We start from the raw sequence: 258,546 nt of genomic DNA, 5'->3' as shown, positions 1-258,546 counted from the left end.
CTGTGACGAACACAGTGAACTACGTTTTATAGACTTGACGCTTTGCCAAAGTTGTAAAAAATGGTGCTGTTTTGGAGTGCAAGGTCGAATTGAGTTTGTGCACACGCGCATTTCACAGAGGATGCGTTCCCTAACGGAAATATGCTAATATATGTTACAACACGCCAATAGGATCTCGCTCGCTCGTGCTTGGCTTTGCCCAACTCCTTTCTTGTTCTGCCCACTATGCTTCATTTTCTCCCACTGTAAACTACACAGATGAACTATCTTGGGTTAGTTTTAAATATATTTTCTACCACTCAACACATGCTGTAACCAATGTTCCCTCAAATTGTTTGGGGCACTGAGCAAATATTAGGTCTTGTGAGCAGGGATGGAAAAAGTACCCAATTTTCATACTTGAGTAAAAGTATAGATACCTTAATAGAAAGTTACTCAAGTAAAAGTCACCCAGTAAAATACTACTTGAGTAAAAGTCTAAAAGTATTTTGTTCTAAATATACTTAAGTATCAAAAGTAAATGTAATTGCTAAAATATACTTAAGTATCAAAAGTAAAAGTAAAAGTATGAATCATAAAAAAATATTAATATTAAGCAAAGCAGGCGGCACCATTTTATTTATTTATTTTTTATGAATGGATAGCCAGGGGCACACTCCAACATTCAGACATAATTTACAAACGAAGCATGTGTGTTTAGTGAGTCCACCAGATCAGAGGCAGTAGGGATGACCAGGGATGTTCTGTTGATAAGTGCGTGAATTGGACCAATTTCCTGTCCTGCTAAGCATTCAAAATGTAACGAGTACTTTTGGGTGTCAGGGAAAATATATTGAGTAAAAAGTACATAATTTTCTTTAGGAATGTAGTGAAGTAAAAGTAAAAGTTGTCCAAAATATTAATAGTAAAGTACAGATATCCCCAAAAACTACTTAAGTAGTACTTTAAAGTATTTTTACTTAAGTACTTTACACCACTGCTTGTGAGCAGAAACGTGAACATTGGGAGAATTTTGTGTAACTTCCGGCACGTGTTTACAGTGAACACTGAGGCTGTACCCTTACAGTTTTAGACAGTAGCCAATAGGCTATTGTGGCTATTTGAGCATAATGTAGGCCTACCAACAAAACCAATGGAGCAAATCCCATAACATTTTCACATGGAAATAGCTCTTGATTTCTATGATATAGTCTACAGTAGCCTATATGTGGTGTTCAATGCAGGCCTACATTGCATGAGACTTTTAAAAACGTTTTTACATTATGAAGGGCTTGACATTAATTCTTTATTTTTTACATGTTCTGTAACAACATGGGCCAAGTAGGTGATTGCATTGTATTGTGTTTGATGATGCAAGAAACCACTTTAGAAAATAACATTTATTATTATTACCATACAGAGAATTAGACAATGTAGGCTTGTCTATGTGTAGGCTGTGTTTATTGGCTTATTTGCATATTCAAGCCTGTCGAAAAATACAACACTGCCCCTTTAATTAAGATATAAGCTTTTTACCTGACTGGCTTTTCAAACATAGCTTGAAATGTAGCCTACACGTTTTGTGCTCTTGTAGGAAGCAGTAACTCCCCATTACTATAATGATCTATAACTGGGCTAATAACTCGCTAACTAGTAAAGGATATCAACAAATATGCACACGCGCGGCTTTGCGCTCTGATCTGAACTGATCTGAAAAGCGCATTCACTCGTGGGTGGTTGAAAGACAGCCCCCCGCCAATAGACTTCTACTCCGTTGCGCTCTGGCTCTGCCTACAACAAAATCACATACTCAATCTTGCAAAGTTAGATTAGTTTTGGTTTGTTGCATTGAAAAGGGGCTGATATAATGTTGATTCGATCACAGAAAACATTTTGATCTACGTAATGTAAACTAATGTGGCGAACGCAGTGAAGTTCAATCTCTTGCGTCTCTGCGCAATTTAGAGAGAACATTGGCTATAATTCTTCTGCAGTCAAATCTCCTTTTACCGTAAACGTTCTAATAAATGACCTTATATTTGGATTTTTCTCTGAAATCAGTCAAACACCCACTTGTAAAATAATTGTTGAAAATACAAATGAGACAATCAGTTTTCTATGCAGAAGAAGTTTATTCACAAAAACAATTTAAAAACAGAAAATGCATTGGTTTATGGAATTGATACAAATAATGTCAAAACATCTCTAGAGGATGCTCATAAGAGGTTATTACATTTGCTTGCTCATCCTTAACAATACCATGTTTATGCATGAGATGTGAAACCTGGGATTTCCATACTTGAGTGTAAATTGACAACTCTTTGCAGATTGTTTAAAACCGAGAGACAGAGAGAGAACGAGAGAGAGAGGAATATGCGGAGGATCAGTTTTTAGAAGCCCTGAATCTTAGTGGGATGGTTCTAGGCCCAGGCTGATTTATTCAGGCAGTATAATTAATAGTCAGATTAACAGTCAAAATTCAGACTTTAATACAAACACTGAAATTAACTGACTTTCACATGCATTCCAGACTAGTACACTAGTAAAGATCTGGAGCTATGAGATGGATTCTGTGTTCAGTTCTGACTGTATGGGGGCACAGAACAGAGTGACTGATCATCAAACCCTGGTATCATAAAGAGATTCTGGGATGGATACCTCAGTGATACAGGCAGCTTCTATCATGATGTTTTCCCTCTCCATCCCTGACATCTTGCATTCTGGGATGGATACCTCAATGATAGGGGCAGCTTCTATCATGATGTGTTCGCTCTCCATCCCTGACATCTGGCTCCAGGCCTGGTAGGCAGACTGGGCTGCCTGCACTGCCTGGTTCACCTCCACAGACCCACAGGGCTCCAGCTCACACAGGACCCGACCTGCCAGCACAAAACAGCAGCACCGGTCACATACACACACATACTGGACACACACACATACTGGACAAACTATCTGACATGCTATGAGAAACATGACACAAGTTATATCAACGTAGTACACAAGGAAATGGTGTATTGCTCCACTCTGATGTAGGTTATATAACCATCAACTAGGCCTATACCCATTCAGTTTAGTGTGACTATAACAAGGAAAGTTTATGACAGGATACATGTGTGAATGTGACAAACAAGTGGTTTTCAGACAGTTTAATACAATGACAGTGACTTCAGATCAAAGTCCAACAGTGGAGATTAATCAATAAAAGAAAGCACTTGGGATTAACATCAATTAATATAGGCCTAAGATCAATTTCAGTTTTTCATAAACCCTTATAAAAGAGAACAGAGCTTTAAGATTTATCTTTAGAAACTAGGGAGCTACAAGTTGTAGGTTCGTAAACAGGCTCACTGGTTGACACATCTTTGATTTTCACCCGATGATGCGCAATTTAGAGCCGCAGAGAGTAGGGCCCGGTTTCGCTGCATCGTTCCTATAATGGCCTAAGGTGTCACATGCGTTTCCCAAAACACCACGTAGAGGGAATGTTCACGAAGTCTGTCGTTAGTGCATGTGTTGATACTGATAGAATCGAAAGAAAGGCTGTGCTGCTTTCAGATCAGCTTTATCCATTCAAATCTTTCCTTAACCTCTTAAGGATCGGACCCTTTTTTTTTCAATTTTCGCCTAAAATGACATACCCAAATGTAACTGCCTGTAGCTCAGGACCTGAAGCAAGGATATGCATATTCTTGATACCATTTGAAAGGACACACTTTGAAGTTTGTGGAAATTTGAAATTAATGTAGGATAATATAACACATTAGATCTGGTAAAAGATAATACAAACAAAAAAACGTGTTTTCTATTTATTTATTTGTTCCATCATCTTTGAAATGCAAGAGAAAGGCCGGAGAAGATGGCTGCCGTTTTACAGCCCTCTAACCAATTGTACTATTATGTGTGTTTTTCCGCGTTATTTGTAATTTATTTTGTACATAATGTTTCTGCCATCATCTCTTATAACCAAAAAGAGCTTCTGGATATCAGGACAGCGATTACTCACCTCGTATTGGACGAAGATTTTTTCTTCAACGAGGCGGCCGAAGGATATCCTACAGACACCCGACAAGGCCCAAATCCCCGTCATTCGCATGAGAAAGAGACGGAGATATCATGGACTTAGGTCGGGGTGCCTTGTAAGGATCCGACGGCGAGCGAGTAAACTGCCTCTCCCATCAATCCTATTAGCCAATCTTCAATCATTTGAGAATAAATTGGATGACCTAAGATTACGGTTATCCTACCAACGGGACATTAAAAACTGTAATATCTTATGTTTCACCGAGTCGTGGCTGAACGACGACATGGACAACATACAGCTAGCGGGCTATACGCTACATTGGCAGGATAGAACGGCTGACTCCGGTAAGACAAGGGGTGGCAGTCTGTGTATATTTGTAAACAACAGCTGGTGCACAAAATCAAATACAAAGGAAGTCTCGAGATTTTGCTCGCCTGAGGTAGAGTATCTTATGATCAGCTGTAAACCACACTATTTACCAAGAGAGTTTTCATCTATATTTTTCGTAGCTGTCTATTTACCACCACAAACCAATGCTGGCATTAAGATTGCACTGAATGAGCTGTATAAGGCCATAAGTGAACAGGAAAACGCTCATCCAGAGGCAGCGCTCCTAGTGGCCGGCGACTTTAATGCAGGGAAACTTAAATCCGTTTTACCTAATTTCTACCAGCATGTTAAATGTGCAACCAGAGGAAAAAAACTCTAGACCACCTTTACTCCACACACAGAGACGCATACAAAAGCTCTCCCTCGCCCTCCATTTGGCAAATCTGACCATAACTCTATCCTCCTGATTCCTGCTTATAAGCTAAAACTAAAGCAGGAAGCACCAATGACTCGGTTAATAAAAAAGTGGTCAGATGACGCAGATGCTAAGCTACAGGACTGTTTTGCTAGCACAGACTGGAACATGTTCCGGGATTCTTCAGATAGCATTGAGGAGTACACCACATCAGTCACTGGCTTCATCAATAAGTGCATTGATGATGTCGTCCACACAGTGACCGTACGTACATACCCCAACCAGAAGCCAAGGATTACAGGAAACATCCGCACTGAGCTAAAGGGTAGAGCTGCCGCTTTCAAGGAGCGGGACTCTAACCCGGAAGCTTATAAGAAATCCCGCTATGCCCGCCGACAAACCATCAAACAAGCAAAGAGTCAATACAGGACTAAGATTGAATCGTACTACACCGGCTCTGACGCTCGTCGGATGTGGCAGGGCTTGAAAACTATTACAGACTACAAAGGGAAGCACACCTGCGAGCTGCCCAGTGACACAAGACTTCCAGACGAGCTAAACCACTTCTATGCTCGCTTCGAGGCAAGCAACACTGAAGCATGCATGAGAGCACCAGCTGTTTCGGATGACTATGTGATCACGCTCTCCGTAGCCGATGTGAGTAAGACTTTTAAGCAGGTCAACATTCACAAGGCCGCAGGGCCAGACGGATTACCAGGACGTGTACTCTGAGCATGTGCTGACCAACTGGCAAGTGTCTTCACTGACATTTTCAACATGTCCCTGACTGAGTCTGTAATACCAACATGTTTCAAGCAGACCACCATAGTCCCCGTGCCCAAGGACACTAAGATAACCTGCCTAAATGACTACCGACCCGTAGCACTGACGTCTATAGCCATGAAGTGCTTTGAAAGGCTGGTCATGGCTCACATCAACACCATTATCCCAGAAACCCTAGACCCACTCCAATTTGCATACCGCCCCAACAGATCCACAGATGATGCAATCTCTATTGCACTCCACACTGCCCTTTCCCACCTGGACAAGAGGAACACCTACGTGAGAATGGTATTCATTGACTACAGCTCAGCATTCAACACCATAGTGCCCTCAAAGCTCATCACTAAGCTAAGGATCCTGGGACTAAACACCTCCCTCTGCAACTGGATCCTGGACTTCCTGACGGGCCGCCCCCAGGTGGTAAGGGTAGGTAACAACACATCTGCCACACTGATCCTCAACACGGGGGCCCCTCAGGGGTGCGTGCTCAGTCCCCTCCTGTACTCCCTGTTCACCCATGACTGCATGGCCAGGCACGACTCCAACACCATCATTAAGTTTGCAGACGACACAACAGTGGTAGGCCTGATCACTGACAACGATGAGACAGCCTATAGGGAGGAGGTCAGAGACCTGGCCGTGTGGTGCCAGGATAACAACCTCTCCCTCAACGTGACCAAGACAAAGGAGATGATTGTGGACTACAGGAAAAAAAAGAGGACTGAGCACGCCCCCATTCTCATCGACGGGGCTGTAGTGGAACAGGTTGAGAGCTTCAAGTTCCTTGGTGTCCACATCACCAACGAACTATCATGGTCCAAAACACACCAAGACAGTCGTGAAGAGGGCACGACAAAGCCTATTCCCCCTCAGGAGACTGAAAAAATTTGGCATGGGTCCTCAGATCCTCAAAGAATTATACAGCTGCACCATCGAGAGCATCCTGACTGGTTGCATCACCGCCTGGTATGGCAACTGTTCTGCCTCCGACCGCAAGGCACTACAGAGGGTAGTGCGTACGGCCCAGTACATCACTGGGGCCAAGCTTCCTGCCATCCAGGACCTCTATACCAGGCGGTGTCAGAGGATGGCCCTCAAAATTGTCAAAGACTCCAGCCACCCTAGTCATAGACTGTTCTCTCTGCTACCGCACGGCAAGCGGTACCGGAGTGCCAAGTCTAGGTCCAAAAGACTTCTCAACAGCTTCTACCCCCAAGCCATAAGACTCCTGAACAGCTAATCATGGCTACTCAGACTATTTGCACTGGCCCACCACCCCCACCCCCAACCCCAGCTTTTTACGCTGCTGCTACTCTGTTAATTATTTATGCATAGTCACTTTAACTCTACCCACATGTACATATTACTTCAACTACCTCAACTAGCCGGTGCCCCCGCACATTGACTCTGCACCGGTAACCCCCCTGTATATATAGCCTCCCTACTGTTATTTTTATTTTACTTTTGCTCTTTTTTTCTCAACACTTTTTTGTTGTTGTTTTATTTTACTTTTTTATAAAAAATAAATGCACTGTTGGTTAAGGGCTGTAAGTAAGCATTTCACTGTAATGTCTGCACCTGTTATATTCGGCGCATGTGGCCAATAACATTTGATTTGATTTGATTTGGAATATAATATTGCAGTTTAGGCACAATTTGGATTCTGGCCACTAGATGGCAGCAGTGTGTGTGCAAAGTTTCAGATTGATCCAGTGAAGCGTTGCAATATTGGACTATTTTGTATAAAGCCTGCCCAAATGTGCCGAATTGGTCAATTGATACATTTTCAAGTACATAACTATAGAGAATATACAAAAATGATATGGTAATACAAAATGTAAGTTTACACACTCCCAGGAATGTCATACATGATGGATCATGTAAGCATTTCACTGTAATGTCTGCACCTGTTGTATTCGGCGCATGTGACCAATAAAATTTGATTTGATTTGATTTGATCATTAGCTTATACACTAACTTTCACACATCTAGATGGCCGGGCGGGGTGGGTGTGGAGCCAGAGACAGCAGGGGTTCAAACTGTAGAACCCAGTTCCTACATTTGAATATAAAAATGGATTTTCTCAAACAAAACTATGCTACATTTTATCTCTGGGACCCTTAGGATGACAAATCAGAGCAAGATTACTGAATGTAAGTACATTATTTACCTTCAGAGGTGAATGTATCAAACCAGTTGCCGTGATACGTTTTTTGTTGTTGTGAAGTCTCCTCAAAAAATAGCATGGTATTTTTCCACTGTAATAGCTACTGTAAATTGGACAGTGGAGTTAAATTAACAAGAATTTAAGCTTTCAAATCAAATCAAATTTTATTTGCCACATGCACCGAATACAACCTTACAGTGAAATGCTTACTTACAAACCCTTACCCAACAATGCAGTTAAGAAAGAAAAGAAAAAAAGTGTTAAGTAAAATATAGATAAGTAAAAAATAAAAACAAGACATGTCTATGTCCTGGAAGGTTTGCTGTTACTTACAACAGTCATGCTAAACACATTAGCACACGTGAGCTCAACCGTCCCGTATACGGGACACCGATACCGTAGAGGTTAAAGGGAAACTTTACAGCTAGACACTGTTTGGGGTTTTTTCCAGTCTCCCTACATAATTATGAGTAATGAGAGGGTATTTCAGACATAATTATTCACTATAGCTGTACAGTGGGGAAAAAAAGTATTTAGTCAGCCACCAATTGTGCAAGTTCTCCCACTTAAAAAGATGAGAGGCCTGTAATTTTCATCATATGTACACGTCAACTATGACAGACAAAATGAGAAAAGAAAATCCAGAAAATCACATTGTAGGATTTTTAATGAATTTATTTGCAAATTATGGTGGAAAATAAGTATTTGGTCAATAACAAAAGTTTCTCAATACTTTGTTATATACCCTTTGTTGGCAATGACACAGGTCAAACGTTTTCTGTAAGTCTTCACAAGGTTTTCACACACTGTTGCTGGTATTTTGGCCCATTCCTCCATGCAGATCTCCTCTAGAGCAGTGATGTTTTGGGGCTGTCGCTGGGCAACACGGACTTTCAACTCCCTCCAAAGATTTTCTATGGGGTTGAGATCTGGAGACTGGCTTGGCCACTCCAGGACCTTGAAATGCTTCTTACGAAGCCACTCCTTCATTGCCCGGGCGGTGTGTTTGGGATCATTGTCATGCTGAAAGACCCAGCCACGTTTCATCTTCAATGCCCTTGCTGATGGAAGGAGGTTTTCCCTCAAAATCTCACGATACATGGCCCCATTCATTCTTTCCTTTACACGGATCAGTCGTCCTGGTCACTTTGCAGAAAAACAGCCCCAAAGCATGATGTTTCCATCCCCCATGCTTCACAGTAGGTATGGTGTTCTTTGGATGCAACTCAGCATTCTTTGTCCTCCAAACACGACGAGTTGAGTTTTTACCAAAAAGTTATATTTTGGTTTCATCTGACCATATGACATTCTCCCAATCCTCTTCTGGATCATCCAAATGCACTCTAGCAAACTTCAGACGGGCCTGGACATGTTCTGGCTTAAGCAGGGGGACACGTCTGGCACTGCAGGATTTGAGTCCCTGGCGGCGAAGTGTGTTACTGATGGTAGGCTTTGTTACTTTGGTCCCAGCTCTCTGCAGGTCATTCACTAGGTCCCCCCGTGTGGTTCTGGGATTTTTGCTCACCGTTCTTGTGATCATTTTGAAACCACGGGGTGAGATCTTGCGTGGAGCCCCAGATCGAGGGAGATTATCAGTGGTCTTGTATGTCTTCCATTTCCTAATAATTGCTCCCACAGTTGATTTCTTCAAACAAAGCTGCTTACCTATTGCAGATTCAGTCTTCCCAGCCTGGTGCAGGTCTACAATTTTGTTTCTGGTGTCCTTTGACAGCTCTTTGGTCTTGGCCATAGTGGAGTTTGGAGTGTGACTGTTTGAGGTTGTGGACATGTGTCTTTTATACTGATAACAAGTTCAAAACAGGTGCCATTAATACAGGTAACGAGTGGAGGACAGAGGAGCCTCTTAAAGAAGAAGTTACAGGTCTGTGAGAGCCAGAAATCTTGCTTGTTTGTAGGTGACCAAATACTTATTTTCCACCATAATTTGCAAATAAATTCATTAAAAATCCTACAATGTGATTTTCTGGATTTTTTCCCCTCATTTTGTCTGTCATAGTTGACGTGTACCTATGATGGAAATTACAGGCCTCTCTCATCTTTTTAAGTGGGAGAACTTGCACAATTGGTGGCTGACTAAATACTTTTTTTCCCCACTGTATTTTTGTTACGATTTCAGATTTGAATAGCAGAGAAGCAGAGGGAGATGTCATACCTTCTAACTTTTTGGGAAAGTGGTCAAAGTTACATTGTTTACAGTGAATATAATAAAATGTTGGGAGTGATTATGTCACAATGGGCCCTTTAGAATGCTGAGGAAATCCTATGAAAGTGGATGGAGGACAGAAAGAAGGACAAAAAGCTTAATAGTTTAAAAACTATTTTTTTATTTTCGCGCCGGGAGAGTTCAACCATTGACGGCATTGGTTGATTGAGGAGAGTTGAGATGGCTAGAACAATAATTGCGAGACCAGCAAGCAGCGGCGGCGGCAGCCTAGACCAGGACTCAGGAGGGTAAATGACAAACGAGTAAGTTGTTTTGCTGTCGGTAGCTAGTTAGCAATAAAAGCTCTCTTTTAACCGAGGCAGTGTTGTTCAGTACATTACAATTTGGTGATCGATTCGGCCATAATGGGCTTGCTAGCCTAGTTTAGCTAGCTGTGTTGTTTGCTATTCATGGGTTGCACCAACGTCACTCGGTCACGTCACACTATTGTTATGAGCATTCTCAACCAGGGTGGCCGCCATATTGATGTCTGGAATCGAGTCTAGCTAGGTAGTCGCAATGACGAAATACACAGCTCACCTCAACTCTGAGGAAAAAATTAAATACTTAGATAAACTAGTTGTACTTGGGGGAGGTGACCCTCCAAATATGACATTTCCCGATGTTTACATTTACCTCATCCACAACCCTTCACCCTACACTGGAGCAAACTTGAAGGCATATAAAAGCACCGATGCCTTTAGGTATTTCAGTGCTGGTTGGGTGAATGAGTCACGGATATGGCATACAGTGCCTTGCAAAAGTATTCAGCCCCCTTGGCGTTTTTTCTATTTTGTTGCATTACAACCTGTAATTTAAATGGATTTTTATTTGGATTTCATGTAATGGACAAAATAGTCCAAATTGGTGAAGTGAAAAAAATGACTTGTTTAAAAAAATGCAAATAAATAAAAGGAAGAGTGGTGCGTGCATATGTATTCACCCCCTTTGAAGACCCTAAATAAGATCTGGTGCAACCAATTACCTTCAGAAGTCACATAATTAGTTAAAGTCCACCTGTGTGAAATCTAAGTTTCACATGATCTGTCACATGATCTCAGTATATATACACCTGTTCTGAAAGGCCCCAGAGTCTGCAACACCACTAAGCAAGGGGCACCGCCAAGCAAGCGGCACCATGAAGACCAAGGAGCTCTCCAAACAGGTCAGCGACAAAGTTGTGGAGAAGTACAGAACAGGGTTGGGTTATAAAAAAATATTACATCCCACGGAGCACCATTAAATCCATTATAAAAAAATGGAAAGAATATGGCACCACAACAAACCTGCCAAGAGAGGGCCACCCACCAAAATTCACGGACCAGGCAAGGAGGGCATTAATCAGAGAGGCAACAAAGACACCAAAGATAACCCTGAAGGAGCTGTAAAGCTCCACAGCGGAGATTGGAGTATCTGTCCATAGGACCACTTTAAGCCTTACAAATCAAATCACATTTTATTTGTCACATACACGTGTTTAGCAGATGTTATAGTGGGTGTAGCGAAATGCTTGTGCTTCTAGCTCCGACAGTGCAGTAATATCGCAAAGTTTCCTAAGAGCTAGTCGCGAGGCCGCCATCTTCATCGGCGCCAGGATCAGTCCACAGAGCTGGGCTTTACGGAAGAGTGGCCAGAAAAAAGCCATTGCTTAAAGAAAAAATTAAGCAAACACGTTTGGTGTTCGCCAAAAGTCATGTGGGAGATTCCCCAAACATATGGAAGAAGGTACTCTGGTCAGATGAGACTAAAATTGAGCTTTTTGGCCATCAAGGAAAACTCTATGTCTGGCGCAAACCCAACACCTCTCATCACCCCGAGAACACCATCCCCACAGTGAAGCATGGTGGTGGCAGCATCACGCTGTGGGGATGTTTTTCATCGGCAGGGACTGGGAACCTGGTCAGAATTGAAGGAATGATGGATGGCACTATATACAGGGAAATTATTGAGGGAAACCTGTTTCAGTCTTCCAGAGATTTGAGACTGGGACGGAGGTTCACCTTCCAGCAGGACAATGACCCTAAGCATACTGCTAAAGCAACACTTGAGTGGTTTAAGGGGAAACATTTAAATGTCTTGGAATGGCCTAGTCAAAGCCCAGACCTCAATCCAATTGAGAATCTGTGGTATGACTTAAAGATTGCTGTACACCAGCAGAACCCATCCAACCTGAAGGAGCTGGAGCAGTTTTGCCTTGAAGAATGAGCAAAAATCCCAGAGGCTAGATGTGCCAAGCTTATAGAGACATACCCCAAGAAACGTACAGCTGTAATTGCTGCAAAAGGTGGCTCTACAAAGTATTGACTTAGGGGGGTGAATAGTTATGCACGCTCAAGTTCTGTTTTTTTGTCTTATTTCTTGTTTGTTTCACAAGAAAAAATATTTTGCATCTTCAAAGTGGTAGGCATGTTGTGTAAATGAAATGATACAAACCCCCCAAAATCCATTTTAATTCCAGGTTGTAAGGCAACAAAATAGGAAAAATGCCAAGGGGGGGTGAATACTTTCGCAAGCCACTGTATGCAGGACAGGAAGATGTTCCTCATCACAGGCAAGGTAAGTTAAAGAAACTAGCTATCTATATGTTATAGGAGAGACAAACTAAATTATGAATAAATATGTTTAGCAAGAGCTAACTAGCTAGCTCGCTAATATAAATTGTTTAGCTAGCTAGCTTGCTACCTTGCCTGTGATCAGGGAAATCTTTCTGTCCTGCAAATGTTCACAGTATCTATTTGTGTATAAGGTAGACCTATACAGCTAGTCCCCTGTAGCTCAGTTGGTAGAGCATGGCGCTTGCAACGCCTGGGTTGTGGGTTCGTTTCCCATGGGGGGCCAGTATGAAAATGTATGCATTCACTAACTATAAGTCGCTTTGGATAAGAGCGTCTGCTAAATGACTAAAATGTAAATGTAGGGTAGAGCATCGTAAGTGTCGCATCACCCAAATACAGACCTTTTTTCAACAGAGTCGAAGTGATGTTTGCTAAGTGAAGGTTTTATTGTTACAGGTAAATAATTCAAAAGCTTGAACATGACCCCAACACATCCTTGGCTTACTGTACAAGAGGATGGAACTGTGCTGATGGCACACTGTACATGCAAGGCTGGCCTTGGTGAGGCATGTTCCCATGCTGCTGCCTTCATGTATGCAGTGTTGGCAGCTGTCGATCTGAAAAGTGGGCAGGCATGCACTGACAGGCCATGTGAGTGGGACCAGCCAAGTTTGGAGGCCGTTAAGAAGGTGCAGTGTACTGAACTCAGCAAGATCTCCTTCGGAAGAAATAAAGCCTGCTCTTCTCTTCCATCCACCTCCACCCTCAAACCATCAGATGAGGAACTCCAGTCCCTTTTTCACCAGCTGCATGAAAGTGAGGCGTATGAAAAAAAGACTATGGTAGAAGGTATTATTAGTGAACAAGGAACTGACTATTGATCAAAACTCATGTGAATAGTATCTGATAAAATGACAACAAACTGATTAATAGTCAACACCGACGTGAATAGAATCTGCTGGGATGGCAACAAACTCATTAATGGTGAATAGTTAGAAATGATTACACACAAAAAATACTTAAGTCCAACAATATTTCTGGGACAGCTAGAGAGCACAAAAGGGGACTTCACCTCCAAGGTTCATTCAGAGGGGACAATGGAAGGGCACGTTGCAAAGAGAGCAACACACCAGAACAATCTTATCCAGAGGAGTGATGTCTCCTGGGGCTGCCTGACAAAGGGTAATTGGGATTGTTCCTTGGAGGATTGTGTACTTGTTCCTCACCAGCTAACTAGCTACTTGCTATTAGCCACCGTTAGTGGTCTTCACCATTGTCCGTGGCCGTGGCCTGCACTACCTACAAGCCAGCTCTAGCCTGGACAATTATCGGCCAGTCTGCACAGTCTGCACATCACGCTATCGAGCCAGAGCATATCGGATTTTCTGCCGGAATCACTGAATCACTGGACCTTAACACCGGATCATCGCAACTAGCTAGCTGCAACCGAATGGCTGTTGTCGTTGTTGGCTAATCACCACTGTCCTGAAGCTAACCCCAGTTAGCCTTGAGCTAGCCTCGAGCCAGGCCCATCTCCCGGCTATCTACCTCTCTGTCAACCGGACAGGACCTCCTAGTGTTGACACGGAGCCCCGCCGATCCATCACGTCTGGTCTGCCGACGTAATCGTCTGATATGGTTTCAACAGGCTTCCCGTTGCGACGACCACGAAGATCCATCTGCTATCCCCGGCCCGCTAGCACACGCAATCAACAGCCGTGCCTCCAGCTCGCCTGTAGAGTAGCAGCCACTGAACTGCTCCCGGACTTACTTATTGCTGTTCACTGGACCTTATGATCACTCAGCTACACAGCTGATGCCTGCTGGACTGTTCCTTTATACGGTACCCCATCCTGTTTATCTGTTTAGCCTCAGCTCAAACTTTTGTCGCCATTACCAGCTGTTGTCTTAGCTCTCTCGAATAACACCTGTGACTGCTATATGCCTCTCTCCCATGTCAATATGCCTTGCCTATTGCTGTTTCGGTTAGTTCTAACTGTACTTTTTCAATGTAGAGCCCCCAGTCCTGCTCAACCTGTCTCAGATAGCTCCTTTGTCCCACCCCCCACACACGCGGAGACCGGCTCAATCGGTGACTCCAGTGATGCTATCTCTTTCATCTTGACCCAACGCTTAGGTTTACCTCCACTGTACTCATATCCTTCCATATCCTTGTCTGTACATAATGCCCTGAATCTATTCTACAACGCCCGGAAATCTGCCCCTTTTTTTTCTCTGTACCCAACGCACTAGAAGACCAGTTCTTAAAGCCTTTAGCTGTATCCTTATTCTACTCCTCATCTGTTCCTCTGGTGATGTAGAGGTTAACCCAGGCCCTGTAGCCCCCAGTATCACTCCTGCTCCCCAGGCGCTATCATTTGTTGACTTCTGTAACCGCAAAAGCCTTGGTTTCTTGCATGTTAACATCAGAAGCTTCCTCCCTAAGTTTGAGTTATTCACTGCGTTAGCACACTCCGCCAACCCTGATGTTCTAGCAGTGTCTGAATCCTGGCTTATGAAGGCCACCAAAGATTTTGAAATGTCCATTCCCAACTACAACATTTTCCGTCTAGATAGAACTGCCAAAGGGGGCGGAGTTGCAATCTACTGTAGAGATAGCCTGCAGAGCTCTATCATACTATCCAGGTCTGTGCCCAAACAGTTTGAGCTTCTACTTCTAAAAATCCACCTTTCCAGAAATAAGTCTCTCACTGTTGCCGCTTGCTACAGACCCCTCTCAGCCCCCAGTTGTGCCCTGGACACCATATGTGAATTGCTTGCCCCCCATCTATCCTCAGAGTTCGTACTACTTTCTGACCTAAACTGGGATATGCTTAACACCCCGGCCGTCCTACAATCTAAACTAGATGCCCTCAATCTCACACAAATTATCAAGGAACCTACCAGGTACAACCCTAAATCCTTTAACATGGGCACCCTCATAGATATCATCCTGACTAATTTACCCTCTAAATACACCTATGCTGTCTGCAACCAGGATCTCAGCAATCACTGCCTCATTGTCTGCGTCCGTAATGGGTCCGCGGTCAAACGACCACCCCTCATCACTGTCAAATGCTCCCTAAAACACAGCAAGCAGGCCTTTCTAATTGACCTGGAACGGGTATCCTGGATGGATATTGACCTCATTCCGTCAGTAGAGGATGCCTGGTTGTTCTTTAAAAAGTGCTTTCCTCTCCATCTTAAATAAGCATGCCCCATTCAAAAAATGCAGAACTAAGAACAGATATAGCCCCTGGTTCACCCCAGACTTGACTGCCCTTGACCAGCACAAAAACCTCCTGTGGCGTACTGCATTAGCATCGAACAGCCCCCGCGATATGCAACTTTTCAGGGAAGTCAGGAACCAATATCCACAATCATTTAGAAAAGCAAAGGCTAACTTTTTCAAACAGAAATGTGCATCCTGTAGCACTAACTCCAAAAAGTTTTGGGACACTATAAAGTCCATGGAGAATAAGAGCACTTCCTCCGAGCTGCCCACTGCACTGGGCTAGGAAACACGGTCACTACCGATAAATCTACCATAATCGAAAATTTCAACAAGCATTTTGCTATGGCTGGCCATGCTTTCCACCTGGCTACCCCTACCCCGGCCACCAGCTCTGCACCCTCCACTGCAACCGTCTTCATTGACCTGGCCAAGGCTTTTGACTCTGTCAAATACCGCATTCTTATTGGCAGACTAAATAGCCTTGGTTTCTCAAATGACTGCCTCGCCTGGTTCACCAACTACTTCTCAGATAGAGTTCAATGTGTCAAATCGGAGGGCCTGTTGTCTGGACCTCTGGCAGTCTCTATGGGGGGCCATAGGGTTCAATTCTCGGGCTGACTCTATTCTCTGTGTATATCAATGATGTCGCTCTTGCTGCTGGTGACTCTCAGATCCACCTCTACGCAGATGACACCATTTTGTATACATCTGGCCCTTCATTGGACACTGTGTTAACAAACCTCCAAACGAGCTTCAATGCCATACAACACTCCTTCCGTGGCCTCCAACTGCTCTTAAACGCTAGTAAAACTAAATGCATGCTCTTCAATCGAACGCTGCTTACACACGCCTGCCCGATTAGAATCACTACTCTCGGCGGGTCTGACTTAGAATATGTGGACAACTACAAATACCTAGGTGTCTGGTTAGACCGTAAACTCTCCTTCCAGACTCACATTAAGCATCTCCAATCCAAAGTTAAATCTAGAATCGGCTGCCTATTTCGCAACAAAGCCTCCACTCATGCTGCTAAACATGCCCTCGTAAAACGGACTATCCTACTGATCCTTGACTTCGGCGATGTCATTTACGAAATAGCTTCCAACACTCTACTCAGCAAATTGGATGTAGTCTATCACAGTGCCATCCGCTTTGTCACCAAAGCCCCATATACTACCCACCATTGTGACCTGTACGCTCTCGTTGGCTGGCCCTCACTACATATTCGTCGCCAAACCCACTGGCTCCAGGTCATCTATAAATCACTTCTAGGCAAATCCCTGCCTTATCTTAGCTCATTGGTCACCATAGCAACACCCACCCGTAGGATGCGTTCCAGCAGGTATATCTCACTGGTCATCCCCAAAGCCAACACCTCCTTTGGTCGCCATTCCTTCCAGTTCTCTGCTGCAAATGACTGGAACGAACTGCAAAAATCTCTGAAGCTGGAGACACTTATCTCCCTCACTATCTTTAAGCATCAGTTGTCAGAGCAGCTTACCGATCACTGCACCTGTACACAGCCCATCTGTAATTAGCCCACCCAACTACCTCATCCCCATTTTGTTATTTACATTGTTATTTATTTTGCTCATTTGCACCCCAGTCTCTCTATTTGCACATCATCTTCTGCACATATCACTCCAGTGTTAATACTAAATTATAATTGTAATTATTTTGCACTATGGCCTATTAATTGCCTTACCTCCATAACTTACTACATTTGCACATACTGTATATAGATTTTCTAGTGTTATTGACTGTACATTTTGTTTATTCCATATGTAACTCTGTGTTGTTGTTTTTACCGCACTGCTTTGCTTTATCTTGGCCAGGTAGCAGTTGTAAATGAGAACTTGTTCTCAACTGGCTTACCTGGTTAAATAAAGGTTAAATAAATAAATAAAAAGCACAACATCTTCTGGAGACAGTTTGTCAATGAACCCAGAGTTCTCAGTTATTTGTTTGTCACTGGTCCTGCCACCCCAACCTCTGGAAACAAAAGAAATGACTCCCTGTAGGGTGATAGAGATTAGGTACTTCACTGTGTTGTGATGTTTGTAGTTGGAGTAGGTTTGTGCACGTGCTCAGAGCTGTTTGGGTTTTTCAATGAAGATCTCAAAACAATCAATTATGGATGTACAGTTACTGTAATTTGGATGGAAACACATTGGCAGACTTAACCTAATTTGTTCTTGTATTGGCCAGAAAATCAAGGGAGTCAACCTCTCTGACACAACATTCAATGTTTTGTTAAAAATGCGGCAAGCTGTTGACCCAGAAATATGAAAGAAATGACCCAAAAAGTGCAGTGGCATGTTGAACTTCATTCTCAACAGGGTGATCAACTGCTGAAAAGGTGTCAGGGAGGTAGATTTGAGGGACACAGAGATGAATGTCAAGAGTACCATCAACCTTGCATAGGATGGCAGGCCTGTCAGCTCCTGGACCCTTTCGTCATCTTTCTTGAAACTTGCTTGATTAAAACACAGCCAATCTACCTTTTTTTGCAGGACCTTTTCTCTCTCTCTTAGCCGATCGATCTCAGTCAGCAAAGATGTACATTCGACAGCAGAGATGTACTAAACTTCATTTTCTCTCAGGTCATCACCAGGCATTTTAGCGTTTTCTTGCAGATTCACCAATCGCAAGTGCCCTCCTCTTCCTCCAAGCCTTTCCCTGTAGCTGCATCCATGGGCATTGTTGTGACACCCGCCTCCTTCTGAGCCTTTACCCTTTTTCTCCTCATCTCCTGTCTGGTTAGACATTTCTTTAGGTTGTAGTGACTGGTGTCTTTCTGACTGGATGTAAGGTGGGCGAAGACAGATGGCACGTAGTCTGAGCTCAGTGGATTATCACTTTTCTCTGTGAAAAGATTCAGGAGTTGGTATCAACTGATAAGAGCGTCTGCTAAATGACTAAAATGTAAATGTAACTAAACTAATCTGCTCCATGTTATTCTCATAGTAATTAGTTTAGAGTAACTTTAATAGTTGCAAGACTGATGTAGCAAACAACTAGCTAGTAATAGTGATATAACAAAATCACCAACTCCAAATTCCACTCTTGCAATAGATAGATTAGCAGGTTATGTAATTAAAATGCAAATATCTAGTAGATAAACACCTATGGGTGGCCCTTATTTTGAATGTAGCCAGTGTGATGCTTTTGTCATCTTTCCCTCAACCTTCCTTCATTCCCTCAGAGCCGCTTGCCATGTAAAGATGGCTAGCTAACATTAGTTAAGTAATCAGAAAGCTAACTGATGACAGTATCAATGCTGAAGAAGTTGAATTTACTGAAGTTGATGATTTACAACATAGAGCATAGCTCGGTAGCAAACTGTGACAAGACTTACAAGACACGAAATGCGCCCTGCACAACCGACAGTGCTTCGTGGGCGTGAATTCATTCATCAGCTAGCCAGCTTTGCGACGGCTCATGTACGCTAGGGGTGGTACCGCACGGTGAAACACCGCTTCCCATTAATTTTCAATGGAAGGAAAGCAGTGAGAAGCGGAGTGGGCGGGGAACCATTGGGAGGCACGAACGTGGTGTGCGAGGCAGTGAAAAAGTTCTGCATTTCCCAATGTTATGTAAATCACCAGCTCTGAAAGCATGGCGATGACCAATCATATCGAATGGTTCCCATAACAAATTTGACACTATGTGATCCAACACTGGAGACTTTCTTCAGCAAAGATGGCTTTACAAAAATACTAGGATGGAAACAAATGTAAGTAAGTATAACGTCATAACGAATAATGCAAAAAAAAAAAGTACAGTTGAGAGGAATATGTTAGTTAATGTAGGAACAAACGATTATGCATATTTTTTGTCATAAAGTTAATTTACGAAAATCGCTATTTAGCACACTAGCTGACTAGCTAACATTAGCCAGCTAGCTAGCTGTATGGGCGTTTTGACATTAGTATGAAATTGGAATTTGTGTTTAATGTTTTAGGGACTCCTGACAAAACCAGCAAACCAGGCTGTCGTCTTGTGAAACAATGGATGTAAAGAATCTAGCTAGCTAAAGGATTTACTGCAAATTGAATGTACAATTTTGTAAGCTTGCCTTGCTGATATTTGCCATGCAATGCAGCTGAAGTAACGTACCTAGCTAGCTAACTATTTTCTTGCTTATTGTGTAGTGGAGGATAAAAATACCTGTATGCCTATGGATGTGTAGCTAGCTATGTAGCCGATCTGTGTATGGACCCTAAAACGTTTGGTATAAATATTAGTTGAGAACAGTGGTTTTAATTGCTTCCACCAGTTAATCATGAATCCCCAAGAAATTGCAGAAAATGACTGTTACACGTCAATATTATAATGTAAATATTAGCTAGCTATGAAGCTCAGCAATCATAGCCGGTTGTATCAACTTCAAAACAGTCTGAATGGCATCGATGAAGCCTATGGATTTAGTAGAATATAATATAACTTTGTGCCAAGGATGCAAGTCGTATATACATGTAGTTATTACCAAGCATGAGTTCCTCATATTGTAGCCTGTACATTGAATATATTCACTGATCATGTACTCTACCTTGGCAAATAAAGGTGCGGTTCAGGTATGAATGTCTGTGAGACATTCTTTTTCAGTCATATCCAATACCATGAGTATCAAACGCCAGTCTTTGAATAATGCTGTGTATACACTTCAACAGTGTTTACCAATCCTGGTCCTGGGACATCAATGGTTACACATTGTAACTCTGCAATAGACTAGAACACATGATTTAACTAGTTAAGGCTGATTTGTAATTCATATATACAGAACCAGAATTTTAAAAAAACAGTACACTACACTTCCTATGCATCATGTAAATACTCTAAAACAGGTTAATCTCAATATCTAATTTCCTTTCTCTGCACTGATCTGAGGACACAGGATAGGTGTAGTATTTCATCAAATGAAGACTTAATTTCAACCAGTAGAGAATGTGAACCAATTCCAGGAGAGAATGTGAAACGCTTTGAAAGAAGTTCATTATCCAAATCAAATGTTATTTGTCACGTGCGCCGAATACAACAGGTGAAATACACTGCTCAAAAAAATAAAGGGAACACTAAAATAACACATCCTAGATCTGAATGAATGAAATAATCTTATTAAATACTTTTTTCTTTACATAGTTGAATGTGCTGACAACAAAATCACACAAAAATGATCAATGGAAATCAAATTTAGCAACCCATGGAGGTCTGGATTTGGAGTCACCCTCAAAATTAAAGTGGAAAACCACACTACAGGCTGATCCAACTTTGATGTAATGTCCTTAAAACAAGTCAAAATGAGGCTCAGTAGTGTGTGTGGCCTCCATGTGCCTGTATGACCTCCCTACAACACCTGGGCATGCTCCTGATGAGGTGGCGGATGGTCTCCTGAGGGATCTCCTCCCAGACCTGGACTAAAGCATCCGCCAACTCCTGGACAGTCTGTGGTGGACAAAGTCTCTCGTACACTTTCTTCACCACCCACTGCTTCGACCTCTTGCAGAAGATTTGTTTGTACTGCAAGTCTCCTGGAAAGACATGAAGACTGATCATGAGGATGTGTAAAACATGAAGACAGATCATGAGGATGTGTAAAACATGAAGACAGATCATGAGGATGTGTAACCATACAAGAAGCCATGTTCATCTGTAAACAAAAAAGACTACAGTAGACTGGTATGAGTTTTGTTAGTCAGAGTCAATAATGGGGCACTGAGATGGGCTGTTAGCAAAGATGTGAAAAGTTTGAGGGGGGCTTGACTTGTAGACAGTCTAGTTGTGTATGAGCACCTACATTGTGATGTTGAGTAGACAAGCACTGCCAACAATAGAGTGAATAGGCTAGAAGATATACTAACAGCCTCTCTCCCCCATGCCAAACAACTGACTGCAAGGTGGGAAAAGTTTGAGGAGCACTTGTCTTGTAGACAGTTTAGTGTATTGGTGATTTTGTTTTCTCAAGAGGGTATTGTGCTTTTATAAACACCTTTGGCTGTCCTGCCTTGTTTCAAAGTCAGATGATGTTGAGCTTGAGCAGCGGTTCTACAGGCTCAGTACTACTAAAGCTGGTGTCATCGTCATCAGCAGCAGGATTAGTCTGTAGGACACACAGTAGTCAGTGATTAACCAACATTGTCCTACTTTGCCCCCATCAATACACACTCAAACATACTATACCCCCCCCCCCGTCAATAGATCATGCATAATACCCTTCACACACACACAATACCCGCCCCCAACAGACACCAGTCAGTCACCCACACCATCCCCTCCTGACTAATACCTCATTTTTCTCCAATTTAGACTTCAAGCCTGTCGTTTCTGCAGATCCTCTCAAGCTCTGTCAGGTTGGATGGGGAGCATAGCTGCACAGCTATTTTCCGGTCTCTCCAGAGATGTTCAATTGGTTTCAAATCCGGGCTCTGGCTGGGCCACTCAAGGACATTCAGAGACTTGTCCCGAAGCCACTCCTGCGTTGTCTTGGCTGTGTGCTTAGGGTTGTTGTCCTGTTGAAAGGTGAATCTTCACCCCAGTCTGCGGTCCTGCCGCTGAAAAACATCCCCACAGCATGCTGACACCCCCATGCTTTACCGTAGGGATGGTGCCAGGTTTCCTCCAGACGTGATGCTTGGCATTCAGGCCAAAGAGTTCAATCTTGGTTTCATCAGACCAGAGAATCTGGTTTCTCATGGTCTGAGAGTCCTTTAGGTGCCTTTTGTAAAACTCCAAGCGTGCTGTCATGTGCCTTTTACTGAGGAGTGGCTTCTGTCTGGCCACTCTAACATAAAGGCCTGATTGGTGGAGTGCTGCACAGATGGTTGTCCTTCTGGAAGGTTCTCCACAGAGGAACTCTGGAGCTCTGTCAGAGTGGCCATCAGGTTCTTGGTCACCTCCCTGACCAAGGCACTTCTCCCCCAATTGCTCAGTTTGGCCGGGCGACCAGCTCTAGGAAGAGTCTTGGTGGTTCCAAACTTCTTCCATTTAAGAATGATGGAGGCCACTGTGTTCTTGGGGACCTTCAATGCTGCAGACATTTTTTGTTACCATTCCCCAGATCTGTGCCTCGACACAATCCTGTCTCGGAGCTCTACGGACAATTCCTTCGACCTCATGTCTTGGTTTTTGCTCTGACATGCCCTGTCAACTGTGGGACCTTATATAGACAGGCGTGTGCCTTTCCAAATCATGTCCAATCAATTGAATTTACCACAGGTGGAAACATCAAGGATGATCAATGGAAACAGGATGCACCTGAGATCAATTTCGAGTCTCATAACCAAGGGTCTGAATACTTATGTAAATAAAATCAAGGGGTCTGAATACTTTCCGAATGCACTGTATGGATGTACGTTAATAACATTAATGGAAATGTATAGTGAAATAGAGCAGTGGTGAAATTTCCCTTTGACATCAGAATGATTAAACATGGTCTCAGGGCAATTTGTATTATTCAGTATGTAATCCGTAACATGCCATTTAGTATGATATGTTACATTATGAATGGAATAGCGGTTGTACAATGTCATACGAATTAGAGGATGTATAGTATCATACGTCTTACCTGGTCGTACAATAGCATACGAATTGAAGGATGTATAGTATTGCACGTCTTTATCTGAGACCAGATTGCTTGTTGCGCTGTAACAACAAAGAAGAATTATGGGGAGAATCTACTTTGGCAGTTTGGGGAACTATAAAGACAAAGGTTAGGTGAACTTACGTAGCAGGTTAGGTGAAATGGGTTAAGTTTAGAATAAAACTAACATGCAACCTTTGGATTGATAGACTGTCGCGGATTACAACCACCCATCCTCCCCGACCAACAGAGAAGGGTGTGTTTACGGCCAGCAATTCGGGGCGTTCCTGCCGTAGCTATCATACATTTTGGAGGTGCTCAGAAATACGTAAAGCAGGGTTCTTCAATTCCGGTCCTGGAGGGCCGAAACACTTCTGTTTTTTATTTCTACCTGGTAGTTAATTGCACTCACCTGGTGTCCCAGGTCTGAATTAGCCCCTGATTAGAAGGAGAGGATGAAAAACAGAGGTGTTTCGGCCCTCCAGGACCGGAATTGAAGAACCCTGACGTAAAGTATATTGGTATGACTGATTCCAGGCTGAATTATTTCACAATACTAATGATGGGTCAACTCCTAAAGATATGTTATAACCCACGGCTGCAAATATTGAGGTGGCTTAGCCTACCCAATAACAATGCACTAAATCACATTTGGCACATCATTGCGCACATGTTGTTATTACACAATGTAATATATTGAGGCAGAAATTAGACAGCCTACAATTAGCTAAATATAACTCAATTGAGTGAACATGATTTCAACATAATAATATATAATGATATGCCATTTAGCAGACACTTTTATCCAAAGTGATTTACAGTCATGCGTGCATACGAGTGGAGGCTGGTGGGAGAAGCTATAGTACAGGCTCATAGTAATGGCTGGAATGGCATTATTGGAACGGAGTTAAACATGTCGTTTCCATACTGTATGCTTGATGTGTTTGATACCGTTCCATTAATTCCATTCCAGTCATTACAATGAGCCGTCCTCCCATCAGCCTCCAATGGCGCATACATTTTTAGTATGGGTGGTCCCATGAATCTAACCAAAGCCTACAATCCTACTGTATTTATCTTTTAATGCAGTCATCGGTTTTCTTTTGAAGCAACTTTATATTTCGCTTGTTTGTAACTATTGCAAAGACATTGGCAACTTTGTATGTGTAGTCAACTTCGTTCTGAAGTTATCTGCGATCACAGAGACAAACATCTTGATTCTATGTTTAGCATCTTGATTCTACGTGTGTTTAAAGTGACACAGAATGGCAAAAAAAGCATCTAACAACGCACTTAGCTGTTCTACCAGTGGTCTGAGGCAGTCGGAAAATAATGAGCGTTTAAGTGCAACTTTAGTAACGATGGTTTTGGGAAACAGCTCAGAGGTTTAATGATGCTCTTACGAAGGTTCTAACGATGAACTTAGCCTTTATATGCTTCTGGGAAACCGGGCTTAGAGCAGCAGGTCGCAGATGCCAGGCCAAAACAAGCTTTTGAAGCATCCTTCTGACAGTCACACTTGGGAGTGGACACCTACAGTAGCTACAACGGGAAGAAACAATTAGGCTATTATTAATGTCAAAACCCATCCGGGTACAAAATCCTCAAGCAATAATGTTAATCAAGCAATTTAAGTTACATAGGCAGCCTAGCTTACAGTCGAACTGTGTGGCAACAAAACAGCGGTTGATTGACAGTTGTCAAAAAGCACAGTTTCACATTTCATTGCATTGCACTTAAACTGCAAAGTAATTGAAGAAATGTTAAAGATGTTTTACAATGCAATCAAATGTCAACTTTATTTTTAACCCCAAAATGCACTAACTCGAACTGCTGCTATGATCATAAAAATGAACCGTAACTACAGGAGAATATGCACAAGAAAATTCAAGCTATCATGCAGCTGTTGCTCTCTTGGTGAGGCAAAGAAAATACTTAATTCATAATGTAGAAACCAGTGACATGTTGGAAACCTAAACCTGCTAATCTCAGTACAGTTGAACGGCTCAACAATCGATATGAACAGTTCATTAACTGAGGAAAACACTGAACAACATGCAATCTTACATTCTGACATCGGCAAATTTACATTGATGTTTTTGATGTAGTTTGAGATTACTGAGAACCGTGAAACTTTTACCACACTGCACACAACTAAATGGCTTTTGTCCACTGTGAAATCGCTCATGTCTTTGGCAGTTGTCCTGCCTTGTAAACATCTTGCCACAGAGTCTGCAACTGAAAGGTCTCTCACCCGTGTGAACACTCTGATGTGACTTGAGTCTTTTTTTCTGAGTAAAACTTTTCCCACACTCAAGACATCTGTATGGTTTGACTCCACCATGAGAGTGCTGGTGTGCTTCAAGTTGACAATGGCGGTGGAAACTCTTTCCACACAATGAGCAGATAAACAGTTTTTGGTTTGATACAGCTCTCCAAACATTTACCATCCTCTTTGTTTTCAATCTGTTCTTATTAAGAATATGCTCTTGGTTGTGTGAGTGTGACTCAGATGTGCTCTCAGTTGCTCTTATGAGCCCTTGTGAAGAAGGTCCTGGTTGCTGCAGTCTGGGATGTAAAATCAAGCCCTCCCTCACAACAGGATGCAGAGTATCTCTGTACTGCCCCTGCACAGCTTGTATGGACTCAGACATGGCATCGCCATGATACACAGGATGCCTCTCAGGCTCCACTTTCACTGGAACAGTGCTGACTATGTCATCCAACGGTTTCCCTACAGTGGACAAAGAGTTGCAGGAAGGAGGGGATGGGATGGGATTGTGATATTGATCTGCCTGAGAGGAGAACATCTGTAAGCATCTCTCTGTAGTGTAAGACCCATCTGGGTGACCAGAATTATTCACATGTAGTCCTTGTGTAACAGAGGACCACAGCTGACTATCTCTCTCATCCATTATAAAGTCCACACTGTCTGTGATTCCTGGGTCTTGTATGGTTCCCTGGGCTACATGTTCTTCCACCTGCTCTGCTTTCACCAGAAACTCCATTCCACCCCTCGCCTCTTCAAGGTGTCCAGACCTCTGCAGCTCATTGAAGCTCTCTACTGGGTCCTCTACAGGCATGGCTTGGGCTTGTTGGTTCTTGTCATCACCTGGAAGTAGAGTAGACGGTTTATGTAATTGCTAGAAATGATAAAAAGTCTAAATATAGCTGCGAGCAGCAATGAACGGAGTTCACAGGATGACAGAAAGTACACAAGACCAGTTGGATAACAAACCAAGTATTACAGCTGTGAGAGTGTATTGAAGTGTACCAACTGAGATTAAATAAATAAAGTCCCAGAATTCAAAGATTACTGCAATATACCAATACACTAATGCTGAAAATATTTCACAAAACTTAACATAAACCAGTCAAATTGACCTCAGAATTGGTATATAAACTCAATACATTAAGTAATGACTTTAAGAATGATTACCTGCTGCATTCAAAGATAACCAACTTACAGCACTAGACTAAAGTTCACTTGCGTCATTGTGGTATTGAGAGATAAACATGGTAATACTTTCACTGATTGCACTTAGTCGCTGACTGCGCAAACGGCAGGACTGCGCAAACGGCAGGACTTAAGGTTTTACATTTTTCAGAATAAAATATCCACTTTTCACTACGTTCAGACCACATAATAGCACACCAATGTGATCATACTGATATACTAATCACAATATTTCACATTGTTTGTCTGCATTATTTAAATCTAAAATTAATTTGCATGAGACAAAATCCACTTGATCAATAGTTATTGCTTTAGTATCCTATGGTGCCATTGACATCTATAGTGCCACCAACTGGTCTGGTGCAGCCATCTAAGGTTGCAGTGACTTCATATTCACACAGCTTCTAAAGGACATATACATAAGGTTTACATACAAAATGTCTTGGCCCCATGCCCATCGGTTCAGTTCTTATAGCCCTGATGTGATATGGTGCCTGGTAGTGGTGTAGTGTTGTCAACTTTAAATGCAGCAACTAATCATTCTCAAATTCATTAGCGGTTAATTCAATGACTCTAAAAACAAAATCTGGAGTTCATCTGACATATGATTCATGAGAAGATTATTGCAGATGATTTTGAGCGTTAGCGTTACATATTTACATTTGAGTCATTTAGCAGATGCTCTTATCCAGAGCGACTTACAGTTAGTGAATGCATAAGTTTTATTTTTTTTCATACTGGCCCCCAGTGGGAAACGAACCCACATCCCTGCCGGCCAAACCCTCCCCTACCTTGGACGACGCTGGACCGATTGTGCGCCGCCCATGGGTCTCCCGGTTGCGGCCGGCTGCGACAGAGCCTGGACTCGAACCAGGATCTCTAGTGGCACAGCTAGCACTGCGATGCAGTGCCTTAGACCACTGCGCCACTCGGGAGTCATATGCAAAGAATGAGTTAATAGTTTCCTTGTTTTTTGAGATATCAATACCAAATTCAGTGTGGTTCATCTTAGGGACGTCCATGATAGGGATGAAAAGTTTCAAGTTTATAGGCCACTGTGGAGTGGATTTACAGTGGTTTTATTAATGGACATGTAAAATCGGATTATTGATTTGTCAATAACTCAGCCATCTTTTGACCAATCCCTTAGCTTTTCTCAAACTAAGACAATGTTAAGACATGTACCATGGGCCTATGTTCTACATTTGGTGTCATGGTTCACGAGAAAAATATTTGAATACTTTTTTGCATTTATTTATTTAATCAGGGGAGCCCAACTGAGACCAGGGTCTCATTTTCAAATGGTGCCCTGAGGACATAAAATAAAATATAAAACTACAAGACACAAGATAGAATAACAAAAACATTACATTAGAACATCAAACATCACAGGCATCACCAACACATTATTAAAGTCAATCAAAACTATTGCACACCTCGGTGAACTCATTTATCATCAGGGTTTTAAACTGCCCCAGTGGCACCAGGGAATCCAAATGTAATGAATTTTGCAAGTGATTCCAAAAATGTGGAGCATTAAAACTAAAAGCGGATTTACCTAGTTTGGTGGAGACCCGAGGAATCTCAAGAGTTAACCAACCCTGTGAACAGGTTTGGTATCTCATGTTTTTATACTTTAACAATGAAGTTAAGTCAGAAGCTTGTATAGTAGAGCTTTCTAAACAAAAAGGGAGTAATCCATCCTGCCCTGCCTTTCGAAAGTTTTTGAAAGCCAAGTTAACAAACAGACACCGACCATTTCGAATCCCACCGTACCTTCTCCGCTATGCAATCCAGTTTCCGAGCTGGTCATGGGTGCACCTCAGCCACGCTCAAGGTCCTAAACGATATTATAACCGCGATCGATAATAGACAGTACTGTGCAGCCGTCTTCATCGACCTGGCCAAGGCTTTCGACTCTGTCAACCACCGCATTCTTATTGGCAGACTAAATAGCCTTGGTTTCTCAAATGACTGCCTCGCCTGGTTCACCAACTACTTCTCAGATAGAGTTCAATGTGTCAAATCAGAGGGCCTGTTGTCTGGACCTCTGGCAGTCTCTATGGGCGTGCCACAGGGTTCAATTCTTGGGCCGACTCTTTTCTCTGTGTATATCAATGATGTCGCTCTTGCTGCTGGTGACTCTCAGATCCACCTCTACGCAGACGACACCATTTTGTATACATCTGGCCCTTCATTGGACACTGTTAACAAACCTTCAAACGAGCTTCAATGCCATACAACACTCCTTCAGTAGCCTCCAACTGCTCTTAAACACTAGTAAAACTAAATGCATGCTCTTCAATCGAACGCTGCTGGCACCCGCCCGCCCGACTAGAATCACTACTCTCGACGGGTCTGACTTAGAATATGTGGACAACTACAAATACCTAGGTGTCTGGTTAGACTGTAAACTCTCCTTCCAGACTCACATTAAGCATCTCCAATCCAAAGTTAAATCTAGAATTGGCTTCCTATTTCGCAACAAAGCCTCCTTCACTCATGCTGCCAAACATGCCCTCGTAAAACTGACTATCCTACCGATCCTTGACTTTGGCGATGTAATTTACAAAATAGCCTCCAACACTCTACTCAGCAAATTGGATGTAGTCTATCACAGTGCCATCCGTTTTGTCTCCAAAGCCCCATACACTACCCACCACTGTGACCTGTACGCTCTTGTTGGCTGGTCCTCATTACATGTTCGTCGTCAAACCCACTGGCTCCAGGCCATCTATAAAATCACTGCTAGGCAAATCCCCGCCTTATCTTAGCTCATTGGTCACCATAGCAACACCCACCCGTAGTATGCGCTCCAGCAGGTATATCTCACTGGTCATCCCCAAAGCCAACACCTCCTTTGGCCGCCATTCCTTCCAGTTCTCTGCTGCCAATGACTGGAACGAATTGCAAAAATCTCTGAAGCTGGAGACACTCATCTCCCTCACTAACTTTAAGCATCAGTTGTCAGAGCACCTTACCGATCACTGCACCTGTACACAGCCCATCTGAAATTAGCCCACCCAACTACCTCATCCCTATATTGTTATTTATTTTGCTCATTTGCACCCCAGTATCTCTATTTGCACATCTATCATTCCAGTGTTAATACTAATTGTAATTATTTTGCACTATAGCCTATTTATTGCCGTACCTCCATAACTTGCTACATTTGCACACACTGTATATATATATTTTCTGTTGTATTTTTTTGACTTTATGTTTTGTTTTACCCCATATGTAACTCTGTTGTTGTTTTTAAATCGCACTGCTTTGCTTTATCTTGGCCAGGTCGTAGTTGTAAATGAGAACTTGTCCTTAACTGGCTTACCTGGTTTAATAAAGGTGAAATAAAAAAATGAAGTGATCTACGGGACTTTAATGAGTCCCAGCCAACCCGTTGTTTACATATTAGCATATTAGCGTATGTGCTAATATGCATCTACTGGTATAGTGTGGCCGTCTTTAAATGCAGCAACATAATTTTTATTTGATTTTTATTTTGATGTTATTGTGTTGAGTCCAAAGACCACATTTGGAGTGAATCTGACTTTTAGTCCATGAGAAGTCAATTTTTTATGATTACATTAAGCATTAGTGTTGCATAGTCAAAAAAGCGAATTGTTAATAGTTTACTTATTTAAGTATGTTTACTTACTTAACATACAGTATCAAAGCCCAACTTAACATGGTTCATCATGGTAAAGTCTTTGTGGAGTGGATTTACAAAGAACACGTAAAATCGAATTTCCTGTTTTATCAATACCTCAGCCATCTCTTAACCAACCCTTAGCTTTTCTTAAACTAAGTTAAGAGATGTAGCATGGGCCTACATACCGAATTTGGTGTTATTTGAGAAATTAATAATAATAATAATAATAATAATAAATGGAGGAAAATCTATCCTGACGGACCTTCAGGGTCCTTGAGGCAAATTTGTTCAGCACAAGGAAGGAAAAAGTTCAGTGTCTCCCTCCCTGTGGTCCTCTGTAGCTCAGCTGGTAGAGCACGGCGCTTGTAACGCCAAGGTAGTGGGTTCGATCCCCGGGACCACCCATACACAAAAATGTATGCACGCATGACTGTAAGTCGCTTTGGATAAAAGCGTCTGCTAAATGGCATATTATTATTATTATTATTAAAAACACACCATCTATGACCGGAAGTGATTTTTCGTACAGGTTAGGATAGCATTTTAGCTAACCCTAACCCAATTATCCTAACCTGCTACGTTAATGCTCCTAACCAGCTACGAAAAAGTCACTTCTGGTCGTAGCTGCATGAAGGTGGTGTGTTAAGGGAATCTCATAGGTCTAACGGGGCGACGGATGTGGGTTTAAGTGCTTATAACAGGGCCCCCTATATGCCAATCCCCCTACACGCCAATCTGTGCCATTTCTTTAGACCAAGCTACTCATGGATTTTAGTTTCTGTGTGCCAAATTAGAAAAAAAAGTTAATTTATGCTTGAGTTATTTGATAATAGTCCCCTGTAGCTCAGTTGGTATAGCATGGCGCTTGCAACGCCAGGGTTGTGGGTTCGTTTCCCACGGGGGGCCAGTATGAAAATGTATGCACTCACTAACTGTAAATCGCTCTGGATAAGAGCGTCTGCTAAATGACTAAAAATTTAAATAAAAAAAGTCAAGAAAAAATGAATAGAGAATAACAATGTTTCACAGCTGTGAACCCATAATAAGCAATCAAACAAAACCTTGAACAGTGCAACATAACCTGACATGATAGCACTAAGTCAGCTCGCCTCACCTTTTTGTAGAGTCCCACTTCCAACATGAATTCCCTCAGCATGTTGCCTGTAATTTGCCATTCGTGCTGCTACTTCCCTTTGAGCTTTCCTCAATTCTCTTTCCATCAGCTGTACACTATTTTGAAGGCCTTCTATCTCATTTTCTTTCCGACACATTTCAAGCCGTAGCACGACAGTGCCCTCGTCTACAAGTTTGGTTATTTCTGCAACAGCTGCCTTTGCTAGCACATCCATGATTGCAGCTATTTGTGTACTGAAAGAAACAGTGTTAGACATTGTTCTTCAAATAAAATGACCGTTGTTACACAAAAACGAATATGCAATGCCAGTGCCTCTGTGAAATATTTATAGCAGAATTATTTCAACAACTGTACAGCTGGCAATCAGCACGGATTGTGAAAAAATATGTTCTCTTTCGGAACGATGGATAACGGAAATGACGACAGAAAGGGTAACCGTAAACGTTCTAATAAATGCCCATATATGGAGCTATTTCTGTGAAATCAGTCTGAAAACAAAAATAAGACAATTAGTTCTCTGCAGAAGAAGTTTATTCACAAAAACGAATAAAAAACAGAAAATGCATCGGTTTATGGAGTTGATACAAATAATGACAAAACATCGCTAGGCAATGCTCATAAGAAGTTATTACATTTGCTTGCTCATCCTTAACAATACCATGGTTATGCATGCGATGGGATACCTGAGATTTCCATACTTGAGTATAAATTGACAACTCTTTGCAGATTGATTAAAACTAATTTGAGAGAGAGCTAGAGCGCGTGCGAGAGAGCGAGAGAGAGCGGAGTATGGGAGGATCAGTTTTCTGAGTAGCCCTGAATCTTAGTGGGGCGGTTATAGGCCCAGGCTGATTTTTTCAGGCAGTATAATTAATAGTCAGATTAATAGTCAGAGACTTCAATCCAAAGACTGAAATGAACTGATTTTAATGCATTCCAGACTAGTACACTCAAGTTAACCTACAGTATGTGCATACAGTATGAAGATGGAAGAATGGCCCCGGAAGGAATGGTGGCCGTTTTACAGGCTCCTGACCAATTGTGCTATTTTGTGTATTTTTCTGCGTTGATCTTAACTTATTTTGAACATAATGTTTCCTTCATCATTTTCTATGACCGAAAAGAGCTTCTGGACATCAGAACAGCTATCACTAACCTCAATATGGATGATAACTTCTACTTAAATGAGTTGGAGGCGAAAGACATATTGTTTATCCCGGACCAGGCCCTAATCCCCAACACTTGAAGCAGGCGAAGACAATGCTATAGAGGCCGGCGCGCGGGCACCCTGATGAGACTATGGCGGCGAATGAATAAATCGCCTCTACCCTCTGTTCTATTGGCGAATGTGCAATCGCTGGAGAATAAACTGGACGAGCTTCAAGACTTTCTTATCAACGGGACATTAAGAACTGTAATATACTATACTTGTCTGAGTCATGGCTGAACAAGGACATGGGTAATATACACAAAAGTATGTGGATTCGTCTATTTCAGCCACACCCGTTGCTGACAGGTGTATAAAACCGAGCACACAGCCATGCAATCTCTATAGACAAACATTGGCAGTAGAATAGCCTTACTGAAGAGCTCTGTGACTTTCAATGTGGCACCATCATAGGATGCCACCTTTTCAACAAGTCAGTTCGTACAATTTCTGCCCTGCTAGAGCTGCCCCAGTCAACTGTAAGTGCTGTTATTGTGAAGTGGAAACGTCTAGGAGCAACAATGGCTCAGCCGGGAAGTCATAGGCCACACAAGAACAGGACCGCTGAAGTGCGTAGCGCATAAAATTCGTCTGTCCTCGGTTGCAACACTCACTACCGAGTGAAGGGAAATCTTAACGCTACAGCATACAATGACATTCTAGATAATTCTGTGCTTCCAACTTTGTGGCAACAGTTTGGGGAAGGCCCTTTTCTGTTTCAGCATGACAATGCCCCCGTGCACAAAGAGAGGTCCATACAGAAATGGTTTGTCGAGATCGGTGTGGAAGAACTTGACTGGCCTGCACAAAGCCCTGACCTCAACCCCATCGAACCCCTTTGGAATGAATTGGAACGCCGACTGCGAGCCAGGCCTACTCGGCCAACATCAGTGCCCGACCTCACTAATGCTCTTGTGGCTGAATGGAAGCAAGTCCCCGCATCAATGTTCCAACATCTAGTTATTATTATTATTATCTAGTGTCCGCATACTTTTGGTCATTTGGTGTACGTTCAGCCTCTTGCGAATTGAAGGAAAATTATGAAAACACAGAGAGACAAAATATAAATGACTTTTTTACTTGGTCAATTTTGGGGGGGAAGCCTGGCTTCTCTTGGCATCCATGAATACACACCACTGCTTATGTTACAAAAGGCTCTGCACATAGTCAGCCTAGCCCTTGATCATGACTCTCAGTTCCATTCCATTACACATAAGAGTCATTGGATGAAGGCTAGGAGCAACAATGGCTCAGCCGGGAAGTCATTGGATGAAGACTGGAACGAACTGCAAAAATCTCTGAAGCTGGAGACTCTTATCTCCCTCACTAACTTTAAGCATCAGTTGTCAGAGCAGCTTACCGTTCACTGCACCTGTACACAGCCCATCTGTAATTAGCCCACCCAACTACCTCATCCCCATATTGTTATTTATTTTGCTCATTTGCACCCCAGTATCTCTATTTGCACATCATCTTCTTCACATCTATCACTCCAGTGATAATACTAAATTGTAATTATTTTGCACTATGGCCTATTTATTGCCTTACCTCCATAACTTACTACATTTGCACACACAGTATATATATTTTCTATTGTGTTATTGACTGTATGTTTTGTTTTACCCCATATGTAACTCTGTGTTGTTGTTGTTTTTATCGCACTGCTTTGCTTTATCTTGGCCAGGTCGCAGTTGTAAATGAGAACTTGTTCTCAAATGGCTTACCTGGTTAAATAAAGGTGAAATAAATAAAATAAAATAAAAAAGGCGTCTTCTGCAGGGGGGAGTTATGTTAAGAGCCGCAACGCTCAGTCTGAACATTAACACGCATCGCTTGCAGCAATGTTTTGGATGCATAAGGACCTTATCTTTCATATTGGCTAGAAATAATAAATACAAAAATGGATACACAACTTTATAGGGTTCCCACACGGCCATATTTCCATGTTACAGCACTTGTTTATGAAAAACAGACAGAAGACAGAGTGGACTACCTGTGCTAATTAGCTATCTGCGTCTCCGAATACCTGTGTGTGTCGACTGCAATGGCGTTAAAACCAGTTAAAACAGTGTACAGTAAATTAGTACAGTGGGGAAAATAAGTATTTAGTCAGCCACCAATTGTGCAAGTTCTCCCACTTAAAAAGATGAGAGAGGCCTGTAATTTTCATCATAGGTACACGTCAACTATGACAGACAAAATGAGAAAAAAAAATCCAGAAAATCACATTGTAGGATTTGTATTGAATTTATTTGCAAATTATGGTGGAAAATAAGTATTTGGTCAATAACAAAAGTTTCTCAATACGTTGTTACATACCCTTTGTTGGCAATGACACAGGTCAAACGTTTTCTGTAAGTCTTCACAAGGTTTTCACACACTGTTGCTGGTATTTTGGCCCATTCCTCCATGCAGATCTCCTCTAGAGCAGTGATGTTTTGAGGCTGTCGCTGGGCAACACGGACTTTCAACTCCCTCCAAAGATTTTCTATGGGGTTGAGATCTGGAGACTGGCTAGGCCACTCCAGGACCTTGAAATGCTTCTTACGAAGCCACTCCTTCGTTGCCCGGGCGGTGTGTTTGGGATCATTGTCATGCTGAAAGACCCAGCCACGTTTCATCTTCAATGCCCTTGCTGATGGAAGGAGGTTTTCACTCAAAATCTCACGATACATGGCCCCATTCATTCTTTCCTTTACACGGACCAGTCGTCCTGGTCACTTTGCAGAAAAACAGCCCCAAAGCATGATGTTTCCACCCCCATGCTTCACAGTAGGTATGGTGTTCTTTGGATGCAACTCAGCATTCTTTGTCCTCCAAACACGACGAGTTGAGTTTTTACCAAAAAGTTATATTTTGGTTTCATCTGACCATATGACATTCTCCCAATCCTCTTCTGGATCATCCAAATGCACTCTAGCAAACTTCAGACGGGCCTGGACATGTACTGGCTTAAGAAGGGGGACACGTCTGGCACTGCAGGATTTGAGTCCCTGGCGGCGTAGTGTGTTACTGATGGTAGGCTATGTTACTTTGGTCCCAGCTCTCTGCAGGTCATTCACTAGGTCCCCCCGTGTGGTTCTGGGATTTTTGCTCACCGTTCTTGTGATCATTTTGACCCCACGGGGTGAGATCTTGCGTGGAGCCCCAGATCGAGGGAGATTATCAGTGGTCTTGTATGTCTTCCATTTCCTAATAATTGCTCCCACAGTTGATTTCTTCAAATCAAGCTGCTTACCTATTGCAGATTCAGTCTTCCCAGCCTGGTGCTGGTCTACAATTTTGTTTCTGGTGTCCTTTGACAGCTCTTTGGTCTTGGCCATAGTGGAGTTTGGAGTGTGACTGTTTGAGGTTGTGGACAGGTGTCTTTTATACTGATAACAAGTTCAAACAGGTGCCATTAATACAGGTAACGAGTGGAGGACAGAGGAGCCTCTTAAAGAAGAAGTTACAGGTCTGTGAGAGCCAGAAATCTTGCTTGTTTGTAGGTGACCAAATACTTATTTTCCACCATAGTTTGCAAATAAATTCATAAAAAATCCTACAATATGATTTTCTTGATTTTTTCTCTCTCAATTTGTTTGTCATAGTTGACGTGTACCTATGATGAAATTTAAAGGCCTCTCTCATCTTTTTAAGTGGGAGAACTTGCACAATTGGTGGCTGACTAAATACTTTTTTTCCCCACTGTATTTTGCATTTGTGAAATTATTTTGATGTGATATGAAAGTAAAGGGATTTATGTTTCTACACTGAACAAAAATATAAACGCAACATGCAACAATTTCTATGATTTTACTGAGTTAAAGTTCATATAAGGAAATCAATGAATTGAAATAAATTCATCAGGCCCTAATCTATAGATATCACTTGACTGGGAATACAGATATGCATCTGATGGTCACAGATACCTTTTTTAGAAAAATAGGGGCGTGGATCTGAAAACCAGTCAGTATCTGGTGAGACCACCATTTGCCTCATGCAGCGTGACACATCTCCTTCGCATAGAGTTGATCAGGCTGTTGATTGTGGCCTGTAGAATCCTCTTCAATGGCTGTGCGAAGTTGCTGGGTATTGGCGGGAACTGGAATATGCTGTCGTACACGTCGACCCAGAGCATTCCAAACATGCTCAATGGGTGACATGTCTTGTGTGTATGCAGGCCATGGAGAAACTGGGACATATTCAGCTTCCAGGAATTGTGTACAGATCCTTGCAACATGGGGCAGTGCATTTTCATGCTGAAACATGAGGTGATGGCGGCGGATGAATGCACGACAATGGGCCTCAGGATCTCGTCACGGTATCTCTGTGCATTCAATTGCCATTGATAAAATGCAATTGTGTTCGTTGTCCATAGCTTATGCCTGCCCATACCATAACCCAATCGCCACCATGGGGCACTCTGTTCACAACATTGACATTAGCAAACCGCTCGCCCAAACAACGCCATATGTCTGCCATCTGCCCGGTACAGTTGAAACCGGGATTTATCCGGGTAGAGCACACATCTCCAGCATGCTCAGTGGCCATCGAAGGTGAGCATTTGTCCGCTGAAGTCGGTTACTACGCCGAACTGCAGTCAGCTCAAGACCCTGGTGAGGACGAGGAGCATGCAGATGAGCTTCTCTGAGACGGTTTCTGACAGTTTGTGCAGAAATGTTTTGGTTGTGCAAACCCACAGTTTTATCAGCTGGTGAAGAAGCCGGATGTGGAGGTCCTGGGCTGGAGTGGTTACATGTGGTCTGTGTTTGTGAGGCCGGTTGGACGTACTGCCAAATTCTCTAAAACGACATTATGGTAGAGAAATTAACATTACATTCTCTGGCAACAGCTCTGGTGGACATTCCTGCAGTCAACATGCCAATTGCACACTCCCTCAAAACTTGAGACATCTGTTGCATTGTGTTATGTGACAAAACTGCACATTTTAGAGTGTCCGTTTATTGTCCCCAGCACAAGGTGCACCTGTGTAATGATCATGCTGTTTAATCAGCTTCTTGATATGCCACACCTGTCAGGTGGATGGATTATCTTGGCAAATGAGAAATGCTCACTAACAGGGATGTAAACAAATGTGTGCAAATTTTTTTTGAGAAATAAGCTTTTTGTGCATATGGAACATTTGTGGGATATTTTATATCAGCTCATGAAACATGGGACCAACACTTTACATGTTGTGTTTACATTTTTGTTCAGTATAGAACCGTACCGTAATTGAGAATCGATTCACGTTTAGATGGAGCATTTGGCTGTTTTCGCTTCCAGAGCCAATTCGCCCTTTAAACAGAACATGTAAGGTCCTTGGAATAAGGAGTAACGTTAGGCTCCTTTAGTCCAATATTGGACTATAGTCAATTTAGCTGGCAGTCGAACTGTGTGGCAAAAATTCAACTAGCCGTAAACAAATAAAGCAGTTCACTGACAGTGACTGACAAAAAGTACAGTTTCACATTTCGTTGCATTGCACTTACACTGCAAAGTCTTTGTAGAAATGTTAAAGATGTTTTACGATGCAATCATCAAATGTAAACTTTATTTTTAATCGCAAAATGCACGAACTCGAACTACTGCTACGATCATGCTACAAAAGTGACATGATAGAACATGCTACGGAAATGAACCGTAACTACAGGAGATCATGCGCAAAGCAATTCATAATGTAGAAATACTTGATTCAATACTTGATTCATAATGTAGAAACCAATGACATATTGGAAACCTAAACCTGCTAATCTCAGTACAGTTGAACGGCTCAACAATCAACATGAACAGTTCATTAACTGTACAATGCTGAAGAAAACACTGAAAAGCATAATCTTACATTTGCAAATGTACATTGATTTAAAAAAATATATTTTGAGGTTACTGAGAATTGTGAAACTTTTACCACACAACTAAATTGCATTTATTCCACTGTGAAATCACTCATGTCTTTGGCAGTGGTCCTGCCTTGCAAACATCTTGCCACAGAGTCTGCAACTGAAAGGTCGCTCACCCGTGTGAACACTGATGTGACTTGAGTCTTTTTTTTTGAGTAAAACCTTTCCCACACTCAAGACATCTGTATGGTTTGACTCCAACATGAATGTGCTGGTGAACTTCAAGTTGACACTGGCGGTGGAAGCTCCAGTGTGGAAAACACAATGAGCAGATTAGCACTTTTTGGTTTGCTACAGCTCTCCAAACATTTACCATCCTCTTTGTTTTCAATCTGTTCTTATTAAGAATATGCTCTTGGTTGTGTGAGTGTGACTCAGATGTGCTCTCAGTTGCTCTTATAAGCCCTTGTGAAGAAGGTCCTGGTTGCTGCAGTCTGGGATGTAAAATCAAGCCCTCCCTCACAATAGGATGCAGAGTATCTCTGTACTTCCCCTGCTCAGCTTGTATGGACTCAGACATGGCATCGTCATGATACACAGGATGCCTCTCGGGCTCCACTTTCACTGGGACAGTGCTGCATATGTCATCCAACGGTTTCCCTACAGTGGACAAAGAGTTGCAGGAAGCAGGATGGGATGGGAGCGGGATATTGATCTGCCTGAGAGGAGAACATCTGTAAGCATCTCTCTGTGGTGTAAGACCCATCTGGGTGACCAGAATTATTCCCACTTAGTCCTTGTGTAACAGAGGACCACAGCTGACTATCTCTTTCGTCCATTCTAAAGTCCACACTGTCTGTGATTCCTGGGTCTTGTATGGTTCCCTGGGCTACATGTTCTTCCACCTGCTCTGCTTTCACCAGAAACTCCAGTCCACCCCCCACCTCTTCAAGGTGTCCAGACCTCTGCAGCTCATTGAAGCTCTCTACTGGGTCCTCTACAGGCATGTATTGGGCTTTCTGGTCCTCTTCATCACCTGGAAGTAGAGTAGACGGTTTATGTAATTGTTAGAAACGATAAAGTCAAATAAGCAATAAAACAAAACCTTGAACAGTGCCAAATACAACCTGACTTGATAGCACTAAGAGTCAGCTCTCACCTTTTTGTGGAGTCCCACTCCCAACCTGAAATCCATCAGCATGTTGCCTGTCATTTGTCACGTGCTGCTGCTTCCCTTTGAGCTTTCCTCAGTTCTCTTTCCATCAGCCGTAAACTTTTACGAAGGCCTTCTATCTCATTTTCTTTCCGACACATTTCAAGTCGTAGCACAATAGTGCCCTCGTCTACAAGTTTGGTTATTTCTGCAACAGCTGCCTTTGCTATCACAGCCATGATTGCAGCTATTTGTGTACTAAAATAAATAGTGTTAGAAATAAAATCCTCCTTGTTACACAGAAACGAATATGCAGTGCTAGTGCCTCTGTGAAATGTTTATAACAGAATCGTTTCTACTATTGTACAGCCAAGCAGCATTGTTTGTGAGAAACAAATACAAAATACAAAAATTATTATATATATATATATACACTGCTCAAAAAAATTAAGGGAACACTAAAATAACACATCCTAGATCTGAATGAATGAAATAATCTTATTAAATACTTTTTTCTTTACATAGTTGAATGTGCTGACAACAAAATCACACAAAAATGATCAATGGAAATCAAATTTATCAACCCGTAGAGGTCTGGATTTGGAGTCACCCTCAAAATTAAAGTGGAAAACCACACTACAGGCTGATCCAACTTTGATGTAATGTCCTTAAAACAAGTCAAAATGAGGCTCAGTATTGTGTGTGGCCTCCATGTGCCTGTATGACCTCCCTACAACGCCTGGGCATGCTCCTGATGAGGTGGCGGATGGTCTCCTGAGGGATCTCCTCCCAGACCTGGACTAAAGCATCCGCCAACTCCTGGACAGTCTGTGGTGCAACGTGGCGTTGGTGGATGGAGCGAGACATGATGTCCCAGATGTGCTCAATTGGATTCAGGTCTGGGGAACGGGCGGGCCAGTCCATAGCATCAATGCCTTCCTCTTGCAGGAACTGCTGACACACTCCAGCCACATGAGGTCTAGCATTGTCTTGCATTAGGAGGAACCCAGGGCCAACCGCACCAGCATATGGTGCTGGAGGATGTTGCAGGCAGCAGAACGTTCTCCACGGCGTCTCCAGACTCTGTCACGTCTGTCACATGTGCTCAGTGTGAACCTGCTTTCATCTGTGAAGAGCACAGGGCGCCAGTGGCGAATTTGCCAATCTTGGTGTTCTCTGGCAAATGCCAAACGTCCTGCACGGTGTTGGGCTGTAAGCACAACCCCCACCTGTGGACGTCGGGCCCTCATACCACCCTCATGGAGTCTGTTTCTGACCGTTTGAGCAGACACATGCACATTTGTGGCCTGCTGGAGGTCATTTTGCAGGGCTCTGGCAGTGCTCCTCCTGCTCCTCCTTGCACAAAGGCGGAGGTAGCAGTCCTGCTGCTGGGTTGTTGCCCTCCTACGGCCTCCTCCATGTCTCCTGATGTACTGGCCTGTCTCCTGGTAGCGCCTCCATGCTCTGGACACTACGCTGACAGACACAGCAAACCTTCTTGCCACAGCTCGCATTGATGTGCCATCCTGGATGAGCTGCACTACCTGAGCCACTTGTGTGGGTTGTAGACTCCGTCTCATGCTACCACTAGAGTGAAAGCACCGCCAGCATTCAAAAGTGACCAAAACATCAGCCAGGAAGCATAGGAACTGAGAAGTGGTCTGTGGTCACCACCTGCAAAACCAGTCCTTTATTGGGGGTGTCTTGCTAATTGCCTATAATTTCCACCTGTTGTCTATTCCATTTGCACAACAGCATGTGAAATGTATTGTCAATCAGTGTTGCTTTCTAAGTGGACAGTTTGATTTCACAGAAGTGTGATTGACTTGGAGTTACATTGTGTTGTTTAAGTGTTCCCTTTATTTTTTTGAGCAGTGTATATATATATACCGTACCAGTCAAAAGTTTGGACACACCTACTAATTTCAGGGTTTTTCTTTATTTTTACCATTTTCTACATTGTAGAATAATAGTGAAGACATCAAAACTATGAAATAACACATATGGAATCATGTAGTAACCAAAAAAGTGTTAAACAAATCAAAATATATTTTAAATTTGAGATTCTTCAAATAGTCACCCTTTGCCTTGATGACAGCTTTGCACACGCTTGGCATTCTCTCAACCAGCTTCATGAGGTAGTTACCTGGAATGCATTTCAATTAACAGGTGTGCCTTCTTAAAAGTTAATTTGTGGAATTTCTCTCCTTAATGCGTTTGAGCCAATCAGTTGTGCTGTGACAAGGTAGTGGGGGGGGGGGGGGGGGGGGGGGTCGGACCGCAGCGAAGGAAAAGCAGCCAACAAATGCTCAGCATATGTGGGAACTCCTTCAAGACTGTTGGAAAAGCATTCCAGGTGAAGCTGGTTGAGGGAATGCCAAGAGTGTGCAAAGCTGTCATCAAGGCAAAGGGTGGCTAATATATTTTGATTTGTTTAACACTTTTTTGTTTACTATATGATTCCATATGTGTTATTTCATAGTTTTGATGTCTTCACTATTATTCTACAATGTAAAAAATAGTAAAAATAAAGAAAACCCTTGAATGAGTAGGTGTGTCCAAACTTTTGACTGGTAGTGTATATATATATTTTCCGCAAAAATGGCAACAGAAAGGGTTACCGTAAATCTGTAATAAATGTCCTTATATGATGATATTTCTGTGAAATCAGACACCAACTTGTACAATTATTTGTGAAAACACAAATAAGACAATTATCTTTCTCTGCAGAATAAGTTTATTCACAAAAACTAATTAAAAACAGAAAATGCTTTGGTTTATGGAATTGATACAAATAATGACATCTCTAGACAATGCTACTCAGAAGTTATTACATTTGCTTGCTCACAATACCCATGGTTATGCATGAGATGTGATACCTGAGATTTCCATACCTGGGTGTAAATGTACAACTCTTTGTAGATCGAATAAAACCAAGTAAAAATTGTAAGTTAGTTAATAGGTTGAAAATAGCAACAAAAAGTAGGACATTTACAGACGGAGAGAGAGAGAAGTCTGTGGAGGATCAGTTTTCTGAGTAGCCCTGAATCTTAGTGGGACGGGGTTCTAGGCCCAGGCTGAATTATACAGGCAGTATGGAAAATATAACTATATATAAATGATCTGTTTGTATACTAACTGTCCAGATAGAGTCAATGACTATAACATTTACTGGCTTTTATGTCCACCTCTTTCTCTTTATTGTACTTCATATCCTCTCTCTTTCTTTTTCTCCCTTTCACTGCCCTCTTTCTCTCTCCCTCTCTTGATTCCCATGGCAACAGCTTCATCAAAACACATACTGATTGGACTGTTCTTCGTCATGTCTCTCACTCCCCCCTCATCCACATCTCTCCTCCTCTCCATCTCCCCTCCCCACTGTGCCTCCCTTTTGCCTCTGCCCTCATCTTCCCCATCCTCATTCCACCCTCGTTCTGTCTCGCTGACTTTGTCATGCTCTGGCTTTCCTTCCATCTTTCTCTCCTTGTCCTTATCTTGCTGTCCCATAGTCCTGTGTACCTTTCCCTTTCCACTGTCTCCGTCTGTCTCTCTCCTCTCCCTCTGGTGCTGCTGTTGTCTGAGGTTCAGTGCAGTTATTCGGCAGTGATGTGGCTTGGGTGGTACCACTGGCACTGATCTTGCTTGATACACTTTAGGAGTTGTTTGTTGTTTGGACGCGACCAGCACTCTCCCCACCCCTTTTTTAGACCCCACTTTACTATCTATCGCTTCCTTCTCTCCCTCATATTTTTTTGGGCTGTTTATCTGGACCTCTTTCAGTTCTTCCTCTCTTTCCTCTACTATCGTTGGTGTCTGTAGTTTCTCTTTTGTCTCACCTTTCTTCTTCTTCTCTTCCTTATCCGTCTCCTGTTGGACCACACGTATACTATCTCCTTCTTCCTCCCTGATTACCTCTCCCACTTCCATCTCTTTATCTCCCTCCTCATATCCCTCTCCAACAACATCCTTTATTAGATCCATATCTCTTTCTCTTCTCTCTAAAACATGCTGTGCCTCTAGGTCCTGTTTCCGCTTCTCATTATCAATCGACATCTTTTCCACCCTCTCTTCAGCTGCCTCTTTCTCTCCCATGGTATCCACTCCTTCATGCGCTCTCTTCTTCGCCTCTTCTTTTGCACTCATCTCTTCATTTGCCTTACTCTCTCCTTCCTTATCTATCTCTTTCATGATCTCTTTCTGTTGTACTCCAATCATCTCTCCATCTTCTTTGGTTTCTATCACTTCCTCCATAAATGTCCTTCCCTCAGTCTCTCCTTCCCTATCCTTCCTCTCTCCACTTTCCATCATGTCATCCCTCGCTACTATGCTCATCATCTCTTCAGAAATGACCTCTTCCTGCTTTGTGTCCTCTTCTCCTACTTCCCTTTCATCACCTGCTATTCTTTCCTCCTCTTCTTCAATCATTCCTCCTTGTTCCTTCTCCTCCACTTCCACCCTCACCCCCACATCCTTTTCCTCTGTTTTTTCCATCTCCTTTAATACCTCTCTCTCCTCTCCTTTGCCCATATCTCCCTCGCTCTCAGGTGTTGTTTCTTCTCCCTCTTGTTTGTCCCATTCTCCCCCATTTCTATCTTCTCTTTCCTCCATCTCTTCCTCTACCTTCTCCTCTCCATCTTCCTTCTCTTCCTCTCTCTCCCTCTTAGCACCTTTTTCAGTATGCTCCTTTACATCCCCAGCGGAATCTCTAGAAACTTCCTCTGATTGCTCATTGACTATGTTCTCTGGCTCTTTAGCACAGGAAACAATATGACAGGCTGTGAGTAAATGCTCTTTTGGATTTTCTGCCTCAGCTTCGCTCACTGTATCACCATTATAACCCTCTGAAATCACACCTTCTTCAGCACAGTGACTCTTCAGGACCTCTTCCTCGTCTTTGAGCTTCAGGTGAACTCTAGTGTCCTTTCCCTCTGCAGTGGTCTGCAGTGAGGCCTCCTCGCAGTCAGTTGATGCAGATGCTGAAGCGAGGCTCCTCTCAATGTCATCTGGAGTTTCCTCTTCCTCCATGATGCTGGTTTCAACCAAGTGACAACTTTCTTCTATGTCAGTGCTGCAAAGTGAAGGCAATCTATGATGACAAGTAACATTTATCAAGTACATTTATCCTGATCTGCTGTTCTTCACTTTGATTCACTTTATAAATAACCCACCTCTGCTTACCTTTTTGTGCATGTATTCGTCAGGGTGTCTGCCTGGTCTTTCTCCTGGCTGTCTCGATCCTGTTCCATATCCTCCTCCTCAACCAGTTTCATTGCTTCCAGTCTATTCTCTTCTTCAGCCTTGCTATGCCTCAAAACCTCCACTGATGGGTCACAGCAGTCAGGGGAATCAATGTCCAAGTGCTCAGGGGTCATTCTGGCCTCAGAACTTGGAATTGGTCCATCATCAGAGGCACTGTCCAGTTGTTGTGAGGGCATAGGAGGTAGGGACAAACTGTTCTCCAAGTCAGTCTGAGGTCCACTCCATGTCAGTCTGTTGAACACCAAACTAGATGGTAGACTTTTACAAAACATGTCATCATCATCCTCCTCCTCATCTTCTTTGTCGTAATCATCATCTTCTTCATCCTCTTCTTCTTCAGAGGACGAAGACAGAGCAGGCAGGAAGGGCCGGGACATGTAAGGCAGACTCATTGACTTGTTGGCCCGCCCATACTGATCGATGCTTAGAGGTCTGTGTATGGGCTTTTGTGTTTGCCGGCCTGTTTGTATTTGTGTCTGTGTGTCTACAGGTGGTTGTGTGACAGGGTCTGGTCTGTCATGTGAGAGTCCAGGGGATCTCTGCTCCACCTCGTCCTCATACTCATCATCCCCATGATGAGGCTCCACTGAGAACTCTTGGAACATCTGGGAGGAGAGAGGATGGAGAAGAGAGGTTAGGATCATGACTAAATTATTAAACACACTCACACACAAATGGACACGCACGTGTGCGCACACACACACACCTGGCTGGAGACACTGCTGTCCATGAGGTCCAGGAATCCAAAAGTATCCTGAAAGTCCAGTGGACAGTCCTGGTCTTGTGCATTGTCCTCCTCCATCAGAGGGAATGGCACATCGATAGCAACTGCATCATTTCTGACACCTGACATATCTGGGGCATCCAGGGCAGTCTGCACAGAGCCTTTCATATCTGAGGAGTAAAGGCAGATGTTACAGATTGACACAAATGTCCTATCCAAGCGATTTCACTCCAACCGGTATCTATAAACCTACTACCATGACTATTGTACTTCCCTTATTACACAAATTATGCTTATTTAAACACATTCATGATTAGACATACCCATGTATTCTCCCTCTTCCTCATCGTTGTCATGGTTCTCTGCATCCTCCTCTCCACCCTCACCCTCACTCTCTACAATCCTCTCCTCTGATGGCTTAGATACACAGTCCCCATTCACTTCCTCTTCTCCTCTTCCTCCTTTTCCTTCAACTTGATCTTCCTCTGCCTCACCTCTCCTCTCCCCCGTTACCTCTTCATCTCTTCTCTTGCCTAGGTCAGTCTTGTCCTCCCCCATAACTTCTACTTGGATGTACCTTTCCCCTTCACCTCCCTCCTGTCTCTCACCCTCCCTTCCCTTCTGTCTCTCACCCTCCCTTCCCTCTCCTTTATCTCCACTCTCCTGTCCTCCTCTATGGTTGCCCCTTTCCGCTCCACCCCCCTGCAGCACCCCAAAGGCCAGGCCTGATGTGATGTGAAGGGGCACTGTGACCGAGAAAGGTCCGGAGATGTGGATCCCTGCCCGCCGGTCGGCTTTGCTGGAGAGTCCTGGGGATCTGGATGGGGGTTGCAGCGCCTCAGTGCTGTTGCCCCCACCACAGTGACTGTCTAGTCGACTGTATATGCCCTGTGTTCCCCCGCCCCCGCTCACTACACTCACACTAGCCCCCTGACCCCTCCGGTAGGTAACAGCATACCCGCTGCCCACACCACCACCACTACTGGATGCCGCTCCCTCCGCACCCCCCTGGGTAGAGGGAGATGGCTGAGCCAGGGGGGACATCACAGTGGAAGGGGCTCGTTGTCTGGAACCTGAGAGGTATTGTAAACATTCACATTAGTCTACACAAAACTGTCATAATTGAACACAGAAAATAAAGGATTCCTTAGCCTCATTCATTTAATTACTATACAAACATATTCACCAACATCTATACAATAAGATAAAGACTGGGTAAACAAGGAAGGAGATGCACCTTCATGCGGATAGGGCACAGAGCTCAGGGAATCCATGCTCTTCGCTGGCCTCAAGATAGTTTTCTCTTTATCTACAGATGGAAGGATGATTGTTAAACTCAAATGAATCATTATTACCATTGCAAAGCCATGCCTTGAATGAAAAGATAATAACATCAGTGTGGCACTAATTCTTATGGGAGTGGGTGCATACCTTTGGCTGAGTTCTTGTTCCTCCGTCTCGGGTCATGGAGTCTGCCTCCTAAATTGAAGATGGACTTCCACTTCCTGCCCTTGAGAGATCCCTTCCTCCTGAAGTAGAGAATGTTACTTATGTTACTCTGGCCTGGATTTTTCTGCACCACTTGACCTGGCCATGTAGGAAAAACTATACATCCTAATACTAACCTATCTATTACCATTACGACCACTAAACGTCTTCCAACCTCAAACACTGTACTGCTACTTATCATCATTCATCATCATCTTGATGATAAATTGGCATAAACTGGCCATGTTTTGGTTCTTTGGTTAATTTGCTTACTTGTCTGTCCCGTCTATGATGGCGTGGTAGGAGCGCATGGCAGGGGGACCGTCCCCTGGGCTGATGTTGCCTACGTGGAATGGAATGGCCCGGAAGAAAGGTTCCTCTGGATTGTGTATAGAGGGAGATGGGAGCGACTTCCGACGCTCCGCAATGCCTTTAATAAGGAGGTGAAGAAGAAAGGGAGGAGATATGAGAGCTTGTGAGTATATATTCTCTATGGCAGAGAGAGAGAGAGAGAGAGAGAGATATATATATATATATATATATACCTGAATCAGGAAACAGCTGGGGCACGTGGGTGAGGATGAATTCCACCACGATAGACTGGACCCTCACCTCCATAAAGGCTGCTGTACCGTTAAACCCTGAAGCCTCAATGTCCTTTGACCTGCAAACAACCTCAGAGGATTAAACAACGTTGAACAATGCAAACACACTGTTTTAACTATATCTTCACGTCTTTCTCTCTCATGTACACTACCAGTCAATAGTTTGGACACACATTCAAGGGTTTTTCTTTATTTTTACATTGTAGAATAATAGTGAAGACCTCAAAACTATGAAATAACACATGGAATCATGTAGTAAACAAAAAAGTGTTAAACAAATCTAAATATATTTTATATTTGAGATTCTTCAAATAGTCACCCTTTGCCTTGATGACAGCTTTGCACACTCTTGGCATTCTCTCAACCAGCTTCATGAGGTAGTCACCTGGAATTAACAGGTGTGCCTTCTTAAGTGTGCCTTCTTAAGTTAATTTGTGGAATTTATTTCCTTCTTAATGCGTTTGAGCCAATCAGTTGTGTTGTGACAAGGTAGGGGGGGGGGGGGATAGCTCTATTTGGTAAAAGACCAAGTCCATATTATGGGCAAGAACAGCTCAAATAAGCAAAGAGAAACGACAGTCCATCATTACTTTAAGACATGAAGGTCAGTCAATGCGGAACATTTCAAGAACTTTGAACGTTTCTTTAAGTGCAGTCGCAAAAACCATCAAGCGCTATGATGAAACTGGCTCTCATGAGGACCGCCACAGGAATGGAAGACCCAGAGTTACCTCTGCTGCAGAGGATAAGTTAATTAGAGTTACCAGCCTCAGAAATTGCAGCCCAAATAAATGCTTCACAGAGTTCAAGTCACAGACACATCTCAACATCAACTGTTCAGAGGGGACTGTGTGAATCAGGCCTTCATGGTCGAATTGCTGCAAAGAAACCACTACTAAAGGACACCAATAAGAAGAAGAGACCTGCTTGGGCCAAGAAACACGAGCAATGGACATTCGACTGGTGGAAATGTGTCCTTTGGTCTGGAGTCCAAATTGGAGATTTTTGGTTCCAACCGCCGTGTCTTTGTGAGACGTGGTGTGGGTGAACGGATGATCTCAGCATGTGTAGTTCCCACTGTAAAGCATGGAGGAAGAGGTGTTATGGTGTGGGGGTGCTTTTCTGGTGACACGGTCTGTGATTTATTTAGAATTCAAGGCACACTTAACCAGCATGGCTCCACAGCATTCTGCAGTGATACGCCATCCCATCTGGTTTAGGCTTGGTGGGACTATCATTTATTTTTCAACAGGACAATGACCCAACACACCTCCAGGCTGTGTAAGGGCTATTTTACCAAGAAGGAGGAGTGATGGAATACTGCATCAGATGACCTAGCCTCCACAATCCCCCGACCTCAACCCAATTGAGATGGTTTGGGATGAGTCGGACGGCAGAGTGAAGGAAAAGCAGCCAACAAGTGCTCAGCATATGTGGGAACTCCTTCAAGACTGTTGGAAAAGCATTCCAGGTGTAGCTGGTTGAGAGAATGCCAAGAGTGTGCAAAGCTGTCATAAAGGCAAAGGGTGGCTATTTGAAGAATCTCAAATATAAAATATATTTTGATTTGTTTAACACTTTTTTGGTTACTACATGATTCCATATGTGTCATTTCATAGGTTTGATGTCTTCACTATTATTCTACAATGTAGAAAATTGTAAAAATAAAGACAAACCCTTGAATGAGTAGGTGTGTCCAAACTTTTGACTGGTACTCTATTTACACACACACCTGAGAAGGTTTGGTGCCCAAACAATGGCGAGGTTCCGGGAATGCATATTGGTGTGTGAGGAATGAGAAGCCATCTTGACAAGGTGACGCATCAGGAACTCTAGAGTTCTGAGAAACCAGGGGGAGAGAGAAGGGGCAGAAAGAGATGGAAGTGGAATAGTTAGTTAGTTTAAAAACAGTTCGTTTAAAAACATTTGAAACTGTTGGAGAAAAACTACACATGGCCAGAAAAGCAGTGCACAGCCTGAGATATACTAGTAAGTTCAAGAGATATGGTATGAAGCAACACAGAATTTACCTCTAGTTATTAACAGACGGTTGCAGGCCATGTGATATATGAAAACATACAGGAATCATTTATACTTTCTCTATCTATAGTGAGAGAGATGGTTAAATAGTAGAGCTTTACTTGTAATGGGGAGCGGGTAACTCTTTCAGCACATCCTTAATCTTAACCAGCCTCTCCTCCTCCAACTGTATCGCCACAGCTTCCTGATGGGTGAAGAGGTGTGTGAGGTTGATACAAAAAGGCATATGCCATCTTTATGCTGGGTCCCATTCAGTTGGTATGACATGGGAGTAAATGTTTTCTACCTGAACTTAATAAAACAAGACTTATCCATTTAAAAACGCTTTCTCCTTTTTGTTCTTACTGAATGCAACCCTGGTGTCTATACTCGTATCTGAATTACTTTCAAGACAGGTACTCACAGCATATTTGTCATAGAGCTGGTATGTGAGGAGGGGATTGGGTAACTCTCTGAAGTAGGCCTTGCAGACAGAGCTGACACAGTGAATGTCCTGCAGGTACACATCCTTATTGAGATCTGGGGTCCCCTCACTGTCAAACTCACCCCTGTTTGGAGACAAACACATAACATTTCACTGCTGTACACAGGCAAACACACGCACACAAAATCACACACCACACTTACCTTAGTTTCTGTGTGTTGGATGACACCCCAGATAGCCTATAGATCCCATCTACCACCCCATGCTCCTCAATGAATTCACTGCAACTTCGCAGCACCTGGGGAACTGAGAGGGATACAAGACGACAATATTTATGCTAATATTTAACGTATTCTAGTCAACTGACTGAGGAAACTTGGGACTTACTCTCCTGACAGGAAGTGGACAAGTGGTCCAACAGGTCACAGCCAAACACCTTCTCATTGTTCCCTCCTTTTCTCCGGAGTCTCCGCATCTCTTCTTTTCTCCTGCCGCAACCTCTCGCACATCCAGCCCTGTGGTCAACTCTCTGTGCGTGTATGCGTGTCTGATATATGAATTTTCTGTATGACTTGGTCAAGGGTAACGTGACCATGAGGTGCTCATATACATTTACACTGTGTTGTTTTCTTCATTGCATTTCATTAATTTTATTGTTCCACTCTGTGATGTGCAGTGCTATACTGTGCTATAACGAGCTGTGTTTTAAGGCATTGTGATAGGTCATGCTGTCTTTGTGGCACTCTGCAAAGTATGAAACCAGCAAAATCATCTTCTCAATTAGCGTACACCAACACAACACTTAATTTGATCACTTGTGAGCATCGCTCAAAATCTACAGCACGCATCACTCTTCACTTCCCCTTAATGTCTTCTTCACAAAATAAACAGGCCACACCCTTCACCCCAAAACTCCCAGACTCCCTCTCCGTGCTGTGATTTGGGGACACTTTAAATTCAATAACGCCTAGTCTTCCTATGCTGATGTACACACTGACACCCCTAATCATGGCTCTGGCTGTTCTCCGTGACCGATAAAGGCCTTCTCCTCCCTGCCTCTCGCAGCCATTGTGGCCCTCTCACTGCAGCGGAAGTCAATTGAATTGTACGTCGTTGTGACTGCAGGCCCGTCGTAGAACATGAAGCCTCTGAGCCTGACCCTACCTCTCCATCCCCCTGACCCCTACCATTCCACCCCTAACACACTGTCACTGCTACTCCTCTCAAGTTTCAGAGTGACTTTGAGGTAAAACAAGAATAAGAAAGCGTAAGAAAAAGAGTTGACTGTTCCTACCTTCACTCTGCACCGGCACAACCAAGCTGCAGCAAGCGATGACGTAAGAAACCACTAAACTTCCCCTGTTGACTTCCTGAGTCTCTCTCTCTCTCTCGCGTTCTCTTTCTGTATATCTCCCCCATTACCTCCGCCTCTGTTGATTGGCAAATCAATGAACCAGTACATCCTTCAAACTACCAATCATATCAATCTATTTCTCTTAACTAATGATCTTTGATTCAGATGACCAGTTTTATACGGTACCAGCGGTCAGTTTAGACAACGCAAAATGTAAAGTATAAACATGTATAGTCTATAACACTGAAACAAATATATTTTATTGCCTAGTTTTGAGAAGATATACAGTAACTTAATATTTTAAGGCAGCAGAGTAACTTCTAAATCTAACTTGGAAAATCAAGTTGAATTGAGTTCTTAACCTGACCTGATATGACTGTCCCTTGTGGCAAGAAGTGACATCCCAGATAGTCAAACACTAACTAGACAATACATACTAAATGGATCCTATATATTATTGATCTAAAAGCACAGATTGACTCTTTCATTAAATCAATTTTATTGACTATAACATGTTTTTTATGATTTTGTGGTATAAATACACAATGTTACCAGCTGTAAATAAATAGGTTATTAAAATAAAAGTGAGGATCCGTTAACAATCAAACATGAAAACCATTTCACAAATCAATTGGGAGGAAAAGCTTGTCAAAATGTCTCAAAAAACATTCTGTACCACATTGCCACATAAAAAGTGTTTCAGAAAAAACTATGTAATTATGAACTATTTGTTCCATCTGGTCTGAGACTACACTAAACGTGTGTGTGGATCCCCAGGGTATGTGGGTACCACGTACTGAGACACTGGACTCTCTCCTATGTGAGTTCTCTGATGTGACTTCATACCGGAGCGCTGGGTGAAGCATTTCCCACACTGTGTGCACTCATATGGCTTCTCCCCGCTGTGGACCACAGCATGTCGGATCAAGTTGCACTGCTTGGTGAAACTCCTGCCACACTGTTCGCAGGTGTACGGTTTCTCTCCAGTGTGACTCCGGAGGTGTTCTTTGAGCTGCCAGAAACGTGGGAAGCTCTTCTCACAGAAGGTGCAGCTGAAACGCCTCTCGGTGGTGCCGCCCGACCTCCACTGAGTCCTCATTCTCTTCACCATGTTAAAACTACTGCGACTCAGGCTGTATCCAGAGAAGGTGGAGGCCATGTTTGACCCTGTCATGCACTCACTCAATCTCACTGTTGATTCTGAAGCCCCGTATTGATGCTGCCTTGGCTGTAGAGCTGAACTATTTCCTTCATTATTTGAGTTCAGCCTCTCACTGCTCTCTCCCTCTGGCATCTGTTGTCTAGTCTCATCAGCCAATGTCCTGACATGTCTTTTCATGTGTGCTGTTGCACTGAACATGTTAGCATGTGGTTTCACTATAGAAGAGTGAAGCGATGGCCCTACATCATCTGTCATAGTAGGAACGGATGGCAACCCACTATGAGATGGGAAAATTGAGATATTCTGAGAGTACTCTTCTGTGGCATGAAAGGAGAAATCTGGGTGGCCATCAGGGTCAGTGTCTCTGCCTGGATCCACGGAGGTCCACAGCTGCCCATCAGTCTCATCCATAACAAACTGGTCAGGTCCTGCCAGGGCTGTGGTCTGATCCAGCGCCTCCTCTTTCTCATCCTTTACCATCACTAGGTCTAGTGAGTCCTTGTCCTCGGCTGACCGGTGCTGCTCTGTGCTGAACACCTCTGAGATCTCTGTAGACATGAGCCGGGGTGTGCCTGGTTCCTCTGGAATATCAGAATTGAGGTAACGTTTCACTGAGTCTTCAGGAGATATGTTGGGTTGTGTGATGAAGTCTTCATTACAGTGCCGTTGCTCAAAAGATAGTGGTTGCTCAGGCTTGGAACCAGACTCTAAAGATTTGGGGATAAACATAAAATAAACATTACAAAAGACCCTTAACAGTTGGAAAACATGACTGCTTTTGAACTGACTGTGTGTCTGTGCGCTCCATATGCCAGAACATAAAACACCCAACACCAATGTAGCAATTTGGGACGTGCATACCACCACACCCACACAGTCTTCCATAGACAGACAGAGCAGTACCCCTTATGGTTGAACCCACCCTCTCCAGTGACCCTGAGCTCTTCCTGAGGGTCAGCCTTCCACACGTCCTCTGCTGTCTCCTCATCTTTGATCAGTATGGGTTCAGTCTCCTCTCTCTGCTCCACATCTGTAGGCTGTAACAGGGGACTGAGGTTATTACTCTGGACACAAACCATATCTAACCATTTTCATACTCATGAATCACACAAAAGCGATAAATTATGCTGATATTCCAATAACAGAAATGATCCAACTGGTCTGGTTTCTGTAATCGTAAAAGGTGATGTATCACACCTGGCACTGAGAGTCATCTCTGCCTCTCCACTGTGAGCTACTCCTTTCCTTGTTCAAAACAATCTTGACTGGATATGACAATCTCTCTGTTGACATGGGGTAAAAAACTGGAAAATAATTGTATTCAGTCAAATATTAGGGTTATTCACACATTTGGGATTTTCTTCAGTTGTTCATGCACTCAAATTACTACCTTTTCTCCTGTCTAGTCCTTGTGTCTTCTTCAGCTCGCTCTCCATCATTCGACACTTCCTTTTCAGTACATCAATATCTCGTTGGCTTTGGGTCATTTCCAAACGTATAATGGCACAGCTATCATCTACACGTTTGTTTATTTCTGCTACAGCTGCTTTAGCTAATACCTCCATAATGGATACCAACTGCGACTGAAAACTGCAGCTGGCCATCTTGTCAAACCCAAATGACAGATTTGTACTCTCTGTTTGAAGTCAATAGTCTACAATTTACAAACTAACGTGCAAAAGCAATCCGTAATGTTGATAAATGGCAACAATGTGTGAAGTAGGAGATGCGTGCGCAATTTCAATCGCACTTCCGTTCAATTCGTGACGTCAATATTTATTACCGTAAATATGAGACTGCAACAGCCCTTCAAAATTGGTAGAATTACCACTGGCAAGGCAAATATACTGAACAATAATATAAACGCAACATGCAACAATTTCAACGACTTTACTGAGTTACAGCTCATATAAGGAAATCAGTCAATTGAAATCAATTCATTAGGCCCTAATCTATAGATTTCACATGACTGGGCAGGGGCGCAGCCATGGGTGGGCCTGGGAGGGCATAGGCCCACCCACTTGAGAGCCAGGCCCACCCACTGGGGAGCCATGACCTGCCAATCAGAATGAGTTTTTCTCCACAAAAGGGCTTTATTACAGGCACAAATACTCCTCAGTCTCATCAGCTGTCCGGGTGACTGGTCTCAGACGATCACGCAGGTGAAGAAGCCGGATGTGGAATTTCTGGGCTGGCGTCGCTACACTCGGTCTGCGGTTGTGAGGCTGGTCGAACGTACTGCCAAATTCTTTAAAACTACGTTGGAGGCGGCTTACGGTAGAGAAATTAACATTAAATTCTCTGGCAACAACTCTGGTGGACATTCCTGCAGTCAGCATGCCAATTGCATGCTCCCTCAAAACATGAGACATCTGTGGCATTGTGTTATGTGACAAAACTGCACATTTTAGAGTGGCCTTTTGTCCCGAGCACAAGGTGCACCTGTGTAATGATCATGCAGTTTAATCAGCTTCTTGATATGCCACACCTGTCAGGTGGATGGATTATCTTGGCAAAGGAGAAATGGTCACTAACAGGGATGTAAACAAATTTGTGCACAAAATGAGAAAATAAGCTTTTTGTGCGTTTGGAACATTTCTGGGATCTTTTATTTCAGCTCATGAAACATGGGACTAACACTTTACATGTTGTGTTCATATTTTTGTTCAGTATATATACCAGGTCTATTCTAGTCTGCCTGTAGGGTAGCCCATTCATAGAGCTAACTAACTACCTTTAGCGCCTATTGACAATAGTATCCTCTTCCTGGGGGACTTTTGTTAAGCCCCCCGACACTCGTTCTGAACGTTAACACACCGCTTGCAGTGCGGTTTTGGAAACATAAGGAACGTATCTACCATATCAGAGATTTTTTTTCTCAAAAAAAAAAAGGTTAAATTACAACACACCTATAGTGTTAGGGTTAGTGTTTCTACACGGCCATATCTCCATGTTACAGCGCTTGACAGACTGAAGACAGACTGAAAACAGAGGTGACCACTTGTGCTAATTAGCCACCTATCGCGCTCCGAACACCTTGGTGTAAACGTAACTGGGGAGGAAGTGTAGCGGAAGTGTAGTTCGTCGGCTGGAGGCACACATAGTATATGGATCTGTATAATCTGCTACAGTATGTGTATGTTTTTTATTTGAAAGATTAATTCTGCTGATATTAAAGATAAGGTCCATATGTTTTGAAAACCATTTAGCATGTGATGATTATTGACGTTTCTAAACATTATAACACAGCGTCGGGATTGTAGTTCACAAGGAGCCAGTCGCGGGCGAAGCCAACCGCTGAAAACCCTACGGAGAGCTACATGTAGAGTAGCCATATCTATTGATTAAAGAAAGAAGATGTTTTACGATCTAAAAGAATTTAGATCGTAAAACGTCATGTTTTTTTCAATAGCTTTGGCTACATGTAGGGGAAAAGGCTCAGATGGTTATTAATGCATTACAATGCTATAGATGCATAATGCATGACACACTGTGGTAAAACGTCAAATACTAAAACACTTTCTTCAACCATTCATAAAAACTAATGGTTTATATATGATCAACCTAATGAAACCATTCTGAAAATGTAGATTGCTATTTATTAAAGGAAAAGGGATATAACTTGTCTGACACACAGCTGGGAACAAGGACGATAAGCTAGTTTCATGTTAACTTCAAATAAACTTCATTTCATTATACATTTCCAATAACTATTGTATACTACATGTGACTCCTGAGTGGCGCAGTGGTCTAAGGCACTGCATCGCAGTGCTAACTGTGCCACTAGATCCTGGTTCGAATCCAGGCTCTGTCGCAGCCGGCCGCGACCGGGAGACTCATGGGCAGCGCACAATTGGCCCAGCGTCGTCCAGGGTAGGGGAGGGAATGGCCGGCAGGGATGTAGCTCAGTTGATAGAGCATGGCGTTTGCAACGCCAGGGTTGTGGGTTCGATTTCCACGGGGGGACAGTATAAAAAAATATGTATTCACTAACTGTAAGTCGCTCTGGATAAGAGCGTCTGCTAAATGACTAAAATGTAAATGTAAATGTGTTATAGCTGATTTACATTGAGGTTCTTCTCAAGGTTTTTAAGGCACATACACTCCCCTACGTATTTATTTGGACAGTGAAGTTACATTTTTTAATTTGGCTCTATACTCCAGTATTTTGGATTTGAGATCAAATGTTTTATATGAGGCGACAGTACTGAATGTCACTCTTTACTTTGAGGGTATTTTTATACATACCTGTTTTACTGTTTAGAAATGAATGCACTTCATGTATATACTCCCCCCATTTGAAGGTGTCATAAGTATTTGGGCAAATTCACTTAGTGTATTAAATGTAGTCAAAAGTGTAGTATTTGGTCCCATATTCCTACATCAAGCTCGTGACTCTACAAACTTGCTGGATGCATTTGTAGTTTGTTTTAGTTGTGTAACGTATAATGTTGTGCCCAATAGAAATGAATGGTAAATACTGTATTGTGTCATTTTGGGAGTCACTTTTATTGTAAATAAGAATAGAATATGAACACTTCTACATTAATGTGGATGCTACCATGATTACAGATAATCATGAATGAATTAGTGAATAATGATGAGTGAGAAAGTGACAGATGCACAAAGATCATGCCCCCAAAACATGCTAACCTCTCACCATTACCAATAACATGGGAGGTTAGCATTTTGGGGGGGCATGATATTTATCTTTCTGTAACTTTCTCACTCATCATTATTCAAGATGAATTAATGATTATCCGTAGTCATGGTATTGTTCACAATGTAGAAGGGTTCAGAAACAAATTATATTCTTATTTACAATAAGTGACTCCAAAATGACACAACATAATCCAGAACACAACCAAAACTAACTGCAAATGCATCCAACAAGTTTGTAGAGTCACAAGCTTGATGTAGTCATTGCGTGCTAAGAATATGGGGCCAAATACTAAATGTTTGACATTTCTATACACTATAAGTGAAATTGTCTAAATACTTATGACACCTTCAAATGCGGGAACTAGATACATACAGTGCTTTCATTTCTAAACGGTAAAACAGATGTATTAAAACACTCAAATAAAAGATGACATTCTGCACTGTCGCCTCATATAAAACATTTGATCTCAAATCCAAAATCCTAGAGTATAGAGCCAAATTAAAAGTTTTAGCTTCACTGTCCAAATAAATACACAGGGGAGTGTAGAAGAAGATAGCGAGTAGTGTTGATTGAGCTACTTTTCACATTGAAAGTGTTGCCGAAAAAGAATGCAATTATGTTCCTATTTGTTCCATCTGGTCTGAGATAACATTAAACTTGTGTGTGGATCCCCAGGGTATGCGGGTGCCACATATTGAGACACTGGACTCTCTCCTATGTGAGTTCTCTGATGTGACTTCATGCTGGAGCGCTGGGTGAAGCATTTCCCACACTGTGTGCACTGATAGGGCTTCTCCCCGCTGTGGACCACAGCATGTCTGATCAGGTTGCACTGCTTGGTGAAACTCCTGCCACACTGTTCGCAGGTGTACGGTTTCTCTCCGGTGTGACTCCGGAGGTGTTCTTTGAGCTGCCAGAAACGTGGGAAGCTCTTCCCACAGAAGGTGCAGCTGAAACGCCTCTCGGTGGGGCCGCCCGACCTCCACTGAGTCCTCATTCTCTTCACCATGTTAAAACTACTGCGACTCAGGCTGTATCCAGAGAAGGTGGAGGTGGTGGCCATGTTTGACCCTGTCATGCACTCACTCATTCTCACTGTTGATTCTGAAGCCCCGTATTGATGCTGCCTTGGCTGTAGAGCTGAACTATTTCCTTCATTATTTGAGTTCAGCCTCTCGCTGCTCTCTCCCTCTGGCATCTGTTGTCTAGTCTCATCAGCCAATGTCCTGACATGTCTTGTCATGTGTTTTGCTACACTGAACATGTTAGCATGTGGTTTCCATATAGAAGAGTGAAGCGATGGCCCTACATCATTTGTCATAGTAGGAACGGATGGCAGTCCACTATGAGATGGGAAAATTGAGATATTCTGAGAGTACTCTTCTGTTGCATGAAAGGAGAAATCTGGGTGGCCATCAGGGTCAGCGTCTCTGCCTGGATCCACAGAGGTCCACAGCTGCCCATCAGTCTCATCCATAACAAACTGGTCAGGTCCTGCCAGGGCCGTGGTCTGATCTAGCTCCTCCTCTTTCTCATCCTTCACCATCACTAGGTCTAGTGAGTCTTTGTCCTCGGCTGGCCGGTGTTGCTCTGTGCTGAACACCTCTGTAGATGCGAGCTGGGGTGTGCCTGGTTCCTCTGAACGATCAGAATTGGGGTAATGTTCCACTGAGTCTTCAGGAGATATGTTGGGTTGTGTGATAAAGTCCTCATCACAGTGCCGTTGCTCAAAAGATAGTGGTTTCCCAGGCTTGGAACCAGACTCTAAAGATTTGGGGATAAACATAAAATAAACATTACAAAAGACCCTTAACAGTTGGAAAACATGACTGCTTTAGAACTGACTGTGTGTGTCCGTGTGCTCCATATGCCAGAACATAAAACACCCAACACCAATGTAGCAATTTGGAACGTGCATACCACCACACCCCACCCCCCACAGTCTTCCATAGACAGACAGAGCAGTACCCCTTATGGTCGCACCCACCCTCTCCAGTGACCCTGAGCTCTTCCTGAGGGTCAGTCTTCCACACGTCCTCTGCTGTCTCCTCATCTTTGATCAGTATGGGTTCAGTCTCCACTCTCTGCTCCACATCTGTAGGCTGTAACAGGAGACTGAGGTTATTACTCTGGACACAAACCATATCTAACTCTTTTCATACTCATGAATCACACAAAAGCGGTAAATTCTCCTGATATTTCAATAACAGAATTGATCCAAGAGGTCAGGTCTCTGTAATTGTAAAAGGTGATGTATCACACCTGGGGTTGAGAGTCCCCTTCAACAGCCATCTCTCTGTCTCTCCACTGTGAGGTACTCCTCTGCTTGTTCGAAACAATCTTGACTGGATATGAAGTTCTCTCTGATGCCATGGGGTAAAAACCTGGAAAATAATTGTTTTTAGTCAAATATTAGGGCTATTCACACATTTGGGTTTTGCATATGCAATCAATTTTTCATGAATAATAACACATCAACTACCCTTTCGTCTGCGCGTCTTCTTCAGCTCGCTCTCCATCATTTGACACTTCCTTTTCAGTACATCAATATCTCGCTGGCTTTGGGTCATTTCCAAACGTATAACTGCACAGCTATCATCTACACGGTTGTTTATTTCTGCTACAGCTGCTTTAGCTAATACCTCCATTATGGATACAAACTGCTCCTGAAAATTGCAGCTGGCCATCTTGTCCAGCCCAGTATTTATTCGGTGTGATTAAGTAAATGTTACAATTTTCTAGCTAGCCAATGTGCAATAAATAATCCGTTTATTTCAAGTTCTCACACTATGGCAAACGTTGATATTGGCCCAATTTGGCATTTGTAAGAGATCGATTTAGGCAAACGATGTTGATAAATGCCAACCATGTTTCAAGTCGGAGATGCGTGCGCAATCGCGCTTCCGTTCTTCTTCTTCATCATCATCATCATCATTATCTTCGGCGTTTAACCGCGGTTGGCATCCAATAAATTGCATTACCGCCCCCAACTGGACTACAATATACATCTATATTACTTTGTGATACAAAATGTGAAAAGGGGAAAAGGAAAAAAACTAAACTAAACAAAACCAATGATATATTCTTTTTAAACACCCATCCAACTAATCCTACACTCAATAAAAACCCACTACCCTATTCCACTATTTTGACCCTATCTGCTCCTGCACCATGCCAGCGGCCTGGGAGGATGGGACACCACCACTCAACACACCCTGTAAGTCTTCCAAAGTCAAATCTCATAAACCCAAGCACTTCTCTGCAGCTGCCACCACAACATCTATTTTCTGTGATTTACGTTCCATTTATGCTGTACAGTTGATAGCCATTGCTATGAACGCTAAGAAGCCAACCTTACTGAAGGATATATCACTCATTGGCCTATCCTTCTGTGCTGGCATTAGTGGTGTAAAGTAATTCAGTAAAAATACTTTAAAGTACTACTTAAGTCGTTTGTTTGTGTATCTGCACTTTACTATTTATATTTTTGGCTACTTTTACTTTTACTTCACTACATTCCTACAGAAAATAATGTACTTTTTACTCCATACATATTCCCTGACACCCAAAAGTACTCATTACATTTTGACAGGAAAATGGTCCAATTCACACACTTATCAAGAGAACATCCCTGGTCATCCCTACTGCCTCTGATCTGGCGGACTCACTAAACACAAATGCTTCGTTTGTAAATTATGTCTGAGTGTTGGAGAGTGCCCTGGCTATTCGTCAATAAAACAAAATAAAACAATTGTGCCTTCTGGTTTGCTTAATATAAGGAAGTTGAAATGATTTTTTGATATTTAAGTATATTTTAGCAATTCCATGTACTTTTGATACTTTGATATTTAAAACCAAATACTTTTAGACTTTTACTCAAGTAGTATTTTACTGGGTGACTTTCACTTTTACTTGAGTCATTTTCTATTAAGATATCTTTACTTTTACTCAAGTATGACAACTGAGTACATAGATCTACTATTCTCAGGGATCCTCTCAGGATCCCTCTCCCTTGACCCATCCTCCTCTACTTACTTCACCGTCTCCGCATACGACACCTAATGCACTACTCTGACTCTAGCAACCTCAACCTGCCTCTCTCGCACCGCACACTTCCGATCCCCAGTACCATGGGCACCCCTACAAGTTGACACACACAACTATATCCACCGAAACTACACAATCCTCTATCCAATGCCCTCCTGTACACTTCCCACATCTTAGAATCTCCCTCTTACAAACTGCTGCGACATGACCATAAACGTTGCACCTGAAAAAGCGCAGTGGATTTTGCACAAAAGCTCTAACAGGATAACTGATATATCCTATATCCTTTGTCGGGTAAAGACTGACTCAAAACTCCAAAGGACTGACAGTGACTCCTCTGTTTCACCATACGCACCACCGGGTCTGCGTCGCACCGAATGGCAGGCATCACAAACACCAGGAATCTTCAACTTCAATTGCTCCACCTTCACATTTAAAGTTACCCCAGAAATCACTCCTTTCAATAAGAGCAAAGCAAGAAATAGAGCAAAGCAAGAAACAGATCTTGACCCAAGTTGTGTGACATGGAGCGCCCGCAACACAAACAAATATCACAAGTCCACTACAGGTTACCTTCACTGATTCAACTGCACCCAACTCCTTTCCCACCCACCCTGAAACCACAAATGGATCCGCCAAAAGGGAAGGATCCACTTTCTCAAATGTCTCTTCTACTGGACCAGATTCTTCTTTATCATGTCCATCGATGCCAGGCTCGGGTTCCGAGCTTTTCACCACACCTTCCACCTCACTTAACTAACCCTCATTCACTTCCATTTTACCTCCTGAACTCTGTCAGGCGCACGGCTCACTCCGTTCATCTTCTTCTTCTGTGGATTTTATATGGAGGTTGGCAACCAACTTTAAGGCGCATTACCACCACCAAATGACTGGAGGGTGGAACAGAGACAGGGAAGGTCTAAATCAGGGCTCCCCAATCCTGTTCCTGGAGAGCTACCGTCCTGTAGGTTTTCACTCCAACCCTAATCTAGCGCACCTAATTCTAATAATTAGCTGGTTGATAAACTGAATCAGGTCAGTTACAACTGGGGTTGGAGCGAAAATCTACAGGAAAAAAACTCTTCAACACCATTACTCCTTAGATCTAATTACAATCTCTCCCTTTCCCTCCCATATTGCTGCCACTGAAATTGAATGCGTTCCGCTGTCTACATCTCCTCCTGACATTTACATTTACATTTTAGTCATTTAGCAGACGCTCTTATCCAGAGCGACTTACAGGAGCAATTAGGGTTAAGTGCCTTGCTCAAGGGCACATTAACGTCATTTAGCAGACGCTCTTAGCCAGAGCGACTCACAAATTGGTGCGTTCACCCTATAGCCAGTGGGATAACCACTTTACAATTTGGGGGGGGGGGGGGGTTAGAAGGAACACTTTATCAGGGAGGGAAAGGCAGTGACAGTGATCACACCTCCCAGTCTGAAGTTTTCCTTACGGTTTAAATCAATCAATCAATCACATTTTATTTATAAAGCCGTTTTTACATCAGCAGATGTTACAAAGTGCTATACAGAAACTGTTGAGCCTTGTGTGTCCCATTCTCAGCCTTGTGATTACACTTTCCTCCCTTCTCGCTCGACCTGATGACCTCCCTGCCCCCACCTTCTCCTTGATCTTATTCAGATCTTCCCTTTCCCTCCCTGTTCCACAACTCTTGCCATTTGTTTTTAACCACTGTTCCTATCAACCACTTGGCTTCTGCTTTACTGATTGACAATTACATTTCAACATTATGATGTTTGAGTGCCTGCTTGGCGAGAACATCCACCTCCTCATTCCCCTCTACTCCCACATATGCTTGTTCCCAGTGGAACATCCAACTACCCCCATCTATCTCACACTATACAAGCACTGTAAAATCTCATACAATACTCCTTCCTCTACTCCAGCTCTTACCCTCTAAAGCAACCCTAGGCCTATTATTGGCTGAGGAAGCAACCAAGGTGGGATAGCAGGAAGAACCACTGAGGGGCTCTCTCTCACCATGCCATTACATACCGATCCACCCCAAACTTTTATTCAGATTTCGTTCATGTTCCCAGCACTCTAGGAGCACCTTTTTTTGTAGGATGTGTAACCTTAAGTCCTTGTAGATTTACCCAATATGTCATGGCTAGCTGTTGTCTTAACTTTAACGGCATGTCTCCTCACTCTACCTACAGAGCTGCCACCAGGGAGGTCCTGATTGTTCCACAACATATTCTTAGGCATGAGCCTGGATTACATCTACCTTTTCCAAAGATGTTTGAGCTGCTGATCCATATGCTACACTTCCATTGTCCAGTGATGACCTTGACAGCGCTATACACTGAGTGTACAAAACATTAGGAACACCTTCCTAATATTGAGTTGCACCCCCTTTTGCCCTCAGAACAGCTTCAATTCGTCGGGGCATGTACTCTATAAGGTGTTGAAAGCGTTCCACAGGGATGCTGGCCCATGTTGACTCCAATGCTTCCCACAGTTGTGTCAAGTTGGCTAGATGTCCTTTGGGTGGTGGACCATTCTTGATACACAAGGGAAACTGTTGAGCGTAAAAAACCCAGCAGCGTTGCAGTTCTTGACACACTCAAACCAGTGCGCCTGGCACCTACTACCATACCCTGTACAAAGGCACTTAAATATTTTGTCTTGCCCATTCAGCCTCTGAATGGCCCACATACACAATCCATGTCTCAATTGTCTCAAGGCTTAAAAATCCTTCTTTAACCGGTCTCCTCCCCTTCAGCTACACTGATTAAAGTGGATTTAACAAGTGCCATCAATAAGGGTTTATAGTTTTCACCTGGCTTCACCTGGTCAGTCTGCCATGGAAAGAGCTTGGTTTTCCTAATGTTTTGTAGAGTCAGTGTATAGGGCATTTTCAATGCCATTCTATCTGCCACCCACTCTATTCCTGACAGGCAACAAATCACATTCAATATTTTCTTTGACAACGACTCTTTTAATATGCTCCGCCCATGTTATTCGAGTGTCAAACCAGACCCCCAGGAACCTAAACTCCCACCCTCTCAAGATTCCTTTTCGTACAGCTTCAGGCAGTAAAAAAAGTATGTTTTCTCAACTGAGAACTTGAAGCCCATCTGAGGGATTGTTCAAATTCGCTTCTTGAACACTCCCAGCTGTATGTATGGGGAATATTTCTCCCTCTCTTCCCCAGCATCCGCAAACAATGACCTCCTAATATCTGGTCTCACCTGGGAGAATCGTCAATCATAATGGAGAACAACAAAGGACTAATGACACTTCCCTGGGGCGGTACCATTATCTACGTCATAACTTTCTGACATAGAAATCCCCACCCTCACTTGTATTGATCGCCCAAAAAGAAAATCCTTTATCCAGTTAAAAACCCTTCCTCCAAACCCATGATATCCAGTTTGATGAGTAGTACTTCCTTCCACATTATAGGCCTTCTCTACATCAAAGAAAACAGCTCCCACCATCTCTTTATTTGCCTGTGCCTTCTGTATGACTGACTCTAGGCACAGTACAGGATCCATCGTTCCCCTGCCTTTCCTGAACCCACTTTGATCTGGTGACATTAGGCCTCTGCTCTCCAGAAAGTATGTCAGCCTTTCCGTTATCATCCTTTCCATTGGGGCGGCAGGTAGCTTAGTGGTTAAGAGCGTGGTGCCAGTAACCGAAAGGTCGCTAGTTCTAATCCCTGAGCCGACTAGGTTAAAAATCTGTCGATGTGCCCTTGAGCAAGGCACTTAACCCTAATTGCTCCTGTAAGATCGCTCTGGATAAGAGCGTCTGCTAAATGACAAAAATAAATAAATAATAATAATAAATAAAAACAAAATAAAAAGTTTACATGCATGAAATGCCAACGTTATCGGCCTATAGTTTAGACTAGTAGGGTCTTTCTTTCCCTGGTTTATCGGCACCACTACAGCCTGCTTTGAACTGTTAGGCAGTTTCCCTTCCTGCCTCACCTTATTGTAAAGGCCCAATACTTTCCCCATTGCAGTGTCACTGAGATGAGCCATCATGATGTAAAACATCTCATCCTTCCCAGGAGATGTTACCCCAGCTTTAGCTATCACTATCTTCATCTCAGCCAACGTAAAAGGAGCATTCAATGCATTCTCCACCACTTCTCTCTGATCCAGGACCCCTGGATGTTCTCCGCTGCCCCTCTTCTGTCAGATTATTTGAGCTGTGTACCTTCACAAATGCCTGAGCTAACATTTCGGCCTTCTCCATATCTCTCACTGCAACAGTCTCCCCACTTTTCAGCACAGGGAGATCCCAATCTCGTCTGACCCCACTCATCCTCTTAATGCCACTTCTGTTCAACTGGTGAGGTAAGTATTTATTACCGTAAATATGAGACTGCAACAGCCCTTCAAATTTGGTAGAGTTTAGCACTGGCAAGGCAAATACCAGGGTGTTTTCTAGGCCAACCGGCCACAAGATGGCGGCATTATTCCTTTTATGTTGTTTGTCATCTTGCAAACGGTTGTGACAAGATGTACGACAGGAAGTGACTTTCGTAGCAGGTTAGGGGAGCATTTTAGCTAACCCTAACCCTTTTCCTAACCTTAACCTAAGTCTCTTAACCTGGCACGTTAATTATCCTAACCTGCTGTGTAAGTTCTCCTAACCTGCTACGGAAAAGTAACTTCCGGTCGTAGCTGTACTCCCTCTAGTCAGAACCCCGCCATATCTATTGACTAAAAAGAGAAGACCTTAAAACTTTGGATAGTAAAACGTCATCTGTTTTAAGTAAATATATATGGCTACATGCAGGGGAGAGTGTAGTGCAGTGGCTCATATGGTTATAAATGCATAAAAGGCTATATGCATTGATAATGCACAACACACTGTGGTAAAATACAAAAACAATTTCTTCAACCATTTTTTAAAAGTAATGGTTCCTTATGAGTCTAATGATGCATTCATGAATGATTGAACACAGGTGTCAGGAAATATTGTTAAACATATTATCAAATATTGTCATCTCCACAGCCTAATGAAACCATTCTGGAAATGTGGTATGGTGTTTATTAAAAGATAGAAAGGGGATATAACTTATTTGACACACAGCTGGGGAACAAAGCCGCTAAACTAGTTTCATGTAAACTTCAAATAAACTTAATTTCATTATATATTTCAAGTAACTTTTGCATACTACATGCATTATAGCTGATTTACATTTAGAGGTTAGTCTCTTAGGTTTTTAAAGGCATGTACATATATAAGTAGAGGTATTAGATATAAAGAGTATGCATATCAGATAGTGTGTAGAAGAAGATAGCAAGTAGTGTTGATTGAGCTGCCTGAGAGAATATGCATAACAGTACAGTAGTACTGATATACAGGTAACTGCCAAAATAAAGGAAAAAACTATATAAAGTGTCTTAATAGGGCGTTGAGCCACCACGAGCTAGAACAGCTTCAATGCACCTTGGCATAGATTCTGCAGTCTGGAACTCTATTGGAAGGATGTGACACCATTCGTCCAAGAGAAATTCCATCATTTGTTGTTTTGTTGATGGTGGTGGAAAACACTGCCTCAGGCGCTGCTCCAGAATCTCCCATAATTGGGTTGAGATCTGGTGACTGACCATGGCATATGGTTTACATAGTTTTCATGCTCATCAAACCATTCAGTGGCCACTCGTGCCCTGTGGATGGGGTCATTGTCATCCTATGGGGGCATAGCCATGGTAGCCAAAATAATGTCCTGCCCAGCATTTGTATACATGACCCTAAGCATGATAAATAATAATAATATGCCACTTAGCAGACGCTTTTATCCAAAGCGACTTACAGTCATGCGTGCATACATTTTTGTGTATGGGTGGTCCCGGGGATCGAACCCACTACCCTGGCGTTACAAGCGCCGTGCTCTACCAGCTGAGCTACAGAGGACTGTTTATTGCTTAATTAACACAGGAACCACACCTGTGTGGAAGCAACTGCTTTCAATATACTGTGTCCCTCATTTACTCAAGTGTTTCCATTATTTTGGCAGTTACCTGTAGCTTTGTGAGAGTAAGTGAATTATGATTGCATGTGCGTCTGTATACAATAGGTTTCCATTGACCCAGGTTTATTAGACAAAAGCAATGTTGCAACAAAAAAAAATTGCGACATGTGTAATGGAAACGGCAGATATAAGAGACATTTTCTAAAGATCTACAACATTTTAAATCGGTTCGACGGGGCGCATTTTTCTTTAGTCAAACATAATCTTTATGGTCGAAACTGTGTTTTCCAAAAAAATGATTGCCAAATCATTTTGAAGGTATGCAGGGAACGTGATGTCACCACAAAACTATAATACTCCATTCCACTCACCGCCTACCTGATACATGAAACAGTGGGAGGGCAAGGGAGAGGTCTTACAGGTTTCCTGCTGCTCCAGGAGTTTGTGTTTGGTGACTGCTTGAACCACGTTTCCCTTGGAATCTCCACACACTACCAACTCTGGAGACAGGACACAGAATAACAGTGCAGTTAATAAATTATTCATATAACAACTTGTTTACATATGATTCACAATATGTATCACAATGTGTATGATTATGCTGATGGACACCCTGACACCCCTAACCACAGCTCTGGCTGTTCTCTGTGACCGATAAAGGCCTTCTCCTCCCTGCCTCTCGCAGCCATTGTGGCCCTCTCACTGCAGCGGAAGTCAATTGAATTGTACGTCGTTGTGACTGCAGGCCCGTCGTAGAACATGACGCCTGAGCCTGACTCCACCTCTTCATCCCCCTGACCCCTACCATCCCACCTCTAACACACGGTCACTGTTACTCCTCTCAAGTTTTGGAGTGACTAAGGTAAAAACAAAAAATAAGATAGAGTTAAGACTGTTCCTACCTTCACTCTGAACACCAAGCAGCAGCAAGCGGTAATGCAAGAAACACCTAAACTTCCCCTGTTGACTTCCTACTCTCTCTTTCTCTCTTGCGTTTCTCTTTCTGTATATCTCCCTCATCATCTCCGCCTCCGTTGATTGACAAATCAATGAACCAGTAAATCATAGAAACGACCAATCATAATCTATTTCTCTTATCTATTTAGCCATCTACAGTATCTAATGATCCTTGACCAGATTTACAGTCCCAGTGGTGTCAGCTTAGACAATGTACACAGTAAAAGTGTAGTTTCCAGATGTAAAATGTAAAGTTGTATGAACATGTATAGCCTATTACACAAACAATATTTGATTGTCTAGTTTTGAGATGACATACAGTAACTTAACATTTTATAGCAGCAGAGTAACTTCAAAATCGAACTCTGAAAATCAAGTTGAATTGAGTTATCAACCTGACCTGATATGACTGTCCCTTGTGGCAAGAAGTGACATCACAGATAGTCAAACACTAACTAGACAACACATACTAAATGGATCCTATATATTATTGATCTAAAAGCGCAGATTGACTCTTTCATGAACTCAATTTTATTGAATATAACATGTTTGATGATTTTGTGGTACAAATACACAATGTTACCAGTTGTAAATAAGTTCTTATAATAATAATAATAATAATAATAATAATAATGTGCCATTTAGCAGACGCTTTTATCCAAAGCGACTTACAGTCATGCGTGCATACATTTTTGTGTATGGGTGGTCCCGGGGATCGAACCCACTACCTTGGCGTTACAAGCGCCGTGCTCTACCAGTTGAGCTACAGAGGACCACCAATGAAAACGAGTAGCAGTCAACAGTCAAACATGAAAACCATTTCACAAATCAATTGGATGAAAAAGCTGGTCAAAATGTCTTAAAATACCTTCTGTACCACATTTTCACATAGAAAGTGTTATAGAAAAAAACTATGTAATTATGAACTATTTGTTCCATCTGTTCTGAGACAACATTACACTTGTGTGTGGATCCCCAGGGTATGTAGGTACCACATATTGAGTCACTGGACTCTCTCCTATGTGAGTTCTCTGATGTGACTTCATTTTGGAGCGCTGGGTGAAGCATTTCCCACACTGTGTGCACTCATAGGGCTTCTCCCCGGTGTGGACCAGAGCATGTCTGATCAGGTTGCACTGCTGGGTGAAACTCCTGCCACACTGTTCGCAGGTGTACGGTTTCTCTCCGGTGTGACTCCGGAGGTGTACTTTGAGCTCGCTGAAACGCTGGAAGCTCTTCCCACAGAAGGTGCAGCTGAAACGCCTCTCGGTGGTGCCGCCCGACCTCCACTGAGTCCTCATTCTCTTCACCATGTTAAAACTACTGCGACTCAGGCTGTATCCAGAGAAGGTGGAGGTGGTGGCCATGTTTGACCCTGTCATGCATTCACTCATTCTCACTGTTGATTCTGAAGCCCTGTATTGATGCTGCATTGGCTGTAGAGCTAAACTATTTCCTTCATTATTTAAGTTCAGCCTCTCGCTGCTCTCTCCATCTGACATCTGTTGTCTAGTCTCATCAGCCAATGTCCTGACATGTCTTTTCATGTGTGATCCTGCACTGAACATGTTAGCATGTGGTTTCCATATAGAAGAGTGAAGCGATGGCCCTACATCATCTGTCATAGTAGGAACGGATGGCAGCCCACTATGAGATGGGAAAATTGAGATATTCTGAGAGTACTCTTCTGTGGAATGAAAGGAGAAATCTGGGTGGCCATCAGGGTCAGCGTCTCTGCCTGGATCCACAGAGGTCCACAGCTGCCCATCAGTCTCATCCATAACAAACTGGTCAGGTCCTGCCAGGGCCGTGGTCTGATCCAGCTCCTCCTCTTTCTCATCCTTCACCATCACTAGCTCTAGTGAGTCCTTGTCTGGCTGGTGCTGCTCTGTGCTGAACACCTCTGTAGACGCGAGCCGGGGTGTGCCTGGTTCCTCTGGATGATCAGAATTGGGGTAATGTTCCACTGAGTCTTCGAGAGATATGTTGGGTTGTGTGATGAAGTCTTCATTACAGTGCCGTTGCTCAAAAGATGGTGGTTTCCCAGGCTTGGAACCAGACTCTAAAGATTTGGGGATAAACATAAAATAAACATTACAAAAGACCCTTAACAGTTGGAAAACATGACTGCTTTAGAACTGACTGTGTGTGTACGTGTGCTCCATATGCCAGAACATAAAACACCCAACACCAATGTAGCAATTTGGAACGTGCATACCACCACACCCACACAGTCTTCCATAGACAGACAGAGCAGTACCCCTTATGGTTTCACCCACCCTCTCCAGTGACCCTGAGCTCTTCCTGATGGTCAGTCTTCCACACGTCTTCTGCTGTCTCCTCATCTTTGATCAGTATGGGTTCAGTCTCCACTCTCTGCTCCACATCTGTAGGCTGTAACAGGGGACTGAGGTTATTACTCTGGACACACCATGTCTAATGCTTTTCATACTCATGAATCACACAAAAGCGGTAAATACTCTCGATAATAAATGAACAGAATTGATCCAAGAGGTCAGGTCTCTGTTGTTGTAAAAGGTGATGTATCACACCTGGGGTTGAGAGTCCTCTTCAACAGTCATCTCTCCTTCTCTCCACTGTGAGCTACTCCTCTGCTTGTTCAAAACAATCTTGACTGGATATGAAGATCTCTCTGATGCCATCGGGTAAAAAACTGGAAAATAATTGTATTCAGTCAAATATTAGGGCTAATCACACCTCCAGGACACCTACAGCACACAATATCACAGGAAGGCCAAAAAGACCATCAAGGACATCAACCACCCGAGACACTGCCTGTTCACCCCGCTATCATCTAGAAGGCGAGGTCAGTACAGGTGCATCAAAGCTGGGGCCGAGAGACTGAAAAACAGCTTCTATCTCAAGGCCATCAGACTGTTAAATAGCCATCACTAGCACATTAGAGGCTGCTACTGCCTATAGAAATCACTGGGCACTTTAAGAAATGGAACACTAGTCACTTTAATAATATTTACATATATTGCATTACTCATCTCATATGTATATCCTGTATTATATAATATTCTACTGTACCTTAGTCCATGCCGCTCTGTCATTGCTCATCCATATGTGTATACACTACCGGTCAAATGTTTTAGAACATCTACTCATTCAAGGGTTTTTCTTTATTTTTACTATTTTCTACATTGTAAAATAATAGTGAAAACATCAAAACTATGAAATAACACATATGGAATCATGTAGTCACCAAAAAAGTGTTAAACAAATCCAAATATATTTTATATTTGAGATTCTTCAAATAGCCACCCTTTGCCTTGATGACCGCTTTGCACACTCTTGGCAATCTCTCAACAAGCTTCATGAGGTAGTCACCTGGAATGCATTTCAATGAACAGGTGTGCCTTCATAGAAGTGAGTTTGTGGAATTTATTTCCTTCTTAATGCGTTTGAGCCAAACAGTTGTGTTGTGACAAGGTAAGGGGGGTATACAGAAGATAGCCCGATTTGGTAAAAGACCAAGTCCATATTATGGCAAGAACAGCTCAAATAAGCAAAGAGAAACGACAGTCCATCATTACTTTAAGACATGAAGGTCTGTCAATACGGAACATTTCAAGAACTTTTAACGTTTCTTCAAGTGCAGTCGCAAAAACCATCAAGCGCTATGATGAAACTGGCTCTCATGAGGACCGCCACAGGAATGGAAGACCCAGAGTTACCTCTGCTGCAGAGGATAAGTTCATTAGAGTTACCAGCCTCAGAAATTGCAGCCCAAATAAATGCTTCACAGAGTTCAAGTTACAGACACATCTCAACATCAACTGTTCAGAGGAGACTGTGTGAAACAGGCCTTCATGGTCGAATTGCTGCAAAGAAACCACTACTAAAGGACACCAATAAGAAGAAGAGACTTGCTTGGGCCAAGAAACACGAGCAATGGACATCAGACCGGTGGAAATGTGTCCTTTGGTCTGGAGTCCAAATTGGAGATTTTTGATTCCAACCGCCGTGTCTTTGTGAGACGTGGTGTGGGTGAACGGATGATCTCCACACCACGTGTGGTGTTATGGTGTGGGGATGCTTTGCTGGTGATTTATTTAGAATTCAAGGCACACTTAACCAGCATGGCTACCACAGCATTCTGCAGCGATACGCCATCCCATCTGGTTTGGGCTTAGTGGGACTATCTTTTGTTTTTCAACAGGACAATGACCCAACACAACTCCAGGCTGTGTAAGGGCTATTTTACCAAGAAGGAGAATGTTGGAGTGCTGCATCAGATGACCTGGCCTCCACAATTCCACGACCTCAACCCAATTGAGATGGTTTGGGATGAGTCGGACAGCAGAGTGAAGGAAAAGCAGCCAACAAGTGCTCAGCATATGTTGGAACTCCTTCATGACTGTAGGAAAAGCATTCCAGGTGAAGCTGGTTGAGAGAATGCCAAGAGTTTGCAAAGCTGTCATCAAGGCAAAGGGTGGCTATTTGAAGAATCTCAAATATAAAATATATTTTGATTTGTTTAACACTTTTTTGTTTACTACATGATTCCATATGTGTTATTTCATAGTTTTGGCGTCTTCACTATTATTCTACAATGTATAAAGAAAAGAAAAAAAAGAAAGAAAAACTTGAATGAGTAGGTGTTCTAAAACTTTTGACCGGTAGTGTATATTCTTAATTCCATTCCTTACTTAGATTTGTGTGTATTGGGTATATGTTGTGAAATTGTTAGATATTACTTGTTGGATATTACCGCACTGTCGGAGCTAGAACCACAAGCATTTCACTACACCTGCAATAACATCTGCTAACCACGTGTATGTGACAAATAGAATTTGATTTTATGGGTTTTTTCAGTTGTTCCATGGTACAATCAAATAGCTCTCAAGAACCCAAGGGGGCATACCCAGTTTACAGCCAGTCCCCCTTTTGGGTTCTCAGCTGATGGTACGAACTACAGCTGGCTCCATGTGAACTACAATTCCGATGCGCTGTTTAATCCCAACGCTCTGTCTAAACGCAAATACGCCTCATTTGCCATACGGTTTTGGAAAACTTTGGAACTTAACTTTCATATAAGCGAGAAAGAATCTTTCAAATACAAAAGATACACTTACTGTGCGCAGTTTAGCAAAGTTGCACCCGGTTGTTTTCACACACAACCTCAGCTACAACACATCCTCTCACTCTAGCCCAGACATTAGTTGCTTTGCAGCTTCCGGTTTCATTTCCAAAATAAAAGTCTAGAGCTTGTTTTAGAACTGCATTCAATAACGATGTTACACCAGTAGATGGTGTAGTATAGGCTTGGGCCTTCAGCAAATGACTTAGTGAGAATGATCAAGACTGTCACACCCTGGCTATGGGACTCTAGTTGTTGAGCCAGGGTGTGTTTGTTCTATGTGGTGTGTTTCTATGTTGGGGGTTCTAGTTCGTCTATTTCTATGTTTTGCCTGAGTGACTCCCAATCAGAGGCAACGAGTGTCAGCTGTTGGCTGGTTGTCTCTGATTGGGAGCCATATTTAAACTGTCTGTTTTCCCTTTGTGTTTGTGGGTTTTTGTTCCGTGTCGGTATTTGTTACCGTTGGACGTTACGAGTCGTTTATTGTTTTGTTCGTGCTTTATTAAATAAAGTCTAAACATGTTCGTTCAACACGCTGCGCATTGGTCTACTTCTCTCCCTGACGATCGTGACAGAAAAACCCACCACAACTGGACCAAGCAGCGAGTCGAGGAGCCATCGCCAGGGAGATCCCTAGCAGATCTCCGTGGCAGCCTTGACTGGGTCAAGCCGAGGGAAGAGCAGAGAGAGTGGACTTGGGAACAATGGAGGAAGAGCCTCGACTGGGTCAAGCCCATTGAGGAGCTGAATAGCGGGAGTTGGAGACAGAAGAGCGAGAGTTGGGCGAGAACGATAGAGGCCTGGCCCACGGGGAGGAGAGACCCCCAGAATTTTTTTAGGGGGGGGCTCACGACGTCGGGCCAGCAGGAGACCGCGGCAGAGCGGCCCAGTGGATTGGCAGAGGAGGCCGCCAGGTTAAGGGGGCCACTGGTCGAAGAGGGGGTGGAAGATGTAGAGGCACGGCGAGAGGTACTGGCGTGTGTTGCCAGTCCGGTCCGGCCTGTTCCTGATCCCCACGTAGGGCCAGTGGTGTGTGTTCCCAGTACGGTCCGGCCTGTTCCTGCCACTCGCACCAAGTCTACGGTGCGCATCGCCAGCTCGGCCCGGCCCATTCCTGCTCCCCGCACCAAGTCTGTGGTGCGTTTCGTCAGCCCTGTCCGGCCCGTTCCTGCTCTCCGCACCAAGTCTGTGGTGCGCGTCGCCAGCCCAGTCCGGCCCATTCCTGCTCCCCGCACCAAGTCTGTGGTGCGTTTCGTCAGCCCTGTCCGGCCCGGTCCTGCTCTCCGCACCAAGTCTGTGGTGCGCGTCGCCAGCCCAGTCCGGCCCATTCCTGCTCCCCGCACCAAGTCAGTGGTGCATTTCGTCAGCCCTGTCCGGCCCGTTCCTGCTCCCCGCACCAAGTCAGTGGTGCGCGTCGTCAGCCCGGCACGGCCCATTCCTGCTCCCCGCACCAAGTCAGTGGTGCGCTTCGTCAGCCCGGTTCGGCCCGCTCCTGCTCCCCGCACCAAGTCAGTGGTGCGTTTCGTCAGCCCGGCTCGGCCCGCTCCTGCTCCCCACACCAAGCCAGTGGTGTGCGTCGTCAGTCCGGCACGGCCCGTGCCTGTTCCACCGGTGGCGGGTCCGGCACCGGTCAGGTGCTGCGTCACGCCGGAGCTAGAGCAATCCGCTCCACCAGTGTTCAGTTCAGCTCTGGTCAGCAGGGCCAGACCGGACCAGGGGTACTTTGGGGGGTTAGAGAAGGAGTGGGGGTCAAGCCCGGAGCCAGAACCGCCGCCGAGGAGGTATGCCCACCCAGCCCTCCCCTGTTTTGCTCTTTTTGAGGCGCGGTCGCAGTCCGCGCCTTTAGGGGGGGGTACTGTCACACCCTGGCTATGGGACTCTAGTTGTTGAGCCAGGGTGTGTTTGTTCTATGTGGTGTGTTTCTATGTTGGGGGTTCTAGTTCGTCTATTTCTATGTTTTGCCTGAGTGACTCCCAATCAGAGGCAACGAGTGTCAGCTGTTGGCTGGTTGTCTCTGATTGGGAGCCATATTTAAACTGTCTGTTTTCCCTTTGTGTTTGTGGGTTTTTGTTCCGTGTCGGTATTTGTTACCGTTGGACGTTACGAGTCGTTTATTGTTTTGTTCGTGCTTTATTAAATAAAGTCTAAACATGTTCGTTCAACACGCTGCGCATTGGTCTACTTCTCTCCCTGACGATCGTGACAAAGACACAGAAGAGCCTTGTCTAGAATAACTGCCTGAGCTACAAAATAGAAAGTAAATATGATTTAGGCTAGGCCTATTCCGCTATCTAAATATACCATGCTGTTGTGGGTTATTTAATGACCATATAATTGCATATTTAATTTTTTATAGCCACGTGGGGCTACTGTGGTGATCATGTAACTTAATGAATCACACTTTTTCCAGTATTTGGGAGCATGGACTGTAGGCCTTATATTAGGCATTTTGACTGTTGTATTGGTGAATTCCACTCTGTATGTAGGCTTGTTATAGCCATTTGCGTTGCACAACCCCATCACGCAGAGGCTATATCCATATCAATAAATAAGACAAAACAAAATATTGATTAAGTCTTGGCTATAACCTGTCCTGAGCTAAATAGCCAAGGGGTCCCAAATGGTCAAGACTGTTTATAGCCTATTCTTATTGCCAGATGTGTTTTCCCTATCTGCCACTGCACGTGCTTCTTCAACTATTTTGTTAAATGTATTTAGAGGCCTGTGAGCTAGGGTCTCTTCTAAGGGGAGCCCTATAATAAAAACAGTTATAAAACAGAGTTCAAAAATTATTCCGCAAGACACCAGTACACACAAACGATAACATACGCACTATGCACACACGTACATAGATTTTGTGTTGTAGATATGTGGTAGTAGAGTAGTGGCCTGAGGGCACACTTAATGTGTTGGGAAATATGTTGTGAATGTACTGTAAATAAATAAATAATTGTATAACTGCCTTAATTTTGCTGGACCCCAGGAAGAGTGGCTACTGCCTTGGCAGCAGCTAATGGGGATCCATAATAAATACAAATACAGTAACCAAAATGATAGCCTAAATTGCAATGCCTACAAGTTGAAGGCCTATTTTTATTTGGATAGGCCTAAATTAAACATTGAATTATTAAAGTGATAGGCTAAAGAACTTTAGAGAATTAATATAATTTTGTATACACACATTGATTTCAATAAACAAATGGATAAGACTGTTCTGTTCTCTTTGATTTAGTTCCTATTGCAACTCAGACAAATGACTGGATGGATGACATACTGACTGAATTGAACTGAATGAATTAAATGTTCAAATATGTTGGAATGACGAGTTGCACGCATCATACATGCTCTGCACTTTATTTGGCTAGTAGGCAAATAGGTCTACATTAGGGTATAATGGCTATGGCTGCATGCCTCCAGAAGGGCATCTTCTGAAGCTGAGGGGTGCTTTTCCGAAGGTGCATGGTGCTGTGGTGCTGCATGGAGATCACAAGCTCTTCAACTGGGCAGCAGTGTTGCGATGGAGGGAATCGCCTATACAGAGACTGCCTAAGACCACTGCAACAGAGTTATTGTAATGTGGGAGAATATGTTTATGCCAGACTTAGCCTACGTTTAACCTCTCCCTTGTTCATTTCAAAGTCCTTATGTTCATGACCCGATTCATATAAATCATGTAAAATTATTTTAAATTAAACCCTCCTACAGAATATGATTTGGCAAGATTTTGAGTGATGAAATAAATATCAAAATATTCTATAAAAATATATTTTGAGTGGTAAAGACTCCAGTGGTCATATTAATTCATAGATCCACCAAACATCTATTCTTCTTCTTCTTCTTCTTCTTCTTCTTCTTCTTCTTCTTCTTCTTCTTCTTCTTCTTCTTCTTCCTCCATGTTTCATCGTTCCTGGTATATACTACTGGTTATGATTGCAGACAGAACCCAGAGAATGGGATGGTGCAATATTGAATTAGTCATATTTTGATACGGTGCATGCATGGGGATGTTCACGTCACCCAGAGGTATGCCCATGCAGTAGAGATACACCTAGTGGACTGAAACTTCACTGTTGTAGTACTAGCTTTATTATGCCTATCTAAACTTGTGCTGGCAAACAAATCCATTACATTAGCTACCTAAATGTGACGCAAACTCAACTGAGGAGTAATAGAGAATGGAGACTTTTAACTTGAAAAAGTGCAGGATACCCATTCCGGTTTCACTGACTTGTTCGCATAGCACTCCTCACAAGCAGTTTGGTGTACGTTTTTTTTGTTGGTGAGATGAAACTGCCAAAACGCTGAAAGGTATTATTGTACATCAGAATTGCAACACAAGATTTGTTCAAACCTAAAATATTAGTCGGTAATCTTATCATGGTGTTCGTATGTTCACAGATGAAATTTCACGTTTACGTTTCACGCATGGCTTTTCTTAGGATCATAACAATTTACATATGGATTTTCTTACGATCCTAACGATATGTATGTTCAACCTTTTGGCAGGTATCTCGCTCCATAAATGCCCCTCACGCGGCAGACAGCTTCGTGAATAGACTATAATGTTGAACATTTCCATCTATTGCAAGGATGGTCAACTTTGATGGGGTGGGGGATATAAAAAAAAATCTGAACTCATCATGAGGGGCTGCAGTGGCTGGCGGGTTTGCGTACCCACATCCATACCCACACATACAGTCAGCATTTTGCCATAGGGTGGAGAGAAAAGTTTTTAATATGAGTGAGAGTGACTAACAAAATCAATGGGGGTCCCATCGGTAATTCAACCATGATTTACGAAAAAAGATTGCAGTCAGAGTGCAGTATAATTGCGTCCAAAAGAACACAATTTTTTACTGCAGTACTTTTGCATTGTAACTGCAGTTAGTGCAGTATAATTCTGCAATTACTACATACAAAATACCACAGTTACTGCACCTTTACTGCAGTTTCAAAGCTGCAATCTTTTTTTGTAAGGGGCTGGCTAGACTAATTTACCAATCAAAAAAATGTTAGATGACATGGGCTAATTGAGTGACTGACATTACAAGAGAAAACTGCTGATGCACAACTACATTTCACCTTGTGTATTCAACTATTCTAACTCTCAACAGTAAATTGAGACCCAGACAGTTGCCAATCCCTGGTCTATCGAATGGCCTAGCAATCAAATAACCATGAATAAGACGTCAACTACCTTTTCTCCTGACTCGTTGTGTTTTCTTCAGCTCGCTCTCCATCATTTGACACTTCCTTTTCAGTACATCAATATCTCGCTGGCTTTGGGTAATTTCCAAACGTATAACTGCACAGCTATCATCTACACGTTGGTTTATTTCTGCTACAGCTGCTTTAGCTAAAACCTCCATTATGGAGACCAACTGCGCCTGAAAATTGCAGCTGGCCATCTTGTCCAGCCCAGTATTCTCTGTGATTAAGTAAATAGTCTACAAATCTCGAGCCAATGTGCAATAAACAATTCGTTTATTTCAAGTTCTCACACTATGGTAAATGTTATTTGCACAATTTGGCATTTGTTAAGAGATCGATTAAGGCAATAGATGTTGATAAATTCCAACAACGTTTCAAAAGGGAGATACGTGCGCAATCGCACTTCCGTTCAACTTGTGACGTAAGTATTTTTTACCGTAAATATGAGACTGCAAAAGCCCTTCAAAATGGGCAGTTTAGCACTGGCAAGTCAAATACCAGAGTGGATAGGGCAGCCATATCTATTGACTAAAAAAAGGAGACGTTAAAGGATTCAGATAGTAAAACGTCTTCTGTTTTTAGTAAATAGATGTGGCTACATGTAAGTGAGAGTGCAGTCCAGTGGCTCATATGGTTAGAACTGCATAAAAGGCTATATGCATTTATAATGCACAACACACTGTGGTAAAATACAAAAACACTTTATTCAACCATTCTTAAAAAGTAATGGTTCCTTATGAGTCTAATGATGCCTTTATAAAGGATTGAACACTGGTGTCAGGAAATTGTTAAACATTTCAAATATTGCCATCTCCATTGTCATCCACACAACCTAATGAAACCATTCTGAAAATGTGGTATGGTGTTTATTAAACGGATATAACTTGTTTGACACAGCTGGGAATCAAGGACAATAATCTAGTTTCATGTAAACTTAATTTCATTATATATTTCAAGTAAATAATAATAATAATATGCCATTTAGCAGACGCTTTGACTTACAGTCATGCGTGCATACATTTTTTTGTGTATGGGTGGTCCCGGGGATCGAACCCACTACCTTGGCGTTATAAGCGCCGTGCTCTACCAGCTGAGCTACAGAGGACCACAAGTAACTACTGCATACATTATAGCTGATTTACATTGAGGTTCTTCACTTAGGGTTTTTAAGGCACATACATACAGTGGGGAAAAAAAGTATTTAGTCAACCACCAATTGTGCAAGTTCTCCCACTTAAAAAGATGAGAGAGGCCTGTAATTTTCATCATAGGTACACATCAACTATGTCAGACAAAATGAGAAAAAAAAATCCAGAAAATCACATTGTAGGATTTGTAATGAATTTATTTGCAAATTATGGTGGAAAATAAGTATTTGGTCAATAACAAAAGTTTCTCAATACTTTGTTATATACCCTTTGTTGACAATGACACAGGTCAAACGTTTTCTGTAAGTCTTCACAAGGTTTTCACACACTGTTGCTGGTATTTTGGCCCATTCCTCCATGCAGATCTCCTCTAGAGCAGTGATGTTTTGGGGCTGTCGCTGGGCAACACAGACTTTCAACTCTCTCCAAAGATTTTCTATGGGGTTGAGATCTGGAGACTGGCTAGGCCACTCCAGGACCTTGAAATGCTTCTTACGAAGCCACTCCTTCGTTGCCCGGGCGGTGTGTTTGGGATCATTGTCATGCTGAAAGACCCAGCCACGTTTCATCTTCAATGCCCTTGCTGATGGAAGGAGGTTTTCACTCAAAATCTCACGACACATGGCCCCATTCATTCTTTCCTTTACACGGATCAGTCGTCCTGGTCCCTTTGCAGAAAAACAGCCCCAAAGCATGATGTTTCCACCCCCATGCTTCACAGTAGGTATGGTGTTCTTTGGATGCAACTCAGCATTCTTTGTCCTCCAAACACGACGAGTTGAGTTTTTACCAAAAAGTTATATTTTGGTTTCATCTGACCATATGACATTCTCCCAATCCTCTTCTGGATCATCCAAATGCACTCTAGCAAACTTCAGATGGGCCTGGACAAGCAGGGGGACACATCTGGCAGTGCAGGATTTGAGTCCCTGGCGGCGTAGTGTGTTACTGATGGTAGGCTTTGTTACTTTGGTCCCAGCTCTCTGCAGGTCATTCACTAGGTCCCCCCGTGTGGTTCTGGGATTTTTGCTCACCGTTCTTGTGATCATTTTGACCCCACGGGGTGAGATCTTGCGTGGAGCCCCAGATCGAGGGAGATTATCAGTGGTCTTGTATGTCTTCCATTTCCTAATAATTGCTCCCACAGTTGATTTCTTCAAACCAAGCTGCTTACCTATTGCAGATTCAGTCTTCCCAGCCTGGTGCAGGTCTACAATTTTGTTTATGGTGTCCTTTGACAGCTCTTTGGTCTTGGCCATAGTGGAGTTTGGAGTGTGACTGTTTGAGGTTGTGGACAGGTGTCTTTTATACTGATAACAAGTTCAAACAGGTGCCATTAATACAGGTAACGAGTGGAGGACAGAGGAGCCTCTTAAAGAAGAAGTTACAGGTCTGTGAGAGCCAGAAATCTTGCTTGTTTGTAGGTGACCAAATACTTATTTTCCACCATAATTTGCAAATAAATTCATAAAAAATCCTACAATGTGATTTTCTGGATTTTCTTTTCTGAATTTGTCTGTCATAGTTGACGTGTACCTATGATGAAAATTACAGGCCTCTCTCATCTTTTTAAGTGGGAGAACTTGCACAATTGGTGGCTGACTAAAGACTTTTTTTCCCCACTGTATATAAGTAGAGGTATTAGATATAAAGAGTATGCATATTAGATTGTGTGTAGAAGAAGATAGCAAGTAGTGTTGATTGAGCTGCCTGAGAGAATATGCATAACAGTACAGTAGTACTGATATATCTGTGTGTGAGAGTAAGTTAATTATGATTGCATGTGTGTGTATGGAGCAGAGTGTGTATACAATGGACTGTGTGTGTACACTGGGTGATTATTCTCTCCAGGAGAGGAAGTAGAGCTGGCAGAGTGCATCGACACACTCCAGTTCACTGGAGCAGTGTGGGTTCACCTCCAAGACCAGAACAGGACCCGAACACACAAACACACCCACCTGTACAGAGAGATAGTGTAAGCAAACACACACAAACAGTATATTACTGTGACTACTCATCCATTCTTTATGAAATTATTTGAGTGTGTGGAAATTGAAGAGTCAAAATGACATGCACCTGTTTCTTGGTGTTTCTGTCCCATATTTTGACAGTTCTGTCATGGGACGCCGAGATCATCGTGCTGTTGGTGAGTCTCAGTACACTGATCCTGTCACTGTGTGCCTAAGGAAAATCCATACAAATAGTTATCATTGAAAAAAGACAGGTTTCATCAGAGGAAAAGGGAGAGATCTTACAGGTTTCCTGCTGCTCCTGGAGTTTGTGTTTGGTGGCTGCTTGAACCACGTTTCCCTTGGAATCTCCACAAACCAACAACTCTGGAGACAGGACACAGAATAACAGTGCAGTTAATAAATTATTAATATAACAACTTGTTTACATATGATTCACAATATGTATCACAATGTGTATGATTATGCTGATGGACACCCTGACACCCCTAACCACAGCTCTGGCTGTTCTCTGTGACCGATAAAGGCCTTCTCCTCCCTGCCTCTCGCAGCCATTGTGGCCCTCTCACTGCAGCGGAAGTCAATTGAATTGTACGTCGTTGTGACTGCAGGCCCGTCGTAGAACATGAAGCCTCTGAGCCTGACCCCACCTCTCCATCCCCCTGACCCCTACCATTCCACCCCTAACACACTGTCACTGCTACTCCTCTCAAGTTTCAGAGTGACTTTGAGGTAAAACAAGAATAAGAAAGCGTAAGAAAAAGAGTTGACTGTTCCTACCTTCACTCTGCACCGGCACAACCAAGCTGCAGCAAGCGATGACGTAAGAAACCACTAAACTTCCCCTGTTGACTTCCTGAGTCTCTCTCTTGCGATCTTCCCCATTATATCCACCTCTGTTGTTTGGCAAATCAATGATTATCTATTTAGCAATCTACAGTATCTAATGATCTTTGACATAGTTGACCAGTTTTATACAGTACCAGTGGTGTCAGCTTAGACAATGTACATATTAAAAGTGTAGTTTCCAGATGTAAAATGTAAAGTTGTATGAACATGTATAGCCTATTACACTGAAACAAATATTTTTTTGCCTAGTTTTGAGATGACATAGAGTAACTTAATATTTTAAGGCAGCAGAGTAACTTCTAAATATAACTTGGAAAATCAAGTTGAATTGAGTTCTTAACCTGACCTGATATGAGACTGTCCCTTGTGGCAAGAAGTGACATCACAGATAGTCAAACACTAACTAGACAATACATACTAAATTGATCCTATATATTATTGATCTAAAAGCACAGATTGACTCTTTCATTAAATCAATTTTATTGAATATAACATGTTTTTTACGATTTTGTGTTAAAAATACACAATGTTACCAGCTGTAAATAAATAGGTTATTAAAATAAAAGTGAGGATCTGTTAACTGTCAAATATGAAAACCATTTCACAAATCAATTAGGAGAAAAGTCTTGTCAAAATGTCCCAAAATATCTTCTTCACTATATTTTCACATAGAAATTGCAATTATGAACTATTTGTTCTATCTGTTCTGAGACTACATTCAACTTTTGTGTGGATCCCCAGGGTATGTGGGTGCTACGTATTGAGACACTGGACTCTCTCCTATGTGAGTTCTCTGATGTGACGTCATGTTGGAGCGCTGGGTGAAGCATTTCCCACACTGTGTGCACTCGTAGGGCTTCTCGCCGCTGTGAACCACAGCATGTCTGATCAGGTTGCACGTCTTGGTAAAACTCCTGCCACACTGTTCGCAGGTGTACGGTTTCTCTCCGGTGTGACTCCGGAGGTGTACTTTGAGCTCGCTGAAACGCTGGAAGCTCTTCCCACAGAAGGTGCAACTGAAACGCCTCTCGGTGGTGTCGCCACCCGACCTCCACTGAGTCCTCATTCTCTTCACCATGTTAAAACTATTGCGGCTCAGGCTGTATCCCGAGAAGGTGGAGGTGGTGGCCATGTTTGACCCTGTCATGCACTCACTCAATCTCACTGTTGATTCCGAAGCCCCGTATTGATGCTGCCTTGGATGTAGAGCTAAACTATTTCCTTCATTATTTGAGTTCAGCCTCTCGCTGCTCTCTCCCTCTGGCATCTGTTGTCTAGTCTCATCAGCCAATGTCCTGACATGTCTTGTCATGTGTTTTGCTACACTGAACATGTTAGCATGTGGTTTCCATAAAGAAGAGTGAAGCGATGGCCCTACATCATCTGTCATTTTAGGAACGGATGGCAGCCCACTATGAGATGGGAAAATTGAGATATTCTGAGAGTACTCTTCTGTTGCATGAAAGGAGAAATCTGGGTGGCCATCAGGGTCAGTGTCTCTGCCTGGATCCACAGAGGTCCACAGCTGCCCATCAGTCTCATCCATAACAAACTGGTCAGGTCCTGCCAGGGCCGTGGTCTGATCTAGCTCCTCCTCTTTCTCATTCTTCACCATCACTAGGTCTAGTGAGTCCTCGGCTGGCCGGTGCTGCTCTGTGCTGAACACCTCTGTAGACGCGAGCCGGGGTGTGCCTGGTTCCTCTGGATGATCCGAATTGGGGTAAAATTCCACTGACTCTTCGGGAGATATGTTGGGTTGTGTGATGAAGTCCTCATCACAGTGCCGTTGTTCAAAATATGGTGGTTTCCCAGGCTTGGAACCAGACTCTAAAAGATACGGACAAACATGAAAAAAACATTACAAAAGACCCTTAACAGTTGCAAAACATGAGTGCTTTAAAACTGACTGTGTGTCTGTGCGCTCCATATGCCAGAACATGAAACACCCAACACCAATGAAGCAATTTGAAACGCGCATACCACCACACCCATAATCAACACATCTTCTATACACAGACAGAGCAAATAGACAGAGGAGCTCGGGGTGAGGATCTCCTTCCAGAGCGAAATCAGGGATTGTAACATACTCTGCTTCTGGTAGAATTTTCTTCAGTCATCGTCACTGCCGTGTATACCCCCTTCAGAAGTCACATAATTAGTTAAATAAAGTCCACCTGTGTGCAATCTAAGTGTCACATGATCTGTCACATGATCTCAGTATATATACACCTGTTCTGAAAGGCCCCAGAGTCTGCAACACCACTAAGCAAGGGGCACCACCAAGCAAGCGGCACCATGAAGACCAAGGAGCTCTCCAAACAGGTCAGGGACAAAGTTGTGGAGAAGTACACATCAGGGTTGGGTTATAAAACAATATCAGAAACTTTGAACATCCCACGGAGCACCATTAAATCCATTATTAAAACATGGAAAGAATATGGCACCACAACAAACCTGCCAAGAGAGGGCCGACCACCAAAACTCACGGACCAGGCAAGGAGGGCATTAATCAGAGAGGCAACAAAGAGACCAAAGATAACCCTGAAGGAGCAGCAAAGCTCCACAGCGGAGATAGGAGTATCTGTCCATAGGACCACTTTAAGCCGTACAATCCACAGAGCTGGGCTTTACGGAAGAGTGGCCAGAAAAAAGCCATTGCTTAAAGAAAAAAATAAGCAAACACGTTTGGTGTTCGCCAAAAGTCATGTGGGAGATTCCCCAAACATATGGAAGAAGGTACTCTGGTCAGATGAGACTAAAATTGAGCTTTTTGGCCATCAAGGAAAACTCTATGTCTGGCGCAAACCCAACACCTCTCATCACCCCGAGAACACCATCCCCACAGTGAAGCATGGTGGTGGCAGCATCACGCTGTGGGGATGTTTTTCATCGGCAGGGACTGGGAAACTGGTCAGAATTGAAGGAATGATGGATGGCGCTAAATACAGGGAAATTATTGAGGGAAACCTGTTTCAGTCTTCCAGAGATTTGAGACTGGGACGGAGGTTCACTTCCAGCAGGACAATGACCCTAAGCATACTGCTAAAGCAACACTTGAGTGGTTTAAGGGGAAACATTTAAATGTCTTGGAATGGCCTAGTCAAAGCCCAGACATCAATCCAATTGAGAATCTGTGGTATGACTTACAGATTGCTGTCCACCAGCGGAACCCATCCAACTTGAAGGAGCTGGAGCAGTTTTGCCTTGAAGAATGGGCAAAAATCCCAGTGGCTAGATGTGCCAAGTTTATAGAGACATACCCCAAGAGACTTGCAGCTGTAATTGCTGCAAAAGGTGGCTCTACAAAGTATTGACTTTGGTGGGAGTGAATAGTTATGCACGCTCAAGTTTTCTGTTTTTCTTTTCTTATTTCTTGTTTGTTTCACAAGAAAATATATTTTGCATCTTCAAAGTGGTAGGCATGCTGTGTAAATCAAATTATTTTAAAAAATGCCAAGGGGGGTGAATACTTTCGCAAGCCACTGTAGTATCGACATATACACTGACTCGGTGACGGGGTTCATCAAGAAGTGCATAGAGGATGTTGTTCCCACTGTGACGATTAGAACTTATCCAAACCAAAAACCGTGGATAGATAGATGGCAGCATTCGCGCAAAACTGAAAGCGTGAACCACCCATTTAACCATGGCAAGGAGACCGGGAACACGGACGTGTATAAACAGGAGGGGTGATCTGTAAGGCAATTAAAGAGGCAAAACGACAGAACAGGGACAAAGTGGAGTCACAATTCAACGGCTCAGACCCGAGACGTATGTGGCAGGGACTCCAGACAATCACAGATTATAAAGGGAAAGCCAGCCATGTTGCGGAAACCGACGCCTCGATTTAAACACCTTCTTCGCCCACTTCGAGGAAAACAACATTGAGCCGCCGACGCGGGCCCCCGATGCTTACGAGGACTGTGTGCTTTCATTCTCCGTGGCCAACGTGAGTAAGTCATTAAAGCGTGTTAACCCTTGCAAGGCTGCCGGCCCAGACGGCATCCCAAGCCGTGTCCTCAGAGCATGTGCCAACCAGCTGGCTGGAGTGTTTATGGACATATTCCATCTCTCCATATCCCATTCGGTTGTCCACACTTGCTTCATGATGGCCACCATTGTTCCTGTACCCCCAAAAAGCAAAGGTACAGTGCTTTCAGAAAGTATTCACACCCCTTGACTTATTCCACATTTTGTTGTGTTACACCCTGAATTTTTGTGTCACTGGCCTACACACAATACATCATAATGTCAAAGTGGAATTATGTTTTTGAACATTTTTACAAATTAATTAAAAATGAAAAGCTGAACTGTCTGGAGTCTATACGTATTCAACCCCTTTGTTATGGCAAGGCTAAATAAGTTCAGGAGTAAAGATTTGCTTAACAAGTCACATAAGTTGCATGGACTCACTATGTTCGATAACAGTGTTTAACATTACTTTTGAATGACTACCTCATCTCTGTACCCCACACGTACAAATATCTGTAAGGTCCCTCAGTCAAGCAGTGACTTTCAAACACAGATTCAACCACAAAGACCAGGGAGGTTTTACAATGCCTCGCAAAGAAGGGCAACTATTGGTAGATGGGTATACATAAAAAAAGCAGACATTGAATATCCCTTTGAGCAAGGTGAGGTTATTAATTACACTTTGGATGGTGTATCAATACACCCAGCCACTACAGAGATACAGGCATCCTTCCTAACTCAGTTGCCAGAGAGGTAGGAAACCGCTCAGGGATTTTACCATGAGGCTAATGGTGACTTTAAAACATTTGCAGAGTTTAATGGCTGTGATAGGAGAAAACTGAGGATGGATCAACAACATTGTAGTTACTCCACAATACTAACCTAATTAACTCCCGAGTGGCGCAGTGGTCTAAGGCACTGCATCGCAGTACTAGCTGTGCCACTAGAGATCCTGGTTCGAATCCAGGCTCTGTCGTAGCCGGCCGCGACCGGGAGACCCATGGGGCGGTGCACAATTCGTCCAGGGTAGGGGAGGGAATGGCCGGCAGGGATGTAGCTCAGTTGGTAGAGCATGGCGTTTGCAATGCCAGGGTTGTGGGTTCGTTTCCCACGGGGGGCCAGTATTAAAATGTATGCACTCACTAACTGTAAGTCGCTCTGGATAAGAGCGTCTGCTAAATGACTAAAATGTAAATGTAATTGACAGAGTGAAAAGAAGGAAGCCTGTACAGAATAAAAATATTCCAAAACATGCATCCTGTTTGCAACAAGGCACTAAAGTAATACTGCAAAAAATGTGGCAAAGCAATACACTTTTTGTCCTGAATTCAAAGTGTTATGTTTGGGTCAAATCCAATACAACACATTACTGAGTACCACTCTCCATATTTTTAAGCATAGTGGTGGCTGCATCATGTTATGGGTATGCTTGTAATCGTTAAGGACTGGGGAGTTTTTCAGGATAAAAAAGAAACAGAATGGAGCTAATCACAGGCAAAATCCTAGAGGAAAACCTGGTTCAGTCTGCTTTCCAACAGACACTGGGAGATTAATTCACCTTTCAGCAGGACAATAACCTAAAACAACTAAGACGACATTGAATGTTCCTGAGTGGCCTAGTTATAGTTTGACTTAAATCAGCTTGAAAATCGCTATCTAGCAATGATCAATAACCAACTTGACAGAACTTGAAGAATGTTTTAAAGAATCATGTGCAAATATTGTCCAATCCAGATGTGCAAAGCTCTTAGTCTTACCCAGAAAGACTCATAGCTTTAATCCCACTGCCAAAGGTGATTCTAACATGTATTGAATACTTACGTAAATAAGATATTTCTGTATTTCATTTTGAATAACTTCTAAAAACATGTTTTCACTTTGTCATTATGGAATATTGTGTGTTGATTTGTGAAAAAAACCTATTTAATCAATTTTGAATTCAGGCAAAATGTGGAATAAGTCAAGGGGCATGAACACTTTCAGAAGGCACTGTAACTTAACTAAATTACTATCAAATCAAATTGTATTTGTCACATGCGCCGAATACAACAGGTGTAGACCCTGTGAAATGCTTACTTACAAGCCCTTAACCAACAATGCAATTGTTAGAAAGAATACCAAACAAATTGCAAAAAAACATTAAATAAAAAAATAACAAGAAATAAAAGTAACAAATAATTAAAGAGCAGCAGTAAAATAACAATAGCAAGGCTATATACAGGGGGTACCGGTACCGAGTCAATGTGCGGGGGCACGGGTTAGTCGAGGTAATTGAGGTAACATGTACATGTAGGTAGAGTTATTAAAGTGACTGTGCATAGATAATAAACAGAGAGCAGCAGTGTAAAAGAAAGAGGGGGGAGGGGGGGCAATGCAAATAGTCTGGGTAGCCATTTGATTAGATGTTCAGGAGTCTTATGGCTTGGGGGTAGAAGCTGTTAAGAAGCCTTTTGGACCTAGACTTGGCGCTCCGGTACCACTTGCAGTGTGGTAGCAGAGAGAACAGTCTATGACTAGGGTGGCTGGAGTCTTGGACAATTTTTAGGGCCTTCCTCTGACACCGCCTGGTATAGAGATCCTGGATGGCAGGAAGCTTGGCCCCAGTGATGTACTGGGCTGTACGCACTACCCTCTGTAGTGCCTTGCGGTCGGAGGCCGAGCAGTTGCCATACAAGGCAATGATGCAACCAGTCAGGATGCTCTCGATGGTGCAGCTGTAGAACCTTTTGAGGATCTGAGGACCCATGCCAAATCTATTCAGTCTCCTTAGGGGGAATAGGTTTTGTCATGCCCTGTTCACGACTGTCTTGGTGTGCTTGGACCATGTTAGTTTGTTGGTGATGTGGACACCAAGGAACTTGAAGCTCTCAACCTGCTCCACTACAGCCCCGTCGATGAGAATAATATAATAATAATAATAATAATAATAATATGCCATTTAGCAGACGCTTTTATCCAAAGCGACTTACAGTCATGTGTGCATACATTTTAACGTATGGGTGGTCCCGGGGATCGAACCCACTACCCTGGCGTTACAAGCGCCATGCTCTACCAATTGAGCTACAGAGGACCACATAAAGGTTTGTCAGAAGTGGGATGGAGGCGTGCTCGGTCCTCTTCTTTTTCCTGTAGTCCACAATCATCTCCTTTGTATTGATCACGTTGAGGGAGAGGTTGTTGTCCTGGCACCACACGGCCAGGTCTCTGACCTCCTCCCTATAGGCTGTCTCAACGTTGTCGGTGATCAGGCCTACCACTGTTGTCGTTGGCAAACTTAATGATGGTGTTGGAGTCATGCCTGGCCATGCAGTCATGAGTGAACAGGGAGTTCAGGAGGGGACTGAGCACACACCCCTGAGGGGCCCCCATGTTGAGGATCAGCGTGGCGGATGTGTTGTTACCTACCCTTACCACCTGGGGGCGGCCAGTCAGGAAGTCCAGGATCCAGATGCAGAGGGAGGTGTTTAGTCCCAGGGTCCTTAGCTTAGTGATGAGCTTTGAGGGCACTATGGTGTTGAACGCTGAGCTGTAGTCAATGAATAGCATTCTCACATAGGTGTTCCTTTTGTCCAGGTGTGAAAGGGCAGTGTGGAGCGCAATAGAGATTGCATCATCTGTGGATCTGTTGGGGCGGTATGCAAATTGGAGTGGGTCTGGGATAATGGTGTTGATGTGAGCCATGACCAGCCTTTCAAAGCACTTCATGGCTACAGATGTGAGTGCTACGGGTCGGTAGTCATTTAGGCAGGTTACCTTAGTGTTCTTGGGCACAGGGACTATGGTGGTCTGCTTGAAACATGCTGGTATTACAGACTCAGACAGGGAGAGGTTGAAAATGTCAGTGAAGACACTTGCCAGTTGGTCAGCGCATGCTCGGAGTAAACGTCCTGGTAATCCGTCTGGCCCTGCGGCCTTGTGAATGTTGACCTGTTTAAAGGTCTTACTCACATCGGCTACGGAGAGTTTGATCACACAGTCGTCCGGAACAGCTGATGCTCTCATGCATGTTTCAGTGTTACTTGCCTCGAAGCGAGCATACAGTTGAAGTTGGAAGTTTCCACACCCTTAGGTTGGAGTCATTAAAACTCGTTTTTCAACCACTCCACAAATTTCTTGTTAACAAACTATAGTTTTGGCAAGTCGGTTAGGACATCTACTTTGTGCATGACACAAGTAATTTTTCCAACAATTGTTTACAGACAGATTATTTCACTTATAATTCACTGTATCACAATTCCAGTGGGTCAGAAGTTTACATACACTAAGTTGACTGTGCCTTTAAACAGCTTGGAAAATTACAGAAAATGATGTCATGGTTTTAGAAGCTTCTGATAGGAGGTGTACCTGTGGATTGCAGGTGTACCTGTGGATGTATTTCAAGGCCTACCTTCAAACTCAGTGCCTCTTTGCTTGACATCATAAGAAAATCAAAAGAAATTAGCCAAGACCTCAGAAAAAAAATTGTAGACCTCCACAAGTCTGGTTCATCCTTGGAAGCAATTTCCAAACGCCTGAAGGTACCACGTTCATCTGTACAAACAATAGTATGCAAGTATAAACACCATGGGACCACACAGCCGTCATACAGCTCAGGAAGGAGATGCGTTCTGTCTCCTAGAGATTAATGTACTTTGGTGCGAAAAGTGCAAATCAATCCCAGAACAACAGCAAAGGACCTTGTGAAGATGCTGGAGGAAACAGGTACAAAAGTATCTATATCCACAGCAAAACGAGTCCTATATCAACATAACCTGAAAGGCCGCTCAGCAAGGAAGAAGCCACTGCTCCAAAACCGCCATAAAAAAGCCAGACTACGGTTTGCAACTGCACATGGGGACAAAGATTGTACTTTTTGGAGAAATGTCCTCTGGTCTGATGAAACAAAAATAGAACTGTTTGGCCATAATGACCATCGTTATGTTTGGAGGAAAAGGTGGTGGCTTGCAAGCCGAAGAACACCATCCCAACCGTGAAGCACCGGGGTGGCAGCATCATGCTGTGGGGGTGCTTTGCTGCAGGAGGGACTGGTGCACTTCACAAAATAGATGGCATCATGAGGAAGGAAAATTATGTGGATATATTGAAGCAACATCTCAAGACATCAGTCAGGAAGTTAAAGCTTGGTCGCAAATGGGTCTTCCAAATGGACAATGACCCCAAGCATACTTCCAAAGTTGTGGCAAAATGGCTTAAGGACAACAAAGTCAAGGTATTGGAGTGGCCATCACAAAGCCCTGACCTCAATCCTATAGAAAATGTGTGGGCAGAACTGAAAAAGCGTGTGCGAGCAAGGAGGCCTACAAACCTTACACCATCTCTGTCAGGAGGAATGGGCCAAAATTCACCCAACTTATTGTGGGAAGCTTGTGGAAGGCTACCCGAAACGTTTGACCCAAGTTAAACAATTTTAAAGGCAATGCTACCAAACACTAATTGAATGTATGTAAACTTCTGACCCACTGGGAATGTGATGAAAGAATTAAAAGCTGAAATAAATAATTCTCTCTGCTATTATTCTGACATTTTGTGAATTTTTACTAGGATTAAATGTCAGGCATTGTGAAAAACTGAGTTTAAATGTATTTGGCTAAGGTGTATGTAAACTTCCGACTTCAACTGTACATATAAAGTATATACATAATTAATCATTTAAAACTACTATTGAACACACCTTTTATATTAATATACTGTCCATACTGTCTTTACGCACCATTATATGTATATACAGTTGACGTCGGAAGTTTACATACACCTTAGCCAAATTCATTTAAACTCAGTTTTTCACAATTCCTGACATTTAATCCTAGTAAAGATTCCCTGTCTTAGGTCATTTAGGATCACCACTTTATTTTAAGAATGTGAAATGTCAGAATAATAGTAGAGAGAATGATTTATTTCATCTTTTATTTATTTCATCACATTCCCAGTGGGTCAGAAGTTTACATACACTCAATTAATATTTGGTAGCATTGCCTTTAAATTGTTTAACTTGCGTCTAATGTTCTGTGAAGGGAGAAGTACACAGCGTTGTACGAGACCTTCAGTTTCTTGGTAATTTCTTGCATGGAATAGCCTTAATTTCTCAGAACAAGAATAGACTGACGAGTTTCAGAAGAAAGTTATTTGTTTCTGGCCATTTTGAGCCTGTAATCGAACCCACAATTGCAGATGCTCCAGATACTCAACTAGTCTCAAGAAGGCCAGTTTTATTGCTTCTTTAATCAGCACAACAGTTTTCAGCTGTGCTAACATAATTGCAAAAGGGTTTTCTAATGATCAATTAGCCTTTTAAAATGATAAACTTGGATTAGCAAACACAACGTGCCATTGGAACACAGGACTGATGGTTGCTGATAATGGGCCTCTGTACGCCTATGTACACAGTAAATTTTGAAGTGTTAAAGTAACACTTAAAGAGTTAAATTTAACACTATTTCTGAGTGTATATGGTCCCACCCTGAAATAGTGTTAATTTGACTCTTTTCATAGTGTTAACATTTTAGAGTTAAATTAACTCTAAATAGAGTAAAAATTTAACACTCGCTTACACTGAATAGTGTTATTTTAATTTTACACTAAAGGTTAAATAACACTGGAGAGTGTAAATATTACCCTTGGAAGAGTTAATCATTTACTCTTCTAAAATAACAAATCAACTCTGATTGAGTTTGATTCCAGTCCAGTTTAACACTGCATGGAGTTGACACTCAAGGTTAAAATAACTCTGATAAGTGTTGATGTTACACACTATTGTGTTGATAATTGACTATCTTGCAGTGAAAAACAAGCTCAAATAGAGTCAAATTCTAACACCGTATAGTGTCACGGAAATAAATCTCAGCAGTATTCATTTTACACTTTTTTAGTGTCAAATTACACCAAATACTCCATTAAGTGAGTAAAAATCACAACTTACCACAAAATAATGCATTTCAAATTTTTATTAACAGCTCAACTATGTCAGGCTAAAATATATTAAGAATACAAATCCCTTTTTAAAACATTGACCTTAGGTTTCCATAAAATGGCAATAGGGAACAACATACAAGGAGGAATCTGTCGTTCCATACTTCATTTGAACATCAAAAGGTTTAAAGTAACACAGTTCAGTAATGTTGATCACCTTTTGAACCCTGTCTGGATGCATCCTGACCTTAAAGGCATAGTAATGGTAATCAAAACACACTGTTTCCATCAGTTTTCCACAGAGCAATACACAGTCATCTTTCACAGCAATAATTTTGATTTTACAAAATACAGGCATCTCAAATGCTACCTCAGTACAGATAATGAAGTCACGGCGGTACTCTGTACCATGATGTTTGATCCACTTGGCAGAAAACACACTGGTAGACAATACAGACCCAAATTTTAAAGCAATCTCGGGACCTTCTTTGAGCTCACTAAGTGTTACCATCTTCCCCGAACCTAAAGTTAATCTTTCCTTGCTAAAGGACTCTCGATACATTGCCATACAACTTTGGTGCTTTTTGGCTAATGTTTTTGTTACATTTTTAAAGCTTTTTAATTGCTTCTTAAAAAAATTATGTTTAGCTTCATAACGCATGCACCACATGTGCAGAACTGGGCCGATGTTTTTTATATTACGAGGGTAATGAATCATGAAGTGATGCTTTGGTAAGAGATTGATTGCAGGAAACAACTGCTTGAAGAGCTGATGATGATCAATGATTAAATGTTTGAGGTAAATGGTCATGCCTTCTGTAAGGACTGGGGAAAATACAATGTTAACAATGTGTAGAAGCAAAAGTAGAAGATGCCAGTGCTGGTCATCTGACTGTATTAAATCACCAAATAGCAAAGGCATATTACGTAATAAGCACCAAGACTGTATAGCATTCAACCCCAAATCATTACTTCCATCAAACAACTTTACTCTAGGTGGACGGTTTCGCTGCTGATTGTATCCATAGTCAAAAGCATGTATTCTACCAGCCAGTTGTTCAGCATTTAGGAAGTTTTCCTTAATGTACTGCAGGACAAGTTTGACTTCAAACTGAGCAACTCCTTCTAAAATATCGTGCATTATATCTACAGAAAAATTGTTGGCTGTATTAAAATACTGTAGTGAATTCAGCAGACAAATGCGTTTGACACCATAGATATGAGGTAGTGTAGGATCTGTTTGTAAAGTTTGACAGTGCAGTTTGTGCATCTCGATAGTTCGTAGTACAACTTTTGGATCATCTTCACAGAACACAGTTTGAAAACAATCTTTCTCAAGGAGACAGAAACGACAACAATACCTTGCCCCAAATGACTCCACAAAGCCAAATAAACCATGCAACCCAAGATTATCACCAGTGACCTGAACTATGGTACCGTGAATCACATCTTTCAATCTGGGAACTTTAAGTCCCTCTGTCTCGAGTACTTTAAGATCACTGACAAGTGGCTCAAGTATCAAATTAAAACCATAACGCTTGATGTCCTGCGCATGGAAAAGAGCACCCAAATGAATATTTATCAATGATGAATTAAAGATTGGGGGAAAATTCCTTAATGTAAAGTATATAGCACCTAATTTGTGTATACCCTTTTTAGACCCCAAGGGGTTTGCTGTTTCAAAGTCGTCATAAAATAGCTGGATCTGTATGGCATCTTTTTCTATAGAGAATAAGGGACTTTTTTTAAAATAGGCGGCATCTCTCAAGTCTGCATACACACCTTCCTTGGGCATGTGCCTGGGCTTGAACATGTCTGCAAGTTCTGGGTTTTGAAAAATGGCCTTTAGTGTTTCTAAAATAGGAATATATGCAAACTTGTCAGTTACAACGACCTGATCGTATGTCCCAGTTGTTTTGTTTCTTCTGCTGTCAAATCTTGTGCCAAGCACCTTTTCAACAGGTTCTACGATTCCCCATTTCTCTTTGAAGTGTTTATTTCGTTTAGCTTCTGAATTTAAGGGTGTGAAAGGGTTTTCCAACTTTTGCAAAGATTGTTCTATTCTGTTCTTATTTTCAGTTTCCTGTGGAGATAAGCACTGCAAAGCTGCATCTGTAGCTTGACTTTGAATCTCAAAAAACACTTCTTCCATGGAGGAAACAAAACTATTTACAGTAGATTGACTTAATCCAGCTGCTTTTAGTTGTGCAACAGCAGAGGCACACATATCTAGAGTGCTCCTGTTGGACTTTTTCAACAGAGTAGATGTGGCTACCTCGTGTTCATTAACTGTCCGTGACGTTGTAGCTGTCTCCTCTACATTAGTGGTCACTGCCTCTCCAATGCTGCTTAAATAAACATCAGGGTCAACCTGTTGGTCAATATACTCAGTGTGTTTTGTGTTTAAATGTTTCCTAAAACCAGAAAACGTACCAAACGCACAGCCACATCCAGTCTGAGCACATTTAAGCCGGAGATTTTTTCCAGACAAGTAACCGTGAACTAATCGTAAATGCCTAACAAGCATATTTGAACTCGATAACTCAGCCTGACAAACAAAACACTTCATGTTCGAGGAGAAACTTCAAGCACTAATGAAGTAACCTCGCCCTGATTTCAGCAACACGAGGGCTCTCTTTGACCTTGCCAGCATCGATGCTGTACACTGTAGTTTGGATGAAAGTGTACATGTTGTGGAGCATGGTGTTGTAGGATGTGCCAAACACAAAATGTGCCTTAAATAGTTCGTCAAAAGCAACAAGAGAAGAGGTTGACCTGCAAGGTATGGCATTCTTGTCGATAATGATGAAGAACTGGTGGATTGCATTCTTCTTAACTCCAACAGCTAGGAGATAGGGCTGAGCGCTAGTAGTGATGGCATCGAGATGCTCTTGAATGTTTGTTCCGGTCTGCGAAGACAAATGAGGGAAAACTGTAGTTAATGGCCAAGTAGTTGTAGAATATGCAGAAAGAGCCAATACACTACTCTTATTGAATATGAATATTGAATGAATACTTGTAGCCTAATATTAGGTGTTCATACCACAAATTAGAAAAAATACAAACCTTCTTGAATACCACAAGATGTTTCTCTGCTTGGGATGCGGAAACCTTTCCTGGTCTCTTCCGACCCTGAGCGGAGGGTGGAATCAGGTGTATAAGCAGTAAAACCGATGACAGATCACTGTCCCAACCTGTAACAACACAAGTTCAATGTTAACACACTTCAGTTACGTTGTTTTCTTTACAAAAGACCCCCCAGACAGACAGCAGTTCTACATCACAAGAAGTTCTCTAACTAAAACATCCACAGGGCTGAGTCAAATCTCAAAAGTTTTGTTCAATATACTGCTACAGAACGTACTCGTAAATCTTTCACAGATCCAGCTTCTTAGTATTATGTTGATATTTAAATGTTTACACATAATGTTGATATTGCAATACAACACAAAAGGTAGGCTTACAAGCATCTTACCAAAGTCAACATCCAATTCAGTGCCATCCTCAGGAGGATCAGCTGCCAGCAAGAGTTCTTCAAGCTCACTTGTGGATGGAAGCTTTCTGCATTGTTTGATGATCTTTTTCTTGAACGTGACCGGCCACCTTTCCAGAAGCTTGCTTGAGGTATCCTCTCCGAACATTAGAACAAAATCCTGTTCAACCTGGAGTGGGGTGGTGTTGGTGACAATTTCAGTTATTTGACAGCCAATCAAATTGTATTGCGTGCTAGTTTAGCTAGCTAGTATCACTACAATGTCTTACAAAACAATTCACTTGTCATAGTATTTTCAAAATAACATAATTACCAAGCTTTTGACGTCTTTAAAACGTGGAAACTCAGACAGTATGTTGCTTGACTGCTGGGGGTCGAGGATCATTTTGCGGCGATACACAAACGTCAGTTCCATTTTCTTCTTGATTGTGTCTGCATCAGCAGAATGTTTCATCAGTGAGATTGCTTTGTTGCACTCATCATCAGTCAGGGCAGTCTCTGGAACAAACTGGGATTCTCGTCTGACAGTGGGTCCTCCAGACATGTCTTCACCAGTTGATCCTTTGGCTGATTCTACACAACACGGGAAAATTTCAATCATGTCAAAAGTTTTAGTAGCCTGGCTAACTTTAATAAAGGCACACCGCTTAAGCAGTGTCCAAGGTTAATGTCTACCCGCCGTTAACATAATAAATCCATGCCACCCGCACATAGTTAGCCAGTCAAGCTAACGTAGCTAACTGTAGCTAGTTTAGCCAACTCCCCTTAGTCTTTGCTATGTTCCTGTAATATCTGAACGTTAACAAGAAGTACACAATCCCCCCTCCACGTTGTATTAACATAACTTACAATAAATCGGGCTGACATTGTCTAGTTTGAACGTTATGTTCGTCAGTTAATGTTAATTAACGTTAGCTTAATACTGCTGGCACATGGACTGGACAGAAGTCAGTCACAACATGTTAACGTTAGCCTTTTTAAAATTCGACATTTTAAGACCTAAAACCAACTAGAGTGCACTGTTAGCAACGATATAAAGTAATTCTTAAATGCTGCTTCTGTTAAAATGACAAATAATGTGTGTATAGTCGCTTAGGATAAACTTACCGCAGTCATTCCACATGAAGAAAATGGCGCCGTGAAAATGTGTGGTCCGTTTGAGACGAGTCGTAGGTGGGCGGAGCTTTCCAGAGTACGTCTGACACTGCGTCTTTTAACACCGTACTTTAACACCAACACTGGGCGGTATCTTACTCCAACTGTTGTAGTAATAACTCTGTAAGAGTCAATGTACTTTGACACTGCATATTTAACACTATGGAATTTACTGTGTAGATATTCCATTAAAAATCAGCCATTTCCAGCTACAATAGACATTTACAACATTAACAATGTCTACACTGTATTTCTGATCAATTTGATGTTATTTTGATGGACAAAAAAATTGCTTTTCTTTCGAAAACAAGGACATTTCTAAGTGACCCCAAACTTTTGAACAGTAGTGTATATATACACTGCTCAAAAAAATAAAGGGAACACTTAAACAACACAATGTAACTCCAAGTCAATCACACTTCTGTGAAATCAAACTGTCCACTTAGGAAGCAACACTGATTGACAATACATTTCACATGCTGTTGTGCAAATGGAATAGACAACAGGTGGAAATTATAGGCAATTAGCAAGACACCCCCAATAAAGAAGTGGTTCTGCAGGTGGTGACCACAGACCACTTCTCAGTTCCTATGCTTCCTAGCTGATGTTTTGGTCACTTTTGAATGCTGGTCATCACTATCCTCTTGCAATAGGACCAGCTGGATGGCAAAAACAGTGCTAATAGTACCTCAAAAGTAATATTAATCAAAAAATAACAATTGACCATCCCAAAAGATTTGAAAATGAAAGTTTTTAGTTAGGAAAAGAAGGGTTCAATTCTGGCTTTACTGGCAGAGGGATACAGTGAGCGTCAGGTTGCTTCCATCCTTAAAATTTCAAAGACAGCGGTTCATAAGAACAAGGTCAAGCAGCAGACATTTGGGACAACAAAGCTACAGACCGGCAGAGGGCGAAAACGACTCTCTACTGACCGGGATGACCACCAACTCATTCGAATGTCACTCAACAACCGTAGGATGACATCAGGTGACCTACAAAAATAATGGCAAACGGCAGCTGGGGTGAAGTGCACGGCGAGGACGGTTCGAAACAGGCTCCTAGGGGCAGGGCTGAAGTCGTGCAAAGCTAGAAAAAAGCCCTTAATCAATGAGAAGCAAAGAAGAGCCAGGCGAGGTTTGCAAAAGACCATAAGGATTGGACCGTAGAGGACTGGAGTAAGGTCATCTTCTCTGATGAGTCTAATTTTCAGCTTTGCCCAACACCTGGTCGTCTAATGGTTAGACGGAGACCTGGAGAGGCCTACAAGCCACAATGTCTCGCACCCACTGTGAGATTTGGTGGAGGATCGGTGATGATCTGGGGGTGCTTCAGCAAGGCTGGAATTGGGCAGATTTGTCTTTGTGAAGGACGCATGAATCAAGCCACGTACAAGGTTGTCCTGGAAGAAAACTTGCTTCCTTTTGCTCTGACATTGTTCCCCAACTCTGAGGATTGGTTTTTCCAGCAGGACAATGCGCCATGCCACACAGCCAGGTCAATCAAGGTGTGGATGGAGGACCACCAGATCAAGACCCTGTCATGGCCAGCCCAATCTCCAGACCTGAACCCCATTGAAAACTTCTGGAATGTGATCAAGAGGAAGATGGATGGTCACAAGCCATCAAACAAAGCAGAGCTGCTTGAATTTTTGCGCCAGGAATGGCATAAAGTCACCCAACATCAATGTGAAAGACTGGTGGAGAGCATGCCAAGACGCATGAAAGCTGTGATTGAAAATCAGGGTTATTCCACCAAATATTGATTTCTAAGTTAAAACATTAGTATTGTGTTGTTTAAAAATGAACATGAACTTATTTTCTTTGCATTATTCGAGGTCTGACAACACTGCTTCTTTTTTGTTATTTTGACCAGTTGTCATTTTCTGCAAATAAATGCTCTAAATTACAATATTTTTATTTGGAATTTGGGAGAAATGTTGTCAGTAGTTTATAGAATAAAACTAAAATGTTATTTTTACCCAAATACATACCTATAAAGAGTAAAACTAGAGAAACTGATAATTTAGCAGTGGTCTCTTAATTTTTTCAGCAGCTGTATATACAGTGGGGAGAACAAGTATTTGATACACTGCCAATTTTGCAGGTTTTCCTACTTACAAAGCATGTAGAGGTCTGTAATTTTTATCATAGGTACACTTCAACTGTGAGAGACGGAATCTAAAACAAAAATCCAGAAAATCACATTGTATGATTTTTAAGTAATCATTTGCATTTTATTGCATGACATAATTATTTGATACATCAGAAAAGCAGAACTTAATATTTGGTACAGAAACCTTTGTTTGCAATTACAGAGATCATACGTTTCCTGTAGGTCTTGACCAGGTTTGCACACACTGCAGCAGGGATTTTGGCCCACTCCTCCATACAGACCTTCTCAAGATCCTTCAGGTTTCGGGGCTGTCGTTGGGCAATACGGACTTTCAGCTCCCTCCAAAGATTTTCTATTGGGTTCAGGTCTGGAGACTGGCTAGGCCACTCCAGGACCTTGAGATGCTTCTTTCGGAGCCACTCCTTAGTTCCCTGGCTGTGTGTTTCGTGTCGTTGTCATGCTGGAAGACCCAGCCAAGACCCATCTTCAATGCTCTTACTGAGGGAAGGAGGTTGTTGGCCAAGATCTCGCGATACATGGCCCCATCCATCCTCCCTTCAATACGGTGTAGTCGTCCTGTCCCCTTTGCAGAAAAGCATCCCCAAAGAATGATGTTTCCACCTCCATGCTTCAAGGTTGGGATGGTGTTCTTGGGGTTGTACTCATCCTTCTTCTTCCTCCAAACACGGCGAGTGGAGTTTAGACCAAAAAGCTATATTTTTGTCTCATCAGACCACATGACCTTCTCCCATTCCTCCTCTGGATCATCCAGATGGTCATTGGCAAACTTCAGACGGGCCTGGACATACGCTGGCTTGAGCAGGGGGACCTTGCGTGCGCTGCAGGATTTTAATCCATGACGGCGTAGTGTGTTACTAATGGTTTTCTTTGAGACTGTGGTCCCAGCTCTCTTCAGGTCATTGACCAGGTCCTGCTGTGTAGTTCTGGGCTGATCCCTCACCTTCCTCATGATCATTGATGCCCCACGAGGTGAGATCTTGCATGGAGCCCCAGACCGAGGGTGATTGACCGTCATCTTGAACTTCTTCCATTTTCTAATAATTGCGCCAACAGTTGTTGCTTTCTCACCAAGCTGCTTGCTTATTGTCCTGTAGCCCATCCCAGCCTTGTGCAGGTCTACAATTTTATCCCTGATGTCCTTACACAGCTCTCTGGTCTTGGCCATTGTGGAGAGGTTGGAGTCTGTTTGATTGAGTGTGTGGACAAGTGTCTTTTATACAGGTAACAAGTTCAAACAGGTGCAGTTAATACAGGTAATGAGTGGAGAACAGGAGGACTTCTTAAAGAAAAACTAACAGGTCTGTGAGAGCTGGAATTCTTACTGGTTGGTAGGTGATCAAATACTTATGTCATGAAATAAAATGCAAATTAATTACTTAAAAATCAAACAATGTAATTTTCTGGATTTTCTAGATTTTTTAGATTCCGTCTCTCACAGTTGAAGTGTACCTATGATAAAAATTACAGACCTCTACATGCTTTGTAAGTAGGAAAACCTGCAAAATCGGCAGTGTATCAAATACTTGTTCTCCCCACTGTATATATATATATATATATATACACACATACATACATACATACACACACACACACTACAGGTCAAAAGTTTTAGAACACCTACTCATTCAAGGATTTTTCTTTAATTTAAAAAATGTATTTTCTACATTGTAGAATAATAGTGAAGACATCAAAACTATGAAATAACACATCTGGAATCATGTAGTAACCAAAAAAAGTGTTAAACAAATCAAAATATATTTTATATTTGAGATTCGTCAAATAGCCACACTTTGCCTTAATTCGTCAAATAGCCACCCTTTGCCTTCTTGGCATTCTCTCAACCAGCTTCACCTGGAATGTTTTTCCAACAGTCTTGAAGGAGTTCCCACATATGCTGAGCACTTGTTGGCTGTTTTTCCTTCACTCTGCGGTCCGACTCATCCCAAACCATCTCAATTCGGTTGAGGTCGTGGAATTGTGGAGGCCAGGTCATCTGATGCAGCACTCCATCACTCTCCTTTTTATAAAAAATAGGCCTTACACAGCCTGGAGGTGTGTTGGGTCATTGTCCTATTGAAAAACAAATTATAGTCCCACTAAGCCCAAACCAGATGGGATGGCGTATCGCTGCAGAATGCTGTGGTAGCCATGCTGGTTAAGTGTGGATTCTAAATCAATCACAGACAGTGTCAACAGCAAAGCATCCCCACACCATAACAACTCTTCCTCCATGCTTTACGGTGGGAAATACACATGATGAGAACATCCGTTCACCCACACCGTGTCTCACAAAGACACGTTGGTTGGAACCAAAAATCTCAAATTTGACTCCAGACCAAAGGACACATTTCCACCGGTCTAATGTCCATTGGTCGTGTTTCTTGGCCCAAGCAAGTCTCTTCTTCTTATTGGTGTCCTTTAGTAGTGGTTTCTTTGCAGAAATTTGACCATGAAGGCCTGATTCACACAGTCTCCTCTGAACAGTTGATGTTGAGATGTGTCTGTTGAACTGTGTGAAGCATTTATTTGGGCTGCACTTTCTGAGGCTGGCAACTCTAATGAACTTATCCTCTGCAGCAGAGGTAACTCTGGGTCTTCCATTCCTGTGGCGGTCCTCATGAGAGCCAGTTTCATCATAGCGCTTGATGGTTTCTGCGACTGCACTTGAAGAAACTTTCAAAGTTCTTGAAATGTTCCGCATTGACTGACCTTCATGTCTTAAAGTAATGATGGACTGTCATTTCTCTTTGTTTATTTGAGCTCTTCTTTTCATAATATGGACTTGGTCTTTTACCAAATAGGTCTATCTTCTGTATATCTTCTACCTTGACACAACACAACTGATTGGCTCAAACGCATTAAGAAGGAAAGAAATTCCACAAACTCACTTTTAAGTCCCCTGTAGCTCAGTTGGTAGAGCATGGCGCTTGCAACGCCAGGGTTGTGGGTTTGTTTCCCACGGGGGGCCAGTATGAAAAAAATGCATGCACTCACTAACTGTAAGTCACTCTGGATAAGAGCGTCTGCTAAATGACTAAAATGTCAAATGTAAGAAGGCACACCTGTTAATCGAAATGCATTCCAGGTGACTACCTCATGAAGCTGGTTGAGAGAATGCCAAGAGTGTGCAAAGCTGTCATCAAGGCAAAGTGTGGCTATTTGAAGAATCTCAAATATAAAATATATTTTGATTTGTTTAACACTTTTTTTGGTTACTACATGATTCCATGTGTTATTTCATAGTTTTGAGGTCTTCACTATTATTCCTCAATGTAGAAAATAGTAAAAATAAAGAAAAACCCTTGAATGAGTAGGTGTTCTAAAACTTTAGTGTATATATATATATAGAAATGGTAGTGTATGTAAATGTAATGTAAATGTGTATATATATTTATGTACATTATATGTATAGGTATTTATATTCTGGTCTCTGACATTGCTCTTTCTGATATTTCTTAATTTCTTTCTTTATAATATATATATATACAGTGGGGGAAAAAAGTATTTAGTCAGCCACCAATTGTGCAAGTTCTCCCACTTAAAAAGATGAGAGGCCTGTAATTTTCATCATAGGTACACGTCAACTATGACAGACAAAATGAGAAAAAAAATCCAGAAAATCACATTGTACGATTGTTTATGAATTTATTTGCAAATTATGGTGGAAAATAAGTATTTGGTCAATAACAAAAGTTTCTCAATACTTTGTTATATACCCTTTGTTGGCAATGACACAGGTCAAATGTTTTCTGTAAGTCTTCACAAGGTTTTCACGCACTGTTGCTGGTATTTTGGCCCATTCCTCCATGCAGATCTCCTCTAGAGCAGTGATGTTTTGGGGCTGTCGCTGGGCAACACGGACTTTCAACTCCCTCCAAAGATTTTCTATGGGGTTGAGATCTGGAGACTGGCTAGGCCACTCCAGGACCTTGAAATGCTTCTTACGAAGCCACTCCTTCGTTGCCCGGGCGGTGTGTTTGGGATCATTGTCATGCTGAAAGACCCAGCCACGTTTCATCTTCAATGCCCTTGCTGATGGAAGGAGGTTTTCACTCAAAATCTCACGATACATGGCCCCATTCATTCTTTCCTTTACACGGATCAGTCGTCCTGGTCCCTTTGCAGAAAAACAGCCCCAAAGCATGATGTTTCCACCCCCATGCTTCACAGTAGGTATGGTGTTATTTGGATGCAACTCAGCATTCTTTGTCCTCCAAACACGACGAGTTGAGTTTTTACCAAAAAGTTATATTTTGGTTTCATCTGACCATATGACATTCTCCCAATCCTCTTCTGGATCATCCAAATGCACTCTAGCAAACTTCAGACGGGCCTGGACATGTACTGGCTTAAGCAGGGGGACACGTCTGGCACTGCAGGATTTGAGTCCCTGGCGGCGTAGTGTGTTACTGATGGTAGGCTTTGTTACTTTGGTCCCAGCTCTCTGCAGGTCATTCACTAGGTCCCCCTGTGTGGTTCTGGGATTTTTGCTCACCGTTCTTGTGATCATTTTGACCCCACGGAGTGAGATCTTGCGTGGAGCCCCAGATCGAGGGAGATTATCAGTGGTCTTGTATGTCTTCCATTTCCTAATAATTGCTCCCACAGTTGATTTCTTCAAACCAAGCTGCTTACCTATTGCAGATTCAGTCTTCCCAGCCTGGTGCAGGTCTACAATTTTGTTTCTGGTGTCCTTTGACAGCTCTTTGGTCTTGGCCATAGTGGAGTTTGGAGTGTGACTGTTTGAGGTTGTGGACAGGTGTCTTTTATACTGATAACAAGTTCAAACAGGTGCCATTAATACAGGTAACGAGTGGAGGACAGAGGAGCCTCTTAAAGAAGAAGTTACAGGTCTGTGAGAGCCAGAAATCTTGCTTGTTTGTAGGTGACCAAATACTTATTTTCCACCATAATTTGCAAATAAATTCATTAAAAATCCTACAATGTGATTTCTGGAAAGAAATTTCTCAATATGTCTGTCATAGTTGACGTGTACCTATGATGAAAATTACAGGCCTCTCTCATCTTTTTAAGTGGGAGAACTTGCACAATTGGTGGCTGACTAAATACTTTTTTTCCCCACTGTATATATATATATATATATTTAAAAAATATATATCAGGATTATGTGTGTATTGTTTATTATTTATTTGTATTGCTAGGTATTACTGCAATGTTGGCACTAGAAAATTAAGCATTTCGCTGCACTTGCAATAACAACTTCAAATCTGTGTACGCGACCAATACGTTTTGATTTGAAAGAGCAGTACCCCTTATGGTCGCACCCACCCTCTCCAGTGACCCTGAGCTCTTCCTGAGGGTCAGTCTTCCATACAGCCTCTGCTGTTTCCTCATCTTTGATCAGTACAGGTTCAGTCTCCACTCTCTGTTCCACATCTGTAGGCTGTAACAGGGGACTGAAGTTATTATTCTGGACACAGACCAGAACCATCGTTTTTTTTATTTCACCTCTATTTCACCAGGAAAAGCCCATTGAGACAGAGTCTCTTTTGTAAGCGAGACCTGGCCAAGATGGTAGCAGCAATCAATACAACATTTAAAACATACAATAAGCACAACAATACAATATCAGCCTACAGGAAACATTTACACTCCTCCTGAACAGAGTTTTGTACCATAGTTCTAAACTCATTGAGGGGCACTAGCTTAGTACATCTAGTTTAAGCATACTTTGTAGAAAATGCCATGCTTCTGGTGCACAATAGGAGAAGGCTGTCTTTCTTAACTCAGGCTACAGAGGTAACATCTGGTAGGAGAGCAGGCTAGGTAAATAGGGAGTTTACCCAGAACAGAAGGGCTTAGTATATGAACAAATATCTAATGCTTTTCAAACTCATGAATCACACTAAAGCAGTAAATTCTCCTGATTTTCCAATAACAGAATTTATCCAATTAGTCAGGTCTCTGTAATTGTAAAAGGTGATGATGTATCACACCTGGCGTTCAGAGTCCTCTTCAACAGCCATCTCTCTGTATCTCCACTGTGAAGTACTCCTCTGCTTGTTGAAAACAATCTTGACTGGATATGAAGATCTCTCTGATGCCATGGGGTAAAAAACGGGAAAATTATTGTATTCAATCAAATATAATTGGAGCTATTCACACATTTGCGTTTTGCATATGCAATCAATTTATCATGAATAACACATCAACTACCTTTTTTCCTGACTCGTCCTTGTGTCTTCTTCAGCTCGCTCTCCATCATTTGACACTTTCTTTTCAGTACATCAATATCTCGCTGGTTTTGGGTCATTTCCAAACGTATAACTGCACAGCTATCATCTACACGATTGTTTATTTCTGCTACAGCTGCTTTAGCTAATACCTCCAGAATGGATACCAACTGCGCCTGAAAATTACTGCCCACCATCTTGTCCAGCCCAAATGATAGATTTGTATTCTCTGTTTGAAGTAAAATGTCTGCAATTTCCAAGCTAATGTGCAAAAAACAATCCGTAGATGTTGCTAAATGACAACAATGTAGTGAAGTGCGAGATGCATGCGCAATTGCAATCGCACTTCCGTTCAACTCGTGATATAAGTATTTATTACGGTAAATATGAGCAGTTCAAAATTCTTAAAATTAGCACCGGCAAGGTAAATACTGTACCAGAGTATATTCCAGTCTGAATATACAGTGTAGGGTAGCCATATCTATTGACAAAAAAATAAGACGTTTTACTATCTGAATAAATAATTCAGATTGTAAAACGTCTTGTGTTTTTAGCCAATAGGTATGGCTACATGAAGGGGAGAGTGCAGTGCAATGCAGTGGCTCACATGGTTATTAAGCATAAAAGGCCGTAGATGCATAATGCACGACGCACTGTGATAAAACGTAAAATACAAAAACACTTTCTTCAACCATTCATAAACACTCATGGTTTATATATGATCAAATATTTTCATCTCCATTCTCATCAACACAACCTAATGAAACCCGTCTGAAAATGTGGTATGGTATTTATTTAAGGATAGAAAAAGGTATAACTGATGGGACAATCTGTACCAAAATGAATGTATGGCGGGAATCAACGCAATTGCACATTAGATGACGCATTCTCAGTAGGATGAGCCTTGTATTTCTTGCTTATGGCATTTATTTTACTAAACAGTATGTTCTAAATATTATGTAATACAATTAGTACACAGTATGCAGTTTAAGTAATTGTTACAGAAAAACTATGCAATTATGAACTATTTGTTCCATCTGTTCTGAGACAACATTAAACTTGTGTGTGGATCCCCAGGGTATGTAGGTACCACATATTGAGACACTGGACTCTCTCCTATGTGAGTTCTCTGATGTGACTTCATTTTGGAGCGCTGGGTGAAGCATTTCCCACACTGTGTGCACTCATAGGGCTTCTCCCCGGTGTGGACCAGAGCATGTCTGATCAGGTTGCACTGCTTGGTAAAACTCCTGCCACACTGTTCGCAGGTGTACGGTTTCTCTCCGGTGTGACTCCGGAGGTGTACTTTGAGCTGGCATAAACGCTGGAAGCTCTTCCCACAGAAGGTGCAGCTGAAACGCCTCTCGGTGGTGCCGCCCGACCTCCACTGAGTCCTCATTCTCTTCACCATGTTAAAACTACTGCGACTCAGGCTGTATCCAGAGAAGGTGGAGGTGGTGGCCATGTTTGACCCTGTCATGCACTCACTCAATCTCACTGTTGCTTCTGAAGCCATGTATTGATGCTGCCTTGGCTGTAGGGCTAAGCTATTTCTGTCATTACTTGAGTTCAGCCTCTCGCTGCTCTGTCCTTCTGGCATCTGTTGTATAGTCTCATCAGCCAATGTCCTGATATGTCTTTTCATGTGTGATGCTGCACTGAACATGTTAGCATGTGGTTTCCATATAGAAGAGTGAAGCGATGGCCCTACATCATCTGTCATAGTAGGAACAGATGGCAGCCCACTATGAGATGGGAAAATTGAGATATTCTGAGAGTACTCTTCTGTGGCATGAAAGGAGAAATCTGGGTGGCCATCAGGGTCAGCGTCTCTGCCTGGATCCACAGAGGTCCACAGCTGTCCATCAGTCTCATCCATAACAAACTGGTCAGGTCCTGCCAGGGCCATGGTCTGATCCAGCTCCTCCTCTTTCACCATCACTAGGTCTAGTGAGTCCTCGTCCTTGGCTGGCTGGTGTTGCTCTGTGCTGAACACCTCTGTAGATGCGAGCCAGGGTGTACCTGGTTCCTCTGGACGATCAGAATTAGGGTAATGTTCCACTGAGACTTCGGGAGATAAGTTGGGTTGTGTGATAAAGTCCTCATCACAGTGTTTTTGCTCAAAGGATGGTGGTTTCCCAGGCTTGGAACCAGACTCTAATGATTTAGGGATAAACATCAATTAAACATTACAAAAGACCCTTAACAGTTGCAGAACATGACTGCTTTAGAACTGACTGTGTGTCCGTGCGCTACATATGCCAGAACATAAAACACCCAACACCAATGTAGCAATTTGGAACGTGCATACCACCACACCCACACAGTCTTCCATAGACAGACAGAGCAGTACCCCTTATGGTCACACCCACCCTCTCCAGGGATCTTGAGCTCTTCCTGAGGGTCAGCCTTCCACACGTCCTCTGCTGTCTCCTCATCTTTGATCAGTATGGGTTCAGTCTCCACTCTCTGCTCCACATCTGTAGGCTGTAACAGGGGACTGAGGTTATTACTCTGGACACAAACCATATCTAACCATTGTCATACTCATGAATCACACAAAAGCAGTAAATTCTCCTGATATTCCAATAACAGAATTGATCCAAGAGGTCAGGTCTCTGTAATTGTAAAAGGTGATGTATCACACCTGGGGTTGAGAGTCCCCTTCAACAGCCATCTCTCTGTCTCTCCACTGTGAGGTACTCCTCTGCTTGTTCGAAACAATCTTGACTGGATATGAAGTTCTCTCTGATGCCATGGGGTAAAAACCTGGAAAATAATTGTTTTTAGTCAAATATTAGGGCTATTCACACATTTGGGTTTTGCATATGCAATCAATTTTTCATGAATAATAACACATCAACTACCCTTTCGTCTGCGCGTCTTCTTCAGCTCGCTCTCCATCATTTGACACTTCCTTTTCAGTACATCAATATCTCGCTGGCTTTGGGTAATTTCCAAACGTATAACTGCACAGCTATCATCTACACGTTTGTTTATTTCTGCTACAGCTGCTTTAGCTAATACCTCCATAATGGATACAAACTGCGCCTGAAAATTGCAGCTGGCCATCTTGTCCAGCCCAAATTACAGATTTGTATTCTCCGTGTTAAGTAAGTAGTATACTATTTAAGTAAGCTAATGTGCAATAAACAATCCGTAGATGTTGCTAAATGACAACAATGTAGTGAAGTAGGAGATGAGTGCGCAATTTCAATAGCACTTCCGTTAAACTCTTGACGTAAGTATTTATTACCGTAAATATGAGACTGCAACAGCCCTTCAAATTGGTAGAATTAGCACTGGCAATGCAAATACCGTGGTCGATTCTAGTCTGCATATACAGTTTAGGGTAGCCATATCTATTGACAAAAAAATAACACGTTTTACTATCTGAATAAAGAATTCATATTGTAAAACGTCTTGTGTTTTTTTTGCCAATAGGTATGGCTACATGTGGGTGAGAGAGTGCACTGCAATGCAGTGGCTCACATGGTTAAACGTGGTAAAACGTAAAATACAAAAACACTTTCTTCAACCATGAATAAAAACTCATGATTTATATATGATCAAATATTTTCATTAATATTATCATATACACTCTCATCGACACAATCTTATGAAACCATTCTGAAAATGTGGTATGGTATTTATTAAAGGATAGAAAAAGGTATATAACTTGTTTAACACACAGCTGGGGAACAAAGACGATAAACTAGTTTCATGTAAACTTTAAATAAACTTAATTTCATGATATATTTAAAGTAACTTTTGCATACTACATGCATTATAGCTGATTTGCATTCAGAGGTTCTTCTCAGGGTTTTTAAGGCACAGTGCCTTCAGAAAGTATTCATACCCCTTTACTTATTCCACATTTTGTTGTGTTACAGCCAAATTCAAAATGGATTCAATAGATATTTTTCTCACCCATCTACACACAATACCCCATAATGACAAAGTGAAAACATGTTTTTAGAAATTTTTGAAAATGTATTGAAAGTGAAATACCGAAATATATTATTTACGTAAGTATTCACACCCGAGTCAAAACATGTTAGAATCACCTTTGGCAGCGATTACAGCTGTGAGTCGTTCTGGGTAAGTCTTTAAGAGCTTTGCACACCTGGATTGTACAATATTTGCCCATGATTCTTTTCAACATTCAAGCTCTGTCAAATTGGTTGTTGTTCTTTGCTAGACAACCATTTTCAAGTCTTGCCATAGATTTTCAAGCAGATTTAAGTCAAAACTGTAACCTGGCCATTCAGGAACATTCACTTGTCTTCTTGGTAAGCAACTCCAGTGTAGATGTGGCCTTGTGTTTTATGTTATTGTCCTGCTGAAAGGTGAATTCATCTCCCAGTGTCTGATTGAAAGCAGACTGAACCAGGTTTCCCGCTATGATTTTGCCTGTGCTTAGCTTCATTCCGTTTATTTTTTATCCTGAAAAACTCCCCAATCCTTAATGATTACAAGCGTACCCATTACATGATGCACCCACCACTTTGCTTGAAAATATTGAGAGTGGTACTCAGTAATGCGTTGTATTGGATTGGCCCCAAACATAACCCTTTGAATTCAGGACAAAAAAGTGTATTGCTTTGCCACATTTTTTACAGTATTACTTTAGTGCCTTGTTGCAAACAGGATTCATGTTTTGGAATATTTTTATTCTGTACAGGCTTCCTTCTTTTCACTGTCAATTAGGTTAGTATTGTGGAGTAAGTACAATGCTGTTGATCCATCCTCAGTTTGATCCTATCACAGCCATTCAACTCTGTAACTATTTTAGTCACCATTGGCCTCGTGGTGAAATCCCTGAGCCGTTTCCTTCCTCTCCGGCAACTGAGTTAGGAAGGACGCCTGTATCTTTGTAGTGGTTGGGTTTATTGATACACCATCCAAAGTGTAATTAATAACTTCACCACTCTCAAAGGGTTAATCACATTTTTACTCATGAATTTATTTAGGTTTGCCATAACAAAGGGGTTGAATACTTATTGACTCAAGACATTTAAGCTTTTCATTTCTTTATTAATTTGTAAACATAAAAAAAAAACATAATTCCATTATGATATTATGGGGTATTGTGTGTAGGCCAGTGACAAAAAATCTCAATTTAATCCATTTTAAATGTAGGCTGTAACACAACAAAATGTGGAAAAAGTCAGGTGGTGTGAATACTTTCTGAAGTTACTGTACACACTCCCCTATATATTTATTTGGACAGTGAACCTAAAACGACAGTATGTCACCCTTTTATTTGAGGATATTTTCATACATACAGTTGAAGTCAGAAGTTTACATACACCTTAGCCAAATACATTTAAACTCACTTTTTCTAAATTCCTGACATTTAATCGTAGTACAAATTCCCTGTTTTAGGTCAGTTAGGATCACCACTTTATTTTAAGAATGTGAAATGTCAGAATAATAGTAGAGAGAATGATTTATTTCAGCTTTTATTTCTTTCATCACATTCCCAGTGGGTCAGAAGTTTACATACACTCAATTAGTATTTGGTAGCATTGCCTTTAAATTGTTTAACTTGGGTCAAACGTTTCGGGTAGCCTTCCACAAGCTTCCCACAATAAGTTGGGTGAATTTTTGCCCATTCCACATGGCAGAGCTGGTGTACCTGAGTCAGGTTTGTAGGCCTCCTTGCTCGCACACGCTTTTTCAGTTCTGCCCACACATTTTCTATAGGATTGAGGTCAGGGCTTTGTGATGGCCACTCAAATATCTTGACTTTGTTGTCCTTAAGCCATTTTGCCACAACTTTGGAAGTATGCTTGGGGTCATTGTCCATTTGGAAGACCCATTTGCGACCAAGCTTTAACTTCCTGACTGATGTCTTGCCATCTATTTTGTGAAGTGCACCAGTCCCTCCTGCAGCAAAGCACCCCCACAGCATGATGCTGCCACCCCCATGCTTCACGGTTGGGATGGTGTTCTTCGGCTTGCAAGCAACCCCCTTTTTCCTCCAAACATAACGAAGGTCATTATGGCCAAACAGTTCTATTTTTGTTTCATCAGACCAGAAAGGTACGATCTTTGTCCCAATGTGCAGTTGCAAACCGTAGTCTGGCTTTTTTATGGCGGTTTTGGAGCAGTGGCTTCTTCCTTGCTGAGCGGCCTTTCAGGTTATGTCAATATAGGACTCGTTTTACTTTTGTACCTGTTTCCTCCAGCATCTTCACAAGGTCCTTTGCGGTTGTTCTGGGATTGATTTGCACTTTTCGCACCAAAGTACATTCATCTCTAGGAGACAGAACGCGTCTCCTTCCTGAGCGGTATGACGGCTGCGTGGTCCCATGGTGTTAATACTTGCGTACTATTGTTTGTACAGATGAACGTGGTACATTCAGGCGTTTGGAAATTGCTCCCAAGGATGAACCAGACTTGTGGCGGTCTACACTTGGCTGATTTCTTTTGGTTTTCCCATGATGTCAAGCAAAGAGGCACTGAGTTTGAAGGTAGGCCTTGAAATACATCCACAGGTACATTTCCAATTGACTAAAATGATGTCAATTAGCCTATCAGAAGCTTCTAAAGCCATGACATCATTTTCTGGAATTTTCCAAGCTGTTTAAAGGCACAGTCAATTTAGTGTATGTAAACATCTGACCCACTGGAATTGTGATACAGTTAATTATATGTTAAATAATCTGTCTGTAAACAATTGTTGGAAAAAGTACTTGTGTCATGCACAAAGTACAGTGGGGAAAAAAAGTATTTAGTCAGCCACCAATTGTGCAAGTTCTCCCACTTAAAAAGATGAGAGAGGCCTGTAATTTTCATCATAGGTACACGTCAACTATGACAGACAAATTGAGAAAACTTTTCTCCAGAAAATCACATTGTAGGATTTTTTATGAATTTATTTGCAAATTATGGTGGAAAATAAGTATTTGGTCACCTACAAACAAGCAAGATTTCTGGCTCTCACAGACCTGTAACTTCTTCTTTAAGAGGCTCCTCTGTCCTCCACTCGTTACCTGTATTAATGGCACCTGTTTGAACTTGTTATCAGTATAAAAGACACCTGTCCACAACCTCAAACAGTCACACTCCAAACTCCACTATGGCCAAGACCAAAGAGCTGTCAAAGGACACCAGAAACAAAATTGTAGACCTGCACCAGGCTGGGAAGACTGAATCTGCAATAGGTAAGCAGCTTGGTTTGAAGAAATCAACTGTGGGAGCAATTATTAGGAAATGGAAGACATACAAGACCACTGATAATCTCCCTCGATCTGGGGCTCCACGCAAGATCTCACCCCGTGGGGTCAAAATGATCACAAGAACGGTGAGCAAAAATCCCAGAACCACACGGGGGGACCTAGTGAATGACCTGCAGAGAGCTGGGACCAAAGTAACAAAGCCTACCATCAGTAACCCACTACGCCGCCAGGGACTCAAATCCTGCAGTGCCAGACATGTCCCCCTGCTTAAGCCAGTACATGTCCAGGCCCGTCTGAAGTTTGCTAGAGTGCATTTGGATGATCCAGAAGAGGATTGGGAGAATGTCATATGGTCAGATGAAACCAAAATATAACTTTTTGGTAAAAACTCAACTCGTCGTGTTTGGAGGACAAAGAATGCTGAGTTGCATCCAAAGAACACCATACCTACTGTGAAGCATGGGGGTGGAAACATCATGCTTTGGGACTGTTTTTCTGCAAAGGGACCAGGACGACTGATCCGTGTAAAGGAAAGAATGAATGGGGTCATGTATCGTGAGATTTTGAGTGAAAACCTCCTTCCATCATCAAGGGCATTGAAGATGAAACGTGGCTGGGTCTTTCAGCATGACAATGATCCCAAACACACCGCCCGGGCAACGAAGGAGTGGCTTCGTAAGAAGCATTTCAAGGTCCTGGAGTGGCCTAGCCAGTCTCCAGATCTCAACCCCATAGAACATCTTTGGAGGGAGTTGAAAGTCCGTGTTGCCCAGCGACAGCCCCAAAACATCACTGCTCTAGAGGAGATCTGCATGGAGGAATGGGCCAAAATACCAGCAACAGTGTGTGAAAACCTTGTGAAGACTTAAAGAAAACGTTTGACCTGTGTCATTTCCAACAAAGGGTATATAACAAAGTATTGAGAAACTTTTGTTATTGACCAAATATTCATTAAAAATCCTACAATGTGATTTTCTGGAGAAAAAAAATCTCATTTTGTCTGTCATAGTTGACGTGTACCTATGATGAAAATTACAGGCCTATCTCATCTTTTTAAGTGGGAGAACTTGCACAATTGGTGGCTGACTAAATACTTTTTTTCCCCACTGTAGATGTCCTAACCGACTTGCCAAAACTTTGGTTTGTTAACAAGATATTTGTGGAGTGGTTGAAAAACAAGTTTTAATGACTCCAACCTAAGTGTATGTAAACCTCCGACTTCAACTGTATGTGTTTTTCCGTTTAGAAATTAATGCACTTTATGCATTTAGTCCCCCCATTTGAAGGTGTCTTAAGTATTTGGACAAATTCACTTATAGTGTATTACATTTATTGAAAAGTTAAGTATTTGGTGCCATATTCCTAGCATGCAATGACTATATCAAGCTTGTGACTCTACAATCTTGTTGGATGCATTTGCAGTTTGTTTTGGTTGTGTTTCGGATTATGTTCGGAGAATAAGAGCACCTCCTCCCAGCTACCCACTGCACTGAGGCTAGGAAACACTGTCACCACCGATACATCTACGACAATCGAGAGCTACCCTTACCCCGCCCACCGTACCTTCTCCGATATGCAATCTGGTTTCCGAGCTGGTCATGGGTGCACCTCAGCCACGCTCAAGGTCCTAAACGATATAATAACCGCGATCGATAAAAGACAGTACTGGGCAGCAGTCTTCATCGACCTGGCCAAGGCTTTTGACTCTGTCAATCACCGCATTCTTATTGGCAGACTAAATAGCCTTGGCTTCTCAAATGACTGCCTCGCCTGGTTCACCAACTACTTCTCAGATAGAGTTCAATGTGTCAAATCGGAGGGCCTGTTGTCTGGACCTCTGGCAGTCTCTATGGGGGTGCCACAGGGTTCAATTCTCGGGCCGACTCTATTCTCTGTGTATATCAATGATGTCGCTCTTGCTGCTGGTGACTCTCAGATCCACCTCTACGCAGACGACACCATTTTGTATACATCTGGCCCTTCATTGGACACTGTGTTAACAAACCTCCAAACGAGCTTCAATGCCATACAACACTCCTTCCGTGGCCTCCAACTGCTCTTAAACGCTAGTAAAACTAAATGCATGCTCTTCAATCGAACGCTGCTTGCACCCACCCACCCGACTAGAATCACTACTCTCGGCGGGTCTGACTTAGAATATGTGGACAATTACAAATACATAGGTGTCTGGTTAGACCGTAAACTCTCCTTCCAGACTCACATTAAGCATCTCTAATCCAAAGTTAAATCTAGAATCGGCTTCCTGTTTCGCAACAAAGCCTCCTTCACTCATGCTGCTAAACATGCCCTCGTAAAACTGACTATCCTACCGATCCTTGACTTCGGCGATGTCATTTACAAAATAGCTTCCAACACTCTACTCAGCAAATTGGATGTAGTCTATCACAGTGCCATCCGTTTTGTCACCAAAGCCCCATATACTACCCACCATTGTGACCTGTACGCCCTTGTTGGCTGGCCCTCACTACATATTCATCGCCAAACCCACTGGCTCCAGGTCATCTATAAATCACTTCTAGGCAAATCCCTGCCTTATCTTAGCTCATTGGTCACCATAGCAACACCCACCCGTAGTATGCGTTCCAGCAGGTATATCTCACTGGTCATCCCCAAAGCCAACACCTCCTTTGGCCGCCATTCCTTCCAGTTCTCTGCTGCAAATGACTGGAACGAACTGCAAAACCTCTGAAGCTGGAGACACTTATCTCCCTCACTATCTTTAAGCATCAGTTGTCAGAGCAGCTTACTGATCACTGCACCTGTACACAGCCCATCTGTAATTAGCCCACCCAACTACCTCATCCCCATATTGTTATTTACATTGTTATTTATTTTGCTCATTTGCACCCCAGTATCTCTATTTGCACATCATCTTCTGCACATCTATCACTCCAGTGTTAATACTAAATTGTAATTATTTTGCACTATGGCCTATTTATTGCCTTACCTCCATAACTTAATATATTTGCACACACTGTATATAGATTTTCTATTGTGTTATTGACTGTACGTTTTGTTTTTGTTTATTCCATATGTAACTCTGTGTTGTTGTTTTTATCGCACTGCTTTGCTTTATCTTGGCCAGGTTGCAGTTGTAAATGAGAACTTGTTCTCAACTGGCTTACCTGGTTAAATAAAGTGAAATAAATAAAAATAAAATAAATGTTGTGCCCAATAGAAATGAATGGTAAATAAGAATATAATATGTTTCTGAACAATTCTACATTCATGTGGATGCTACCATGATTACGGATGATCATGAATCAATCGTGAATAATGGTGAGTGAGAAAGTTAGAGGCATAGATATCATATCCCGAAAAATTTTTAGTATGTTTTGGGGGCATGATCTTTGTGCATCTGTAACTTTCTCACTCATCATAATTCACGATTCATTCATGATTATCCGTAATTATGGTAGCATCCACATTAATGTAAAAGTGTTCAGAAACATATTCTATTCTTATTTACAGTTAATGTGACTCCAAATTTAGACAATACATGATTTATAATTAATTTATATTCAACAGAATCCGAAACACAACCAAAACAAACCGTAAACGCATATAACAAGTTTGTAGAGTCACATGCTTGATGTAGTCATTGCGTGCTAGAAATATGGGACAAAATGTAATACACTATAAATTAACTTGCGTCCTTCAAATTGGGGGGACGGGGACGACACAACATACATTAAGTGCATTAATTTCTAAACGGTAAAACAGATATGTATGAAAAATATCCTCAAATAAAAGGTGACATTCTGTACTGTCGCCTCATAAAAAACATTTGATCTCAAATCCAGAATGCTGGAGTATAAAACCAAATTAAATATTTTAGCTTCACTGTCCAAATAAATACGTAGGGGAGTGTATTATTGATCTAAAACCACAGAACAAATTTGATTGAATATAACATGTTTTTTATGATTTTTTGGTACAAATACACAATGTTACCAGTTGTAAATCGGTTGTTAAAATAAAAGTGAGGAGCAGACAAGCTTGTGAAAATGTCCCAAAATACCTTCTGTACCACATTTTCACATAAAAAGTGTTACAGAAAAAACAATGCAATTATGAACTATTTGTTCCATCTGGTCTGAGACAACATTAAACTTGTGTGTGGATCCCCAGGGTATGTAGGTACCACATATTGAGACACTGGACTCTCTCCTATGTGAGTTCTCTGATGTGACATCATTTTGGAGCGTTGGGTGAAGCATTTCCCACACTGTGTGCACTCGTACGGTTTCTCCCCACTGTGGACCAGAGCATGTCTGATCAGGTTGCACTGCTTGGTGAAACTCCTGCCACACTGTTCGCAGGTGTACGGTTTCTCTCCGGTGTGACTCCGGATGTGTTCTTTGAGCTGCCAGAAACGTTGGAAGCGCTTCCCACAGAAGGTGCAGCTGAAACGCCTCTCGGTGGTGCCACCCGACCTCCACTGAGTCCTCATTCTTTTCACCATGTTAAAACTACTGTGACTCAGGCTGTATCCAGAGAAGGTGGAGGTGGTGGCCATGTTTGACTCTGTCGTGCACTCACTCAATCTCACTGTTGCTTCTGAAGAAGCCCTGTATTGATGCTGCCTTGGCTGTATAGCTAAAATATTTCCATCATTATTTGAGTTTAGCCTCTCACTGCTCTCTCCCTCTGGCATCTGTTGTCTAGTCTCATCAGCCAATGTCCTGACATGTCTTTTCAAGTGTGCTGCTGCACTGAACATGTTAGCATGTGGTTTCACTATAGAATAGTGAAGTGATGGCCCTACATCATGAGATGGGAAAATTGAGATATTCTGAGAGTACTCTTCTGTTGCATGAAAGGAGAAGTCTGGGTGGCCATCAGGGTCAGTGTCTCTGCCTGGATCCACAGAGGTCCACAGCTGCCCATCAGTCTCATCCATAACAAACTGGTCAGGTCCTGCCAGGGCCGTGGTCTGATCTAGCTCCTCCTCTTTCTCATCCTTCACCTTCACTAGGTCTAGTGAGTCTTTGTCCTCGGCTGGCCGGTGCTGCTCTGTGCTGAACACCTCTGTAGACGTGAGCCGGGGTGTACCTGGTTCCTCTGGACGATCAGAATTGGGGTAATGTTCCACTGAGTCTTCGGGAGATTTGTTGGGTTGTGTGATAAAGTCCTCATCACAGTGCCCGTGGTCAAAGGATGGTGGTTTCCCAGGCTTGGAACCAGACTCTAAAGATTTGGGGATAAACATAAAATAAACATTACAAAATACCTTTAAAATGGACACTTTGGGATTTTGTCAATTATGTCCTTTAACTACTTCCCCAGAGTCAGATGAACTTGTTGATACAATTTGTATGTATCTGTGTCCAGTATGAAGGAAGTTAGAGGTAGTTTCGCGAGACAATGCTAACTAGCGTTAGTGCAATGACTGGAAGTCTATGGTTATCTACTACTGTTGCTTGCTAGAAGATACCCATAGACTTCCAGTCATTGCGCTAATGCTAGTTAGCATTGGCTCGCAAAACTACTTCTAACTTCCTTCATACTGGACAGAGACAAAAAAATGGTATCAACGAGTTCAACTGAATCTGGGGAAGTAGAAAAAAGGCCTCATTGACAAAATCCCAAAGTATCCCTTTAACAGTTGCATACCATGTCTGCTTTAGGATTGACTGTGTCTGTACGTTGGCTCCATAGGCTAACATAAAACACCCAACACCAATGTAGCCATTTGGAACGTGCATACCACCACACCCACACAGTCTTCCATAGACAGAGCAGTACCCCTTCCATTCCTTACTAGTTTTGTGTGTATTGGGTATATGTTGTGAAATTGTTAGATATTACTTGTTAGAGATATTACTGCACTGTCGGAGCTAGAAGCACAAGCATTTCACTACACCCGCTATAACATCTGCTAAACACGTGTATGTGAAAATAAAATTATTTGATTTGTTTTGATTTGCACCCACCCTCTCCAGTGACCCTGAGCTCTTCCTGAGGGTCAGCCTTCCACACGTCCTCTGCTGTCTCCTCATCTTTGATCAGTATGGGTTCAGTCTTTACTCCCTGCTCCACATCGGTAGGCTGTAACAGGGGTCTGAGGTTATTACTCTGGAAACACAGCATATCTAACCGTTTTCATACTCATGAATCACACAAAAGCGGTAAATTCTCCTGTTACAATAACAGAAATGATTCAATAGGTCAGTTCTCTGTAATTGTAAAAGGTGATGCATCACACCTGGGGTTGGAAGTCCTCTTCAACAGCACTCTCTCTGTCTCTCCGCTGTGAGCTACTCCTCTGCTTGTTCAAAACAATATTGACTGGATATGAAGATCTCTCTGATGCCATGGGGTAAATTTTTTTTAAATAATTGTATTCAGTCAAATATTAGAGCTATATTTCACACATTTGGGTTTTGAATATGCAATGCATTCAATTGACTATGAATAACACATCAACTACCCTTTCTCCTGACTCGTCCATGTGTCTTCTTCAGCTCGCTCTCCATCATTTGACACTTCCTTTTCAGTACATCAATATCTCGCTGGCTATGGGTAATTTCCAAACGTATAACTGCACAGCTATCATCTACACGTTGGTTTATTTCTGCTACAGCTGCTTTAGCTAATACCTCCATAATAGATAACAACTGCGCCTGAAAATTGCTGCTGGCCATCTTGTCCAGCCCAAATTACAGATTTGTACTCTCAATTTCCAAGCTAATGTGCACTAAACAATCCGTAGATGTTCATAAATGGCAACAATGTCTGAATTGGAGATGCGTGCACAATTGCAATCGCATTTCCGTTCAACTCGTGACGTAAGTATTTATTACCGTAAATATGAGACTACAACATGCCTTCATATTGCTGGAATTATCACTGGCAAGACAAATACACTACCAGGGTCTATTCTAGTCTGCATGTAGGGTAGACATATCTATTGAATAATAAAATCATTTTTACTATCTGAATAATGAATTCAGACCATAAAACGTATTCTGTTTTAGTCAATTGTTATTGCTACATGTAGGGGAGAGTGCAGTGCAATGCAGTGGCTCACATGCATGGTTTTTAATGCATAAAAGGCTATATATGCATAATGCATGTTGCACTGTGGTAAAACGTAAAATGCAAAAACACGTTCTTCAACCATTCATAAAAACTCATGGTTTATATATGATCAGATATTGTCATCGACACAACCTAATGAAACCATTTAGAACATGTGGTATGGTATTTATTAAATGATAGAAAAAGGTTTATAACTTGTTAGACACACAGCTGGGGAACAAAGATGATAAACTAGTTTAATGTAAACTTCATTTAATAATACTGTATATTTCAAGTAACTATTGCATTATTCATGCATTATAGCGGAGGTTATTCTCTTAGGGATTATAAGGCACATGCATATACTCCCCTATTTATTATTTTGGACAATGAAGCTAAAACTTTTAATTTGGCTCTATACTCCAGCATTTTGGATTTGAGATCAAATACTTTATATCAGGGGACAGTACAGAATGTCACCTTTTATTTGAGGATATTTAATGCATATCTGTTTATGCACGTCATATATCTAGTCACCCCATTTAGAATAATAATTTGGGGGGTGATTATATTTGTCTCACAAGTGTGTAATGAAAATGTATTTCTTGCATATCCCACCTGCCCGAGACACCCGCAGGGAGTGGGGTCACAGGCAGGGTCTCCATTGTACAGCGCCCCTGGAGCAATTTGGATTAAATGCCTTGCTCAAAGGCACAAGGGCGAAAGATGTTTCACCTTGTCGGCTCCTTTATTCGAACCAGCAACCTGCGGTTACTGGCCTAATGCTCTAATCTCGAGGCTGCCTGCTGCCCCCATTTGAAGGTGTCATAAGTATTTTGGACAAATTCACTTAGTTTATTTAATTTAGTCAAAAGTTTAGTATTTGGTCACATATTCCTACCAAGCAATGACAACATCAAGCTTGTGACTATACAAACTTGTTGGTTTCATTTGCAGTTTGTTTTGGTTGTTTCGGATGATGTTGTGGCCAATATAAATTAATGGTAAATAATATATTGTGTCGGAGTCACTTATTGTAAATTAGAACATTATTAAGAATAAGAATATAATCTACATTAATGTGGATGCTACCATGATTACGGATAATCCTGAATGAATCGTGGATAATGATGAGTGAGAAAGTTACAGATGCACAAAGATCATGCCCCCAAAACATGCTAACCTCTCACCACTACCAATAACATGGGAGGTTAGCATCTTTTGGGTGGCATGATATTTATGCCTCTAACTTTCTCACTCATCATTATCTATGATTAATCCATGATTATCCGTAATAGTGGTAGCATTCACATTAATGTAAAAGGGTTCAGAAACATATTCTATTCTTATTTACAATAAAAGTGACTCCAAAATGACACAATACATTATTTACCATTACTTTCTACTGGGCACAACATAATCCGAAACACAACCAAAACAAACTGCAAATGCATCCAACAAGTTTGTAGTCACAAGCTTGATGTAGCGATTGTGTGCTAAGAATATGGGACCAAATACTAAACGATTGACAAAATGTAATACATCATATGGGAATTTGTCCAAATACTTATGCCACCTTATAATGTGGGGGACTAGATACATACAGTGCTTTCATTTCTAAACGGTAAAACATATGTATGAAAATACCCTCAAATAAAAGATGACATTCAGTACATTCAGTCGCCTCATATATAACATTGTATCTCAAATCCAAAATCCTAGAGTATAGAGCCAAATTAAAAGTTTTAGCTTCACTGTCCAAATAAATACGTAGGGGAGTATATCAGTAGAGGTATTAGATACAAAAAGTAAGCACATCAGATAGTGTAGAAGATAGCAAGTAATGTTGATTCAGCTACATTTTCACATTGAAAGTGTTTTCAAAACGTAATGCAATTATGAACTATTTGTTCTATCTGTTCTGAGACTACATTAAACTTGTGTGTGGATCCCCAGGGTATGCGGGTACCACATATTGAGACACTGGACTCTCTCCTATGTGAGTTCTCTGATGTGACGTCATGTTGGAGCGCTGGGTGAAGCATTTCCCACACTGTGTGCACTCATAGGGCTTCTCCCCGCTGTGGACCACAGCATGTCTGATCAGGTTGCACTGCTTGGTGAAACTCCTGCCACACTGTTCGCAGGTGTACGGTTTCTCGCCGGTGTGACTCCGGAGGTGTTCTTTGAGCTGCCAGAAACGTGGGAAGCTCTTCCCACAGAAAGTGCAGCTGAAACGCCTCTCGGTGGTGCCGCCCGACCTCCACTGAGTCCTCATTCTCTTCACCATGTTAAAACTACTGCGACTCAGGCTGTATCCAGAGAAGGTGGAGGTGGTGGCCATGTTTGACCCTGTCATGCATTCACTCAATCTCACTGTTGATTCTGAAGCCCCGTATTGATGCTGCCTTGGCTGTAGAGCTGAACTATTTCCTTCATTATTTGAGTTCAGCCTCTCACTGCTCTCTCCCTCTGGCATCTGTTGTCTAGTCTCATCAGCCAATGTCCTGACATGTCTTGTCATGTGTTTTTCTGCACTGAACATGTTAGCATGTGGTTTCCATATAGAAGAGTGAAGCGATGGCCCTACATCATCTGTCATAGTAGGAACGGATGGCAGCCCACTATGAGATGGGAAAATTGAGATATTCTGAGAGTACTCTTCTGTGGCATGAAAGGAGAAATCTGGGTGACCATCAGGGTCAGTGTCTCTGCCTGGATCCACAGAGGTCGACAGCTGCCCATCAGTCTCATCCATGACAAACTGGTCAGGTCCTGCCAGGGCCGTGGTCTGATCCAGCTCCTCCTCTTTCTCATTCTTCACCTTCACTAGGTCTAGTGAGTCTTTGTCCTCGTCCTGCCGGTGCTGCTCTGTGCTGAACACTTCTGTAGACACAAGCCAGGGTGTTCCTGGTTCCTCTGGACGATTAGAAATGGGGTAATGTTCCACTGAGTCTTCGGGAGATATGTTGGGTTGTGTGATGAACTCCTCATCACAGTGCTGTTGCTCAAAGGATGGTGGTTTCCCAGGCTTGGAACCAGACTCTAAAGATTTGGGGATAAACATAAAATAAACATTACAAAAGACCCTTAACAGTTGGAAAACATGACTGCTTTAGAACTGACTGTGTGTGTAAGTGTGCTCCATATGCCAGAACATAAAACACCCAACACTAATGTAGCAATTTGGGATGTGCATACCACCACACCCACACAGTCTTCCATAGACAGACAGAGCAGTACCCCTTATGGTTGAACCCACCCTCTCCAGTGACCCTGAGCTCTTCCTGAGGGTCAGTCTTCCACACGTCCTCTGCTGTCTCCTCATCTTTGATCAGTATGGGTTCAGTCTCCACTCTCTGCTCCACATCTGTAGGCTGTAACAGGGGACTGAGGTTATTACTCTGGACACACCATATATTTATTTGTATTACCTTTATTTAACCAGGAAAAGCCCATTGAGACACAGTCTTTGAACAATTTACACTGAACATTTCACAAAAACTGGAAGAACTGTGCAGATGTAAAGTTTGGTAACAGAATTACGGTAAAATTTTCCCTAGTTTGCCACATTTTTAAAATATCTGCTCCGAATTAAGATTCAAAGATGTCTGCAGAAGGAATGGGGTGTCAGCTATGACACCTTGAGTAAAAAAAAAAAAGTGGTTATTGAACTACAGTAGATTAAGTGGATTTACATCCGGTAATGGAATTACATCATGGGTCCCTGATCTGTACTATACAGAAATGAATAATTATGGATATGAATATCATTCTCTTCATGGTGATGTATCCTGAATAGGTACACAAAGGTAGAAATATGCAATATCCTTGTTTTGCAATGGTGTAAAAAGTACCCAATTATCGTACTTGAGTAAAAGTAAAGATACCTTAATAGAAAATGACTCAAGTAAATGTGAAAGCCACCAAGTAAAATCCTACTTGAGTAAACATGTAAAAGTATTTGGTTTTAAATTTACTTAAGTATCAAAAGTAAAAGTATAATTAATTTCAAATTCCTTATCTTACGCAAACCAGACGGCACTATTTTCTTGTTTTTTTAATTTATGGATAGCTAGGGGCATGCTCCAACACTGAATTAGACCATTCCTGTCCTGCTAAGCATTCAAAATGTAACGAGTACTTTTGGGTGTCAGGGAAAATGTATGGAGTAAAAAGTACATAATTTTCTTTAGGAATGTAGTGAAGTAAAAGTTGTCAAAAATATAAATAGTAAAGTAAAGTACAGATACCCAAAAAAAACTACTTAAGTAGTACTTTCAAGTATTTTTACTTAAGTACTTTACACCACTGTTGTTTTGTATATTTGGGTATTATTCTACACACTGGCTATTATTGTAATGAGCTCCGCCCCCAAACACCACCACATTTGGTTGGTCCAGACCTGACCAAATCTGAAACAATCGTAGACATCTATGTTTCACAAGTTTGGGCATCACAGTACAGTTCCAAAACCGTACCTCAAGCGATGCATAGTAATGTAGCGTCCCCTGTACAGAAGACGCCTTCGTCCAATGATTGTTATGTGTAATGGAATGGAACTGCGAGTCATGATCAAGGGCTACACCTGGGGTTGAGAGTCCTCTTCAACAGCATTCTCTCCGTCTCTCCACTGTGAGCTACTTCTCTGCTTATTCACAACGATCTTGACTGGATATGAAGATCTCTCTGATGCCATGGAATAAAATAAAAAAAGAGGAAAATATTCAGTCAAATATTAGGGCTATTCAGACATTTGGGTTTTGCATATACAATCAATTTACCATGAATAACGGATAAATCAACTACCTTTTCTCTTGACTCGTCCTCGTGTCTTCTTCAGCTCGCTCTCCATCATTTGACACTTCCTTTTCAGTATATCAATATCTCGCTGGCTTTGGGTCATTTCCAAGCGTATAACTGCACAGCTATCATCTACACGTTTGTTTATTTCTGCTACAGCTGCTTTAGCTAATACCTCCATAACGGATACCAACTGTGCCTGAAAATTGCAGCTGGCCATTTTGTTAAGATCCAAATTACAGATGTGTATTCTCTGTGTGAAGTAAGTTGTATACAATTTCCAAGCTAATGTGCGATAAACAACCCGTAGATGTTGATAAATGGCAACAATGTGGGAAATGCGTGCGCAATTGCATTTCTTGGTCGGCTTCTTCTTCTTCTTCTTCTATGGTATTATGGCGGTCCGCAAACATACGTTAGATGTGCATGCCGCTGTGTTGTTATGCGTTAATAACATGAAGACTACGTTACCCAGCAGGCTATGCGAGGGGGGGTGGGGGGGGAATTGTAGTATGGCTACACAGGGAGATTGCTAGCTAAAGTATCAGTTTATTAAAAGTAGTTCAACCTACGCCCCGGTTTGTCATTATTCAAAGGAACAAACATAACAGCCGCCACCTACTGTGTGGGGTGAAAACTGGGGAACTTTAACGCAGAAAAAACATAGGGAAATAGGGAAAGGGTGAAAAATATATGTCTACCCCAATCCCTTTAGGCGCTACTTCGACCTCCTTCACCTTCACAGGGCACTCTTGAAACTCGGGCACGTGGTTCCCACCACAAATGCAGCACGGTGTATCCATCCAATGACTCCTTCACAACATATTTATATATGATCAAATATTGTCATCTACACAACCTAATGAAACCATTCTGAAAATGTGGTATGGTATTTATTAAAGGACAGAAAAAGGTATATACACACTGAACAAAAATATAAATGCAACACACAAGAATTTCAAAGATTTTACTGAGTTACAGTTCATATAAGGAAATCACAAATCAGTCAATTGAAATAAATTCATTAGGCCCTAATCTATGGATTTCACATGACTGGGAATACAGATATGCATCTGTTGGTCACAGATACCTTTAAAAAAGGTAGGGGCGTGGATCAGAAAACCAGTCAGTATCTGGTGTGACCACCATTTGCCTCATGCAGCACAACACATCTCCATTGCATAGAGTTGATCAGGCGGTTGATTGTGTCCTGTGGAATGTTGTCCCACTCCTCTTCAATGACTGTGCAAAGTTGCTGAATATTGGCAGGAACTGGAACACGCTGTCCTACACGTGGATCCAAAGCATCCCAAACATGCTCAATTGGTGACATGTCTGGTTAGTATGCAGGCCATGGAAGAACTGGGACATTTTCAGATTCCAGGAATTGTGTACAGATCCTTGCAACATGGGGCCGTGCATTATCATGCTGAAACATGAGGTGATGGCGACGGATGAATGGCACGACAATGGGCCTCAGGATCTCGTCATGGTATCTCTGTGCATTCAAATTGCCATTGATAAAATGCAACTGTGTTCGTTGTCCGTAGCTTATACCTACACATACCAGAATCCCACCACCACCATGGGGCACTCTGTTCACTCCAAAACGACACAAGTTTATTATTTGGTCCCATATTCCTACCATGCAATGACTACTCTACAAACTTGGATACATTTGCAGTTTATTTGGTTGTGTTTCAGATTATGTTGTGTATGGTAAATAATGTATTAATACACTAAGTACTTATGACACTTTCAAATGGGGGGACTAGATACATAAAGTGCATTCATTTCTAAACAGTAAAACAGATATGTATGAAAATACCCTCAAATTGACATTCAGTTCTGTCGCATCATAAAACTTTTGATCTCAAATCCAAAATGCTGGAGTGTCCAAATACATACATAGGGGAGTGTATCAGCAGAGTTGGCAACCTCACACTCACCATTTATGACACCATTGTCTCGCCATCCCCCCACACACGCAACCTTGGCATCATCCTGGACTCCACACTCCTTCGACCACCACATCCGACACTGTCAAATCCTCATTCTTCCACCTCCACAATATTGCCAAAGTCAGGTCCTTTCTCTCCCTTCCTTTCGCTGAAACCCTCATCCACACATTCATCACCTCCCGTGTCGACTACTGCAACTTACTACTCTCCGGCATCAACGCAAGCCTCCCTATATAAGCTCCAAATGGTTCAGAACTCTGCAGCCCGACTCTTTAACCACACTAAGTCCTCGCAACACATGCCCCCTGTCCTCCATGAACTCCACTGGCTCCCTGTCTCCCAACTTATTAACTACAAGATCCTCCTTCTGACCTACAAAGCCCTTCACCACCTTGCCCGCTCTCCGACCTTCTTCTCCCCTACCAACCCACACGCTCACGTTCCATCACAGCAGGCCACCTTGCCGTTCCCAATTCCAAGCTCCAGAGCTCCAGATCTTCGGCGACAGGGCCTTCTCCAGGGTTGCACCAAGGCTCTAGAACTCCCTCCCACCAGCCATCTGTGACTGAGAACATCACCATCTTTCAGTCCCTCCTAAAGTCCCACCTCTTCAGCATAGCCTACTCCTTGTGACACTTTTGAATGCGAGTCAAGAGAAATAAAGGTATGAGTTTTTTCGCTCCTTCGCTCCTGCCTGCCGAACACCAGCCCTTACCGTCGTTAACAGAACTGAGGGAAAACTGCCTGACAGGAAGGGTTGAAGGACTGTGTCTACCGGTTGCCCCCGCCTCACGCTAGCACAGCAGGCGGGAGGCTGGGGCGACACCATGTGCTAGCTAACTAGCTAGCTTGTTAGTGACACCATGTGTTAGCTTGCTAGTTAGCTAGCACACAGTGTCGCCCACTCCTCCCGCGTGCTGGAGAAAACTGTGCCTGACAGGCGTGGGCGAAGGACACTGTCTACCGGTGTCTCCCCCGCTTATCGCTAGCACAGCAGGTGGAAGGATGGGGGGGCCACCATGTGCTAGCTAACTTGCTAGTTAGCTGGGACAATGTGTGCTAGCTAACTTGCAGTATAAAGAGGGGTTCCTGCAGATGCAGGAATGCCCACATACAGGAACGCCACGAATTGCAGGCCGCAATTGTGCCCTTCAAGAGTTTTGTTATCTGCCACACCCCCTTAGAATCAGCAGTTGTATTGTCGGAGGAGTAAAGCATGCACACATTTAAAGAGGAACTTCCTCCTAGAACCAACTTCTCTGGTTTAAACGGCCTATGTGGCATCGATATGAGTCAAAAACATACATTCTAGTGTCAACATTTTCTACAAAGTGTAAATAGGCACATTTTGTACCACCAGACAAAATGGTGATACAGTATTTTTATCGGCTGTGAATGACAATAGAAGATGAAAGACAAGTGTAATATTTGTACATTGTTATATTAGAAGAACACTTTCTACAGTATTATGTGAATTATGGTTTATTCTACATGGAACCATTACACTTGCAAGTTATCAAAACACTTTGTTTAGAATATCTACATAAGTTCAGCAATTGCACTCTTCTCATATTCCTCTGTAGGTTACTAACCGATTCAAAGCTTCTTCCTGGAGGAAGCTTGGTCAGTAGCTACATAATAACAGCTGTTGCACGAAATCTAATATTAAGGAAGTCTCAAGGTTTTGCTCGCCTGAGGTAGAGTTTCTCATGATAAGCTGTGCTCTGACCAACTGGCAAGTGTCTTCACTGACATGTTCAACCTGTCCCTGACTGAGTCTGTAATACCAACATGTTTTAAGCAGACCACCATAGTCCCTGTGCCCAAGAACACTAAGGTAACCTGCCTAAATGACTACCGACCCGTAGCGCTCACGTCTGTAGCCATGAAGTGCTTTGAAAGGCTGGTCATGGCTCACATCAACAACATTATCCCAGAAACCCTAGACCCACCCCAATTTGCATACTACCCCAATAGATCCACAGATGATGCAATCTCGATTGCACTCCACACTGCACTTTCCCACTTGGACAAAAGGAACACCTAGGTGAGAATGCTATTCATTGACTACAGCTCAGCGTTCAACACCATAGTGCCCTCAAAGCTCATCACTAAGCTAAGGACTTTGGGACTAAACACCTCCCTCTGCAACTGGATCCTGGACTTCCTGATGGGCCGATCCTCAACACGGGGGCCACTCAGGGTTGCGTGTGCAGTCCCCTCCTGTACTCCCTGTTCACCCATGACTGCATGTCCAATCACGACTCCAATACCATCATTAAGTTTGCCGATGACACAACAGTGGCAAGCCTGATCACCGACAACAATGAGAGGTCAGCGATCTGGCCGTGTGGTGCCAGGATAACAACCTCTACCTAAACATGATCAAGACAAAGGAGATGATTGTGGACTACAGGAAAAGGAGGACCGAGCACGCCCCCATTCTCATCGATGGGGCTGTAGTGGAGCAGGTTGAGAGCTTCAGGTTCCTTGGTGTCCACATCACCAACAAACTATCATGGTCCAAACACACCAAGATAGTCGTGAAGAGGGCACGACAAAGCATATTCCCCCCCAGGAGACTGAATAGATTTGGCATGGGTCCTCAGATCCTCAAAAGGTTCTACAGCTGCACTACTGAGAGCATCCTGACTGGTTGCATCACCGCCTGGTATGGCAACTGCTTGGTATCTGACCGTAAGGCACTACAGAGGGTAGTGCGTACGGCCCAGTACATCACTGGGGCCAAGCTTCCTGCCATCCAGGACCTCTATACCAGGCGGTGTCAGAGGAAGGCCCTAAAAATGGCCAACGACTCCAGCCACCCTAGTCAGACTGTTCTCTCTGCTACCGCACGGCAAGCGGTACCGGAGCGCCAAGTCTAGGTCCAAAAGGCTTCTTAACAGCTTCTATCCCCAAGCCATAAGACTCCTGAACAGCTAATCAAATGGCTAGCTGCTACTCTGTTTATTATCTATGCATAGTCACTTTATCTCTACCTACATGTACATATTACCTCAACTAACCTGTGCCCCTGCACATTGACTCTGTACCGGTACCCCCTGTATATAGCCTCGCTGCTGTTATTTTACTGCTGCTCTTTCATTATTTGTTCTTTTTTTACCTATCTATTTTTTACTTAACACTTATTTTTCTTAGAACTGCATTGTTGGTTAAGGGCTTGTAAGTAAGCATTTCACTGTAAGGTCTACACCTGTTGTATTCGGCGCATGTGACAAATACAATTTGATTTAATTTGATAGTGGTATAAGAAGAGTGCCAACTTCCTACATCTGACTGTTTTTATTTAACTGCCTGCTGGACCCATGGGTTGAGGCCAACTCTGTCATATCCAGGATGGAGTGTCATGCACTCTACCCCGCCTATCACCTGACTGCACCTGTCCATAACCAGTAATACATTACATAGATGGAAGGGACTTCATCACCCACTGGAGACTTGAAGACAGAACCTCACCCAGAGAGATGTGCATGTCAGTGTGTGGTTAGACAGCCAAATCCTTAGAATAGACCAAAGAAATAGAATAGACTTCCCTGCTAGTTCTGGGACAGCTGAAGTTGTACCAAAGATGTGTATGCTCCTTGTTCTGTGGTTGTGCTCTACACAACGTATTTTCATTTGCGAAGTCGAGGCATACAGTCGTGGTCAAAAGTTTTGAGAATGACACATTAATTTTCACAAAGTCTGCTGCCTCAGTTTTTATGATGGTAATTTGCATATACTCCACAATGTTATGAAGAGTGATCAGATGAATTGCAATTAATTGCAAAGTCCCTCTTTGCCATGAAAATGAACTTAATCCCAAAAAAACATTTCCACTGCATTTCAGCCCTGCCACAAAAGGACCAGCTGCCATCATGTCAGTGATTCTCTCGTTAACACAGGTGAGAGTGTTGACAATAACAGACTGGAAGCTTTAAAAGGAGGGTGGTGCTTGAAATCATTGTTCTTCCTCTGTTAACCATGGTTACCTGCAAGGAAACATGTGCCGTCATCATTGCTTTGCACAGAAAAGGCTTCACAGGCAAGGAAGGATATTGCAGCTAGTAAGATTGCACCTAAATCAACCATTTATCGGATCATCAAGAACTTCAAGGAGAGAGGTTCAATTGTTGTGAAGAAGGCTTCATTGCGCCCAAGAAAGTCCAGCAAGCGCCAGGACCGTCTCCTAAAGTTGATTCAGCTGCGGGATCGGGGCACCACCAGTGCAGAGCTTGCTCAGGAATGGCAGCAGGCAGGTGTGAGTGCATCTGCACGCACAGTGTGGCGAAGACTTAGAGGATGGCCTGGTGTCAAGAAGGGCAGCGACGAAGCCACTTCTCTCCAGGAAAAACATCAGGAACAGACTGATATTCTGCAAAAGGTACAGGGATTGGACTGCTGAGAACTGGTGTAAAGTCATTTTCTCTGATTAATCCCCTTTCCGATTGTTTGGGGCATCCGGAAAAAAGCTTGTCCGGAGAAGACAAGGTGAGCGCTACCATCAGTCCTGTGTCATGCCAACAGTAAAGCATCCTGAAACCATTCATGTGTGGGGTTGCTTCTCAGCCAAGGGAGTGGGCTCACTCACAATTTTGCCTAAGAACACAGCCATGAATAAAGAATGGTACCAACACATCCTCCGAGAGCAACTTCTCCCAACCATCCAAGAACAGTTTGGTGACGAACAATGAATTTTCCAGCATGATGGAGCACCTTGCCATAAGGCAAAAGTGATAACTAAGTGGCTCGGGGAACAAAACATCAACATTTTGGGTCCATGGCCAGGAAACTACCCAGACCTTAATCCCTTTGAGAACTTGTGGTCAATCCTCAAGAGGCGGGTGGACAAACAAAAACCCACAAATTCTGACAAACTCCAAGCATTGATTATGCAAGAATGGGCTGCCATCAGTCAGGATGTGGGCCAGAAGTTAATTGACAGCATGCCAGGGCGGATTGCAGAGGTCTTGAAAAAGAAGGGTCAACACTGCAAATATTGACTCTTTGCATAAACTTAATGTAATTGTCAATAAAAGCCTTTGACACTTATGGAATGCTTGTAATTATACTTCAGCATACCATAGTAACATCTGACAAAAATATCTAAAAACACTGAAGCAGCAAACTTTGTGAAGACCAATACTTGTCATTCTCAAAACTTTTGACCACGACTGTACTGTCTTAATTAGCAAATCAATATGATAGCCTATTTACAGCAGAAAATATTTTGTCTTTGTAACAAACACACCCTTCGATTTTTTTGTTGTTGATACATTTATCTACACTCTAGCTGGCCATGTTTTGTGCAATGTCCACATGTAGCTTCCACCTGTAGGGATATTAGTTCTGCTAATTGTCCCCCGGGAATGATCTAACAACAGACATAACGAGAAATGGGACTAGACAAAACTAGCCTGTTATAGAATATTGTGTTGACATCAGAGCTGACTGAAGAAGGGATATTCAACACATTTGTTGATATCAAGTTGCAAGCTATTTTGTAGCAAGGTGTTGTAGACCTAGTGTCTCATGAAAAACATTCCAGACACTTCTTGCTATCTTGGCATACAGTGCCTGCAGAAAGAATTCACACCCCTGGACTTTTTCCACATTTTGCCTGAATTTAACATGGATTAAATAGAGATTGTGTCACTGGCCTACACACACACACACACACACACACACAATACCCCATAATGTCAAAGTGGAATTCTGTTTTTAGACATTTTTACTAATTAATTTTAAAAAATGAAAAGCTGAAATATCTTCAGTCAATAAGTATTCAACCCCTTTGTTATGGCAAGCCTAAATAAGTTCTGGAGTAAAACATTTCTTAACAAGTCACATAAGTTGCATGGGCTGGCAATAAGTGTTTAACATGATTTTTGAATGACTACTTCATCTGTCCCCCACACATACAATTATCTGTAAGGTCCCTCAGTTGAGCAGTGAACTTCAAACAGATTCAACCACAAAGACCAGGGAGGTTTTCCAATGCCTCACGAAGAAGGGTACCTATTGGTAGATGGGTAAAAATAAAAAAGCAGACATTGAATATCCCTTTGAGCATTAATTACACTTTGGATGGTGTATCAATACACCCAGTCACTACAAAAGATACAAGCGTCCTCAGTTGCCAGAGGAAGAAACCCACTCAGGGATTTCACGATGAGGCCAATGGTGACTTGTAGTTACTCCACAATACTAACCTAAATGACAGAGTGAAAAGAAGGAAGCCTGTACAGAATAAAAATATTCCAAAACATGCATCCTGTTTGCAATAAGGAACAAAAGTAAAACTGCAAAAAATGTGGCAAAGAATTAAACGTTATGTCCTGGATACAATAACAATAACTTATAACAAGGCCAAATATACACTGGAGTTGCTTAGCAAGACAACATTAAATGTTCCTGAGTGGCCTAGTTACAGTTTTGACAAATATTGCAAATATTGTACAGTCCAGGTGTGCAAAGCTGTTAGACTTACCCAGAAAGACTCACAGCTGTAATCGCTGCCAAAGGTGATTCTAACATGTATTGACTCAGGGGTGTGAATACTTATGTAAATTACATATTTCATTTAATACATTTGCAAAAAAAACTACATTTTCACTTTGTCATTATGGGGTAGTGTGTAGATGGGTAAAAAACAAACAATCATTTTGAATTCAGGCTGTAACACAAAGTGTGGAATAAGTCAAGGGATATGAATACTTTCTGAAGGCACTATAACTGATGACAGAGAAATATCAGCCAGCTAGATAGTTACAGCTCGCTAGTCTATCCCGAAGCTGTGCTAGCTAGCTAGCTGCTGTCAGGTTGGCTAAACACAAGGTCAACACAGGCTTTAGCCTACACATAGAACTGAATTAGCAGATCATCTTGAGATGGCGAGTCAGTCAAGAGGCGAGAAGTCAACTTAAAAACTTCTAAGTCTCCATAGCAGATAGCTTAGCTTAACTCGCTGTCACTAAGTTACTCACCACTGCCCTTGTTTGTTTGTTGTGATTGAATGGCAAAGAAATATCCACATTAAACCACAAAGACAACTATTTTGGGCTTCAGTAATGGCCGCTGCATTTCTTAATGAGCACCGGAACACAAGCAGAATCGGTGAGTGCAGTTCACCTTTAAAAATGATATGCTACTTATCCTTTTATCTATAAAAATGTCTTGCACAACTAACTTAAAAACAAATGATCACTTTACATTTATTTTGGGATCTATCCCTGTAAATGTCCTTTCCTGATGACGCTTGAGTGGATAAGGACTGTCATTACGTACAAGCACATTTTCATGCCCATCACTCTTCTCGCCACCTCCCCTATTACCTTTTCAAGAAGAGACGAGAGGACTGAGGACACATCACACTTTTCCCTACTTTAAGCCCCTCCCTCTTCTCTTTGTTTCATCTTTTAGTTTCTTCTTGCTGTTAGTCTGGTGTCGTGCAGTGATCTGTTTTTTTGTTGTTTAGTTTCTACAATTCTAAATCAACTTTGGGTAATTAAAAAGCTCTATATAGGTCCCATGTATTATTAATTTAAAAGCGCAGATTGACTCATAAAATCAATACGATTATTTATTATATAACATTGTTTTTATGATTGTGGTACAAATACACATTGTTACCAGTTGTAAATAGGTTTTAAAACGAAAGTGAGGAGCCATCAATAGTCAAACATGAAAACCATTTTACAAATCAATTGTGAGGAAAACATTTGAAAATGTCTCAAAATAACTTCTGTACCACATTTTCACATAAAGTGTTACAGAACAACTATGCAATTAAGTTCCATCTCATGAGACTACATTCAACTTTTGTGTGGATCCCCAGGGTATGCGGGCACCACGTATTGAGACACTGGACTCTCTACTATGTGAGTTCTCTGATGCGATGTCATTTTGGAGCGCCTGGTGAAGCATTTCCCACACTGTGTGCACTCATAGGGCTTCTCCCCGCTGTGGACCATAGCATGTCTGATCAGGTTGCACTGCTTGGTGAAACTCCTGCCACACTGTTCGCAGGTGTACGGTTTCTCTCCGGTGTGACTCCGGAGGTGTTCTTTGAGCTGGCAGAGACGCTGGAAACTCTTCCCACAGAAAGTGCAGCTGAAACGCCTCTCGGTGGTGCCGCCCGACCTCCACTGAGTCCTCATTCTCTTCACCATGTTAAAACTACTGCGACTCAGGCTGTATCCAGAGAAGGTGGAGGTGGTGGCCATGTTTGACTCTGTCATGCACTCACTCAATCTCACCGTTGCTTCTGAAGCCCTGTATTGATGCTGCATTGGCTGTAGAGCTAAACTATTTCCTTCATTATTTGAGTTCAGCCTCTCGCTGCTCTGTCCCTCTGGCATCTGTTGTCTAGTCCCATCAGCCATTGTCCTGATATGTCTTTTCATGTGTGATGCTGCACTGAACATGTTAGCATGTGGTTTCCATATAGAAGAGTGAAGCGATGGCCCCACATCATCTGTCATAGTAGGAACGGATGGCAGCCCACTATGAGATGGGAAAATTGAGATATTCTGAGAGTACTCTTCTGTGGAATGAAAGGAGAAATCTGGGTGGCCATCAGGGTCAGTATCTCTGCCTGGATCCACAGAGGTCCACAGCTGCCCATCAGTCTCATCCATAACAAACTGGTCAGGTCCTGCCAGGGCCGTGGTCTGATCTAGCTCCTCCTCTTTCTCATCCTTCACCATCACTAGGTCTAGTGAGTCCTCGTCCTCGTCCTGCCGGTGCTGCTCTGTGCTGAACACTTCTGTAGACGCGAGCCGGGGTGTACCTGGTTCCTCTGGACGATTAGAAATGGGGTAATGTTCCAATGAGTCTTCAGGAGATATGTTGGGTTGTGTGATGAATTCTTCATTACAGTACCGTTGCTCAAAGGATGGTGGTTTCCTAGGTTTTGAAACAGGCTCTAAAGATTTCGGGATAAACATGAAAAACATTACAAAAGACCCTTAACAGTTAGAACTGACTGTGTGTCCGTGCGCTCCATATGCCAGAACATAAAACACCCAACACCAATGTAGCAATTTTGAACGTGCATACCACCACACCCACACAGTCTTCCATAGACAGACAGAGCAGTACCCCTTATGGTCACACCCACCCTCTCCAGGGATCTTGAGCTCTTCCTGAGGGTCAGCCTTCCACACGTCCTCTGCTGTCTCCTCATCTTTGATCAGTATGGGTTCAGTCTCCACTCTCTGCTCCGCATCTGTAGGCTGTAACAGGAGACTGAGGTTATTACTCTGGACACAAACCATATCTAACCATTTTCATACTCATGAATCACACAAAAGCGATAAATTCTCCTGATATTCCAATAGCAGAATTGATCCAAGAGGTCAGGTCTCTATAGTTGTAAAAGGTGATGCATCACACCTGGGGTTGAGAGTCCTCTTCAACAGCCATCTCTCTGTCTCTCCACTGTGAGCTACTCTTCTGCTTGTTCAAAACAATCTTGACTGGATATGAAGATGTCTCTGATGCCATGGGGTAAAAACATGGAAAAGAATTGTATTCAGTCAAATATTAGGGCTATTCACACATTTGGGTTTTACATATGCAATCAATTTACTAGCCTGGAGACCCGACGTTAAATTTCATTGAATTCTACGTCGGGCATAAATGAGCATCTGGATCAGGAAAGTTTCCTCTCACAACCTATACAAGCCAGAATGTTGAATAAAATTATATTTTAACTTACTTTACTGGTTGTCCTTGTTGTTGTTGCTTTTGCAGGTAGGAAAAGCGGTACGGCAAGTGATACCGGAGTGCCAAGTCTGGGACCAAAAGGCTCCTGAACAGCTTCTACCCACCAAGCCATAAGACTGCTGAATAATTAATCAAATGGCTTCCCTGACTACTTGCACTGACTCTCTAGAACCGGCTCTATGCACACTCACTGGACTCCACACATACTACACACACATACACTACATAAGCTCACACAAAACACAGACAGATATATTGACGCCCCAAACACACAAAAACGCACACACTGACACTTTCACATACGCTGCTGCTACTCTGTTTATTATCTATCCTGACTGCCTAGATACTTTTAGCCCTACCTACATGTACATATTACCTCAACTACCTTGTACCCCTGCACATTACATTTACATTTTACATTTTAGTCATTTAGCAGACGCTCTTATCCAGAGCGACTTACAGTTAGTGAGTGCATACATTATTATTAAAAAATAAAATGATACTGGCCCCCCGTGGGAAACGAACCCACAACCCTGGCGTTGCAAACGCCATGCTCTACCAACTGAGCTACATCCCTGCCGGCCATTCCCTCCCCTACCTTGGATGACGCTGGGCCAATTGTGCGCCGCCCCATGGGTCTCCCGGTCGCGGCCGGCTATGACAGAGCCTGGATTCGAACCAGGATCTCTAGTGGCACAGCTAGCGATGCAGTGCCTTAGACCACTGCGCCACTCGGTTGAGACCGAGTTTCTTTCTTTGAGTTCCCAGCTGTCTCGAAAGCACCAATAATCTGAATACAGGTCACTCCATAGTGCTGCAATAGAACAGGTGAATAGGCACAGCACCCAAACAGCATCATTACATATAGTATCTCTGTAGTTTTCTCACCCAGACATGTAGTTCTTTATCCAGGGGTCAAACTCAAACATGGTGGGTCTAAATCAGGGCTGTTCTATTCCGGTCCTGGAGGGTCGAAACATCTGTTTTTTGTTTCTACCTGGTAGTTAATTGCACTCACCTGGTGTCTCAGATCTGAATTAGTCCCTTATTAGAATGACTGACATTGAACAGCCCTGGGCCCGGTTTCCCAAAAGCATCTTAAGGCTGAGTTTTCAAGACCACCAACAGTATACTAAGTAAGAGACCACAGTGTCATAATCACACCACATACCTGCTCTGTGCTTATAGTCGTTTCATTGCAGGAAGACTTTACGGAGATGCTGAGTACGTGGATGAGAACCACAATGGTTCTAATGATGAACTTAGCCTTAAAATGCTTTTGGGGAAACCAGGCCCTGGTCTAAATAATTGAGTGCTACCAGCCCCAGAGACCGCCTTGCCAGCACACCTGTCAGACACACTCACCCACCTGTCAGACATCTCCTTCCACTTGGTAAGCATCTTCCTGGGGCGTGTCTCTATAGGAAGGTCTAGTCTCTGACAGAAGTAGCCCACCACCCCCTGGTCCTCCAGTAGCAGAGGCACTCTGTAGATTGACGACACGTCTGCCACGCAGATCACCTGTTCAGGTTCTACATGACATTAACTCTGTACCGGTACTCATTGTATATAGTCTCGTTACTGTTATTTTATTGTGTTACTATTTTTAGCAAAACATTTTAGCACATTTTTCTTCCTTTTTTGGGGGGGAAAAGGCTCGTAAGTAAGCATTTCACGGTAAAGTCTAAACCTGTTGTATTCGGCGCATGTGACAAATACAATTTTATTGTGAGACAATATCCACAGGAAAGTATAATTAAATCAACCTTTCAAAGCGCTGGTAGGGCATTCAGATTTCTATCACCTGAAGCATGCACAAAACCATGTAAACACGTGCAAGAGCTTGGCAAGTATGCATGGTGGCGCGTATGTATTTTCATACATGCACGTGATAGAAATCTGATTATAAACTGGGTGGTTTGAGCCCTGAATTCTGATTGGCTGAAGGCCATGGTATATCAGACTGTATACCAAGGGCATGACAAAACATTTAGTTTTACTGCTCTAATTACATTGGCAACCAGTTTATAATAGCAATAAGGCTCCTAGGGGTTTGTGATATATGGCCAATATACCACGGCTAAGGGCTGTGTCCAGGCACTCCTCATTGCGAATAAGAACAGCCCTTAGCTGAGGTATATCGGCCATATACCACACCTCCTCGGGCCTTATTGCTTAAATAAACTACTAGCACTTTGAAAGTCGATTTAATTATACTTTCCTCTGGATCTCACGCATTCCTACCTGCCAATGGACCAACCGCACGGACAACCGGTAAAGTAAATTAAAATATATATATATATATATTACATTCTGGCTTGTAGAGATCGTGAGAGTCAACTTTCCTGATCCAAATGCTAATTTATGCCCGACGTTGAATCCAATACAATTCAACGTCGACAGGCTATACATTTATCATGAAAAATAACAAACTACCTTTTCGTCCTCGTTTCTTCTCCAACTCGCTCTCCATCATTTGCCACTTCCTTTTCAATACATCAATATCTCGCTGGCTTTGGGTCATTTCCAAACGTATAATCGCACAGCTATCATCTACACGTTTGTTTATTTCTGCTACAGCTGCTTTAGCTAATACCTCCAGAATGGATACCAACTGCGCCTGAAAATTACAGCTCGCCATCTTGTCCAGCCCAAATTACAGATGCGTATTGCCTGTGTGAAGTAAATAGTATTCAATTTCCAAGATAATGTGCAATAAACAATCCGTATCTGTTGATAAATGGCAACAATGTAGTGAAGCGGGAGATAAGTGCGCAATTGCAATCGCTGCTCTTCTTCTATGGTATAATGGCGTTAACAACAATTTGATGTGTATTCCGCCACCTACTGTGCGGCTGAATAATAAAGATACTAAAAAAATGAAATAATGTGGGTAAAAAATAAATCTAATATCATACAAACTGACAAAAAATAAATTAACTAAACTAAATCAACCTGCTTTTGTGTAAAAAAAAAATCATAATAAAAAAAAATCAAATCAGGTCCCTTCACAGGCTCAAAAGACTCCTGTGAGGGCGGGACATTTCCTAGCTACAATGGTCCTTGCAGTGATTCTGCCTTGAAGTCTTGGAGCCACTGCTATCGCGTGAAGGTAAGTATTTATTACCGTAAATATGAGACTGCAACAGCCCTTCAAAAATTGTATAAATTAACACCGGCCAGAAAATAACAGGGTATATTCTAATCTGCATATACAGTGTAGGGTAGCCATAACTATTGACAAAAAAAAAGAAGACGTTTTACGATCTGAATAAAGAATTCAGATCCTAAAACGTATGATCTTATTAGTCAATATACTGTATATGGTTACATGTCGGGGAAAGTGCAGTACAATGCACAGTGCCTTCATAAAGTATTCACACCCCTTGACATTTTCCACATGATGTTACATTTTCCACTGATGGGCGGCAGGTAGCTTAGTGGGTAAGAGCGTTGTGCCAGTAACCGAAAGGTCGCTGGTTCTAATCCCCGAGCCGACTAGGTGAAAAATCTGTCGATGTGCCCTTAAGCAAGGCACTTAACCCTAATTGCTCCTGTAAGTCGCTCTGGATAAGAGCGTCTGCTAAATGACTAAAATGTAAAATGTTACGTGACAGCCTGAATTAAAAATGGATTACATTTAGATTTTGTATCACTGGCATACACACAATGCCCCATAATGTCAAAGTGGAATTATGTTTTTAGACATTTTTACAAATTAATTAAAAATGAAAAGCTGAAATGTCTTATGGCAAGCCTAAATAAGTACAGGAGTAAAAATGTGCTTAAGTCACATAAGTTGCATGATTTTTGAATGACTACCTCATATCTGTACCCCACACATACAATTATCTATAAGGCGCCTCAGTTGAGCAGTGAATGTCAAACACAGATTCAATCACAAAGACCAGGGAGGTTTTCCAATGCCTCACAAAGAAGGGCACCTATTGGTAGATGGGTAAAAAACATTCTAAAAGCAGTCATTGAATATCCCTTTGAGCATGGTGAAGTTAATAATTACACTTTGGATGGTGTATCAATACACCCAGTCACTACAAAGATAAAGGCGTCCTTCCTAACTCAGTTGCGAGATGAAGGAAACCGCTCAGGGATTTCACCATGAGGCCAATGGTGACTTTAAAACAGTTACAGAGTTTAATGGCTGTGATAGGAGAAAACGGAGGACAGCTCAACAACATCGTAGTCAGTGGTGGAAAAAGTACCCGATTGTCATACTTGAGTAAAAGTAAACATACCTTAATAGAAAATGACAAGTCACCCAGTAAAATACTACTTGAGTAAAAGTATTTGGTTTTAAATATACTTATCAAAAGTAAAATAATAGCAAATTCTTCACATTAATTAAGCAAACCACACGGGATAATGTTCTTGTTTTTTTTAGCCAGGGCCACACTCCAACATTCAGACATAATTTACAAATGAAGCATTTGTGTTTAGTGAGTCTAACTGATCAGATGCGGTTGGGATGACCAGAGATGTTCTCTTGATAAGTGCGTGAATTGGACCATTTTCCTGTCCTGCTAAGCATTCAAAATGTAACAAGTACTTTCGGGTGTCCGAGTAAAAAGTGGAGTGAAAAGTCCGTTATTTTCTTTAGGAATGTAGTGGAAAAGTAAAAAGTTGTCCAAAATATAAATAGTAAAGTTAAGTACAGATGCCCCAAAAATCGACTTAAGTAGTATAAGTAATTTTTGCTTAAGTACTTTACACCACTGATGGAAGTTACTCCACAATACTAACCTAAATGACAGAGTGAAAAGAAAGAAGCCTGTACAGAATAAAAATATCCCAAAACATGCATCCTGTTTGCAATAAGGCACTATAGTAAAACTGCTAAAGAAATTAACTTTATGTCCTGAATAGAACACGTTTGGGGCAAATCCAACACAACAGATCACTGAGTACCACTCTTCATATTTTCAAGCATGGTGGTGGCTGCATTATGTTATGGGTATGCTTGTCATCGGCAAGGCCTAGGGAGTTTTTTTTAGGACAAAAATAAACAGAATAGAGCTAAGCACAGGCTAAATCCTAGAGGAAAATCTTGTACAGTCTGCTTTCCAACAGACACTGGGAGACAAATCTATATTTCAGCAGGACACTTACCTAAAACACAAGGCCAAATATACACTGGAGTTGCTTAGCAATACGACATTGAAAGTTTCTGTGCAGCCTAATTACAGTTTTGACATAAATCGGCTTGAAAATCTATGGCAAGTCATGAAAATGGCTGTCTAGCAATGATCAACAACCAATTTGACAGAGCTTGAAGAATTTTTAAAAGAATGTGCAAATATTGTATAATCCAGGTGTGCAAATTTGCTGTAATTGCTGCCAAAGGTAATTCTATGTATTGACTCAGGGGTGTGAATACTTTCTGTATTTCATTTTCAATAAACTTGCAAAAATGTCTGAAAACATGTTTTCACTTTGTAATTTGTCATTATGGGGTGCTGAGAGAGAAAAAACAATTTAATCCAGTTTGAATTCAGGCTGTAACAAAACAAATGTGGAATAAGGTCAAAAGGTATGAATACTTTCTGAAGGCACTGTACATAAGAGTTTTGTTCCAAAAGGCTATATCCACCAAATTTTCACGTGTTTTTTCATCAGAAATGATTGCTTATGGGTACCTTGTACCTTCATGTGTGTGTAAAATATTACTGTTCTCAGATGTTTTAGTCATCGATTTTAGATGTGTATTAAAATGGGTTTTGTAAAACGCTATATATCCATTGTTTAGCTGGAATGGAATGTTCGTATCCTGTATATTTGACTGTTGACTCACCTAGCGATCTTAAGATGAATGTACTAACTAAGTCGCTCTGGATAAGAGCATCTAAATGACTAAAATGAAAATATTTTAGTACAGATCTTATTACTGTATTGATTCATTTTTTTAAATGTTTGATATTGATGTCACTAATGTATCATTTGTACAGTTATTTATAAAAATATCGTTATTTGTTACTTTTGACTGTAAAACATAGCAGTAATACGTATAATTATAATATATATTTTTATTTTATTTCTCTGAGAGAGGTGGATATAGCGTTTTGCAACAAAACATTATTATTTGTCTCTGAAATGAAACCATCAAGTCAAGTGATAGATTTCAAACAAATACATCGGTCATTGAACAACCATGTCATGATTAGTTGGTGAAAAAAACACACCAATCTCTCTCTTTAAACAATAGAAGCTAATATACCAACATGCCTGAAAATTGACACATAGCGTTTTGTAATGAAACTCTTCATATACAATCCCTTACGTATTTATTTGGACAGGGAAGCTAAAACTTTTGGCTTTATACTCCAGCATTTTGGATTTGAGATCAAACGTTCCCTATGAGGCGACAGTACAGAATGTCACCTTATATTTGAGGGTATATTCATACATATGTTTTACCGTTTAGAAATGAATGCACTTTACGCATTTAGTCCCCCCATTTGAAGGGGTCATAAGTATTTGGACAAATTCACTTATAGTGTATTACATTTTGTCAAATGTTTAGTATTTGGTCCCATATTCCTAGCACGCAATGACTAAATCAAGCATGTGACTTGTTGGATGCTTGTGCAGTTTGTTTTGGTTGTAATTCGGATTATGTTGTGCACAATAGTAATGAATAGTAAATAATGTATTGTGTCATTTTGGAGTCACTTACATTGTAAATGAGAATAGAATATGTTTCATAAAAAATAAAAAGTTTTTTTAAATAAAACTGAGGAGCCCTTAACAGTCAAACATGAAAATCATTTCACTAATGAAGTAGGAGGAAATGCTTGTCAAAATCTCTCAAAATACCTTTCCCCATAGAAAGCTAGCAAAAAAATATGCAATTCTGAACTATTTGTTCCATCTGGTCAGAGACTACATTAAACTTGTGTGGATCCCCAGGGTATGCGGGTACCATGTTTTGAGACGTTGGAGGCGGTTTATGGTAGAGAAATTCATATTCAATTCTCTGTTCTCTGGCAACAGCTCTGGTGGACATTTCTGCAGTCAGCATGCCAATTGCACGCTCCCTCAAAACTTGAGACATCTGTGGCATTGTGTTGTGACAAAACTGCACATTTTAGTGGCCTTTTATTGCCCTCAGCACAAAGTGCACCTGTGTAATGATCATGCTGTTTAATCAGCTTCTTGATATGCCACACCTGTCAGGTGGATGGATTATCTTAACGTTTTGATAACCATGTAAATCTCTCTCGGACAAGGTGACTTTTATTAATATATTTGGCTCTATTTACTCTAAGATTCGAAAATGCTAAATAGCATCAACGTAAACATAATCCAAAACTTCAAATCCCTGCAAGCCCCTGCACGTCATCTCTAACTGACGCCTTCGCTAACAGGTATTGTTTCAATTTACAACTTGCAGAAGACAGTTCACAGAATTGTCCATTTAAATACATTTGGCCAATTTATTCATTACTACATTTAACTAACATAGTTAATCCAGAGATTCTTACCTTTGTCTCGATTTGGCAGTCCTGTCCAGATCATCATGGCATTTGTAGTTCTTTATGATAGCCACATTAGCAGCTAATTAACATTGCATTTTTGGGGGGTAAATACAGGCAAATATATTGATAAAGTCACCTTGTCCTATAGATATTTACACGGTTATCAAAACATCATCCCGAGGTAAGCCTACACCAAACACAGCCCTTATTTTAAGTTTTAAGAACAATTAATGGTGGAAAAACAATTGAAACCATTTCCCTGTTTGACCGCTAGGTTTTATGGATATTATGACTCATACTGTGGTAATCTATTCTTTAGTAGGCAAACTAAGACTTCTTCCCCTTCTTGATAGCCCCCTTTTGGAGAGGAAGCACAAGTGTATCCTAGCGCAGAAGAGTTTTGATATCTGCCACACACCCTTTGAATCAGCTGTTGTATTGTCGTTGGAGAAAAGCATGCATACATTTAAAAACGATATGCTAATTATCCTTTATCTATAAAATGTATTGCACAACTAACTTAATTCGTAAAAAAAAAATCACTTTACATATTTATTTTTGGAATCCACCTCGGAAAACATCATTTGCCTGATGACGTGCGAGTGGATAAGGACCGTCTCATTTCATAAAAGCACATTCTCGTCCACATCACTCTCCTCGCCCCCTCTCCTCCATTACCTTTGACCTTTTCAAAAGCAGGCGAGAGAGGACTAGGGAGAAGACGCAGGAGTTGAGCAAATCTAATTGACAAAAGGCCCTACACAGACACATAACACTCCTTTCCCTACTTTAAGCCCCTACCCCCTTCTCTTTGTTTCATGTTTTTCTCCCTGCTGTTTTTGTTTGTTTCTACAATTGTAAAGCGACTTTGGGTCATTGAAAAGCGCTATATAGGTCCCATGTATTATTATTATTATTATTATTGATCTAAAAGCGCAGATTGACTCTTATAAAATCAAGTCGTCAAACAAGAAAACCACAAATCAATTGGGAGGAAAAGCTTGTCAAAATACCTTCTGTACCACATTTTCACATAGAAAGTGTTACAGAAAAACTATTAAATGATGTTCCAATTTGTTCCATCTGTCCATGACTGTAAGTCGCTTTGGATAAAAGCGTCTGCTAAATGGCATATTATTATTATTTCTGAGACTACATTAAACTTGTGTGTGGATCCCCAGGGTATGCGGGTACAATGTATTGAGACACTGGACTCTCTCGAGTGTGAGTTCTCTGATGTAATGTCATTTTGGAGCGCCGGGTGAAGCATTTCCCACACTGTGTGCACTCATAGGGCTTCTCCCCGGTGTGGACCACAGCATGTCTGATCAGGTTGCACTGCTGGGTGAAACTCCTGCCACACTGTTCGCAGGTGTACGGTTTCTCTCCGGTGTGACTCCGGAGGTGTACTTTGAGCTGGCAGAGACGCTGGAAGCTCTTCCCACAGAAGGTGCAGCTGAAACGCCTCTCGGTGGTGCCGCCCGACCTCCACTGAGTCCTCATTCTCTTCACCATGTTAAAACTACTGTGACTCAGGCTGTATCCAGAGAAGGTGGAGGTGGTGGCCATGTTTGACCCTGTCATGCACTCACTCAATCTCACTGTTGATTCTGAAGCCCTGTATTGATGCTGCATTGGCTGTAGAGCTAAACTATTTCCTTCATTATTTGAGTTCAGCCTCTCGCTGCTCTCTCCCTCTGGCATCTGTTGTCCAATCTCATCAGCCATTGTCCTGACATGTCTTGTCATGTGTTTTGCTACACTGAACATGTTAGCATGTGGTTTCCATATAGAAGAGTGAAGCGATGGCCCTACATCATCTGTCATATTAGGAACGGATGGCAGTCCACTATGAGATGGGAAAATTGAGATATTCTGAGAGTACTCTTCTGTGGCATGAAAGGAGAAATCTGGGTGGCCATCAGGGTCAGTGTCTCTGCCTGTATCCACAGAGGTCCACAGCTGCCCATCAGTCTCATCCATAACAAACTGGTCAGGTCCTGCCAGGGCCGTGGTCTGATCCAGCTCCTCCTCTTTCTCATCCTTCACCATCACTAGGTCTAGTGAGTCTTTGTCCTCGGCTGGCCGGTGCTGCTCTGTGCTGAACACCTCTGTAGACATGAGGCGGGGAGTGCCTGGTTCCTCTGGACGATCAGAATTGCGGTAATGTTCCACTGAGTCTTCAGGAGATATGTTGGGTTGTGTGATGAAGTCCTCATCACAGTGCCGTTGTTCAAAGGTTGGTGGTTTCCCAGGCTTGGAACCAGACTCTAAAGATTTGGGGATAAACATTAAATAAACATTAAAGACCCTTAACAGTTGCAAAATACGACTGCTTTAGAACTGACTGTGTGTCCGTGCGCTCCATATGCCAGAACATAAAACACCCAACACCAATGTAGCAATTTGGAACACGCATACCACCACACCCACACAGTCTTCCATAGACAGACAGAGCAGTACCCCTTATGGTTTCACCCACCCTCTCCAGTGACCCTGAGCTCTTCCTGAGGGTCAGTCTTCCACACGTCCTCTGCTGTCTCCTCATCTTTGATCAGTATGGGTTCAGTCTCCACTCTCTGCTCCACATCTGTAGGCTGTAACAGGGGACTGAGGTTATTACTCTGGACACACCATATCTAACGCTTTTCATACTCATGAATCACACGAAAGCGGTAAATTCTCAGATATTCCAATAACAGAATTGATCCAAGAGGTCAGGTCTCTATAATTGTAAAAGGTGATGTATCACACATGGGGTTGAGAGTCCTCTTCAACAGCCATTTCGTCTTCTCCCCACTGTGAGTTCCTCCTTTGCTTGTTCAAAACAATCTTGACTGGATATGAAGATCCCTCTGATAACATGGGGTAAAAACCTGGAAAATTGTATTCAGTCAGTTATTAGGGTTATTCACACATTTGTGTTTTTCTTCAGTTGTTCCACGATGCAATCAAATTACCATTAATAACTACTACCTTTTCTCCTGACTCGTCCTCGTATCTTCTTCAGCTCGCTCTCCATCATTTGACACTTCCTTTTCAGTACATAAATATCTTGCTGGCTTTGGGTCATTTCCAAACGTATAACGGCACAGCTATCATCTACACGTTTGTTTATTTCTGCTACAGCTGCTTTAGCTAATACCTCCATAATGGATACCAACTGAGCCTGAAAATTGCAGCTGGCCATCTTGTCTAGCCCAGTATTCTCTGTGATTAAGTAAATATAATAATTATCTAGCTAGCCAATGTGCAAGAAACAATCCGTTTATTTCAAGTTATCAGACTATGGCAAATGTTGTATTGGCCCAATTTGGCATGTGTAAGAAGAGATCGATTAACGCAAACAATGTTGTTGATAAATGGCAACAATGTTGGAAGTGGGAGATGCGTATGTAATCGCACTTCCGTTCAACTCGTAACGTATGTATTACCGTAAATATGAGACTGCAACAGCCCTTCGAATTTGGTATAGTTTGGCACGGACAAGGCACCAGGGTGTATTCTAGCCCAACCGGCCGCAAGATGGCGGTATTATTCCTTTTACGTCGTTTGTCATCTTACAAACGACGTAAAAGGAAAATTACCACCATCTTGCGGCCGTTTGGGCTAGGCGTATTCTCGCCTGCATGTATGGCAGCCATATCTATTGACAAAAACATTTACATTTACATTTTAGTCATTTAGCAGACGCTCTTATCCAGAGCGACTTACAGTTAGTGAATACATATTTTATATTTTTATAATTTTTTTTAACTGGCCCCCCGTGGGAATCGAACCCACAACCCCGGCGTTGCAAACGCCATGCTCTATCAACTGCGCTACATCCCTGCCGGCCATTCCCTCCCCTACCCTGGACGACGCTGGGCCAATTGTGCGCCGCCCATGAGTCTCCCGGTCGCGGCCGGCTGCGACAGAGCCTGGATTCGAACCATTCAGATAGTAAAACTAACTGTTTTTAGTAAATATATATGGCTACATGTTGGGGTGAGTGCAGTGCAGTGGCTGACATGATTATAAATGCATACAAGGCTATTTAAAATACAAAAACACTTTTCAACCATTCATACAAATTCATGGTTTATGTGTGATCAAATATTCTCATCTTCATTCTCATCCACACAACCTAATGAAACCATTCTGAAAATGTGGTATGGTATTTATTAAAGGATAGAAAATGGATATAACTTGTTTGACACACAGCTGGGGAACAAAGGACGATAAACTAGTTTCATGTAAACTTCAAATTAAAAACGTAATTTATATATTTCAAGTAGCTATTGCATACTACATGCATTAGAGCTGATTTACATTGAGGTTTGTCTCTTACGTTTTTTAATGCATTTACATATATAAGTAGAGGTATTAGATAAAGAGTATGCATATCAGATAGTGTGTAGAATATAGTGTTGATAGCAGGTAGTGTTGATTGAGCTGCCTGAGAGAATATGCATAACAGTACAGTAGTATGGATATATCTGTGTGTGAGAGTAGGTTAATTATGATTGCATGTGTGTGTATGGAGCAGAGTGTGTATACAATGGACTGTGTGTGTACACTGGGTTATTCTCTCCAGGAGAGGAAGTAGAGCTGGCCCAGTGCATCGCCACACACCAGTTCACTGGAGCAGTGTTGGTTCACCTCCAAGACCAGAACAGGACCCGCACACACCTGTACACAGTGGTGTAAAGTACTTAAGCAAAAATACTTTAAAGTACTACTTAAGTAGTTTTTTTGGGTTTCTATATTTTGCCAACTTTTACTTCACTACATTCTTAAAGAATAATGTACTTTTTACTCCATACATTTTCCCCTGACACCCAAAAGTACTTTACATTTTGACAGGAAAATGGTCCAGTTCACACTTATCAAGAGAACATCTCTGGTCATCCCTACTGCCTCTGATCTGGCGGACTCACTAAAAACAAATGCTTCGTTTGTAAATTGTGTCTGACTGTTGTGCCCCTGGCTATCCGCCAATAATTATAAAAAATATAAAATTGTGCCATCTGGTTTACTTAATGAGGAATTTGAAATGGTTTATACTTGTACTTTTGATACTTACAGTTGAAGTCGGAAGTTTACATACACCTCAGCCAAATACATTTAAACTCAGTTTTTCACAATTCCTGACATTTAATCCTAGTAAACATTCCCCGTCTTAGGTCAGTTAGGATCACCACTTTATTTTAAGAATCTGAAATGTCAGAATAATAGTAGAGAGAATGATTTATTTCAGCTTTTATTTCTTTCATCACATTCCCAGTGGGTCAGAAGTTTACATACACTCAATTAGTATTTGGTAGCATTGCCTTTAAATTGTTTAACTTGGGTCAAACGTCTCTGGTAGCCTTCCACAAGCTTCCCACAATCAGTAGGGTGAATTTTGGCCCATTCCTCCTGACAGAGCTGGTGTAACTGAGTCAGGTTTGTAGGCCTCCTTGCTCGCACACACTTTTTCAGTTCTGCCCACAAATTCTCTAAAAGGATTGAGGTCAGGGCTTTGTGGTGGCCACTCCAATACCTTGACTTTGTTGTCCTTAAGCCATTTTGCCACAACTTTGGAAGTATGCTTGGGGTCATTGTCCATTTGGAAGACCCATTTGTGACCAAGCTTTAACTTCCTGACTGATGTCTTGAGATGTTGCTTCAATATATCCACATAATTTTCCTTCCTCATGATGCCATCTATTTTGTGAAGTGCACCAGTCCCTCCTGCAGCAAAGCACCCCCACAGCATGATGCTGCCACCCCTGTGCTTCACGGTTGGGATGGTGTTCTTTGGTTTGCAAGGTACCCCCTTTTTCCTCCAAACATAACGATGGTCATTATGGCTAAACAGTTCTATTTTTGTTTCATCAGACCAGAGGACATTTCTCCAAAAGGTACGATCTTTGTCCCAATGTGCAGTTGCAAACCATAGTCTGGCTTTTTTATGGCAGTTTTGGAGCAGTGGCGTCTTCCTTGCTGAGTGGCCTTTCAGGTTATGTCGATGTAGGACTCGTTTTACTATGGATATAGATACTTTTGTCCCTGTTTCCTCCAGCATCTTCACAATGTCCTTTGCTGTTGTTCTGGGATTGATTTGCACTTTTCGCACCAAAGTAAGTTCATCTCTAGGAACGCGTCTCCTTCCTGAGCGGTATGATGGCTGCATGGTCCCATGGTGTTTATACTTGCGTACTATTGTTTGTACAGATGAACGTGGTACCTTCAGGCGTTTGGAAATTTCTCCCAAGGATGAACCAGACTTGTGGAGATCTACAATTAGTTTTCTGAGGTCTTGGCTGATTAATTTTTATTTTCCTATGATGTCAAGCAAAGAGGCGCTGAGTTTGAAGGTACAGTGAGGGAAAAAAGTATTTGATCCCCTGCTGATTTTTGTACGTTTGCCCACTGACAAAGACATGATCAGTCTATAATTTTAATGGTAGGTTTATTTGAACAGTGAGAGACAGAATAACAAAAAAATATCCAGAAAAACGCATGTCAAAAATGTTATAAATTGATTTGCATTTTAATGAGGGAAATAAGTATTTGACCCCTCTTCAAAACATGACTTAGTACTTGGTGGCAAAACCCTTGTTGGCAATCACAGAGGTCAGACGTTTCTTGTAGTTGGCCATCAGGTTTGCACAGATCTCAGGAGGGATTTTGTCCCACTCCTCTTTGCAGATCTTCTCCAAGTCATTAAGGTTTCGAGCCCGACGTTTAGCAACTCGATCCTTCAGCTCCCTCCACAGATTTTCTATGGGATTAAGGTCTGGAGACTGGCTAGGCCACTCCAGGACCTTAAATGTGCTTCTTCTTGAGCCACTCCTTTGTTGCCTTGGCCGTGTGTTTTGGGTCATTGTCATGCTGGAATACCCATCCACGACCCATTGTCAATGCCCTGGCTGAGGGAAGGAGGTTCTCACCCAAGATTTGACAGTACATGGCCCCGTCCATCGTCCCTTTGATGCGGTGAAGTTGTGCTGTCCCCTTAGCAGAAAAACACCCCCAAAGCATAATGTTTCCACCTCCATGTTTGACGGTGGGGATGGTGTTCTTGGGGTCATAGGCAGCATTCCTCCTCCTCCAAACACGGCGAGTTGATTCCAAAGAGCTCGATTTTGGTCTCATCTGACCACAACACTTTCACCCAGTTCTCCTCTGAATCATTCAGATGTTCATTGGCAAACATCAGACGGGCCTGTATATGTGCTTTCTTGAGCAGGGGGACCTTGCGGGCGCTGCAGGATTTCAGTCCTTCACGGCGTAGTGTGTTACCAATTGTTTTCTTGGTGACTATGGTCCCAGCTGCCTTGAGATCATTGACAAGATCCTCCCGTGTAGTTCTGGGCTGATTCCTCACCGTTCTCATGATCATTGCAACTCCACGAGGTGAGATCTTGCATGGAGCCCCAGGCCGAGGGAGATTGACAGTTATTTTGTGTTTCTTCCATTTGCGAATAATCGCACCAACTGTTGTCACATTCCCACCAAGCTGCTTGCCGATGGTCTTGTAGCCCATTCCAGCCTTGTGTAGGTCTACAATCTTGTCCCTGACATCCTTGGAGAGCTCTTTGGTCTTGGCCATGGTGGAGAGTTTGGAATCTGATTGATTGATTGCTTCTGTGGACAGGAGTCTTTTATACAGGTAACGAGCTGAGATTAGGAGCACACTCTTAAAGGGAGTGCTCCTAATCTCAGCTTGTTACCTGTATAAAAGACACCTGGGAGCCAGAAATCTTTCTGATTGAGAGGGGGTCAAATACTTATTTCCCTCATTAAAATGCAAATCAATTTATAACATTATTGACATGCGTTTTTCTGGATTTTTGTTGTTGTTATTCTGTCTCTCACTGTTCAAATAAACCTACCATTAAAATTATAGACTGATCATTTCTTTGTCAGTGGGCAAACGTACAAAATCAGCAGGGGATCAAATACTTTTTTCCCCTCACTGTAGGCCTTGAAATACATCCACAGGTACACCTCCAATTGAATCAAATGATGTCAATTAGCCTTTCAGAAGCTTCTAAAGCCATGACATCATTTTCTGGAATTTTCCAAGCTGTTTAAAAGCACAGTCAACTTAGTGTATATAAACTTCTGACCCACTGGAATTGCGATACAGTGAATTAAAAGTGAAATAATCTGTCTGTGAACAATTGTTGGAAAAATTACTTGTGTCATGCACAAAGTAGATGTCCTAACCGACTTGCCAAAACTATAGTTTGTTAACAAGAAATTTGTGGAGTGGTTGAAAAACTAGTTTTAATGACTCCAACCTAAGTGTATGTAAACTTCCAACTTCAACTGTAAGTACATTTTAGCAATTCCATGTACTTTTGATACTTAAGTATATGTACCATAGGGCGACGCACAATTGTCCGGGTTTGGCCGGTGTAGGCCGTCATTGTAAATAAGAATTTGTTCTTAACTGACTTGCCTAGTTAAATAAAGGTAAAAGAAAATAATAAAAACCAAATACTTTTAGACTTTCACCCAAGTAGTATTTTACTGGGTGACTTTCACTTTTACTTGAGTCATTTTCTATTAAGGTATCTTTACTTTTACTCAAGTATGACAATTTAGTACTTTTTCCACCACTGCCTGTACAGAGATAAAGAGAGATAGTGTAAGCAAACATACACAAACAGTTCATTACTGTGACTATTCATTTACATTTTAATCTATTCTTTGTGAAATTATTTGAATGCGATAGAATGACATGCATCTGTTTCTTGGTGTTTCTGCCCCACATTTTGACCGTTTTGTCATGGGAGGCCAAGATCACGATCGTGCTGTTGGGGAGTCGCAGTACACTGATCCTGTCACTGTGTGCCTAGGGAAAATCCATAAAAATAATCATCATTCGAAAAAGACATCAGTTTCATCAGAGGAAAAGGGAGAGGTCTTACAGCTTTCCTGCTCCTCCAGGAGTTGACGTTTGGTGGCTGCTTGAACCACGTTTCTCCACACACCCCCAACTCTGGAGACAGGACACAGAATAACAGTGCAGTTAATAAATTATTCATATAACAACTTGTTTACATATGATTCACAATATGTATCACAATGTGTTTGATTATGCTGATGGACACCCTGACACCCCTAACCACAGCTCTGGCTGTTCTCTGTGACTGATAAAGGCCCTCTCACTGCAGCGGAAGTCAATTGAATTGTACGTCGTTGTGACTGCAGGCCCGTCGTAGAACATGACGCCTAAGCCTGACTCCACCTCTTCATCCCCCTGACCCCTACCATCCCACCCCTAACACACTGTCACTGTTACTCCTCTCATGTTTCGGGATGACTGAGGTAAGAACAAGAATAAGAAAGAGTAAGGAGATGTAAGACCTTGACTCTACACAGGCAAAAGCAAGCGATGAAAAAAAATCACTAAACTTCCCGTTGACTTCCTGCTCTCTCTTTCTCTCTCACGTTCTCTTTCTGTAATTCTCCCCCATTATCTCCATCCCTGTTGATTGGCAAATCAATGAACCAGTAAATCATAGAAACGACCAATCATAATCTATTTCTCTTATCTATTTAGCCATCTACAGTATCTAATGATCCTTGACCAGATTTACAGTCCCAGTGGTGTCAGCTTAGACAATGTACACAGTAAAAGTGTACTTTCCAGATGTAAAATGTAAAGTTGTATTAACATGTATAGCTTATTACACTGAAACAAATATTTGATTGCCTAGTTTTGAGATGACATAGAGTAACTTAATATTTTAAGGCAGCAGAGTAACTTCAAAATCGAACTCTGAAAATCAAGTTGAATTGAGTTATCAACCTGACCTGATATGACTGTCCCTTGTGGCAAGATGTGACATCCCAGATAGTCAAACACTAACTAGACAACACATACTAAATGGCTCCTATATATTATTGATCTAAAAGCGCAGATTGACTCTTTCATGAAATACATTTTATTGAATATAACATGGTTTTTATGATTTTGTGGTAGAAATACACAATGTTACCAGTTGTAAATAAATAGGTTATTTAAAAAAGTGAGGATCCGTTAACAGTCAAACATGAAAACCATTTCACAAATCAATTAGGAGAAAAAGTGTGTCAAAATGTCTCAAAATACCTTCTGGACCTGAATTTACATAGAAAGTGTTAACGGAAAATAATGCAATTATGCTCCTATTTGTTCTATCTGTTCTGAGACTACATTAAACTTGTGTGTGGATCCCCAGGGTATGCGGGTACCACATATTGAGACACTGGACTCTCTCCTATGTGAGTTCTCTGATGTGACGTCATGTTGGAGCGCTGGGTGAAGCATTTCCCACACTGTGTGCACTGATAGGGCTTCTCCCCGCTGTGGACCACAGCATGTCTGATCAGGTTGCACTGCTTGGTGAAACTCCTGCCACACTCTTCACAACTGTACGGTTTCTCGCCGGTGTGACTCCGGAGGTGTACTTTGAGCTGGCAGAAACGCTGGAAGCTCTTCCCACAGAAGGTGCAGCTGAAACGCCTCTCGGTGGTGCCGCCCGACCTCCACTGAGTCCTCATTCTCTTCACCATGTTAAAACTACTGCGACTCAGGCTGTATCCAGAGAAGGTGGAGGTGGTGGCCATGTTTGACCCTGTCATGCATTCACTCATTCTCACTGTTGATTCTGAAGAAGCCCCGTATTGATGCTGCCTTGGCTGTAGAGCTGAACTATTTCCTTCATTATTTGAGTTCAGCCTCTCGCTGCTCTCTCCCTCTGGCATCTGTTGTCTAGTCTCATCAGCCAATGTCCTGACATGTCTTGTCATGTGTGATCCTGCACTGAACAGGTTAGTATGTGGTTTCCATATAGAAGAGTGAAGCGATGGCCCCACATCATCTGTCATAGTAGGAATGGATGGCAGCCCACTATGAGATGGGAAAATTGAGATATTCTGAGAGTACTCTTCTGTGGAATGAAAGGAGAAATCTGGGTGGCCATCAGGGTCAGTGTCTCTGCCTGGATCCACAGAGGTCCACAGCTGCCCATCAGTCTCATCCATAACAAACTGGTCAGGTCCTGCCAGGGCCATGGTCTGATCCAGCTCCTCCTCTTTCTCATCCTTCACCATCACTAGGTCTAGTGAGTCCTTGTCCTCGGCTGGCCGGTGCTGCTCTGTGCTGAACACCTCTGTAGACGCGAGCCGGAGTGTGCCTGGTTCCTCTGGACGATCAGAATTTGGGTAATGTTCCACTGAGTCTTTGGGAGATATGTTGGGTTGTGTGATGAAGTCTTCATCACAGTGCCGTTGTTCAAAGGATGGTGGTTTCCCAGGCTTGGAACCAGACTCTAAAGATTTGGGGATAAACATTAAATAAACATTACAAAAGACCCTTAACAGTTGGAAAACATGACTGCTTTAGAACTGACTGTGTGTACAGTTGAAGTCGGATGTTTACATACAGCTTAGCCAAATACATTTAAACTCAGTTTTTCACAATTCCTGACATTTTATCCTAGTAAAGATTCCCTGTCTTAGGTCAGTTAGGATCACCACTTTATTTTAAGAATGTGAAATGTCAGAATAATAGTAGAGAGAATGATTTATTTCAGCTTTTATTTCTTTCATCACATTCCCAGTGGGTCAGAAGTTTACATACACTCAATTAGTATTTGGTAGCATTGCCTTTAAATTGTCCTCTGTGGTCCTCTGTAGCTCAATTGGTAGAGCATGGCGCTTGTAACGCCAGGGTAGTGGGTTCGATCCCCGGGACCACCCATACGTAAAAATGTATGCACACATGACTGTAAGTCGCTTTGGATAAAAGCGTCTGCTAAATGGCATATTATATTATTATTATTATAACTGTTTAACTTGGGTCAAACGTTTCGGGTAGCCTTCCACAAGCTTCCCACAATAAGTTGGGTGAATTTTGGCCCATTCCTCCTGACAGAGCTGGTGTAATGGAGTCAGGTTTGTAGGCCTCCTTGCTCGCACACGCTTTTTCAGTTCTGCCCACAAGTTTTCTATAGGATTGAGGTCAGGGCTTTGTGATGGCCACTCCAATACCTTGACTTTGTTGTCCTTAAGCTATTTTGCCACAACTTTGGAAGTATGCTTGGGGTCATTGTCCATTTGGAAGACCCATTTGCGACCAAGCTTTAACTTCCTGACTGATGTCTTGAGATGTTGCTTCAATATATCCACATAAGTTTCCTTCCTAATGATGTCATCTATTTTGTGAAGTGCACCAGTCCCTCCTGCAGCAAAGCACCCCCACAGCATGATGCTGCCACCCCCGTGCTTCACGGTTGGGATGGTGTTCTTCGGCTTGCAAGCCATCCCCTTTTTCCTCCAAACATAATGATGGTCATTATGGCCAAACAGTTCTATTTTTGTTTCATCAGACCAGAGGACATTTCTCCAAAAAGTACGATCTTTGTCCCCATGTGCAGTTACAAACCGTAGTCTAGCTTTTGTATGGCGGTTTTGGAGCAGTGGCTTCTTCCTTGCTGAGCGGCCTTTCAGGTTATGTCGATATAGGACTCGTTTTACTGTGGATATAGATATTTTTGTACCGGTTTGCTCCAGCATCTTCCCAAGGTCCTTTGCTGTTGTTCTGGGATTTATTTGCACTTTTCGCACCAAAGTACGTTGATCTCTAGGAGACAGATCACGTCTCCTTCCTGAGCGGTATGACGGCTGCGTGGTCCCATGGTGTTTATACTTGAGTATTATTGTTTGTACAGATGAACGTGATACCTTCAGGCGTTTGGAAATTGCTCCCAAGGATGAACCAGACATGTGGAGGTCTACAATTTTTTTGCTGAAGTCTTGGCTGATTTCATTTGATTTTCCAATGATGTCAAAGAGGCACTGAGTTTGAAGGTAGGCCTTGAAATACATCAACAGGTACACCTCCAATTGACTCAAATTATGTCAATTAGCCTATCAGAAGCTTCTAAAGCCATGACATAATTTTCTGGAATTTTCCAAGCTGTTTAAAAGGCACAGTCAACTTAGTGTATGTAAACTTCTGACCCACTGGAATTGTATACAGTGAATTATAAGTGAAATAATCTGTCTGTAAACAATTGTTGGAAAAATTACTTGTGTCTTGCACAAAGTAGATGTCCTAACCGACTTGCCAAAACTATAGTTTGTTAACAAGAAATGGTTGAAAAATGAGTTTTAATGACTCCAACCTAAGTGTATGTACATTTCCGACTTCAACTGTACATGCGCTCTATATGCCAGAACATAAAACACCAATGTAGCAATTTGGAACATGCATACCACCACACCCCACCCCCCACAGTCTTCCATAGACAGACAGAGCAGTACCCCTTATGGTCACACCCACCCTCTCCAGTGACCCTGAGCTCTTCCTGAGGGTCAGTCTTCCACACGTCCTCTGCTGTCTCCTCATCTTTGATCAGTATGGGTTCAGTATCCTCTCTCTGCTCCACATCTGTAGGCTGTAACAGGGGACTGAGGTTATTACATACATTTACATTACATACATTTTAGTCATTTAGCAGACGCTCTTATCCAGAGCGACTTACAGTTAGTGAATACATCTTTTTTTATATTTTTTTATACTGGCCCCCCGTGGGAATCGAACCCACAACCCTGGCATTGCAAACGCCATGCTCTATCAACTGAGCTACATCCCTGCCGGCCATTCCCTCCCCTACCCTGGACGACGCTGGGCCAATTGTGCGCCGCCCATGAGTCTCCCGGTCGCGGCCGGCTGCGACAGAGCCTGGATTCGAACCAGGATCTCTAGTGGCACAGTTAGCACTGCGATGCAGTGCCTTAGACCACTGCGCCACTCAGGAGCATTACTCTGGACACAAACCATATCTAACCATTTTCATACTCATGAATCACACAAAAGTGGTAAATTCTCCTGATATTCCAATAGCAGAATTGATCCAAGAGGTCAGGTCTCTGTTGTTGTAAAAGGTGATGCATCACACCTGGGGTTGAGAGTCCTCTTCAACAGCCATCTCTCTGTCTCTCCACTGTGAGCTACTCCTCTGCTTGTTCAAAACAATCTTGACTGGATATGAAGATCTCTCTGATGCCATGGGGTAAAAAACTGGAAAATAATTGTATTCAGTCAAATATTAGGGCTACTCACACATTTGGGTTTCGCATATGCAATCAATTTACTAGCCCGGAGACCCGATGTTGAATTTCATTGAATTCTACGTCGGGCATAAATTAGCTTTTGGATCAGGAAAGTTTCCTCTCACGACCTCTACGAGCCAGAATGTCGAATAAAATAATATTTTAACTTACTTTACTGGTTGTCCGTGTATTTGTTCCTTTTGCAGGTACATTACATGACCAAAAGTATGTGGACACCTGCTCATCGAACATCTCATTCCAAAATCATCGGCATTAATATGAAGTTGGTTCCCCCTTTGCTGCTATAACAGCCTACACTGTTCTGGGAAGGCTTTCCTCTAGATGTTGGAACATTGCTGCAAGGACTTGCTTCCATTCAGCCACAAGAGCATTAGTGAGGTTGGGCACTGATGTTGGGCGATTAGGCCTGGCTCGCAGTCGGCATTCTAATTCATCCCAAAGTTGTTAGATGGGGTTGAGATCAGGGCTCTGTGCAGGCCAGACAAGTTCTTCCACACCGATCTCGACAAACCATTTCTGTATGGACCTCACTTTGTGCACGGGGGCATTGTCATGATGAAACAGCAAAGGGCCTTCCCCAAACTGTTGCCACAAAGTTGGAAACACAGAATCGTCTACAATCTCATTGTATGTTGTAGTCTCCCGAGTGGCGCAGTGGTCTAAGGCTGTGCCACTAGAGATCCTGGTTCGAATCTAGGCTCTGTCGTAGCCGGCCACGACCGGGAGACCCATGGGGCGGCGCACAATTGGCCCAGCGTCGTCCAGGGTAGGGGAGGGAATGGCCGGCAGGGATGTAGCTCAGTTGGTAGATCATGGCGTTTGCAACGCCAGGGTTGTGGGTTCAATTCCCATGGGGGGCCAGTATAAAAAATGATGTATGCACTCACTAACTGTACGTCGCTCTGGATAAGAGCGTCTGCTAAATGACTAAAATGTAAATGTAAATGTTGTAGTGTTAAGATTTTCCTTCACTGGAACTAAGGGGCCTTGCCCGAACCATGAAAAACAGCCCCAGACCATTATTCCTCCTCCACCCAACTTTACAGTTGGCACTATGCATTCGGTCAGGTAGCGTTCTCATGGCATCCGTCAAACCCAGATTCGTCCGTTGGACTGCCAGATGGTGAAGCGTGATTCATCACTCCAGAGAACACGTTTCCACTACTCCAGAGTCCAATGGTGGCAAGCTTTACAACACTCCAGCCGACGCTTGGCATTGCACATGGTGATCTTAGGCTTGTGTGCGGCTGCTCGGCCATGGAAACCCATTTCATGAAGCTCCTGACGAACAGTTATTGTGCTAACGTTGCTTCCAGAGGCAGTTTCGAACTCTGTAGTGAGTGTTGCAACCGAGGATAGGCGATTTTTACGCGCTACGCGCTTCAGCACTCGGCAGTCCTGATTTGTGAGCTTGTGCGGCCTACCGCTTGGCGGCTGAGCCATTGTTGCTCCTATACATTTCCACTTCACAATAACAGCACTTACAGTTGACCGGCGCAGCTCTAGCAGGGCAGAAATTTGATGAACTGACTTGGAAAGGTGGCATCCTATGACGGTGCCACATGTAAAGTCACTGAGCTTTTCATTAAGGCCATTCTACTGTCAATGTTTGGCTATGGAGATTGCATGGCTGTGTGCTCGATTTTATACACCTGTCAGCAACAGGTGTGGCTGAAATCGCCAAATCCACTAATTTGAAGGGGTGTCCACATACTTCTGTATATATAGGAAAATGTTCTGGGATTCATCTGATAACATTGAAGAATCACCGGCTTCATTAATAAGTGCATCAACGATGTTGTCCCCACAGTAACTGTATGTACATACCCCAACCAGAAGCCATGGATTACAGGCAACATCAGCACTGAGCTAAAGGCTAGAGCTGCCGCTTTCAAGGAGCAGGACACTAATCCGGATGATTTTAAGAAATCCCGCTATGAACTCTGACAAGCCATCAAACAGGCAAAGCGTCAATACAGGACTATCCTACTATGCCGGCTCTGACGCTTGACAGATGTGGCAGGGCTGGCAAACTATCACGGATTGGAAAGACCAATCTGGAGGGAACCTCTGTGGCCTGATGAGAAAATATGCAGGTTGTGTATGTACAGTTGAAGTCGGAAGTTTACATACACCTTAGCCAAATACATTTAAACTCAGTTTTTCACAATTCCTAACATTTAATCCTAGTAAACATTCCCTGTCTTAGGTCAGTTAGGATCACCACTTTATTCTAAGAATGTGAAATGTCAGAATAATAGTAGAGAGAATGATTTATTTCAGCTTTTATTTCTTTCATCACATTCCCAGTGGGTCAGAAGTTTACATACACTCAATTAGTATTTGGTAGCATTGCCTTTAAATTGTTTAACTTGGGTCAAACGTTTCAGGTAGCCTTCCACAAGCTTCCCACAATAAGTTGGATGAATTTTGGCCCATTCCTCCTGACAGAGCTGGTGTAACTGAGTCAGGTTTGTAGGCCTCCTTGCTCGCACACACTTTTTCAGTTCTACCCACAAATGTTCTATAGGATTGAGGTCAGGGCTTTGTGATGGCCACTCAAATCCCTTGACTTTGTTGTCCTTAAGCCATTTTGCCACAACTTTGGAAGTATGCTTGGGGTCATTGTCCATTTGGAAGACCCATTTGCGACCAAGCTTTAACTTCCTGACTGATGTCTTGAGATGTTGCTTCAATATATCCACATAATTTTCCTTCCTCATGATGCCATCTATTTTGTGAAGTGCACCAGTCCCTCCTGCAGCAAAGCACCCCCACAGCATGATGCTGCCACCCCTGTGCTTCACGGTTGGGATGGTGTTCTTCGGCTTGTAAGGTACCCCCTTTTTCCTCCAAACATAACGATGGTCATTATGGCTAAACAGTTCTATCTTTGTTTCATCAGACCAGAGGACATTTCTCCAAAAGGTACGATCTTTGTCCCCATGTGCAGTTGCAAACCGTAGTCTGGCTTTTTTATGGCAGTGGCTTCTTCCTTACTGAGCGGCCTTTCAGGTTATGTCGATATAGGACTTGTTTTACTGTGGATATAGATACTTTTGTACCTGTTTCCTCCAGCATCTTCACAAGGTCCTTTGCTGTTGTTCTGGGATTGATTTGCACTTTTCACACCAAAGTACGTTAATCTCTAGGAGACAGAACGCGTCTCCTTCCTGAGCGGTATGACAGCTGCGTGGTCCCATGGTGTTTATACTTGCGCACTATTGTTTGTACAGATGAACGTGGTACCTTCAGTCGTTTGGAAATTGCTCCCAAGGATGAACCAGACTTGTGGAGGTCTACAATTGGCTGATATCTTTTGATTTTCCAATGATGTCAAGCAAAGAGGCACTGAGTTTGAAGGTAGGCCTTGAAATACATCAACAGGTACACCTCCAATTGACTCAAATTATGTCAATTAGCCTATCAGAAGCTTCTAAAACCATGACATCATTTTTTGGAATTTTCTAAGCTGTTTAAAGGCACAGTCAATTTAGTGTATGTAAACTTCTGACCCACTGGAATTGTGATACAGTGAATTATAAGTGAAATAATCTGTCTGTAAACAATTGTTGGAAAAATTACTTGTGTCATGCAGAAAGTAGATGTCCTAACCGACTTGCCAAAACTATAGTTTCTTAACAAAAAATATGTGGAGTGGTTGAAAAACGAGTTTTAATGACTCCAACCTAAGTGTATGTAAACTTCTGACTTCAGCTGTACATACAGTGCCTTCAGAAAGTATTCACACCCATTGACCTTTTCCACATTTTATTGTGTTACAGCCTGAATGGATTAAATTGAGATGTAGTGTCACTGGCCCACACAACACCCCATAATGTCAAAGTGGAATTATGTTTTTAGAAATGTTTACGAATTAATTTTAAATGAAAAGCTGAAATGTCTTGAGTCAATAAGCATTCAACCCCTTTGTTATGGCAAGCCTAAATAAGTTCAGGAGTAAAAATGTGCTTAACAAGTCACATAATAAGTTGCATGCACTCATTCTGTGTGCAATAACAGTGTTTAACATTATTTTTTGAATGACTACATCATCTCTGTGCCCCATACATACAATTATCTGTAAGGTCCCTCAGTCGAGCAGTGAATTTGAAACACAGATTGAACCACAAAAACCAAGGAGGTTTTCCAATGCACCTATTGGTAGATGGGTAAAAACAAAATAAGCAGACATTGAAACTCCCTTTGAGCATGGTGAAGTTATTAAATTACACTTTGGATGGTGTATCAATACACCCAGTCACTACAAAGATACAGGCGTCCTTCCGAACTCAGTTGCTAGAGAGGAAGGAAATCGCTCAGGGATTTCACCATCCATTACGCCTTGATCACACCTACCATGTTTTTGCGCAAAATGGTAGGCAGCATCAACATTTACTTTCTGCTACCATTTCTGTCAAGCATTCTAGGCATACAATTTGATGTATAAGTTAGATAAATCCACAGTATACACCACACAGGCCACTGCAATGCAATACTGCAAGGCAAACGTAGCATTCTATTGGAAATGAATGCACTTCTGGTGTCCCAAATCGCAACAACCCTGTCAGTGTGATCGAGGCGTTATGCGCATAATTCAGGTGATAGAAATCTGAACACACAACCAGCACTTTGAAAAGTTCATTTAATTATACTTTCCTGTGGATATATTTCTCACATTCCTACCTGCAAATGGACCAACTGCACGGACAACCGGTAAAGTAAGTTCAAATATAATTGTATTCAAAATTCTGGCTTGTAAGGTAGAGGTCGTGAGAGTTAACTTTCCTGATCCAAACGCTCATTTATGCCCGACGTTGAATCCAATTAAATTCAACGTCGGGTCTCCACTCTCCAGCTATTAATTTACCATGAAAAATAACACATAAACTACCTTTTCGTCCTCGTTTCTTCTTCAGCTCGCTTTCCATCATTTGCCATTTCCTTTTCAGTACATCAATATCTCGCTGGCTTTGGGTCATTTCCAAACGTATAACTGCACAGCTATCATCTACACGTTTGTTTATTTCTGCTACAGCTGCTTTAGCTAATACCTCCATAACGGATACCAACTGCGCCTGAAAATTGCAGCTCGCCATCTTGTCCAGCCCAAATAACAGATGTGTATTCTCTGTGTAAAGGAAATAGTACAAAATGTGCAATAAACAATCCGTAGATGTTGATAAATGGCAACAATGTAGTGAGTAGATAATGTGTGCGCAATTGCAATAGCTCTTCCGTTCAACTCATGAGGCAAGTATTTATTACCGTAAATAGAAGACTACAGCAGCCCTTCAAAATTGGTAGAATTAGCACTGGCCTATAAATACCAATGTATATTCTAGACTGCATGTAAGGTAGCAATATCTATTTACAAAAAATACGTTTTACGATCTAAATAAAGAATTTGGATCGTAAAACGTCTTCTGTTTTTAAGTTAATATATATGGCTACATGTAGGGGAGAGTGCAGTGCAATGAAGTGTCTCACATGGTTATTAACGCATAAAAGACTATTCAGTGCTTAATTTGAGCCGGATCCTGGCACCTCTATGTATCTCTCACAGAACTAGAATGAGATTCACTTTCTATGATCCCTCTCCCTATCTCTGCTCTGATAGACATGAGCCTGCAACTCTCATCTCCACCATTGCACTTCATCATTTATTTATTTATAGAATCTTAGCTGCGCGAAGGGTTCTGGAGGAGCTGCAGCACCCCTGATGAATTTAAATGCATTTGCCAAAGTTATAGAATAACTGCTGTCTGTTCATAAATAAATGAAATAATTCAGAATAGCCTGCTACACCATGAAAATGGCCATAATTTAGCCACAGAGGATCAATAGCTTTTCAATAGTTTTTTTGGGCCAAATAATCGGGAACGCACAGCAAATCTGTCAGTGAACAGTATGCAGACAAAACAGGCCTTTTGCAATATTTCAAATACAATCGTGGGGAAACACAGGTTGGAAACCAAATGGCTCCTGCTGAAAAGAGAAGACTATAATCTGTCTGCTGTAGGCTAACAAAATATTTGATCAACTTCCAAATATTGTTTTACAAAGTAAGGATTTATACAGGATACTACCTTGTACATAAAACCTTCAAACCAAATTTCCATACCTAAAACCTTGATTTTGGACAAAATTACCTGAATGGATTCTTACTACCGAGGACTATCAAGAAAAAACTTCTAACAAACCAAAACCTGCAAAAGAAACACAGCAGAAACCTGGAAATACCATCGGAACACAAAACTGAGTGAGTAATGTTCAGTCTGAAGCTACTTCTGAAGCCAAAAAGTAAAATACAATAATCTCTAGGTAATTGTGTTATATAAAGCTTAGTAAACAAGGCTAGAGAGCTTCAAGTTCCTTGGTGTCCACATCACCAACAAACTATCATGGTCCAAACACACCAAGACAGTCGTGAAGAGGGCACGACAAAGCCTATTCCCCCTCAGGAGACTGAAAAGATTTGGCATGGGTCCTCAGATCCTCAAAAAGTTATACAGCTGCACCATCGAGAGCATCCTGACTGGTTGCATCACCACCTGGTATGGCAACTGCTTGGCCTCCGACCGCAAGGCACTACAGAGGGTAGTGCGTACGGCCCAGTACATCACTGGGGCCAAGCTTCCTGCCATCCAGGACCTCTATACCAGGCGGTGTCAGAAGAAGGCCCTCAAAATTGTCAAAAACTCCAGCTACCCTAGTTATAGACTGTTCTCTCTGCTACTGCACGGCAAGCGGTACCGGAGCGCCAAGTCTAGGTCCAAAAGGCTTCTCAACAGCTTCTAACCCCAAGCCATAAGACTTCTGAACAGCTAATCATGGCTACCCAGACTATTTGCACTGTCCTCCCACCCCCACCCCATCCCCCTCTTTTACGCTGCTGCTACTCTGTTTATTATTTATGCATAGTCACTTTAACTCTACCCACATGTACATATTACCTCAATTACCTCGACTAGCCGGTGCCCCCACACATTGACTCTGCACCGGTACCCCCCTGTATATAGCCTCCCTACTGTTATTTTATTTTACTGCTGCTCTTTAGTTATTTGCTTTTATTTTTTTACTTAACACTTTTTCTATTTTATTGTAAGCATTTCACTGTAATGTCTACACCTGTTGTATTCGGCGCATGTGGCAAATAACATTTGAATTGATTTGATACTAAGCTACCAAGCTGCTAGGACAGAACAGTCCTGGCTGCAACTTCAATTAGCACTGAAGTGTGAAGTGAGATGTGTGTGAACTCTTGAGCCTAACAATGGCAGAAGAGTTTCACAGCCTCCCCCACCCAAATACAAAGGCCTTTGAAGCCCCCTGCGCTATGGCTTATCCCTGTGCAGATGTCATCACAGAACAGTACCCCTTGGATTTTAAAAATAACACTGCACGGAATAAGTACAAAAAGAAGCTCCTCAAGGACAATCCAGAGACACTATTTGCTGACTGCTGCAAAGAGGGGAACGTAAGCAACTTTTTTCCACACAGACCATCCCCTGGCATGGCACAGTACTATAAGAGCACACTACCCCAATGTCAAGAGAGGAAACCCAGGGTGGAAACTCAGAATACTAGACATCGAGGAAACTGAAACAACCTCTGTCAACATGTACAAGTCTGGGAGAGTAATGGTGTAGGGCATCCTCAAGCAGTTCCAGCAGGACTTTTACGGGATCAAAGAGAGAGCACAGCAGGAAAAGCTCTCTCTCTGTGACGACTCCCCCCATCCTGAGTGAGTCTGATCATACCTCTTCAGCACTGAACACACCCAGGTCCTACAACTGCACTGCTTTTCCATCATTGAGAGGGATACATTCACAGAACTGGAGAGAGACATGGTGGAGCTCAGAGAGCTAGTCCACACAATCCAGACAGAACAGACCCATAAAACAGACCAGCACAACAACACCCCCCCAACAAGACCCGGAGGGCTGAAGGTGGAGATGGACGGCTGTCTGAGAGAGCTGGCTGCACTCCAGACTGAGGTGAGAGAACTTAAGGAGGAGAGAGAGAGGAACACATGGCACAGCTAAATGCAGTGAAGGAGGAGGGAGAGGCACACATGGCACAGATAACAGCACTGAAGGAGGAGGGAGAGGAAGCCAGCCGTGAGCTGCCCAGTGATGCGAGCCTACCAGACGGGCTAAATGCCTTTTATGCTCGCTTCGAGGCAAGCAACACCGAAGCATGCATGAGAGCACCAACTGTTCCGGATGTCTGTGTGATCACGCTCTCCATAGCCGATGTGAGCAAGACCTTTAAACAGGTCAACATTCACAAGGCCGCGGGGCCAGACGGATTACCAGGACGTGTACTCAGAGCATGCACGGACCAACTGGCAAGTGTCTTCACTGATATTTTCAACCTCTCCCTGACCGAGTCTGTAATACCTACATGTTTCAAGCAGACCACCATAGTCCCTGTGCCCAAGAAAGCGAAGGTAACCTGCCTAAATGACTACCGCCCTGTAGCACTCACGTCGGTAGCCATGAAGTGCTTTGAAAGGCTGGTCATGACTCACATCAACACCATCATCCCGGAAACTCTAGACCCACTCCAATTCGCATACCGCCCCAACAGATCCACAGATGACGCAATCTCAATCGCACTCCACACTGCCTTTTCCCACCTGGACAAAAGGAACACCTATGTGAGAATGCTGTTCATTGACTACAGCTCAGCGTTCAACACCATAGTGCCCACAAAGCTCATCACTAAGCTAAGGACCCTGGGACTAAATACCTCCCTCTGCAACTGGATCCTGGAATTCCTGAAGGCCGCCCCCAGGTGGTAATATTCTCCATAGGCCCTTATATAAATCATTATTTGGGATATAAACCATTTGCATTTCTAAACCATTGAATTATATACTCCCCTTTTACATGCACTGAAACCTTCAGTGTTTTCACAACACTCTCTTAAAAACACCAATATTAAGGTTGAAGAACCACATTGGGTGTTTCAGAGTACTTAATTTATGTTTTAAAACACATTCTGTGCATTAAAACATTTATATTGGGTTTACATTCCAACACCCTCCAAACACCAGATCTCAGTTTAGGTGCACTACTTTTCATGGTTTCATTACGCAATCATGGTGTTTTGAGACTTTCTATTTTTACAGTGTAGCTGCCTGCTCCATAGACCTACAGTATATACTGTACAGTGGCAACCCGTCATTCATGGCAGGTGGGGCAGAGCCCCACAGGTTTTGAGCCCCACCTGTTTGTTGCCTGTTTTGCATGTTATTTTGACATTAATTCGTGTCGCATATCAGTTTGCAAACAATGTCACAAAAAAAATCTTTGAGTTTATAAAGCCACATACAAACTTGGTCTCTTTTTTGATTTCTTGAGTAAGGCAGCTCCGAAATGCAGGTGTTTCAGCCTTTCAGTGCTTTCTGTGATTTATCAATCAATTAAAATAAATTCATTAGGCCCTAATCTATGGATTTCACATGACTGGGAATACAGATATGCATATGTTGGTCACAGATACCTTTAAAAAGGTAGGGGCATGGATCAGAAAAACAATCAGTATCTGTGGGACAAATCTCCTTTGAATAGTTTATCAGGCTGATTGTGGACTGTGGAATGTTTCACTCCTCTTCAATGGCTGTGCAAAGTTGCTAGATATTGGCGGCAACTGGAACAAGCTGTCGTACACGTCGATCCAGAGCATTCCAAACTTGCTCAGTGGGTGACATGTCTGGTGAGTATGCAGGCCATGGAAGAACTGGGACATTTTCAGCTTCCAGAAATTGTGTGCAGATCAAGTTTGAAGTTTTAATGTCACATGCACAAGTAGAGTGAAATGCATTTCTTGCAAACTCAAAACCCAACAATGCAATAATCAATAACAGTGTAGTACACTTTTTTTTTTTTTACACGAGAATTAGGAAAAAATATTTAGAACACAGTAAGTAAGCAAGCATTCTATATACAGGGTCAGTTCCAATACCATATATACAATGTGCAGGGATACTGGAGTGATGGAGGTAGATATGTATAGGGGTAAGGTGACTAGGCAACAGGATATAAGATAAACAGAGTAGCAGCAGCTTGTATGTGAGTGGGTGTGCATGTGTGTAGAGTCAGTATAAATGTATGTGCATGTTATGTGTGAGTGAGCAGATGATGACGTGAGTGTGTGTGAGTGTGTGTATAGAGACAAATAAAAAGGTCAATGAGGATACAAGGTTAACTCAGATAGTCTGTGTAGCTATTTTGTTAGCTATTTATCAGTCTTATTGCTTGAGGATAGAAGCTGTTCAAGAGCCTGTTGGTGCCAGACTTGATGCACCGGTACCGCTTGCCGTGAGGAAGCAGAGGATGGTCTATGGCTTGGGTGGTTGGAGATCCTTGCGACATGTGACCATGCATTATCATGCTGAAACATGAGGTGATGGCACGACAATGGGCCTCAGGATCTCGTCACGGTATCTCTGTCCATTCAAATTGACATCAATAAAATGCAATTTTGTTCGTTGTCCATAGCTTATGCCTTCCCATACCATAACCCCACCGCCACCATGGGGCACTCTGTTCACAACGCTGACATCCGCAAACCGCTTGCCCACACGACGCCATACACGTGGTCTGCGATTGTGAGGCCGGTTGGACGTACTGCCAAATTCTCTAAAACGACGTTGGAGGCGGTTTATGGTAGAGAAATGAACATTACATTCTCTGGCAACAGTTCTGGTGGACATTCCTGCAGTCAGCATGCCAATGGCACGCTCCCTCAAAACTTGAGACATCTGTGGATTGTGTTGTGTGGCAAAACTGCACAAGGTGCACCTGTGTAATGATCATGCTGTTTAATCAGCTTCTTGATATGCCACACCTGTCAGGTGGATGGATTATTTTGGCATAGGAGAAATGCTCACTAACAGAGATGTAAACAAATTTGTGCTCAACATTTGAGAGAAATAAACGTTTTGTGAGTAGGGAACATTTCTGGGATCTTTTATTTCAGCTCATGAAATATGGGACCAACACTTTACATGTTGCGTTCATCTCTGTTTGAATTAACACTTTTAATCTATTCCACACCCAGTGATATTCCACACATCCATTCTGCAGCGATGGTATGGTGTAATTCTATGTCAAATCAAACTTTGTTTATAGAGCACATTTTTTTTACAAGTTAATGCATTTCAAAGTTCTTAAAACAAAAAGTTAAATAATAAATAAATAAAAATGACAAAGATAAGATAGATGATCTAGACACATTTAAATGGTAAACTGAAACTGAACATATGGAAGACAGCGTTTAACACATCCCAGTGGGCATTACGAGTACCAAGTCATGCCGTTTGGTCTAGCGTTGGTCAATGACGTGCTCCGGGACCTCCTCGACTACAGCGTCTTCGTGTATTTGGATGACATCCTCATATTTTCGAAGGACATGAGTGAACACCAGCAGCACGTTCGGCAGGTCCTCCAATGCCTTCTCCGTCACCAGCTCTACGTCAAGGCGGAGAAGTGTGTGTTCCACACTGAGACAGTCTCCTTCCTGGGGTTCATCGTCACCCATTGGGACCTACAGATGGACCCAGCCAAGGTCAGCGCGGTACTGGATTGGCCCCAGCCCTCATCCCTCAAGCAACTTCAACAGTTTAGGGTTTGCTAATTTTTATTGGCGATTTATTCGCAATTTTAGCTCCCTAGCCGCCCTCCTGACAGCCCTCACCCAGACGAGCGTACGCTCCTTCGCCTGGACCCCGGAAGCGGGGAACGCATTTGATACACTGAAGCGGCGCTTTACATCGGCCCCGGTCCTCGGGCATCCTGATCCATCCCTGCCCGTTCATTGTGGAGTTGGATGCTTCAGACGTTGCAGTGGGAGCAATCCTGTCCCAGCGGTTCCTCAATGACGGTAAGACTCACCCCCTGCTAAGGGGGATACGCGCGCCTACGTGGCTGCTCTGTTTGAATGAACACTTTTCATCTATTCGTTCTGCAGCTATGTTTAATTTTCCCCTGCTTTGACTATGGCAATAGTAATTTTCTATCTGACAGCCTGCGTGACAGTTTAGCGGTTGAATTTTAATCACATTTCTCAATAAAAAATGCCCAGACAGGCTAGGTGTACTTCCCAAATGGCACCCTATTCCTTCTATAGTGCACTACTTTTGACCAACAATTGGGAATTGCAAAATTGTGATTTTGATGTGTGCTTGGGGTTATTGCCTTGCTGGAAGTTTCAGCTTCCTGGTGTGACAGAGGGGATACAAACCCTGAGTCTACCGCAGGAGAAACCAACGTCTTACCACTAAACCAAGAGGAAATTCCCTCTTGGGCCGAGGGCAGACATTGATTTTGAAGTCATGTGACCATGAGCAACCATTCTTCGCTATACTGGCAGAGGCAACCAGCATTTTGTCTAAATACTGTACATTAGAAATGTGTTAAAACATTATGCTGACCACGCTATCACAAGACAGCCTTCTTCTTCTAAAACAATTTGATCTGAAAATGGATCACTGACTCTAGAACTGAACGATGACAGAACATTAGTTTATCATGTGGATACACAAGGAAGCATTCTGTCATAATTGTAATTCATATCAGTCATCCAAAACAGCAACTCTTGATCTTTGATAAAATAAAGTCAATATGTCATTATTTACCTTGCTGAAATATATTTCTGATGCTTCTGATATCCTTATTAGGGAATATGGAAAGATTTATTCTCTGTGGAAACAAGTGAAAACAGTTAATACAAGGAAGGAATTGATGTAGAGGCCTGCGATGGCTATCCTAATGGGACTCGCACACCCAAGTGACGATTAGAGTCTGCCTGATGTTGCAACAAACTAGCCGAGTCTGACCATCCTGATATCCTGAATTTACAGTGCCAGACAAATATATTGACAACCTTGCACTTTTCTGAAATAGTTTCCTATTTCTTCTAAAGTACGTTTTTTTACTTTTTATTTTATTTTTAACTTTGGTCTCCACACCTTGTTGTTAGATTTTTAACATTGCAAAGTGAATGTTAGACAAATCTTTATAGACACGAAACTAGGCGTTTTCCAATGGACGAGCTAAGAGGAAAGACATCCAATAGCATCCAGGAAGCAGGTTCCTGATGATGATGACGCTACTGTCTTGGTGTTTGAAGAAGAGGAAGGACTCCTATGGATTCCTTATTTCTACATGTTAGAAAGACATGTTTGTTCTACGGAATGGCGTAATTCTATGTCAAATCAAACTTTATTTATAGAGCACATTTTTTTTTACAAGTTAATGCATTTCAAAGTTCTTAAAACAAAAAGTTAAATAATAAATAAAAATGACAAAGATAAGATAGATGATCTAGACAAATTTAAATGGTAAAATGAAACTGAACATATCAAAATAATAATAGGACAATAAAACAACAGTGAAACCAGAGAGACTGTTGGAAGGAAAATAAATAAGATAAATACAATTTATTAAAGCAAATAAAATTAAAATGTCTATTGTCTCTGAGGCCCTCAGATCCTCCAGCAGGCTGTTCCAACAGCTTGGTCTCATAGACTAGACATAACATAGTTAATCCGGGACACTCAAATTAGTATGATATGTTATGTTTGGTATGGCTACATAAGACAGATGGTTACTTAAGGCAAAAACAAAAGTAGGGTGGTTGTTCGGGGTGGACGTATAACGTGAAATGTTGCGAGTTCGAATCTCATCAAGGACAAGTTTAGCATTTTAGCAACGTTTCAACTACTTACTACTTTGCAACTACTTAGCATGTTAGTTAGCCCTTCCCCTAACCTTAAGCCTTTAAGCTAATCCTTCCCCTAACCCTTTAATTTAACTCCTAAACTTAACCCTAACCTTAACCCCTAGCCTAGCTAACATTGGCCAGCTAGTTAATGTTAACCACCTAATTAGAATTTGTAACATATCATACGTTTTGAACATTTGTAAAATATTGTACGTTTTGAAAATTCTTAACATTTTATTGTAATTTGAAACATATCTGTTACAGGGGGGGGTCGCAGTTCCGGAGTGACCGACTAGGTGTCATCCTCCGACAACCTTAGGCACCTCCTCACTCACAGTCTGGACTTATCATGATCCTATTGGTGTCACCTGTGTCTACCTGTTCACCTGTGTATTTATGCCCTCACTTCCCTTGCTCAGTTTTCTCTGCTAGTTTCACTATGCCAAGTAGTACTAATCAGTGTCTGATCGCGGGACGTATGGACAGGTACGTGAGAAGTGTTCTCCCTGTTTAGTTATTATTTCAGTCACAGTTAGTATTTCATATTTTGGCTGGCAGCCTGTTTTTTTGAGTCTTATTTGTTCCGGCTTTCTTTTTCGTGTAAAGTCCGTTATTTTGTATCCTGGTTTTTGGACCATCAGTAAAGATCCTTGTTTCACCATCTCTGCCTACTGTCTATCCTGCACCGCACCTGGGTCACATCTCACACCAACCCTTACACATATCATTTGAAATGAGTGATGGACATCCACAAATTATCACATACCATACAAAATGTAACATATCATACTAAATGGAGTGTCTCGGATTTACGTACAGAATACGAAATGCTCTTAGACCAGGTTGGTTCCAAAGGCCAGAACGATAATGACTGAACGCAGCCACACCAAATGTTTTAAAACGTTGCATCTTGCTGAACCCGCCCGAGAACAGCAGAGTGGAGAAGAGTCAGGATGTTATAGGTTGAACAGGGAGGAGCGTTGGCTGTCGTAGTTCCAAAAGACAAAACTATGTTGAAAGGCTATAAGACATATTTCATGAACTTAAATAATATTATGAAAATATTGATGTGCATTTTGTTATAAAGCAGGTGATCGGCATCTTGAAGGGGAGGTTCCATATTCTTGATGGGCTACTTCCTCTTCAGTTTGTGAAGACTCTGCGGGATGAAATGGAAAACAGGGAGGTGGCCACAATTGACATAATTGTATGTGTGTGCAGCTTTGATATTGTCATCTCCATTCTCATTGACACAACCTAATGAAACCATTCTGAAAATGTGGTATGGTATTTATTAAAGGATAGAAAAAGGTATATAACTTGTTTGAAACACAGCTGGCGTACAAAGACCATAAACTAGTTTCATGTAAACTTCATTTTATGATATACTTCAAGTAACTATTGATGCATTATAGCTGAGGTTCTTCACCTTAGGGTTTTAAGGCACATTTATAAACACTCCCCTACTATTTATTTGGACAGTGAAGCTAAAACCTTTCATTCTGGCAGATTGACTCTTTCATTCAATCAGTTTTATTGAATATAGCATGGTTTTTATGATTTTGTGGCACAAGTACACGTTACCAGTTGTAAATAGGTTGTTGAAATGAAAGTGAGGAGCCGTCAACAGTCAAACATGAAAACCATTTCACAAATCAATTAGGAGGAAAAGCTTGTCAAAATACCTTCTGTACCACATTTTCACATAGAAAGTGTTACAGAAAAACTATGCAATTATTAACTATTTGTTTAATCTGGTCTGAGACAACATTAAAGAGCGACTGAACGCAGTAATTCCACGTTTCTCTGTTGCTCATTAAGAAAAAAACGAGATTTCAGACTTGGGGGTGGGGTTCGATGTGGCAGTTAATGATGTTTCTCCCCCATGAGACACCATAGGAACGATGCTGGTATTACTTCCTCAAAATACTCAGAATGAATCTAAGATAACTCAAGAAGTCTAATTTTGACATTTTTGCAGAGGATGTTTTAGTTGTGTAATTTTACATATAGCTAAGGTGTTTGACGCAGTATTTCTCAGGTTAAACAAAGTGTAAACAAAGTGAGATGGGCAGGTGTGTCTCACCATGTGTGTTCTGCGGTGGATTGGATAGAGCGCAATCACCGCAGCTGTGTATCCAGTGTTAGTGGGCAAGTGAGCATTGTTGAAATCAAAACCCAACCCTAAAGTAAGTTATAACGAACTCACTTACAAAACTCTGTTTTGGACGAGACTGAATTTATGAACTAAATTATCCTATTTACAATTTGTAGTCTATTTTGACAATAGAATAAATGTTTCTGACTCATATCGGTGCTACATAGGCCTTTTTATATCAGAAGATGTTTATTGCCTTCAGTTGCGCTTTAAACTTGTGTGTGGATCCCCAGGGTATGCGGGTACCACGTATTGAGACACTGGACTCTCTCCTATGTGAGTTTTCTGATGTGACTTCATGCTAGAGCGCTGGGTGAAGCATTTCCCACACTGTGTGCACTTGAAGGGCTTCTCCCCGCTGTGGACCACAGCATGTCTGATCAGGTTGCACTGCTGGGTGAAACTCCTGCCACACTGTTCGCAGGTGTACGGTTTCTCGCCGGTGTGACTCCGGAGGTGTACTTTGAGCTGGCAGAAACGCTGGAAGCTCTTCCCACAGAAGGTGCAGCTGAAACGCCTCTCGGTGGTGCCACCCGACCTCCACTGAGTCCTCATTCTCTTCACCATGTTAAAACTACTGTGACTCAGGCTGTATCCAGAGAAGGTGGAGGTGGTGGCCATGTTTGACCCTGTCATGCATTCACTCAATCTCACTGTTGATTCTGAAGCAGTGTGTTGATGCTGCCTTGGCTGTAGGGCTAAACTATTTCCTTCATTATTTGAGTTCAGCCTCTCGCTGCTCTGTCCCTCTGGCATCTGTTGTCTAGTCATATCAGCCATTGTCCTGATATGTCTTTTCATGTGTGCTGCTGCACTGAACATGTTAGCATGTGGTTTCACTATAGAAGAGTGAAGCGATGGCCCTACATCATCTGTCATAGTAGGAACAGATGGCAGCCTACTACAAGATGGGAAAATCGAGATATTCTGAGAGTACTCTTCTGTGGAATGAAAGGAGAAATCTGGGTGGCCATCAGGGTCAGTGTCTCTGCCTGGATCCACAGAGGTCCACAGCTGCCCATCAGTCTCATCCATAACAAACTGGTCAGGTCCTGCCAGGGCCATGGTCTGATCTAGCTCCTCCTCTTTCTCATCCTTCACCATCACTAGGTCTAGTGAGTCTTTGTCCTCGGCTGGCCGGTGTTGCTCTGTGCTGAACACCTCTGTAGATGTGAGCCGGGGTGTACCTGGTTCCTCTGAACGATCAGAATTGGGGTAATGTTCCACTGAGTCTTCAGGAGATATGTTGGGTTGTGTGATAAAGTCCTCATCACAGTGCCGTTGTTCAAAAGATAGTGGTTTCCCAGGCTTGGAACCAGACTCTAAAGATTTGGGGATAAACATTAAATAAACATTACAAAAGACCCTTAACAGTTGGAAAACATGACTGCTTTAGAACTGACTGTGTGTCCGTGCGCTCCATATGCCAGAACATAAAACACCCAACACTAATGTAGCAATTTGGGACGTGCATACCACCACACCCACACAGTCTTCCATAGACAGACAGAGCAGTACCCCTTATGGTTTCACCCACCCTCTCCAGTGACCCTGAGCTCTTCCTGATGGTCAGTCTTCCACACGTCCTCTGCTGTCTCCTCATCTTTGATCAGTATGGGTTCAGTCTCCACTCTCTGCTCCACATCTGTAGGCTGTAACAGGGGACTGAGGTTATTACTCTGGACACAAACCATATCTAACCATTTTCATACTCATGAACCATACAAAAGCAGTAAATTCTCCTGATATTCCAATAACAGAATTGATCTGAGGTCAGAGGCCTCATTTATAAACCGTGCATATGTACAAAATATACCCCAAAACATGCGTGCACCAGTTTTCACGCAAAAGTTGACATTTATAAAAACCGAACATGTCGTGAGAATGTGCTCACCTTCCCACAAACTTTAGACCACGCCTACGCAGTTTCTAGTGGTTGAAGTATTGCATTGCAAGCAGGCAAGTAGCCTAGTATTTTGTGCAAATAGGGGTTAAGAAGAGCATGTTTGTCCATAACAAATAACAGGTTAATAACAAGATGCAATCGTTTGCCGTTAGTGAGAAGAGAGAACATCAATTTTGTTTATCTTTGTATTATAAAATAATTAGAAATAGGCATCTATTGCCTAGGCTATTATTTATTTCATTTCCATGATCATTGCAGAATAAATTCCTCACCTTTTCTGTGATGGTTTCATACTCATCAGGTAGCCTATAGGCCTACAACAAGTTAGATACCATTCTCCCTGTCTCTAATTTAATTGGCCCACTTCACAGTAGTAAATAGATAAGCTATTTCAAGTATTTTGCTCTATGCCATCTGATCTAGAGCGCAGTTTAAGTTTATACATTTCTATATTTTTGTACATGCGCAGTCTTTTCAGTAATGGCGCACGCAGATATTTAGTGTGAAATGTATGCAACAGTTATGAGGCCCCTGGATTTCTGTAATTGTACAAGGTGATGTATCACACCTCGGGTTGAGAGCCCTCTCCAACAGCCAGCTCTTCGTCTCTCCACTGTGAGCTACTCCTCTGCTTGTTCAAAACTATCTTGACTGGATATGAAGATCTCTCTGATGCCATGGGGTAAAAAACTGGAAAATAATTATATTCAGTCAAATATTAGGGCTATTCACACGTGTTTTTATTCAGTTGCTCCATGATGCAATCAAATTACTATGAATAACAACACATCTATATACCTTTTCTCCTGACTCGTCCTCGCGTCTTCTTCAACTCGCTCTCCATCATTTGACACTTCCTTTTCAGTAAATCAATATCTCGCTGGCTTTGGGTCATTTCCAAACGTATAACTGCACAACTATCATCTACACGTTGGTTTATTTCTGCTACCGCTGCTTTAGCTAATACCTCCATAACGGATACCAACTGCGCCTGAAAATTGCAGCTGGCCATCTTGTCCAGCCCAGTATTCTCTGTTATTAAGTAAATATGTTACAATTTTTGTAGCTAGCCAATGTGCAATAAATACTCAATTAATTTACACAATGGTAAATGTTGATATTGGCCCAATTTGGCATATGTAAGAGATCGATTAAGGCAAACAATGTTTCAAGTTGGAGATGCGTGCGCAATCGCACTTCCGTTCAACTCGTGACGTACTTCTTCTTCTTCAGTGGGGTTTATCGGCGGTTGGCAACTCGTGACATAAGTATTTATTACCGTAAATATGAGACTGCAACAGCCCTTCCAAATTGGGAGAGTTTAGCACTGGCAAGGCAAATACCAGGGTGTATACGCTTCAGTCACGCAGGCGCTATTTTGAAACGAAGGCGAGGCAGGAAATCCTATGGGTGAACCACGGAAGTAAGCCCAGGCAATGCATTGTTGTTGCGTGATGGTAGCTAGTGAAAGATTGCATGTCGTACTGCTGTGTACCTGAATGCACCTCATACAAGAGGAGAAAAATCTGGTAACCTCTATTTTCAACGGTTCCCTACCTACCCACAACTCCGTTGCGAGTGGATCATCCAAATACGCAAGGATATAACATATATTCAAAAAGCCACGAAGTTTGCGTACTTAATGTATATTATAGATCACGGAAAACACCAAAGTGTGCTCTAAACGTGACAGTAATAAATGTTTCTGAATTGTCCATAGTTGACATTTAACAAATCTTTAAACTATTTTACACCTGCCAATCTCTTATGAAAGTAGGCTACATTATCCCCACTTCTGTTGTCACCAGAAAAAGTTCACAAATATCCTGACAGTTCCTTCTTCAGTTCCAACCATGTTGCAGAGCTACCATTCCCAAATCATGATTACACACAGAAGTCCCTGCCTTTGGAAGAGCGTGATGAAATAGATTGTCTGGCAAAGGAGAATGACTCACTAAGAAGCCAACAGTTTTGTCTCCAACGTTTCCAGTGTGAACCCAGGTTCATGTTCTACACTGGGTTCAAAGACTGATACCCTGAAAGCCAATTTCCAGGCTTAGAGCACATTTGATAGCTGATCCCCCTGACATTCGCAGGTTCAGTCAACCAGCTGTGGTATGTCCTGTACTCAACTTTCCAAGGGCCAGTTTTAAGGAACACTTATCATGTGCCCCTACCCACCTCCACTATATGTGCATGAATGAAGAATTGTCTTGTTTATTGTAAGAATTTCTAAATTTGTGTAACCCTCTGTCATTTGTCTAACCCTCAATGTACAGCTCCACTGTAACACTTAATGAAGAACCCTATATTTCTGTGATGTACAGTATATCAATCATTTCTACCTGAAAATAATACCATAAATGTTTTTCCAAACAATGACTATTTAATTATCAAAATGCATGTCTCCAGCGTCAATCATTTCACAAGAATTATAAACACAGTTCATTAAAAGCTCAAGCTTCAAACATTGGCTAATTCAATTATAGCCATTTAAAAAAAGATTCAATCATGTAACTGGAATTAAACACATTTCAAAGTCAAGTAAATCACTGAATCAAGTAAACACAATTATTTATTATCACCATGACACCAGGGTAGCACCTCTCCACCTACCAGTGGGATTCTTCGTTCTCTACCTGCACAGGGCTGGCAGGAAGTGCTAAAAAAAGAAGTGGTCCAACTTGGTCATCATGTCTGCCCACTTTTCAGACTCTAAAGGAAATAATGGTTGCATTTCACAAAAAATTATGTTTAAGGCCAGTAAGGTGTACATACATCTAGCAGTTGCTTCCTATTGCAGCAAGGTTTGGCATAAGTGGTGGTCCTCTGTAGCTCAGCTGGTAGAGCACGGCGCTTGTAACGCCAAGGTAGTGGGTTCGATCCCCGGGACCACCCATACACAAAAAAAATAAATATGTATGCACGCATGACTGTAAGTCGCTTTGGATAAAAGCGTCTGCTAAATGGCATATTATTATTATTATTATAAGGTTTGTAGCAAACTATTTACTGGGCAATGGTGTAGGGACTGGACAATACATAATTGGCACAATCCCCTCAAGCCCTCCGGACCTTGTTGGCAGGTGCATTGTCTTTCCTTGGTGACTTTACTTTAGATCATTTAACTGTATTACAAGTTTGGAATTCAGGCCTGCCATACACGGGGGAATGTGCCATGATAGAGAGAATGGTGCCGGAGGAGATGGCTGCCGTTTTACGGGCTCCTAACCAATTGTGCTATTGTGTGTGCTTTTTTGTGTTATTTGTAACTTATTTTGTACATAATGTTTCTGCCACCGTCTCTTATGACCGAAAAGAGCTTCTGGATATCAGGACAGCGATTACTCACCTCGTACTGGACTAAGATTTTTTCTTTAACGAGTCGGACGCGAAGGATTTTCTTCAGACACCCGACAAGGCCCAAATCCCCATCATTCACATGAGAAAGAGACTGAGATATCAGGGACATAGGTCGAGGTGCCTTGTAAGGATCAGACGGCGAGTGGTTAATCTGCCTCTACCATCAGTCCTATTACCCAACGTACAATCATTGGATAACAAAATAGACTAATTACAATCACGGATATCCCACCAACGGGACCTTAAAAACGGTAATATCTTATGTTTCAACGATTCGTGGCTGAACGACGACATGGATAACATACAGCTGGTGGGATATACGCTGCATCGGCAAGATAGAACAGCTGCCTCCAGTAAGACAAGGGGTGGAGATCTGTGTATATTTGTAAACAACAGTTGGTGCACGAAATCTAATATTAAGGAAGTCTCGAGGTTTTGCTCGCCTGAGGTAGAGTATCTCATGATAAGCTGTAGACCACACTATTTACCAAGAGAGTTTTCATCTATGTTTTTTGTAGCTGTCTATTTACCACCACAAACGGATGCTGGCACTAAGACCGCACTCAATGAGCTGTATAAGGTCATAAGCAAACAGGAAAACGATAATCCACAGGCAGCGCTCCTAGTGGCTGGGGACTCTGTTTTACCTCATTTCTACCACACACAGAGACACGTACAAAGCTCTCCCTCGCCCTCCATTTGGCAAATCTGACCATAACTCTATCCTCCTGATTCCTGCTTACAAGCAAAAACTAAAGCAGGAAGCTTTCGGTCAATAAAGAAGTGGTCAGATGACGCAGATGCTAAGCTACAGGACAGTTTTGCTAGCACAGACTGGAATATGTTCCGGGATTCTTCCGCTTGAGGAGTACACCACATCAGTCACTGGCTTCATCAATAAGTGCATCGATGACGTCGTCCCCACAGTGACCGTACGTACATACCCCAACCAGAAGCCATGGATTACAGGCAACATCCGCACTGAGCTAAAGGGTAGAGCTGCCGCTTTCAAGGCACGGGACTCTAACCCGTATGCTTATAAGAAATCACGCTATGCCCTCCGACGAACCATCAAACAGGCAAAGCGTCAATACAGGACTAAGATTGAATCGTACTACATCGGCTCTGATGCTCGTCGGATGTGGCAGGGCTTGCAAACTATTACAGACTACAAAGGGAAGCACAGCCGCGAGCTGCCCAGTGACACGAGCCTACCAGACGAGCTAAATGACTTATTTTTTTTCGTGGTATCCAATTGGTAGTTACAGTCTTGTCCCATTGCTGCAACTCCCATACGGACACGGGAGAGACGAAGGGCGAGAGCCGTGCGTCCTCTGAAACACAACCCAACCAAGCCGCACTGCTTCTTGACACAATGCCCGCTTAACCCGGAAGCCAGCCACACCAATGTGTCGGAGGAAACACCATACACCTGGCGACCGAGTCAGCGTGCACTGCCCGCCACAGGAGTCGCTAGTGCGCGATGGGACAACAACATCCCTGCCGGCCAAACCCTCCCCTAACCTGGACGACGCTGGGCCAATTGTGCACCGCCCCATGGGTCTCCCGGTCGCGGCTGGCTGCGACAGACAACCATAGTCCCTGTGCCCAAGAACACTAAGGTAACCTGCCTAAATGACTACCGACCCGTAGCACTCACGTCTGTAGCCATGAAGTGCTTTGAAAGGCTGGTCATGGCTCACATCAACAACATTATCCCAGAAACTCTAGACCCACTCCAATTTGCATTCCCCCCCAACAGATCCACAGATGATGCAATCTCTATTGCACTCCACACTGCCCTTTCCCACCTGGACAAAAGGAACACCAACGTGAGAATGCTATTCATTGACTACAGCTCAGCGTCCAACACCATAGTGCCCTCAAAGCTCATCACTAAGCTAAGGACCCTGGAACTAAACAACTCCCTCTGCAACTGGATCCTGGACTTCCTGACGGGCCGCCCCCAGGTGGTAAAGGTAGGTAACAACACATCTGCCACGCTGATTCTCAACACGGGTGCCCCTCAGTGGTGTGCGTGCTCAGTCCCCTCATGTACTCCCTGTTCACCCATGACTGTATGGCCAGGCACGACTCCAACATCATCATTAAGTTTGAAACGACACAACAGTGGTAGGCCTGATCACCGACAACGATGATACAGCCTATAGGGAGGAGGTCAGAGACCTGGCCGTGTGGTGCCAGGATAACAACCTCTCCCTCAACGTGACCAAGACAAAGGAGATGATTGTGGACTACAGGAAAAAGAGGACCAAGCACGCCCCCATTCTCATCGACAGGGCTATAGTGGAGCAGGTTGAGACCTTCCAGTTCCTTGGTGTCCACATCACCAACAAACTATCATGGTCCAAACACACCAAGACAGTTGTGAAGAGGGCACGACAAAGCCTATTCCCCCTCAGGAGACTGAAAAGATTTGCCATGGGTCCTCAGATCCTCAAAAAGTTATACAGCTGCACCATTGAGAGCATCCTGACTGGTTGCATCACTGCCTGGTATGGCAACTGCTCGGCCTCCGACCGCAAAGCACTACAGAGGGTAGTGCGTAAGGCCCAGTACATCACTGGGGCCAAGCTTCCTGCCATCCAGGACCTCTATACCAGGCAGTGTCAGAAGAAGGCCCAAACAAAGACTCTAGCCACCCTAGTCATAGACTGTTCTCTCTGCTACCGCACGGCAAGCGGTACCGGAGCGCCAAGTCTAGGTCCAAAAGGCTTCTTAACAGCTTCTACCCCCAAGCCAGAACAGCATCTCGGAATGCACAACTTGTCAATCCTTGTCACAGATGGGATATTGCAGCAGACGACCACACCGGGTCTCACTCCTGTCAGCTTAAAAACAAGACGAAGCGGCTCCAGTGGGCACGCGTTCACCAACACTGGACAATTGAGGAGTGGAGAAACATTGCCTGGTCCGACGAATCCCAGTTCCTGTTGCGTCATGCGAGGTCAGGATTTGGACCCATCCTGCCTGGTGTCAACAGTACAGGCTGGTGCATATTAGCTAGTGTGTAGAAGAAGATAGCAAGTAGTGTCGATTGAGCTGCATGATAGAATATGAAAAGAAAACACCCTCCCTACGATCAAAGATGGGGGAGGTTTGATAATGCTGTGGGGTTGCTTTGCTGCCTCTGGTATTGGGGGCATTGAACATGCGCGAGGCATCATGAAATTAAGCCGATTATCAGATGTTTGGAGTCCAACGTTCAACCCAGTGGATCTCTGTTGAAAGTTGTGGGTCTTCCAGCAGGACAACGACCCCAAATACATATCAAAAAGCACCCAGGAATGGTTCAAGAGATGCTGGACTGTTTGAGTGGCCAGCAAAGAGTCCAGATCTGAATCACATCCAAAACCTATGGCGAGATCTGAAAACAGCAGTTAGTGGAGGGCAACCCTCAAAAATGGAAGAATTAGAGCAGTTTTCTGCTAAAACGTGGGCCAAATTGCCAGTGGAAAGGTGCAGCAAGCTCATTAATGGCTACAAGAAGCGTTTGTCTGCAGTTATCTTGGCCAAATGCTGTGTAACCAAGTATTAGCTCCAGGGTGCAAATAATTGTATCTATGCCATTTGTCTTTATTTTCTGAATTAAAATTGTAAACTTAAGTTTACAAAAATAAAATTGGTTCTGCAATGTTGAAAATCCAATAACAAGGTGCGGTGAACAAACATTTTGTTGTTCAATTTCAACTTATTTTATAAGAAATGGGAAAAGTGCAAGGGTGACAATATATTTGGCCGCAACTGTATAATATTGATCTAAAAGTACAGATGGATTCTTTCATTAAATCAATTGTATTGAATATAACATTATTTTTTATGATTTTATGGTACAAAAAACACTTTACCAGTTGTAAATAGGTTGTTAAAATAAAAGCGGTCAACAGTCAAACATGAAAACCATTTCACAAATCAATTAGGAGGAAAGCTTGTCAAAATGTCTCAGAAAACCTTCTGTACCACATTTTTCACATAGAAAGTGTTACAAAAAAAACAATGCAATTATTAACTATTTGTTCCATCTGGTCTGAGGCAACATTAAACTTGTGTGTGGATCCCCAGGGTATGCGGGTACCACGTCTTGAGACACTGGACTCTCTCCTATGTGAGTTTTCTGATGTGACTTCATACCGGAACGCTGGGGGAAGCATTTCCCACACTGTGTGCATTTGTAGGGCTTCTCCCCGCTGTGGACCACAGCATGTCTGATCAGGTTGCACTGCTTGGTGAAACTCCTGCCACACTGTTCACAGGTGTATGGCTTCTCTCCGGTGTGACTCCGGAGGTGTACTTTGAGCTGGCAGAAACGCTGGAAGCTCTTCCCACAGAAGGTGCAGCTGAAACGCCTCTCGGTGTTGCTGCCCGACCTCCACTGAGTCCTCATTCTCTTCACCATGTTAAAACTACTGCGACTCAGGCTGTTTCCAGAGGTGGAGGTGGTGGCCGTGTTTGACGCCGTCTTGCACTCACTCAATCTCACTCTTGATTCTGAAGCCCTGTATTGATGCTGCCTTGGCTGTAAAGCAAAACTATTTGTGTCATTATTTGAGTTCAGCCTCTCTCTGCTCTGTCCCTCTGGCATCTGTTGTCTAGTCTCATCAGCCAATGTACTGACATGTCTTGTCATGTGTGATGCTGCACTGAACATGTTAGCATGTGGTTTCCATAAAGAAGAGTGACGCGATGGCCCTACATCATCTGTCATATTAGGAACAGATGGCAGCCCACTATGAGATGGGAAAATCGAGATATTCTGAGAGTACTCTTTTGTGGCATGAAAGGAGAAATCTGGGTGGCCATCAGGGTCAGTGTCTCTGCCTGGATCCACAGAGGTCCACAGATGCCCATCAGTCTCATCCATAACAAACTGGTCAGGTCCTGCCAGGGCCGTGGTCTCATCCAGCTCCTCATCCTTCATCATCACTAACTCTAGTGAGTCCTCGTCCGGCCGGTGCTGCTCTGTGCTGAACACCTCTGTAGACGCGAGCCGGGGTGTACCTGGTTCCTCTGGACGATCAGAATTGCGGTAATGTTCCACTGAGTCTTCAGGAGATATGTTGGGTTGTGTGATGAAGTCCTCATCACAGTGCCGTTGTTCAAAGGATGGTGGTTTCCCAGGCTTGGAACCAGACTCTAAAGATTCGGGGATAAACATAAAAAAAACATTAAAGACCCTTAACAGTTGGAAAACATGACTGCTTTAGAACTGACTGTGTGTCCGTGCGCTCCATATGCTAGAACATAAAACACCCAACACCAATGTAGCAATTTGGAACATGCATACCACAACACCCACACAGTCTTCCATAGACAGACAGAGCAGTACCCCTTATGGTCACACCCACCCTCTCCAGTGACCCTGAGCTCTTCCTGAGGGTCAGTCTTCCACACGTCCTCTGCTGTCTCCTCATCTTTGATCAGTATGGGTTCAGTCTCCACTCTCTGCTCCACATCTGTAGGCTGTAACAGGGGACTGAGGTTATTACTCTGGACACACACCATATATTTTTATTTTACCAGGAAAACCCCATTGAGATACAGTCTCTTTTGCAAGGGAGACCTGGCAAAGAAGGCAGCAGCAATCAATACATTACAACACTTAAAACATACAACACAATCAGCACAGCAATACGATCCAGCCTACAGGAAACATTTACACTCCTCCTGAACAGAGTTTTGTACCAGAGTTTTAAAGTCATTGAGTGTCACTAGACTAGTATATCTAGTTTAAGCATACTTTGTAGAAAATGTAATGCCTCTGGTGAACAATAGAGAAGGCAGTCTTGCCTAACTCAGTAACGGCCCTGGGGACTTTAAGTAGCAACCACCTAGTAGACCGGGTCTGGTAACTGCTAGCGGTGAAGAAGAGCAGGTCACAGAGGTAAAGAGGGAGTTTATATATAATATATAATATAATAATAATATGCCATTTCACATATCTAACGCTTTTCATACTCATGAATCACACGAAATAAGTAAATTCTCCTGATATTCCAATGACAGAATTGATCCAAGAGATCAGGTCTCTATAACTGTAAAAGGTGATATATCACACATGGGGTTGAGAGTCCTTGTCCCTCCGCTGTGAGCTACTCCCCTGCTTGTTCAAAACAATCTTCACTGGATATGAAGATCTCTCTGATGCCATGGGGTAAAAAAAAAAGGGAAAATAATTGTATTCAGTCAAATATTAGGGCTATTCACACATTTGCGTTTTGCATATGGAATCAATTTACCATGAATAACACATCAGCTACCTTTTCTCCTGACTCGTCCTCCTGTCTTCAGATCGTTCTCCATCATTTTACACTTCCTTTTCAGTACATCAATATCTCGCTGGCTTTGGGTCATTTCCAAACGTAGAACTGCACAGCTATCATCAACACGATTGTTTATTTCTGCTACAGCTGCTTTAGCTAATACCTCCATAATGGATAGAAACTGCGCCTGAAAATTGCTGCTGGCCATCTTGTCCAGCCCAAATTACAGATTTGTATTCTCTGTGTTAAGTAAATAGTTGACAATTTCCAAGCTAATGTGCAATAAACAATCCGTAGCAGTTGATAAATGGCAAGAATGTGACAGTGTTCGAGAGCATCAAACCCGTGATGTATCATGGGTAAATTGTGACTGACTGATATACAAATAATATTGAGTAGTTATTTATGTTGCAAGGGTTCTTGTAGATCAGTCAGTCTCGACTCGCTAGTAATGGCGTCTTTTTGTAGGCAGAAAAATGAATGGCTTTTTTTTTGTAAGGTTTTTGGATAAACGCCGAAAATAAGGTATGTGGTAAACACAGGCTTAGGAGATCTTATGTTTTCTTCTATGAAATATTATTCATCAGCTAACGTCACTTTATGTGAATGTTGAAGAATGTATGTAATTTTAAAAAGCACATAAAGGCTTCATCATTCATAAAGGTAATATTAACTGACTGCGGTTACCTCATAGAACAAAACGTATAAGATATCCTAAACCTTTGTTAACCTCAGACCTTATTTTGGGCATTTATTCCAAAACCCTGTTCTTTCGCCATTCATTTCCCCCGTAGCTTTAGGACTACAAGCTGGCGAGCTCTATGTCGAACGCGCCCTAGGACAAGTGAACTGGAACAAAGTCTCGTTGTTTTCTGGCAAATATTGTGTATCTAGTAAGGTGGGTGAAATAAGTATAATACAAACTCATTCATACAATCTACCCTCTAAAGACCTTCATTGTACACAGATTAAAAATTGCTATTGATAACAAATGTGTATTTTGTGGTTGTGACCCAGAGACTCTTAACCATTTATTTTGGGACTGTTCTTATGTCAGAAGATTTTTGGAGTGAGTTAGAAGATTTTATTTTAAAATAAACTACTATTAATGTTAATTTCAAAGACTCTGATATTATGTTTTATTTTGATCCAAATGATATGGACCCCGATTTAATTTTCATTGTTAATTTGTTTATTTTTCATGGCAGATTCTTTATCCATAAATTGAAGTGGGCGGAGAATAAAACCCTCTTCACATTGTTTAAGATATAATTGAAACATTATTTTGAAATGATCAGTAAGTGTAAAAACAAAAAAGCAATACGTAACGTTACCATAAAACTTTTTGACAAATTGAACATTTATCTTGACATGTAATACGACTGTCTATGTTAGGTTTATGTGCTCTTGTTTGTATATTTCTGTTTTTGTATTGGTTTTATGTTGTTCATAATAAAAATACAAAATAAATCGAACATGCCCTGTGTGAAATTGCAATCGCACTTCCGTTCAATTTATGACTTAAGTATTTGTTACCGTACAAATGAGACTGCAACTGCCCTAAACATTTGTTTGAATTAGCACTGGCCAGCAAATACCAGAGTATATTCTAGTCTGCATGTAGGATAGCCATATCAGTTTACAACAAAAAAAGAAGACGTTTTACGATCTGAATAAAGAATTCAGATCGTAAAGCGTATTTTGTTATTAGTCAATGGCTGCATGTAGGGGAAAGTGCAGTGCAATGCAGTGGCTCACATGGTTATTAATGCATAAAAGGCTATAGATGCATAATGCACGAAGCACTGTGGTGAAAACGTAAAATATATTATTCAACCATTCATAAAAACACATGGTTTATATATGATCAAATATTGCCATTAATATTGTCATCTCCATTCTCATCGACACAACGTAATGAAACCATTCTGAAAATGTGGTATGGCATTTATTAAAGGATAGAAAAAGGTATAGAACTTGTTTGATACAGCTGGGGAACAAAGCCGATAAACCAGTTTAATGTAAACTTCAAATAAACTAAATGTCATTATATATTTCAAGTTCCTATTGCATACTACATGCATTATAACTGATTTACATTGAGGGTCTTCTCTTAGGGGTTTTAAAGCACAAACACATATGCAAGGTTTAGCTACAGAAGGCTATATCCACCCATTTTTCACATTTGTGTTTTTTCATCAGAAATGATTGATTAGGGTACCTTCATGTGCGTGTAAAATATAACTGTTCTCAGATTTTTTTAAACATAGATTTTAGATGTGCATTAAAATGGGTGTTGTTGCAAAACGTTATACACTGAGTGTACCAAACATTAGGAAAACCTGCTCTTTCCATGACATATACTGACCAGGTGAAAGCTATGATCCCTTATTGATGTAATTTGTTAAATATACTTCAATATAGATGAAGGGGAGAAGACGGGTTACAGAAGGATTTTTAAGCCTTGACACATTACATTTACATTTTTACATTTACATCATTTAGCAGGCACTCTTATCCAGAGGGACTTACAAATTGGTGCATTCAACTTATGATAGCAAGTGGGACAACCACTTTTTTTCTTCTTTTTTTATGGGGGGGTGGGGGAGGTGGGGGGGGGGGGGGGGGGGGGGTAGAAGGATTGCTTTATACTATTCCAGGTATTCCTTAAAGAGGTAGGGTTTCAAGTGTCTCCGGAAGGTGGTCAGTGACTCCACTGTCCTGGCATCGTGGGGGAGCTTGTTCCACCATTGGGGTGCCAGAGCAGCAAATACAGTGAGGGAAAAAAGTATTTGATCCCCTGCTGATTTTGTATGTTTGCCCACTGACAAAGAAATGATCAGTCTATAATTTTAATGGTAGGTTTATTTGAACAGTGAGAGACAGAATAACAACAAAAAAATCCAGAAAACGCATGAAAAACATGTTATAAATTGATTTCCATTTTAATGAGGGAAATAAGTATTTGACCCCCTCTCAATCAGAAAGATTTCTGGCTCCCAGGTGTCTTTTATACAGGTAACGAGCTGAGATTAGGAGCACACTCTTAAAGGGAGTGCTCCTAATCTCAGCTTGTTACCTGTATAAAAGACACCTGTCCACAGAAGCAATCAATCAATCAGATTCCAAACTCTCCACCATGGCCAAGACCAAAGAGCTCTCCAAGGATGTCAGGGACAAAATTGTAGACCTACACAAGGCTGGAATGGACTACAAGACCATCGCCAAGCAGCTTGGTGAGAAGGTGACAACAGTTTATTTGCAAATGGAAGAAACACAAAATAACTGTCAATCTCCCTCGGCCTGGGTCTCCATGCAAGATCTCACCTCGTGGAGTTGCAATGATCATGAGAACGGTGAGGAATCAGCCCAGAACTACACGGAAGGATCTTGTCAATGATCTCAAGGCAGCTGTGACCATAGTCACCAAGAAAACAATTGGTAACACACTACGCCGTGAAGGACTGAAGTCCGCAGGGAGTCTAGTTTTCCTCCATTTCCACTCGGCTGCCCGGAGCCCTCGATTGTGTATGTGTGCCATTCAGAGGGTTAATGGGCAAGACAAAATACTTAAGTGCCTTTGAACAGAGTATGGTAGTATGTGCCAGGCGCACAGGTTTGAGTGTGTCAAGAACTGCAACGCTGCTGGGTTTTTCACGCTCCACAGTTTCCTGTGTGTATCGAGAATGGTCCACCACCCAAATGACATCCAGCCAACTTGACACAACTGTGGGAAGTATTGGAGTCAACATGGACCAGCATCCCTGTGGAATACTTTCGACACCTTGTAGAGTCCATTCCACGCCGACTTGAGGCTGTTCTGAGGGCAAAAGGTGGTGCAACTCAATATTAGGAAGGTGTTCCTAATATTTTGTAAACTCATTGTTTAGCTGGAATGGAACATTCGTATCCTGTATATTTGACTGTGATATGTGGTTGTCTCACCTAGCGATCCTATGATGAATGGAATAACTGTAAGTCACTCTGGATAAGAGCATCCAAATAACGAAAATGTCAAATGTAAATATTTTACATATAGATCTCATATTACTGTATTTATTCCTTTTTAAAAACATTTTTTTAATATTGATGTCACAAATGTATCATTTGTACAGGTCTTTATTTAAAAATATATAGTTATTTGTCACATTTGACTGTAAAACCTAGCAGTACTACTTATTTCTCTGAGAGTGAGTGCCTTCAGAAAGTACTCACACCACTTGAATTTCCCCAAATTTTCATTTGTTACAGCCTGATTTTTAAATGGATTAAATTGAGATTGAAGTGTATGTTTTAATGGATTAGGAGATAGAACTGGGTTAATCACGAACATTGAGTTAGAATTATTTGTTACTGGGCCAGGAATTTAATTGGGGCATTTCACTGTGTGTGTGGGGGAGTAGAGAGGAAATCTGCCCTAGGGTCAAATTGCTTGCTCTTACTTCAATCCATGGCTGTCTTATCTGATGAGAGACTGAAACTAGCTTGTGGCCTTTTGTCTCTCTCTTCAAACACCATGAAGGGAGCGGCACCAGGATTGAATGGAGTTTGGACTAGACCTTTGTCTCCTTGGTATCTTCTTGATTGATTACAGCATGATGGGGTGAGGTTTGTGTATGTTAGGGCCTTGTCATGTTTAAACTAAACATAAGTGTGTGTGCAAGACAGGGGAGTGAGTGATTGGTTGGAGTATTATGTGCATAATAAAAGTTGAGTTTAGAGAGACAAAGGAAGTGGGCGTGGAGTGATAAAGAGCGGGAAACTGAAGTGGGAGGGATTTAGAGCTAGAAGAGTTGGGGATGATGGTATATAATGTGACGTGAGAGAGAGAGAACGGTGTGCCACTCTGCAGACTGGTATCGGCTTTGTTGAAACTTTAATAAAGTCATTTCTTGATGCAACAAAAACTCTGTAAGACCTTATTTGTAATAAAGTATAGTGGTTATTTTCCACAACAAGATTTCACTGGCCCACACACAATACCCCATAATGTCAAAGTGGAATTATGTTTTTGCTTAACAAGTCACATAAGTTGCATGGACTCATGATTTTTGAACGACTTTATCCTGAATACAAAGTGTTATGTTTGGGGCAAATCCAATACAACACATTACGGAGTACCACTCTCCATATTTTCAAGTATAGTGGTGGCTGCATCATGTTATGGGTATGTTTGTAATCATTAAGGACTGGGGAGTTTTTCAGGATAAAAAAGAAACGGAATGAAGCTAAGCACACGCAAAATCCTAGAGGAAAACCTGCTTCAGTCTAACCTAACACACAAGGCAAAATCTACACTGGAGTTGTTTACGAAGACGACAGTTAATGTTCCTGAGTGGCCAAGTTACAGGTTTGACTTAAATCTGCTCGAAAATCTATGGCAAGACCTGAGAATGGTTGTCTAGCAATGATCAACAACCAATTTGACAGAGCTTGAAGAATTTTGAAAATAATATTAGGCAAATGTTGCACAATCCAGGTGTGGAAAGCTCAGAGACTTACCCAGTTAGACTCACAGCTGTAATCATTGCTAAAAGGTGATTCTAACATGTATTGACTCAGGGGGTTGAATACTTATCTAATCAAGATATATTAGTGTTTTATTGTTCAATATTTTTTTTTACAAATGTTAGAATTTTTCTCCCACTTTGACATTAGAGTATTTGGTGTATATCATTGACCAAAAAATTACAATTAAATGAATTTTAATCCCACGTTGTAACACAACAAAACTTGGAAAAAGTCAAGGGGTTTGAATACATTCTGAAGGCACTGTAGCGTTTTGGAACAACATGAAACCATCAAGTGATAGATTTCAAACAAATATATGTAAGCCTTTGAAAAACCCCATGCCATGATTAGGTGGTGAAAAAACACACCAATCTCTCTCATACACTGAACAAAAATATAAACGCAACATGTAACAATTTCAAAAGATTTTACTGAGTTACAGTTCATATAAGGAAATAAATAAATCTGGGGATACAGATATGCATCTGTTGGTCACAGATTCCTTTAAAAAAAGATAGGGATGTGTATCAGAAAAACAGTCAGTATCTAGTGTGACCACCAATTAATCAACATTTCTGAAAATGGATATAGCGTTTTGGAATAAAATTATTCACATACACTCCCCTATCTATTTATTTAGAAAGTGAAGCTAAAACTTTTAATTTGGCTCTATAATCCAGCATTTTGTATTTGAGATCAAATGTTTTATACAGAATGTCACCTTTTATTTGAGGGTATTTTCATACATAACTTTCTTACCGTTTAGAAATTAATGCACTTTATCTAGTCTCCCCATGAAAGTGTCATAAGTATTTTGACAAATTCACTTAGTGTATTACATTCAGTCAAAAGTTTAGTATTTGGTCCCATACTCCTAGCACGCAATGACTACATCATGCTTGTGACTACAAACTTGTTGGACACATTGGCAGTTTTTTTGTGTGTGTTTTGGATCGAAACGTTGTCATTAAGGCGGTGAATTGTATGCTAAATGACTAAAATGTAAATGTAAAATGAATTTGGAACATTGGGCCTTCCTATTCTTTACAAGTATTCTTTATTAGCCCAGCACATCTAAGGATGTGCGTATGACCACAAACTTTTCTATAGTCAGATTTTTGTGCCCAATATAAATTAATAGTAAAAATGCATTGTGTTATTTTGGAGACATTTTCATTGTAAATGAGAATAGAATGTTTGTTTAAAAAAAATAATAACAATAATAAGTGAGGAGCCATTAACAGTCAAACATGAAAACCATTTTACGAATCAATTAGGAGGAAAAGCTTGTCAAAATGTCTCAAAATTCCATCTGTACAACATTTTCCCATAAAAACTATTACAGAAAAACTATGCAATTATTAACTATTTGTTCCATCTGTTCTGAGACAACATTAAACTTGTGTGTGGATCCCCAGGGTATGCAGGTACCACGTATTGAGACACTGGACTCTCTCCTATGTGAGTTCTCTGATGTGACTTCATACCGGAACGCTGGGGGAAGCATTTCCCACACTGTGTGCACTTGTAGGGCTTCTCCCCACTGTGGACCACAGCATGTCTGATCAGGTTGCACTGCTTGGTGAAACTCCTGCCACACTGTTCGCAGGTGTACGGTTTCTCTCCGGTGTGACTCCGGAGGTGTTCTTTGAGCTGCCAGAAACGTGGGAAGCTCTTCCCACAGAAGGTGCAGCTGAAACGCCTCTCGGTGGGGCCGCCCGACCTCCACTGAGTCCTCATTCTCTTCACCATGTTAAAACTACTGCGACTCAGGCTGTATCCAGAGAAGGTGGAGGTGGTGGCCATGTTTGACCCTGTCATGCATTCACTCAATCTCACTGTTGATTCTGAAGCCCTGTATTGATGCTGCCTTGGCTGTAGAGCTAAACTATTTCCTTCATTATTTGAGTTCAGCCTCTCGCTGCTCTGTCCCTCTGGCATCTGTTGTCTAGTCTCATCAGCCAATGTCCTGACATGTCTTGTCATGTGTTTTGCTGCACTGAACATGTTAGCATGTGGTTTCCATATAGAAGAGTGAAGCGATGGCCCTACATCATCTGTCATAGTAGGAACGGATGGCAGCCCACTATGAGATGGGAAAATTGAGATATTCTGAGAGTACTCTTCTGTTGCATGAAAGGAGAAATCTGGGTGGCCATCAGGGTCAGTATCTCTGCCTGGATCCACAGAGGTCCACAGCTGCCCATCAGTCTCATCCATAACAAACTGGTCAGGTCCTGCCAGGGCCGTGGTCTGATCCAGCTCCTCCTCTTTCTCATTCTTCACCATCACTAGCTCTAGTGAGTCCTTGTCTGGCTGGTGCTGCTCTGTGCTGAACACCTCTGTAGACGTGAGCCGGGGTGTGCCTGGTTCCTCTGGACGATCAGAATTGGGGTAATGTTCCACTGAGTCTTCGGGAGATATGTTGGGTTGTGTGATGAAGTCCTCATCACAGTGCCGTTGCTCAAAGGATGGTGGTTGCCCAGGCTTGGAACCAGACTCTAAAGATTTGGGGATAAACATTAAATAAACATTACAAAAGACCCTTAACAGATGCAAAATACGACTGCTTTAGAACTGACTGTGTGTCCGTGCGCTACATATGCCAGAACATAAAACACCAATGTAGCAATTTGGAACGCGCATACCACCACACCCACACAGAGCAGTACCCCTTATGGTCGCACCCACCCTCTCCAGTGATCCTAAACTCTTCCTGAGGGTCAGTCTTCCACAAGTCCACTGCTGTCTCCTCATCTTTGATCAGTATGGGTTCAGTCTCCACTCTCTGCTCCACATCTGTAGGCTGTAACAGGGGACTGAGGTTATTACTCTGGACACACCATGTCTAATGCTTTTCATACTCATGAACCATACAAAAGCAGTAAATTCTCCTGATATTCCAATATCAGAATTGATCCAAGAGGTCAGGTCTCTGTAATTTTAAAATGTTATGTATTACACCTGGGGTTGAGAGTCCTCTTCAACAGCCATCTCTCCATCTCTCCACTGTGAGCTACTCCTCTGCTTGTTCAAAACAATATTGACTGGATATGAAGATCTCTCTGATGCCATGGGATAACAAACGGGAAAAGACTAGTAATTATATTCAGTAAAATATTAGGGCTATTCACACATTTGCATATGCAATCAACTTTCTATGAATAACACATCAACTAACGTTACCTTTGCTCCTGACTCGTCCTCGTGTCTTCTTCAGCTCGCTCTCCATCACTTGACACTTCCTTTTCAGTACATCAATATCTCGCTGGCTTTGGGTAATTTCCAAACGTATAACTGCACAGCTATCATCAACACGATTGTTTATTTCTGCTACAGCTGCTTTAGCTAATACCTCCATAATGGTTACCAACTGCGCCTGAAAATTGCAGCTGGCCATCTTGTCCAGCCCAAATTACAGATTTGTATTATCTGTGTGAAGTAAAGTCTACAATTTCAAAGCTAATACTCAATAAACACGCCGTAAATGTCGATATGACAACAGTGTGTGATGCGTGCGCAATTGCAATCGCACTTCCGTTCCACAACTCGTGACCTAAGTATTTATTACCGTAAATATGAGACCGCAACAGCCCTTCAAAATGGTTAGAATTAGCATTGCCAAAGCAAATACAAGTGTCTATTCTAGTCTGCATGTACGGTAGCCATATCTATTGACCAATTAAGGGGGGGGACTACAGATATTCTTACCTTTGCCATGATTCGGCAGTCTCGTCCAGATCATCATGGCATTTGTAGTTATTTATGATAGCCACATTAGCATTTCATATTTATTAAAACAAAACAAAACAAATTGGGGGTGGGGGGATAAATACAGGCAAATATTTAGATAGTCACCTTGTCCTCGAGAGATTTACACGGTTATCAAAACGTCAATTTTCCTGTTTGACCGCTAGGTTTTATTGGTATTATGACTCATACTGTTCTACTATTCTACTAGTGCCAGTATTTGGCTGTAGGGTGTCAGCAAATATAATTAAAAGTTTACACTATTCATCTATGGCAAAGATACTTATACAGTGAGTTCCAAAAGTACACTTTGGATTTGAAATGATACAAGTACTATTAGGTTAAAGTGCAAACTGTCAGCTTTAATTGGAGGGTATTTTCATCCAACACGTCTACATTAATGTGGATGCTACCATGATTACGGATAATTTGAATGAATCGTGAATAATAATGAGTGAGAAAGTTAAACGCACAAATATCAGTTAGTTATAAATGTAGTTATATTTGTTTTCGCACAGGCAATGAAAATACCAGGGTGTATTCTAGCCCAACCAGCTGCAAGATGGCGTTATTATTCCTTTAAAAAAATAATAACTCAATTTAGAATAATACTGCCATTTTACCAAAGTAAAAGGAATAATACTGCCATCCTGCGGCCAGTTGGGCTAGATGTATTCTAGTCTGCATGTAGGGCAGCCATATATTGACCAAAAAGAGAAGACATTAAAGAATTCAAGATAGTAAAACGTCTGTTTTTAGTAAACATATATATGACTACATGCAGGGGAGAGTGCCGTGGCTCATACGATTATAAATGCATAAAAGGCATTTATAATGTGCAACGCACTGTGGTAAAATACAAAAACACTTTCAACCATTTTTCTTAAAAAGTAATGGTTCCTTATGAATCTAATGATGCCTTTATGAACCATTGAACACAGGTGTCAGGAAATTGTTAAACATATCATCTCCATTGTCATCCACACAACCTAATGAAACCATTCAGAAAATGTGGTATTGTATTTATTAAAGGATAGAAAAGGGATATAACTTGTTTGACACAGCTGGGGAACAAGGACAATAAACTAGTTTCATGTAAACTTCAAATTAAACTTAATTTCCTTATATTTCAGGTAACTATTGCATGGTACATGCATTATAGCTGATTTACATTGAGGTTCTTCTCAAGGTTTTTAAAAGGCACATACATATACTGTATATAAGTAGAGGTATTAGATATAAAGAGTATGCATATTATATAGTGTGTAGAAGAGAGCAGGTAGTGTTGATTGAGCTGCATGAGAGAATATTCATAAAAGTACAGTAGTACTGATACATTACATGAGTATGTGGACACCTGCTTGTCTAACATCTCATTCCAAAATCATGGGCATTAATATGGAGTTGGTCCCCCCTTCGCTGCTATGTGTGTTAATTATGATTGCATGTGTGTGTATGGAGCAGAGTGTGTATACAATGGACTGTGTGTGTACACTGGGTTATTCTCTCCAGGAGAGGAAGTAGAGCTGGCCCAGTGCATCGCCACACACCAGTTCACTGGAGCAGTGTGGGTTCACCTCCAAGACCAGAACAGGACCCGAACACACAAACACACCCACCTGTACAGAGAGATAGTGTAAGCAAACACACACAAACAGTATATTACTGTGACTACTCATCCATTCTTTATGAAATTATTTGAGTGTGTGAAAATTGAAGAGTTAGAATGACATGCACCTGTTTCTTGGTGTTTCTGTCCCACATTTTGACAGTTCTGTCATGGGACGCCGAGATCATCGTGCTGTTGGTGAGTCTCAGTACACTGATCCTGTCACTGTGTGCCTAGGGAAAATCCATACAAATTATCATCGAAAATAAGACAACAGTTTCCTCTTCAAGTCAGTCACCACCATCATCATCATCATCAGAGAAAAGGGGACAGATCTTACAGGTTTCCTGCTGCTCCAGGAGTTCACATTTGGTGGCTGGTTGAACCACATGTTCCCCTTGGAATCTCCACACACCACCAACTCTGGAGACAGGACACAGAATAACAGTGGAGTTAATAGATTATAAATTGACAGATGATTCACAAGTAGTATCAAAATGTATATGAGTGTCATTGTACTGCAGTGCAGCTACCTCTCTCCACAGTCACTGCAGTTATCCAGCCACCTTTTCCACCACAAGTCTCCTCCATTTCTAGCTTAATTTCACCACATGATGACTGCAGGTCAGTCTTTGGGCCCATGGCATACTAGGGAAGGCAGATAGGACCATATTATCATCTACCAATAGTACTCTTATTAAAACAATAATCTAAAAACAGCAGCAGTGTTGTCATTGATGATGGTTATGATGTATGTGTCGGTGATGATGGTGGTAAACTCACCAAGAAGCCAAGTACAACCTGTCCTTTCTTCTCACCCACCAGCCAAGTGCTTTTTTCATCGTTGGCCACCATCCCAAGAATTTGTGTGTCATCCTTCCAACTGCAATTTAGGCAATTTATGTACATTTCAAGTCAGTATTTTTCAGTCTAGTCCTGGTCTACCACATAATAATGTGTGTATACCATAAGTGTGTGTGTGTGTGTGCTTTACTTGTTAATTTCTCTATCAGCGTCAGCGAGGACATTGATGATATTTCCATCCTCACAGGTTCCCAGCAGGATGGAGCAGTAGTACAGGTGCATCACTGGGGTAGGCACTGAGTATGTGGACACCTTCAACAGACTACGGACAAAAGGATGACAGTCTTTACCAGCAGGCATTGCAGGAGTACAAGAACAAATGGTGACTAAAATGTAATCCATGTACTACTGAAAGTTTTACAAATTTGCAACCAGCCGATACTGCCTTAATCTCTTACAAATGGCAAATTGGGCCAATAGCAACCGTCACCATAGTGTGAGAACTTGACATATAAATGGCCAAAAGCTGACCTTGCAGCATTGTGCTGAGGATTCCACTCCAGCTTCCACACTGACACAGAGCGTTGCCTGCATCCCACAGCAAACTGGCCATCAGGCATGGAGCATATCGCTGTTACACTACTGTCAGACACCTGAGCGACACAAGCAAATCAAAGATAAACCAACTTTGTTCTATTAGTCAGTGTGAGAAACACAATAACACTACAAGGTCCTGTATGGAGATACCTTTTTGTGGCCAACTGCAGAATTGTGTTTCCATATCTCCACTCTGCCAGACTCATAGCCAGACAGCAGCACATCGCCACTCTGGGAGAAAGACAGAGCAGTAACAGTGCCCCTCTGGTTGAGAGGACTCTCTGGAGGAAATAATAAAGAGGGGGAATTTAATACATTAAACAAAAAACAACAAGTATGGAAATTGGAGGATTGGTTTAGGTTGACAATTTAGGTTGATAAATGTGTTACCCATTGCCGCAGCAACGCTCCAAGACCTCAACGACCGATCTTCAGACACAGTGAGGAATGCCGGGACTCCATCCTGCTTTGAGACTGCTCCGTGTATCCCTCCGCTGTGGCCTTGCAAGGTGCTGTGGTGCTGTACCTAGAATTAGAGGCAAAGAGACAATCAGACCAAGCATCACTGCATATTGATACATGTATCTGTTGATGTTATTGTTGAACCATCTTATTCAAATCAACCTAAATCCTAGAAATGACAAGCAAATTGCATTCATCAAACCTGGAAAGGGTGCCACAGCTTCACTGTGCCATCATCAGATGCTGTAGCAACCACCATGTCCTCCTGCTTAGTCTCCTTGGTCTTGTCTGAATATATAACATTTAGGAACAATACACTACATGATCACAATGGTATGTGTATCATAGTATTTTGAAAAGGGAAATAATATTAATATGTGTGTAAGTATTTAGTAAAGATCCAGTACCTGGGTCAGGTAGCACAGAACAGTGGTGTATGCGTGACTTGTGAGCTGAAATCCGGCTGATTTCCATCCCTGAATCCCATTTCCACACGTGCAGTTCACCCTCGGCACAACCTGCTATCACAAACTCCCCCTGCGGACCCCCCAAGACAACACAAACATCATCAAGACAAAATGGAAACATCACAACTTACAGTGTTTCATATATTACATGAAGACACAACAATTTCACCCTGAAGACAGACGTTTTTTCCTCAACAACTTCTCCATTATGACTACAGTTTAACGCCATCGATCTAGTACCAATTTAGAGAGGTCCACACTGCCATCCTACTGTTCGACTCACCAGACAGCAGACTGCACTGAGGGAGGATCTCGCCAGGATCTCTCTCACACTGCAACCCTTCTGTAGGTCCCACACACGGATCTTGCAGTCACTGGAACAGCTCACCTGAGAGACAGACAGACAGTAAGTTACTCAGGTTTAATTCAGTAAAGTCTCTTTCTAGTTAAAATGGGAATTATCATCAGATAAAAACAGGCAACAAATGGTCATATAAAAAAAAAATATATATACACAGACACACTCACCACACAGTTTGGGCCCCAGACACAGCCAGTTATCCAGTCTCCATGACAGTGTGGTAGAGACTGAGTGAGAGTAGGAGGAGAGGAACTGGCATTCCACACCATTAGAACCTGAGGGAAAATGTCACATTATCACCACAACAGTCACAAGTAAACAAGTGACAACAGACAGCTCTCAATATTCTTGGTCATTGCCATCAACAGCATCCCCACTATTCACAATAAAAGTAAAATTGCAACACACCAACTAATCTCTCGTGGACTGACTACGTAAACAGAACTGGTAGCGTAGATCTGTCATGATACATCGGGATGCATGAGATAAGGAGCAGCATTAGTTTCAGTGCTTGTTTTTTTTTGTCACTGGTTATTTCAGACAAAACACGATTTCACAGGTATTAGCATCTTTCAAATTTCTGAAGGGAACATTTGGCCAATAGACTTGCTCGTAACTTGCAAAGAGAGTGGGTGGAGCTCTTAGTTCCGCTTCCGATCCCCGTTCTCCCTCTTCCTTTAACACGTATGGACCCAGAACTTAAATCGAGCATCTGACCAATTACAATTACTTTAGTTCTGGGTTAACTGAGATTACACACCAACCGAAACTCAAATATGAACACACTCTGAAAACCTATACCTGATCTTTTCCTCCAGACAGCAACTCCTCCCCAGTTGGACTGAAGGCCAGGCAGGTGACCCCTCCACTGTGACCTCTCAGGACAGAGATCACACTGGGGTCAACCCAGGTGTCAGAGGTCAAGTCCTTCACTGCCCACAGAGCAATGGAACAGTCATCTGAGGAAAGAGATGGAAAAAGTTAGTAAATTGTCTTAACACAATGATTAGATAAATTAGTGATTAGTACAAAATGAGTTAACTATTGATCAACTGAGTGTTTAATTTGTGTTTTAGTTATTGGTCTGACCTGAGGCAGAGGCCAGATAAGAGGAGTTTTGTGCCAGGGCCAGGATGGGGCCTTGTTGCAACCCAAAACGTCCCAGCAGCACCATGTCTGCCTCTCCCTCCTCCTGTCTCCTCCACACCCTCAGCCGTTGGTCCCCGCCCCCAGACACCAGCAGGTCGGGTTCCTCTGCAGCCAGCCACATCAGGCAGAGAATGGACACCCGCAGGTCCTTGCTAGCCCACGTCCTCTCACCTGCACAATAGGGTTGGGGTGGTTTCATTCAGTTCTGAATCACTGATGTTGTGTTCAGTGATTTATTAAATTGATTCATTTCCTTGGCTTGCAGAGTTGGTGTTTGTTAGCAAACTTAAAACCATATACCTGATTCAAGACTGAAGAGCTTCAACCCATCACCATGGTAACCAACTGCAGCATAACCACCAGTGACAGCCACACATAGAGCAGCGGGCTCCGTGGTTGACATCTTCTTTCCCTTCTGAACAACAGACTCCTGTCAAGGCAAACAAAGTGATTTTTGAGCTTCCGAATGACAGAAATGGAAATTGAGGAACTTCTGAAAGATGAGTGGAACAGCATACCTTGGGTTCTCCAAACACATTCACAGAGCGACCCAGACCACCTGACCATAACTGGACCTGTGGAGGACGGGGGACAGGTAAACAAGGAAGCTTTCAAAATGTGTGAATATGGGAAGATCTCAATTGTTTACTCCTAGCATCCGCTCGCCTCGTCTCCTTCTCAAAACCCATTGGATGAGAAAGCCAGAGGTCCCTCCCCTCTGACCTTCTCCTCCAATGGGTTTTGAGAAGAAGACGAGGAGAGAGGACACAAGGAGTAAGCAATTGAGATCTTCACTGTGTGTGCGTGTGTAAACCATCCTTCTCACCGTGTGGTCAGATCCAGCACTCAGGAGTACCGTCCCTCCCAGCAGAAAGGTGAGCACCTCTGTAGATCCGCTGTGAGCCTGGTAGCGCCCCACGCAGGTAGAGGCTGGAACTGACCACAGCCTCACCTCTCCAGACAGACAGCCAGAGCAAAGCAGAGAAGAGGAGGGAGAGAAAGCTAGACTGCGTACTGACCTCTGATGACCAGAGAGAGTCTGGAAAGGAGGAATGATGAAAGAAAGGTTGTGTTAAAACGACGAGGGAATAAAACATTTAACAGTGTGACATCTCTGCTCGCAATATGTCCTTCATTCGACTCACCGTAACTTCACCCTTCAGCCAGTTCCACAGACGCACAGCTCCATCCCAACCCCCCGCTGCCACAAGATGACCTTCGGGGTCAAAGGTCACACAGTTCAGAGGGCTAGGGCTGGAGAGGGCTGTGACCAGACTGCCCTTTGGAGATGACCACACCTGTGGAGAATAACATTGATAACATTAACGTTCAAATTAATGGGTGAAGTAGTAATCAGAGCGACTGGCGTAGTCTTGATGCGAGACTCACTTTAAGCCTTAAGTCCAGGGACACAGTTGCAAGGTGCTTCCGGTCTGCACTGATGTCACTTCCTGTTATTCTGTTTGAGTGGCCATCGATGAGGGCAGTCCTAGAAAGACAAGACAGTTGACCATTTTGCATGTGACTGCAAGATCGGAATTTCGTAAATCCCATATTTGTAAAGCTATTGTATATGCCTGGGGAATATATAGGCCTGGGGAATACTTTCTTTTATTCCAAGCATTGTCTCACCTGCAGCCATTCTCAACATCCCACAATTCAATTCGTCCATCAAATGAAGTAGTTCCCATAAGCCCCTCCCTCAGGAAGACACATCCTGAGATTCCGTCACAGCTGCTCACCAGTGACCTCACTTCCTGTTAACGGTCAAGGTAAAATGGACTTCGATTCAAATATATGGAGCATTTGAAAGACATTACTGTCATATTTTAGTGTTCATGGTGGCATATAGTCAGCAGTAAGTCCTGTCCTAGTCTGTTAGGTCAGTGGCATATTGTTTTTATGGACAGAGAGCAGGAGTTTACCTGTCCAGTCTCTGTGTGGACGAGGTGGAGGGTGCCCTGTCCAGTCCCTACTGCCATGACCCCACCCCCTGGACTCACAACCACACAGGTGGGCTCAGAGGGGAAGGTGGAGACCAGCTTACTGTGGTAACACAGAGGACACCAGCATCACTAAGATCATCACTACTAAGGTAAGAAACAATATAACTAACTCACTGAGGTAGCGAACACAGAGGTCAATATGGTCTAACTGCATTAACTGTAAATATCACTTGTACAAACGGCATGAAGATTAGCTACCTGGTTTCTGGCTGGGTATGTTGTTCATTGTTCAGCCACCTCATCACATGCACCCCTTTCCCTCCTTTTCCCATCATGCCTTGTGCCCATACATGGGCGTCAGTGTGGTTGGGCTCATTGAGAGCTTGCTGCAGAAACAGGGCTGGCCATGAGGACAGGAGTGGAGCATGGCGCTGCAGGAACCCGACACAATCCGTCAGACCGCTCTGGTCTTCACAGGAAAAAGGAGAGGAAGACTCAACTCTGGGCTTTCTGTCTGAGGAACAGATTCTAGAGAGACTTTTCTCTAGAGGTAACCGGTAGAAAAGGATCAATTCTATTACCTAAAGTGTCCCATGAACGAATACCTTCCGATTCGAACCTCTTGCCTGCAGTGAAGTAGAAGTAGAGTTGATGAAAAGTTACTAGATAACCTAACACCTATCATCGAATGAAGTACTTACATATCTCCAGAGAGCTGACTTACCAAATAAGCTGTAGGTCTCCAGGAGGTGGTGCAGGAGGCCATGGCGCACGTTGGCAAACAGGAAATTATAACTAGAGAGCAGGCAATGCAGTGCCTCCCACTGGCCACTTCTCATCTGACCAAAGACAACCAAGAGTTAAGGTGTGGTCAACTGGGAGAGAGGTTAAAAGCTAGAGGCAGTGTCACTGACCAGGTGGAAAGGCAGGTTCAAGATGGAGCTGGCCTCACAGTGAAGAAATGTGCATGTTCCCTGAGGATCTGCCAGCACCCAAAGATGGGCTGAGAGAGAAAGACAAACAAATCCATTTGTATCTATGTCTGTGTGTTTTGTATGATTATATACAGATGTAAGCAGTGAATTCGTGTGTAGGATCTTTACAATAGTAGCTACCTGCCAACAGGATATGAGCCCTGGTCCAGTCAGCCTCTCCTGGTAGGAGGAGCTCTTTTTTAAAGGCCAGCCTGACCTCGGGATTGGTCAGTGCCAGGAGGTCATCCGGGCCGTGACAGTGGGACGGATCAATCAGGCTGCAGAAGAGGGTCAACAACAAAGAGATGGACTGTGTTTACGTTCAATTCCTTACCATTCTCCATTCCACAGTGTACAATTACTCATTCATTCCCCCTTCGTTAAAAGCAGTGGATAGTAGTGGTCGTTCCCATCATATTTCTTACACCAGCGCATTCCATGAGAGGGAGTGAACAAGTGCACACTTCTGGGAGAAGGGTAGAGAATTGAACATCAGCCGATATTCGTTTGATTGCCTCATCAACCCAAGTCTGACCTCTGACTCCCCATCATTTGACACAGTCTCATACCTCTGTAGACTCCGCACCATGTGGGAGAAGGTTGCCATTGGGACGCGCTTTATGGGCTTTCTGGCCAAGTGCAGCATATCTTGCCATGTTGCCTTCTCACCTCCAGAGGTCAGGCCATTGCACATGTTCAGTATGGCATACAGGTCTCTCTCCCTCAGGCCTGCAATGGAACCAGGGCGGAATTGTCATGACATGTCACAGAGCACAATTGCTGAATGAGATGAGTAAACGTGATTAGTAAGTAGGGTATGAATATTAGTGAGTGTTATATTTTAGTCACTTGAGCAGATATAACAATTGGTCCACACCACCGCCAGCCACCAGGTAAGGAGTGCATGTTGAGATGAGGGTATTTGAGATGAGGGGATTTGGGTAACATATACATTTACATTTTAGTCATTTAGCAGACGCTCTTATCCAGAGCGACTTACAGTTAGCGCATACATTATTTTATCGAACCCACAACCCTGGCGTTGCAAACGCCATGCTCTACCAACTGAGCTACATCCCCTGCCGGCCATTCCCTCCCCTACCCTGGACGACGCTGGGCAAATTGTGCGCCGCCCCATGGGTCTCCCGGTCGCGGCCGGCTACGACAGAGCCTGGATTCGAACCAGGATCTCTAGTGGCACAGCTACTGCGCCACTCGGGAGATGATATAGGAGGTGTGTGTGTTGAAAAGACAGTGTATGCAGTCAGTGAGTAGTGAATAAGGTGGTTTTGAAGTGCCCAGGTTCTCACCGGTGGTGCTGACAGTCAAGGCGGCCAACGCCCAGCCCAGTCCTACTTCTCTGTACTGGGACTGCAGTCTGCTCAGGCTGTGCTGCACCAACTCACTCAGAGATGGAGGAAGAGCCTGGAGGCTCTCCTTCATCTGGAACACAGACACAGATCATCATGACTATGGGTCACTATGGGTCGGGTCAATGTGATTGTGACATGCATGATGTCTGACCTTTTCAAAAGAGGCAAAGTTCCTCAGGTCCTCACAGGCCAGGTGCAGGTAAAGTGGACTCACTGCTCCCTTCTTCATCAGAAGGGTCTGAAGCTATACAGGTACACAGAGACAATAGTTAATTAATGGTGACAAAATTATACAGAGCAGGCCATACTATTCACAACACTGTTAGTAGGCTTTTCAGTGTGATGATATGGGATCCCATATGGCTCAGTTGGTAGAGCATGGCGCTTGCAACGCCAGGGTTGTGGGTTCGATTCCCACGGGGGACCAGTATGAAAAAGTATCCACTCACTACAGTAAGTCACTCTGGATAAGAGCATCTGCTAAATTACTAAAATGTAAAGATAATTACCTGATTATTGAAGGCAGAGTCACTAAGCTTCTTCCCATAAACGGCAAGTTCCTTTTGAACTATCTCCTTTCTGTCCGGCAAAGAAAGCTGTCCTAAAGGAAACAAGAAGGCCCGTTTGTTCTTGGCGAGGACTCGCAGCAGGGCCGAAGTGGAGGTGACACTCAGCACCAAAGACACACCCTGTCAGAAGAACACAACAAAAGAAAGAGTAGAAGTTTTGTATGCGTTATGTTAAATCCTATACTATATGATACTACAGTGGAGGCTGCTGAGGGGAGGACGGCTCATAATAATGTTTGGAACGGAGCTAACAGAATGGCATCAAACACATTGAAACCATGTGTTTGATGTATTTGATAAAACGTCCACTAATTCCACTTCAGCCATTACCACGAGCCCGTCCTCCCCAATTAAGGTGCCACCTCCTGTGATCACCATGTACACAGATAAACTGAAAACATCTGTGTATATTTAGGCTGAGTTTCTGACCTGAGGAAGGTGCTGTGGTATCCAATCAGAGGTCAGCTGTCCTCTACCATCCTGCACATGCTCCGCCCCATCAACTAGCAGGGCCAGTGGTTGGTCCTTCCTGGTGTCACTCAACTGGGAGTGGAATTCTGTCAGCAGATCTCTATGATAAAACAGTCATGGTTGGGTTAGTCTTGAACAGCAATGGCCCTTACTATTGACTCAAGCACATTTATTGGCAAGGACATTGAAAGGCCATTTTACAAAATCTGGATGAAATGTTTGCTGTCTGCACTCACTTATAAGAGGAAGGGAGAGGCCAGTCCTCTTTTTCCTTGCCTCTCCGTAACCACTGTACAAGGCAGCGTAGAAGGTTTTCCACAGTGCATGCTGATTGGGTAGCAGCAGTGGAGTAGGAGATGACATCACCTCTAGGGGTTTTCTGGGACTTGGTAGGAGTTCTTAGGGCGTTCGCCAGAGCAGCCTGTGTGAAGGGAGGAGACAATGCATAAGAAAAACCTTACAGAAACCGGGTAGGACAAAAATATGGATAATATCTTTATACTGAGCGAATAAAGTATGTTTGTGTATCTCTGCTAAAGCTGCTGCTACGGTTTACCATGAAGACAGTCTTGCCCTCTCCTGGAGCTCCCTCCAGCAGCACCATTCCTCCTTTGAGCTGAGCCTCCTGCACCTTGCCCACCGCCCCAGAGAGCAGCTTGGCACGGCCAAAGAACTGCCGCTGCAGGGCGCCCTGGTGCACTTCCTGCTCTGACAGATCTGACCTGGAATCACTTTCATCCGGTTTCTGTCAGAGAAACAACATCAATACAATGATTGGTGGAAGTGGAACCCAAGATGGAGGGAGATGGCTTCAATGTTAAATTGTCTGTCATAGTCAAAGTCTCTGACCTCCACAAACTGCTTCAACAGCGCCCCCCAAAGGTCCTCCAGCACCACCTTCCCAAACTCCTCCAGGCCTTTCACATAGGGCTTCCCATCCACAACACCACCCCACTCACAGGGGTAACTGAGAGAGAGAGAGCACATGATACCAATGCACATGAGACCAATTATCTTAATAAAACTACTTCAAGACAATGTGTAAGGAACTACAACTGAGCTCACTTCTCTGTGACTTTAGCTTCACTATCCACTATTCTTCTTTTCAGGTCGGCCATCTTACATTCAGCCTCCTTGGACTCAGGAGCAAAGTCTGTCCTCCACGCCACAGGAACAGACCTGAGAAATCAGGAAGCAAACATTGTACACGTTTTGTATGACGATTATTAACATGATTATATTATTTAATATTCAAATGCATACAGTCATAATCTTATTGTTCATATGAGGCATTGGCAAATGAACGATTGGACAAATGAGTATTTTTCAAGGTGTGAACCTGGATATGTGAAGTGGACTGATTTGATATTGTCTACCTGGACAGGTGGGGTGACCTGAAGTAGCAAAACATGCGATTCTGAGCTGTGTCTGGATGAAGGGCCTGGAACTGTCGAATCTCCATCTCGGTGATGGACAACCCCGATGGAGCAGAATCCAGCTGTAGAGAAGGGTAACCAAATCATTTAAAAAATATCATCTTTATCTTAAACATGTTTTCTGACTAGATGTGGCTGCAAATCAAACTTCTCTCCTGATAGAAAACATGACATTTTGTGCAAACAGACAGCTTAGTAGGACTAAGAAAGAGAGATATGGAAAGAGAGATAGCGTCTTGAGAAGGCAAACCTTACCCAGCTGTATTGTGGGAGGTCTGGTAGGGATGGACGGGGAGGCAGCAGTCCATATCGCTCTCCCAGAATGCCTAGCAGCAGTTGGCTACGGCACACCTCTGAGAGGCAGAGCTCCACGACGCGCCCCGTCTCCTCCTCAGTCACCCCCCAGCGCAGTTCCACCTCCTGCAGGTAGAGGCAGTGTGGTGCCGCACGACGCCGGAGCTCAGGGAACACACTGCGCACCAGAACATCTCTCTCAGCGTGCATGTCTCTGAACGTGGAGGAGACAAACACACGCACGCCTCGCCATCTAAAGAGACAGGGAGGACATGGGCAAACGACAGGAGAACAGAGAGAGAAAGGACAGGGGGACAGAGAGAGAAAGGACAGGGGGACAGAGAGAGAACGGACAGGGGGACAGAGAGAGAACGGACAGGGGGACAGAGAGAGAACGGACAGGGGGACAGAGAGAGAAAGGACAGGGGGACAGAGAGAGAACGGACAGGGGGACAGAGAGAGAACGGACAGGGGGACAGAGAGAGAAAGGACAGGAGGACAGAGAGAGAAAGGACAGAGAGGACAGGAGGACAGAGAAAGGACAGGAGGACAGAGAGAAAGGACAAGCAGAGAAAAGGAGGGGGATAAGAGAGTCAGTGATACAAGAGGAGAGAAAGGAGAGTAATGCTCAGTTTGTTTCGTGTTCGTTCATCTCTGTGGTTTTACATTTACATTTTTGTCATTTAGCAGACGCTCTTATCCAGAGCGACTTACAGTTAGTGAATACATATATATTTTTTTATACTGGCCCCCCGTGGGAATCAAACCCACAACCCTGGCGTTGCAAACGCCATGCTCTATCAACTGAGCTACATCCCTGCCGGCCATTCCCTCCCCTACCCTGGACGACGCTGGGCCAATTGTGCGCCGCCCATGAGTCTCCCGGTCGCGGCCGGCGGCGACAGAGCCTGGATTCGAACCAGGATCTCTAGTGGCACAGTTAGCACTGCGATGCAGTGCCTTAGACCACTGCGCCACTCAGGTAACCCTATGGCTACCCTGAAATGAAGGCTCTATGTTGTCAGAGACAGCCCAATAATCAAGTATGGATAATCATGGACAACCAAACCAGTTTTGAAGGAAATGTATTCAACCTGCCCTGCCACAGTACCTCAACTTTGGGGTGGCAGGAAGTGGGGTGATGGCAGCTTCTAGCTCAGCCTCTTTAGCACACCCCTGTGGCGGGAGAATGTGATGCAGCTTGTCTATGTGCTCCACGTGATCCAGCAGTCTAGATGAGCCTCTTTCAGCCACAAACCTGTTGAGTTACACAAACACTTCAGAGACACCATGCCACAAGGTGTGTGTATGTGTGTGTGTCAGTGACAAGAGGGTGAATGAGAAGAAAGCTTGCCTGAGGATCTGCTCGCTGAAGCCTTGGAGTACCACACAGTTCCTGTCTGTGGATTGGTCTCCCGTCCTGCAACAGACAGAGGCAGGACATACACAGTGAAGGTTGTAGCTGTTAACACACTGGGGATACAGAACATGTACTGAAAATGCTCCTTATTGAAAGAAAAGGTTGTTTCTCATAGAATAGTAAATGCTTGCTCTCTCCTACGTGGCAGAGATGTGCTGCTGCTCAGCACACAGAAAAGCACCCCCTACCTTTTCCCAAAGAAGATTTTCACTACGAGGGCTTTATTGTTCACATCCTTCCTGTATCGGTCAAGCGCCATATCCATGTTATTATCCAAGTAATGATCCGCCAGCACGATGATATTGTCCACCTGAGAAGGAAGACGGGAAGGTCACGATTCAAAGTACAATTAAGTAAAATGGATCCCTGAAAACAATTCAAATGTACAAATGTGCACATAAACACACCTTGTTTTTCTGCGTCATCTCTCTGCTCATGAAAGAAGAGAATGTTTCATGCTTGTCATAGGCATTCTGAGCCTCCTGTAAGAGAAATGATTCAATATACTATCGATCTCTCTAGTACTACGCACTTTGAATATTCAGTTCAAAGTCTTCTGAATATTAACTTCAGTTTATCTAAACTGACTTCACAGTGATGGCATTATGTTGGAAAAGTATTGAAACCATTACAACAGTGTGTAGATAGACATGAGGGAAAGGAAACGACAGCCTCACCTCTACCTGCTTCATCACATGCCTGACATTATCCAACAGCACGTCCGACTTGAGCTTTGCTTCTGCACAACCCCACCAGTTAAACTGGATCAGCTGGGGATGCTCAGCGCTGTGGGCTATCATCAGTGACAGCAACACTGCTACCTCCTGCATCTGTGAGGAAATTCACAAATCAGCAGGGTCAGTAATAAGCACAGATTATAGCTGCTGGGCGTTGTAGAGTATGGCCCTAGCCCCTACTCACTAGGCACTTGTCTGGGAGTACTGGACAAGTCTAAGCAATATGGAGAATGTAACCTAGCATGTCTGAGGGAAGGGTGAAGCTGCTACCATACTGACTATACTTCACCATTTATTTTAGATCTACACAAGTGCGTAGAGAGTAGAGGCTAGGGGTTGTTTCTGGTCAGGGACTCAGTGTGTTGAGGTTTTGGGTTCTTACAGAGGGTGTGAGTTTCTCTTCTTCATCTTCTTTTTCTGCCTCTGCGTCAGGCGGGCAGCAGAAGTCCTGAGCGGCGCTCCAGGTGTCATCCTCACCCATGTTACCAGCGAAGAAGATCATGGTGCGGCCAGGGAGGGGTGGCACGTTGTAACGGCACGAGATCTGCACCGCAGTTTCCAGAGCCTTGCGGTACTGCTCCAGAAGGGCCTGCGAATACAGTCTCTGACTGTAGACACACACACACACACTTCAGAGTGCATCCTCCTTACTCAGTATTAACATACTTCTAATTATTATCACGCAACCGCAGTAATGCAGATTTTTATATTACAGTTTTCCTCTGGACTTCCTCTACCTGATAAATATTCATTATCAAATATCCCATGTCTCTCGGTTTCCCTGTCTGCATCCCCTGATTCCTCTCCCAGGTGAATACCCAGTGTTGCTGTCTGTACCTGGCTTTCTTCAGCTGGCTCTTCTTCATGTTGTAGATGCGGTAGACAAAGGGCACGCCTAACGCCACCCTCAGCCTCTTCTTCCCAGCCGTCTCCCAATCCAGATGACTGAAGCGCTTGTTCTTAGGCATCTTCTTCAGAATGCCCCTGAGGATCTCCTTAGAGCTGGAGAACACTTTCTCTGATGCACGGGCTAAAAGAGGGAGGTAAAGCTTTGTCCGACAACATCAAATGTAGACTTTTCCAAACTAGAATGTATTGATGTTGTTAGAGTTTATGTTTGTGTGAAAGATTCTTACCCATGTTGTTGAGCTCCATTATGACCTTATAGGCGGAGAGGAAACGGAAGGGAAACTGTCTGCTCTGAATCACTGCTTTCTGTAACAACACCACTCTTTTATTGGGATATGGGTGTTAATGTAAACATACTGTATTTCCTACTGCAATTTCTATCAAGTTTTATTTGATCCTTCAGTAGACTTGCACCCTAGTGGTCAGAATCTACATGGATCTACATGGACTGACAATATATTTTTTATTTGTCCAATGATTTATTCTGCCGATTGCGTGAACATATAATATAACAAGGGGTCAAAAAATGTAATAATTATTTATGGATAACTCACCCTGAAGGTCAGTCTGCCCAGAATCTTCTGATGATGCCGCTCACTGATGCCCTGGGTTATCATATTCCTCAGGTTCCTCAGCATTGCCATGAAGGGCAGAGAGTTACTGTCTGTAAAATAAATAAGGACAGCATTATAACAATGTTATATTACAACCACTAGCTGCAGCATTGATTCACTGTGAGAGTGTTTGTGTAGGTATGTGACTATACCTATCAGTTTCTCCCAGGTGGAGGCTTTGTTTCCCTCTTGGCTGAGTTTGCGTTCCCATGTGTCTGGCTGTTTGAGCTTCATGCGCTGCCCTGCCCGCTCCCTGTCCCACACCCCACTCAGCCCACTGCGGGAGAACGCCTTGGGGTCACCAGGGTACCTGAAAACACACATGCAAAGCACAGTATCGAGATTGTATACAGCTCAGAAAAGTAGCAAAATGTTAGCTAATAGATCCTTGGATCTGTAAAATATAAAAAAACATCTGTCAACATCGGTGTTTGGTATACAGTACCTCTTTCCCAGTATGGCCAGGACATGCTGAGCAGGCTCTTTGATGTGGAGCCTCTTGATCAGCTTCTTCAGACTGAACTCACTCTGCTTCTTATCCACCACTGCTCTCTCCATCTTCAACTGCAAACATTTACATTTTAGTCATTTAGCAGACGCTCTTACAGTTGTGGGGGGGGGGGGGGGGGGGGTCTTTGTTTTCAGAAGATGGGTAGGCTATGGACTCTGCTGTCCTAGCTTCATAATCTCCTAGCTTCAAACAGTATTATCAAATAATACTACACAAATATATGTGGTCCTCTGTAGCTCAGCTGGTAGAGCACGGCGATTGTAACGCCAAGGTAGTGGGTTCGATCCCCGGGACCACCCATACACAAAAAAAAAAAAAAAAAAATCTATGCACGCATGACTGTAAGTCGCTTTGGATAAAAGCGTCTGCTGAATGGCATATTATTATTATTATTATTATTATTATTATTATTATATACAAACACAAACTGTTTCCATCCAGTTTTTATGCGAGTAAAGTCAGGCCGTAAAAAAAGCACGACAGGAAGTTTCGGTACAATTTTATAAATCCTGTCAGGTAATTTGTTTGTTCGACATGGTGGGATCTTTTTGTGTCTATAAAATTCATTATATGAGAAATGGTGGTGGAAACGCCTTTATGCACACATATTGATATAATAACCATCATATCGATGTAAACTTGGAATCACGCAATGATATGGTGTGTGGTCCTCCCATTACGACTCGGTTTATTGCAGTTTATTAGGCTACAGATTAAATAAATGATAAACTTCACAGGGTGGCGAAAGTGCACGGTGATGAGTATGATGCTCTTTTCTAATGAATATCGAGGGTCTTATTCTGGTGACATGATGATAAATGCTTGACTGCCGTTTGAAAAGAAAAAATATTCTCGCTCTTATCCATAATAATCTCATCATCTAGACCAGCCTACCTGCACTGTGTCTGCCAGCTGTTGCTGGCTAGAGAACACATGCCAAGACAAGTGCGGGCACATTTGCTATTTAAAGCAACAGATTGTGACAAAACTAATCGGTAGAGTTGAAAATGCATTAAAAACACAGATATCATTTTTATTCGGTACATGAAAACTTTGTATGCACTAAGTCATCATGCACATATTTTTATCCGCAACAGGACTGTTTGGTGGAAACACACCACTGGATGGAAATTTAGCATATTTTCTTCATTTGGATTTTAGAACATTCACATGAAAACCTGTTGCCAATAGGATGGAAACCTAGCTCCACACTCACATATTTCTGCAGATTGGTGGCATCACTTCCGAGCATATTTGCCCATTTTTCCAACTGCTGAGTGGATGGTTTCTGTGATGGAGAGAGAGAGAGAGAGAGAAGATGGAGAAGAGAAAAAACAAGGTGTGTGTGTGTGTTTGTACACACGCTTGCCGTACCTTGCATTTGGGTCTAGAGCGATTGTGTTTGCAGCGATGTTTGCGTGTGTTGTATTTGGCCAGCTGATACTCGTTGAACTGCTTGAACTTGTCTCCCAAGGCTTTTTTCAGACAGGTGGGTAAAGAGTGGCCAAAACACTGAGGATGACATCACAGTGGAATGGTTAGAAGAGATATTCAGAATCACTGATCTACAAATCACCTTGCCTCCCAAACAACTACCCATTAAGCAATCAAGACGAGCAAATATGTGCAGTACCTTACTGAGTCTGTCACATGTAGAGAGAGACAAACAAAGAGCAGTTGAGATTAGTAAGAGATTCACTGAGATTGACCAAGACTCACCGTGCTGTAGAGTCTCACCACTTCCAGCCAATCAGAGGGTAGCTGCACAGCTGCACAGAAGTACCTACGCACGTGTGGCTTAGAGGTGGGCAGATGGGCCGCAAGAGCCAATAGGAAGTTAGCTGTGATACGGATGTTTAACTCCTGTCTGGTGTAAACTGCAACCTAAAGGGGAACAGGAAAATATGGTAAAATAGGATAACTGTTTACTGCACCCCAAAATCCATAGAGGACCCTAGTGGGACATGACCAAGAGAGATTCTCCAGAAACACACACCTTGAGGAGAAACTGGGGATCGTCGGTAGATATGGCCTTGGACAAGTTCTGGATCCTTTTCCAGACACTCTCCTCTGCATCCCAGTCCTTCTGACCAGGAGCAGTGCTCTTATTCACCAGAGAACAGCACACCTCATTCAGCAGCAGGTACTGATTGAAGGGAAAGTGTGAGGAAAATAAATGATGGAGTAGAAAGAGAGGAGGAAAGGGGAAAGGTTTTGAGGTTCAGGTTGATGTTGAGATACGTGGTTTTCTGTGCGAGACTAAATGCAGAATCTCCTCCCTCACCTTTTTGTCTTTCAGTTCTTCCTCCAATTCATCTTTCCCCCTCTCCATCTCACCAAACTCATGTTCCCCGAATGGCATTATTTGGTCCAGCTCCTCTTCATCCAATACCATGTCCAGGACAGGCATCTCTGTGGATGACTCAGTCTCCTCAGCCATGAGGCTGTCCTGGTCAGAATCCTGCAATTTCATAAGGAGGAAAGAAAACACATTTGGTACAATGGCAACAAAATTTGACTGGATTGGAAGGGACCTTGTGGCAAACTACATCACAGAAAGATAGACTGAAAAGGATGCATTGTGCCATATACCACAGTCATCTCTTCGTAGTAAGACAGCGCGTCCTCAGAGGCAGGCTGCCTAATTCTTCCTTCTCCTTCCCCCTCTATCCGCTCTTCTACATTCAGAACCGGAGGGGGGAGAGAACAGGTAGGAGGCAGGACACGAGTAGAGGATCCCAGGGATGAATTGAACAGAGTGGGGAGGGGGGGGGGAGAGGGGAGAAAGAGGGAACGAGGGAAGAGGAGTGAATCCCTCTTTAGGAATTTGTTCTCTGTGCTGAGGAGTGGAGAGGTGAGAAGGGGGGAGGTAAGACAGGGAGAAGTGAGGGAGGAGGCAGTAGTGGAGAGGAGGTAGGAGGTGGTGGAGGTGAGCCTGGAGGGCTGGAGAGAGGAGCAGGAGGAGGGCTGGGATCCTGGCCCAGAGAGGGCCTGAGGCAGCACAGACGTCTGGACCAGGCATCTGTTCTCCATGCTCTGGCCAAGGTAGTTGGAGTAGAGTTCCCCTGATGCAGCCTGCTGTTCCCGGGCCCCATGAGGCTGGAGCAAAGTCAGCGCCTTCATCTCTCCTGGAAAACAGGTCAATAGACTGTCAGGCAAATATTCACTCAGCACAGGGAGGGTCCCTTTTACAGTACATATAGGACAGCGTTTCCCAAACTCAGTCCTCCCTTTGAGGTCCCAAAGACAGAGTTTGAGAAACCCTGATCTAGGACAAACAGATTACACAGTACATCAAGGTAAGAATGTCAATGTACTGTTTTACACCTGTTGTAACCTGTGCACGTGGAAAATAAACTTTGAAACTCGACTGACGACATTTGTTAATAGAGATCAGCATTCTAGCCAGGTCTATTATTTAAACAGTCAGCGGTAAAACATACAAAAGGGCATTCATGTATTTGGGTGGGTCACTTGTATGACAAAGAGAGTGGTAAAAAGGAACAAAGTTCACTCAACACAGATAAAGATTGTTGTCTTGTGCTTTAGATAAGACTGGCTCAATAAATGAATGACAAATCCAGAACCATGCAACAATGGTGTTCTGTCCATGTCCAGAACACCAGACTGAAGTGGTGCTTGTACACAATGATAAATTGGTTCAGTACAATGAGTACAGTACTACCTAGCTCTGGTCCAGGGCGTTAGGGACGCGCACTAACGCCCTGGACCAGAAGTACAGCCCATCAAAATGTTCTTCTTACAATCTAATTACACAGATACACGAATGTCCAGACTAGAATACATTGTGCCCATAGAATAATATATTGTGGAAACAGCACAGGGATGAAAACAGTCTAAAGCCAGGCAGTAATCAAAAGGCACATTGAAGTAGCTATGCTACCCAGATTTACATGTACTTTGAATGGGCGTGACTGTAGCTAAGTCTTCCGAGAGTCACAAAAAGGGACGCAAACTTACCTAATAAGTAGCGGAACAACTCATGTGGACAACTACTAGCTAATACTTTTCAAATAATGATATATATGTTCAATGATGCGTGTTCAGTTTCCAAAGCACTGGTTCAGAGCAGCAAGATGAAGTATTATTTCCGCATATGTCTACGCCATGTAGCTATCTGCCTACTGAAACACAGACGAGCGCACGGTCTATGTATATCCTCCACGGACACCGTAGATCATATGATCACGCTTTCCTCCCCTCCGTTTGTTTTCGCGGAAGTAAAAACTATCAATGTGGTAGCTAGCGAACTATTTGTCTTTCCGACTGAAAATTATGTTTTGAAACACAACACTATTCAGGTAAAATGTTGTTCCAGGAGAATATGACTAATTGTGTTACTTTACAAACCAAATTAAGCTCAGTTATGGATGTGTTGGCCAAAGCTGCGGTGGCAGAAATAAGTAAAATGTTCGATGATGGGTTTGCTGTTTTACGCTTGGAAATGTGCCGAAGAGAAAATGAAATTGAAACCTTGAAAAGACAATTATTGTTTATGGAGAACGATCGGCAAACCACGAGTTCCAAAGCGCAAGAAGCAGGCTGTTCTTCTACATGCTCGTCGTCTTCCAGCAGAACGGATGAGGGACAGGGTGAGCCAGCTCCTGCTTACTGTACTCATATAAATATAATTATGAAATGTGTTGCTGTAAATCTCAACTCAAGGGTCAATTCTTAAAAAATATATCAAATGCAGTATGACTGACAATCATTTAGCACAATGCCTAACTACTGTAGATAGGTTTCAGTTCTATTGTTGACTTTGTTAAATTGTTCAGTGCTCTCTCAACTTTGATTTACGTTGATTTAGACATACCGGTATGCTTCTGACAATTCAATTCATTGAAACCTTCACTTTCAGGGTCCAAGGGGTCTGATGAGGATGCTAGTGAAAGGACTTCATTTGAGCAGAACGCCAGAGAGGATGATGACCAACTGGGTCGAAATAGACCACAGCCACCTGCAGAAGAAGTAGAGGGGCTCGATGAACAGTACAGGTCTGGCCACAGAGAGAAGGGTAGTGAACTAGAGTTAGTGAAGAGGGAGCAAGAGGAGGAGTATGATGTTATTTCACTACATTCGTCAGGAAGTGAACATGGCACCGAGAGACCAGATCATCAGGAAACTGAGTTTGATGTGGATGAGAGAGAGAGTCAACTGTGGGTGTCTTTAACAGAGAGCAACTGTGACTCGGAGGGTCCAGATTGCATTTTTGGTACAAAACAATATCCACAAGATCAAGATACAGACATACAGCTCATTCAAAGTGCAGTGGAGGGTCTCGATATCATTCCATCGTCAGAGATAGGTGACATTAACAGAGTTATGAAAGAAGAGATGCGAGCACAGTCTGTTTGGAATGACAGAAGAAGGACCCCTACAGATTTGGTTCAGGCACAGCCAGGACAGCACAGAGAAACCATGCACCCAGTGAGAAGGCAGGATGGGACAACTACCAGAACGCCGTCAGGCAAACAAACGCTAGCCAATGAGGGTGCAGCATATTCCAACATTTGGCTAAACAATGTATTTTCGCTTGCCCCAAATGGTTTTCTCTCAGCAAAAGTATCCCCAAGGAGAACCCCAGCAAGAGAGAAGTGGTTTGTTTGCTCCTTCTGTGGAAAGAGCTTTGACCGGTTCGGTCACCTGGAGATGCATCAGCGGATTCATACGGGAGAGAAACCGTACAGCTGTGTAACGTGCGGGAGGAGTTTTGCTCAGCAGAGTAATCTCCGCACACACCAGCGAGTACACAGGGGCCTCAGAACAAACCAAACTGTTTACTAATCCATCACCATGACGAGACAATTTAGAGCATCCTAGAGAAACCAGCTGGGGCCCACCCCACACATTGTGAAACACAACCTCATTGACATATCAACATTTTCTAATGAGAAGAACATCAAGACACTCTTGCAGAAAGCAGCAGTGTGTTGCTTTTGTCTTCCCATTCTGTAAAGTGAGAGCAGTGAGACCCTACCACAACTGTTGCACTAGTGGTGCTTATATACTGTAGAGTGGGATCAAAGTTGCAGGTTTACAGCCTCCTGCTTGTCACTTTTTAAGGAACACTTATCGAGAGGAAAATCTCCATCGTATTTTTTTCTTTTGTAGAACTATGCCAGACACTAACATCTGGAGAGAAAAACTACAATGGGCGTGCTTTTGTCAATGCATACCTTTTTATGAATAAACGTGAATTCTCTCAAACTTTGAGCCCTTTCATATACAGTTGAAGTCGGAAGTTTACATACACTTAGGTTGGAGTCATTAAAACTCGTTTTTCAACCACTCCACAAATTTGTTGTTAACAAACTATAGTTTTGGCAAGTCGGTTAGGACATCTACTTTGTGCAATTTTTCTAACAATTGTTTACAGACAGATTATTTCACTTATAATTCACTGTATCACAATTCCAGTGGGTTAGAAGTTTACATACACTAAGTTGACTGTGCCTTTAAACAGCTTGGAAAATTCCAGAAAATGATGTCATGGCTTTAGAAGCTTCTGATAGGCTAATTGACATCATTTGAATCAATTGGAGGTGTACCTGTGGATGTATTTCAAGGCCTACCTTCGAACTCAGTGCCTCTTTGCTTGACATCATGGGAAAATCAAAATAAATCAGCCAAGACCTCAGAAAAAAAGTTGTAGACTTCAACTTTGTATGTATATATATATATATATATATGTATGTGTATGTGTGTATACAGTACCAGTCAAAAGTTTGGACACACCTACTCATTCAAGGGTTTTTCTTTATTTTTACTATTTTCTACATTGTAGAACATCAACACTCTGAAATAACACATGGAATCATGTAGTAATCAAAAAAGTGTTAAACAAATCAAAATATATTTTATATTTGAGATTCTTCAAATAGCTACCCTTTGACTTGATGACAGCTTTGCACATTCTTGGCATTCTCTCAAGCAGCTTCACCTGGAATGCTTTTCCAACAGTCTTGAAGGAGTTCCCACATATGCTGAGCACTTGTTGGCTGCTTTTCCTTCACTCTGCGGTCCGACTCATCCCAAACCATCTCAATTGGTTTGAGGTCGGGGGATTCTGGAGGCCAGGTCATCTGATGCAGCACTCCATCACTCTCCTTCTTGGTAAAATAGCCCTTACACAGCCTGGAGGTGTGTTGTGTCATTGTCCTTTTGAAAAACAAATGATAGTCCCACTAAGCCCAAACCAGATTCAATGGCGTATCGCTGCAGAATTCTGTGGTAGCCATGTTGGTTAAGTGTGCCTTGAATTCTAAATAAATCACAGACAGTGTCACCAGCAAAGCACCCCCACACCGTAACACCTCCTCCTCCATGCTTTACGGTGGGAAATACACTTATTTGGGCTGCAATTTTTGAGGCTGGTAACGCTAATGAACTTATCCTCTGCAGCAGAAGTAACTCTGGATCTTCCATTCCTGTGGCGGTCCTCACGAGAGCCAGTTTCATCATAGCGCTTGATGGTTTTTGCGACTGCACTTGAAGAAACTTTCAAAGTTCTTGACATTTTCCGGATTGACTGACCATGTCTTAAAGTAATGATGGACTGTCGTTTCTCTTGGCTTATTTGAGCAGTTTTTGCCATATGGACTTGGTCTTTTACCAAATAGGGCTATTTTCTGTAAAAAATATATAAATGCAACATGCAGCAATTTCAAGTTGATCATGCTGTTGGTTGTGGCCTGTGGAATGTTGTCCCACTCCTCTTCAATGGCTGTGCGAAGTTGCTGGATATTGGTGGGAACTGGAACACTGTCGTACACATCGATCCAGAGCATCCCAAATATGCTCAATTGGTGACATGTCTGGTGAGTATGCAGGCCATGGAAGAACTAGGACATTTTCAGCTTCCAGAAATTGTGTACAGATCCTTGCGACATGGGGCCGTGTATTATCATGCTGAAACATGAGGTGATGGCAGCAGATGAATGGCACGACAATGGGCCTCAGGATCTCGTCACGGTATCTCTGTGCATTCGAATTGCCATCGATAAAATGCAACTGTGTTCGTTGTCCGTATCTTATTCCTGCTCATACCATAACCCCACCGCCACCATGGGGCACTCTGTTCACATCAGCTAACTGCTCGCCCACACAATGCCATACACGCTGTCTGCCATCTGCCCGGTACAGTTGAAACCGGCATTCATCCATGAAGAGCACACTTCTCCCAACATGCCAGTGCCCACTGATGTCGGTTACGACGCTGAACTGCATTGAGGTCAAGACCCTGGTTAGGACGACGAGCACACAGATGAGCTTCCCTGAGACGGTTTCTGACAGTTTGTGCAGAAATTCTTCAGTTGTGCAAACCCACAGTTTCATCAGCTGTCTGGGTGGCTGGTCTCAGATGATCCCGCAGGTGAAGAAGCCGGAAGTGGAGATCGTGGGCTGGCATGGTTACACGTGGTTTGCGGTTGTGAGGCCGGTTGGACTTAATGCCAAATTCTATAAAACGACATCGGATGTGGCTTACGGTAGAGAAATTAACATTCAATTATCTGGCAACAGCTCTGTTGGACATTCCTGCAGGCCAATTGCAAACTCCCTCAAAACTTGAGACATCTGTGGCATTGTGTTGTGACCAAACTGCACATTTTAGAGTGCCCTTCTATTGTCCCCAGCCCAAGATGCACCTGTGTAATGATCATGCTTTTTAATCAGCTTCTTGATATGCCACACCTGTCAGGTGGATGGATTATCTTGGCAAATGAGAAATGCTCACTAACAGCCATGTAAACAAATTTGTACACAACATTTGAGAGAAATACATTTTTGTGCGTATGGAACATTTCTGGGATCTTTTATTTCAGCTCATGAAACATGGGACCAACACTTAACATGTTGCGTTTCTAATTTTGTTCAGTGTATATGCTTAGACAAGACTGGGTTTATAGTTGACACCAAGTGATGCTGCAATCTTGTCTAATCTCTACTTCGCTGGGAAATGTCTAACCGCTGGTAAATATTGTTTACATAGTGGGACACAAGAAGGCAATGCTGATGTAAAAAAGGACAAAGTCAACCACAAAAATGGCAATGAAAGTGAGCATGAGGTTGCCAAACGCTTACTTTTCAGTCCAACTGTATCCAAGTTCAGTTCACTGGAATAAGTAACAGGCCTCCATGACCATTGGGTTAGGGTGGAGCTGAGGGCAGTTCCCTTTTCAACCAACTTCTTCCACCCTTTCTAGATGCTCTGTCCTTTGGGGTGTAGGAGGATGGTGTTGGAGTGTAGTTTGGGCTGCAGGATCCCGTTACTGTAGTGGAAGTGGTTGGAGAGTGCCTCTGAGATCTGGTAAGAACTGGTGTCACAATCGGCCTTGTCAACCTGTCTGTGTCCCCAGTCTTCCCCTTTGGTCACCCCCTCCTTCTGGCCACCCAGGTCGCTGAGCATTGAAGGATGCCACACTGCCATCCTGGTCCTGGGGTTTCAAATTAAGTGGCACAGATAATATATATATATATATATATATTATACGTTTTGCTCTGAGAACAGGTTGGCTTCATGGGGAGAAGGGAGGAAGGCCAGAGTCCTGAGAAATTGAGCCCCACAGTGGAGGTGTCATAATACCAATAAAACCTAGCGGTCAAACAGGGAAATGGTTCCAACTGTTTTTCCCTGTTCATTTTTCTCATAGGGGATTTTATAAACACTTAAAATAAGGGCTGTGTTTAGTGTAGGCTTACCCTGACGTGACGTTTTGATAACCATGTAAATCTCTCTCGGACAAGGTGACTTTTATCAATTTATTCAGCTCTATTTATTCTCAGATTCGAAAATGCAAATTAGCATCAAAGTAGACATCATGCAAGACTACAATTCACTGCAAGCTCCTGCACATAATCTCTAACTGACACCTTTGCTAACAGGTATAGTGTCAATTTAAAACTTGTACAAGACAGTTCACAGAATTGTCAATTTAAAGACATTTTGCCAATTTATTCCTTACTAAATTTAGCCAACATTAGATGGTTAATCCAGAGTTTCTTACCTTTGCCTCGATTTGGCAGTCTCGTCCAGATCATCATGGCATTTGTAGTTCTTTATGATAGACACAATAGCAGCGAATTAGTATTTTTTTTTTTTTTTTTTGGGGGGGGGAGGAATACAGGTGAATATATTAATAAAAGTCACCTTGTCCTACAGAGATTTACACGGTTATCAAAACGTCATGCCGGGGTAAGCCTACACGAAACACAGCCCTTATTTTAAGTGTTTCTAAAATCCTGTATGGGAAAAATGAATGGTGGAAAAACGATTGGAACCATTTCCTTGTTTGACCTCTAGGTTTTATGGGTATTATGACTTATACTGTGGTACTCTACTGAGAGCCACATATTGAGAGAAACAGATAGGCCTGTGAGTTATTACATTGTAAACTTAATGCGCATTTTTTAACTTTCACAAATCCTCTTCCTGCCCTAAGGCCTGGAAGGAGGAGAGGAGCACGATATTTACAAAAAATACATTCCACTGCATGAGCCACATCAGACATTGCCTGACAACTCACCCCAAATGTAATTCCGCTGCTCTATCGATCGCTACATACAGTGCATTCGGAAAGTATTCAGATAATGACAAAGCAAAAATAGGTTTTTAGAAATCTTTGCAACCAAAATAATGAAATATGACATTTACATAAGTATTCAGACTTTTTACTCAGTACTTTGTTGAAGCACCTTTGGCAGCGATTACAGCCTTGAGTCTTCTTGGGTATGATTGTCAAATTGCCAGGGTTAGAGCGTCCAAACCCGTTCTATTCATTCTATTTCTATGGGTTTAACCCTCTTTGGACCCCAGGAAGAGTAGCTGCTGCCAAGGGGATCCTAATAAATACAAAATCCTCTCTGACAGTGATTTTCCACTTGTCTTATAAGAACCTAAAATGACTATGAACGCTTTTGATTGCACAATCTACACATCAGCACCTACAGCCAGTGAGCTCAATGAGACTTAGCAAGGGCTTACAGTCTGTACAAGTTGTCGAAAGCGTTCCACAGGGATGCTGGCCCATGTTGACTCCAATGCTTCCCACAGTTGTGTCAAGTTGGCTGGATGTCCTTTGGGTGGTGGACCATTCTTTATACACACAGGAAACTGTTGAGCGTGAAAAACCCAGCAGCGTTGCAGTTCTTGATACAAACCAGTGTGATTGGCACCTACTACCATACCACGTTCAAAGGCACTTAAATATTTTTTCTTGCCCATTCATCCTCTGAATGGCACACATACACAATCCATGTCTCGATTGTCTCAAGGCTTAAAAATCCTTCTTTAATTATTTCAAGTCTAAGACATTGTAGCCCATAGAAACACATTGAATAACACATTCATAAATGGCAAAAAGGACATATAAACAAATATTTTGTTGTTTTTTACACATATTTAACCCCTTTTTGGGGGTAGGAACAAAACTACCTTCATACTTCCATTTGGTTTTTTAAACCGGTACCAGTTACCTTCAGACGAGTCCCGTGACACTTGTGGGGGTCGTAGAGCAAAAGAACATCATTGTGTTCGTGAGAGTCTCCCCTTTCCATAGAGTGGTAAAATAGTTTGTAGGCCAAACCGTTCGGACACTACAGACGTTTACGTGAGAAGACCGATTTTCGGGATGCGTCATGGTCTGACAAACACCGCTCTAGCTCTGCCACCTTTCACCGCAGATGCAGAAGTGCGACACTGGCGGATGTGGTGGATTGAGACTTATCCAATGCAACAACAACAAAAAAAATTGTATCTAGTTTAAGCTGACAGGTTTTGATGGGGATTTTTTTGTTATGTAACTTAGATATGTCAATCGACACTAGAGGGTTAACCTGTCTCCTCCCCCTCATCTACACTGATTGAAGTGGATTTAACAAGTGACATCAATAAGGGATCATAGCGTTCAACTGGATTCACCTGGTCAGTCTGTAATGAAAAGAGCAGGTGTCCTTAATGTTTTGTACACTCAGTGTACATGCATATATTATTACCAACCTCTGGGGAATTAGACACAGGTCCTGGTGCAGCCCAACCTCCAGCTCCAGCCCCAGCCCAACCTCCAGCTCCAGCCCCAGCCCAACCTCCAGCTCCAGCCTCAGCCCAACCCAACCTCCAGCACCAGCCCAACCTCCAGCTCCAGCCCCAGCCCAACCTCCAGCTCCAGCCTCAGCCCAACCTCCAGCTCCATCCCCAGCCCAGCCCAGCCCAGCCCAACCTCCAGCTCCAGCCTCAGCCCAACCTCCAGCTCCATCCCCAGCCCCAGCCTAACCTCCAGCTCCAGCCTCAGCCTAACCTCCAGCTCCAGCCTAACCTCCAGCTCCAGCCTCAGCCCAACCTCCAGCTCCAGCTCCAGCCCCAGCCTAACCTCCAGCTCCAGCCTCAGCTCCAACTCCAACCCTAGACCCTCCCCTAACCCTAGCCCCTCCCCTAACCCAACCTCCAGCCCCAGGCCCAACTCTAGGCCCAGCACTAGCCCAACCTCCAGTTAAAAGCCCAGGCCCAGCACCAACTATAGGCTTCACTCAGGCCCATCTCCAGCTCCAGCTCTAGGCCCAGCACCTCCCACAGCTGCAAAGATATATTCTAAAATCAAACAATTGCTCCATCTTTTCATAATCAGCAGACACATTGACCCAGAAAAAAACAATAACAAGTGGTGGGTGGCCATACATAGCAAAGCCCAACGTTGACCTAAGTGAGAGCAGTGGCCACAATTGGTATCTGTTCAAAGAGATTGTACTCATTGTCTAAAGTAATGGGTCAAATCACTGCCTGTACTGTACATGTCAATGTTGTTCATCTCATGACCAAGACATTACAATTCTGCATTGAAACATTGTAGAGAGCATTGCATCTTACTTATTGTGAACTTGATGCCACTGCCTGCCTCCAAAATGGCAGATAGTTGGTCCATGCCATAGGCTTTTTTAAACTATCCCACCTGGCATGCCCTCTACTTCAATGACCACCTTCTTGGCAGCCACAGTCATTTTTGGAACTCTGCCCTGTCCACTTGCTTCATCTAAACATAAACAGAAAGAAGGCTTTAGTGAAGGACGATCAAGTGTACACATTATTCCAAGCTTCTATCAGTGATCCAGAACTCAAGAAATCTGCGTACTTGAATATCAACAATGTAAACCAACAAGGCACAGCTACCACATATGTTTTTATAAATCAAATGTCAGCCATTGCATCCAGAACACTGCCTGTGAATTTGAGTGGTTACATTTTTCAAGCTTGCTTAAAAGCAGCGCAGGACCGTTATTTAATCACATATATACAGTACATTTTAATAGTTATTTCAAATAAAATGATACATACTATACTTCTGGTTGAATAAGGCTTGTAGCCTTTGACTGTGAAGCTGCAGGTTGGCCTAGATGTCACAATAAAATAGGTACAGTGCTGTATGAGTGTGTTTAAAGGCATTATAGATGTACAGATGTAGGATCTTAATTTGAGTCAGTTTGATACAGCAGGAAAATAATCCTGCAGCACAGGAAACGTGAGTTATGTGGATTATAATAAATTGACATTTTTGTCAGGGTTGATAAATTTTTCGTAAGGGAAAATCAAGTCTAAATTTAAAAGTGGAAATTACAAACTTCAGGAGCCTTTTCAAACCTCAAATACACTACAAGTAAAAAATGTCCTGCATTTAATAAAAGTTGTCCTGCAACAGGGTGATCAAATTAAGATCCTACATCTGTATGCTTAAGGTTAAGCGTTACCAAAGTTATTTTAAAATATGTTTACGAGAAAAGTGTACAGAAAACTTTGCAATCAGATCCTGGCCCTCAACAAATTCCCCTCCCAGGTGAGGCTGTGCTGACTGGTATGGGGTCCTCCTGTAGCTCAGTTGGTAGAGCATGGCGCTTGCAACGCCAGGGTTGTGGGTTCGATTCCCACGGGGGGCCAGTATGAAAAATGTATGCACTCACTAACTGTAAGTCGCTCTGGATAAGAGCGTCTGCTAAATGACTAAAATGTCAAATGTAAATGTCCTCGAGGTTGTGGACAAGGAATTCTGTAGAAATAGACACAATAAATAATAAATGAAATTATATGTAAAAAAGACAATACCTAAAAATAGGAAAAGAGTTGGTGTGAAGACTGAAATCCTTCCATAAGAAAAATGCCTGTTCTCTGTATCTTAAATCTCTATCTCAAATCTAACTCCAACTATCAAATCCAAATCCATTACTTTTTTTAAGTAAAAGTTTCTGAATTTCATTATTTACTATTGTGACCCTATATATTCCCACCATTGATTTCAGCCGTCTTAAATAATCTTTGACTTTTAATGCCTTCAGGTTCCCCTTCAACTCCTGACCTCCTGCCTGTAGCTTGTCTGCCTCCTCACTGTAATGGGCTTTTGTGGCAGATGGTAATGCCTGCCATTTGCCCTGTGTACCTGCCATAACTCCTGCCATACAACAGAAAACATGACAATGTCAGGCATTACAACAACAAAACGATTTAGCTGTAGGGAGCTAGTGAAGAACTTTGATCAAAGATTTAACTAAACCAAGATAGACCACAGCCCATAGTTTCAAATGGGAACAAATGAGTAATAGTGTGCAGAACAAGCAAGGAGGTGGGCAGAGACAAACACGAGCTAGCGAGATCCTATTGGCGAGTTCTAGCATAATTTGCATATTTCCGTTAGAGAACGCCTACTCTGTTAAGTGCGCGTGTGCCATAACTCCAATTCGCCTTTGCAATTCTTCTAAACAAAGCAACAATAACAAAAATACTTTGGCAAATGATAAAGTCTAAAAAACTTAGTCCACTCTGATTCTAGTTTTGGGACCAGAAAACTGTATTGAGATCAAATGTTTCATCGATGACAAAACTAGCAGAAAGTCGGCCAAAATCCATCTTCTCCCACTGCCAGCCACTGGGCTTCCTCTCACTACCATATTTGGATGTGTCACATTTATACATCCGGTGAAATATGTATCATTGTTCTATCTGTGCTTTGATCACTTGTGGGGTTTAGATGACCCACAATTCAATGCAAACTGTAGTCACGTGTCAAATTTAATCAACACTGCTGCATTTTCGGCACGTCAGACAAAATTATGACGCTAGCTTGGTAAAAGATATATATATATATACAGTAACAGTCAAAAGTTTGGACACCTACTGATTCAAGGGTTTTTCTTTATTTGTACTATTTTCTACATTGTAGAATAATAGTGAAGACATCAAAACTATGAAATAACACATATGGAATCATGTAGTAACCCAAAAAGTGTTAAACAAATCAAAATATATTTCTACAATATGTAGATTCTACAAAGTGGCCACCCTTTGCCTTGATGACAGCTTTACACACTCTTGGCATTCTCTCAACCAGCTTCATGAGGAATGCTTTTCCAACAGTCTTGAAGGAGTTCCCACATATGCTGAGCACTTGTTGGCTGCTTTTCCTTCACTCTGCGGTCCAACTCTTCCCAAACCATCTCAGTTGGGTGGAGGTTGGGTGATTGTGGAGGCCAGGTCATCTGATGCAGCACTCCGTAACTCTCATTCTTGGTCAAATAGCTCTTACACAGCCTGGAGGTGTGTTTTGGGTCATTGTCCTGTTGAAAAACAAATGATAGTCCCACTAACCGCAAACCAGATGGGATGGCATATCGCTGCAGAATGCTGTGGTAGCCATGTTGGTTAAGTGTGCCTTGAATTCTAAATAAATCACAGACAGTGTCACCAGCAAAGCACCCCCACACCATCACACCTCCTCCATGCTTCACGGTGGGAACCACACATGCGGAGATCATCCGTTCACCTACTCTGCGTCTCACAAAGACGCGACGGTTGGAACCAAAAATCTATAATTTGGACTAATCAGACCAAAGGACAGATTTCCACTGGTCTAATGTCCATTGCTCGTGTTTCTTGGCCCAAGCAAGTCTCTTCTTCTTATTGGTGTCCTTTAGTAGTGGTTTCTTTGCAGTAATTCGACCATGAAGGCCTGTTTCACGCAGTCTCCTCTGAACAGTTGATGTTGAGATGTGTCTGTTACTTGAACTCTGTGAAGCATTTATTTGGGCTGCAGTTTCTGAGGTGCAGTTAACTCTAATGAACTTATCCTCTGCAGCAGAGGTAACTCTGGGTCTTCATTTCCTTTTTTTATAGTTTGGTCGTTTATTCCAATACATTTCATAATTCCAAAAAATATGTTTATGAAGCTAGCTACATTTTATAGGCTATTCACTACAAGACTAAGCCAATTTACCAACGCTAAAATCAATGTCATCTATATATATTTTTTAGCATGCTAGCATCATCATTTTGTCTGACATGGCGAAAATGCAGCGGTGTTGATTACATTTGACACTTCGCGGCCACCGGAGATTGACACGTGACTACAGTTTGCGTTGGATTGTGGGTCATATCAACCCCACAAGTGATTAAAGTTCTTCACTCGCTCCCTCGAGCTAAATCTAGGGCCGAATTGAACTTCGATTTAAGATGGCAATCAAACTGCATCCGGTTTCGACGGGGATTTCGCCGAGGGAAAGTGGCTAGCGCGAGGGCTGAGGGGGTAAAAATAACGTGTTTGGACTGCAGCCCCTGCTCAACAGACGCCATAGGACTCTTTAATGATCATATGACCACTCGTTCCTCCCCTCCGTTTGCTTTCGCGGAAGTAAAATCTATCAATGAGGTGGCTAGCAAAGCAGAGCATCTATCACTATTTATTGTCTTTTCCGACTGAAAATCTTTAGTAACATAACACTAGTCAGAATGTTATTCCAGGAGAATATGACAAATTGTGTTACTTTTCAGACCAAATTAACCTCCGTTATCGATGTGTTAGCCAAAACTGCGGTGGCAGAAATAAGTAAATTATTCAATGATGGGTTTGCTGTTTTACGCTTGGAAATGTGCCGAAGAGAAAATGAAATTGAAGCCTTAAAAATCAAATTATTGTTTATGGAGAACGAACGGCAAACGACGAGGTCCAAAGCGCGAGAAGCAGGCTGTTCTTCTGCATGCTCTTCGTCTTCCAGCAGAGCAGAGCAGGGTGAGCCAGCTCGTGCTTGCTTACTGTACTAGCTAACTAGACCTAGGCCTATCTGAAATGTGTTGCAGTCCATCTCAAGGGTCAATTCTTCAAAAATATGCAGTATTAACAATGACTGACAATTATTTAGCTCAATGCCTAGCTAGTGTAGATAATGGGTTGCTCTCAACTTTGGTCTTTTAAAACCTGTAACATTCATCTCTATGCAGATAGTTATTTACTCCTGTGCCCCCTCAGTACAGCAAGCCATCCATGACCTTCAGCATGGTTTTGACTCAACTCAAAAATTGCCTACTGATCTTAAACTAGTGCTAAATGCTAATAAAACCAAGTTTGTTGTTCTGTAGGTCTCGTAATGTTGACCCTGAGGACCTGCATATTTGCACATTAATGGAGCAAGTTTCCCATTCTAAGTACTTGGGTATTTGGATTGACGATAAACTCTTTTAAAACACACATTAAAAAACTGACAATAAAGCTGAGAATTAAGGTTGGTTTCTTTTATAGAAATAAATCCTGTCTCACTTTGGAAAGTAGAATTAAGATTGTTCAAGCAACGCTTCTCCCAGTACTTGATTAAGGTGATAATCTACATGCATGTGGAAACCTCTGTTTTAAAACATTTAGATTCAGTCTCACCAGCACTGAGATTTATAACTGGAAATAATTTTCGTACACAACACTGCATTTTGTATAGTTCTGTTGCCTGGGTGTCTGACTACCAGAAGAGCCCAGCATTGGCTACTTTTTGTATATAAAGCGGTTCTTCAGAGACTCCCCAACTACCTCAGCTCACGTATTAATTGGAGATCCAGCAATTTTCAGACCCGCTCTCTGGACTGGCTGGTTCTGGAGGTCCCGCGGGTCTCCATTGACCTGAGGAAAAAGTGCTTTTAGTTTTTATTCCCCCTGCTTATGGAATAGCCTTCAGGCCACCTTGAAATTAGACTCGCCGGTCTCCATTGGACAGTTTAGATAGAGTTTAAGGGAGGTGATATGTGAGAGTTGTTTGTTTTAATTAATCTTGTATTTTAATTTGGAATATTCTTACCTTGTGTATGTTCCTGTTCACAGGGCACTCTTGTAAATTAGACCCTGGTCTCAATGGTGACCCACCCTGTATAAATAAAAGTAAAAAGTATACTTTCTATTTCAAAAAATTACATTCTGACAGTTCATTTAAACCTTCACTTTCAGGGTCCAAAGGGTGTGATGAGGATGCTGGTGAAAGGACTTCATTTGAGCAGACCGCCAGGGAGAAAGTGATCGCACCTAAAGACGACCAACTGGATCAAAATAGACCACAGCCACCTGCAGAAGAACTAGAGGGGCTCGATGAACAGTATAGGTCTGGCCACAGAGAGAAGGGTAGTGAACTAGAGTTAGTGAAGACTGAGCAGGAAGAGTATGATGTTATTTCACTACATACATCAGGAAGTGAACATGGCACAGAGAGATCAGATCATCAGGAAACTGAGTTTGCTGTGGATGACAGAGAAAGTCAACTGTGGGCGTCTTTAACAGAGAGCAACTGTGACTCGGAGGGTCCAGATTGCACTTATGGTACAGAACAATATCCACAGGATCAAGATGCAGACATACAGCTCATTCAAAGTGCAGTGGAGGGTCTCGATAGTGATCCATCGTCAGAGATAGGTGACATTAGCGGAGAGATGCGAGCACAGTCTGTTTGGAATGACAGAAGGACCCCTACAGATTTGGTTCAGGCACAGCCAGGACAGCACAGAGAAACCATGCACCCAGTGAGAAGGCAGGATGGGACAACTACCAGAATGCCGTCAGACAAACAAACACTAGCCAATGAGGGTGCAGCATATTCCAATGTTTGGCTAAACAATGTATTCTCGCTTGCCCCAAGTTGTTCAAATGGTTTCAACTCAAAAGTATCCCCAAGGAGAACCCCAGCAAGAGAGAAGTGGTTTGTTTGTTCCTTTTGTGGAAAGAGCTTTGACCGGGTCGGTCACCTGGAGATGCATCAACGGATTCATACGGGAGAGAAACCGTACAGCTGTGTGATGTGTGGAAGGTGTTTCGCTCAGCAGAGTAATCTCCGCAGACACCAGCGAGTACACAGGGGCCACACAACAAAGCAAACGGTCTACTGATGGTTATCACCATGACGAGACAACTAAGAACATTGTGAAACAACCTCATTGACATATCAACATTTTCTAATGACTGAGAACAGAGTTGATAAGACAATCAAGACACACTTGCAGAAAGCAGCAGTGTGTTACTTTTGTCTTCCCATTCTGTAAAGTGAGAGCAGTGAGACCCTACCACAACTGTTGCGCTAGTGGTGCTTATATACTGTAGAGAGGGATCAAAGTAACAGGTTTACAGCCTCCTGCTTGTGACCTTTTAAGGAACACTTATTAAGAGGATCTCCATCATCTTTTGTAGAACTAGACTAATACTACAATGAATACATTTTTATGAATAAAAATGAAAATTCTCAAACTTTGAGCCCTTTCGATTTTTTGTTGTTGAAATGAACATGAAAATAACATTAACTCACAAGGTCAGGATATATTTAGGATATCAGAACTATAAGGTTAGCTAAAATGACAGCACAAGCACAACTGATGAGCGCTTATTCAAGACTGGGTTTATAGTTGATACAAAGTGATGCTGCAATCTTGTCCAATCTGTACTTAGGCTGGTAAATATTGTTTACATAGTGGGACATACAAGAAGACAATGCTGATGTAAAAAAAAGGACAGTTACCCTAAAAAATGGCAATGAACGTGAGCATGAAGTTGCCAAACCCTCACTTATGTCCAACTGTATAATGACCATTGTGTTAGGGTGGAGCTGAGTGCAGTTCCCTTTTCAGCCAAGCCCCTCCACCCGTCTAGATGATCTGTCCTCTGGGGTGTAGGAGGATGGCGTTGGAGTGTGGTTTGGGCCGCAGGAACCCGTTGCTGTAGTGGAAGTGGTTGGAGAGCGCCTCTGAGAACTGGTAAGAACTGGTGTCACAGTCAGCCTCGTCAACCTCCAGCACGGCCTGTCTGTGGCCCCAGTCTTCCCCTTTGGTCACCCCCTCCATCTGGCCACACAGGTCGCTGAGCATTGGGGGGATGTCTGTGGGCCCCACACTGCCATCCTGGTCCTGGGGCTTGATGGGGACAAGAGAGGAAGGAAGGCCAGAGTCCTGCAAAATAGAGACCCACATATTGCAAGGCATTGAGAAAAACAGGCCTGTGAGTTATTACAGAATAAACGTAATGTGCATTTTCAAACTTTCAAGTATCCTTTTCCTCGATCAGACACAAATACACACCAGGGACATATCGCTTCTCTTCAGGTACGACTCCACCCTTCGTCTGCGCTCTTCCCTCTCTCCCTCCATCTCAGCACCCCTAATACTCTCTCTGCCCTCGTGCCAGCTATACTGGTACAGGACAGGGCGGCCTAGGTAGTCCACATCCCCCTCTCCAACAGTCCCCTGCCTCCCACCAAGGGTTGATTCACTGCCTATGTAGATGGGACGGTCCTAACAGGAGGGATCAAAATAATCCATAGATTAAACATCAATGAAAAATACCTTTATGATAGTGGACATGTTGTAAAAGTATAATATTGCTTACAAATATTTTATTGAACTCACCTCAAGGGACATTAGGCTGTTTTTCATTCTACTGTCTAGTCTGAGTAGTGTACAGTCTTCATTCTGGGGTGAAAAGTAGAGAGACAATTATTGGGGGTATCACACTCATTCACAAGTAGATACTAACTGATCATGATAGATGATAACTGAACATTTGAGCAAAAGAGTGTTTATGAGTATGTATGCAAAGTACTGTGTACCTGTCCTCTGGGGTCTGTGCTGACAGAGTTGAGTCTCCGGGAGGAGGCCTGTCTGGAGAGTGTGTTGATTTTTAACCTGTGAAAGACAGGATGTCAAACTGAGGGGGATTTTAGGATTTGAAGGATAGGGTTTAAGAGCATTGGGCAAGTAACCAAAAGGTCGCTGGTTCGATTCCCCGAGCCGACTAGGTGAAATATTTGCCGGTGTGCCCTTGAGCAAGGCACTTAACCCTAATTGCTCCTGTAAGTCACTCTGGATAAGAGCGTCTGCTAAATGACAAAAATAGAAATGGAAAGGGGGAGCAAAGTATTGTGGAAATCAACTCACGTTCTTTCGCTAAGCTCCATCTCTAATTTTCTGTTTTTGCGCCTGTGGTATCGGTTGACTAAGATGATGATGATGATCATGACAATGACCAAAACCCCAGCAGCCACAACTATAATGATCATCACTAGAGTGTCAACGGTGGTTTCCTGCACACTGCGAGATTTCTCTGTGTGAGGGAAGGGAACACACACAATTGTAAACACAAACTGCAGTGATGTACAGTTGAAGTCGGAAGTTTACATACACCTTAGCCAAATACATTTAAACTCAGTGTTTCTCAATTCCTGACATTTAATCCTAGTAAAAATTCCCTGTCTTAGGTCAGTTAGGATCACCACTTTATTTTAAGAATGTGAAATGTCAGAATAAATTTTCTGAGGTCTTGGCTGATTTCTTTAGATTTTCCCATGATGTCAAGCAAAGAGGCACTGAGTTTGAAGGTAGGCCTTGAAATACATCCACAGGTACACCCCAATTGACACAAATTATGTTAATTAGCCTATCAGAAGCTTCTAAAGCCATGACATCATTTTCTGGAATTTTCCAAGCTGTTTAAAAGCACAGTGAATTATAAGTGAAATAATCTGTCTGTAAACAATTGTTGGAAAAGTTACTGGTGTCATGCACAAAGTAGATGTCCTAACAGACTTGTCAAAACTATAGTTTGTTAACAAGAAATGTGTGGAGTGGTTGAAAAACGAGTTTGAATGACTCCAACCTAAGTATATGTAAACTTCCAACTTCAACTGTAGTTTAGTTGCAGATTTTCTATTTGAGCAAAGTTGGTCTTTCAAATTATTATCACAAGGGGGCAGCAATGTTGCACAAATGGTACCAAACACACATAGGGAGATAACAGAACTTATGTTATGAGGTCCAGGTCCTCCCAAAATACAGGAGTAACTTTGCCCACTGCCCCTTACCTGTCACTGTGATGTTATATTCTACTTTCCTTGTCCCAACGCCGTTGTTCACCACACATTCATAAACTCCAGTGTCATTCTGTCTCAGGGCTCGGCCAAACAGAAGCCTTGCTCCATTCACAGTGAGGCCGTCTGGCAGGGCCTTACCATCCCTGCAGATGGAGACAAACAAACACATACATGAATGCCCACATTAATACTGAGCCACTCAATGTAATCGTAACCTACTTAACATGCACTACATGACTAAAAGTATGTGGACGCCTGCTTGTCAAACATCTCATTCCAAAATCATGGGCATTAATATGGAGTTGGTCCTCCCTTTGCTGCTATAACAGCCTCCACTCTTCTGGGAAGGCTTTCCACTAGATGTTGGAACATTTCTGCAGGCACTTGCTTCCATTCAGCCACAAGCACATTAGTGAGGTCGGGCACTGGTGTTGGGTTATTAGGCCTGGCTCGCAGTAGGCGTTCCAATTCATCCCAAAGGTGTTCGATGGGGTTGAGGTCAGGGCTCTGTGCAGGACAGTCAAGGACAGACGATTTTTTACGCGCTTCAGCACTCTGCGGTCCCGTTCTGTGAGCTTGTGTGGCCTACCACTTCCCGGCTGAGCCGTTGTTGACCCTAGACCTTTCCACTTCACAATAACAGCACTTACAGCAGCTCTAGCAGGGCAGAAATTTGATGAATTGACTTGTTGGAAAGGTGGCATCCTATGATGGTGCCACGTTGAAAGTCACTGAGCTTTTCAGTAAGGCCATTCTACTGCCAGTGTTTGTCTATGGAGATTGCATGGCTGTGTGCTCGATTTTATAAACCTTTCAGCAATGGGTGTGGCTGAAATAGCCGAATCCACTAATTTGAAGGGGTGTCCACATACTTTTGTGTATACAGAGGGGAGAATTAGTATCAAAAGTATTTGATACACTGCCGATTTTGCAGGTTTTCCTACTTACAAAGCATGTAGAGGTCTGTCATTTTTATCATAGGTACACTTAAACTGTGAGAGACAGAATCTAAAACAAAAATCCAGAAAATCACATTGTATGATTTTTAAGTAATTCATTTGCATTTTATTGCATGACATAAGTATTTGATCACCTACCAACCAGTAAGAATTCCAGCTCTCACAGACCTGTTAGTTTTTCTTTAAGAAGCCCTCCTGTTCTCCACTCATTACCTGTATTAACTGCACCTGTTTGAACTCGTTACCTGTATAAAAGACACCTGTCCACCCACTAAATCAAACAGACTCCAACCTCTCCACAATGGCCAAGACCAGAGAGCTGTGTAAGGACATCAGGGATAAAATTGTAGACCTGCACAAGGCTGGGATGGGCTACAGGACAATAGGCAAGCAGCTTGGTGAGAAGGCAACAACTGTTGGCGCAATTATTAGAAAATGGAAGAAGTTCAAGATGACGGTCAATCACCCTCTGTCTGGGGCTCCATGCAAGATCTCACCTCGTGGGGCATCAACGATCATGAGGAAGGTGAGGGATCAGCCCAGAACTACATGGCAGGACTTGGTCAATGACCTGAAGAGAGCTGGGACCACAGTCTCAAAGAAAACCATTAGTAACACACTACGCCGTCATGGATTAAAATCCTGCAGCGCACACAAGGTCCCCCTGCTCAAGCCAGCGCATGTCCAGGCCCGTCTGAAGTTTGCCAATGACCATCTGGATGATCCAGAGGAGGAGTGGGAGAAGGTCATGTGGTCTGATGAGACAAAAATATAACTTTTTGGTCTAAACTCCACTTGCCGTGTTTGGAGGAAGAGGAAGGATGAGTACAACCCCAAGAACACCATCCCAACCGTGAAGCATGGAGGTGGAAACATCATTCTTTGGGGATGCTTTTCTGCAAAGGGGACAGGATGACTGCACGCTATTGAGGGGAGGATGGATGGGGCCATGTATCGCGAGATCTTGGCCAACAACCTCCTTCCCTCAGTAAGAGCATTGAAGATGGGTCGTGGCTGGGTCTTCCAGCATGACAACGACCCGAAACACACAGCCAGGGCAACTAAGGAGTGGCTCCGTAAGAAGCATCAAGGTCCTGGAGTGACCTAGCCAGTCTCCAGACCTGAACCCAATAGAAAATCTTTGGAGGGAGCTGAAAGTCAGTATTGCCCAGCGACAGCCCCGAAACCTGAAGGATCTGGAGAAGGTCTGTATGGAGGAGTGGGCCAAAATCCCTGCTGCAGTGTGTGCAAACCTGGTCAAGACCTACAGGAAACGTATGATCTCTGTAATTGCAAACAAAGGTTTCTGTACCAAATATTAAGTTCTTCTTTTCTGATGTATCAAATACTTATGTCATGCAATAAAATGGAAATGAATTTCTTTAAAATCATACAATGTGATTTTCTAGATTTTTGTTTTAGATTCCATCTCTCACAGTTGAAGTGTACCTATGCTAAAAATTACAGACCTCTACATGCTTTGTAAGTAGGAAAACCTGCAAAATCAGCAGTGTATCAAATACTTGTTCTCCCCATAGTGTACTTACAGTGCATTCGTAAAGTATTCAGACCCCTTCACTTTTTCCACTTTGTTATGTTACAGCCTTATTCTAAAATGGATTAAAGTGTTTATTTTCCCTCAATCTACACACAATACCCCATAATGACAAAGCAAAAAACTGAAATATCACATTTACTTAAGTATTCAGACCCTTTACTCAGTACTTTGTTGAAGCACCTTTGGCAGCGATTATAGCTTCGAGTCTTCTTGGGTATGACGCCACAAGCTTGGCACACCTGTATTTGAAGAGTTTCTCCCATTCTTCTCTACAGATCCTCTCAAGCTCTGTCAGGTTGGATGGGGAGCGTCGCTGCACAGCTATTTTCAGGTCTCTCTAGAGATGTTTGATCGGGTTCAAGTGCAGGCTCTGGCTGGGCCACTCAAGGACATTGTGACTTGTCCCGAAGCCACTCCTGTGTTGTCTTGGCTGTGTGCTTAGGGTTGTTGTCCTGTTGGAAGGTGAACATTCGCCCCAGTCTGAGGTCCTGAGCGCTCTGGAGCCGGTTTTCATCAAGGATCTCTGTACTTTTCTCTGTTCTCTTTCCCTCGATCCTGACCAGTCTCCCAGTCCCTGAAAAGCATCCCCACAGCATGATGCTGCCACCACCATGCTTCACCGTGAGGATGGTATTGGCCAGGTGATGAGCGGTGCCTGGTTTCCTCCAGACATGACACTTGGCATTCAGGCCAAAGAGTACAATCTTGGTTTCATCAGACCAGAGAATCTTGTTTCTCATGGTCTGAGAGTCCTTTAGGTGCCTTTTGGCAAACTCCAAGCGGGCTGTCACGTGCCTTTTAGCAAGGAGTGGCTTCCGTCTGGCCACTCTACCATAAAGGCCTGCTTGGTGGAGTGCTGCAGAGATGGTTGTCCTTCTGGAAAGTTCTCCCATCCCCACAGAGGAACTCTGGAGCTCTGTCAGAGTGACCATCGGGTTCTTGGTCACCTCCCTGACCAAGGCCCATCTCACCCGATTGCTCAGTTTGGCCGGGCAGCCAGCTCTAGGAAGAGTCTTGGGGGTTCGAAACTGCTTCATTTTAAGAATGATGGAGGCCAATGTGTTATTGGGTACCTTCAATGCTACAGAAAATGTTTGGTACCCTTCCCCAGATCTGTGTCTTGACACAATCCTGTCTTGGAGCTCTACAGACAATTCCTTCAACCTCATGGCTTGGTTTTTGCTCTGACATGCACTGTCAAATGTATTTTGTGTTATAGATATGTGGTAGTAGAAATATGTTATGAATGTATTGTAATGTATAACTGCCTTAATTGTGCTGGACCCCAGGAAGAGTAGCTGCTGCTAATGGGGATCCATAATAAATACAAACTTTCCAAATGCACTGTATGACTAATGGAACAGCAGACTCACCGCATGAAACAACAGCTATGTTCATGGTTCATGAAGGCAGATGTATTGGGCAGGGTTGGTCAATTCTCAATTCAAGAGTTATAATTCAATTTATGAAAAATTAAAAGCCTTGTGTTCAACTAGACATTACCAGAATATAAACCTCTGACGGGAATGTCAGCTAAGCCACACAGAAGTAGCCTAGTAGCCTATAATTAAATCCAAACAATAGGTCAGTGTGCATTGGTGAGGTGTTTTAGCTAAATACATTTTCGTTACATCAGGTTTACCACAAAAGGGAAACCAGCAATTTGCTTTCATCTGTAAAACCAGTTTAATTACTGCTCCTATTGATCTGAATAGACAAATGCTGCTTGGCTTGGTATGAGCCAACTACTATATGAAGGAAGACTAAGAGGCCCCTGAATAAGCTCAGACGTCCCAGTGAGCATAATAGAGAGGCAGTTTCTGATCCCACCAGGAACTAGGTCCACTGAGAGGGCTCATGTTGCCCAAGTTTCACTGTGCAGGGCAGAATGCCATTTTACTGCTCACCCAAACAAGGGGCTTCTCACATTTCTGTTCTTACTCACTCAGCCCCACCTTATAACCAATCCTTTATAATGGAATCAACGCCAGAGAATACATCTGACATTGAATACAGTGAGGGAAAAAAGTATTTGATCCCCTGCTGATTTTGTACGTTTGCCCACTGACAAAGAAATGATCAGTCTATAATGTTAATGGTAGGTTTATTTGAACAGTGAGAGACAGAATAACAACAACAAAATCCAGAAAAACGCATGTCAAAATTGTTATAAATTGATTTGCATTTTAATGAGGGAAATAAGTATTTGACCCCCTTTCAATCAGAAAGATTTCTGGCTCCCAGGTGTCTTTTATAGAGGTAACGAGCTGAGATTAGTAGCACACTCTTAAAGGGAGTGCTCCTAATCTCAGCTTGTTACCTGTATAAAAGACACCTGTCCACAGAAGCAATCAATCAATCAGATTCCAAACTCTCCACCATGGCCAAGACCAAAGAGCTCTCCAAGGATGTCAGGGACAAGATTGTACATTTACATTACATTTTAGTCATTTAGCAGACGCTCTTATCCAGAGTGACTTAGTTAGTGCATACATTATTTTAAAAAAATCATATCCCCCGTGGGAATCGAACCCACAACCCTGGCGTTGCAAACGCCATGCTCTACGAACTGAGCTACATCCCCTGCCGGCCATTCCCTCCCCTACCCTAGACGACGCTGGGCCAATTGTGCTCTCTAGTGGCACAGCTAGCACTGCGATGCAGTGCCTTAGACCACTGCGCCACACAAGGCTGGAATGGGCTACAAGACCATCGCCAAGCAGCTTGGTGAGAAGGTGACAACAGTTGGTGCGATTATTCGCAAATGGAAGAAACACAAAATAACTCCCTCGGCCTGGGGCTCCATGCAAGATCTCACCTCGTGGAGTTGCAATGATCATGAGAACGGTGAGGAATCAGCCCAGAACTACACGGGAGGATCTTGTCAATGATCTCAAGGCAGCTGGGACCATAGTCACCAAGAAAACAATTGGTAACACACTACGCCGTGAAGGACTGAAATCCTGCAGCGCCCGCAAGGTCCCCCTGCTCAAGAAAGCACATATACAGGGCCGTCTGAAGTTTGCCAATGAACATCTGAATGATTCAGAGGAGAACTGGGTGAAAGTGTTGTGGTCAGATGAGACCAAAATGGAGCTCTTTGGCATCAACTCAACTCGCCGTGTTTAGAGGAGGAGGAATGCTGCCTATGACCCCAAGAACACCATCCCCACCGTCAAACATGGAGGTGGAAACATTATGCTTTGGGGGTGTTTTTCTGCTAAGGGGACAGGACAACTTCACCGCATCAAAGGGACGATGGACGGGGCCATGTACCGTCAAATATTGGGTGAGAACCTCCTTCCCTCAGCCAGGGCATTGAAAATGGGTCGTGGATGGGTATTCCAGCATGACAATGACCCAAAACACATGGCCAAGGCAACAAAGGAGTGGCTCAAGAAGAAGCACATTAAGGTCCTGGAGTGGCCTAGCCAGTCTCCAGACCTTAATCCCATAGAAAATCTGTGGAGGGAGCTGAAGGTTCGAGTTGTCAAACGTCAGCCTCGAAACCTTAATGACTTGGAGAAGATCTGCAAAGAGGAGTGGGACAAAATCCCTCCTGAGATGTGTGCAAACCTGGTGGGAAACTACAAGAAACGTCTGACCTCTGTGATTGCCAACAAGGGTTTTTGCCACCAAGTATTAAGTCATGTTTTGCAGAGGGGTCAAATACTTATTTCCCTCATTAAAATGCAAATCAATTTATAACATTTTTTACATGCGTTTTTCTTGATTTTTTTGTTGTTATTCTGTCTCTCACTGTTCAAATAAACCTACCATTAAAATTATAGACTGATAATTTCTTGGTCAGTGGGCAAACATACAAAATCAGCAGGGGATCAAATACTTTTTTTCCCCTCACTGTACATGTTCGATGATAATAATACTGATAGGGAAACCCTATTACCAAGTGGTCAGGATACAGTTTATTTTCATTCAAATGCATTAAGGTTTTAGAAACATGCCATATGGGCTCCCAAGTGGCGCAGTGGTCTAAGGCACTGCATCTCAGTGCTTGAGGCATCACTACAGACCCCCTGGTTCGATTCCAGGCTGTATCACAACCGGCTGTGATTGGGAGTCCCATAGGGCGGTGCACAATTGGCCCAGTGTCGTCCGGGTTTGGCCGGTGTAGGCCGTCATTGTAAATAAGAATTTGTTCTTAACTGACTTGCCTAGTTAAATAAAGGTAAAAAATAAATTTGATACTCCACACACATTGAGCAATTTTGGAAAAGTATCTCTCCTTGAATTATATTTAACTACTGCAGAAACTGACACATGAGTTGTTAGCATGCTGCAATGGTGGGTATTTAATTGTGTATTCTGTCATTATTGTAATGCTCAGAGAATAATCTTTAATTACGTGCAGACCCTGTGTTTTACAGCGTATTAGAGTGATATTTAAAGCGAGGCACTATGATTAAGTGCTTAAGATGTGTCTCCAGCGCTTCCTCCCTCCATGGCTCCCTCTCTCCCTGGCTCGCTCACTCGTGTGAAAATGTCTCCCTTCCAATCGGTTTTCTAATTTTGTATCTTTACACTATGTATTTATTCCATATTGAATGGAACAAAGAGAAGAAGACACCCTCCTCTAGTTGACATACTCTTTATCGTGTGTGTGTGTGTTTCTCTTGCAAATATTTGAATAGTACATTTAATAGTGCAGAGTGTTACATTATGCAAATAGTGACAGACAGAAACATAGTCAGTCAGACAGGTAATACCTGGTCCAGGTGAAGCTCTGTGGTTTGGGGTTTCCTCCACTCTCACACTTGAGTTCAGCTCCCTTCAGTCCCATGTACCAGTTTCCATTATAGCCAGTGACAGCTGCATCTGGGGGAACTGTCAACACAAACCTTGTCACTTTAATCCAAGCATGGCCATTTAATTATACTATCCCACCATAGTGACAACTGAGGGTAAACTCACATTGCACTACCAGGCGGTTGCTGATCCTCCGGGGTTGCTCCAGAGCAGGGTGCCAGACGAGGCAGTCCAGCCGCATGCCGTTCATACTCCTCAGGGGGTGCAGGGAGAAGTGGGTGGACACGGCCCCACCCTCGGAGCTGCGGTTCTGGGTCTGGCCAGGGAGGTCCGTGTCCCAGGTCAAGCGGGGTGGAGGACGGGCCACGGAGCGGCAGGAGGCGGCCACGCGGAAGGACTGGCCCTCCTCCAGAACCACCGGGTCCAGAGAGGAGATTGGTAGGGCTGAGGGGGAGGGAGGTAGAGGGGGAGAGGTAGGGCCAGGCTATATGAGATTCCATGTTGTGCAGGTAAAATTGAGTGTGTAAGTAAGGCTTTGGTCAGTCAGAACAGAGATTTCCTTCAGGGGTTGACTCCAACAAATCAAGTCAAATGTGGGGTTATTAACAGGAAATGACTATGATGAAATAGTCACTTGGTTTACAATTAGGACGGTGAAAGGAATTAGTCTTACTCCACACAGTGAGTGACAGCTGCCTCTCAAAGTTCCCATAGGGGAATGTGCTGATGTGACAGGTGTATTTCCCCTCATAAGATTCCTCAGTGTTCATGATGAGCAGAGCAGAGTTCACCGTGGGGCTACTGCTCTCAAACCTCACTCTCCCAGAGTACCGCCCAAACTCTGACAGAGACACAGAGAGACAAAGACAGGTTTATTCCTGGTAAACATTACAGTCATTGCAGACAAATGCAAGAAAACAACATTATGTTATAGTGATTGAGTGACTAAGTGGTTAAGATGAGAGACTACTCTGTGTGAGTTGGTGAGGGCATGGTGTACCAACCTGTGTGTCCCTCTGTGAGGTGGGCAGTGATGATTTGTTCCTTGGTGCCATCAGGTATCTCCTTGAACCAGCTGACCTGAACTACCTGCTCCTCCTCCTGAACTTGGAACTGACAGGGCAGCCGCGTCTCAGCCTCCGTCAAGGAACGCAGGGAGAAGGATGGAGGAGGCTCCACAAACCCACCCCTCACACATGCTGCTGTATGAGAGAGAGTGGTGTGTATGTGTGTGTTAGAGAGCGTGAAACAGGGTGAGTGAAGGGGTTGAGAAAGAGTAATGCATCATCACCATAAACAAGGATGCGCAAACATTGCCCTTTGAAGTGTTGAGGTGGGTATAGACTGTCTGTAGTTAATGATTCCTTCACTCATTAATGATTACACAGTTAAGAGACCATGGCACATACACGTAACTGCCAAAATAAAGAAAACACCAACATACTGTAAAGTGCCTTAATAAGACGTTGGCCCACCACAAACCACCAGAACAGCTTCAATGCGCCCTGGCATAGATTCTACAAGTGTCTGGAACTCGACACCATTCTTCCACGAGAAACTCCATAATTTGGTGTTTTGTAGATGGTGGAATCGCAGTCTCAAGCGCCACTCCAGAATCTCCCACAAGTGTTCAATTGGGTTGAGATCTGGTGACTGAGACACACACACCCTTTAAACCCCCCATGCTCCTTTGAGCCCAGTCTTTCAAAGTCCCTGAGATCTCTTCTTCTAGCCATGGTAGCCAAAATAATGGGTAACTTGCTTAACTAACTCAGGAACCACCTGCTTTCAATATACTTTGTATCCCTCATTTATTAAAGTGTTTCCTTTATTTTGGCATGTTACCTGTATACGAGTAATTCCGTTCATTTCAACCACACAAGAACAAGGTCACAGACCCTTCAGGCACACTGACACAGAGGAATGCAAACAAACTTTCTCACGCACACAGGATCACACTTATTTCTAGTGAACACAAAAAGGGACTTGTTGTGACCTATTTTACAGACATGGGAGAGGGAGAAACATTCAGGCGCACATAGGGCCTCAGACAGAGGTAGTTTGTGCCACAAAGCTGTTTTACTTGCTTTTCCTGTTCATGGCGTTCATTGACCTTTATCACACCTCAGTTTAGCAGTTATGCTAAGGCCATTATTAACACACTGACAGACAGTGTATTTACCACAAAGGAAGCTTACTTTTAAAACAGATATAGGCCTACACATGCTACAAAAATGTGTTTGTTGAAACACTCATTACTACTCAACCAAAACAAAAATATACTTCAGGGAAATAGCCTGCACTTTTTTGTTTTCCAAAGAATGTTACTCTTACTCTAGTTAATTTCTATGATGCCGATGTTGGTCTGTACTTGTCACCACTCCATTTCCTTATAGTATCATGGTATGCAACAAACATACACACCATGCAAATGTGTGTTTTTGTTAAGAAAAAAAACATTCCCAAATCTTACCAAATGCCCATAGCACCAACCACGCTGTCCCCCACTGGCTCTGGCCCCAGACAGGTAACTCCATCCCTTGATTCAGTAGCACTCCCAATATCAAACTTTGGGAGTTCCAAAATCTATCCACGTTGAACAACAAGCTTCAAAATGGTATGAAATAATGCATTTTCATTATCTAGAAATATGAGAGTAAGTTGTTGCCACTTGAGTAGCCTATTTGGAGAAACATTTGTCCGCACCTTACGTCGACGGCAGGTAGACAAACGGGTCAGGTGTTCGTCTCTCTTCGTAGTTCTTGCCAATCAAAGCTAACCTAATCTATTTATTTACAGTAGCACACAAATTGTGTCCACATTTTCTACAGTATAACTACATCCCAAAACGGTCCCAACTTTTGGGTTTACTTTTCTAACATTTATTTTGCTCACTCTCTCTCCAGAAGTCCGTAGCCTACCTGACGCACGAGGTAAAATTTTAATTCCAACTCGAACAACTGCAAACACCAGATAATCGGGTAACATTACCTACTCCACAACATCGGAACAGAATTAGATTAAGTCGTTAGCCTAACATTCTTCAGTGAAATGTCTCTAATTCTCGAATTTACACCTTGCTCAGGCTTTTGCACTCCATTGCTGAATACATATGTTACGCCTGCGTCTCTCCACCCCCTAATTATCATACAACGTAATGTAGCGTTGAGTTTGATTTGAAGAACCCTTTTAAAGGGTTCTTCAAATACCTTATAGTGGTTCCCCCACAGTTTCAATTTGAAGAACACCTAAAGGATACTCCAGGAACCTTTTCTTTTTAGAGTGTAGCTAGCTAACGTTACAGTCCTGTATTGAACTCTGAAAGCCATCAGCTAAATCATATAGCTGTATTATTTGGCATACACATTGTCAATCAATTTTGCCAATGCAATGGTAGGGAAAAAAGTAAGCAACTTGTCTGTCGGCCCTGCATTAACCTCTTAAGGATCGGACCCTTTTTTTCAATTTTCGCCTAAAATGACATACCCAAATCTAACTGCCTGTAGCTCAGGACCTGAAGCAAGGATATGCATAGTCTTGATACTGTAGCGACCCGCACAGACAGCTGTGTGTTATGTGTTAGGCTAGTAGATGGTTGTGTTGTACCTACCAGTACCCAGTGTTCGCGGGGTCCGACATGTCAATCAACCTGCTATCTGCCAATCACGGGAATGCCTGGAATGTTCTGATGCCGGGCATCCTGGCGGTTGGCGGAGTGGCGTGGAGGGGGGTTGGGCAGGGGGATGGAGCATTGGAAGTTAAGACCAGGTTTAGCCTTTGTTCTCTCTCTTTTTACGTCTGGGCTTCACAAGAGAAGGTCACGATTGGCTTGTGGGTTATCTTTCATTTATTTGGCGTGGGCTACGGCCAAACAGTAGCCTGTGTAAAGTTGGTTTAATAAACCGTCCATTCGTAAACTCAATCCTCTGTCTGGACAGTTGTTCTTTTATGATCTAGTCAGGTCATCACAATACTATTTGAAAGGAAACACTTTGAACTTTGTGGAAATGTGAAATTAATGTAAGAGAATATAACACATTAGATCTGGTAAGAGAGAATACAAACAAAAAAACATGCGTTTTCTATTTTTGTTTCATCATCTTTGAAATGCAAGAAAAAGTCCACAATATAATATTGCAGTTTAGGCGCAATTTAGATTTTAGCCACTAGATGGCAGCAGTGTGTGCGCAAAGTGTCAGATTGAGCCAGTGAAGCATTGCAATACTGGACTATTTTGTATCAAGTCTGCCTGAATGTGCGGAATTGGTCAATTGATACATTTTCAAGTACATAACTATAGAGAACATACCAAAATGATATGGTAATACAACATGTAAGTTTACACACTCCCAGGAATGTCATACATGATGGATCATTAGCTTATACACTAACCTTCACACATCTAGATGGCCGGGAGAGGTGGGTGTGGAGCCAGAGACAGCAAGGATTCAAACTGTAGAACCCAGTTCCTACATTTGAATATAAAAATGGATTTTATCAAACAAAACTATGCTACATTTTTATCTCTGGGACCCACAGGATGACAAATCAGAGCAAGATTACTGAATGTAAGTACATTATTTACCTTCAGAGGTGAATGTAGCAAACCAGTTGCAGTGATACATTTTTTGTTGTTGTGCACTCTCCTCAAACAATAGCATGGTATTTTTTCACTGTAACAGCTACTGTAAATTGGACAGTGCAGTTAGATTAATAAGAATTTAAGCTTTCTGCCCATATAAGACATGTGGCTTACGAAAGTATTCACCCCCCTTGGCATTTTTCCTATTTTGTTGCCTTACAACCTGGAATTAAAATGGATTTTGGGGGGATTTGTATCATTTGATTTACACAACATGCCTACCACTTTGAAGATGCTAAATACTTTGTTGGGTGAAATAAACCAGAAATAAGACAAAAAAACGGATCTTGAGCGTGCATAACCATTCACCCCGCACAAGGTCAATACTTTGAAGAGCCACCTTTTGCAGCAATTACAGCTGCAAGTCTCTTGGGGTATGTCTCTATAAGCTTGGCACATCTAGCCACTGGGATTTTTGCCCATTTACATTTACATTTTAGTCATTTAGCAGACGCTCTTATCCAGAGCGACTTACAGGAGCAATTAGGGTTAAGTGCCTTGCTCAAGGGCACATCGACAGATTTTTCACCTAGTCGGCTCGGGGATTAGAACCAGCGACCTTTCGGTTACTGGCACAACGCTCTTAACCACTAAGCTACCTGCCGCCCCCATTCTTCAAGGCAAAACTGCTCCAGCTCCTTCAAGTTGGATGGGTTCCGCTGGTGTACAGCAATCTTTAAGTCATACCACATATTCTCAATTGGATTGAGGTCTGGGCTTTGACTAGGCCATTCCAAGACATTTAAATGTTTCCCCTTAAACCACTCAAGTGTTGCTTTAGCAGTGTGCTTAGGGTCATTGTCCTGCTGGAAGGTGAACCTCCGTCAGTCTCAAATCTCTGGAAGACTAAAACAGGTTTCCCTCAAGAATTTCCTTGTATTTAGCACCATCCATCATTCCTTCAATTCTGACCAGTTTCCCAGTCCCTGCCGATGAAAAACATCCCCACAGCATGGTGGTGGCAGCATGATGTTCTCGGGGTGATGAGAGATGTTGGGTTTGCGCCAGACATAGCGTTTTCCTTTATGGCCAAAAGCTCAATTTTAGTCTCATCTGACCAGAGTACCTTCTTCCATATGTTTGGGGAGTCTCCCACATGCCTTTTGGAAAACACCAAACGTGTTTGCTTCTTTTTTTCTTTAAGCAATGGCTTTTTTCTGGCCACTCTTCCGTAAAGCCCAGCTCTGTGGAGTGTACGGCTTAAAGTGGTCCTATGGACAGATACTCCAATCTCCACTGTGGAGCTTTGCAGCTCCTTCAGGGTTATCTTTGATCTCTTTGTTGCCTCTCTGATTAATGCCCTCCTTGCCTGGTCCATGAGTTTTGGTGGGTGGCCCTCTCTTGGCAGGTTTGTTGTGGTGCCATATTCTTTCTTTAATAATGGATTTAATGGTGCTCCGTGGGATGTTCAAAGTTTCGGATATTTTTTTATAACCCAACCCTGATCTGTACTTCTCCACAACTTTGTCCCTGACCTGTTTGGAGAGCTCCTTGGTCTTCATGGTGCCGCTTGCTTGGTGGTGCCCCTTGCTTATTGGTGTTGCAGACTCTGGGGCCTTTCAGAACAGGTAAATATATACTGAGATCATGTGACAGATCATGTGACACTTAGATTGCACACAGGTGGACTTTATTTAACTAATTATGTGACTTCTGAAGGTAATTGGTTGCACCAGATCTTATTTAGGGGCTTCATAGCAAAGGGGGTGAATACATATGCACGCACCACTTTTTCGTTATTAATTTTGGAGAAGTTATTTTTAAAATTTCACTTCACCTATTTTTGGACTATTTTGTGTATGTCCATTACATGAAATCCAAATAAAAATCAATTTAAATTACAGGTTGTAATGCAACAAAATAGGAAAAACGCCAAGGGGGATGAATACTTTTGCAAGGCACTATATTGTCACGATCGTCGATAGAAGTGGACCAATGCGCAGCGTGATAAGTGAACATACTTCTTTTATTAGAGTCACCACACGAACAAAACAACAAACGATACGAAACGTGAAGTCCTACGGTTACACAAACCAAACGGAACAAGATCCCACAACACACTGTGGAAAACAGGCTGCCTAAGTATGGTTCCCAATCAGAGACAACAAGCAACAGCTGATACACGTTGCCTCTGATTGAGAACCACACCGGCCAACATAGAAACAAATTAACTAGATAATCACCCTAGCACACAAAACACATAGAAACAACACACCCTGGCTCAACATAACAGAGTCCCAGAGCCAGGGCGTGACATATATATATTTGCGAGAGAAAAAAACATATGAGGGATTGGAAGTGATGCAGACAATTACATTGATGTAAGTTGCAATCTATCTGCAATATTAAAGCTGATCTACCCCTCTTGCCGTGCGGCAACAGATAAAATAGTCTATGGCTTGAGTGGTTGGGGTCTTTGACGATTATTTTCACACCGCCTGGTATAGAGGTCCTGGATGGCAGGGAGCTCGGCCCCAATAATGTACTGGGCTGTCCGCACAACCCTCTGTAGTGCCATGCGGTCGAGGGCGGTGCTATTGCCATACCAAGCAGTGATGTAGCCAGTCAATATGCTCTCAATGGTACAGCTGTAGAAACTTTTTAGGATTTGAGGGCCCATGCCTTCTTCACGACTGTGTGTGTGTGTTTGGACCATTTTAAGTCTTTAGTGATTTGGACACCGAGGAACTTGAAGCTGTCTACTTGCTCCACTGTTGCCCCGTCGATGTGGATGGGAGTGTACTCGTCTGAACAGAGCCATGAACCTCCCATAGGAACCCAGCTCCTCCTCTCCTCTCTCCCAGACGGCCATAGCCCACTCCAACGCCCGCTCGGTCAGCAGGGAAATAACTGCGGCAACCTTGGACCTCTCTGTGGTGGGGTCTCCCGTTTGATGAGAAAAATAGAGGGAGCACTGGAGGAGGAAGCCACGGCATTTGGATGGAGTCCCGTCATATTTGTCCGGAAGGGACAAACGGGCATCGCTGACCTGGGCAGACTGCTGAATGGGCTGGGGTGCTGGCTCGCTGGGTCAACTCATGGTAGAAGATCCTCTGCTCGTTGGGGGTGACGTCCTTTGAGGAAGATCTAGACGTTGAAGAATGCAGAGGATCTCATCCATAGCCAGCTGGTCGTGGTGTTGGCAAAGTAGGTCCCCCTGTTCGCCGACCATTTTCGAGATGTCTCGGTTGGCTGCTGCTTCCATTCTGTGAGGTAGTATTCTGTAATGGAGACGCAAGGAGTCAAGAAGCAAGTGCAGGCGGTGAGTTTAATAGGAACGAACATGGAGTGAATACAAAAACAGGAGTAGTGTCTAAACATGAAAACAGGAAACAATACTACTTAATTGGTGATACAACGGAGTGCTAGATAAAGGGGAAGTACTCAGGGAGTGATGAAGTCCAGGTGTGCCTCATGATGGAGAGCAGGTGGCGGTAATGGTGGTTGCCAGGTGTGCGTAATGATGGGTTGCCAGGACCGGTGGTTAATAGACCGGCGACGTCGAGCACCGGAGCGGGAGTAGACGTGACAGACACGCAGGCAAAGGAATTCTGTTTCTGTATCCACTCCAGGAAGAAGCCCAGGCAACCACAGTATTTTCTGTAAGACAAAAAAATTAAAAAAATTATACTCTATTGTAGTTTGAACGACAGTTGAACTGTGTCAGCATAACAACATTAGGGTAGACTAGTTGAACATGCATACATGTGCACAGGCACAGCGATTACATTAACAACAATATCTAGCCTAATAGAAAGAAACATGACATAACCCTCAACCTTTACACAATGACCAGACAGTGTCTGCCTAGGTAGGTAGGCAGACAGTATCTACCTACAGCCATGTCTATCAGGCATGCTTAGGCAAATATTTTAATAGTAAAACCAACTTCAGTTTTAGAGATTTACGAAAGTAAATTGTTGCATTATTGTTTCTCCTTATTGTTTGCTAGTAAACTTAGCTAGCTAGCTTTCTTGATATACAATACTTGTTATTTAAATCTGTTTGGAATCCTATCTTGCATCATGCCTACAATTTTGTGAGATTGAAAGGCATCCACGGTCATAATCATAACCAATGTCAACCCTCGTTAATTATGTTACATAGCTAGCTAGTAAAATTATTTAGTTTCTGATGTTACATGTTTGTTAACAAGTTACAAACGCGAGGCATGGCGCTTAACAAGTTAGCAGGCACCAGGCAAACTAGCTAGCAAACTCTAGTCATGTGCTAACATTTGCTGGTAAACCTAGCTTTAGTTGGCTGGTTGTAATGTTGTAGCTTGCTGTTTAGTAGCCATATCTTCAACTAAAAAGATAACAGGTTTTACAATCGAGATACAAAAGATCTCCGATTGTAAAACCTCTTCTATTTTTAGTTATAGATATGGCTACCGGTAGTTGTTTAGCTAACTTAGCTACCTAGCTAGATAGCTACCTAGTGAAGTTAGCAAACAGAAAAATAATTAGATTTCCCCCCACTGTAACAAAGTAGTATGTTAGCCAGCAATACACAATATGGGTTTCAGTAGATAAACTAAAGTTAGCTAACTAGCTAGGTGGCTTGCAGGAAAAATTACTTAATTACTTACTTACCCATCAGTACACCGGAAGCCGTCATAGGGTGTATCATTCAGGGCGCAAAGCCCAGACCTGCCTTCCTTCTAGGCAATTATGTGTGAAACACATCTCACTGTCCTAGAAATGCCTCGGACATGATAAAAACAAGCCTCCAGGGTAAAATTATGGCAACCCACTGGTGTGTGGGTAAGTCTCAATGTAAAGGCACCAATAATTTGGAACTATGGATCTGTGAATGCCATCTACTGTTCTTTCTTGAGCTCAAGCAAGGATACCTTGCTTTGACAGATAAAATAATCTCACATGCAGTCGGTCAGTCAGTCAGACTCAGGTTGTTGAGCCTTTTTTGGGGTTCTTCCCACGGTGACACAGTAGTATAACACTCATATGGTTTTGTCATATCAATTTAAACATGGACAGAATACATTAATGTCAATGAAGCTGTAATAAAAAAAGACATCGGACCCTGATTTAAGGTTGTTTCTGAATCATTTAATATTTTAAATAAAAACATTTAAATGACAAGTTAATTGATAGTCAATTATAGAAAGTGAAAGGGCTGCTTTACAGAATAATCTAAATGCATCTTAAACACTGCCCATCTTGGGCCCCCAGTCAACAGCCACCAACACTACTGGCCCTACCTCACCTAAGCATGATGATTTGGAAAGGAAAGCAAGCAGTCATGTAGATCTAAACTAATTGAAATGCCATGTTAGACCGGGTTGTGGTTTGTTGTTTACCACCACTCATACTACTGCCTTCTTCCTTTATCACACCAGCATCGCTTTCTTCTGCACCTTGATGGTCTCATAGGTGTCCTGACCTTTATGGGTCAAACCCTGTGAGAGGAAGCACAGTGAGGGACTTGAAAACAACTTGAAATCCTTAAAACTGCAATCTTCTTTGTGTCATTTATGATATACTTTAAGTTATAATAAGAATAAGAAAAATTATCTTACTGCGTAAAGTCCCTCTCCTTTCTGTAAAATGGAAATTATGAGAGCTGTTATCTGCGCTGTTATCTGCTGAAGGCACACATACACACATGCACATGCACACACACAAACACATACACATGCACACACACACATAATTTACTTTATCAGAAGAACATTTAACAGGAGAACATCATTCCTCCTTCCCTATATCTCATGTTCTCCTTCTCTATTTATTTTTATCGGCAAAGACAGGAATTGGTGTAGAAGACTAGAGACAGAGGGTGATGATATGACCGTTTAAAGCTTTCACTTCTCTTAGCTTCCACTGTAGTTTGATTTTCTTTCTATCACGTAATCTTTTCTGTGTAACAGGATATAGTGTTGCGTTTTAGTCTGACTGTAATGGAAACTGTGTTTATAAGTAGCAGGGTTGGTGGTCAGTTCTCGTTAACAGGAAAAGCAGAACTGTGGACTTCGAGGTGACATGGTAAAACAGCATATGACTTGACATATTCCTCTTACATCGCTAATTTCTTGAACAACCAGGATGAATCATTTCGCCAGCTGAATTTGATCAACATTCAGATGTATACATACATTTTCTGGTTTGTAAAGAAAGCTACAGTTGAATATTGGTTATTGAGAGTATTGTGTCATATATACATGCCCAATACACATTCACATTCTCTCTCGCTCTTATTTTCTCTCCCTCTTACACACGCACACAAATGTTTATTGTACCTGTGGATACCCGCCAGTGCCCTGTGGATACCCGCCAGTGTTTATGTAGATGGGATGCATCTGAGGAACATGATGAATATCATTTTAATTAAACAACTGTGTGAATGTGAAACGTATTCTATTTATGTGGGAGCTGATCTTCAATTGCTGAGGCAGTTATATTGTTATTGATGTCTTGAATGTGCTATTATTGTTGAAATATAAATAGCATTTTACAGTATGAATATTATTAATGTGGTCATGGAGATATGTGTGAGCTGCATACCCAGATGTATCATATGTTTTGTGGATGGTGAGATGTTTTATAATGTGTTATAGTGCGTTTATAATTCCTTACCCTCAGTCTGCAGTACAAGATGGTGAGAATGACGCCGTAGATCACGAGAATCCCATCCAGGATATAACACAGTTTCCCATCTGGCACTTGGGCCTCTGCACACATTATAGGATCACATTGCATCATCATCATCATCATCACTATACCATCATAGATATCACTAATGAAAAAAAAATGTATCAACCGCAGGCCTACTATTTTTATCTGTTCATGTTGTAATACTGCAAATAATGAATTACACATGTAATGTAAAGATAATTATAAACTGGGTGGTTCAAGCCCTGAATGCTGATTGGCTGACAGCCGTGGTATATCACGGGTATGACAAAACATTTATTTGTACTGCTCTAATTACGTTAGTAACCAGTTTATAATAGCAATAAGGCACCTCGGGGGTTTGTGGTATATGGCCAATATACCACAGCTAAGGGCTGTGTCTAGGCACTCCGTGATGCGTTGTGCGTAAGAACAGCCCTTAGCCGTGGTATATTGGCCATATACCACACCCCCTCGTGCTTTATTGCTTAAATAATCTATTGCATAGAGTGCTGTATTACTAGCCCATTAGGTTGAGGATCAGGAGTAATTGTCATAGTACACTGATTATACATGTCCCTGTCACGCCCTGGCCTTGAGAGGCCGGTTGTCTTTAGTTGGTTTGGTCAGGGCGTGAGGATCTATGTTAGAATTTCTATGTTTAGGATCTAGATGTGTATTTCTAGGTTTGGCCGGGTGTGATTCCCAATCAGAGGCAGCTGTCGCTCGTTGTCTCTGATTGGGGATCATAATTAGGTAGCCTATTGTCTACTGTTGATTATGGGATCTTGTTTCCTGTCAGGCTGGTATGTGTATAGCCCTTTGGACTTCACGTTACGTTGTTTTCTTGTTTTATTTATGTTTATTGAGTTAAATAAACATGTACGCTTTTCACGCTGCACCTTGGTCTGACCCGTCTCTCAACGTTCGTGACAGAAGATCCCACCAAAAACGGACCAAGCAGCGTGCCCAGGAGCAGCAGACACCCTGGACACAGGTGGGGAAGTCATTTTGGACTTGGGAGGAGATATTGGCAGGTAAAGGACCCTGGGCGAAGGAGGAAGCCCAGGCAGGAGAGGATCAACGGCGACATCAACAGTGCCGGCCGAAGAGGAAGCCCGAGAAGCAGCCCCAAGAAACATTTTGGGGGGGCTCACGGGGTGGACGACGAGACAGCAGGAGGCCGGGAAAGGGCTGACTAGAGAGGAGGAGGCCGCTATTCTAGAGGTCCTCCAAGACCTGCGGATCGAGAGTCTGAGAGAGGAGGCCACCACGTTACGGGGGCTGTTAGATCAGAGGGAGCAGGAGGTATCCGTTCAGAGGGAGGCGCTACAGGAGGCTCAAAGGGAGAAGGAAGTAGTGGAGGCAAGGAGAGAGGAGCTGGTCAGGCAACAGAAGGAGCGTGTGTTCATAGAGGAACCTAAGTATGCGGAGATACGCACTGTGTCGCCAGTGCGCATGCACAGCCCAGTGCGTCCTGTGCCAGCGCCCCGCACGTGTCGTGCGAAAGTGGGCATCCAGCCAGGACGGGTTGTGCCGGCTCAACGCTCCTGGTCTCCAGTGCGCCTCCACGGTCCAGTATATCCTGCTCCGGTTCTACGCACTGTGTCACCAGTGCGCCTCATCAGCCCGGTAAGCCCCGTACCTGCTCCCCGCACCAAACCAGTGGTGCGTGTATCCAGTCCAGTACGGCCCGTCCCTGCTGCCCGCACCAAGCCAGTGGTGCGTGTATCCAGTCCGGCACGGCCTGTTCCTGCTCCTCGCACCAGACCTGTGGTGCTTGTCTCCAGTCCGGTCCGGCCCGTTCCTGCTCCTCGAACCAGACCAGTGGTTCGTGTCCCCAGTCCGGCCCGGCCCGTTCCTGCTCCTCGCACCAGACCTGTGGTGTGTGTCCCCAGTCCGGCCCGGCCCGGCCCATTCCTGCTACTCGCACCAGACCAGTGGTGCGTGTCCCCAGTCCGGCCCGGCCTGTTCCACCGGTGCCCAGTCCAGTTCCGGTCAGCGGCTCTACTCCGGCGCCAGAGCAATCCGCTCCACCGGTGCCTGATCCAGCTCCGGGCAGCGGCTCCACCCCGGAGCCAGAGCAGTCCGCTCCAACGGGTTCCAGTCCAGCTCCGGTCAGCGGTTACACTCCGGAGCCAGAGCAGTCTTCTCCACCGGGGTCCAGTTCAGCTCCGGTCAGCGACTCCACTTCAGACCCAGAAGTCAGCCCCTCTCCAGGTTCGGGGTCTTCCACACCAGGGTCCAGCCTATTGCCTACTGTTGATTGTGGGATCTTGTTTCCTGTCAGGCTGGTACAGTGGGGAATTTTTTTTTTTGTCAGCTACCAATTGTGCAAGTTCTCCCACTTAAAAAGATGAGAGAGGCCTGTAATTTTCATCATAGGTACACGTCAACTATGACAGACAAAATGAGGAAAAAAATCCAGAAAATCACATTGTAGGATTTTTTATGAATTTATTTGCAAATTATGGTGGAAAATAAGTATTTGGTCAATAACAAAAGTTTCTCAATACTTTGTTATATACCCTTTGTTGGCAATGACACAGGTCAAACGTTTTCTGTAAGTCTTCACAAGGTTTTCACACACTTGCTGGTATTTTGGCCCATTCCTCCATGCAGATCTCCTCTAGAGCAGTGATGTTTTGGGGCTGTCGCTGGGCAACACGGACTTTCAACTCCCTCCAAAGATTTTCTATGGGGTTGAGATCTGGAGACTGGCTAGGCCACTCCAGGACCTTGAAATGCTTCTTACGAAGCCACTCCTTCGTTGCCCGGGCGGTGTGTTTGGGATCATTGTCATGCTGAAAGACCCAGCCACGTTTCATCTTCAATGCACTTGCTGATGGAAAGAGGTTTTCACTCAAAATCTCACGATACATGGCCCCATTCATTCTTTCCTTTCAGTCGTCCTGGTCCCTTTGCAGAAAAACAGCCACAAAGCATGATGTTTCCACCCCCATGCTTCACAGTAGGTATGGTGTTCTTTGGATGCAACTCAGCATTCTTTGTCTTCCAAACACGACAAGTTGAGTTTTTACCAAAAAGTTCTATTTTGGTTTCATCTGACCATATGACATTCTCCCAATCATCTTCTGGATCATCCAAATGCACTCTAGCAAACTTCAGACGGGCCTGGACATGTACTGGCTTAAGCAGGGGGACACGTCTGGCACTGCAGGATTTGAGTCCCTGGCGGCGTAGTGTGTTACTGATGGTAGGCTTTGTTACTTTGGTCCCAGCTCTCTGCAGGTCATTCACTAGGTCCCCCCGTGTGGTTCTGGGATTTTTGCTCACCGTTCTTGTGATCATTTTGACCCCACGGGGTGAGATCTTGCGTGGTGCCCCAGATCGAGGGAGATTATCAGTGGTCTTGTATGTCTTCTATTTCCTAATAATTGCTCCCACAGTTGATTTATTCAAACCAAGCTGCTTACCTATTGCAGATTCAGTCTTCCCAGCCTGGTGCAGGTCTACAATTTTGTTTCTGGTGTCCTTTGACAGCTCTTTGGTCTTGGCCATAGTGGAGTTTGGAGTGTGACTGTTTGAGGTTGTGGACAGGTGTCTTTTATACTGATAACAAGTTCAAACAGGTGCCATTAATACAGGTAACGAGTGGAGGACAGAGGAGCCTCTTAAAGAAGAAGTTACAGGTCTGTGAGAGCCAGAAATCTTGCTTGTTTGTAGGTGACCAAATACTTATTTTCCACCATAATTTGCAAATAAATTCATAAAAAAATCCTCCAATGTGATTTTCTGGAGAAAAAAATTCTCAATTTGTCTGTCATAGTTGACGTGTACCTATGATGAAAATTACAGGCCTCTCTCATCTTTTTAAGTGGGAGAACTTGCACAATTGGTGGCTGACTAAATATTTTTTTCCCCCACTGTATGTGTATAGCCCTTTGGACTTCACGTTACGTTGTTTTCTTGTTTTGTTTATGTTTATTGAGTTTAATAAACATGTACGCTTTTCACGCTGCACCTTGGTCTGACCCGTCTCTCAACGTTCGTGACGGTCCCTCTATATATATATATATAGTATAAATGTACTTGTCCATGATGGAATAAAACATTTAATGTAAAATAAAACAGGATTCTCACCTGCAAGGCTGAAGTTCAAGAGTAGAGCGACCAAGATCAGAGATCCCCGAAACATCTTCGTAGGAGGCACAAAATGAGAGACACGGTTAAAGAAAGTAGATGGAGAGTTGGAGTACTTGCTGTTATTTCAATGGCTGTCTGTGGGTTTCTGACACCTCTGAACAGAAAGTGCACAGAGCTGTAGCAGGAAGTTATAGGCTCATACTGGTGTCCGTTTTTAAATGTTAAAACCACACGGTTGTCCCCTCCCCACCCACAGAGATACAGTACGTGTCAACTTCAGTATGTGAGAAGAGAAGATAGAAACACAAACATGTACACATTTCTGATGCATACATTATTGCACTGTTCCTGGATACCTCATTATGTGCCATATTGTAATTAATAAGTATGGATACTGTGTAAGGCTACTTGTTAGTGTGATTAACTTTTTGAAAAACTTGTAATGTAAATATTAAATATGGTGGTCAGAAACGTAAACTTCTTCAACTTAGTATGATATCCATACACATGGCTAAATAAGAAGTTACTTTTCAGTGTGAGGGTGTTGACATGGTGTTGCATGTTTTCACTAAAGCATTGTTCACACTGCAGGCCTTAATGCTCAAATCCGTTTTGGAATACTGACTGTCCAAACAGCAAGTTACAAGTGACCAAATCGGATTTGTGCGTGTTCAGACAGCAGTCATTTGCTGACATGGCTATGCTAGTTGTCATAGTAACGACAGGTGTGTGCTCAGCAGTGTAGGCTGATTGGTGGTGGTGCTCCTGCTTCCTTTCACACAGAAGTTATGTAGCAAGCTAAGGCGAAAACAATGCCTGCCAAGGACATTTCCCAGTTGATTTGAATGTTCAAAATCATAGTGTAAGAACACTTTTAAAGCCTCAAAGGATATGATCCAACTTTCGAAATGAGTCCTTTTTGGCTAGCCACAGCAGACAACTAGCTAGGTGGCTGTTTAGCTTTCTAGCACATTCACTACTTTGTAAACAATTAACAAGCTAGTTAGCTACCAAATGTTATTGTCAAACTGTCAACAAAGTAGCTAGCAAACAACAAGATATGCCAAATAACATTCTAAAAACCACTTGAGGGCAAATAAATCAGATTTGACCATTCAGACACAAGTCGCATGGCCACGAATCAGATTTGGGGCTTGAAATATCCTATTCCATGTGCTTTTTGACTATTCAGACCGCAGGAAAAAGAACAGATTCGAATCAGAAATTCCAGAAAATAGGACGAGTCACTTCAAACTGCCAATGTGAACAAGGCTTAAGAGCCATATTGAATTGAGTAATGGGGTACTATGCAAAAAAAATTAATAAAGACAATGGGACTGATCAGGAAAAAAAAGTGTTTTAGGTAAGAAAGGGAAGTTTAAACTCAATCTGAATTATTTATCAATTCTTTATCCTTCTCTGAATTATGACGGAGCTCTGAGATCAGGGGTTAGAG

General features: G+C 42.7%; 20 protein-coding genes and 2 long non-coding RNA genes across 31 annotated transcripts; 2 read left to right on the top strand and 20 right to left on the bottom strand.

The window, feature by feature from the left end:
- Positions 1–23,751: 23,751 nt before the first annotated feature.
- Positions 23,752–31,906, bottom strand: LOC311150565 (uncharacterized protein). 2 transcript variants are annotated; one of them, XM_084188044.1, is made up of 3 exons: positions 31,512–31,906; positions 25,543–26,400; positions 23,752–24,830 (listed from the first exon to the last, which is right to left on the bottom strand). In XM_084188044.1, exons 1-3 carry the CDS (start codon positions 31,786–31,788, stop codon positions 24,802–24,804), a joined length of 1,164 nt encoding a protein of 387 aa, XP_084044170.1. In that variant the 5' UTR covers positions 31,789–31,906; the 3' UTR covers positions 23,752–24,801. The 2 variants fall into 2 exon arrangements, with proteins under 2 accessions (XP_084044170.1, XP_084044169.1); XM_084188043.1 differs by lacking the exon at positions 23,752–24,830 and having other exon boundaries at positions 24,850–26,400.
- Positions 31,907–42,836: 10,930 nt separating this feature from the next.
- On the bottom strand, positions 42,837–51,603 carry LOC311150544 (uncharacterized protein). Its single transcript, XM_084188022.1, has 14 exons — positions 51,549–51,603; positions 50,642–50,998; positions 50,458–50,560; positions 50,234–50,378; positions 49,932–50,014; positions 49,523–49,630; positions 47,731–47,849; positions 47,459–47,615; positions 47,129–47,226; positions 46,935–47,006; positions 46,021–46,770; positions 45,680–45,867; positions 44,893–45,578; positions 42,837–44,782 (listed from the first exon to the last, which is right to left on the bottom strand). Exons 2-14 carry the CDS (start codon positions 50,847–50,849, stop codon positions 42,913–42,915), a joined length of 4,587 nt encoding a protein of 1,528 aa, XP_084044148.1. The 5' UTR covers positions 50,850–50,998; positions 51,549–51,603; the 3' UTR covers positions 42,837–42,912.
- Positions 51,604–51,848: 245 nt separating this feature from the next.
- Positions 51,849–54,535, bottom strand: LOC311098772 (uncharacterized protein). Its single transcript, XM_084139337.1, has 4 exons — positions 54,161–54,535; positions 53,968–54,074; positions 53,693–53,807; positions 51,849–53,477 (listed from the first exon to the last, which is right to left on the bottom strand). The coding sequence occupies exons 1-4, from the start codon at positions 54,372–54,374 to the stop codon at positions 52,357–52,359; spliced, it is 1,557 nt and encodes a 518-aa protein (XP_083995463.1). The 5' UTR covers positions 54,375–54,535; the 3' UTR covers positions 51,849–52,356.
- Positions 54,536–57,933: 3,398 nt separating this feature from the next.
- Positions 57,934–60,120, bottom strand: LOC311098871 (uncharacterized protein; the record flags this gene model as incomplete). The annotated part of the gene is made up of 4 exons (XM_084139434.1): positions 57,934–59,197; positions 59,421–59,535; positions 59,696–59,817; positions 59,916–60,120. 4 exons carry the CDS (start codon positions 60,118–60,120, stop codon positions 58,056–58,058), a joined length of 1,584 nt encoding a protein of 527 aa, XP_083995560.1. The 3' UTR covers positions 57,934–58,055.
- An 8,871-nt stretch (positions 60,121–68,991) lies between these two features.
- Positions 68,992–79,092, bottom strand: LOC311150666 (uncharacterized protein). The gene is made up of 4 exons (XM_084188166.1): positions 78,705–79,092; positions 70,953–71,074; positions 70,680–70,794; positions 68,992–70,462 (listed from the first exon to the last, which is right to left on the bottom strand). The coding sequence occupies exons 1-4, from the start codon at positions 78,913–78,915 to the stop codon at positions 69,327–69,329; spliced, it is 1,584 nt and encodes a 527-aa protein (XP_084044292.1). The 5' UTR covers positions 78,916–79,092; the 3' UTR covers positions 68,992–69,326.
- Positions 79,093–81,503: 2,411 nt separating this feature from the next.
- LOC311099018 lies at positions 81,504–82,642 on the bottom strand. The gene is made up of 4 exons (XR_014609672.1): positions 82,617–82,642; positions 82,122–82,202; positions 81,943–82,047; positions 81,504–81,824 (listed from the first exon to the last, which is right to left on the bottom strand). It is a non-coding gene; the product is annotated as an uncharacterized lncRNA (long non-coding RNA).
- Positions 82,643–83,143: 501 nt separating this feature from the next.
- Positions 83,144–106,932, bottom strand: LOC311098710 (uncharacterized protein). Its single transcript, XM_084139248.1, has 4 exons — positions 106,522–106,932; positions 106,302–106,402; positions 105,634–105,748; positions 83,144–84,512 (listed from the first exon to the last, which is right to left on the bottom strand). Exons 1-4 carry the CDS (start codon positions 106,733–106,735, stop codon positions 83,404–83,406), a joined length of 1,539 nt encoding a protein of 512 aa, XP_083995374.1. The 5' UTR covers positions 106,736–106,932; the 3' UTR covers positions 83,144–83,403.
- LOC311098709 (uncharacterized protein) lies at positions 106,892–109,785 on the bottom strand. The gene is made up of 4 exons (XM_084139247.1): positions 109,406–109,785; positions 109,186–109,307; positions 108,911–109,025; positions 106,892–108,695 (listed from the first exon to the last, which is right to left on the bottom strand). Exons 1-4 carry the CDS (start codon positions 109,608–109,610, stop codon positions 107,563–107,565), a joined length of 1,575 nt encoding a protein of 524 aa, XP_083995373.1. The 5' UTR covers positions 109,611–109,785; the 3' UTR covers positions 106,892–107,562.
- Positions 109,786–117,605: 7,820 nt separating this feature from the next.
- LOC311099190 (uncharacterized protein) lies at positions 117,606–120,457 on the bottom strand. Its single transcript, XM_084139870.1, has 4 exons — positions 120,180–120,457; positions 119,955–120,055; positions 119,683–119,797; positions 117,606–118,936 (listed from the first exon to the last, which is right to left on the bottom strand). Exons 1-4 carry the CDS (start codon positions 120,391–120,393, stop codon positions 117,825–117,827), a joined length of 1,542 nt encoding a protein of 513 aa, XP_083995996.1. The 5' UTR covers positions 120,394–120,457; the 3' UTR covers positions 117,606–117,824.
- Positions 120,458–122,069: 1,612 nt separating this feature from the next.
- LOC311099192 (uncharacterized protein) lies at positions 122,070–125,922 on the bottom strand. Its single transcript, XM_084139872.1, has 4 exons — positions 125,579–125,922; positions 125,358–125,479; positions 124,032–124,146; positions 122,070–123,814 (listed from the first exon to the last, which is right to left on the bottom strand). Exons 1-4 carry the CDS (start codon positions 125,790–125,792, stop codon positions 122,697–122,699), a joined length of 1,569 nt encoding a protein of 522 aa, XP_083995998.1. The 5' UTR covers positions 125,793–125,922; the 3' UTR covers positions 122,070–122,696.
- Positions 125,923–135,101: 9,179 nt separating this feature from the next.
- LOC311150759 (uncharacterized protein) lies at positions 135,102–140,064 on the bottom strand. Of its 3 annotated transcripts, none has more exons than XM_084188283.1 (4): positions 139,699–140,064; positions 136,930–137,030; positions 136,655–136,769; positions 135,102–136,459 (listed from the first exon to the last, which is right to left on the bottom strand). In XM_084188283.1, the coding sequence occupies exons 1-4, from the start codon at positions 139,901–139,903 to the stop codon at positions 135,348–135,350; spliced, it is 1,533 nt and encodes a 510-aa protein (XP_084044409.1). In that variant the 5' UTR covers positions 139,904–140,064; the 3' UTR covers positions 135,102–135,347. The 3 variants fall into 3 exon arrangements, with proteins under 3 accessions (XP_084044409.1, XP_084044411.1, XP_084044410.1); XM_084188285.1 differs by having other exon boundaries at positions 135,104–136,459; positions 136,930–137,054; positions 139,699–140,040; XM_084188284.1 differs by lacking the exon at positions 139,699–140,064 and adding an exon at positions 137,255–138,471 and having other exon boundaries at positions 135,104–136,459.
- A 5,231-nt stretch (positions 140,065–145,295) lies between these two features.
- On the bottom strand, positions 145,296–147,941 carry LOC311098771 (uncharacterized protein). Its single transcript, XM_084139336.1, has 4 exons — positions 147,732–147,941; positions 147,510–147,631; positions 147,238–147,352; positions 145,296–147,025 (listed from the first exon to the last, which is right to left on the bottom strand). Exons 1-4 carry the CDS (start codon positions 147,904–147,906, stop codon positions 145,908–145,910), a joined length of 1,530 nt encoding a protein of 509 aa, XP_083995462.1. The 5' UTR covers positions 147,907–147,941; the 3' UTR covers positions 145,296–145,907.
- A 5,805-nt stretch (positions 147,942–153,746) lies between these two features.
- On the bottom strand, positions 153,747–164,082 carry LOC311098770 (uncharacterized protein). 2 transcript variants are annotated; one of them, XM_084139334.1, is made up of 4 exons: positions 163,753–164,082; positions 158,684–158,805; positions 158,065–158,179; positions 153,747–156,049 (listed from the first exon to the last, which is right to left on the bottom strand). In XM_084139334.1, the coding sequence occupies exons 1-4, from the start codon at positions 163,955–163,957 to the stop codon at positions 154,929–154,931; spliced, it is 1,563 nt and encodes a 520-aa protein (XP_083995460.1). In that variant the 5' UTR covers positions 163,958–164,082; the 3' UTR covers positions 153,747–154,928. The 2 variants fall into 2 exon arrangements, with proteins under 2 accessions (XP_083995460.1, XP_083995461.1); XM_084139335.1 differs by lacking the exons at positions 158,065–158,179; positions 158,684–158,805 and having other exon boundaries at positions 163,753–164,078.
- Positions 164,083–173,868: 9,786 nt separating this feature from the next.
- On the bottom strand, positions 173,869–177,867 carry LOC311150854 (uncharacterized protein). The gene is made up of 4 exons (XM_084188410.1): positions 177,458–177,867; positions 177,228–177,349; positions 176,291–176,405; positions 173,869–176,075 (listed from the first exon to the last, which is right to left on the bottom strand). The coding sequence occupies exons 1-4, from the start codon at positions 177,669–177,671 to the stop codon at positions 174,952–174,954; spliced, it is 1,575 nt and encodes a 524-aa protein (XP_084044536.1). The 5' UTR covers positions 177,672–177,867; the 3' UTR covers positions 173,869–174,951.
- Positions 177,868–183,600: 5,733 nt separating this feature from the next.
- Positions 183,601–186,675, bottom strand: LOC311150758 (uncharacterized protein). Its single transcript, XM_084188282.1, has 4 exons — positions 186,301–186,675; positions 186,099–186,181; positions 185,389–185,503; positions 183,601–185,176 (listed from the first exon to the last, which is right to left on the bottom strand). Exons 1-4 carry the CDS (start codon positions 186,509–186,511, stop codon positions 184,053–184,055), a joined length of 1,533 nt encoding a protein of 510 aa, XP_084044408.1. The 5' UTR covers positions 186,512–186,675; the 3' UTR covers positions 183,601–184,052.
- Positions 186,676–192,224: 5,549 nt separating this feature from the next.
- On the bottom strand, positions 192,225–195,345 carry LOC311150665 (uncharacterized protein). Its single transcript, XM_084188165.1, has 4 exons — positions 195,001–195,345; positions 194,779–194,879; positions 194,506–194,620; positions 192,225–194,315 (listed from the first exon to the last, which is right to left on the bottom strand). Exons 1-4 carry the CDS (start codon positions 195,212–195,214, stop codon positions 193,180–193,182), a joined length of 1,566 nt encoding a protein of 521 aa, XP_084044291.1. The 5' UTR covers positions 195,215–195,345; the 3' UTR covers positions 192,225–193,179.
- A 1,224-nt stretch (positions 195,346–196,569) lies between these two features.
- On the bottom strand, positions 196,570–216,414 carry tep1 (telomerase-associated protein 1). Its single transcript, XM_084139283.1, has 56 exons — positions 216,249–216,414; positions 214,860–215,395; positions 214,552–214,728; positions 214,264–214,413; positions 213,987–214,151; positions 213,642–213,779; positions 213,484–213,555; positions 212,202–212,320; positions 211,909–212,066; positions 211,697–211,806; positions 211,370–211,448; positions 211,071–211,263; positions 210,616–210,841; positions 210,174–210,326; positions 209,904–209,978; positions 209,685–209,806; positions 209,431–209,496; positions 209,188–209,334; positions 208,038–208,329; positions 207,723–207,844; positions 207,412–207,525; positions 207,196–207,313; positions 206,903–207,091; positions 206,583–206,767; positions 206,305–206,446; positions 205,816–205,995; positions 205,458–205,550; positions 205,244–205,376; positions 204,503–204,662; positions 204,075–204,211; positions 203,874–203,962; positions 203,684–203,798; positions 203,541–203,585; positions 203,218–203,428; positions 202,939–203,059; positions 202,646–202,770; positions 202,403–202,502; positions 202,159–202,311; positions 201,840–202,052; positions 201,532–201,588; positions 201,314–201,443; positions 200,954–201,184; positions 200,666–200,823; positions 200,032–200,139; positions 199,787–199,891; positions 199,444–199,573; positions 199,239–199,324; positions 198,965–199,100; positions 198,725–198,855; positions 198,509–198,630; positions 198,168–198,299; positions 197,957–198,056; positions 197,707–197,821; positions 197,514–197,596; positions 197,302–197,406; positions 196,570–197,183 (listed from the first exon to the last, which is right to left on the bottom strand). Exons 2-56 carry the CDS (start codon positions 215,388–215,390, stop codon positions 197,064–197,066), a joined length of 7,767 nt encoding a protein of 2,588 aa, XP_083995409.1. The 5' UTR covers positions 215,391–215,395; positions 216,249–216,414; the 3' UTR covers positions 196,570–197,063.
- Positions 216,415–216,504: 90 nt separating this feature from the next.
- LOC311150564 (uncharacterized protein) lies at positions 216,505–218,489 on the top strand. The gene is made up of 2 exons (XM_084188042.1): positions 216,505–216,880; positions 217,150–218,489. The coding sequence occupies exons 1-2, from the start codon at positions 216,595–216,597 to the stop codon at positions 218,073–218,075; spliced, it is 1,212 nt and encodes a 403-aa protein (XP_084044168.1). The 5' UTR covers positions 216,505–216,594; the 3' UTR covers positions 218,076–218,489.
- Positions 218,490–228,969: 10,480 nt separating this feature from the next.
- Positions 228,970–231,810, top strand: LOC311099255 (uncharacterized protein). Its single transcript, XM_084139950.1, has 2 exons — positions 228,970–229,330; positions 230,528–231,810. The coding sequence occupies exons 1-2, from the start codon at positions 229,051–229,053 to the stop codon at positions 231,454–231,456; spliced, it is 1,209 nt and encodes a 402-aa protein (XP_083996076.1). The 5' UTR covers positions 228,970–229,050; the 3' UTR covers positions 231,457–231,810.
- Positions 231,810–244,834, bottom strand: LOC311099254 (nectin-4-like). 4 transcript variants are annotated; one of them, XM_084139948.1, is made up of 12 exons: positions 244,413–244,831; positions 244,180–244,292; positions 242,711–242,908; positions 242,380–242,547; positions 241,872–242,150; positions 241,667–241,784; positions 234,414–234,565; positions 233,491–233,656; positions 233,163–233,238; positions 232,963–233,025; positions 232,636–232,848; positions 231,810–232,506 (listed from the first exon to the last, which is right to left on the bottom strand). In XM_084139948.1, the coding sequence occupies exons 2-12, from the start codon at positions 244,241–244,243 to the stop codon at positions 232,207–232,209; spliced, it is 1,797 nt and encodes a 598-aa protein (XP_083996074.1). In that variant the 5' UTR covers positions 244,244–244,292; positions 244,413–244,831; the 3' UTR covers positions 231,810–232,206. The 4 variants fall into 4 exon arrangements, with proteins under 4 accessions (XP_083996074.1, XP_083996073.1, XP_083996072.1 ...); XM_084139947.1 differs by having other exon boundaries at positions 231,816–232,506; positions 244,180–244,313; XM_084139946.1 differs by having other exon boundaries at positions 231,816–232,506; positions 244,180–244,834.
- A 3,463-nt stretch (positions 244,835–248,297) lies between these two features.
- LOC311150686 lies at positions 248,298–250,978 on the bottom strand. Its single transcript, XR_014615127.1, has 3 exons — positions 250,944–250,978; positions 249,733–249,948; positions 248,298–249,569 (listed from the first exon to the last, which is right to left on the bottom strand). It is a non-coding gene; the product is annotated as an uncharacterized lncRNA (long non-coding RNA).
- Positions 250,979–251,414: 436 nt separating this feature from the next.
- Positions 251,415–257,232, bottom strand: LOC311150663 (high affinity immunoglobulin epsilon receptor subunit gamma-like). 3 transcript variants are annotated; one of them, XM_084188161.1, is made up of 5 exons: positions 257,088–257,232; positions 252,948–253,042; positions 252,611–252,670; positions 251,891–251,956; positions 251,415–251,770 (listed from the first exon to the last, which is right to left on the bottom strand). In XM_084188161.1, the coding sequence occupies exons 1-5, from the start codon at positions 257,140–257,142 to the stop codon at positions 251,702–251,704; spliced, it is 345 nt and encodes a 114-aa protein (XP_084044287.1). In that variant the 5' UTR covers positions 257,143–257,232; the 3' UTR covers positions 251,415–251,701. The 3 variants fall into 3 exon arrangements, with proteins under 3 accessions (XP_084044287.1, XP_084044288.1, XP_084044289.1); XM_084188162.1 differs by having other exon boundaries at positions 251,891–251,953; XM_084188163.1 differs by having other exon boundaries at positions 251,891–251,911.
- Positions 257,233–258,546: the final 1,314 nt, after the last annotated feature.

Source organism: Coregonus lavaretus (assembly GCF_964263955.1).
Source record: "Coregonus lavaretus genome assembly, chromosome: 23".
In the NCBI taxonomy this organism is placed as follows: domain Eukaryota; kingdom Metazoa; phylum Chordata; class Actinopteri; order Salmoniformes; family Salmonidae; genus Coregonus; species Coregonus lavaretus.
Note: the sequence above shows the minus strand (reverse complement) of the source record. Positions and strands in the feature narration are given on the sequence as shown.

Excerpts from the sequence above, each read along its gene's own strand:
- LOC311150666 (XM_084188166.1), bottom strand. The coding sequence starts at position 78,915 with ATGGCCAGCTGCAATTTTCAGGCGCAGTTGGTCTCCATAATGGAGGTT. Across the intron at positions 70,795-70,952 it reads AAGAGGACTCTCAACCCCAG|CCTACAGATGTGGAGCAGAG; the intron begins GTGTGATACATC and ends CCCCTGTTACAG. Across the intron at positions 70,463-70,679 it reads GCTCAGGGTCACTGGAGAGG|AGTCTGGTTCCAAGCCTGGG; the intron begins GTGGGTGAAACC and ends CCAAATCTTTAG.
- LOC311098709 (XM_084139247.1), bottom strand. The coding sequence starts at position 109,610 with ATGGCCAGCTGCAATTTTCAGGCGCAGTTTGTATCCATTATGGAGGTA. Across the intron at positions 109,026-109,185 it reads AAGGGGACTCTCAACCCCAG|CCTACAGATGTGGAGCAGAG; the intron begins GTGTGATACATC and ends CCCCTGTTACAG. Across the intron at positions 108,696-108,910 it reads GCTCAAGATCCCTGGAGAGG|AGTCTGGTTCCAAGCCTGGG; the intron begins GTGGGTGTGACC and ends CTAAATCATTAG.
- tep1 (XM_084139283.1), bottom strand. The coding sequence starts at position 215,390 with ATGAAGGCGCTGACTTTGCTCCAGCCTCATGGGGCCCGGGAACAGCAG. Across the intron at positions 213,556-213,641 it reads GCTCTAGACCCAAATGCAAG|AAACCATCCACTCAGCAGTT; the intron begins GTACGGCAAGCG and ends TCTCCATCACAG. Across the intron at positions 199,574-199,786 it reads TCAGTGCAGTCTGCTGTCTG|GGGGAGTTTGTGATAGCAGG; the intron begins GTGAGTCGAACA and ends GGGGGTCCGCAG.
- LOC311098770 (XM_084139334.1), bottom strand. The coding sequence starts at position 163,957 with ATGGCGAGCTGCAATTTTCAGGCGCAGTTGGTATCCGTTATGGAGGTA. Across the intron at positions 158,806-163,752 it reads GAAGAAACGAGGACGAAAAG|TTTTTTACCCCATGGCATCA; the intron begins GTAGTTTATGTG and ends ATTATTTTCCAG. Across the intron at positions 156,050-158,064 it reads GCTCAGGGTCACTGGAGAGG|AGTCTGGTTCCAAGCCTGGG; the intron begins GTGGGTGTGACC and ends CCAAATCTTTAG.
- LOC311099254 (XM_084139946.1), bottom strand. The coding sequence starts at position 244,243 with ATGGAGTTACCTGTCTGGGGCCAGAGCCAGTGGGGGACAGCGTGGTTG. Across the intron at positions 242,151-242,379 it reads GCTGTCACTCACTGTGTGGA|CCCTACCAATCTCCTCTCTG; the intron begins GTAAGACTAATT and ends CCTCCCCCTCAG. Across the intron at positions 233,239-233,490 it reads ATGGAGCTTAGCGAAAGAAC|GTTAAAAATCAACACACTCT; the intron begins GTGAGTTGATTT and ends TGTCTTTCACAG.
- LOC311098771 (XM_084139336.1), bottom strand. The coding sequence starts at position 147,906 with ATGGAGGTATTAGCTAAAGCAGCTGTAGCAGAAATAAACAAACGTGTA. Across the intron at positions 147,632-147,731 it reads AGGACGAGTCAGGAGAAAAG|GTTTTTACCCCATGTTATCA; the intron begins GTAGTAGTTATT and ends ACAATTTTCCAG. Across the intron at positions 147,353-147,509 it reads AAGAGGACTCTCAACCCCAT|CCTACAGATGTGGAGCAGAG; the intron begins GTGTGATACATC and ends CCCCTGTTACAG.
- LOC311150544 (XM_084188022.1), bottom strand. The coding sequence starts at position 50,849 with ATGGTCACGTTACCCTTGACCAAGTCATACAGAAAATTCATATATCAG. Across the intron at positions 47,616-47,730 it reads CCAGCTGTTTCCTGATTCAG|GCATTGCGGAGCGTCGGAAG; the intron begins GTATATATATAT and ends TCCTTATTAAAG. Across the intron at positions 44,783-44,892 it reads ACGAATACATGCACAAAAAG|CACTGACATAGAAGAAAGTT; the intron begins GTAAGCAGAGGT and ends TTCACTTTGCAG.
- LOC311099192 (XM_084139872.1), bottom strand. The coding sequence starts at position 125,792 with ATGGCCAGCTGCAATTTTCAGGCACAGTTGGTATCCGTTATGGAGGTA. Across the intron at positions 125,480-125,578 it reads AGGACGAGTCAAGAGAAAAG|TATTTTATTCCATGGCATCA; the intron begins GTAGTTGATTTA and ends TTCCTCTTTTTT. Across the intron at positions 123,815-124,031 it reads GCTCAGGGTCACTGGAGAGG|AGTCTGGTTCCAAGCCTGGG; the intron begins GTGGGTTCAACC and ends CCAAATCTTTAG.
- LOC311150854 (XM_084188410.1), bottom strand. The coding sequence starts at position 177,671 with ATGGCCAGCTGCAATTTTCAGGCGCAGTTGGTATCCGTTATGGAGGTA. Across the intron at positions 177,350-177,457 it reads AGGACGAGTCAGGAGAAAAG|TTTTTTACCCCATGGCATCA; the intron begins GTATATAGATGT and ends ATTATTTTCCAG. Across the intron at positions 176,076-176,290 it reads GCTCAGGGTCACTGGAGAGG|AGTCTGGTTCCAAGCCTGGG; the intron begins GTGGGTGAAACC and ends CCAAATCTTTAG.
- LOC311150564 (XM_084188042.1), top strand. The coding sequence starts at position 216,595 with ATGTTGTTCCAGGAGAATATGACTAATTGTGTTACTTTACAAACCAAA. Across the intron at positions 216,881-217,149 it reads CAGAACGGATGAGGGACAGG|GGTCCAAGGGGTCTGATGAG; the intron begins GTGAGCCAGCTC and ends CTTCACTTTCAG.
- LOC311099190 (XM_084139870.1), bottom strand. The coding sequence starts at position 120,393 with ATGGCCAGCAGCAATTTTCAGGCGCAGTTGTTATCTATTATGGAGGTA. Across the intron at positions 120,056-120,179 it reads TGGACGAGTCAGGAGAAAGG|AGAGATCTTCATATCCAGTC; the intron begins GTAGTTGATGTG and ends CCATGGCATCAG. Across the intron at positions 118,937-119,682 it reads GCTCAGGGTCACTGGAGAGG|AGTCTGGTTCCAAGCCTGGG; the intron begins GTGGGTGCAAAT and ends CCAAATCTTTAG.
- LOC311099255 (XM_084139950.1), top strand. The coding sequence starts at position 229,051 with ATGTTATTCCAGGAGAATATGACAAATTGTGTTACTTTTCAGACCAAA. Across the intron at positions 229,331-230,527 it reads TTCCAGCAGAGCAGAGCAGG|GGTCCAAAGGGTGTGATGAG; the intron begins GTGAGCCAGCTC and ends CTTCACTTTCAG.
- LOC311098772 (XM_084139337.1), bottom strand. The coding sequence starts at position 54,374 with ATGGCCAGCTGCAGTTTTCAGTCGCAGTTGGTATCCATTATGGAGGTA. Across the intron at positions 53,808-53,967 it reads GAGATGACTCTCAGTGCCAG|CCTACAGATGTGGAGCAGAG; the intron begins GTGTGATACATC and ends CCCCTGTTACAG. Across the intron at positions 53,478-53,692 it reads GCTCAGGGTCACTGGAGAGG|AGTCTGGTTCCAAGCCTGAG; the intron begins GTGGGTTCAACC and ends CCAAATCTTTAG.
- LOC311150758 (XM_084188282.1), bottom strand. The coding sequence starts at position 186,511 with ATGGCCAGCAGCAATTTTCAGGCGCAGTTTCTATCCATTATGGAGGTA. Across the intron at positions 186,182-186,300 it reads AGGACGAGTCAGGAGAAAAG|AGAGATCTTCATATCCAGTG; the intron begins GTAGCTGATGTG and ends CCATGGCATCAG. Across the intron at positions 185,504-186,098 it reads ACAAGGACTCTCAACCCCAT|CCTACAGATGTGGAGCAGAG; the intron begins GTGTGATATATC and ends CCCCTGTTACAG.
- LOC311150663 (XM_084188161.1), bottom strand. The coding sequence starts at position 257,142 with ATGTTTCGGGGATCTCTGATCTTGGTCGCTCTACTCTTGAACTTCAGC. Across the intron at positions 252,671-252,947 it reads TCTTGTACTGCAGACTGAGG|ATGCATCCCATCTACATAAA; the intron begins GTAAGGAATTAT and ends CATGTTCCTCAG. Across the intron at positions 251,771-251,890 it reads AAGGAGAGGGACTTTACGCA|GGTTTGACCCATAAAGGTCA; the intron begins GTAAGATAATTT and ends TTCCTCTCACAG.
- LOC311098710 (XM_084139248.1), bottom strand. The coding sequence starts at position 106,735 with ATGGTGGGCAGTAATTTTCAGGCGCAGTTGGTATCCATTCTGGAGGTA. Across the intron at positions 106,403-106,521 it reads AGGACGAGTCAGGAAAAAAG|AGAGATCTTCATATCCAGTC; the intron begins GTAGTTGATGTG and ends CCATGGCATCAG. Across the intron at positions 84,513-105,633 it reads GCTCAGGGTCACTGGAGAGG|AGTCTGGTTCCAAGCCTGGG; the intron begins GTGGGTGCGACC and ends CGTATCTTTTAG.
- LOC311150759 (XM_084188285.1), bottom strand. The coding sequence starts at position 139,903 with ATGGCGAGCTGTAATTTTCAGGCGCAGTTGGTATCCATTCTGGAGGTA. Across the intron at positions 136,770-136,929 it reads AAGAGGACTCTCAACCCCAG|CCTACAGATGCGGAGCAGAG; the intron begins GTGTGATGCATC and ends CTCCTGTTACAG. Across the intron at positions 136,460-136,654 it reads GCTCAAGATCCCTGGAGAGG|AGCCTGTTTCAAAACCTAGG; the intron begins GTGGGTGTGACC and ends CGAAATCTTTAG.
- LOC311150565 (XM_084188043.1), bottom strand. The coding sequence starts at position 31,788 with ATGTCTAACACTGTTTCTTTCAGTACACAAATAGCTGCAATCATGGAT. Across the intron at positions 26,401-31,511 it reads AAGTGGGACTCTACAAAAAG|GTGATGACAAGAACCAACAA; the intron begins GTGAGGCGAGCT and ends CTCTACTTCCAG.
- LOC311150665 (XM_084188165.1), bottom strand. The coding sequence starts at position 195,214 with ATGGCCAGCTGCAATTTTCAGGCGCAGTTGGTAACCATTATGGAGGTA. Across the intron at positions 194,880-195,000 it reads AGGACGAGTCAGGAGCAAAG|AGAGATCTTCATATCCAGTC; the intron begins GTAACGTTAGTT and ends CCATGGCATCAG. Across the intron at positions 194,621-194,778 it reads AAGAGGACTCTCAACCCCAG|CCTACAGATGTGGAGCAGAG; the intron begins GTGTAATACATA and ends CCCCTGTTACAG.